General features: G+C 47.3%; 11 protein-coding genes across 25 annotated transcripts; 5 read left to right on the top strand and 6 right to left on the bottom strand.

The window, feature by feature from the left end:
* Positions 1-7,171: 7,171 nt before the first annotated feature.
* On the top strand, positions 7,172-23,006 carry TMPRSS4 (transmembrane serine protease 4). The gene is given in 12 exon segments (XM_073240030.1): positions 7,172-7,175; positions 8,740-8,853; positions 11,087-11,125; positions 11,128-11,238; positions 12,420-12,564; positions 15,152-15,253; positions 16,155-16,195; positions 18,190-18,349; positions 19,365-19,531; positions 20,350-20,448; positions 20,629-20,771; positions 21,972-23,006. Coding segments are annotated over 12 exon segments (1,344 nt in total). The 3' UTR covers positions 22,191-23,006.
* Positions 23,007-33,316: 10,310 nt separating this feature from the next.
* SCN4B (sodium voltage-gated channel beta subunit 4) lies at positions 33,317-55,852 on the bottom strand. 2 transcript variants are annotated; one of them, XM_073239711.1, is made up of 5 exons: positions 55,834-55,852; positions 44,183-44,355; positions 42,940-43,168; positions 40,473-40,602; positions 33,317-37,040 (listed from the first exon to the last, which is right to left on the bottom strand). In XM_073239711.1, exons 3-5 carry the CDS (start codon positions 43,070-43,072, stop codon positions 36,947-36,949), a joined length of 357 nt encoding a protein of 118 aa, XP_073095812.1. In that variant the 5' UTR covers positions 43,073-43,168; positions 44,183-44,355; positions 55,834-55,852; the 3' UTR covers positions 33,317-36,946. The 2 variants fall into 2 exon arrangements, with proteins under 2 accessions (XP_073095812.1, XP_017497787.1); XM_017642298.3 differs by lacking the exon at positions 55,834-55,852 and adding an exon at positions 52,258-52,476 and having other exon boundaries at positions 33,318-37,040.
* Positions 55,853-61,072: 5,220 nt separating this feature from the next.
* Positions 61,073-74,080, bottom strand: SCN2B (sodium voltage-gated channel beta subunit 2). Of its 2 annotated transcripts, none has more exons than XM_017642306.3 (4): positions 73,214-74,080; positions 65,925-66,161; positions 65,393-65,603; positions 61,073-64,754 (listed from the first exon to the last, which is right to left on the bottom strand). In XM_017642306.3, exons 1-4 carry the CDS (start codon positions 73,271-73,273, stop codon positions 64,555-64,557), a joined length of 708 nt encoding a protein of 235 aa, XP_017497795.1. In that variant the 5' UTR covers positions 73,274-74,080; the 3' UTR covers positions 61,073-64,554. The 2 variants fall into 2 exon arrangements, with proteins under 2 accessions (XP_017497795.1, XP_017497800.1); XM_017642311.3 differs by having other exon boundaries at positions 65,925-66,091; positions 73,214-74,055.
* Positions 74,081-79,881: 5,801 nt separating this feature from the next.
* On the bottom strand, positions 79,882-101,609 carry JAML (junction adhesion molecule like). 4 transcript variants are annotated; one of them, XM_036992676.2, is made up of 11 exons: positions 100,676-101,609; positions 100,402-100,569; positions 96,110-96,172; positions 93,668-93,819; positions 92,113-92,338; positions 89,034-89,146; positions 88,178-88,415; positions 85,197-85,335; positions 83,264-83,324; positions 82,083-82,169; positions 79,882-80,371 (listed from the first exon to the last, which is right to left on the bottom strand). In XM_036992676.2, the coding sequence occupies exons 3-11, from the start codon at positions 96,150-96,152 to the stop codon at positions 80,255-80,257; spliced, it is 1,176 nt and encodes a 391-aa protein (XP_036848571.2). In that variant the 5' UTR covers positions 96,153-96,172; positions 100,402-100,569; positions 100,676-101,609; the 3' UTR covers positions 79,882-80,254. The 4 variants fall into 4 exon arrangements, with proteins under 4 accessions (XP_036848571.2, XP_017497811.2, XP_036848572.2 ...); XM_017642322.3 differs by lacking the exon at positions 100,402-100,569 and having other exon boundaries at positions 100,634-101,609; XM_036992677.2 differs by lacking the exon at positions 100,402-100,569.
* Positions 101,610-101,754: 145 nt separating this feature from the next.
* Positions 101,755-124,566, bottom strand: MPZL3 (myelin protein zero like 3). 2 transcript variants are annotated; one of them, XM_036992678.2, is made up of 6 exons: positions 123,103-124,566; positions 113,821-113,987; positions 111,065-111,275; positions 109,577-109,682; positions 107,905-107,968; positions 101,755-104,591 (listed from the first exon to the last, which is right to left on the bottom strand). In XM_036992678.2, the coding sequence occupies exons 1-6, from the start codon at positions 123,305-123,307 to the stop codon at positions 104,565-104,567; spliced, it is 780 nt and encodes a 259-aa protein (XP_036848573.2). In that variant the 5' UTR covers positions 123,308-124,566; the 3' UTR covers positions 101,755-104,564. The 2 variants fall into 2 exon arrangements, with proteins under 2 accessions (XP_036848573.2, XP_017497827.2); XM_017642338.3 differs by having other exon boundaries at positions 109,577-109,742; positions 123,103-123,534.
* A 229-nt stretch (positions 124,567-124,795) lies between these two features.
* On the bottom strand, positions 124,796-133,739 carry MPZL2 (myelin protein zero like 2). 2 transcript variants are annotated; one of them, XM_017642363.3, is made up of 6 exons: positions 133,478-133,739; positions 132,358-132,524; positions 131,856-132,066; positions 129,579-129,726; positions 127,562-127,637; positions 124,796-126,115 (listed from the first exon to the last, which is right to left on the bottom strand). In XM_017642363.3, the coding sequence occupies exons 1-5, from the start codon at positions 133,533-133,535 to the stop codon at positions 127,574-127,576; spliced, it is 648 nt and encodes a 215-aa protein (XP_017497852.3). In that variant the 5' UTR covers positions 133,536-133,739; the 3' UTR covers positions 124,796-126,115; positions 127,562-127,573. The 2 variants fall into 2 exon arrangements, with proteins under 2 accessions (XP_017497852.3, XP_017497860.3); XM_017642371.3 differs by having other exon boundaries at positions 124,796-126,049.
* A 16,146-nt stretch (positions 133,740-149,885) lies between these two features.
* Positions 149,886-159,469, top strand: CD3E (CD3 epsilon subunit of T-cell receptor complex). Of its 4 annotated transcripts, none has more exons than XM_017642386.3 (9): positions 149,886-150,022; positions 150,169-150,244; positions 152,104-152,124; positions 153,226-153,240; positions 155,820-155,843; positions 156,268-156,495; positions 157,294-157,461; positions 158,007-158,053; positions 158,856-159,469. In XM_017642386.3, exons 2-9 carry the CDS (start codon positions 150,178-150,180, stop codon positions 158,910-158,912), a joined length of 627 nt encoding a protein of 208 aa, XP_017497875.3. In that variant the 5' UTR covers positions 149,886-150,022; positions 150,169-150,177; the 3' UTR covers positions 158,913-159,469. The 4 variants fall into 4 exon arrangements, with proteins under 4 accessions (XP_017497875.3, XP_073095810.1, XP_017497884.3 ...); XM_017642395.3 differs by having other exon boundaries at positions 149,923-150,022; positions 150,136-150,244; XM_073239709.1 differs by lacking the exon at positions 153,226-153,240.
* Positions 159,470-165,225: 5,756 nt separating this feature from the next.
* Positions 165,226-168,542, bottom strand: CD3D (CD3 delta subunit of T-cell receptor complex). The gene is made up of 5 exons (XM_017642404.3): positions 168,389-168,542; positions 166,522-166,740; positions 165,923-166,054; positions 165,586-165,629; positions 165,226-165,380 (listed from the first exon to the last, which is right to left on the bottom strand). The coding sequence occupies exons 1-5, from the start codon at positions 168,441-168,443 to the stop codon at positions 165,315-165,317; spliced, it is 516 nt and encodes a 171-aa protein (XP_017497893.2). The 5' UTR covers positions 168,444-168,542; the 3' UTR covers positions 165,226-165,314.
* A 1,809-nt stretch (positions 168,543-170,351) lies between these two features.
* CD3G (CD3 gamma subunit of T-cell receptor complex) lies at positions 170,352-176,506 on the top strand. Of its 3 annotated transcripts, none has more exons than XM_036992606.2 (7): positions 170,352-170,502; positions 173,308-173,328; positions 173,794-174,021; positions 174,603-174,734; positions 175,398-175,441; positions 175,857-175,937; positions 176,327-176,506. In XM_036992606.2, the coding sequence occupies exons 1-6, from the start codon at positions 170,448-170,450 to the stop codon at positions 175,920-175,922; spliced, it is 546 nt and encodes a 181-aa protein (XP_036848501.1). In that variant the 5' UTR covers positions 170,352-170,447; the 3' UTR covers positions 175,923-175,937; positions 176,327-176,506. The 3 variants fall into 3 exon arrangements, with proteins under 3 accessions (XP_036848501.1, XP_036848502.1, XP_017497765.1); XM_036992607.2 differs by having other exon boundaries at positions 175,857-175,941; positions 176,332-176,506; XM_017642276.3 differs by having other exon boundaries at positions 175,857-175,941.
* Positions 176,507-180,859: 4,353 nt separating this feature from the next.
* Positions 180,860-211,518, top strand: UBE4A (ubiquitination factor E4A). 3 transcript variants are annotated; one of them, XR_012132710.1, is made up of 20 exons: positions 180,860-181,006; positions 185,141-185,302; positions 188,957-189,130; positions 189,735-189,847; positions 190,601-190,753; positions 191,255-191,435; positions 191,660-191,862; positions 192,069-192,260; positions 193,172-193,505; positions 194,227-194,347; positions 195,966-196,270; positions 197,545-197,677; positions 198,629-198,816; positions 200,317-200,417; positions 200,532-200,645; positions 201,961-202,135; positions 205,441-205,621; positions 206,066-206,213; positions 206,654-206,818; positions 207,279-207,416. XR_012132710.1 is itself a non-coding variant. In XM_017642414.3 (20 exons), the coding sequence occupies exons 2-20, from the start codon at positions 185,182-185,184 to the stop codon at positions 208,696-208,698; spliced, it is 3,204 nt and encodes a 1,067-aa protein (XP_017497903.2). In that variant the 5' UTR covers positions 180,860-181,006; positions 185,141-185,181; the 3' UTR covers positions 208,699-211,518. The 3 variants fall into 3 exon arrangements, 2 of the variants coding, with proteins under 2 accessions (XP_017497903.2, XP_073095807.1); XM_017642414.3 differs by lacking the exon at positions 206,654-206,818 and adding an exon at positions 208,569-211,518 and having other exon boundaries at positions 191,255-191,414; positions 207,279-207,436; XM_073239706.1 differs by lacking the exon at positions 206,654-206,818 and adding an exon at positions 208,569-211,518 and having other exon boundaries at positions 207,279-207,436.
* A 1,756-nt stretch (positions 211,519-213,274) lies between these two features.
* ATP5MG (ATP synthase membrane subunit g) lies at positions 213,275-219,036 on the top strand. Its single transcript, XM_017642423.2, has 3 exons — positions 213,275-213,447; positions 217,364-217,524; positions 218,839-219,036. Exons 1-3 carry the CDS (start codon positions 213,396-213,398, stop codon positions 218,935-218,937), a joined length of 312 nt encoding a protein of 103 aa, XP_017497912.1. The 5' UTR covers positions 213,275-213,395; the 3' UTR covers positions 218,938-219,036.
* Positions 219,037-219,868: the final 832 nt, after the last annotated feature.

Here is a 219,868-nt window from a genome sequence, read left to right as displayed (position 1 = left end):
CCGTGGGGAGAGGAGGACCGTAGTCCTCTGAGATTGGCCCCAAGAGCTGGGTCTGTTACTTACTTGCTCTGAGGCCATAGCAGCCACTTTATCTACATGAGCCTGCACTTTCTCATCTGGAAAATGGGGATCATGTCTCAGGGTTGTTCTGAAGATTAAATGGGATACAATCTAGGAAGGATATTGTGAGCTATGCAGTACCTACCTGTGGGAGTTAATGATTCTGCCTCCTAATTTGGGACTTGGATTAATGTCTCTCTGCCACCAGGGACCAACTGAGCTAACCAGGCAATGGACAGGTGATATTCAGCCATCTAACACCCATCTACTTTCCCACCCAGCCCCACCTTCTCCGGCTCGGGCCCTCCTGGCCTCTGGGGTCCCACGTGTCCCTGCCCTTCCATTATAATCCAGACAGCAGGAGCTTCATGCCCACACGAACCCTGGGCCAGACACTGGTTGGGCTGGACGCACGAGTCAGGGCTCTGCAGCAGACTGAAAGGCAGACAGGCCTGAGCCAGCCAGCAGCCCCAGTGTCCAGGGCAAGGCTGATGCCCCTGCCTGGACTGGGCTGGGCCTGGGCTGTGGTAGTGTGGCCATGGCCTGAGTTCAAGCTGGGGATAAACAGAGACACCTCCAGGAAAGCAGAAGGTGGTACAGTTGGTCTTTGATGATCTCTCAGGCCCCTTCCCTCTGTCAGCTCAAGGGCAAGGCGTTTCCTCTGTCTGGCCTGTTTCCTCATCTGAAAATGAGGGAGTTGCCTGGACTGGTCCCCAGAGACCCTCTTGGTTTGGCATCCTGTGAGCATGGCAGGGATCCCCCCACAGTGATGGGAGCTGGACAGATTCCTGAACATCACCTGGTGCCCACATCTCTCAGCCCCATTCTCTCCTTCGCCCAGCTCAGGACTGATTCTGAGCTGAAAGGTGATGCAGCTGCTCAGCATCCCCACCCCTGCCCTGCTCAGGGAAGTCACTGACATTGACATTCTCCAGGCACCACTCACAGGCTAAACGTACCCACCTCCCTTCCCTGCCCACCATCCCGACACCTGTGACCTTCAGCAGCTCCCCTTCCCAGAAGTTTAGCAACCCATCATCTCTGATCTCTGTGTCAAAGATGTTTGCCAGAGAGGCTTTGAGAAAAGCGAAAAGAGTAGACCACTAGATGGAAGAAACAGGGCCACATGAGAGTCAGAACAGAACTGGGAGGGGAGGGGTTTGCCTCCTCGAACCTCTCAGCAGGACCAGGTAAGTGCCTTACGTTCTCCTGGAACCTCAGGTGCACACCACTCCATGAGTCGCGACCCTTGGTTCATGACCTCCCCACTACTGGTCCATGCAGGGCCCCTGGTAACCCATCAGCGAGTTAGATGGTTTTAACAATGCAGCACACCTCCTTCCAACCACCATCCAAAATATAAGCTAGAATTTAATAACCTACATCCAACATGAGAAACCCCTTGGGCACACACACATTCTACCCACCTATGACACCGGGGATGGGGGGCAGGGGGGCAAGTCTCTTTTGTTTAATCATTCAACAAATGTAATTGTACATCTCTGCTAGGCCAGGAAATGTGCGAAGAGTCCTTTAGAAGTTAGCCTCTTACAAATGCCAATTCCAGCCCTTTCTTGCTTCCTTATGACAAAGATTCTGTTAACATGGAATCTCTTGAGACTTACTTTTTTCTTTACTATTAAACTGCTAATGCCATCCATATTATTTTGTGGTACCACATTTCCTCTTATTGACTGCAGCATAATATTCCATTGTGTGACCATACCACAGGCAGCTTCTTCAAGGCTGGCCTGGGACTGAGCCCTGAAACTGAGATATCTTCCTTTATTCTCTCATTCTAAAATACTTATTAAGCATCCACTGCATGCCAGGCAGTGTCGAGATGCCAGGGTTATAGCAATTTATCAAGACGGTTACAGTAATATACTTCTAGCTGGCAGCTTCACTGTACTTTTTCTATTTATTTATTTTCTTCTGTATTTGTTTCTATTGTGTGGATAGCAATTGTAAACATATTAGCTAAAGGGATACTGAAGTCACTTCAGGTCAGAGATGAAGAATCCAAGACCTCAAAAAGTGCAGACTATAACCCTCTTTTGCTCCTGCTGTGTCTCAGCTTCTAGAACAATCCTGTGTTCATCAAAGGCACAGAGTCAATATTTGTTGAATGAATAATAAACAAGAGACCTGCCTTACCTGCCTCGATGAACACAGGCATGAATGCACAGGTAGACTCAACCAAAAAGAAGGAATTTGCAGGGGAAGGGTCACTAAATGGGTGCTCTTGAAGCCCCTCCACCTGCACCACCTGCAGCCTTCACGTCTCAGCAGATTCCCTCTTCCCTGCTCACTAAACACCCAGAGCATCTGAGCACCGACGGGGTCTATGGCCTCTACCTCGCAAATATACTGGGAGTTTTCCACCACCGGCCTTTCCTCCCTCCTTTTGTCCTCGCAAAAGGACATCTGTGCCTCCAGCACCACACTTGCTCCTGCCTGCTTGGCACCTTCCTGTCGCTCAAGTGCCAGCCCAGAGGCCCTCCTGAACCACCTGACCTCCCACTCTAAGGACCCATCCTGGCATTGTCTCCTAGTGCCCACCTTACTCTCCACAGACATCCACCCTTCTCTGGGTTTATCCCTTGTTGGCCTGTCCTCCCACCCGCCAGCTCACCTGAGGGGAGGCCAGGGCCTCACCTATCTTGTTTGGGTGCCTCTCCCGTCCTGCTCTAGTGATTCCTTATTTGTCTTTGAATCCACAGGTCCTAAAGCAATGCCTGGTCAAATTCTTAATTTAATACATAATGATTTAATGCTACCCATACCAGTTACAGACAGTTGGTAGCCATCCTTCCCACCCTTGAGTTGGACAGGTAGACAAAAGGACTTTGTAACCTGGGATGTGATGATTTTATGGGGACCACTGGTGGTGGTGGTGGCCTGACTCGGTAGCCACAGCAGCTGACAGTCACAGATGTGACCTCATCTTTGTCCTGGAGACGGTCCCCCTCCCAGGTCTGGTGCCGGCAGAGAGAGAGTTAGGGATGAACTACGGTAGAGTCCAGAGTGCAGTTCAGTTTCACAGACATTTATCAGGTCTTCAGGAGGTACAAACCCGATACAAAATTCAGAGGACACAAGGCAGCGAGAGGCAGAGACCACCCAGTGGGGTAGAGCTGTACTAAAGTCCTGTCCCAAATGCTGCAGGAGCACAGGACGAAGGGCAGAGGGCGGGGAGCTTGCCAGTCACTGTCCCCCAAATAGCTCTCTTACTCTGCACATAGAACTGTGAAGGGGGTGTGATTTTCCCACTCCATAGAGAGTAAATGTGGAGCTCGGAGAAGGGAAGGATGTTGCTCAAAGGCTCACATTTACCAGGAGGCAGGGTCCATATCCCCCCTCAGCTCCTGCAGACTCCAGGGCCTGCTGTCTCTGGCTACATCCCAGCTTCCAGTGGCCTAGCGTCACCGAAGGGAAAGCCAGGCCGGTCCCTCTAGCAGACTACAGTTTGAGAGGAAAGGAAGGAGCTGCTTCTCCCAATGACTGTCTGCCATGCTCAGCCATGGTTGCAGGCAGCACCCAGGCCCCCCAACCCATATCTATCCACCCAGGAGTTAAAAGAGGTCCTCTCACTCTCAAATGGGGCTGCAAAATTCCCAGCCAGTAATGTTCAAGCTCCTCCACCCACCACCTGGAGCAGCCATGACCTCAGGACAATGGACAGGCAGGCAGGTCCCTCGGTGGAGGCCTAGACCTCAGGAAGACCTACTTACTGCTTAGTCAGCACAGGGACCCAAACCCAGGGCCAGCCGAGAAGAGAAAGAAAGAGGAGAGAGGTTTCCAGGAGCCCCAAGAGTGTGGAAGGATATCAGAGAGCATGAGACTCGGCAGCCCACTCCCCTTAACCTTTGCCTTGCAGCAAAGGGGGTGCGGGAACATTGTACGTAAGCCTTTGTGTGTGCGGCCCTGTGTGTGGCCATGTTTGTGCTCAGTGCACACGGGCAGTGGTGTGAGCAGGGGAAGACCAAGGTTTGGCAAGTGTTTCTTCACGTGTGTCAATCATGACCCATGGCGACTCCCACCGAAATACCAGTGCTCTGGTGGTTTTTCATGTTTGCTCTATTGGGTATAACATACATTCAGTAAAGTACTTAAGTCTAAAACATACCCCTCAGTGGATTTTTACACATATATGCCCCCATGTAACCAATACTTAGATCAAGATCTACAAGTTTTCCAACATTTCAGAAAGCTCCATTGTTCTTCCAGTAACCGCCCCCACCTCCCCAGTGGTAATCACTATTCTGACTTCTATCACCATAGATTAACTTTACCTTTTAAATTTCATATAAATGAAATCATGCAGAGCTTACCCTTTTATCTAGTGTCCTTCCTTCCTTATTACGTCTGTGAGATTCCACCACATGTCATTGCCTTTAGCACTAGTTTATGCTTGTCCCCTGATGATTATATTCCATTATGTGAATATACCACAACTCATTTATCTAGTCCACCAGTGACTGACATTTGGGTTTTTCCAGTTTTTAGCTATGATAAACGAAGCTACTACAAACATTCATGTACAGGTCTTTTTGCTGGATATTACTCTTGGCTATACTTCCTGGGTTGTAGAATCATAGAATAGTCATATATTTGGCACTAGTTGATTTAGCCAAACTATTTTCCAAAATATTTGTACCAATGTACATACCCCACAACAATGTACGAGAGTTCCAATTGCTCCATATTCTCACCAACACTTAACATTGTCAATCTTTTAAAATTTAGCCATTTGGGTGTCTATGCAGAGATATCTCATTGTGGTTTCAATTTGCCTTTTCCTGGTGAGTAATGATCCTGAGCACCTTTTGGTACTCTTTGGCCACTAAAGTATCCCCTTTTGTGAAGTGCTCAAGTTTTAAGAGAACTACAACATCTATAGACGTAGATAAATGATTGACAAAAACAGACAGTAGAGCAGAATCATCTTAAGAAACAGCAATACATGGAGCAATCCAACAGCCAGTCATTTCTACAGTTGTTAACTAGTTGCTACATAAGCAAACTAGTTGTACCAGGTCACACGGATGCAGAACTGAAGCTTGCATTTTGGTATCACAGAGTCCTCCAGCTTAGATTCAGCAGGGAGAAGGGAATGCAAATAAAAACCAAGAGCCCCCCCCACCCCCACCCTGGCTTTTAGCCCCAGCCCGAGAACCTCCCTCACTCAACTCACTGCCTGTTTTCCCTTCAATTACAGGATCCCAACAGTGATCAACACCTGAACAGCTTCAGTAAGCTCAGGTCTGGCTTCCCTTTGTCCCCCTCAGCCTCTGGGTTTCAGCCAGTTTCCAAGCAGACACTACACCCCTCTTGCACAGCCTCCCACCACCACCGAATGCTAATGCTGTGGGAGGCATCTACTCACCCAGGATTCATGAGACCCTGTTTTATTCTAGAAGGTAGGAGGCCTGGTCTCTGGGGAAATAGGACCGACAAACAGAAGCCCCCAAAGCAGTAATTTTCCAGTTGAATGATTCGGCTGTTCATTTTCTCACTCATTCAACAACACTGTGCATACCTGCCAGGTGCCAGTCTCTGGGCTGGCTGCTGGGCTACAAGAATAACACAGCCAAAGTCTGTGCCCTCATGGAGTTTACAGTCTGACCCCACAGCCAAGGAACAAATTGGGCAAAGGGGTTTCCGCTGGTGGAATAGAAAGTGGCAGTGTTTGCCTGACTTACAGGAGAAAAATAGGTTAATCAATAAAGTGTTCCCATATTTAAGGGTATTTTTCCTCCCGTTCCATTTTCTTACACCCCTGATTCTCACTCCGGATAGCCTGCTGGGTCAGCAAAATGAGCAAGCCAAGAACAAATTAATACGACAGATCAATAAGGAAATGACCAATCCCACTTACTCTGACAGCTTATTTATTTCAGGGTCACAAGTTAATAATGATCATAAATGATGTAATCTTCAGCAAGTAAAATGATGCCTAGATTATACTTAGGAATCGAATATATCACTAGACCCTGGTGTCCCCCAGGAACACCAGCCTTCCAAGGGATACACCACCTGAGTAAGTCGGAGAGCTGCCAAACAGAAAACAAGTGAAATTTGCCACCGATGCCCCGTGTGAGGGGGCACGGGAAGGGAGGGGCAAAGCCAGGCGGCCAGTGAGGGCGTTATGGGTCAGGCAAACTTTGACAAAAGCTCCACAGGAGTAAGCTGTCACAAAATAGAAGAAAGTGATGAGGGTCTCGGTGGATGGAAGAAGGGGCAAAGGTTCAAAGGTAAGAACCAGGGAAAGAACTGCCATGTAGGGCCCCGGGGCTTGGTGGGGACTGGCAGTGGGAAGTCCATTTGGGCAGGGGAGTGAGGCCAAGTTACAGTGACCTTGGAAGCTCAGAGAAGCATGTGGTCTGGAGATGGAAGTCAGAGAGCCCTGGAGGGCTCTCGAGAGGGGGAGTGACAGGATGAAAGCAATACATCGGGAAGCTGTTTGGCGAGGTGGGCGGGGTGGGCTGGAGGAAGGGACCGTGGCAGGCAGGGAGGCCATCCACAGGCCAGCAGGTTTGTTAACTTAAAGTATGAGGCAACCAAGAAAACCCTTCCCTTCGTGATAGTGTCCTGCCTGAGAATATCAGGGAGGCAGAGACACTGGCCCTTGCACAGGCGAACTCAATTCTCCCAAGAGGTCATTCACCCCCGAGAAAGCAAGCCAGCCTCATGTCCCCAGCGGCAGGTGCTCCCTAAGTGAGTCACTCCTGAATGAATGAACAATGTGCCACCATATCCATGGCCACAGGAAAGAGGACAGTTCTGAACACTAGCTGCTGCAACTTTAAAAACAGTATCTGCTAACACTGATAACCTACTTTGTGCCAGGTCCTGATAGTAACAGGCAATACCAGCCCACATCTCCAGGGCCTGAGCTCTGTGTCTGAAGTTTAAACACTTCCTTTTAAGGAAACACAAAGTCTCCTATACTTTCTCTATCAACAGATTCAGTGGTATCAGCCCTTGTTGGGCACCAGTATCTGGCAAGGTGCTTTTGAAGAGCAGAGGAAAGAGATAAAGACAGACAGGTAACCAGCCATCATTTAAGGAAGAATAAAATGAGTCCTGTAAGAAAGATGGAAGGGCTATGCGTAAGAGAACAAGCAAAAGCAATTCATTTGTTCATTCAACAAATATTTGTTGATTGCCTACCACAAGCCAGGCACTATTCTCAGCACCAGGGACTCAGCAGTGAACAGAAGAGACAAAAACCTCTATCTTCAAGGAGACTTCATTTCAGGAAAAGATGGAAGAGGAGAGAAAATAAACGATATGTTTAAAATTCAGAGTCCATTAGAAGGGATAAGTCCTTTGGAGAAAAAATTAAACTGGGAAGCAGAACAGGAAATGTTAGAAGATTCCATTTTCAATAGGAATGTGTCAAATAAGGCCTCGCTAAGAAGGCAACATTTGGAGAATGATCGGAAGGTTATGAGGGCCCGTGCCACATGGAAGGGGGCGGGGGGAGAGCTGGCCTATTACTTTCTAGAGATTCTTAATGTTGCTCCAACTCCTGCCCCAGGCTTCCCTGGAGGAGAAGTCCCTGCGGCCCCTCCCCGGCTTACTGACTGCAAAAGATGCCCGGGGTGCAAAAGAACCGATGTGATACTTGCTGAGAATTTTAACTTTCCAAAGCCTTGCCCATGACCCATCTCCTTGCATAGCCAAGTGAAATGGACAATGTGTACAGTCATTATTAGCTCTGTTTTAGGCACTCAGAGGCTCCTACCTGGTCTCCCTCCCCCCAGACTCTTTTGTTCGAGCCCATCTCCTCCCTGAAGAGAGGTTCATCTTTCTAGTACTGATGTGATCGTGTCTTTCTGCTGCTCCAAAGCTTTCTGTGGCTCCTTACTGCCTTCAGGATAAAATCCAAGCTCCTTAGCATGGTATTCAAGTCTCCACAAAGTGGCTTTGCCGGTCCGGCCTCCAAAATGTGCTTGTACCCACCTTACGTCCCAGGCACGCCAGGAGCTGGGGCTCCCCCCACCTAGGCCTCTGCTGAGTTGGTCCAGCTCCCGCCTCCCCCATCTCCATCCACACAAGCCCACGTCAGAGCCTTGCTGCTCTCTGGTAGTAGTGGCAACCGTGTCGTGTTTGCCTCTTCTCCCAAATTTCAATCTCCTTAAAGACAAGGACCATTCCAGGGACCTGCTGTTTGTTGAACTGAGTGGAGATGGGGCCATCAGCATGCATTCACTCACATGTATTCATTAAGCTTCTACTAAGCGCTTACTGTGCCCTCCTTGAGCTCATCGTTTAATCAAAAGATAAGTCAGGAAAGAGGATACATGATAATAAAGTGAATGGGTATGTGCCTGTCCCAGGGCAGATGCCGGGCAGACAGGATAGGGCGAAGCACCCTAGAGCAGGCTGATCCAGACAAGGGGTGTCTCCACGGTCCCGAGCCTCTGTTGAGGGGTGCTTGTGAACGTCAGATAAGCCCGAGTGGGGGAAGGAGGTGGGTGACCTGACCGTGTGCTGTTGAAGCTGAACCTAGTCTGCAGGAACAACCCCCGATACTAACCAAAACTGTCCCCAAAGCATTTCTGCTGCTCAGCCTGGGGGGAGAGGGGAGGCAGGGCCCAGGGAGGCTGTGGGCCTGGGCAGTGGCTGTGTCCAAGTGCTGACTGCAGGCTCTTTCCCTCTGCCTCACAGGTGTCAGCCCCCTGAGTAAACCCAGTGCTCCCCTGGGGACCTTCAGAAAGGTGGGGCTCCCCCTCATTGCAGCCCTGCTGAGCCTGGCCATCCTTGTCATCATGGCAGTCCTTGGTAAGTAGCAGCCCCCACCTGCCTGGCCCCTGCCCTCACCTGAGCACACCTGCCACCCCAGCAGAGGCAGCAGCAGAGGCAGGTGACCTGCTGCAGAAAGCCCGGTGCCTGCGTGTTCCCACCCACTGCCTTGAAGGGAGCCTTCCTCTAGAGGGAAAGGGGCTTGGATTCAGCCCCCCGCTGCCCCAGATAGCTTCTAGCCCAGGAAATTTCTTCCAGAGGAATGGCACAGTTGCACATATTGCCAGCCCACAACCCCTGCCTCCTCTTTCGGTGTCTGCAGACTGCAAGTTGGGCGCATTTGCACAACCCTACTGATACAAGGGCGGGAGGCTTTTCCACCTGTGAGGAGGGGCTGAAGAGGGAGGCCCTCAGGAAGACCCCCCAGGCGGACAGCATGCCCTCTCACTCCTGGCTCTGCATTCCTTGTGGCCAGTGCCAGAGGCCCACTGTGATCTTGGACAGGCCACTCTGACAAAGGGCACTAACCTGAGCAGCTGCAGCCTGTCCTGTCAGCTCCCTGGGCCTGTGACCAGGTCCCTGCCTCGTGGGAGGACACTCCGAGACCATCTGGTCCAGCCCCTCATCCTGCCCCTGAGCCCCTAGGCTCAGAGAGGAGGTATGGCCGGTGGGGACAGCTGGGATGGACCCCCTGGTCCCCCAGTTTCCATCTTGTGGTGGTGGAAATGCAGAATCACAACATAAACACCTGCTGGTGCCTGAGGGCCCTGCAGGGGAGTGAGATGCAGACAACCCCAGATCATTTCTCCCTGGCCTTGGCTGGCCCAGAAAGTGGTAGGTTTCCAGTAGCTTTGCCATCCTGAGCCTGTTTTATTCAGACTAAGGTGAGTTTGCTTTTTCTGAGCATGTGCCCTGCCCTAGCAGAGAGAGAAGGAGCAGCCAGCTTCACCCAGGGGATGCCAAGGCAGGCATTAAAGCTGGGCTCTCCCTGTCCCAGGAGGCGTGTGGCTTCCATGCCCTGCCACCTCCCAGGATCTGCAACCACTGGATGTAACCTGAGCCTCCATCCTGGGCCAGCCTCCCTCCACCCTCTGGCTTCTGAGGTCCCCACTAGTGGTACTGTGTCCTGGCTTTGTCCCAGGAGGCTAGTGCACCCCTGTCTCACCCTGGCTCCTGACCATGACCCTAACTCTGAGGGTCTAGGAAGTAGCGACCTGCTTCCTTTCCTTTGCTTCACTCAAACTAGAAGCACCAGGGCCAGCAGGTCTCACGTGGAGCCCCTCCGGGGAGGACTGAAGAGGCAGCAAAGAGCTCTGGGGCTAGACGAACCCCATCTCCTAAGGGCTGTGTGTTGTTGGGAAATGCCCCTAGCTCTCCAAGCCTCGGCACCCCCGTTTATGAAGGAGTTAATAACGCCACCTGTCTCCCGACGCTTCTATCAGGATTATGTGAGGCAATGCCTGGAAGCTCTTCGTAGGGACAGTGGGGCCCCCATCAGACTGACTGCCACCACTCGCAGGGCCAGCAGGGATGGCAGCGGGCAGCTTCAGGCCCGGGACAGCTCAGTGAGGCAGGAGGAGTTCTTCCTGCCGGGAGAGCTTGGAAAAAGGTTGAAAAATCTGTTCCCAGAGTAGCTGAAAACACTAGACTCATTGCCATCCACCCCGGACAGCAAACGGACAACAGAATTCGAATGCAACAAGCAGAAGACAAACATAACAGGACTTTCAAGCCCGAATAGACACACCTAGTGCTGGACTGCTCTTGAGAGTCACGAGATGCTCCCCCACCAGCCCCCTGCCCGTCCTCAACCACCCCGTGAGGCAGCAGCATCATTCAGCGTAGAGATGAGGGAACAGGAGCAGAAAGGGGCAGAGAGGGGCCTCAGGGCACACGGCAGGGCACACGGCAGGGCACACGGCAGGGGCAGAGGCAGCAGCTCTCCAGTCTCCAGGCTCCAGACCCCAGACCCTCCTCTTCTGCCATCAGATGCACTGTGCCAGACTTGAGGGTAAAAGCCAGGAGGAGCTGTTTCTAAATCTCTCCCTGTACATTGTCTTGCTTGACTCCCCCTCCATCTTGGAGGTATGGGGCTGGCATCATTGCCTCCATCTTACAGATAAGGAAACTGAGGCTCAGGTCCAAGTACACCAGCTACTGAGTGGCATGACTGGGCCTGGAGCCCACATGCACAGACATTAGGGAAATGCAACCTCCCCCCACCCCGGCTTGATGCCAGCACTCTCTGCCCCTCCCTGCCCCTGCCTGCTAGTCAAGGGGCTCCTGGACAAACACTACTTCTTCTGCGGGAAGCGCTCTGCTTCATCCCCAGGGGGCAGCTGTGTCATGGCCGGAAGGACTGCACCTCAGGCGAGGACGAGCTGCCCTGTGTCAAGAGCTTCCCAGATGGGCCTCCAGTGGCAGGTGGGTGCAGGGGGCAGGCACACCAGTGACCCAGCCCAGGACCCCTGGTCCACTGTGCAACCTCCCCCCACCTCTGCCAACTGACTGGTCTGTAAGTTTCCCGAGAACAGGACCACGCCTTGTCTACCAGATCCCCGGTACCTAACACACAGCAAACAGTAGATACAGGATAAACAAACGTGGACCAGAGGGGTCAGGAATGTAACTGAGCCTGCCCATTCCTGCAGCAGCTGGGTGGAACTGAGGCAGGGGGCTAGATTGGACAATCTCAGGGAGTTCCCTCCTTTCTATGAAATCTGCTATTTCAATGGAACTAGAAAAGTGACTGTGAGGCCATTTAGCAGCCATTGACCCCTCTCTTCCTAAGGTAAGTGTTTGCTGTAATGAGCTATGTAATGCACGCAGGTATGTGAGCCAGGCCAGTCTCGAATTCCAAAGGACGGGAGATGTTTCAAACCTAAACACTCACGCTCTTTCTTGGTCTGGACTTGCCCAGCTTGGCGCACCCAGTAGTTGGGCTCTGAAGAGAAAAGATGGCCCAGGAGTGGGTGTCAGGGGTTTTCGAAGGACAAGACTAAGAGCCTGCTATGTCCTGGCTTTGTCCCAGGAGGCTAGTGCACCCCTGTCTCACCCTGGCTCCTGACTGTGACCCTAACTCTAAAGGTCTAGGAAATAGCAACCTACTTCTTTTCCTTTGCTACAGTCAAACTAGGAGCAGGGCATATTTGCTCCAGGGTATTTGCTCTTCTTTTATCAGAAGCCAAATGCTGAGGGGCACTTTCCCCCCTGCTGCCGGAGCTCAGCCTCCCACTCTGACCTTACATGGAAAAGGAGCTGGATCTGACACTGAGAAGGCCCCTGGCAGGGCAAGCTGCGTGCACCGCAGACAGAGTGACCATATAATATGCCATCAAAACTGTTACCCATAAGAACAAAGGGGAGCTATTAATGATTATGCCAGGGCAACAGGTCAAAATGGAGATTCCTCCCAGGACATCTGGTCACCATAGCTACCGTCAGAAGGAGGCTGAATCTGGCAAAGCCAACTGGAGGAACTTGCCTTGAGGTTGAAAGGGTGTTCGGTGATGCTCCCCAGGTCTGGGGTGGGGGGCTTGGGTTGGCCTCATGATGAATTCTGAGGGCAAAGGGCCAGTTGGGCCCCTGGCACTCAGCCGACCCAGGTTTCCCCCCCACGGTCGGCCTCTCCAGGGACCGGTCCACGCTGCAGGTGCTGGACCCAGCCGCCAGGAAGTGGGCCTCGGCCTGTTTCAACAACTTCACAGAAGCTATGGCCAAGACATCCTGCGGGCAGATGGGCTACGACAGGTACCCAGCAGCAGCTCTGGAGGCTGTCCCCTCACCCCTGTGACTCCCTCTGTCTCTTCCTCCCATCCTCCTTCTGCCTTCTTCCCCCTTTCCTTTCTGCCTCCCTCCTTCTTTCCTAAAAACATAGATACTGGGAGTCAGGCAGCTCTCTGAATGCAAGTACGTTCACTTGCAAGCACCCTGAGTTCAATCCCCTGAGCCTCAGTTTCCTCAAGATCCCAGGAGGATCATGCCATGCCTCTGCCCACCAACACGCACGCACGCATACACACGCACGCACACACACATGCACGCACACACACACGCACACATGCACGCACGCACGCACGCTCGCACTCACACCGTTCTGACTCCTTTGCAAGCCTCTCCTTAATCCTCACTCCTTCCCGGCTTTGCAAGGAGCCATCCCTGTCCCAGAAAACAAAAGTCTCACTGACTTTTTCAAAGCCTAGTGGTTAAACTTTAGTGTAAACAAACCTGATTTCACTGGGGTCCATCAGCAACCCTAGCTTTCTCAGCACATTTCAAAGCAGTTCCCAACCTCCAGTGGTTGCAGAGGTATTTACAGAAAGGGTAATTAGCATTACACGTTTATATTCATTTGATCTTGGCAAAAACCAAAAAGGCAGCTATTACTATATCGGATTTAGAATCAGGTTTAGAAAATAAGTGACTTGCTTGGGTAGCAGCTCTGCTGGAGAGAGTCCTGGAACATGTGCCGAGACCCCCTGTTCCTGGGCACCAGAGGGCCTAGCAGCGTCTCTGTTTTGAGGTTGGATTAATTCTCTCTTCTCCCAAGGCTTCATCTAAAAAGACAGGGGAGATGAGGCAGTTGATCACTCAGCCTAAGGGGAGAGGACGGGAAGGAACCCATGTATTCAGTTGCAGAGTGGGATAACTGCCCCCTGGCAGGCCCAGACTTCCTCAGGATACTAAGAAACTGGGCCCAAAGACAAGGCAGAAATGAGAAACACGAGGCAGGCATCTTCAGTCAATCACAGAACTCTCTCCCTTCCACCCCTAAAGCAGCCTCAAGGTCCTCTTTCAATAAATGCTCTAGGCAACCATTGCTGAGCCATCAGACCCCTTGGCGCCGTCCGCTCTGGTTATCAACCTTCAGTTGTCTCTACTCTCCAAGGAGTGCGGCTCCCAGGGCCCTCTGGAGAGGACAGCCCTGCCACCTTCATGTTCAAGGAGAGCTGGGCAGGCACGCCCTGCCCCTGCCCTTCTCGCGTCCTCTGGCAGCCACCCCAGCCCCTCCTCCCACTGCAGTCCAGCCAGCTGCAGCGTCAGCAGGACCCGGGCTGCAGCGTGATTATGAAACTGGGGTGTCTGCAGGGGTTCTTAAGGTAATAGGCTCCTGGCATTTCTGTCCTTCCTGGGCTCACTAAGGCACAATCCCACCTGGCTCTAGAGCTCTACAAATTCAAAGCTGGTCAGAATTATTCATCAGGATATAACTGGTGTACAGAGGTCAGCTTTCCTGGGACTGTCCATGTCTACCACGGTCCCTCTTTCTGGGTCTCAGATTTCTCTACTTTCCTTTCTCTGTCTGGAGAGGAGGCCCTTGCTGTCCCAGGTCCACAAAGCCCTAGATGGTTCAAGGTAGGAGTGACTCCAGAGATCATCTGGCCCACCCATCATTTTATAGAGGGGGAAATTGAGGCTTAGAGGGACCTAGAGAAACACTGTGACCTGCCAAGGTGACACACCAACCTAGTGTCAGAGCTGGGACAAGAAGCTTGGTCCTGAGAGCTCGTAACACAAAATGCAGCCAGACTCCAGTCCTCTCAGGCCCAATGCCTGGGAGCGCCAGCAAGTACCAGCGGCCAGTCAGCCACTGCCACCAGTTGACTCAGGTAAAGAGCTTGTACTGGCATGACTGGGTGGGGAAGTGTGAGGGAGACGGGAAAGAGGCAGACTGAGTAAAGGAATAATCAGAGAGACAGGGAAGGAAGGTAATCAGGGAAGCCTGCCTGGAGGAGAGAAGACTTTAACTCAGGTTTTGAAAGAACACAAACAAGGATTCGCAGAGAGAAAGAGGGAGGGTGGTCCAAGTGAGAGCAATGCTTGTCTGGACTCATGGGAGGAATGACATTGGCCTGTCCTGTCTCCAGTGGGGCACAATTCACTGCCAAATTCAGAGCAGACGCCTTGTTTGGAGGACCCAGTATGCACCCTCCAGCTCCCCCCGAGATGGGGGGCGGCTAACGCAGGTCTCTCTGCCCCTGGTTCCCTCACTGTGAACCAGAAGAAACCACTGGATATTTGAAATAGGAACTGGTCCCCTATGGAAAGGGGACCCCTCCCATTGCTCCAGAGCTCTGGGTCCTGGCCCAGGCTGCCCTGCCTGAGAAAGCAGGGCCACGTCGGCACTGTGCCAGGGCTGAGCCACAGGGTGCCCAGGGAGCCACCCTGGATAGAGAGCAGAGCAGGCACTGCCCTCCTGACCAGCACTGCCTGCACAGCCCCCCACACCCCCCTGGGCGTTCCCTGCCACCCCGTCCCCGGGGAGCGGGGGCTACTCCTACCATCCCTTCTAACCTCCTGCTCCAGCTCACAATTTTGTTTTTCTCTTGCTTGACAGCAAACCAACCTTCAGCGCCGTGGAGACTGGCCCAGACCAGGACCTGGATGTTGTTGAAATCATAGAGAACAGCCAGGAGCTTCAGGTGCGGGACCCGAGGGGGTAAGTGAGAGGCCGCAAAGCAGGGCCTCTGGGCAGCCTGCCCGGAGCAGGTGCAGCGAGGGGCGTGCTGAGCCAGACAACGGAAGGGCTCCTAGCCGGGCACTCACTAGACACCCAGAGCTACAGAATCACACGTCCAAGAGATTTTCTGTGCTGACTCTTTTTTTTTTAATACAATGGACAGCTGGACACAGGGTGCTGGCTGCCTGTGGGTGGCTTCTCATCAGTAAAAGAGCAAAGTTGAATGTCTTTCCTTCTGACTGCCGTATGTTCCCTGTCATGCCAATAGGCAAGATTCCAAAGGCCGCTTTGTCCTTCCCTGACACCCAGACCAGAGTAAGACCTCTCTGCATTCCCAGTGGCCTTTGCTGGTGGCCTGTTCCTAGTTCTCATGGCCGTACAGGAGTCTGGCAGCTCAGTGAAAACGGCCACCCTGCAGCAGAGGGTGACACTGGCTTCTTAGACTGCAGAGAAGCTGCTGAGGGCTGCTTAGTCATCAAAGACTAAAGCTCAAAAAGGACGGGATGGGAACAGAATGATCGTTTGCCTGGAATTCCACCAAAATCCCATTGCTTTTCTGTTTGGAAAGCCCGCAGGGCAGGGGCCACTGCTCCAGGCTCTGCTCTCTCCCCTCTCGGGCTGCCAAGTGCCCGGTATGGGCTTTGACACGGGCAGGCCCAACACATAGTAGGTGCTTCATTAGTGGGGATGTTGAATCAAATCAAACGGAATCAAACTGAGCTCAGAGGTAATGCAGTTTTTACACAGTCCCCACCGTGCAGGGTCCGGGTTTGGCAGGTGTTGGGAGGGGACTGGAATCCATAGTACCAGGAGACCCGAGTCCCTGCCTCCCAGCCAAGGGAGAAGCAAAAGCCACAGGGCCCCTGTGCCTCCCTCCCAGACCCTGTCTCTCAGGCTCCCTGACTTCTCTGCAGTGCCTCGGTGAGCACGCCCCATCTCCGAGGGCTTGGGTCCTGGGCCAGTAGGAGCAGCAAGCCCTTCACCCTCATCCCCAATCTCTCCGACTCTAAGATTTACTCTGCTGTGTCCCAACCTAACTTCTTGGGGCCTCGGGCTTGTGGATCGATGCTCCTTCAAGTGGCCGACATTAAGAACTCCCTCCTGCCACCCCCGCACAGCCCCACAATCAGTGCAGAGACCTGGGGGTGAGAGTAGGAAGACTGGAAAGGGCAGGACTGGGCTTCCACCCCCTCCCAGCCCTGGCCAGGGCCCACATGACCTCCTCTGTCACAGCTCAGTTACCCAAGGTGGGACTGTCCACCTCCAGTTCTGCAAAGACATACTGAACAGGTAGGATGTGTCTAGCACTGTCAGGTGCTGGCTAGAAGTAGAAAAGACCAGAACAGTAACAGAACTGGCCACTATCCTCAGGAGCTCATGACTGAGCAAAGAGTGAGATGCAAGCCCACATGTGGGAAGCACCAGGATGAATAGACGTGACAGCTGACATGCTGCCCAGAGGTCAGGAGACCTGGGCACTAGTCCCACTGGCTTCCAGTGTGACCTTGAGTAATTCACCTGACCTCTCTGAGGTTCATTTCTGCAAGAAGCCCTTTAGTCCAAGTGCCCAAGAGGATCCTGGGAGACCCCCCAGCTCTAACAGAAGAGATCAGAAGAGAACCAACCTCAGAGAACTGAGCAGAGCCTGGAAGGATGGCCAGACCCCGGGCAGCCTGCTAGGAGGGTCACCATCACTGCCCATGCAGTTCAGCCGTATATATGCTTCCCGATTGGTTGTAAGGCTTTTAATCAGCATCATGTGCCCCCTGCCAAAGCTAGGTATGGTGGCTCATCAATGAATGAATGAATGAATGGTCACATCACCTGATGTCTGTATTGAATAGCACCAAAGTCACAAACTTAAGTTACTGGCCCTTCCCTGAGGAGCCTTCAGTCTCACTGAAAAGACAAGACCCTAGCAGGACAACAATGAGAGGCGGGCCAGCACCCAGAGCAGACTACGGAAAATGCCCAGGGATCAAGGGTCCTGGAGGTGGCGTCCAGGCTAAGCACTGAACAGTGAACCGTAGGCCACAGGAGGGCAGGGACAATGTCCATCTCCATCCTGTCCACCGCTCCCTCCCCCAGCATCCCTGAACACAGTTGGCACTCAATACCAATTCGCCGAATGAATCAAGGACTTAGATAAACTAGAGAGGAGACAGCATCTCAGGGACAGGGGCTGCCCAGAGCCAAAACAATGACTTTTTAGGGAACTGCAAGAAGATAGATTTGGCTCAACAGAAACCTTATACAAGAACAGACAGCCGGAGGAGGAATTTAAACTCTACCCCAAAAAAGACGGGTGCCGAGGAGCTTTGAGTGGGTAGGTGAGGTGACGTGTAGAAAGCAGCGTTTGGAATTAGGTGGCACTCAGAAAGGCTAAGGACAGGGTCAGGAGGTGGGGCTGGACGTTTCCATGGGCTCAAGGGCCATAGGTGGAAGCCAGGACAGTGGGATGTGAGAGGAAGGGGGGGTGGTGGGGATGAGGCTCCGAGAGAGGTGAGTGTAGTGGGGGAGATCCCATTTCGGGAGCTTCCTTCCCTCCTCCGTCTCCCAAAACAGCCACGGGTGTCGTCTGTGCACTGTTACTCAGCAGGAGCATGGGGACACTCCCCCTGGGCGACTTTGGTAATTCTGCATCACTGGTTTGAAGGTCATGAGTCCCCAGCCCCATGGACACGCCCATGTTCACAATATAAACTCGACATATGTGAAGCTGAAAAAGGAGAAGGACTTTGGGAGAAAGCGCCACACCTCCCTATGAATGACTCCGAATAGGCCTGCCTGCTCCGCCCCACCCTCCAGGCCGCAGTCCTGGGGCCCTGCTCAGGACAGTTCTTGGGCTCTAGGGGAAGGCAGCCATCCGCCCCGAGCCTGACCTCCCCTTTCTCCCTCCTTCCCACTGACTCCAGCCTGTGGGCAGAGCCGGAAGGCCCCTCGGGTGGTGGGCGGGGAGAAGGCCTCTGTGGAGTCTTGGCCCTGGCAGGTCAGCCTCCACTACAACACTCAGCACATCAGCGGAGGGGGCATCTTGGACGCCCGCTGGATCCTCACGGCAGCCCACTGCTTCAGGTAAGGCCTCGGGGGCAAAGCCGTGGAGGAGACAGCGCCCGGGGCCCCAGCCTCCAGCCTGGGTTCTGACACCCACTTTACTGTCCCTGTGAAGACCACCCACCAGGGTGTGGCCTCCCCAGTGCGCATGGACATGATGTCCTTTGTTAGGAGCAGAGGGTGGTCGCCAACCTTGACCTCTTCCAAGTGGGAAGCCATCAGATACCCAGTGTCCTCAGCTCACCCCCACATCATCCACTCCACAGATGCTCTTCCCATCTTCCTGGAGCCCGAGAACTCTCTCCCTCTTTGCCAGTCTTCTAGGAAGTGGCTCTGAGATCTAGAGTCACCGCCACTCCCTTATTATGTTATTATGTCCAGAAACTTAAGAAAAAAAAAGTATAGCTTCCCTTACAGGCCTGCCCATACCTCTGGGGAAGAAGCACCCCCAAGCCCCTTTCACTTTCATTCATTCATTCATTCATTCATTATCTAATGAGTGCCTATGAGGTACAAAGCACCGTACAATGTTCCTGCGTGCATTAGACCCATCACTGCCTAGAGTAGCTCACAGTCTAGGCCAGTGATGCATAACATTTTTTGAGCATCTGACAACAGGTATAAGTCCTTTCCTGGAAAACCACCCTCACACACTAAGCTGTGTCTGGTGCTGGGAGGAAAAAAACAAGTACGTGACATATCTGACCACAAGCACCACACAAGGAACACAGACAGTAAGAGCATTGCGGGAGAAAGAGCCAGGACCCCAAGTCCAGGCACTGGGAGCAGCCCTCCAGCCCTCCAGTTAGAAGAGTCCTGGGGCAGGTTTCTCTAGGGAACAAGGGTCAAATCCCCTTTTAGAATATGGCCTGTGGTAGGGATTCCTCAGACTGTCCCACCTCCACAGCCCTGACCCCCTCCATCATTACCCCCTGAAGCAGGGCCAGTGTCCCATCCACAGGGCCCTGGGGACTGAGCCTCTGGCCAAGCTCTTGGGCTTGGCTCAGGCCCGGACCCCACTGTCTGTACCTCCCAGGAAGTATCGCGATGTGCCCAGCTGGAAGGTGATGGCCGGCTCAGACAAACTGGGCAACTTCCCACCTCTGCCTGTGACCGCGATCTTCATTGCTGAGCCCAAGGCCACGTACCCCGAGGAGAATGACATTGCCCTCGTGAAGCTGCAGTTACCGCTCACATTCTCCAGTGAGAGGCGGCGCCTGGGGACAGGTCCCCTCGGGTCACCTCGTACTCCCATTCTGCCACCAGCTGAGTGGCCTTAGACACATCACTGCCCCTCGCAAGACCTCAGCTGCCCATTTGTTTTGGGCCAATGTCTCAGCCTAGTATCACTGATGCAGTGAAGCTGCCCCGAGCTGTCAGCTGACATTCCACCCCACCCACTGCCAGAGATTCTCCTGAGGTCTGTTCTCTCCATGGGGAGCATCTCAAGTGAGAATCATAGATCCACCCAGTCCTGGAGTTATGAGGAACCTAAAAGATCACCTAGTACATGCGCCAGCCCCGACCTATGCCAAGAGCCTGCACAATGCAGTTGCCAGGGGGTCATTGCGCCCATTTGCTCTCCTCCATGGGCAGGAAACTCACTCCTGTCCCAGCAGCCCATAGAACCTTGGAGCAGCTGTGAGGTAACTCAGGCTTTTACTGGGTTGTATTTAGATCAGCCTTTGCAACTGTTGGTTCCATGGAACATTGTTCCCTTGGGGGACAGAGGGTTGTCTTCTCAAATCAGTTTGGGAAACATTTGTATACTATAGCTCTCTTCTTGGAGCACATTAGTATATGTAAGATATGAGAAAATTTTTTTGATTTTTAAAAGAATTTGTTGTATTGTATTTAACCCATATTTTCTAAGCTTGACCACAGAACCCTTTTTCTTGTGCCACTTTATTAACGTCCCATGCAGCATGTGTAACAGAAACCCTGGGGCCAGCTTTGTCAGGGGGCTCAGCCACCGGGCCCTCCTGAAGCTTGGGTCCCCTCTTCCTCTCTGCTCCTGGCAGGCACGGTCAGGCCCATTTGCCTGCCCTTCTCTGATGAGGTGCTCGCGCCAGCCACCCCACTCTGGGTCACTGGATGGGGCTTTACAGAGCAGAATGGAGGTAAGTTCTGGACTCAAGCCACGGGGCTGAGGGAACAGCTCTGGGAGGTGATGGGAAGGAGGACCATCCTTTGGAAAAATCCATCCCAGTCCAAGCATCAAGGTGCCAGGCAAACCCGGAGAATTATCCTGGGCTGGCAGTAGAAGGCAAGAGGCATGTGAGCGTGTTTTCAACCCCCAGGGAAGATGTCTGACACACTGCAGCAGGTGTCAGTCCAGGTCACTGAGAGCTCTCGGTGCAATGCAGAGGACACGTACCAGGGGGAAGTTACCGAGAAGATGCTGTGTGCAGGCATTCTGGAAGGCAGCGTGGACGCCTGCCAGGTGGGGCCTCTGAGGCTCCTGAGGCAGTGCCAAGGATAGGGCTGCTGGTCCTCGAGAGATGGGAAAGTGCAGAGGCTGGGTGCCCTATGGTGGGCACCCAAAGTGTGATGAAGGGAGGAAGGAAGAGGGGAAGGAAGGAAGGACTGTCGACAAGTTGTAAGGATGGATGGATGGATACAGGGATGGAGACAAGCAGAAAGATTTCAAATATGCATCTCACATACGAGGATGATGTCGCCCGGTGTGCCTCTTACTTTCCACCATCTGCAGGAGTATGAGGCCCTTGAGGGCAGGAACCCCAAGGTTTTCTCTGTAACTGTCGCCAAGCTACTGAACGACACTAGAGAAAACTCATCTCCTGTGGACAAGCCCTGGGCAGGGTCCCTCAGGCCAGCCCACTGGCCAGTCCCTGCTTCACTCTCACTCCCAGAGGACCTGCTGAGCCATTTTCACTGAGCTCCTGTCCCTACTTCTGCCCCCATTCTGTCATTAAATTCCCTCACTCAGAAGGCACCTCTTGATGCCAGGTAAACGCCGGGCCTCGGGGACCATGTCACGCAAGGAGCTCACGGTGGCACCATTAGGCTGGGAGGTTCCCGGGCTCTGAGGGAGCGAGCAGCGCGGACTGCAGGAGCAGGAAGGAAGGACACCCGCCAAGGGTGCTGTCCTCCGTCTGACTTTTTCTTGTCTGTTCTGTTGTTTGCTTGTTTATTGTCTCTCTTCTCCACTTGATTCTAAGCTCCCGGAGAGCAGGGGGCTTTGTTCTTTCCATCACTTAAATCCCAACTGTCTAGAACAATTAGGATTTTGTCTAGGCAATTAGAACAATTGTCTAGAACAATTTCCTGGCACAAAATAGGCACTCTGTAAGTGGTTAAATAAATGTGGGGAATACTAGGTTAGAGAATGATCATCGGGTTTCCTTACTGCAGAACCCCAAGGAGTCTTCAATTTGCCAGTGTGCGTGTGAATCTGAGAGGGCTGACAGTACACACACCGCTTACTTGGCCATGGACAGAACCCTTTTGCCCCCAAGGGGAAGGGCCTTCCAGGCTGCAGGAACAGCACGAGCAAAGGGGAGAAGGCAGGGCGGCCTCGAGCAGGGGAAGAGGCGGGCTGCCACAGGAACGAGAAGCGGCCCACTGCCCCACCCCATGCCCGCCTGCGCTCCTCTGCAGCCCCTGCCCTGGCCTCCTGCAGGGGGACTGCGGTGGACCCCTGATGTATAACGCTGAGCAGTGGCAGGTGGTGGGCCTCGTGAGCTGGGGCCATGGCTGTGGGGCCCCGAATAACCCGGGGGTATATACCAAGGTCACAGCCTATCTCAACTGGATCTACAGTGTCCGGAAGGTGAGTCTGTTCGCCCTCCCCACCTTCCTGTGTCCTGGAAGTACCATCCCATCCTCAGGCTTGATTTAAATGTCTCAGAGACAACGCTTTACATTCCCAGTGATTCCCCTTACTGGTAAGTGACAGCCTGATAGGCAACCATTAAAAGCTGAAATTCCTCAGATCAGAGGTTCCCATTAAGTGCAAATACCTTAGGGTATTAAACACACCCAGCTTTACCACTCTCTAGTCTATCAGAATGGGACTAGATGGGAGAATGAGACTATCAGACACTTTCCAGAGAACTGACTCTTATAAAGAAGGTGGAAAGGTCCATGAGACCTCCCTGGGGGGTGGGAAAAAAAAGCTTCAGAAAAGGTAGATTCATTTTGCGCACCCACGACTTTGTCCAGTTTCAAATCATCTGATTCTCGCTTTGTTTGTCTCTTATTCTAGTCGAACCCGTGAGGATGCTGCCCCTGTGCAGCGCTGGGAACTGCTTCTGCACTGCCCTGCCACCTGGGCATCCAGAAGCCAGACCCCCTGGCACACCTCTCTGCCCACAGCCTCAGCATTTCTTCGTGGGCAAAGAGCCTCCCTTCCTTTAAGAGGCCCCACAGGCACCCGGGGGGAAGTCAGCAGCCCCACTTCAGCCACCCTGGTGCTCCCAGCATCCTAAAGAGAGAGAAACACAGCCCACTGAACCAGGCTCAGGCTTCGCAATGCGCACTGAGACTTTCTTACTCTACTGAGCAGAAGTAGATTCTCTGGTGAGAGGCCCGATCACCAAGCACTGGAGTGGAGGTAGGAAAGGGGTGCTTCAGCCCTCTCCCTCACCCATCCCAAGCCCACCCGAGCAAGCAACCAGCTGTAAGGTAAAATGCACTGTCCTGCTGTTGACAAAACTATTGTTACTTACTGTGATTGTTATTGTTCCCTTACGACCACTGTTATTAAACAGGTGCACAAGGTCTTTGACATAAGTTAACTGGGCCGCTCAGTAAGAACTGAGCTAGGGCTATTGACCTACAACCTTGATTCTTCAGCCTGGGTAGGAAAAGGTCCTGGGGAGACAACTGATCCTCAAAGTACAGGGAAAGGGGAGACCAGAAACCAGGAGCTGCTGAGTAGGGGCAACAGTGCCTGCAGACTGGGGAAGCCAGAGAGCCCAAGTCCCCTCCCCACACAGGGCCCTCTCCTGCCTTCCTCCCCTGTGTCCTGTCTGCGAGGCCAGCCATGGGCTGAGGTGACCTGTAACGGGAGGGAGGGAGGTGATTTGGGGACATGAGGCTGACATTAAGTCACAGCTCCCCACGTGGCTGAAAAGAGATATTGTGCCTCTGAGTCCTAACTTTGACCTGGAGCCCACTGGGTGTGGTTTCTTGCAGCCATTAAAAAAAAAAAATCATTTATCACCTAAAGTATGAGGTGGTCCCCAAGCTGGGTTCTGAAGATTTCAGCGTAACTAACTTTCTGCACTCAAAATGTTCAGAGAATGAAGCCCCATAGCCTTACAGAATTTTTTAACTTAAATAAACAGTATAAAACAGCTTCAAAAACTAGTAGAACTACAAGGAGAAATTGATAAATCCACCATTATAGAAGAAGAGTCCAGCATATTTCATTCAATTATCGATAGGTCAAGCAGGTAAAATATTAGTAAAGTACAGGTTAAACTGTACGATCAGCATGCATGATTAACAGACACAGAGAACCTCACTTGGCATTGAAAATAAACACCGTTCCCAAGCACATTTGTAAAAGTTCGACTGCATACATGCCCAGAAAGTAAGTCTCAACACAATTTAAAGTAGTGTGGGCACCCACCAGACCCAGTCTTGTGGTCTCGTCCATTTCTACTCAGCCTTGCCTGCATCCCCCACCCTCTTGCCTCTAGGCTGTAGTCACTGCCTGGCTTCTGGCCTTGAATGGACGCAGCTCAGGCCCCTTTCATTCCCATGGTTCTAAAGCCCCGGCAACTGCCATCACCTCTTCTTTCAACACCGTGCTGGTCCCCACCTCCCACAGGTCAGGGCCAAGCTGTGGCTTGTCTTCATCACATCCACCAAGGTGGGAGGCCCAGTGGCTCCAGCCCCCAGAGCCAGCAGGCCGCACCCGGGCTGCAGTGACAAAACACGGGAATTACCATCTGTGGGAGAAACGTTGAATAGTGGAAGACAAGAGACAGGAAGGAGCCCACAGATGAATTACCCATGATTCTTCCCTGGGATGGAGCCACTCAGAGGGGCCCTGGTCCCCCGGGGACAATCCCTGCACGTCAGCAACCGGTCCCATTGCTTACGCAGCTGCGGTCAGCTCGGTCACACATCACTGTGGGTCTGCTTTCTCCCTCCTGGCCTCACAGCCCTGTTCCCCTCACTCCTGCTTCCCTGGGACTGAGCCCCATTATAAAGTGTTAAGATATAAGCCAAACTTACACAAGTTTTCTAAGAAACTTGACTTAAGACTATCCAATGGATGAAGCCCTCTGGTCGTGATGCTATTCAATTATAAGGCAATAGCAAACAATAATTTTTAAAACACAAAATATATGCATATGTGATGTTAAAAACATTCTAAATAATTCATAGGCAAAAGACAATAAATTATAGGGAAAAATTTACTTAGAATGACAATGAAAAATATATAGAGATAAATATATATGTGAATGATTTGGGGTGACATTCAGCAGCTAACCTTGAAGTGCTTGTGCTTTTCCTGGATCTGGGCATGAGCAGAGATGGGCTCTCTTTGTGTCTGACATTCCGGACCTAAGTGGTTCTAGCGGGGAGGCCACGATGCAGTCAGGACGGGCCTTTCACAGCAGACCTCCAGTATCTGGAAGACAGGGTGTGGACAGGAGGTCGGTGGGTAGACACGGTCCTCCCCCTTTGTACCAGGAAGAAAGGTTGCTGAGCCCCAGAGGATAAGCCTGAGGAAGAGCATGGCCTGGCTCTCCCAGCTCAGGGTCCAGAGCTTTCCCCATGAGAAGTCCCTCATTACTGACCAGGACAGAACCCCGAGTGCAAACAGGACAGACACCGGGAGAGGAACGGGGGTGCTGGGAAGAGGACCCAGCTGAGCCCTAGCACAGAAGGGAAGCTAGGAGAGAATCATAATATGCAGTGGGGAGCCCTGTAATACAGGTGTATGCAAATGCCACCTGAAATGGAGCTAGGAATCGGCCTGTGCCCCTTCCAGGAGGCGACTCCAGCAGGAGGGGACAGTAAGTACCAACTAATGAGGCAGGAAGAGGCTCTGTGTGAGAGACGAGGACAGAAAGGGACACTGAAAGGAGAGATGTGAGTGACACTGTAGTGTGAAAAGAAAAGAATCTGGTCTTTAGAGGCAGGCGAAAGGAAACTCAAATTTCTGAGTGTGTGTGTTACAAAGGTATGACATAGCTATAAAAGTTCAAACATTACTGAAGGGTTAAAGAGCTAAAAATCCCCCTTCAATTCCCAAACCAATCCTCAGTCACCCTCCTCAGAGGCAGCCACTGATCTCAGTGTATGTGTATCTTTTCAGATTCTTTTATACAAATACTTAACATCTCATCCATTCCCTAATCTGTAAAATGGGACTAATAATAATGACTCTTTCTTCATAGGACTGCTGGGAGGATTAAATGACTTAATGCATGCAAAGTACTCCGAGAAGGGCCTGGTCCAGGAAGGATATTTACAGACATCCATACCTGGCTTCCTACTTGTTTGTTTTACAAAATGCACTGGGTTTAAATTCTAGCTCTGCTACCTAAGAAGTATGAGTTTGGGGGAAGTTTTTCTTAACTTCTCAATGAGACAAAAATATGTTGTAGGACAGTGACCAGCAACTCTAGGAATTCAGTTGATATTTGCCTTAGTTGTTACTACAGAGTTGGGGTCCCCTGGCTAGCTCCCAGAGGCCTCCACACTTCTCTTTGGGGCCCTTTTGCAGCCAAAAGCAGAGGAGACCAGTGGGCAGGACAAACCCCTGTTTTTCTAACTCTCCTGCAGACAGTACCAGGGCGAGGACCAGGTTTGGGCCAGGAACCCACACCTGTACTTTTAGACAGGTGCTTTCCAAACCTGCACACAAATCACCTGGGAAATTTGCTGCAGTGCAAATTCCAATTCAGGAGATTTGGGGTGGGACCTGCATTTCTGCATTTCTAACAAGCTCCCCGGGGGTGCTCGTGCTGCTGGACTACAGACGACACTTTAAGCAGCCAGGGTCCAGGACTTTGAGCCCTGCCCACACCCCACCTGAAAGCCTTCTACAGATGCTCTGCCTTATAACACCAAAGACCCAGACAGCTGACCTCACTCTGGTCCCAAAGGGCTGCTCTCCCCCTGGGCAGGCCTGGAACATCCTCAGCAACCCCAGGCCTCTGATGATCCCACCCCTTCAAGGAAAGAGGGGAATGTCTAGATTTCCCCCAGAGAATAGCTATAGCCTGTGCTCCCATGGAGCCTATTATACCACATACAATAATATAGATTTACATATACACTAAACAAGTAAGCAAATATATGTCAGCTAGAAATGAGTGCTTTGAAAAAATTTAACAATAAGGAGAAAAAAAATTTAGGATAACGAGAAAGTGTTATTGTAGATACAATGGCCAGGGAAATCTTCCCTAAGGAGATGATGTTTGAGCAGAGACGTGATTGAAAACAAGAGAATGAAAGCATGGATTTCAAGGGAAGAGCATTTTAGTAGGGGAACAGCATGTGCAAAGGTCTTAAGAAAGAAGGAGGCTGATATTTGGAGGAAGAGCCAGAAAAACAATGAACCTGGAGCAGAATGAGTCCACAGGAGGGTGTTTGAAAAGAAGACAGCGAAGAGGCGACTGGGGCCAGAACAAGAGGCCTTCAGGGCAATTGTGAGGCAGGAGCACATAAACTGGAAGCTCCTGAGCAAACGAGTGATATCATCTCATTTTTTTGTACTTTCTAAAGATATGTACCTACACTGAAACTCACTACTTTTAGTGTACAATTCTGCCAGTTTTGACCAACGTGAAGCAAGCAACCACAGCTCCATTGCCCACCGAAAGTTCCCCTTGCCCTTTGGCCTGTCCTTCCTGCTGGCCAGAAACTGATCTGTTTTCTGTCTGTCTTGCCTGAGGGTTTCGGCTCCAGGCAACTTCACTATGGATTCGGGGAGATGGAGAAATAACAATGGAACGTTCTTGGGGTAAAAGGGTTTTATACCTGGATTTATTCTCCTGGCAGTAGGTCGTGCACTAGAATCAAGTCAGCACCCAGCAGTCTGCCAGTCTGCAGCTCACCTCTGCTGCTACCGCCGCCTAGAGCCCTGGGCAGAGCTCCTTATACAGTGACTCAGTCGATAATAGCTCATTGCCTACATGTGTGGAGGCAGCAGCCTAGCAGCAGGCCAGTTACATCACCAAGTAGTTCAGGGTCAGGTGAGGACACTGGCCACAGGCACTTCCATTTTCCCCACACTCCCTGTAGTTTTGCTTCTTCCGGGATGTCATGTAAGTGGAACTATATAGTCGGTACCTCCTTGAGTCTGAATTCTTTCACTTGGCATAATACATCCGAGACCGTCCCTTTTGGCACATGGAACTTGTTACGGGAGAGTACACCACAGTACGGATCTGCAACAGTTTGTCCATCCACTCACCAGCCATACGACGTTCAAGTTGTTTGTTGTTTTTAGCAATGACCAAATACTTCTACAAACCGTTGTGCATAGGTTTTTATGAGACCATAGTATTCATGAAGTTGTTCTGACAAAGACAGGGGAACAGGAGATGGAGTTACTCGCCCATCTGAAACAACTCAAAAAGTAGATGAAGAGCAAAATGGTTTTCAGACACAGAACGTGAGGCAGCAGAGGACAAACAAGGGAATAACAAGGGAAATAAGTCCAGTGACTGCTGCTGTCCAGGGAAGGGGACTCAGCAGAGCCCGGCCGCCTCCTGGACTCCAGGAGAGGGAGGCAGGCGTCAGGGAGGCTGAAGCAGGAAGGGTTCATCCTGCAAAGCCCCCGAGAGGGAGCTCCAGGGGCTGCAAGGGGCCCCCTGGGGTCTTTGGCTTCTGAGCAACGATCCAGGTCGGAAACCACATGAGGTCAAGGAAGACCCACCAGAAAGGATGAGCAAGAGCAATCCCTGGAGGTCACACAGGGCCAGGAACAGGACCACGGCCACAGACCAGAACAGAAAGACTTCATGATTCATGGGAGATGAGGGAGGGTGTCCAAAGGAGGCGCCCTGGGTGAGACCAGGCCTAGACTAAAGGCCGCCCTGTGTCAGTTCCAGGATGATCCTCCTCACACACCCCACTGTCGGCTTTCAGCTAAAGACTTAGGGGTGCGGGACCTGCAGGTCTCTGGCCCCGTGTGTTCTAGCTGCCTTTGCGTCCCTGCACTGCAGCCTGCAGATTCTCCCTGGTCAGTGAACGGGGCCAGTATTAGGGCTCACCCTTACTTCTCCTTCTCAGGAGCCAGCCATCATCCTCCACTCCCTGTTGCTCTATGTCTGAAAACCACTATGTCATATATTTTTTCCAGTTTTCTAGTTTTTTGAAGTATGAGAGTAAATGGTCCCATCTTAACTGGAAGCAGAGTTGACATCATTTTTTGTCTTAAAAGGATCCCTCCAGAAACTAGACTAAGGACAGGCAAGGGGAAGCAGGAAGACCAGTGGGGAATCCAGGTGGGCACCTGTCTTTCCAGTGGGTTTCAGCCACTGGCGAGTTCACTCTTGATTCGGTGAGACCAAAAATGACAAGGAGCGTTCTTGGGGTGAAAGGGTTTATACCTAACTTTCTTCCCACGGTGGCAGGTCAGTCACTAGAATCCCGTCCACCCAGAGCAAGTCTGCAGGCAGCAAGCTGGTCTCTGCCTAGCAACCGTCTCAGTCTCTGTCGGTGCTGCCATCACTCCAGCCTCTGCTCTGCTCTGCTCTCCTGCAGCCTTGCAGCCCTGCCACCATGTTGCGCCCAGAGCACTGGGAGGAGCTCTTTTACAGAGTCAATAACAATGTATCGCCCACACGTGCGTAGTGAGCAAGCCGACCAGGGCCAGGTGAGAATCCTGGCCACAGGAACTTTCATTTTATCTTCAATGGTAGAGTGAGAACCTGGGCCCCTGAATTTTGAACCCAGAATTGTTCTTTTCCATACCTGCCCTCAGGCAGTTCGGAAGGGAACCCTACATCTCAGCTGTGAGCAGGTCAGTTTTGTCTGAGCGATGAGCTGCGAGGGAACATCCCCCTTCGCCAAGTGAGCTTTCCCTGTTTCGGTGTGTGCAGAATGCCAGAAAGGGGCAGGCTGTGTGCCTGGGGATGTGGGAGCCCTCAGTTGGGAAGATCTTGACCCCTCTCCATCTTTAATCTTAAATCAGCTCCACACTTGACCTGATAACAAGGTTGGAACCAGAGGCCATAATCAAAGTCTCTCAGCCTCTTGCTCTACCCCTCTGAACACTCGCCCGCATTCTCTCCCCCTTGACCTTTCCTCTGTTGCAGCAGCAGTGGTGCGGCCCAAGCTGTCTAAGGCCAGTCATCCCACCTGGCCTCTGGGCCCCATCCCCTCAGGTCTCTTCACTCTGTCAGCTACCAAAGCCTTTCTGTCTCTTCCCCACCTACTTTTAACCCTGCTTTTCTTTTTTCCATCTTAAACAGAAAACCTGCATCTTCCTACCTGGACCCATGTGTTTTCTGTCCTTCAATGCCAAGTTACTTGAAATGGTGACCAACTGACTTCCACACCCTGCGGTCAAGCTTCTGCTGGCATCCCCTTCTGTGGTGCTGGGCTTACTGGGGTCATCTCTGAAAGGACTGATCCTCAGCTTCGCGATGGCCGTCCTGGCCAACGCTCCTTGCTGCCTTGACCTCAGAGGCATCACTCTGCCTTGTGCTGGGCTCCGTCCTCATCAGCCCCCTTTCTGGCCTCCTCCGCCTGCACCCAGCCCCTGAGTGTCATAGCCCAGAGCTCCCTGGGGAGCCCAGCTTTCCTGTGGTCTGAACAGATTACTGACTCCTAAGTTCCAGGCTCCTGTTTGCATCCACTGTTCTGCATCCTGTGGGCAAACTCGACATGTTTGTCAATGAGCTCACTCTCTCCTCCCCACCCACAACGTGCTGCTCTTCCTCCATTCCCTTTCAGGGGGCCCCTACTCATCCCTAAGCACCCAGCCATCCACGGGAGGAGCTTTGAAGCCGGCCATAGCGCCTCTGTCACCTTACCCCCCAAATCAAGCTCCGTGTACCCCACTTCCCAAAACCCTTCTCCCCGCCCACTTCCTGCCTTCATCTCTTGCTGGGCAACACGTCAGCCTCCCAGTGCTCACTGGCTCCTGTCCTACCTGCTCCAGCTCAGTCCTATCTCTGCCCTGCTAAAATCTTCCAGGGACTCCCCATTGCCCACCCAACGTAAAACATGAGCCCTCTGGTAGGGCCTACAAGCCGTGCATGATCTGGCTCCGCCTCCCCTGCCCACCACCCAGCCTCCGCATCCCCATCCCCACCACAGCCACTGCTAAACCTCCTGCAGCTCCGGGCACCCCTGCCATCCCACAGATTGCTCTGTGTCTCCCAAACCCACCTTCCTCTTCTCCTGGGCACCCAGCAGCTACGCTTCCCAGCCTCCCTGCGGGGGTGCCTATGGGAAGAATGGGGTCCTCTTCCAGGCCTGGCCCATCAAGCTTCCACCACATCACCTAACTGCTCTCCTTCCCCATCCCCCATCTGCACGGAGAGGAAGCCAAGGACCCGGAGGAGGGCAGAGCACAGAGAAGATGCTAGGCCTCCAAGCGAGACGTGGACGGCGGCCCAAGGAGGAGACCCGGATGGGACCATGACACTAGGAGAAGTGAACTCACATCGTGATACGGTTTGGTTTCCGCCCTAGAGACCGTGAAGCTCCCTGAGAGTCTGGTCGGTATCCAGGCCGTTCCGGCGACGCCAGCACCCAGCAGAGCACCTGCTTCAGAACAGGCACTTATGAATGTTTCTTGAAGGAGCCATAACAAGAGCTAATACTACCAGCCATCTATTATATAGTACTTACTATGTACCCAACACTGCTTAATGTGCTTTTACACACATTAATTCATTTAATCCTCACCACACTGTAAGCTAAGTATTGGTATTCTCAGCCCCCATTTTGCAGGAAGTTTTAAGAAAATTAAAAACAGTTCAGGTACTTACTTACCCAAGGTCACACAGATGATAAGTGATGGACCCAGGACTGCCCCAGAGCACAAAGACCATACCACCTTGCCCGGCACCCGCCTGGGAAGGGGTTTGTTCCCTGACAAGACTTGTCTTCAGGGGCAGAGAGAGGTGGAAAGGGTGTCCGCAGGCCCCCCCCCGTCTGTGCTCATGCCCCCCAAGGGGATCTGCCCTCTGACATGGCCTCTCCTGTTGGTATCTGCGTTTGCACTGATGCCTTCCCCCGGGGAAGCTGAAAGTGGGATTTACGGGCCATCCCCCATGGAGAGGCAGTGTGACCCAGTTTGGGGGGTGCCGAATGCAGGAGCGAGGTGAGTCAGCCAAAGACAGGATTTGAAGTTTGGAGAAAAGAAGGAAAATTAGGCCTAAGGGACCTTCCAAAGAAATCACTTCTGTGCCCTTAGAAGTGCAGGCATGGGCCTTTGGGGGTCAGCAAAGCCCCCGTCTCTCTTATGGAAGCAATGGAGGGACAGGAACAGGTTGGGAGGTTGGGGTGGAGGCTTCTAAAGTGACCAGGGGAGGAAGCAGCAACCAGCTGCTTTCCAGGCAGCAGCGGGAATAAGTGGGGGTCAATTCCCGGCCTCCACCCGAGGGCCCTTTTGAAAGGTTGCCTGCACACGTACACACGCTTTACCTTCATTTTCAGCATACAGACTCCTGACATCCATCTGGTCTGTGTGCCCACCACCCGCTCAAATTCAGGGCCTTTTATTTATGTGTGTTTTAGCCCTGGTTGAGTCAGCATGGGGTTCACGGGGTGACCTCCTGTCCAGGTTCACCCGGGACAGTCCCAGTTCCTAAGTTGGTTTAGATGCATCTGGTCTTCTATTCGTTCTAGCGGCTGTTGAGTGGGGAAAGGAAGCAGGGCTGAAACAGAGCAAGGATGGGAGCCATCCGGGCCTTGGGACCAGTGCTTCTATGGGTAACTGCAAGTTCAATGCTCAGCATCACAAGAGTGTTATAAACTCAGACTTGCACCAGAAAATTTCAATATCCAACAGGTCTACAGCTGATGGGAAGGTGCCAGGGGCCCCAGGCAACAGGCAGTACCTGAAGACAGGTGAGTGGTAGCAAGGGGGAAACCAGGTGACAGTTCAGTCAGGGTGGGAGCACAGATCAAGGTCAGTATACCGAGCACTGGGGAGGCAGTGCTGCTGGAGACACCTGCTGAAATTGGGGACCTCCGATGAAGCAAGAAGAGTCTTTGAACAGGATCTTCTGAGTACTTAGTGTTTGAAGCCCTTTGAAATGCAGTCTGAGGCGAATCCATGGAGGAGAGGGCTGGGGTATGGTGAGCAATTGTGGTACGACAACGTCCAAGAATATAAGTGCATGCTTGCACATGCACACAGGCGCACACATACACACAGATACATGTGCACACGGCCCCGATTCCTTGCCAGCCTGGCCTAGCAGCCAGCAGCTGGGAAGTCTTCTGAAGGCAGAGTGATCTATGGGCAATTTACGTCCAAATAATGTCCAGTGGACAACATGAAATGCACATAGGTACAGTCAGCCCTGAGCTAGGAGCCTAACTGTTGCCCCACCCCCACTCCTGGGCAGCCTGTGCCCCAGAACAGCCCAACCAGCCAGGCAAGGCCCAGAGCACCTGCACACTCCAGCCGGCGAGTTGTTTGTGCTTTTCGTCTTTAGGTCGCCCTTGTTCATTTGAAGCTTGTTTCACCGCACCCATGTGTTAACGTGGGGCAGGTGGTGCTGGGGAAGGGGATGTGATGACATTTAGTGGTACCAGATCATTACCAAGGTCATCAGTACAGGAAGGGCCCTGGCAGTGATTCTAATATTAAAGAACCAACCGTCCAACTTCTCCAGAGAAGGTATCAGCACTAACATGACTCGCATGCCTGTGGCTATGCCAGGCATTCTTGCACCCTTTACCCTGTTACCTCACCAGAGCAGGTGACACTGTAGACATAGGAGACTGAGGCCCAGAGAAGAAACTTGTCCCAGTTACAGCAGGCAAGCCATAACACCAGACCCCACTCTCACTTAGCCGAAAATGGAATTCCCAGTCCATTTCTATTAAACATAATTTTTATTTCATCCAAGGCAAAGCTAAATAAAATTCTACAATGCAAAACATGTTAGAAAGGCAGGAGAGTCTGATCACACCTATCCTGTGCTTGAACACAAGTCAGTGCTGGGTGCGTGCACCCCTGCGCCTCCCAGAGGCACCCACGGACCTGAGGCCTCCTCAGGCCGGCTGCTGCACTGCTGAAGCCATAGTGATACAGGAAAACTGACTATGGGTATTGTTGTCTTCCCAGCCAGAGGAACAAACCATGCATAAGATAGTCAAAAGCACTGAATATCAGGGGGGAAGGGGGAGGGGGAGGACCCCAACCTGAGGCGAAGCAAAGGGAAGCTGAGCTCTGGGATTTCCCCAGAAGTCCCCCCTGCTCTCCTTCCCCCCACCCGGCAGCTGTCCCGTAACAATGAGAGGGAGGCATGGGGCAAGGGAACCAGGAACACGGCTGGTCTGCCCCTCTGTCCTTATCCTTTCTCAGCCTCCAGGGCCCCCAACAGGTCTAGCTCAGGCCAGGAAAGATGGCTCCCAAAATGTGCAGTCTGCCCGGTGTCAGGCACACTCAGCCTTTACACACACTCACACCCCCTCCTGTGTGCAGCCACCTGCTCCACAGGCATGTGTCCCTACACGCACACGCCACAGCCACAGAACACACATGCACACCCCCACTGGCCACCATCTCAGGAGCATGCTCTCTGCTTGGCCACCAGGTCTGGTCAGCCAGCCAGGGGTGAAAAGTCCCTTGAGCTGCACTGACCCCTCTCCAGGCCTCTCTAGCATCCCACGTTCATCCTGGATGCCTTCTGTTCAAGTTCAACACGGGAGAAGCCCAGGGCCTGGAGCACTATACTCCTGATTTGAGGCCAAGGATGAGGACCTGGGAAAGGCTTTGTCTTCAGTCTCACCAACTTCGCTGTCAGCACAGCTGCGCATACCCAAGGCTCCCAAGATGAGCTTTGTAAAGAGCTCTCTCCTACCCACAAGCCCAGGAAGCACCCTCGCCAGCACCTGGAGACCACCCTCAGAGACGTGCGTGCACTGAGGGTCTGCCTGGGAAGACAGCTGTGCCCTTCAACATTCTGTTGTGAATCTGTGTCACTGCCTCTCCATGGGTGTGACCCCAGTGCTGGGGCAGGACGATTCTCTGCTGTGAGGACTAAGTTTAGCATTCTTGGTTCCCTGCTGACTAAATGCCATGAGGGCCCCTGGGCACTGTGGCTCCCAGTAGTTTCCCTATAATCCTCATCACATCTACTGAAAACCACCAACAAAAGCCATGGACAGGAAGCTTTGAGCATCACAGCCAAGCTTCTGACATTACAAAGATTAGAATGTGTGTGTGTGTGTGTGTGCATGTGTGTGTATACATGCATGTGTGTGTGTGCGTGTGCATGTGTGTGTGTGCATGCATGTGTGTGTGTGCGTGTGCATGTGTGTGTGTGTTACAGGGATGGGACACAGAGGGAGGACAGGGAAGACTTGGAACAATCCCAATTCTAACACCTGGCTTCTTAGATCACTTTCCAAGCCAAAAAGATTTTTTAAACAAAAACTCGCCAAGCCTCACAACAGTCCTGTGAGGTAGCTAAGTATTATTATACCCATTTTCCAGATGGGAAAAGCTGAGCCGAAAGAGGATGCATGACCCGCCATTAGTCGGCAGCAGGCCCGGGAGTGGGGAGGGTGAGGCTCTTCCCGCTAGGCGATCTGCGAGGCCTCCTCTTGAGAGAGGAAGAGGAGCCCGGGACACGCTGCCCACTAGGTGCTGAGCTAGGAACGGGGAAGACAGCAGTTTTGCGTGAAAGCAGCTATAAGACATTTTCCAAATGGCTGGTGGCTCTGCCCCCAAAGCCAGGGAACTCTGAACCCATGCCTAGAATGGGTTCTGGGTGGAGAAGGGTGAGAGGGACAGAGGCAGATCAGAGTGGGTCCCTGCGAACCCGCTGTGCAGCAACGGGCCTTGGGGGGCACAAGCATTCTGCAGGGGCTGTTGCCCATCAGTCCCCCTCTCCACCCTGGGGGTGGCTTGCTGCTGACCTTTGGCAGGGAGAGTCCTGAGGCAGGCCCTAGAAGCCCTGGAGAAGCAGGCTGCTCCCCTCCCACTCCTCCCAGGGACCCAGAAGTTCCGTGAGAGCAAGGGAATGGGAGCAGACAAGGTGAGACCCCTGTCACCACGCCACCCCTCACCTCCCCACCCCACCCCACAGGGTAACACCACCACAGCCCCCATCAGGGACCCCCATGGGAGCACAGGGCAGATGGCTCCAAGATCCAGTCACTGGCCAGGGAGCCAGTGGTGACATGATCCACCCTGGTCCCCCGCAGGACCCTGGGTGGAGGTGCGTTGGAGAAGCCTCACCAAAGCCACCCCAAGTTGGCTTTAAGGATGGGAGGGGGACAGCGTGCGCAGGGACTAAGGCACAGTCTAGCCCCACACACAACGGGTGTGCAAACCAGGTCTCGGAAGAGAATCCTGCTCCTCCCCAAGCCTAGGATGGAAGGGGGAGGTGCAGCTGAGCAGGGGCCAGCCAGCACACCCAAGGGCCCCCTCACCCAAAGCAAGAGGCCCCCTGTGGAGAAGGAAAGCCCTGAGCTGGGGCTGGAGATGAGCAGCCCTGGGCCAGGGGAGGTGGGGGTGGCAGGGAAGATGGGGACAGGGGCACAGAGGTGCAAGCCAACAGGAGGGAGGGCTGGAGGGTGCAACACCTCAGCGAGAGGATGCCCCTGCCCCTCGGGGAAGCAGGGGTGGGGAGAGCCAAGCTGGGGCATTCCCAGGAGTGGCCGTGGTCCTGCCATGCCCAGGAGAAAGATCGGCCCACTGGCCGAGGGGCCCAGGACACTGGCTCACCCACTCTGCAGCCCTGATTCCCCAAGGAGAAGTGCTGGGAAGGGCATACATGGTGCCCCAGTGTCCAGGCAGTTGTCATGAGTCCCTCAGGAACCCAGAGATCAGGGGAACAGGCTTGGTGCACCAGGACTCCCCAAGCCCAAGATAGCCAGCCTGGGTGGGAGGGTTCCGAGACTCCAAGCAGCAGGGGGAGGGTGGGAAGGGGACAGGGGTGAGGGTCCGAGGCAGACAGGTGCCCTGCAGGGGGGAAAGGGACAGTGCTCACTAGAGGGACGTCAGGGAGCAGGTACCCCTCTAAGCCCCACTGCGGGCCTGCCTCCAGCAGCCTCCCCACCCTCAGCAGTGAGGTCTCCACACTGCTGTCCAGTGGGGTCCCGCTGCAGCGCAGGCCCCACTGACCCTCCACGTCTCTCCTGGAGAGAAACCTGGGGGCAAACCCAGGTAGTGCGGGTTCAGGGTGGGGAGCCTGAAGAAGACCTGTGTGACCAGGTGTTGGGGGACCGGCCCCCCACACCACGACCCACCCCCTTTCCCTTCCCGAACCTTCCACAGGCCCCCCCATGGCCAGCCCTCCCCCTGGGAGGCTCCGGCTGGGAGGGGTGCGGCAGGCTGGCAGGATCCCCGTTTCCCCCCCCACCCAGAAAGACTACAGGTCGGGCCAAGCAGCAGGTGCCTCAGGTGCGCGGAGTCACTGACACGGCTCAAGTTCCGTCCATCCCCGCAGCGCGGTGCTCCGGCTGCCGGGCCGCAAGCGGGCCTCACACTTTCGTCGGGGGCTTCTCCTCCGCCCTGGAGCCGGGCAGCCCGTTCTCCGTGTTGTCATTCCCTGAGGAGCTCACGAGGCACTCTTTCCTGGAGAGGAAGAGAGGAGGGCGGTCTGGCGGGCAGAGAGGGGCGGCGCGGCCGCTGCGGAGGGGAGCCCGGCCCGCGCCCAGTCCAGGCCTCTCCCTGGCCTCCTGCAGAGCAGAGGTAACTGCAGGGCAAGCCACCTGACCTCTCTGGACCTGTTTCCTCCTCTCCAGATGGACATGACGGTGATACCCTCTTCGTGGGGGCAGTGAGAACAGTGCGTGAGCGCAGAGTGTGCTCAGGGGGGCCGGCTGTCGCCTAGTCGGCTCAGCACAGCACAACGTGGGGCACCAGGCACCGTTCCCGGGGCTCAGAGCCCAGGCGAAGCCAAGCCAGGGTGATTTCCAGGCTGTGATAGCCCGGGGGAAGGGTCAAGGCCCGTAGGCAGTACACCCAGGGCGAGGAGCTCCTCTCCGACAGAGCTCCTGGGACCAGAGGGAGTTGAAAGAGCTCAGGAGGGGCAGAGCCAGCAGAGGGCTTGGCACCAACGACAGCAGGGGGTGGGATGGGCAGAGGCAGCAGGAAGGAGAGATGGTTGGATGGAAGGCGTGCCTCAGGCGCACCACCAGCCCTGACCGGCCTACGCTGGGGGTGCTCCCGTTTAAGCACGTCCCACAGCAGGGCCAGGCTGCCCAGAGCTCTCCATGGCGGGCCCGCTGCCACACCACTCTGAGCGTTCTGCTCATGAAAATCTCCAAGTCTTCTCATGGCTGTTGTTGCTAAACTACCTCTTAGCCTCACTCTGTGTAGCCGGGTTAGAGGCCTTCAGGAAGGACTGAGCATTCTCTTCTCAGCAGTTTCATCTTGCAGGATTTAGCTCAGAGCTCCAGCCTATCAAGATCCTCCTAGATCCCAATTTAGTCACTAGGTTCCTAGAAATCTGATATCATTCTTCATGTAGTTCAAGTACTAATAACAATGAAAAAGCAGAGCCTTGCGGCATACCACTAAAGACCTCTATTGTTCTGTCATCTATCATCTATCTTTATCATCTATCTACCTAAGGTTTAGTCGATCCGGCCAGTTCCTAGCTATCTAACTGTACCCTCAAGCAGTCTGTATTTCTTTACAGAGAACCTACTGGGTCCCAGGCACTGTCACGCTAGCTGGAAGGATGTACAGTTTTCAATGGTGCCCACTCAGCTGTCTTTCAGGGGATATGACATCAAACAAGTCACTGCAACACAATGTGGTAAATGAGGGGATGGGGGTGTAGCAAGGAGGAACCCCACCTAGGGAGCCTTCTAGGGATCAGGCAAGGCTCTTTAAGAGTGTCATTTAAGCTGAGACTAAGATGAGGAAGAAAAGAGGGAGGAGACATTCCAGAGGATGCAAGTAAAAAATGTTCCAGGCACCCGTGAGACCCTTTTCCCCAAAGACCTCTGATCATGCCAGGCCCTGCAAGCCCTCACCAGCTCCCCTGCAGTGAGAGAGAAAGCCAGTCTCAGCCTGGACTCCCAGATCCCCAAGGATCTGTCCTCAACCCCTTTTGCAGGCTTTTTCTCCCTTTCCTCGCCAGCAGGTTCCCCACTCTCTCAACAAACAAAATGCCTTGTTCTCCAGGCACATGTTACTTCCCAGATTCTGCCTCGGCTCTCAGCAGTTCCCCCATCTGGAACACCCTTCTGCTCACCCTCTCCAGGCCTTAAATTTTATCCATCTTGCAAGGCCCATCACGAATGCCCCCTTGGCAAAAAATCCTTCCCTAGTATTCCACCCTCCTCCGAACCCTTCAGCATTCTGTCTACCTCTTTGCTGGCCCTGATCCTTTCTACCTTGTATTGTATGTATTTGTATTGACAGCTTATCTTCTTTACTTAAGAGCAGAATCTTATTCCTTTCAGAACTTCCTATAGCACCAGGCACAGTGCCTTGTACCCAATACCTCAAAAATAGCCACCAAATGAAAGAATGAATGAATGAACTGTAGATATACCCCATGAGCCAGTAGGGAATGGTGGCAAGAGGTTAAGCTCTGAAGCCAAATGACCAGGGTTCAGATCCCAGCTCTATCACTTAGCAGCTGTGTGGCCTTGAGCAAGCCACTTAACCACTCTGAGCCCCACTTTGCTTAACCATAAAATAAAAATTATGGACATTATATAAAAATGCCTGGCGGAGTACCTAGCACGTGGCAGGCACTTGATGAATGACAGCAAGCATTATTATCTGCAGCAGTCTCCTGACCTACCTGCCTTGTTTTGATGAACCCGTGGCAATTCCCAAGGACCACTGTTTTCTTTTCTAAGTGCTTCTAAAACCGTATGTTGAATAATTTGCTCCCCAATTCCACTCACCATCAATAGGAAGATTGGTTATTAATAACAGAATGTGGTCCAACTCCATGTACCCGGCCCCTCTCAACATCTCCAAAACGCTCACAGCTCTGGCCACGATGCAGGGAGACAGCCCAGGAATTCTTTGTCTCAGCCAGCGCCTGAGATGAGAGGCCCAGTGCCTCCTGGCTCCTCATTCCAAGGCGATCCCCTTAATAGTCCTCCTGCCTTCAGCTTCCTTCCCCTCTTACTAGTGCAGTTTCTGCCCTTTCCAGCCTAGTTCCCTCTTCTCAGTAAAGCAGAATCAGAACAGAGCGAACAGGAACAAAGCGATCTCCCCCCTCTGTTGCGCCTCCTGGCTGCTGTCGCCGCCTCTGCTCCAGTGGCAGGCCTGCCTCACCTCTCTCGCTAAGAGCACCACTTCCAAATGCCTTTGCTGTGCCCTGCTTCACCACCCCCACCACCTGCTGCTCTGGAGCCTGACACTGTGCCCGCAATCCTGGGCCTGGGCTTACCCCCTCTGGGTCGGCCCCCCCCTCCCCCCTCCCCTGAGCTTACCCTAGGGCTTCCGGGGAGGCCATAGCAGTCTCTTAACCTCCCCCAGCTGAACTTTCAGAATTCTACAATAAAATGCTCCCACCTCCCTTCCCTTTTTAGAGTTTCTGTACATGGGATTTTATATTTTCTCTTTAAAAAATATTTTAAAAGCTTCCATAAAAGAGAATCCACAACCGTCAAAAAAAATTTTGAATTTAAAAAAGATTTCCTAAATCCCTTGCTATGACTTCAGGTTGGGTGGTACAAATGGAAAGAGAGAAGCTAACGGGATGGGCAGTCAGAAAGCACGATAAGGAAGGGCAAGGGTGTCGTATTTATGTGCCCAGTGAATGCAGTGTAGTCAGCAAGTGCCACTGGGAGGATGGGGAACAGGGAGTGAGACCGAGAGGGGCTGGCAGATGGGGAAGAGGGCTGCAGGGACAGAGGAGAGTGGGAGGACTGGGAAGCCAGGAGACAGCTGGAAGGGTGGAGGCGCATGGCAGCAAGGTGAGACAGCAAGGAGATGCCAGGTGCAGAAGACAGATGCCAGTGGGCAGGCCCACAGGATAAGCGTGAGTGGGGGCCGGGTGGGGGGCAGAAGCGTGCCACGGAGGCAGCTCACTTCTTCTCCTGGGTCTTCTTTATGGTGAAGGCGATGAACTTCTTGACCAGCAGGATGACGATGAGGAGCCCGATGATCCCGCCCACGACAGCCAGGATGATGAGCGTCAAGGTGTTGTCCACTTCCTCCACTGCGTGGCCAGAGCAGGGAGAGAGGAGAGTGGGCGAGGGGAGCAGGAGGCACCGGGCACCCGCACCGTGGCAGCCCCAGGGCTCCCCAGCCTCCCAGCTCAGCAGCTGGGACACGCCCTTCCCAGGCCTTGCAGCAGGAAGCAGGGAAGCTGGACCATGGCCCCCACAAAGAGGGCCCTTCCCCCAAAACACACACACAGACACACACACACACACACACACGCAAGCTCTGGGATAATTCACACTCGGGCCCACAGCACCCAGGTTTGTCGAGGCCCCCACAGTGCCCCCTGAGAATTTCCTGGCCTCTTTCTAGGTCTCCTTCAACCATGCAGAAAAATATTAAGACTCTTCCTATAAATCATTAGTATGGCAGGAAGACTTTGGAGTCAAATAGTCTGAATTTTAACTAAAGGATTTCAATGGTCACTAACGAGCTAGTAACCTTGAGCTGGTCACCTAACCCGTCTAGCCTCAGTTTGCTCATCTGAACACTGATTCCTGACTTGCAAAAACTGCTCTACCACAGTTACTCCCGAGTCCATTGGGAAAACCCCATCCTTCCAGTTGCTGTGACCCAAATCCTCAGTGTCACCCTTGACTTCTCTCTTCATCTCAAACCCCATATATCCAATCCACCTGAGAATCCTAATGGCCCAAACTTTAAAAAATTCTAGAAGCTGACATCTTGGTACCGCACTAACCTAAGACATCCCTTCCCTGGATACATGCAGCAGCCTTCTAAGTGGTCTCCTCTCGGTGTCGCGGTTGTCAGCAGAGCAGCCAGAGCGATCCCGTTCCTACTCAGAGCCCTGCGGTGGCTCCTGTGTCACTCATGCTTACAGGGACCCCACACAACCTGACTTAATGTGACTCATCTCTTGCTCTGCGCCCTGCTCTAGCCACACTGGCCTTCTTGCTGTGCAAGAATCTGTCTCAGGGCCTTTGTACTTGCCGTGCCTTCTGCCTGGACTATCTTCCCAGACTCCCTCATGGCTTCCTCTCTCGCCTCGTTCAAACATCCTTACTCCATGTCACCTTCCCTCCTGATGCCACTAGCACCCCATCTTTCCTTCCCCGTTTTACTTTTTCTCTGTAACAGTGGCCATGTTCCCTGGCATGGAACTTTCATCCTGATTGCGTGCACTACAGATCTCCCCTGACTGGAAGGAAATCTCCCTGCCGGCAGGAACACGTCTCTCTTGCTCAGCCTGAACCCTCGGCAGCTGGAACAATGTCCCCCGCATAGTAAGTAACATTTGTTGAATAGATGGATGGGTGGATCTGTAAGAACAGAGAGAAGATGCACCCCGAAGGAATGTGTGAGGAGAGAAGGAGTGAAGGTAAATAAGAGTGCCCAACTCAGAGCCTGGCACCCAGGAGGGCTCCATAAATGCTGCTGCTCCCCTGCCCCTTCTCCTCCCTCTGGGAAGGCTGAGCACAAAGTGCTACACACAGACTTAACTCAAGTGACCCCAGGAGCAGAATGAGGTGGATGGCCTCCGGTTCTGCCCTTGGCCTGGACACCGAACACTCAGGCACCTCTCTCTCCAGGCAATGCGTGCCATCTAGGGAAGCAGTGAGCCCCCAGGCACACAAGAGACGCAACATAATCAGGACCCTTGAGCCCATTCCCTTCCGTTTTTTTCTGTGCTTCTGCGCCTCCCTAGCCTTCCAGGACCCCCATTCACGAGGCCCAGCCTAACTCCCCCAGACCCTTCTCGAGCCACCGCCAGTGTCTGGGCTCACGTGATCACCTCACTACTCATCACCTGCTTCTTCGCTGTCTCATCAGTCCGCTGGACTCCGCAGCCAGGATCTGTGCTCGGGAGGGGACGGCCCATTCTTCCCAGTCTCTGCTACCCGAGCTGCCACGTGCTCCGCCCCAGCTTCAGTTTCCCCATCTCCTGTCTTGCCCTGAACCATAATTCCTCAAGAAAGAGCCCTGTGTATCATCAACAGCACTTTTTGGTTCAATACCTGGCATTCAGTCAACTGTTGCTGACAGAACACACAAGAGTAGTAACGCTCCGCACACACAGAGAGCTTCTCCCATCACAAAACACCCCCGTGTCGTGCCTGCAACCCTCAGGACCACCCTGGCAGGAGGCCGATCATACAGACGAGGAAACAAGACCCAGGCTAAGTGCATATCACCAGCTGCTCAGTGGCAGAATAAGCCTTCAAGCTAAATTATTTGAGCTTCCAGGAACTCTTGCAAGTATGAAGCACAAGGACACAGCAACGTGGCCCGTGTAACCATGTCCCTGTAGCACTGAGCTGGGGGCCCCCAGTCCTTCCCACTCCACTGCCCGGTCCCAGCCCCCACTGCATACATTTATCTACAACTCGGAGTAAGATAGTGGCCTGGTGCTGAAGATTATTCTCCTTGGGGTTCTTCACGTGACAGGTGTATTTGCCCATGTCACTGAAATCCACGTTCCTCAGCAGGATAGAAATGTTGTTCATCTTGTCCTTCGTAGTGCCCTCCAGAGTGATGCGGTCATCGTCTTTGAACTTCACCTTGGGGTCAGTCTTCTCATTCTTCACAGTCCCGTCTATGAGCTGTGGGGGAAAACAGGGGGGTTGGAGGTGGCTGAGAAAGAGGCAGGGTCCTCAAGAGCCATGACGTCACTCCAGCCCACTGCCTGGATGGCTTCCCTGTCCAGGTCCAGGAAGAGCCTGTGACTCCAGGCGCTCCCTCCCCTTTTCCTTCCCGTCTGGATCGCTCTGCCTGTCTAACTTGAATTGTGCTTGCTGCAGGCTAAACCCATTTTCTGTTATTAAGGTCCCGCTGGAATACAGCTCTTATGGCTTTCTTGTAACAGCCTTTTACATAATGACGCCTGCAAATACCACACTCATTCCCCTCTGTCACCCCCACCTCCCCCACCCCACCCAAGCCTTTGCTGATGCTGTTGTCCCAGGTCCATCTGAATTCTTGCCCTCCTTCAAGACCAGGACCAATCCTACCATGGTAGCCATCAGCACCCTCTGCGTTCAGCACTTGATTATATCCGGAGTTGGTCTCCTGGGACTTCCCTGTGTATGTCTCGGGTCCTCTGTGGACTGCAGAGTAGGTATGCAATAAACACCTGCCGACTGGCCCTCCCCACGGGGCCCGCAGCCCTTTCGGCCTCCTGCAAAGCTCGCCCTCTTCTCTGGCTTCCCCTCCCTTCTTCCCAGGTCTGCGTCCCCAGCCCTTCTCCCACGTGGACTGTTCTCATTCCCCCTCTCCGAGCCTTCCAAGGGTCTTTCTATCTCCTGTTTTTTAAAATTAAATAATTTCTACACAAGCAACCCAAGTTTCAGGTATTTCTTCAGCCCAGACAGACACTAGCCAAGAATTCCAACAGGCCCCAAATTCTGGCAACACGATCGCAGCATCCCTTCTGCTTAGATCCTTCTAGACAGGCTTTGGAAAGAATACTGGGAGACAGGGTGGCAAAAGGTGGGTACTTGAGCGCATCAGAGTGGGGCTGGCCCAGAGGGGACCAGAGCCGGGAATGGAGGACAGGGGTGAGGCGGCAGGGAGGGCAGGAGGGGCTGCAATGTCCTGTCCATTCCCCCACTACTTACAATCTTGAAAGTGTCACTGCTGTTGTAGGACCATGAGAATTGGAGGTCGTAGAAGCCAAAACAGCTGGAGAAGGTGCAGGGCAGCAGGATCTCCGAGCCGTTCACAGCATAGATGGTGGTGGCCTTTCCCACAGACACCTCCAGTGACAGGGACGCAGGCAGCAGGAAGAGACCTGTGTAAGGGGCACCACCTCCCTTAATGAACCCCCCCCACCCCACACACACACACACCTCCAGGCCACAGCTCTGGAAGGGGACTCTCAGGCAAGGTGGACTGGCTTGGCCAGGCAGGGCGGTCTCCGTCACCCTCAGTGTCAATTTCGGGAGGATGGCTCTCTTCACTTGCATTGATACTGACCAGGGCCACTGGCCAGTGTTCATTTCTCCCTCCTGGCCTGGGCGGAGCTGAATTCTGGGCTTCAGCAGCCTTTGTGGCACTCCGACTAACCACCAGGGGTCACCCCAACCCAACACCACCTTGCAGCGAAGCTCTTGCAGCGAAGCAGCCTAGGCGCGCCACCTACCCGGCCGCGGTCCCCGAAAGTGCCGCCCTGCACCCCGCCTCGAGCAGGATGGGCTCCTAACGAGGTTTCCCCTGGGAACGTGCGCGGGGCCCTCGTTAGGTTTTCTGGAAATTTATTGTTTGGGGGCGGGGTCCCGTGACGTGAAGAAGGGAAAGTCTGCAAACGCGGTCCCCGGACACTGTCCGGCGGCCAGTCGCCAGCGAGCCCTGGGACTCCGGCCGGCCCCGAGGGGCGCAGAGACAGAGGGTCTGCGTTTGGCCGCTGGGGCCCAAAGCCCTACGGCACCGACCGGGATCCTGAGAGCAGAAGGGAGACGGAAGCGGCCGGAATGGCAGGGCGTGGGGCGCGCTCGGCACTGGGCAGCCGCCAGGGCGGAGGGGGTCCGGCGATAAAGGCAGAGAAAGTGAGAGGGCGCAAGACAGCGGAGCGGAGGCGGGACGGCCCGAGTGCGCACGGGGTGCCGCGGGGAGGGCGCTGGACCCGCGGTCCCCTCCCCACCCAGAGCGGCCCGTGCTGCCCCCCACGCCCCGCGGCCCCACCCGGCTCCCAGTCCTGGAGCCACCGTCCCTTGGGGGCCCGCCCCCGCCTCCTCCACACGCCCTCGCACGCGCCCCCTGAACGTCACCACCACCAGTCGGCCTGAGCACGTGGACCCCGGGAGTTTCCACTCGCAGCCTCCGGAGGGCGGCTTCCAAGGGCACCTGGCCCTCGTCCTGTCCTACAGAGTCCTTGGAGAAACCCCGGGGTACCTCAGGGTCGTGGGGAGGCCGGCGCACAGTAAGAGACCTAGCTCGTCGTGTCCCTAGGAGAACCGGGCACCAGGGTCACCCTGGGTGAGGACTCAGAGGCCACCCTTCTCAGGTTCCCAGTAAGGACCCTGCCCCGGACCTGAATCCCTGCCTAGTGCTGCAAGCGGCTGATTGCATTTCATTCTCACCTCTTACCCGCCAAGGGAAGGGTATTATTAATCACACGTAGCAGCTGGTCCCAGAAGGACAAGGAGCCTTGTCCAGCATTGTACAACGTCCCCACGGAGCTGAAGTCCCCCCACGGGGCTGACTCAAGGGCTAGTGGGCAGTTGACAGCAGCCGTCCGGCAGCACTGGCTTCTGGATGGGTTTCCCTGATATTACTTCCGAGACTGCAGCTTCTCGCAGCCACTCAGGCCTCCAGCCTGGCGCACCCGGGACGCCAGAGCTACGGGACGCAGACTGATCCATTAGGGCCACTGCCTCATTTTAGAGACAAGTTGACCCAGCCCCCACATGGGAGGTCACTCGGATGAGCTGACTGGGGTTAGTGGCTGGGCAGACTGAGAACCCCTCTCTGCCCAGGTCAGCTCCCAGCTCTGCAGAAAATTCCCAGAACTGGTCTTGTTCCCAAGACAGCCAGGGCCAGTCTGTTTTAAAGGTCGCCAACCTCACACGCTCTCCCGTCCTCTTAAGGAAGGCCTCTTTTGCCTAACCTGAGGCCCCCATGGTGTCTTGCAAACCAGTTTCCTTTTGTTTCTGCCCTCACGAGAAAATGATGTCTGGTGCCACCTGTGTAATGCTTTTTAAATGACAGAGAAGGAGCTCCAAGGGGAGCCAGAGGCCCCAGGCTGCCCTCAGCTTCTTCACATCCCCTTAGCTTCCGATGGCCAAGTGGGGTGCTCTCACCTCAAAGGTCAGAAATAAACCCCGTGGTCCAGTAGCCATCATGACCCTGCCACTGTCAGTAATAGGTGATATTTATTGAGCATTCACTATGCGTCAGGCCCATCTTATGAGTGACGTGCTATCACAGCTGCATATTTTATACAAGACAACCACATGGAGAAGTTAGGTGACTTGTCTAAGGCCAACAGGAGACCTTTCTAGCACCAAAGCCCCAAAGCAAGAAAATCCTTCCTTACATCCTCACATAGTGGGGTTTGCCACCAGGGTTCCAAGTGATGCGAAATGGTCTCCATCAGCCCTCATTCTTTGATCAGCCCCTGCGTTCCAGGCATTGGTCTAGGGCAGAGGCTTTCGAATTTGAGCCAGAGCTCAGCCTCGCCTCTGGAGTCTCTGATTCAGTAGATAAAGAGAGGAGGCTGAGATTTTGCATTTCTAAAATGTTCCCAGAGAACACTGTGGTCAGGGATGACATTCTGAGAATCACTGTGCTGGAAGATTTATATATATTAACACCAATTTTCACTGAAATGTCGAAAGGCAGGTGCCATAGTAAATGGTGAATCTGGGACTGAGCATGTCCTATAAGACAGGACAGGCATTTTATAGATACTGTCTCATTTAATCCCCATAACAATCCCGTGGAGTAGTCATTATTTCTATCCCCAATATACAAAATGAATAAACAGGCTCAGAGAGATGAACTTGCTCAAGGTCGCTGACCAGCAGGTTGGAATAAGCAGTATTCACACTGTGGGGACCCGCTCTCCTGCGCGCTCCGCGTCTTCTTTTTACCTCTGCCCCACCCCACCTGCCCCCACAGACCATCACCAGAAGTCTGGGGACAGGAGCCAGGCCCAAGATCCACCCTCCAGCCTAGAAGATGGCCTTGCAGTGGAGGACCCCAGCTCGGCTTCTGAACCCCTCCTCCCTCCCCCCAGTGCCCCCACAAGCCAAGGAATGGAGTGTGGAGCACGGAGCTGTGACAGGAAAGCTCTCCGAAGGCAGCTTCCTGATAACTACGGGCCTCCCTCAGGAGTGCCACAGCTCGAGGCTCCAGTGCTCGCTGGCAGCCCTGCCCAGGAACCGGGATCCTGGGGAAGATGGAGAACGCAAGTCAGGGGTCAGATCACCTCCCGAACTCCAGCCAGAATGAGATATCCAAGAGCACCAAAGAAAACGTATCAAAAGTGAAACGTCTTTGGCTGCTTTAAATAGATAGAAGCAAAAAAGAGCAAAAGCAGAGTCCAGAATAGAGGAGAAAACCACTTCTTTGAGGTCTGGCTCATGACAGTGCACATTTCTGCCTGACTGGTGCGCGCCTATGTGGCTGACTTAACTCTAATACACTCAGGAAGCCCAGACCCCCAGAAGGGGGCACCGCCATTCCCGCCACAGCCTGGGGGGCACAGGGAAGGCAGAGATGTTTCCACGACGTCCAGAGCCCTGCGTAGTTAAGGCACCAGAGAGGGCGGACCAGGCGGGCCTCTGCGCTGTATGCCCGCCCAGCAGTCAGGAAGTCTTGCCAGCTCTGTCTGGGAGCTTAGGCACGGGAGGGCCCAGGGGCCTGCGTCCTGTCATCTCACCTGTGAGGCTGTGCTAGGGGGCGCGGAGGGAGCACGGGCAGGTGATGATCCACTAGAAGCCCCCAGGAGGGTGCTTCAGCAGGACGACCAAGCCAGGAGCAGAACGGCCAGCAGATGCAAGGCAGGCCCCACTCTGCCTACTGCCCTTGAGAAAATCAGAGATGCCACACCTGGTACGCACATCCCCAACCCACGGATGGGTGTCTTGCCTACCTCCTGAACTGGCGTAAAGCCAAAATGTGAGCTTAAAAAACACAAGAAGGGCTTCAGTGAGTCCATCCTCTGACCTAAGCAACCTGCAGGTAGAGGAGGTTAGTGTTTGGAAGGGGGCAGGGAGCATAGCTGCCCCATCACAGGTCTGCATGTAACCGGGGCACCCCTAGCTTAATGACCAGTGTCAGCCAAGACTGTCGCCAGGCCTCCACACAGTTTTTTCCTTACACCCTGCACCACCTCTTAGAGGTAATTTTTTCCATATGGCTATTTCCCTGGAGTAAAGTGCTTTGTTCTAAACGTAATTCTTCAGAATTTCAAGGTGCGTGTATGTGCATTTGGGATTGGGAGTCTCTTTCTGGATGGATGGATGACCCCAGCTATTCATGTGGTATCCAGTCCTAGACCCCAAAGCTTTGCCTTGGCTTACTAAAGGGCCCCAACCGTTTAGCCACTCCCAGAGGAACCAGTGCCTTCACTATCCTCTGAAGGCTTCAGCCTCCCTCCTCCCATCCTTATCTGGTGCCATGGGTTTTATCTAAGGATTGACTCAGGACTCCCAAGTTTTATTAAAGTGAAAAGGTATTGGGTACATGCAAATGTTACCATTAAATATTCGCACCCGAAGGATTCTTTTGGCTCCCATCAGACATTCCAAGGCAAATGCCAAGGCAGGACACAGCTGCCACCTGCTCTGCTACTTTCTCCCACCTTCAAGGATCAGTCACACCCACCCCAGTGTGGAGGAAGGAAAGAGGGGCAGGGTAGTGCCTCTCTAAGTTTAGCTTGCCTGGCATGGCAGGCGGAAACACGGCTGACTTTAATAAGGAAGCTGATACACTCAGCCCAAGCAGAGTCAGAAAGGTTCAAAGTTAGAGCTGCGAGGCAGAAAGTGGGCCCCAAGGCCAGCGGGACAAGACCCCCTCCTGGGGTGCAGGCCCTGGGGGCTGTGGGAGGCAGGGCTGGGCCAGGCAAGGCCCCTGGGCCCAGAGACAAAGGGAAGATTTCAGCTCCCTCTCCCTAGGCAACCTGCCTGCTTCCTGCCCACTCCCAGGAGCTCTGCTGGGATAGAACATGCTCCTGAGACAGCACTGGATACTCGACAAAAGCAGCTTTACAAACAAGTCCAAGTGCCATGAGCCTGTCCGTCCTCGTGCAGGCCACAGCATGGGCGTGCATGGCCAGCCTAGGGCTAACACCGATCCCTACACCCCCAGCAACTGGGAGGGAGGATCTGTGCCCAGGGTCTGCCTACCCTGCCGATTCCACCAGGAGACAGCCAGTCATAAGGCCCTCAGGGCACCCCACAGGCCTGCATCTCCAGAGAAAGAATCACTGTTTACAGAGGCGAACCTGGGGGGTCCCTCCACTCCTCCCCTTTGCCATCTTTCTTCCTCTCCACAACTTCTTACTCAGCCTTCCCTTCCCCTCCTCTGAGTGGGACTGAGCACCCTCTCCTTAATTGTGTTCTCATTAAACAAGCCCTTAATAAATACATACCAAGGGAAAGAGGGTTGTGCAACATAGCACCCTCACAAGTGATAATTACACACAGATCACAGCAATTAAGCAAATCAGGGAACAACGAAGGGGTGGGCAGGACAGATATATTACCAGTTACATGCTTAGGAAGGGACTGGCACCCTCATAAACCTCAATAGCAATATACAACTTTGCAGGAACTTTGGAAAACATAGCACAGAGCTCCTCTAAGGATGAGGAAACCACAGTGTATAGGATATTCATAGACCTGAATCTTCTATGGGGAACCCTCAATTTAAGAAAAGGGTATCTTGTCAGGTTACCAAAAATCTTGAGTCTCAGCCTGTGAGTTGACCTGGATATGGGGAGAGGGGGCAGGAGGGGTAGAGGACTCCTGGGAACTTGCTGCTCTGGACCTGCTCTGCACAGTTGAGAGAATGACAGTTCTGGGTGCCCCAGGCCTCTGTACTTTCAAGGCCATGCTGCAGAGCCTTCTTCAGCCCATCAGCACAATCCCTGCTGACCTTCGCCTCCTCAGACTTCAGTTCACCAGGAGGCAGGTTGGTGTGACAGAGCCTGCGAGACCTGGACTCAGTCCTACTTGACCATCAACTGGCTGTGCACCATTGGGCAAGTAACTTGCCCTCTCTGTACACTGTGGTTTCCTCATCCTTAGAGGAGCTCTGTGCTATGTTTTCCAAAGTTCCTGCTAGCTCTGATGCGTCCAGGGAGCATCTCCAGTTAGCTGGCCGGTGGACCCTGCATCTCCCCTCCTGGACTGACAGCAAGGATGGCATCTGTGTCCCAGGCTCAGAGCAATGCCACTCTGAGGCATCAGCAATGGCTGCCTGGGCAAGGTCCAACTGAGGACCCCAGTGGTGCCCCCTCTGCACCAGAGGCGCATGCAGTACAGAGCGGGGGTTTGGGGAGGGGCGCAGTGCTGGGGCCTGCTGGTCTCCCGCCTGCAAGTCACCCTGTTCTCCCCTGGGGCTCCCAGAGGGTGGCTCAGGGATTCCTCCACACCTGCTACAGTGGGTCCCTGCTCTCACCTGGTCTACCCAGCCGAAGAGTCCTTGGAGGAGGTGGGGAATCCACCTGGAGAAAAGTACCAAGACTCTGCCCACAGCCCCCCCGACACACACACATAGGCGTGCTGTCTAGTGTGGTTCCCCACGGAAGATTTAGGTCTGTGAATATTCTAACAGCCCAGCTACTGGCGTCCTAACCCCCAGCCAGGCAGCAGGAGGAAGGGAAGCCAGAGGTGTTGATAAGCAGGCGACTTTAATGACTGTATGAGTTTGAATTCCCCAGTGACCCCTTATCCCTGCTATGGTCACAGTGGAAATCTGGGCTGAGCCGAGGTGGGAAGGGGGAGTGCTTATGTGGAATGGCACTGTGCCCACGCCATGAAGAGGGGCCTCAAGCCTCACAGAGGCCCGCTTCCTTAGGCCCACTGGGAACCCAGCGTACATCTGTGCAGAAGGCCTAAGAGCAAACACCAGTTCTTCTATCCAGCTGTAGGGGTGTAAACCAGGGGCTCCTGAGTGAAAGAAAAAGTCCATCCCCCCTCCACCACCAGGTGCCAACATGACAGGTCTGCATACACTTCACATTTGCAGAAACAGCAGCGACGGCCCTTAAAGGCTTCTGTCTCCGTTTTCAGTACAAATGCCTACATAGTGTGCCCAGCCCGATGGGGGAAGCTGCCAAAAGCCAAATCTGACAATATAAACAGGAAGAGGTGCAGGTGCCAGAGATGGAGTCGGCTTACATTGAAATCCGGCTGTGATTTATAAGGTTACATTCTGGACTAACAAATACCATTCTCTAATCTCTCAGAGTTTGACACTCAAAACTGTCATGTTCTTATTAATAGACATTAATGCTGTGTTCCTTCTGTGTCCCCTGGATGTGTCTCCTCAGTCTTCACATTCATCCCCAAAATGAAGAGCCAGAAGCAGGTTAAACAGGTCCTCCCTATGGAATCTTTGCAGGAAGATCCTTCCTCAATGGGGGCTTGAATGACCCTCCAAGTCCCTTCACCCCCTTCCAGTCTTTAGGAGCTGCCGGGAAGGCAGTGGGCACCAGAGGAGGTAGAGGGCAGAGCAGACAAACGGAAAGAGGGCCAGGAGGAAGGGAGGGCCCTCCTCCCCCCTCCACCCCCGCCGATTGGTGCATGCCTGATGCCTGGGCAACAAGCATCCGAATTGCAAGCAGCTGGGGGCAGGCGTAGAAACCACATGCACGTGCAGCCCACCTGGCAACCCCGACCCCCAGGGCACAGACACCCTCTGCCAGCACGCCTAAACCTCTGAACTTGGGAGGCCCTCTCTGCAGCCCCAAGACCCAGCTCCAGAAGCCTGGGGCTGAAGGCGCCAGGGACAGCAAAGAACTAATCGTCAGGCTGGGGGGCCAGAGGGGCGAGGGACGCACGGTCCCCAGGGAGCACAGCAGTCCGGGCCGGGTGTCCGGCAAGAAGCCCGTGGCAGCGGTGCTCACTCGGCGCTGCACTGCAAAGCCCACCTGATCCGATGCACTGCTCCTCCAAGTATCCCCTTCTCTGGGGGACAGAGGGGGAAAGAGTCAGGGGAAGAGACCAAGCTGGGGCTGCCTTACCCAGAAGCCCAGTGCCCAGCCATCTCGCCCGGACAGCGCCTCGGTCCCCAGCCCCGGGCATCGTTCCGTTCTCTCCGCAGCGCGCCGGGGGCGCGGGGATGGGATGCAGGGTACAGCCGCGCCCGCGGCCCGCGGCGTGCAGTGGGCCCCGAAGCTGCCGGGCAGCTCTGCGCCGCGGGTCGGGGCTCGGGAAAGTTAGCGAGCAGAGAGCGGGGGGCGGGGGGAGAGGAGGAGCCGCGGCAGGAGCGGCGGCCGAGGGCCCGGGAGGGAGGGAGGAGCGCCCCGAGAAGGCGGGACGCAGGGGCGGGAGGACCGCCGGGCGGGCGCACAGGCGAGTGGCGCTGCGCCTCTGCTCTGGAAGCGCTCCAGCCGCAGGAGGGGCGGTGGCCCCGGCGGAGCCCGGGGCGCCCCCGCCCGCTGCGCACCCAGCCCGGCGCGCCCCGCCTCGTGGTCCGGGCGCCCCGGGAGCAGGCCGGGACCCCATTCTCTCTCTGCAGCTCGGACTGGACTGCTGCGGCTTGGCTCTGCAGGGCCGCCCGCAGCCGCCCGCACCTTCCCAGGCGCTGAGATGCCAATTAGGAGATAGTTTCGGGGGAGCAGAGGTGGAGCTTTTCGGGTGTTGGGAGGCTGAATTGCTGTGCTTTAGGAATGGGGGTACAGTAGCGGCTTCCTCTCCCCGGGCCGCGGAGGGACCGCTGGAACGTCCGCAGCCGGCGCTGCGGCAGCGGATGGGCGCGGGCGGGCCTGACCCTGCAGCCGGCGGCCCCCGCGCCTGCAGCCTGGGAGCCCCACGCCTGCCGCCTACGGCGCCCGCTGGGCAGGGCTCCGGGAAGAGAGCTTCAGATTGCAAGCTGCCCCCGCCCACCGCCCACCCACCCCTTGCATTTCTCCAGAGACTCCTGGGAAATCATGATGCTCCTGGTTAGGGGATCAGGGCCAGACACTTCACCCTCCCGCGGCACCCCTACTTCTCATTTGCCCCACCTAGGCCTCCCCTCAGACTCTGCCCCCCCACCCTCCTCCAAGAGCCTCCCGCCTCCCTCGGAAGCGGAGGAGAGGCCCTCCCCTGCCCTTTGGGGTGCGGGTGGAGAAGCCCAGGGCAGCCTCTGCCTGGAGGATCACAGCCAGGTCAGAGGGCTGAGGAGAGACCGCTAGCAGGCAAGCCTTTCCCCGGACAGTCTCGAATTAAAAGTGAGCAGGGCTATGTGGGTGGCTTGGTAAGTAAAGTCTGATGTCCTCAGCACCCGTTCCCAACCATCCAAGGCCTCCCCTCCCCCACAGATCTTGTCTGCATCCCGACCCTCCATTCCGGGTCTGTCTGGAGACTAGTTCAGACTTGGAAACCTGCTCCTACTTCATGGCCTGACCCCCACTACAGCCCCAGCAACGGCCTCCCACCACCCACGTTTTTTACTTGGGGTCTTGGGCTTCGAGAGGTCATGGACCCCTGAGGTTGTATGGGAACTGCTGAATGTCTGCTTTTCTCCGGGGGAGAGGGTCACTGCCGTCCGCAGTATGGCTGTGCCCCTGGCCCAGTGGCTCTCCAGTTAAATGCTGGGGAGTAAACTCCCAGTTCCAGCATTTATTGCTACATGACCTTGAGCAAGTTATGTGATCATCGGCAGAAGCCTCACCTGTCATATAGTGAAAGCAATATTTACCTCATGGGATTGTTCAAAGCCACGGCACCCTTACACCTGGGTGACAGAGGCCTCTGCCCTGGACGCCTGAGTTCAGAAGGTCCCACTCTGGCCCTCCTCTGGCCTCACTGGGAAAGGCGGTTCGTGGGACAAGAGGGAGGGTGGGCCATGCACCTCCTCTTCTAGATCATGCCCTGGATTTCTGGAACCCTGAAATTCCCTGCTTAAATGTCAGTACCCTGAGCAAGCCCCTTCCCCAGGTCCATCCTCTCAGGAGCTGCCAGATGTGTCCCCACAGGCCCCGGGGAGTGGCAAGGGACAGCCGGTTACAGGGGATGGGGGAGAGGGCTGGAACTTGACGTGCAGGTGGCGCATTCTCAGGCACTGGTGAAGGCCCCACCCCTACAGGACCAGAGGAGGCCAGGGAATGCTTTTGGACCTGGTCTTAAGATTAAGGCCAAGGAAAAATTAATCAAGTCAGAGGCTAGTAAGTAATTTTAACACTTTGTTATCTTGATGTATAACTTATGCAGACAAATACATCATTTCCATTTGTACACTTACCCCAGGCCTTGGAGCTGACTGAATGAGCTGTCACTGCGTGTAAAATTGCTTAGCAGAGTGCTAGGCACAGGGCAAGCACCCATTTCAGCTCTTATTATTTGCAAAGAAGTCTGTGGCCCAAAAGGCGAAGCCTCTTACAGTCTCTAGGTTTGCACCCTCACCCACTCCTTCGCCAGGCGGTCCCAGGCATTAGACCCACAGGACCAGGCATCCATGCTGCCCATTTTATTTTTACAGCAGGGGTCATGTTTCTAGAACAGGAGGCTGAGGTGAAACAGGAGGTGAGCCAAAGGGAAGGAAAGTGACCCCTGCCCAGAGAGGAGGGAGGGAGGGAGGGGGACAGAGCTCCCTGGATATCTTTAGATCCCAGCGACAGGAAGAGGTGCCAGTTGCCCCCGTGCCCTCCACCTTCCCTCTGCCTCGCTGCTCACCAATTCTTAGAGCCTGAAGGGTCCTTTGGAAACCCACATGTGTACCTCACAAAAGAAACAGGCCCAGGGGTAGAAGGTGTGGCCCAAAGTCACAGAGAAAGTGACCCCTAAGTCAGGATTCGAACCTCCCCCACGTTTTGGTTCCCTCCCTGGACAGCCCAGCATTTCTCTGAACAACATTAGGAGGCCCCGCAGCCCCGGGCAAAGTGCTTGACAAGTGCATTAGCGGCTAGAAGGGTTTTAGTTATAGGGCACTTTCCTCAAAAAGTCTTAAAACTCTAGACCATTAATCTAGCGTGGAGGAGCCTCCGGAGCATGCCAGGGGAGGGGCAAGAAGAGGTCAGAAGTCCTTCTCTCCGCCTTTTGAAAACGACCTCTTTGAGGAGCCCTCCCTCATTTAGACCCCTTCACCAGCTCAGGAGCCCCCAGCCAATGGGTGGGGAGGGGAGGAAATGGGCAGGCGCCTGGGCTCACCTCCCTCCTTTGGCTGGCCGTCCCTTGAGGGTGGGGACGGGGCTTGGACACAGCCCCCCACTGCACCTGACAGCCTTGATTCTTGGTGACAGGGGAATGCACATCAGGCCTCCGGAGACCTGGTTCACAAGCACCTTAGGAGCGAGTTCTCAGGGATGCAGAGAGGGGTTGGCCCAGCGCCATGGTGCTTTTTGGTCTCAGGCAGGAGGAGAAGGAGCCTAGATTTAAGGGGGAGGAGACTGTTTCCTTGTGGGGTTCATACAGGTTATTTGAAGCAGTTCATCCAACAGTCCTTTCTGGGACCAGGCGACCCCCTCTGTTCCTGCCCTCCAGGGAGCCGGACCGGAAGCAGGAGGGGAGGCAGCCTGGAGGAGCAGTGCGTGGTGGGGGAAGCACGCAGCGGTCAAGGGGCTGAGCTCAGCTCCTGCCCCCATCAGGGAAATGCTCTTACAGGGGAAGGCACTCACCCCTGGGGGCAGTCCCGCTTCTCCCAGAGCAGCTGGATGGAGGGCTCCATTTCGTCAGCTCCCAGAAAGTCAGCCAAGACCCCCCCGCAGGGGAGGATGGGGAAGGGAGGGCTCCAGTGAGGTCTGCAGAGCTATTTCGGGAGGAGTTTGCCCTGAGTGACAAGAGCCTGGCAGGGAGCCTCCACCCCTGGCTCCCCCGCGCAGCCATCGCCCTCTCCCGCTGCTCCCATGGCCCTTGCTGCTCTGGTCAGGGCATCACAGGTATCGAGAGATCACCGGGCAGCACTGACTCGTCTGGCCTGGGCTGGTGGAGGCAGGGAGCCCCCCAGCACCCCACCTCCCAGCTCCTCATCAACCCCGGGCACTGCTTCCGCTCTCCACCTTCCTGGAGCTGCCATCAGTTACAAGCAGGGCCCCGATCACAGGATGGGGAACTGCACGCACCAAGATCTTCTGCGTGTATCAACTTAAAGTTAAACGCTCCCAAATCCCTCAGCCTCTCTGGCTGGCGTCGGGTACTGGGCAGCTGGACAAACTTTGGGGAGCCTATTTCTAGTGCACGTAGGTCTGCTCCCTGCACACCCACACCTGCTGCCATCCTTCCCTCCTGCCCAGGGTGCCCGCTCGCCCCCAGCCACAGTCTCAGCATCCCCTGAAGTCTGGCAGGTGCTGAGGGGGTTAACAGGACGTCCTGCACCAAGCCACCCACAGGCTTGCGGCTTAGCGGCCCAGCAAGGACCCAGCGCTGGCCACCTTGCCCACTGCCCCCAGCCCACCTCCCGTCAGGGAGCTGGGGTAAAGAAAACCCCTTCCATAACCCTCCTCACCCATCTGCCCTTTCTAAGGGCTCTGGGCACAGCAGGTAGACAGCCACCTCCTCCATCCCTCCCTTCCTCTCTTTCTGTTTGTTGCCAGGTTTTGCCCAAACATCCTTTCAGGCAAAGAGGGGTGGGGAACCCCAGACAGATGAGCTCACTGGAAGGAGGAGGGCAGAGGAGGGAGGAAGCTGAAGTATCCCGGTGAGGGAGGTGCTCACCGGACAGTCCCACGCTGGAGAGGGCATGTACCCACTTCCAGGAGCAGGTGCCTTCCCTCACTGCAGCTCAGAGACAGGGTGAGTCCCAGGCATCTTTTCCTTCTGGGTCGCGTTGGAGTAGAGTGTGAAGCCCCAGGGCAGGGCCTCAGCCACCCTCCCAGCATCCCGGAGCTGTGTTTATCTCTGCTTCGGGGGGATCGCCATGCCCCACTGCCCTGCCATCAAGGGAGAATGGAGGCTCAGGAGGGCTGGGGGCTGCAGGCATTGGGAGAGTTTGTCATTCACTGCAGCCTGGTTGCCCCTGGGACTGCTGAATGGCCAGACGTCCTCCTGGAACCCTAGATCTGGTCCTGCCGCTGAACTGGGCATTGAGACAGAAAGACCAAACCATGCGTGTAAAAAGTGTGCAGAGTGCCAGGCCTGAATGCTCCCACCCCGGCCCCTGTGAATCTTTCCAACTGGGAGCAGTGAGTCTTGCAAAGTGCGGGGTGAGGGGGGATGTGAAATAGGAGAGATGTGGCCAGGGAAGAAGGTGGGGAGAGATGGAGAGGCCCAGAGAAGGCGGAAGCAGGGGAGTGGAGGGGAGTCTCCCTGGATGAAGGGTAACTTGGACAAGTTGGAGTGTGACACAGGCCGAAGGGGAGGGCTGGGGATAGGGAGACAACTGGCCAGCAGGTAAAGAGGAAGTTTTATAGGTTTTCAGTAGCCAAGAGAGGAGAAGGTGGCCATCAGAGGTCAGAGCTGTTTGCAGAGCGCTGTGGGGTCAAGGGCCAGGCTGCAGGGCTGGGGCCCGGCGGGCCTACTAAGAAGGCTTTGCCTCTGTTTCCAGGCACTCTCACTGCACCTTGCTGTGCAGTCATGGGGAGGCAGGTTCAGGGTTACCGTCCCCCTCCCCCTCCCAAGTCTTTGGGCTGTAAGAGGCCAGTCCCCTGTCCTCACCACGTGACATGATGGCTTCAGCACCACACCCCCTGGACTTGAATTCTCTGCTATTTTCTAGCCATGTCACCTGTGGGCACATGAATTAGTGTAGCAGAACCCTGGCCTCCTCATCTGTACATGTGAGGGAAGAATGCAAGCTTGGGAGCTGTCCCGACGGTGAAGTCAGCTGATATAGGAGAATGCTTAGCTCAGTGCCAGGAAGAGTAGGTGCTCGGGAAATGGTGGCTGCTCTTATTAGTCTAATCAACACGCACGCATCCCCCCACCCTCCGCCCTTCAAGCCCTTTCAGGCTGGATATGTGCCCCTCGGCGCAGCCCTTCCCAACCGTGTCAGCCCCACCAGAGAGCCAGCAGAGGGCACGCTGCAGGCAGGGGTGGGGTAGGGGACGACAGGCAAAACTGGGAGGGTGAAGGCAGAAGGCCAGGAGGACTGTCACCTTTTATCTACAGTCTCGACTGGAAGGACAGGGGACGCTTTGCCCTGGCTGAATGGCCAAAGCCACAAGTTAGACTTGGCCTGATCTATGGAAAGAAGGGCCCAACTGATGCCTTACTCCAAATTCCCATCCTTTCCCAACCTCTTTCTCACTGTGACTAAGGGCTTGCCCCTCCCCGAAAACCATGGACAAATGAAGATGAATAGGGAGGAGGGGTACAAGGGTACAGAGGTGGCCTGGGGAGAGCCTGACTGGTAAGAAGACAGAGGGTCAGGAGTTAACCTACGTGTGGTCATAGTTATCTTCAGGCAAGCAAGAGTTAATCCCATTTTTATCATTTGTTCCTAAAATGAGGGCTGCAGAAGGCCACTGTTGGTAAATTTAGAAAGCATCATAAAGTATGCCCGGATATATGAATCTTCTCAGCAACACCCCCGAGCTATGCTTGAATACCTTCCGGGATGGGGCTCTCGTTTTCTCAGAGAAACTCAGCCCTCTGCAGAGTCGGGTCTTTTACTGGATCAATATCTGTCCCTGCCCACTAGCCCTAATGTTCCACCTTGGGGCAGAATGGGACAATCTAATCCCTCTCCCCTGGGGCCACAGGCCTGGCCACTGCACTGGCTGCAGCTGTGACACACACTTCCCCTCCTAGCAGACCACAGCCTCTCCATCTGCCCGTTTGCCCACAAGAGGGGCTCTCAATCTGTTGAGTCAAATGGATCCCAGTCCCTATGCCACCTGTTTGCAGGGAATTTGTCCCAGTTGAGCAGCGGAGGCAGCTGCGGTCAGTATAAAGGTGACTCTGCCAGGGCTGCGAGGGAAAGCCCCTCCCGGGGGATTCCCCAATGGCCAGGCTGAGCGTCCAGTGTCTACTTGCCCCTCCTTCCCTAGCACCTCCTGGACTCTCAAGGTCATTATTGCCAGAGAAAAGGAAAAAGCTGCTTTCCTAGGCTACCCACTCATAACTCATCTATTCCCATCACCTCCATCCCCAGAGTCTTTCTCCCTTTTCTAGCTAGAGGCCTCCTCTGCTGTGCGGAGCCTGCAGAGCAGGCAGGAGGCCCGGGAGCCTGTGGGCTGTGGGGAGGACAGCCAGCCTGGAGCCTGATGGGAGATCCTTGACAAGTCCTGCCACGCGGCCTTAAGCAAGTCAATTCCTTGTTCTGGTCCTCAGTTTCCCCTTCAGGATAGTCAGGAGCTTTGGCCAGGTAACCCCGGGAGCCCGCCTGTGCCTGATGTTGTAAAGATCTCCTCTCCTGCCCCACTCCTCTTGGCCCTCAAGACCAGTCCTACGGACTCTGAAAGCCTCAGCACGCAGGCCCCTGTTCCATGGCAGCAGGCCATGGGCAGGCCCAAGCTGTGCCAGATCCCTGCAAGGGGCTCCGCTGGGAAGTGAGGAGCAGTGAAAATGGAGAGGCTCTCGTAGTGGCCCCTCCACCTCAGTCAGGGGACACCGGAAACCAGTGACCAAGTCTGAGCCCCAGAGTGGGAGGCAGCCCTTCCCCCACAGGCAGCTTGTTCTGCGATCAGGGCTTCCCCTCCGGCCCCAAGCAGGCTGGGCCAAAGGCCAGTCAGTTTAGGGGAGAGGCCTCAGCCAGATGCAGCCCTCCAGAGGCCGGGCCTGGCTCCAGAGGGCTCCGAGAGAAAAGTCCCAGGAGGAGGAAGCCAGCCAGAATCCCCGCCGCCTTCTGCTGGCTCCACATCCCCCTCAGTCCACCTCCACTTCGCTGTCTGTCAAGTAGAGAAGCACCTTCTCCGGCACCCCTTCCTTGGAAGGATCTGAGGGCTTTGGAGCCAGACATCCTTTTAAACCGAGGTGCCCGTGACCCTGTTAAGTGCCAGCCACCTCTGTCTAATGCTGCCATCTCCTTTTTGGCTTCTTTCTCAAGTTGTAATCTTTGCAGGATTAGGACTAATGTCAGTCTCCTCCTGGAACATTCTACAATGCATCTGGCCACTGACCACTGGCGAAGTTCTCTGGGTCACAGGCAACAGACAGAAATGACAAGGAAACCAGGAGAAAGGGAGGGCCAAGCCACGCGAGCATTTCCTCGCCCTTCAGAAAGCTGAGGCTTTTCTTACCCAGCGAGCCTCCTAGGCAAGGGCACGTGCATGCGTGCGTGTGTGTGTGTGTGCGTGCGTGTGCGCATGCATGCGTGCATGTGTGTGTGTGCGTGTGCATGTGCGTGTGTGTGTAAGAGAGAAAAACTGCAAGGAGAGACATAAGGACAGCAAGCAAGAGAGAAAAGACCTGGTGTGTCTGGGCCAGGGGGACGCCTTTGGTTCTGAACTCAGAGCTGACTCAGCAGCACATAAACAAGACACAGCAGCCTGACTCCTGCCCTGGCCACTCTCGCCCATGAAGTCTCAGGAGGGCAGACTGAGCAGCTGCCATCTCTTCTTCCCAAATCTAGAGCAGGCAAAAGAGCTATCTGCCTAGTCAGACTCAGCTGAGAAAGACGGGGCAGTCTTCATCCCAGAAATAACCAAAAGGCCTCCAAGAAGTGGGTGTTCAGCCACTCTGCCCTCAGGGTGCTCCCAAGGTGAGAGAGAGAGAGAGAGAGAGAGAGAGAGAGAGAGAGAGAGAGAGAGAGAGAGAGAGAGAGAGAGAGAGAGTCCCCTGGGATTCTGGGAAGACAAAGGGGAACAGAGATGAAACATCTTCAGCAGGGGTAGCATAGAACAGCTCGGTCCTTGGCAGGGGTCTGGTAGTGTCAATGCAATGACCAGGAATGGGGCCTGAGGGGGCCCTGTCAGGATCCTGGCAAAGCCTCATCTCACTCCACTCTGTACCCCTGAAAAAAGCCACATTCAAAGGATATTCAGGAGAGACGATGTGTTTATTGTAGCAATAGATCCAAGCAGTAAGACAAAGTGCAGAAGAAAGTCCGCTCCAAAAGCAGACACACCGCACACTCAGGTCACAGAGGACTGTTCGAGTCCTTCTCCCCAGCACCTCTTCCAGCCACGCACAGCACATAAAGCCCAGAAAGTGCAGAAGTTGTTGGGTTTTCCCCTCCAAGTGCACAAAGAACATAACATGATTTGCCTTTGGTGAACCAACTTGAAACACTGAGAAATGATTGTTCCCCCGCCCCCAGCCCAGTGGAACTTTTGGGGTGGATGTAGTGAGATGTTTTATATTTGTATATGTAATATACCTATACCTATATATAGACTATGTACAATGCGTCAGCAAGCTTCAATAAAGGAAGACATAAGCAGGAGGCCCAGTAAGAGACAGGCTGTCTATCCTTAAGACATAAGTAGGAAGGAAAATTCTTGATGCATCACCCATTCCAACGGCTCCAAGCCATTTCCATGGCCTGGGACTATCTTTTGGACCTGGCCAGTATTTTCCATTGTCCTGCTGCTTAACCTGACCTTGCAAACACTTATCAGCCCACCTCCCCAAGGAGATTCATAGGGAGAAATATGGATCCAACCAGCTTTTCCTTTTTATAAATTGGGAATAACTGGGATTAGTCCAGAGCTAGGGGGCAGATGGCTACTTCCAAAGCCAGTTCCAAGGCACCTCAAGGCATTTCAGTCCTGAAAAATGGTACTCTGTTCTGAGAAGCTCCATCCCATGGGTTGGCCAGCCCATATCTTTTTACAGTGGCCCTTAATTAGAAGGAAGAGACAGACAGACAGGGGGTTCTGAGACAGCGGGAGAGGCAGCGGCAGTCGAGAAAACCAGGACTGAACCCAGCAGTGCGGTGACCCGGACATGCAGCCCGAAGTGGGGCTTGACCCCCACGGTGCAGGAAAGGGAGCAGTTTGCTGGCATAAACTAGAAGCAGGGCAGAGCCACAGCTTGCTGACTTCCCACCTCTTCTCACAGAAGCCCCATTTTTTTCCCAGCCTCACTGCCTGGGGGAGGCAGCTCTCTGAGATCTCTGGCAGAGTCTCAGAGGCTTAAGAAGGAGTGCATTCGAGGGTGGGCACCTGGGGCAAAGGCAGTTCCTGGCTCATCCCCATCTGTTCGGGCTCCTGAGGCTCCTGGGGAGGCACATTGCTCTCCCCGGTAAGGGCAGAGAAAGGAAGGAACCCAGAAGTCTTTGGGTTCTTTATGGAGAATTAGGATTTAGAATCAACCTGGGAAATATTGCAAGTAAGTCCCGTAAATGTTGTGTGGCCTGGAAAAAGGTTCCCAGCATCAGCACAGACCGCCCCTCATCTTGGGAGAGGACAGCACTGACGAGGCTGCCCCAAAGTGAAATCTGCAAGCTGGAGAAGTACTGCAGCCACCCCTGGCCTCAGCTGGCATGAGGCCCTGCCAGCCGTCCCCCTCTCAGCTGGTTGGTTCCAAGAACGGGCAGTATCCGCCTGCCCCAGGCATCCTGGAGCTTAGCCCACCCCCATTGGCAGTGTGTTGATTGGCAGTTAGGTACTGAGCCTACCGAGTTAGAGTTTCCAGATGGGGTGGGCTCACGCCACCCAGGGGCTCTCTGCTGGCTGCCCATCCCCCACTCCACACCCACCTCTCTGGCCTCTCACCCTGCTCCCTGCTCTGTCTTCCCTCTTCCTTCCTTTCCTCCCTCCCCAAGGCCTTCTTCTCCAACTCCAGCCCTGGAAACAGTGGCTGCAGAGGGGGAATTAGATGCACCAAAAAAATTAATCTTGGTCCCCATAGCGCTGACCTGGCAGTTCCCAACTGTGTTATGGCTTTGTGTGTGTCCCCAGCACCCAGCACAGTGCCTGGCACACAGGAGATGCTCAATAAATGGAAGTTGAACTGAATTAAACTGAATCTCCCATATGTTATTGCTCTCTCCCCAAACTGGCCATCTGATGGGCAAAGGCAGAGAATGGTCCCTGAGACTGTCACAGTCCTGTCTCCACCCCTTTCCCCAGACAAGTTCCAGCCCTGGGCTCTGACACCCTGAGCCCGGGCAGGGCCTGCGCTCCTGGCAAGGCTGGGAGGTGCTGAGGAGGGTCCCATGGGAGGCAAGGGGCACTAGCAGCAGCTCTGCCCTCTGACCCCCAGCAACCTGTCCCTGCCCCAGCCACCCCAGAGTGTGGAAGGGCTGGGCTCCTCCATGCTCTGCACATCCGTCCCCAAAGGCCCTCCCACCGGGAAAGCTGTGGCTCTGTTGACCCAACCTGGACACTCAGGAGCCAGAGGAAGTGGTAGGACCCTCGGTGAACCTCAGTTTCCCCATCTGCAGGATGCCCTGGCTAGTTGATCTCTGAGGTCTTCCCAGGTGGTGTTCTCCACGTCAGCATTTACTCTTGTCTCTCTCTCTCGAGGCTTAAATAAGTCCCTCTTAATGTGAGTAAAATGGCAGTGAAATTGGCTCTCCACAAAGGCTGCTTGCTTCCGTACTGCGGGAGTTGTTGGCAAGGGAGGACGTAACACGGCTCCAGACGTGGCCTGGCGGCTGGGGCCTCAGCAGCCCCCAGGTTCCCCTCACACTCCACAGGGCATCCCAGGCCAAAGCCAGAGGCCACCCCGCAGAGGGTGACCCGGAAGGCTGGAATAGAGCTGCAAAGGGAAGCCCCTGCCCACCCTGCGGGGCCTCCTGCCCTGCCCGCTCTGCCCTGGCTGCCCCCCACCCACCACCAGCGCTCACCCTGCAGGAAGGCGGGTGCAGAGCGCTCCGTTGCCCTGCGGAGCCCCAACCGTTTAGCCCCTCAGCTGAAGTTCGTCCCGTTAGTGAGTATGGTGAAAAATGACCACTACTGGACCCAGCGCACCCATGGCCCAGCCAGCGGCTGTTCAGTACTAGTCTCGCCAAAAATCCCACGGGACTGGGGCCAACCGGGAGCCATGAGGCTTCTATTGCAGCAGCTCGGCTGGAGAAGGGGTTGAGCTGAGCTCCTGGGGCCAGGCTGTCCCTGCTGGCCTCCAGCCCCGGCTTCCTCAATACTCGGGAAACGAAGTCCTCCTTCAACAACGCTCCCGACCCAGGCACCGGGAGCCGTCACAGGAAGGCCGTTCCCCTCCGAAGCCACACCACACAGTCCCCGCACTAGGCAGCCAGACAGCTGCCTCCTCCACTGCCCTCCCACCCCCCCTGCCTCTCAGGGCTGGCAGCTCCAAGCCCCCTGTCCCTCCCCCAGGGCCCACACACCCCAGACGCCTTGGCAGGTCCCTCAAAGGAGAGGTGGGTCGCTCTTGGTGCAGGGTGGGGGATACGAAGTGAGGGGCTCAGAGGGGCCCAGGCGGGCCCTGGGGTCCTGGTTCAAGGGAAGCATACCAACAGAGGGCGGGCAGGGGCACACTGTGCAGGGCGGAGGGCGGGAGGAGGACAGGGCGCGGGCCGGGGCTGCAGGGCCGCCGCTGCAGGGCCGCCGCAGTTACTTGGTACTGTCCTCCACGTTGCCCTCGCCGTCCGTCTTGCCCTCCTCCTCCGTCTTCAGGTCGTCTGTGCTCAGCTTCTGCTCCTTTTTCCTCCTCACGCACTTCACGACCATCAGCACCAAGATGACCACAGCCAGGAAGCCCCCAACGGAGGCGCCCACGATCACGGCCACCGTGGAATCCCGCTCAGGCGGCTCTGCAGAAGCGAAGGCCACAGGGCTGGGCGGGAGCCTCCTCCAATGGCACCGGCCCCCCAGGATGCACGGGGGGCCTGACTTCACTCTCCTCCGTGGAAAGGACTTAAGTCAAAGCCAAAACCCCACCCAGCCATTAATAGCTAAGTGTCCCCTCCCCAAACCCCAGGGCACCTAGAGCCCCGGGGGAGGGCAGCGCCGTGCAGTATTAAGAGCGCTGGACTCTGAGATCGCACAGACTCCAGTCTGAGTTCTGACTGTACTATATACTAGTTGGGTGACTTCAGGTAACTTTTTTAAGCCTCAGTTTCCTCCTCTGTACAATGGGGATAATAATAGTTCCTCCCACGCAGGATTTTATGAGGATGAAATAGGACAATGCATATATAGAGTTCAGCCCTATAACTGAGACATAGTAAGTGCTCAATAAATGAAGGCTGCTATTATGATTCTTAAGATTGTAATCATGATCGATATTATCACAAGGACTCTCTGAGACAGGTTCCCAGGCCTCCGAGGCCTGGAAGGAGAAAAACCCCCGACGCCTCCCTCCGTTTACAAGGGCGCGGCCCGAGCAGCCCTGAGCCGGGACTGCCGACTGGCGGGCAGCAGTGGTCCGGGGCCCGCAGCAGCGCCTCACCTTCCAGGAGGACCTGCAGGAGGATCCTGCCATGGCCACGGTGGCGGTCGGGCGGGTTCATGACGTAGCAGTTGTAGGTGCCCTCATCCTCCAGCTGCACGTTTCTCAGAGTCACGGACACATCGTACTTGCTGGGGTTCCCCGAGAACTCCACGCGGTCTCGGAACTGCTCCAGCTTCAGGTTAATGATCTTCATGCGGAACTGGAGGAACTGGGAGCAGGGTGAGGGGCAGGACGGGGATGGATGAGCAAGGACCTGCCAAGGGAGCGGGGTGCCCCTCCTCCTGGGCAGCCTCAGAGCTGGGAGAGAGGCAGTTACCTCGGATCTCCACCTCCCTCCCAGGGCCACCCAGGTACGACACCACACCTCCTGCCAAAGCCCTGCGGAGCAGACAGCCCACAGGGTGCTCCGGGGCCCGGGTATTCTGGGGTCCTGATCCAGCGCAGGAGCAGGTGGTGGAAAATGTGTGCTCAGCATGGGATCTCCTGCTCATGCCCCACCCCCATGCCCCATCTCTGCCGCAGGACTCACCATCTCCTCGGAGCAGTTACTGCACCCCTGGTAGGTCCAGTTCAGGGAGAACTGTTTGTGGTTCACTGTGTAGCAGGAGTTGAAGGTGCACGGCAGGCGGGCATCAGAGCCGTTGAGGACATTGAGGGTGGCAGGTACTGTGACTTCCATGCTCCGCCCTGGTGGCACTGTGGACAAAGCCACAAGCTGGTGAGGACTCTGTGTGACAGAGCTGGAGAGGGGGCCAGCCTTCTGCACCTGGCAAGGAGCGGAGCAGGAGTTATGGCAGCAGGCTGGGTCCCTCAAGGCTGAGACCGAGGGGACAGCGTGGGGTGGGCAAGGCTCAGAAGAGGCACCTGACGTGACCCTCGGGGTGAAATGGAGAGCAGATCAACGTTGAGATGGCAACAGATCAAACTGGCTGTCAAGCCAGGGATGGACAAATGGCCCCAAGCCTTTTCCAGGGCCATTGCTGTGCACCCCTCCACCTGGCTGTCCTGTCCCAGTCCTGCCATTGTCTCCTGTTAGCTGAGAACCCTGGACAAGGGGCTTCACTGTGCTGGCCTCAGTTTACCCCTTCCTCCCCACCACTTCCATCCACCTCCGCCGAGCGAACGCTCTCCCAGCTAAAGCCACAATGTCCCGCGTGGGGGGACAGCCGGAGATTCAGAAGGCCTTGCGCTCTCGGCACCTGAGCCGGAGTAAAGCGGGGTGCCCGGCCCAGCCCGGCCCCCTTGCCCTCCCCGGACTTCCAGCAGGCAGGAAAGAGGACAGAAGAACAGTGAACGGGAAGAGGTGCCCCAGAAGACTTGGCACAATTCCAAGGGACCAGCTGATGGGTCTACAAGGACAGAGGTCCCTTTTGGAGAAGTCAGGCCTGCAAACACCACAGCCAGGAGCCGATACAAGCTGAAAGGGTGGCAGGGTGGGAGGAGCAGGTTTCTGCGAAATCCCGTAGGGAGCTCCAGCCTTGGTCCAGGAGACCTGGGTGCGGGAGCTGAGAAAGGCCCAGTCAGACATCCTAAGCAGGGCAGAGTCCAGAGTGAGGTGAGGGGGCCAACGTCCTTCCAACTGAAATGGCTGTGCCCCTCACAGGGCAGAGAGCCTCAGGTACAAAATATAAGGGGCACCCACTCTTGGGGTCATGCCATACCTCTTTAAGCTGCACCCTAGGCCCTCATTTGCCTCACCCTAGTCCTGGCCTTCATTCTAAGGTTCTAGGCCAATATTGTCAAAACCTCATCCCAAAAGATTAATTTCCTTTGTAGAGGATAAACAGCAATGCTCAGCATCAATAATTTTTCCACTTATTTACCAAATACTTAGAGATCGCCTACTACACTCCAGGACTCAGTCTAGACCCTGGGGGTTACTGCTGTACACAGAGTCTCTGCAACATGGAACTTGTATTCCACGCAGGCGACAAACATTAACAAGGAAAAACACTAATGTCACTTCAGGTAGTGACACATGGCAAGGACTATAAGGAACACAGCCAGGTGAAGGGGGGGGTCAGGGAAAATGCCCTGAGCGGGGAACATGCAGGCAGCTCCTGAGTGAAGCAGGGGAGGCGGTCATTGGAAGTTTTGAAGGAATCGAGTTCTGTGGCAGTGGAATATCAAGAGTGAAGCCCCAGGGGCTGGAATAGGCTTCATGGGTCTGCGGCACAGGAGCAGAGCCGTCAAGGGGACAGACCCTGAAGCCCGAGGTCTAAGAGTTAGGCAGTGACCAGGTGGTCAGGGGCCTCACTGGCCAGAACAAGGCATTAGGACTTTATTCTCCCAAGAGAGGTAGGAAGCCACTGGGGGGCTGGTGGCAGGGGGCATCTAGAGAGCTGCCCGGGGAGAGCCGTGGCTGCTGGTACGGAGAGGTCACACGGACGTGGGCTCCATTCCAGCTCTGCCCCAAGTGGCTGGGGGAATGTGGGCCAGCCTCCTCACCTGCTAAGCCTCATTCCTGTGCTCTGCAAAACTCAGCAGACGACACCCCCCCTCCAGGGTTGGCATGATGATTAAATAGGATGAAATATAGAAAGCACAGCACAGTCTGCCTAGCATAAGTGCTCCTGGAGAGCTCTTATCTAAAATTCTCCTCCAGGTCTGCCCCCAGCAGAAAGGGCCTCTGGGGCCATCTGCCCGCACAGCACAGCCCCTTGGACCTCCCCCAGGCCCAACAGGGGTGCAGCAGGGTGGGAGGATGCCCTGTAGGGTTTTTCCATTTCAAACTGTTTGCCTTGTGCAAAGTTGCAGGGCCCCACCCCAGGAGTGGCCGTACTGTGATAGCGAAGTCTGCTCAGCCCATCTCTGAGGGTGTGTGGCCAGAGCCAGTATGGAGAACTCAAGAACAGAAGATGCTCTGACCTGCTTGTCCTGGAGGCCAGGCTGAGCCCTAGATAGAGGGTTCGGCATGCACCCCCATCCAAGGGCCTAGGCTCCCAGTGTGCACTGAAGTGCCCGTCCCGGGAGGATGAACTGGGGCGGCTGAGAACAAGGCCCGGCTCCAAGCTCTCCACTTTCATACCATTACGGAAGCACGGCGCCAGCACCAGGCAAGGAGGAGGTGTGCAGAAAATGCCATTGCCGCCCCCGCTCTGCAGAGGCAGGGAAATCTGCAGGGAAGGAGCCTGGCAGGGCCTTGTCCTGAGCTCACCTCATGTCCCAGGAAGGCCCTGCCTCCCCAGCCCCCTTCTTTGGAAGGGTTTGCTACTTGCCAGGATCCCCCCAGCCAAAAGGAGCCTCCAGGTGATACCAGGAAGTAGCAGACCTGGCTGACCCACCCCCGGCTCTGTCCTGCCCCCGGCCCAAGACATCACTCCCATTAGAACTGGAACCCCACAGGGCAGCTCCCTCCACGCTTAAGGAGCCAGCACTCCCTGTGTGGGAGGGCAGAGCAGAGGAGAGCAGAGGGGCCTTTTCTGGCTGGCAGGAGGGGGCAGAGGGAGGGGCGCACCACAGGGTCCTCCCCTGCAGGCCTGCAGCGCTGCCCCTGCCGGCGGCACCAGGAGGAACCCGCGTGCCCTCTGGTGGTCAGAGAGGCCGAACATGAAGTCCCAACTGCAGGAAGGCCCAGGGTCACAGATCCGAGGAAGCCAGGGCGGGAACCTCAGATCCAGACCCCATGCCTTACCAGTGAGGAAAGCGAGGCCCTGAGAGAGACACTCAGAGGCCAGAGACAGGCTACAAAGCTGGGCCAGTACCATGGTTTCTGACCCCTGGTCCCGGTGCCCCCCTCAGCCTGCATCTTCTCAGGATCACAGACCCAAGGCAAAGGCCAGAGGCCTGTCACCAATCCAGGCCCTCATGAAAGACAGAAAGCCATCATGCCACGAGGTCAGAACTGTGCACAAAGTCCTGTTCTCTCGATGAAATCCCTTGCTCCAGGAAGGTAGCAGATCCATGGCGAGGACCACAGAAAGGACTTCCTAACAACAACAGAGCGCTCACTGTGTGCCAGGCGCTGTTCAAGCAGCCTGCAGACACCACCCCCACTTTCCAGATGAAGAAACTGAGCACAAGGAAGTTAAGTGGGCAACTCAAGTTCACAGCTAGCAGGTGACAAAGCTAGATTTGAACCCAGGCTGCCAGGCTCCAGACAGAGAGCTGAGGGTTGAAGCTGGGTGAGGGGGTGATGACCATTCCAAGGAGTGTCAGGGACCAGGCCTCCAGTCCACAGGGCAGGCCCAGCCCCACCACTGCCAGCCCCCAGCCCCAGGCAGGCTGGCCAGAGCGTAATGGCCCTATTTAAAGGGCCCTCCGTACAAGGGGAGCCACAGTCTTCCTGGCTGTCCCATTTGGGACCAGGCCAGGGGCCTGGGACTCCTGATTTCTAGCCACAGAAAGGAAGTAATGATCAGCGGGGCTGCAATAAGGACATGCGTTTGATCTTAGCTCCAAAGCACCACGGTGCCCAGGCATCCCCACTTTCTCTGGCTTTCTCTGGGCCCCATGTCGTACCCTCTCCTAACTCACCTATCCTGCAGACATCACAAAATTGGCTCATCTCCTGGAGAGACTGGAAGTTCATTGCTCTCACTCCTCTTTGCTACCCCAGAGCAACCTGTGAGGTTGCTTGGTTAAAGAGAGAGAGACACTGTGTCTAAGCAGGGAAATTGTCTCCCAATCTTCTGGAGCACTCTGTCCCCTTGGGCAGCACCTGCCTCACAGGTGGAGGTGACACTCAGCCCGTCTCCTGAACTGCCTCACCCTGTGGACCCTCTCCCACTCTAGGGACTCCACTCCCAGCCTAGTCCACTCCCGTGCAGCCAGGAGAGCAACATGTCCTCTCGCCATCGCTCCCCCTGAAACCTCCACTGGCTCCCTGTTACTTTGGGATTCCTGGCACGGCTTCCGAGCCCTTTGCCATCTGGGACCAGCCTACACCCTGGCCCCTTCTGCCAGCTCCCAGCCCTCCAGGCTTCCTCCACTCCAGGGACCCCAGAGTTCTACTCTTCCAGACGCCACCACCTCCTTTTACCCCTCCGTGCCTTTGCACAGGTTTTTGCTTCAGGCTGAGGAGCTCCTTCGCCCTTCTGCCCCTGGGGTCTTCCTCCATACCCTGCAGGTCCCTGTGACTAAGGCAGGTCCCACTGCCTCCATGACAGCTCCCCAGTGCCTGGGCCCTCTCCCCAGCCCTGTTTCTATTGCCTCCACATGCCTTGGAGGCAGAATGGCCTAGTGGCCGAGGCCAGGGTTCTAGAGCCCTGGTCTGATCTTAGGCAAGATAGTTAACCTTGCAATACTTCCATTTCCCCATCTGTAAAATGGGGGACAATAATAGAACCTACCTCCTTGGGCTGTTGGTAGGATGAAAAGACTAAACTAATGTATAAAGTTCACAGCAGTGCCTAGCACACAGTCAGCCCTCAACAAAGGATAGCTGCTGTTATTGTTATCACAACATATACAACAATGTGTTGTTATTATTTGATGCACCTGCATTCTGAATCCCTCGGGAAGCCCTGAGGAACTGATTCTCACTCATATTGGTATCCCTGAACCTAGAACAGCGTGTGACACACAGAAGGCACCCCATAAAAGTCTTTAGAAAGAAGGGAAGGCATTTTCCTCTCTATGTCTGAGTCCCTGCCCCCAGGAGCAGACATGTGCAGGGGCTTGAGTGAGGACGAGGCTGTACTTTCCAGGTCCCTGCTAACTAACCCACACTTTGGTAACCAGGCTTGTGATCACAGAGTTAATAGTCTCAAGAAATCTCTAGGGAAGCCCAGTTTGGGTTGTTTCTAACCAAAAGCTAGTCTCGCATGCTCCTGCCATGTGTACAGAAGGCTGCTCAGCATGGCCCCTTCCCTTTGCCAGCTCTGTAGTCATCCTCACAAACCCAGCCCCTGATCCAATCCCCGCCCTCATCACCTGCGACATCCTTCCATCTGGGGACGGATGCCGCCCAGCAGAAGTCCCACTGTCCACCTGAGCACTCTGCCTTGGAGTTCCGAGGTGTGACTTCTCACAGCACCGATCAGATTCAAGTTGCAGCACCCCATTCCTGCATCCTTCCCCCCAGGCTTGCAGAAAAGCTTTAGCTTCCTCCACTACCACCTCACCAACCCCCTCCCTGACCTCTTTACCCCAGATCCATGTGCCCCTCCACCACGGAGCCCCTTTCCTTCCTTCATTTGGATCAGACTCTCACAAGGCTGCCTCCCTCCTGCAGGAAGCTCTCCCCAAATCCCCCAAAGAGTTCTCCATCCCTGGCTCCTGGCACACAGGTGTTTCACCCAACTCCCTCTCTTTTACCTGCCCTTGAGATTCCTGGACCAATTATTATTAATACAGCAGTACCACTTCTTGAACATCGGGGGCAGTAGAAGTCAACGGTTAAGAAGATGCTGCAGTCAGACAAGCAGGGGTTCAAATTGCAGCTCATCTTAAACTGGCCGTGACCTTCTTAGGCAAGTTACTTAACTTCTCTGTGCCTGTTTCCTCTCCTGCAACCTGAGAGTAATAGCTGTATCTACTTCCTATGATGACCGAATACCATGAACACTGAACAAGAGATGTAGCCAATGGGCACGTGAAAAACATTCATAAAGGTTAGTGTTACTGAGCACCTGTTATATGCCAGACTCAAAAACACAACCTGGCGGTAGGCATTCCTCAGTTTACCTGTGAAAGAACTGGGGCTCAGAGGGGTCAAGTAACTTGCCGGCGGTCATGAAGAAAATGACAAGGTAGCTTTAAACCAGATCTGATTCCAAGGCTCATGCTATTTGTACCGCCCAAGCTTCCAAACATTTCTGCTCTGTCATTAATATGTCCAGTAACTGAGCAAAGCTAATAGGCCTCCCACAGGCTGCCGGGGACTCTGCACGGTCTCTGTTTAGCACTCCTGCCAATATCCAGCACAGCTCGCCAGAGGAAGAGAGAAATTGTGATGGGGAATATCCCCACTGACAGCCCTTGGACTTGACCAACTGCTACACCGGCAGTGAGAAAATTTAGGAGCATGAATGAGAATACCTATAAAGCAGGCTTGCAAACACCACTCCAGCCCAGCTACGTACCAGTAAGTAAGTGGACAAGTATGAAATTTACATTCAGATCATGTGTCAGCAGTCCACCAGGCTGGGCCAGGCAGGCCTGAGACAGGGTGTCAAAGAGGCACAGCCACCCCGAGCCCACGGGCTCCTTTCTGATCTCTTGATCCCTTCGCCTGAGCCCTCCTCCCGTCCCTCCGGCCCAAGCCAGAGGCCTTCTCCGTCAATGCTCGCCTCGGCCGCTCTCTTCCCAGCCCAGAGCTCATTCCTCAAGCCTGCTTCCCACCTACTCCTCAACACATTTCCCCAAATCAGGGGTACAGATTTCCAGGAAGCCGGGCCCAGACTCGACTTTCTGCCCCAACTCCCCCACATGCTCTTTCCTCATATCCTGAATCCACCAGATTCCAAAGGTCAGGGTTCACAAATGAAACCCTTTAAGGTCACACAGGTCCCAGAACCCCACATGTGCAGCAGCTGAAAGAAAAATCCATGAAGAGCCTCTGCGGGCCAACCTACCCCTCTGCCCCCACCCTACCATAGGTCCATCTCAGGGATACCCAAAGAAAAATCACCTCCCTTGACAACTGTCACCCCCGACAACACGGAGACCCCGATTCAGCGTTTCTGGGACCAAGTCATCCCGGCACTATGCAGTGCCCAGTAATGTCTTCCCCAGTCTCCGGCACCTCCCTTCCCAAGGACACCAAAGGGAAGCTCAAACAACTGTCGTCTCCTTTCCTGCCCCCTGCCCCCATCCTCTTCCAGCTGTGGCTAACGCTGAACCCTCAAGAGCATGCAGATGTGCAATCTAACTTACCCAAAGAGAAAAAGAGACTGAGCCCCGTGAGACTGAAGGCAGGGCGAGGTAGCCAGGCATCTCTGTGCATTTTCAGAGACTGTGATGTTAGTCGGGTGGGATATGGGAGAGCGTGAATTGGGGGGCCGAGGGCTACACGGGTGGAATGGTTGAATGCTAAAAAAAAAATGCACAGATGTACTTCAAAGACACATACAACATTACTGAAGCTTTATTTCCATCTCTCTAATATGGCCGGCTTGTCTGTGGCTGCTAAAAAGAGAGAGGGAGTGTGTGAAGGAGAGAGAGAAAAAGGGGGATGGAGTAAATTTTGTGGTTGGTGGATTTCAGAAAGCAGGTGGGAGGGCATAAAAGAGTCTTTCTGAAAAGAGCAAAGTTCCCAGAAATTGTCACCCTCTAAAACAAGAACTAAAGCAAATCTGACCTGTTTTCTTGGATGATTGTTGGGTTTTGAAAGCTGTTAGAAGAACCCATTCATTTCAAAGCTGATGTAAGGAGGAAATTCTTTTTGTCCTTTAAAAACACCCCATAAAGGAGTTGCTTGTTTTTGTGTTATTTGGAAAGGGAAGTGAGTTGGGGGGACTTTTAGGAAGTAAGGACTTCCTCCTTTTTCTAGCATTTCCACTGAAAACAGAACATTTGAAACAGGCTGTTGTAAACGCATCTAAGAGATCTTACAATCGGATGTTATACGGACCTTTGGGGAATCCTGATTCACTCAAATCAACAGCAAAAAGACATTCTTGAGACAACTGGGAAAACATAAACATGGACTGGGTGTTAGATTATATTAACGAGCGATTCTTCATTTTGCTGAGTGTGATAAAAACATGGTGGTCATATGCTTTAACATATTCATTTGTTATACACACTTGAGTGTTTCTAGGGGAAATGGTGACTGGAATCTGCTTTAAAATATTCCAGGAAAAGAAAAGAGAGGTGGTGGAGGTGAGTGACATGGAGTGGACAATGCTGATCACTGAAACGGCTCTCTCTTCTATTGCGTATGTTTGAACATTTTTCCTTTGAAAACAGAAGGAAAAATGGGCTAGGATCGCAAACAGGAGAACTTAGGTGGATTGCCAAGGTGGCCCTAAACAGAGAAGGTCTTCTACCTCTTCTGGGAAGACATTTAAGTAGAATCCAGGTTCTTGGGCAGCAAAATCACATGCACACGGGATGGGCCATCAGTGCACCAAAGAGGGAGCAACTCATCACTGTGAGCTTGAGCTCTGTGCCAAGTGCCTTATGCATGACATCTCGGCTTGACTGGAACCCTGGAATAGGTGATTTCTCTTCTTCTTCTTCTTAATTGCAAATAAGGGAAGTGAAGCTGGGGGCTCAACCCACCCAAGCTTACATAAGGTAGCGAAGGGCAGAGTCAGAGCGGGGATTCCGACTGAGGTCTGGGTAAAGCACTGGGTGTTGCGAGGATCCCTCATTGCCCATCTCCCAGGGGAGGAAACAGGAGACCTCCCATCAGGTTATTTAGAGACACGGGGAAGAGAAAACTGGCGTGGACGAGCGAGAGGAGTGTGCTGTGAAAGGAGCTGAGGGGCAGGGTGTGGAGGAATGAAATGGGGCCAGCACGGTGCTTGGCTCACAGCAGACACTCAATAGGCAGGTGATGCAGAGCTGCACTGGGCAGGCCTGAACGGATGAACGCAGGTGGAGAGGGAATGGGGGAAAGCAGACATCTGTGAAGGCAGCAGGACCTAGCCCGGCACTGAAGCTGTTGCCAGGGAGGACTGAACCGGGCCAGGTTCTGGGGACAGTACCTTAAGGCAGAGGGGAGGAGAGGAGACCTCCATTGCTCTCCACCCCCCAGAGGTGGTCATCAGGATGGGATCTTGCACAGACCCTGTACCCCAAGTGCCCCTATCACTAGACCAGAGAGAGTCTGGCTCGTCCACAGAACACACAGTCCACGGGAGGGAAAACCAGGGAAGAGGAGTGCAGCCTAGGGAAGAAAAAGTACCCTCCCTCCCAGGTCTGCTCCAGGTAGTGGCCCCGCTGCCAGGTGTGTCCTGAGGAATAGACGGGTTGAGCCCAGCCGGCCCAGCGCTGCTCCAGGCCCCAGCCAGATCCCATCCTGCAGCTCTGCCTCCCAGGCTGCCGCAGACACAGGTCAGCCCGAGAGTTTTAGTTTGACGTAGCCGGCCTCCTCTTTTTCCTTGATGCAGCTGAGGGTGCTTGCGAGGCGGTGAAGCTGCTTACCTTGCTCACTTGGTCACACGCTGGGCCCAGAAGCTTCTATTTTGGAACTTCTGAGATAAGACGTGCATCCGGAAGTTCCTCTGCTTCTGCCTAGAATTCGGCTAAGAAAAACCAGGTACATGACCTATAACAGAATAGCCTTTGTCAAACTCAGCCCTCAAGGACTAAGGGTCAGAAGGTACCCCATTAGGGGCGAGGTACCCTGGCAGGAGGAGAGGTACCCCTGAAACTCCCCACAGCTCACATGGGCCTCCTGATGCCCATTTGCTCCGAAAGAGTACGCCTTCCCTAGGGGCCAGTAAAATCCTGGGAAGCTGAAACTCAGAGAGGTAATTTCCAGAATGAAGACACCAATATAAAAAATGGCTACTTTGGGGAGTAAAATCCTATTTTTGGCATTTATATGCCATGCCATTTAGCGCTGAAGATGTTATCAGACAACATCCAATTACCTACTCCGCTGGGAGAAGCAGGATCACAAATGATCCAAAGAAAAGTAGTTTTCCTTTGCTGCTGGGAGGCCTCGCTGAGGCTACCGAGAGCCTCCCTAGATTGCCTGAGAGCCTCACCTCTCAAAGTGTGGTCCCCGGACCAGCATCATCAGCATCACCTGGGAGCTCCTTAGAAATGCAGAGTCCCAGGCCCCACCTCGGCCCCAAGGAATCCGAATCTGCATTCTTAACAGGAGCTCTGGATGATGCTTGAGCACATTAAAGTTGGAGAAGTGTTGTCTTCAAATCCTATGAAAAGGTTTGCCTCCTAGGAGCAAGGGACAATAGGGAGCCAGGTTTGGGTGGCTGGAGAGAAGGGGCTGCCAAGCAAGAACAAGTTCAGGATTCAACGCTGGCCTCCGGTGATCTGCACCTGGCCACCCGCTCGGGAATAACATGGTAGGAATTCATTTCACTCACCTCTCCTCTGCCCCACGCCCTTCTCAAGCCACTCCATACCAGGTGAGGCTTCTCCTGGCCTGCAGAGGCCTTCACATCTTGGTGCCTTTGCCTTTGAAGTTTCTTCCTCTAGGAATGCCCGTCCTCTCTCTTCTGCTTGGGAAACTCGTAGTCTTTTCAAATATCTTTTCCGAAGTCACCCATTCCTTATCTTCTACGTATCTATTCTCATCATGCTCCCCTGACACTACATTCACTCATTGTTTATCAATTCCCTCGTTCAACAAATTCAAGTATCTACTTAATGTCCCATATATGCCAGACAGTAGGCTAGAAACTAGAGACTCAGAAATGAATGAGATACAGCTCACCCTTTGAGAACTCACATTCTAGAAAGAGAAACATGTATAGAAAACCCATCCATACCTGGTATTGCTTGTGTCCCCATGTTATTAGGAGTTGGGGAATATTTTCATTTTTTGTTTACACATCTTACCTCCCCAGCTAGACCGTAACTCTTTAAGACTAGGGATTGTGTCTTATTCTTCCTAGTGCTGGGCCTCTAGTGGCCCCTGAACAGGTGGGAATGAACGTGTTTTACATCTGGGAAAGGGCAGAAGCTCCATCAGCCTGATCTTACTCAGCTGAAGAGCGACAGAACCAGGACGGGGAGCCAGGTCGGCACCCCACTCCCTAGGAAGTCCATGCAACAAGGGATTGCCCCACATGGGGTCAGATGCAAACAAGCTCACAGAAAAGATCTAAAGCAAGATCTCTAAGAGCTCAAGATCTCCTGGAGAATATACAGCCTCACAGCCACAAAACAATTAGAGGGCATCAGAAGATAAAACCTGGCAAGTGTAGGAACATCTAGGAAGATGTGAGGACTAAGAGATCACCCAGGCAGGACTCGAGAAGGGCCTTGAAGAAATGTTGATTTGGGCAGGCAGGAAGGGAAAAGGAACTCCAGGTGGGGAACACGGAGGGCAAAGCTTCGGAGCAGGAAAGACAAAGATATAAGGAGCAGGGGGTTCTGGTCATGAAAAAAAAATGGGAAATGTGGGTGGGAAGATAAGAAGGCACCCAAATTCAGAAGGCCAGGAACATACCACGTGCAGTTCAGACAGGTAATACTGCTGTCATCATCTGTGAAATAAGAAAGGTCTTAGCTTTCTGAGAAAACTCCAAGTTCCTTTATTTTTATACAGATATGTTTCGAAAGTTGGGATTACGGAAGTGGTGATAGATTGCCTGACATCCCTTGAGGAAGACAGACCACATTGGCAGACCAGCTGGCCAGCACAGAGGGTCGACAATCCTGGGAAACTTTGTTTAAGATGACAACTTGTCTGTGTTGGGATAAAACTTGCAACCTAAGGTTCTTTGACTCTAAATAACTCAGCTAGTTTAGTGGCGGCATGACACACACACGCATACACACACCCAGCTCGTGTTTTAGCAAATAAATTGCCAGTGTAGACAGGTAAGCATACAGACTAGCCAAGAGGAGACAAAGAGTCGTGTGGGAAGGAGAAGCAAAACCCTAAAGGGCTGGAGGATGGCTGCTGCCTTATGAAAGGGGCATAAACTCTGCAGGTCCCCGTGGACAGGCAGAACGCTTTGCAATTATTCCCATAGTCAAATTCTGACACTGCTAGATTCTCCATTATTCATGGCTAGCCCCCCACCCCCACCCCACCCTTAGGCTGCTTTCTGTTGGCGAAAGCCTGTATGCTTCTGGAAGCCTCAGAGTGCTGCCAAACCCTTCCCTGAGCTCAGCCTCCTAATGCTTTCTTTGGACAGGAAGAGGGACTTTGGAGTTTGGGGCAAAAGGGCTTCGGCCCACAGAAATACGAATCAACAAAAGATGGGGACTGAATCACTAGAAGGCAGACCCAGTTGGGAAAAACATATCGGAAGGGGATGGAGGGCTCAGATCAGACACTAGTCCCTCGATGACCTCCTCTAGTCCCCACGAAAAATCCTGTGAGTCTCCATTTGATACAGAGGGGAAGCAGCCTCGAAGAACTGAAGTAAACTTTGGCAACATTGAAGAGGAGAGCCAGGATTTAAGCCAGGCCTGTGTGACTCTGAAGCTCATTCCCTGGGCCGCTTCTTCATGTTCCCGGATTGAATGGACAACCACCCTTGGGAGAAGGGTACAGGCAAGCAAGCAGACATTTGCCATGGTCCTCTGCAGGGCTGTTTTGGTTTTAGGCAAAATTAGCATTTGTCAGTTGCAGGCTTCCACTCTCAATGACCCCATGCCTGTGTGTAAGAGGAAGCTTAGTAGGTAGGCAGGGTTAGAGGACAGAGGTGGGCTTCTCCTTCCTCCTCCTCAGTTACAATGGCTGAACCCAGAATGGACGCCACACTTTGAATGAACTGAATTCAAGCTTCGGCAGGGTAACCTCTAGAGGGGCTGCCCGCACTTCCACGACCAAAACTCCCTCCGCAGGACAGGGTGGGGAAGCAGCTCGGCACAGCCTCCCACTCATCTCAATTATTTTCTTCCACCCAGAACGACAGATGTAAAATCACCATCCATCCATTTAACTCTGTGTCCTGATGGTTCTGATCCAATGCCGATAATATTTGAGGAAGTAGAAAAGGGCCCCTTAGCCCAGAAATGGAACCACTTCTCCCACATCAACTCTTAGGGTATGAAAGAGTCCTCTTCCCCTCTCTACTTATCATGTCAGTATGTACCCCCCTCTCTGGTATGTCTTGGGCAGGATATTGCCTTCAATATGCATCCTGAAAGCCATTGACAAGCTCCTTATTTAGAGCTGGCAGGGAAAAAGCAGACACTGCATGACTCTGAGCCATGGCTGAACTAGAACAAAGAGAGGCTTCAGGCCTCCAAGTGGAGACCCAAGAGAAGGAGGCAATACTGGGTGTGTGCTGAGCGGGTCCTAATATTTGGAAAGTTAGGGGGAACCCTGCAGAAATGTAGCTCCACTTGAGGCTGGATCAGAAATCAAAGAACCACAGAAGACCCCCTCTTGCTTCATGCCCTGAATAGCTACGTGGGGAGGATGGGGTGCAGAGCATGCGGAAGGGCCTATGGTAGTCGGGGAGAGCCCAGCCAAGCCCACGCTAGAAAGAGGAACTCAGAACCTAAGGGTTTTTAAGATAAGCCTTACTAAATCTTACAATATGAACCAAGAATTATAGGAACCTCACATTTCAGACCAAGAGTCAATTCAGTGGCTGCCCATTTGGACAGCCCATGAATGCCACTTTTGAAAAAGACAGATGCCCGAGCCCCCAAGCTCCAGAGCGCCACCCAGGGATTCCAACCAGGATGCCTCTGGTGAGGCCAGGCAAAGAGCCACCTCCCATTGAGCTCCACCAGTACCCAGAAGCATGGGGTTAAATCCTAGCCCTTCACCTCCCACTCCCAGCCCATACACCCCCAAAAACCTCCCCAGGCCCCAAGCCAGCTCGCAATGTGTTGAGTCACAGGATGGCTTTCCTCTGGCCACTTCGGTGGCGTTCCTGACTATAAATTCCTCACCAAGACTTCACCTGACCCTCATCCAGGGTACAAAAACAAGATGCCTTCCACAAACCACATTTATTTGGGGATAATTTGTCCAAGTCATTCGGCTGGTTTTCTTTTCTGTGATTCTTTCCAGTAACTCATCCACAAAGAACACCACCCAAGCAGAGGGTCTGATCGGATGGGGTGTTTGGGGTCACTGGGGCAGCTCAGCCAGGACCCCAGCACCAGCAACCACTCTAGAAGGAGCAAACCCGTGTGCCCCACACCAGAGCCTGAACCTCCAGAACTGTCCCGTCTTCCTGCCAGGCTCTGAACCTTCATCTTCAGCCCTCTGACCAAGCAATGGGGCGGGAGGACGACTGGGAGGGCAAGGGGTCTGATATAGCTGGTGCGCAACTCAGCGCACTGAGGACAGCGTCCGCTGTGCTATGGACAAAGCGCCTCCCCTTTCTTCCCTTCATGCTCTGTTTTTGGCATTCGTCCAGCTGGCTTTTTTTCAAGGAGGTTATTTGGTGCTGACCTCAGAGAAGGCCAGACTGGGTGCTGCGGGGCGGAGGGAAGAAAAACAGCACGTGTGAGAAGCATTTGAATCCTAATCAGCATCACTTTCCGAGCTGTTTCCATCTACCGGCCCATTCCGAGACTCGCGTGCACTCTCTCCTTGATTCTCACTGCAGGGAGGTAGGGACTATATTCCCATTTCAAGGATGAGGACATGGAGGCTCAGAGAGGCTGTTACCTGCTCAGGATCATCCAGCTTTGAAGTCACAGAGTCAGGCTGGGCCTGGGTCTGTCCAACTCCAAAGCTCGTGATCTTAACCACCATGCTGCACAGACTCAGGAAGGGGACACAAGATGGCAACCCCTTCATTTAAGTCAATTTAATCAAGCCAAGGGGAAAACCAAAGGTTCTTTGTTAGCCCTGCTCCTTCTCAGAGAACACCTCGATCCTTGAGGTCCCAAATAAGTGGCCTGCAGGCCAGGATTCACCCACAGGCTTTCAACCACAGGCTTGTTTGACTTAGCACACAGTGTTTTAGGGTTACCTGACCAGCCCCTGCTGGCCTTTGAGTTCGTGGCCCTGCCCTCTCATCACACTCACCTTACTGGATCGATTTCAGGAGGACAGAGGTGCTGTTTTCCACAGTTTAAATCCAAGCACCTAGCGCTAAACATGGAGAAGGTGGCTTTGAAGGCCACCCACACCTACATCATCTCTACCCCACAGACTTTCTGTGGACGGCGTCACCCAGCTGGGGACATGCTCGGCAGTAGCCATGGTGCAGCTGGCTCCGCAGAACTCCAAGAGGCCTGGCAGGTCTGTGGCATCACACAGCAATAATGGGTAGGGTGCAGGGGTGGAGCGTGCGGGTGGGGAATGACTCCGTGCAACCTCAGAGCAGAGCTACTGTTCCACGTGGTGGAACCAGGTATCTGATCCACACTTCCTCGCAGAGCCCTTCTCTGCCATGGTCATCTGAGAGTCAATGTGTCCTCAGTGCCGGTGTAACAGGAAAAAAACATGGCCATCACCCCACAAACAGAGGAGGCCAGCCTTCCTGAATCTGCAGGACCCGGCTCCCTTCGTGGCCTGGGGGCCTGTAATTAGTCTACAGGTAGCATGATGCCCACTGCCAGCTCACTCCTTTTGTCCCTGTCCCTACCTGCTACATGCCAGGTGCCTTTTCTACTTGCCTGGGGAATTAAGCAAAGAGAAAGAAGGAATCAGCTTCCATATTATTACACGGACTTTGGCGTGAAGCCTTCCTGGCAGTTAAATTATATCAAGGTACAAGTCACAGAATAAAAGATCTGGAAGGGACCTTCTGACAGGAAGAAAAATGCTCCCTTGCAACGCAATGCTTGTCCAGGGATCTCAGCACCCTCCTTACTGGGCTGTGTGTGCCCGGGCTGCCCCGCTGAAGCAGAGCCCCGTGCCTACCCCATGACCGGGCCTCTTTGCACCACCAAAGTCTATCATTTCCACCCGGGATGACCTGAACACTCAAGAGGGGCTGGAGGCCAGCTGGGCATTACTCTTCTGCCCAGCAGAGCTTTAGCTTTTCAGACAGACCTCCCTCCTCGGAAAAGCCTCCACCCCCAGCAGTGTCCCCTCAACATCCGCACCCAGAGTTTGCCGGCCCCTCCTTCCCACCTTCACCTCCCACGTCCTCCTCCTCCTCCTCCCCCCACCCCCTCCCTGTACCCCCTACCCCCTCCTCCGGACACCAGGCTGGACCAGAATCGTTCTGACCATGGTCATGTAGGTGGCCTCTGACTTTCCAATCGATTCCTCTTCCTCGATCAGCTCCCGTGTAGTTATTGAGGAGTAAATATGTTTCTAGAGGAGAAAATGGTAAAAGCATTTGCCCCTAAAAATCAATGGATGCTGCATGCCAGAGAAAAGGCCACCTACTAATAATATTCATAGGGCATCAATCACCAAAACCAGGAGTTTCAGAGGGCTACTGAGAGCTAGGGAATGATCCTCCATAAGGATAATTCAGTCCTCATTCTTCCAGAAAAAGAAAACTAACTCATCAGCAAAGAGCACCATCTAAAGAACCAAATTCTCTGCTTCAAAAGACAAACGTCTTTGTTTGGATGGGTGTTTAGGCAGCAGCAGGGAATCCTTATCTTGCCAAATTGTTTGTACTCTCTGGTTATTTCCTTCTAATTAGAGGCATGGCAGGATGGTATTAATCAGCAGCTAATTGTCATCTCTTTCAGAGGGTTTGCAGGGACAGCCCTCGCGGAGCCTCACATCTGTGAGGTTGGTGGCACTTTGCGATTCCCGCCCGTGTCACTGGGGAAGCAGTGCCCTCCAGGGACAGTGTGGAGGCCTCTGGAGGCTCCTGCACTGCGTCATGAGAAACCCTACTCACAAACAGCCCCAAAGAAGGAAAAGTCAATATCCTAAGAGGAATTTTTAAAGCTTTTTAAAAAAAAAGAAAGAAAGAGCAGTCCAAGGAAATGAAGCCACTTCCAGGCCCTAGGGGCAATTATTTATAGCTCCCTTTCAAACCAGCAGGGAGCAGTCCTTCTTGGGGTTCTCTTTCTAAAGGTCCGCAGAGTTAAACTTAACCATTGACTCCTTCACTGAACGTCAGAATGTTCCGTGATTCTGCCTTATATTTAACCCAGGGCCTCACAGATTATGAGGCACCCACATCTCATCCTGTTATTTGATCCTTACTGATGAGGAAACTGAGGCTCAGGGAGGTGGCAGAGCTGAGCTTAAAGGGGCACTTTCTGCCCACCCCACCGGCCCACTCCCTGGACTCTCCCTGCAGTGATGAAGATCTCCTGGGCCCAGGCTCCGTGCCAGGCTGCGAGGCACTGATGAGCAGAATGACAATGGCACCACCCTGGTGCGGGGGCAGCGTCCGCCTCACCCCCTTTACCTGGGCCAGCAAAACAGAGTTCTTTGCTTACCTCTGGATGAGCCTTCTTTGTGTTCTCCAGGCTTTTCACCAGGGCTGTGGAAGGTACTGAACTGCAAGGCATGAAAAGCGTGTGGAATTAGCGAGCCAGCACCGTACATCCGGGCCCCAGAGAGCTTGGGGAGAGACAGCCCAGGGGAGGGACAACTCTCTGGTCAGCCTACAGCTGGTGCTAACCCTGCTCACCTTGAGATCTGAGAAGTGCATCTCCTAGCGGAGTGCAGGAAGGCATTCTGGAGATAGATTGGGCTGAGCAACAGCTTTGACTTCCTTATTATCACTCTAACATCTTTCCATCCATAGGAGGGAAGGGCTATGGGATTGATGAGCTTTTATCGTTTCCATGGACTAGGGAGACGTGGCTGAGCCAGCAGGGGGCAGCAGAAGCTCAGCGAGACACCAATTCAAAGCGCTCCTGGGCGGTCCAGGGGGATGCCCTGCATGACCATCCCCACAGACACCCCAGGCAATCCGGCCCCTTCCTAGCCCATGGCCTTTGACCTCTTGACCGTGTGCCCTCTGCATTTGCCACTGAATATATTTCCGTTTTCTATTTTGGCCTAAGGTAGAGCCATAAAAAAAAATTAGGGTTAAAGCTAGAAAAGAACCATATTTTTTTGGCTCAAAAGGGAAATATTTTTATCATAATTCCTGATTACAGGTGTATGTTCTCATTGTAAAGTAATTCTTTCTCAAATAATACAGATACACAGACAGTTGGAAGTTGAAGTTCCAGTAAACCCCCTACTCTCATGGGACCCACCCACCTTCTCTTTTATCCCAAATACCACTATTCGTAATTTAGAATTATCTTTCCAAACCCCTCTCAATGCAAGGGTAAGAATACTCACAGAAAATCTATTTAGTATATCTGCTGAAGTGATTACCTTTCTGACAGATCCTGAGGATGATTCCAGTTCTGAATCATAACCAATGCTACAGTGAGCATGTTTATGCACAACCCTCAGCATATCGGTCTGATGATTTCTTTAGAATAAACTAGTAGTCACAAAAGCGCTACTCTTCATTTTGAGGAAAACTGAGGTCAAAGTGGAGAAGTGAGCTGACCTGGAGCCCAGGCTGTCTAACTCTTGGTTCAGTGAGTCTGCATGCCCAGAGCAGAGACCCTTAGAGAGGCCACCAAAGTTCAAAACCAAGTCAGAAAGCCCCTAGGGAATGATAGTGCAGACCTAGCTGGTGCAAGCGATTTCTGTGGTGTCCATGTTCCATGGGGAAGGGGGGCTCACAAGTCAGCTCTACTTAATCTTGATGGGGCGCTTTCCCATTGACATTGTTTCAACAAGAGAGTCAACGTGCCTTGGGAACATATTATATATTCAATAACTGGGTAAACTGAGGGACATGGACCTGGGAGCAGGTGCCTGTGTCAGAGCACCTGGGCATTTCTTAGATACTGGAAGAACTACTGATGAAATTCAAGCCTTTAAAAACACATTTCAACAATAAATAATTTGGGACCTGAGGGTATCCATTCAAAAATTGTCTTTCATAATTAGAATGTGGTCTTTAAATAAAGCCCCTCATAGCCCTCAAGATCTGAGCTTCTATATGAAACATACATTGTGGGCAATTCAAAAGTCTCTTCTCTCAGGCATTGAACAGCACCGTTACAGTTCTTGCATAAGATTTATACTCCAAGTACACTCCACTTAGACCACCACTTGTAAAAGAGCTGGTAATCTTTGTAAAATGCCAAAGCTAACGGGGGTGGTGTGGGAGTGTGCAAGGCCTTTCAGGAGCACAGTGAGCAAGGGGGCGGGGTCACTATAGAGATGACATCTAATGTGACAACCTCAGAGGATTCTGTTCTCAAATAGCACCTTCTGTGAAAATGTCACCATTAGGGCCCTATAATTCTCTTCCCCCTCAGCCTCCCAGCCCAAGACAGGGCAGCAGCCCGATACCTCTTATTCCCATGGGTCTTCCTCATGACCAGTATCAGAACAGAAAGCAGCAGGACAGTGGTGCAGACAATCCCCACGATGATCACCAGCTGATTATTGCCCAGGATCTCAGGTCTGAGGGCTCCGGGGGTCTCCAATGCTTGAGAAAGGAGAAAAGCAATGACAGGGCCTCAGGATTCCAGAAAAGAGCTGAGAGCCCCACCCATTCTACACCAAGTAGCCACAGCTAAGGCAGGAAGTGGGGGGAGAGGGTCAGACTGCACCCCATTCGAGGGGACCCACAGTCTGACACCCCTGCTTGCCCCTTCAGTGTAGATTAAGGCAGGTGGGAAAGAAGAATGGCACCTCACCTACAGCAGGGTTTCCTTTTACATTAACAATCCTATCGTAAAACGTGGTTTACCAGATGACATAGAAACAACATTTTATAGGCTGCTGATCTTTCTGTGGGATCGTGATTGTCTCTGAAAAGGCTGTACGCTACCACACTCAGCCCCACAGTCATGATACCAAGGAAAGCCATCGGAGGCACTTCCACCCACATGGTCCCCTTCACTCAGATCCTCGACTCGCTCTCAGCACAGACAGTGAACACCTCCTGGGTGCCAGGTGTCGCTAGGCACGGAAGATACAAAGACGGATAATGCCCAGCCTTGGCCTTCAAGAAGAGCAACACAAAAACATGTATACAGAAAACCACAGACACTACAGGTGCTATGCTAGAAGTCCATACAGTGTTCAAAGAAGCACAGAGAAAAGCTACCAATTTCTATGGGGAGCAGAAGATGAAAATTTGTCAGCCAAAGTTTTAAAGTTTGAAAGTCTTAAGGAAACATTAAGTTTGTTGGGCAGACAATCTGGTGAAGGAGAGGGGACCTTATGCACAAGGTCTAGAGGCCCAACAGGATGGCGCTTTACCTAGGTCTGGCCCAAAGGAGGCATTTGTGGGTATGGTGGGGAGTTAGGCGGGACAAATGATGGGTCTAAGTCATGAAGGACCTTGATTTTCCCCACGAGGGGGGGTTGTCTGTGTTTCTGTAGGCAATGGAGAAACCACTGAAACATCACAATGGAACAGTACAAACAGCACTGGAACAGAATGCTCAGATTCGTGATTTAGCAAGACGGCTCTGCGAGCTGCATGAGGAATGAGAGCAGGGGCTGGGGACGGAAGCAGGGACTGGCTAGAGGCCGACAGTCCAAGTCAGCAGTGAGGACATCCAGACCCAAGCTGTTGGTGCTAGACTGGAAAGAGGGCAGATTCAAAGTCAGTAGAAATGACAGGACTTGTTGGCCTGTTAGACTGGAGGTCTTGGGCAAGGGAAGAAGCAGGTACTGCTCCGAGGCATCCAGTTAGATAACTGTAGATGGTGGTGGCATTAGCTGAGGAGATGGGCTGGCACAGGTGACCGGGGGGGGTATGGATATGTTGCATTGGAAGTATCTGTGGGATATTTGGGTGGGATTTAGACAGACAGATCTAAGTTGCGTCCAACATAGACTATATTGACTATATAGGCAATATAGTGATCGATACTGCTACGGTAAAGGCAGCTAAGGAGGAACAATTAGAGTCTCACTGATGATCCCAGCTAGGGCAGAGCTAGAGAGAAAAGCCAGAATGCAGTGCCCTGGGGAGTTAGCAGGAGGTGAGACAGGAGACGCCGTGTATAGCCCTTCAGCAAACCACTGGACTATGCCAACAAATAGATACTTGATTACGCTGGAAGTTGCCCGACTCTTAATATATTCATAACCATTGGGTTGTACACTTGAAGTGGGTGAATTGTGTGGTATACGAGTTGTAGCTCAGTGAAGGTGCTCCAAGAAAAAGAAAGACCTAGGATGAGGGCTAAAGTAGACAAGGACAGAAGGTACGAGGAGTTGCTGAGCATAGTATAGGCTGAACAGCAGGAGCCAGTGGAAAGAGAGGGCTTTAAGAACCCTGTTGCGAGCTTCAGAAAGGAGAGACTGGCACCTGAGCCCAGGGCCGAAGGGAGCTTACAGCGCAGGCAGAGACAAGGAGCAGGTGGAGGTGTGTTTGGGGGGACTTGGAAGTTGAACAAGTGCCACAAATGGCTTTTATTTTCTCTGTGAAGTGGAGATAAGACTTCTGAGAGTGAAAAAAATCCATCTGTGCTGCTCCCCTGTCCAGCTGGAACCCTTTACTATGAATAAGAAGGTGCCTGGACATAAGTTTCTGGGCGGAAGTATTGAGCTGTGTTCCATCCGCACCCCATCCCCACCCCCGACCAACCACAGCCAGCCCCGAGCCTAGCAAAAGGCAGAGTCCACAGGCCACATCCTGACTGCTAACTGGGTTATGGCTTAACTTTAATACCTCACTTATCAACCTCTCTTAAACACAATTGAGTCTTTCTTCTACACACTGCTGGCCATAATGTGCCGTGTTTGCCAGAACACAGAACCTTTGATCAGAAACCTCTCCCTATTTTGGGTTCTGATCCCTTCTTGTTTTCTCTCTGTTCTTTGCTGTCTCTCACCAATTCAGGATCATCTCCCCTTCCCCTACAAGTATACAGCATCTCCCTTGAAGCCAAGTAAATAAAAATGACTTTGGACATCACTCCAATCCATCACTGAGCTCCTGTATCTTTAAATCGGTGTATTCTACTGGCAATGACTGACTTCCAGCAGAGAACTGGTGTTCACTAAATATTAGTTCCTTTTTCCCAGACCAACATCAGGACCAGAACTAGGGTGAGGCAAGCAAGGTGCCTTGGGCCCCCAGTTTCAGGAGTTATGCCTCACAGGGTGGTACAGGTACCTGACGGGAACTCACCCTGGGCTTATCGGGGCTGTGCAAGCACAGCGCCTGTGAGGGAAGTGTCCTTAAATTTTGCACCCTGGAAACCTCTCCGGCCTCACCGGAGTCCTCCCGTAGAACTCTCCTACTAGGCCCTGCCTACCAGCTCTGAGGTCCCTCATCCGGTTCCCCCCAACAACCGGATGTTACGTACTTAGGGGCTCTTTCGGGATCACGTGCAACATGATGGTCTTCCTGAAGGTCAGGCTGCCCAGGTGGATACTGCAGGTGTAGTTTCCTCCATCAGGCTCCTTCACTCCTTGGAGCATGATGGACCCATCGTTGCGGGAAATGTTCCCCACCAAGGTGACACGGTTCTGGAAGCGGCCCCAGCTCTGGGAGTACCCCACAGGTACACTGAGTTTGGGGAAAGAGCGTAACACAATCTCCTCCTGGAAGGGAAGGCAGAACATCCACGACTGCAGGGACTGGGGAGAGGAGGCACGGGGAAGGCTGAGGGGGGTCTCAGCACCCATAAGGCCCTGTATGTAGGCAGCAAAGGCATTACCAGAAAGTATTAGATAACAAGTCGTGTACACACACGTGTGCAGGCATGTGTACTTGTGAAGGATGCCACGGAACCATGAAGAGCTGTTCATCGCGAGAGAGGGATGAGCAAAGAGGAAGGAAACGTGGGACTTTCAACTTTCTGCACTTCTCCAGTAAAAAGAAGTGAAGTCCACCTTCACATTTTCCTCAACTATATTTGCACTTGGATTTCTAATAGGCACTTGACACGAGTCTACAACTGAACTGCGAAGCTGTCCTCATATATGCATCTTGACAACCCTGAACATTGAGCAGCAGCAGCATCGTCCTCTCCTTCAGCATCAGCTTCATTAGGGTCATCTTTCCCAGCGGGAAGCTGGACTTGCCCAGCCAAGTGGCTGAGCCTGGAGGCCCAGTCCTGACAAGCTCCAAAGCCCAAGCCTTTGTGCCACCACCCCCTGCGCCCTCGGCCAGTCCCCCTGGCCTGGGGCTGTGACTCTGCAGCGATGGCTCCGCCTTACCTTGGAGCGCTTTCCGGGTGCAAACACCCAGTCCACCCTGGTCGTGCGTCTCTCATGGGTGCTCTGGAGAACACATCCCAGCCGAATCGAGTCACCCACCGGGACCATGAGCTCTGGGGATAAAATGGCAACTCGCGTCACACCCAAGATATAATCTACAAAGGCCAGAGCACTTCTAGAAGAGAGAATCTTTACCAAAGACGGTCGGCAGTAAAATGAATGTCACCTCCAAGTACCGTACACATTCCCTCCACAGAGGCCCCTGTGTTGGACAACATACTCAGAGGCCTCGCACGCAAACCAACACAACACCCGAGGGTAGGAGAATACGAATGCGCTCTAGCTACCCACACGCATGACGTCTGAGAGGTCTTGGTCTTTATACTGCAACAAACACTTTCTGACTCCCTTTAAGTCTCCTCTCCTTCTCCTTTTCCAGAATGTGTCCCAAGAGCCCCGATTCATATTTATACTGAAAGTTTAACTTCAAGTTTATACCGAAGTACAGAACATCGTGAAAGCCCCCACTTTCTGATCACGACGTGGATGCCCACATCTGCTCAACATCAACAGGAAGTGGAAAGTCATATATCTTTTGTTCTTCTATATAACGCACTGGCTCTCTGAGCTGAAAAACTGAATCACGGGGGACTTTCTTCAACTCGTTTTATTTTTTTACAAATTGCCTTAGGACTTGCTCAAGACAGTTCTGGCTATAGTACAGGTCACAGGACTCCTTGCTAATTAGACCAACACAAAAGATAGCTTTCCTCTTGACTTTTCTTCCTGTTTCAATCCCAGCCCCCAGCCCCACCCCCAACTGATCCCCCTTCCCGAACTGCTTCTGAGCTTCCAACTCCTAGGCTCTTCCTTCTGTTTATTTGGGTGGGTGTCTGACCCCACTACATGTCTGCTGCATAAGTCACTTCACAAGGTCCCTGAAAAGGAAAACAGTCAAGAAAGATGTCCATGATCTTCAGTGACGCTCTACGCAGACCAAGCACAGAGTCAGTTAAGAAATAACAAGAAGCCTGGTATTTAGAGCAACACACGCCTAGGTCTTAACCGGACAGGGTTCCTTCAAAAGAACATTAAGCAAAGCTCATGAGAGAATAAACACTGTGCATAAGCCGACCCTTTCATCCCAATCGCCTCCCTGGGAGAACATTAACTTCCTGCCAGGCAGGAGAGAGGCACAAAGAGGGGAAAGCAAAAGGAAATTATTATGAACTGGAAACTCCGTGGAGGGAATGACTTTGAAAGTAATACAGATTCACTCCAAAGAATACCAGCAGGGAAGGAACCTCCTCTAAATCTACTAGTACATGAAGAACTGAACTCTATTTTTTAAATGCAGAATAATAACTGATCATTCTGATCCTTTCGATGTACCAGGCACATGTTAGACGCCTTGTATGCAACAGAACACACAGTCAGTCCAATATTTTGAGATATGCAGTAGGACTCTGCCATTTTACAGAGGAAGTGAGTGAAGGAGCCCAAGGCCACATGGCCAGTAAAAGGTAGCGCCAGCACTCGAACCCAGGCCTCTGTGAAAACGAAGCGTAAGCTCTCTCACTCACGTACGGTACCACCTCTCGTAAGTGGAAGGATGGCTGGTTCTAGAGCCACAGTTAATATTATTTTTAGTTGTGAGCATATTGTCTATAGCACTTAAAATAAGAACTATGAAAAAAGGAATTGAGGTGGTCATAGAAAAGAAAAATTATAAACTGAGGTGCAAACTTTGTAGAGAAAATTATAGAGAGCTGCACAGAGAGTTTTCACACGGGAGAAAACCACCTCCATCAGGCAAGCTGCAACTGCCTGCTAGCCACGAGGCAAATTTTTAGGAGTTGGATCTAGTCCCCCTCTCGCTGGAGGGAAAAATAAATAAAAGTTGCTCCCCTGGCTACTGGGGAAGTATCTGACCACCCCTAAAATTGTTCTAGCCTTTTCCACGGATTATTCAACTCTTTAACTGGCTCCTTTCAGTTCATGCCTTCCATGTCTCTTTTAGGCAGGAAAAGGTGCCCGTTGAGGCAGGCTGTGTGTGTATGGATGAGTGTTCGGGCATGGCACCCTGGGACAAAGCAGAAAGGGGTAGCCCAGAGATAATCCTTGGAGAACACAGGCAGCTGATTCATTTCCTTGTTCAAAAGAAACATAGCTTTGGAATCAAAAGAAAAAAAAAATGCCAATGGAAACAAAGTAGGAAAAATTGAGACAGGCTGGAGGCCACCTTCTACAATTCCTTCTACAACTCCATTTTTTAGAAACCAGATTCAAGTGAGGGATGCTAATACAAGAATTTCGTTCATTCAACGAACATTTATTGATTGCTGACTCTGTGTCCGCACTGTGCCCGGGGGCGGTCAGAGGACAAAGAACGCAGACCCAGGTGAGAGGGAAGACACAACTGAACGTGTGTGAGGGGTGCCATCACAGAGAACAGGGCACCCCTAAGGAGCTCGTGCCTGACTAGCTCCTCCATCAACCCCATGCCCTGTTCTCACCCCCTGCGCAGCCTCCCCGTTCCTTGGACCTTAAGGGTACTGAAGAGCACAGTTTTAAAACCAGTCACTGAAGACACGCCCTCCATCACCAGATGGGAAAATGAGGTCCAAAGAAGTTCGAGAGATCCGCTCACTTCTTCTGTATTCCCCAGAACACTTAACATATAGGACCTATAAAATACGGACAGGCACCAATGTGGATACCAGATGGGAAGTGTCAGGGTGCAATAAAAACAACAGGCTTTTTGTCAGACGTGCCAGGGTGCAATACCGAACGTGCGTTTACTAAGCATACGTCGTGTAACCTCTCTGGGCCTCAGTTACTTCATCTGCAAAATGAAGAGAACAATGCTTCCTCCACAGCATTTCACGAGAACGCCTTTATGCTTCAAGTAATAACATACATATCGTCACTGCTGTTACGTGAAGAGCACTTTTTGAGGACTTGCTCTGCGGTAAGCCCCTAGCCCAAAGGCCGGCATTGCTCACCCGATCAGTTCCCGTCCCTCCTGCACACCAAACCTCACGCCCCGGTGCCCTCGTCTGAGTAGGCAGTCACGCACCTTTGGGCCCCTCGGGCAGCACGTACAGGACCACGGCCTTTTGAAACACAAGGCTCTCCCTTTCAAGGCGCATCGCGCACGTGTAGGTTCCTTGGTCAGCCTCTTGCACATCTTGGAGCAGGAGAGAACCATCCTTGTGTGCGACGTCCCCCACCAAGCGCGCACGGTTCTGGAAGCGTCCCACAGGCACGCTGAGGTTGGCGTAGTAGTATAACACATAATCATCCTGGAGGGTGCACAACATCGGGGAAATCTAAGATCCCTGGCACCAGACCTGGGAGTCTGGACTCCAGAGACCCTGGTCTGTGCAGGCGGCAGAGTCGCCATCGTCACCGTGATCAAAAACCAGTGGGTACTCAGTTAATGAGGAGAACATCCGCCAGGCAATCCTTGCACCCGCACAAGGCTTTGTGGCTCATTTTATACAAATACAAATGGTGAAATGCAGTCCACACATTTTCATCTCTTACACTGAAGATAAAACGTAACACTCACTCTGGGGACTCACGCTCACAACTTTTGAGCCATCTCCCATCTTCACCCTGTCTTTCTGCCACGCCCTCCAGATCAGATGGCATTAGAGGCGTGATGCTTTCCACAGACTGGTAGCAAGACTTCTCAGCCTGTTGGCAGTAATACCTCGCCTCTCTGCCCTCCTGCAGGCAGTACATTGTAAGGCATGGGAAGGGGTCATCAGTAGGAAATGCTTTACAGGCTGGGAGGGGAGCCCTAGGGAATTCTTATTTCTACTTACAACATGGATCTATCTCTCTCATAATAATAAGCAGTACTAAAAATTTGAGTGAGAGTAGCATTACAGGAGTAAAAAACTCTGAGCTATAAAAAGAGTATTTCATTTGCAAACATTAGGACCTTTTTGTTAGTAATACATTACACAGGGCATATTTCACAGATGATCCTGACATACAAATATCTTCACAGAATGAGGCTTAATACACTTGTTTCTACCCCAGGAGCACCCATGAAAGACCCTCACCCAGCTAGGCTGCACCTGTGATCCCAACACTTGAAGCAGCCCTGAAGGAGAAGGAGCAGATTCCCCAGCACATGAACGGAGCTGCGGAATGCCCGAAGAATCTGCTACCCACCCAACCCCGGCCCCACCCCCAAAAAAGATAACTGCGACATCAGTCTCCTGCCTAGGCCACAAACTCCTCTCTCTAGACCAACATTCTGTCACCCTTCTCCCACTCCCCACCCACCTATGCCACTAGTCTGCAAACGGCAGAAAGAGAGAAATGAAACAGGAGGAACTTTATGTGCATATCTGCCCTTAGCTTCTCAGGCACCCGAAAGTTAAGCATCCCCCTTATCATAATGACCTTCATCCTCACAGATGGGGAAGGTGAAGCTCACGGAGGTTGAGTAACTTGCCCAGCTGATTACACAGCCAGGCAGCAGAGCCAGGACGAGGCCCAGACTCTCGCAACGCTAGCTCTTGGCCCCTGATGACCGGATTCTCCCTCTCCCCACACCACCCCGATGCCACCGGCCAGGGGCTCCCACTGCACAGAGACGTCCCCGCCCCTCTTACCTTGACGTGCTCTCCTGAGAACATCCAGTCTACCTTGGTCACACGTTTCTCTTCTGTGCTCTGGAAAACACATCCCATCAGGGCTGAATCACCCACGTGCACTGTTAGCTCAAGGGAGGAGACAGTCAAGTCATTTGGGCCCAAGAAGTAACCTATAGACGTCAAAAGCAAGGAGAGACATCGTTTAGACAGACACCCCGACAACAAGGATCAGTACTGATCATCAAGAGCCATACGTCTCCCCTCCCCGATGGGCGCGCATGGACAAAGTACTCGGGGCCCCTCCCTCAAGCCAGCAGGGCATCCCCAAGGGTGATGGGAGAACCACCCTCTAGTCACCCATTTGGCTTAAGCCAGAGGGTCCTGCTTTGTACAACGGAAATCCTAGCTCGCCCTTCCCCTTTCCCAGCATTCCTTTCCCCAATCTCCTTGTAAAGAAAGAAGAGAAACCCTGAAGTCCCTCTTTTGGGTCATGAATGCAGAGACACATAAAGAGGAAATGGGATGACTCTTTCTCTCAGTTTCCCACGAGTTCTCTACTTGAAAAACCAAACACAGGTATTTTTGCTTCCTTCCCTTTTCCCTTTAGTTCCCTTATGAAAGCTTATCTCTGCATTTGCTGGCTGTAGTGCCGGCCCTTGGTCCTTGCAATTCAGCCGACACAGAGCACGGCTCCCTCCTGGAGTCTCCTTTGTGTTTGCCCTCTCCCCACCTCCCACCCTCTGCTTCCGCCATCAGCCCTGGCTTTTCAGCCTCTAGATGTTTGCATACACGAGACCACTCCATTATCTATAAGTCGCTCAAGTAACTTCTCTTTTCACTAAAAGAAAACACCATTACGTGGATATTTCTGTTTTCACAAGATATGCTCTATGCCAAGAAACACCAACATCAAGAAAGACTTTTAGATGCTGGCCAGTTAATATCAAAGAAGAGCCAAGTGAACATGAATGGGAATAAACAGAAATTGTGCCAGTCTTTTCATCCAAGCTGCAGCCCTGAGACAAGAGAGTTAACTTCCTGCCCAGCAGCAGGCACACCCAGCGGGGAACAGCATAAAAGAAAACCTGAACCCCGAGCCCTTTGGAGGGAATTATTTTGAAAGAAATCAAAATTAGCTCCAAAAATGATTTGGAGTTTTCCTATAAGGAAGAACTGAACAACTTCATGTGTGGTTAAAGGTCTAAGAAGCTAATTTAATATTAAGCATGCTGAATGTCAAAATCAAATGAAGATTTGTTAGAAAGCAAGAGCCGCAACTGAAGCGAAGAGAAGCTCCCACCTGACAGGTAACCTTTGTAGAGAAACGGCTGAAGAAAGTGAAGCTTTGTACAGAGGAGGAAAACCTCTCCAGGAAGGAATACAAAGCCCCCGACGCCACCCAGCATCTGCATAAGGGGTTGCATGGCTAACTCCCCAGATGGAAGGGCAAACCCCTCAAGCTACTTCACAGAGCTCTGGGGAAATGTCTAAACACCCTCCGAGATCATTATAACCCCGCTTCCATGAAAAAAATGTTCTCTAAGACACTGCGCGTGTGTGTGTGCGCGTGTGCGTGCGCACATGTGTGACGGCCTGCCTGCCTGCCTGTACACGCTCTGTTCCCTGGCAATGGAGCAAAAGCGATTGTCTATGTACTTTGCTGAGTCAGTGTTTAGGTCCCCATGCACAGTGAAAACACTAAAGATAAAGTGACGAGCAAAAGGTTATGAGAGCAAAAGCTCCAATTTGTCTTCTTACAGAGTTACATCCATGGTCTAAAGAGAATGGCAAGGGGGCCAAATGGATAAAAAAGAAGGAAGTGGAGTGAGCGGCAGGAAGCAGCCCTGAGCACTTACTTAGGTTCTGTATGAACTGGAGATTCCAACCTGGTCTGGTCTGTGGTGGCAGCCACAGGAAGGAAGTATTGCTTAAGGGGAACCTGCAGGACTGGAAGCCTCAGGCAGGCTTCCTAGGGTAAGATGGGGAGAGAAGGTTCCAGGCAAAAGAAACCACCTGAAATTGTGAAAGGAGCTCAGTGCATTTGAGGAAATACGAGGTGCCAGTGGCTAAAGCATGAAGACAATTACAGGGATTCTGGGACCCTCTTTGGTAATTTCATCTTGATGTGAAACTAGCTGTAGTGTTAAAGGTAACAACTGTAAGCACAGTGATGCCAGAGAGAAACGTCCTTTGTGTCACACAGGAGGGTCCTCAAACACCCAGTCGGGACCCAGAGGCATTTCCTTTCCAAGAGAAACAGAAGGAAGGCTCAGCTTTCCAAGAAAGAGTCTGTTACCTGCTTCTAACACAGCTGGTTCAGCAAAACTATGAAGTTCCAGATTCAGGTTTCCATTTGCAATAAACCAAGGGGAAATGAAAGTATACAAAATTGGCTGTTGAAAATGCCTGGGACTTACGAGAAATCAAATACCCTCCTTGGTTCCCTTGGCTTCTACTTACCCAGTAACACTGGCACTAGCACAAGTTTCAGTGAGGAAAACATGCTGCTCTCAACTTTTCAATCTGGAGAAAAAAATCAGAAGACAATGTCAGGATAAGTTCATTACTAACAAACCAATAGTGAGTGGCTCTGTGGGCCAGCCTCCATGTGAGGACTGGGATGCAGTTTTGAATGAGAAAGACAAGATCCCCACTCACATACTGTTTGCATATGGGGGAAAAAGCAGCAAATGAATGAGTGGGAAAATAGCAGAGTCTAGTAAGTCTATGATGAACCAAAGTAGAGTGGTGTTTGGAGTCACTTGGGGGCTGCCTTCGATTGGCTGTAAGGGAAGATTAGGTGAAACTTGTTGTTTGCGGGGGAAAAAAAGCAAATCATGTCAGGATACCCTGGAGATGACAACCCTAGACATTCTACAACCTAAGAGTTTCACATAAACAAAAAAGCTACAGGATACTCAGCCTGGTGTTTTTACTTCTCTCTCCAACTAACAAACATTAGCACTTTTAAACATAGGAAGTACGTTCAGGACATGTGGGAAAGGAGATATACAAATAAGGAGAAAATTTTAAACTCAGTTAAAGGAGTCACCAAGCTCTGTGACACAAGGAAGCCCAGGATGAGCTGTTTTCTTTTTCTTCCTTTTCTGCTTTTTTAGGCAGGGCCACATGAGGAGAATGAGGATTGGGCTGGGCATGGGCAAAAGTATTTTTTAAACATCTGTATTATCTCTGTTGTATTAATTTCACCGCCCCCACCAGCTCCCAGAAAAGGATTCGCTGTTCTGCACAGCGTCCTACGATTTTCTAAATGAAACAGAAGAAACCTAACTCCAAGGACTTCCAATTCAACCAGGCCTGGTTCCTACCTACAACTGTGGCTGGTCTCAGCCATGCATGATCCTGGCACCCCAAACATCCTGCCATTGGAGGAATTCCACCTCGGAACCTGCTAGGAGGAAACATCTATGCATTAACATCCTAGCACCCTACCCAGTTCTGCCCATATGGTGGCCATTTTAATTTGTAAAAAAAATGATTACCTAAGAGATTCCTTAACTGTATTCCAATCAATAAAATCCTCCATCTGGAAAATCAGGGTCAACCTGTTCAAGCAGTTCCCACCCTAGGTCCCACTTACGCAGAGAAGGTGGCTGGCCTTCTGAACCTCGGCTTCCTTGCCTATAACATAGGGATAATAATGCAAGGATCATGTCTGATAATGTAGATACCATTGCTTTGAAAAAGAGGAAACATTATCACACAGATCCTTTTTTTTTTTTCCTAACCTAAAAGTCAGATAGGAAATAGAGTTTACAACTTCAGGGGAGATTTTGTGCTCTGAATGTCTACCTTCATAAGAATGATAAGAATGGCAAATGATGAATCAGAATGAACTGGAAACTTCCAAGTTTCAATTTTTTAATCTCACAACAACGCAGATAATGATTACTCTGACTCAGATATACCAAAAGCCACATTGTTTCCCCAAACATAGGCGCATCTAATGAAACCACAGATCTCTCTCAAGATAGCCACAACCCCATTCCTGCTCCAGGAGGCCCACCTCATGCCACATATACATGGCTGGGCATGATAAAGGGCTTCCACTACAGCCTGCCATAACGTTAATTCCTCTTCTCTGGGACATCTGAGGTCCCTGTCACATTCTAGATGAATTCTTCCCTGGGGAGCTGACTATGCCCCCTCTTTTGCCCAGCAGACAGCTCTTGTATATTCCCCAAATCAGCAAACCATTTGCATGGAGGAGTAATAACTGATTTACACATCTAGCCCCAAGCCCCATTCAGTTGGCATTCTCCAGGCAGGGCCACACATGCCCTGTTTGTGGGTGTCCTGGCCTGTGCTGCAGCCCGGTACAGTCCCTGGCCTCTGCTGAATAGCGCCGATGGCTCCCCTTATGACCATTAAATCAAAATCAACTTCGATATCCTTCAAGGGCACCACTCTGTTCTAAGAGGAAAACTGTGACCCCAAAAAGCGTCTGAATGTAGTCACCAAACTGCAGTCACTCAGTGCCACACCCAAACTATTTTCAAACAAATTCTAGGAAATGTGCAATCGGATAAATAGAAGATACACATTTTCAGTTCTAAGTACACAAATGCACTGTCAGAACTCTGAATGAGAAGCAAAGATTTAACAGACAAAGCATTGGATTGAATTTTTTAAAAATTATCTTCCCAGCCAGACCTTCTACTGGCAACTAATTCTTTGATTGTTCAAAAATCACTTGATCGCCCTGGACCTCATCCTTAACATTAAAGGATCAGACATTTTCCCCTTAGTTAGTACATCACCACACCAGAAATCAGCAGGTGATAGGCAATAAACTAGAGAAGGTTATATGCCAGGGACTGTCTGAGTGCTTCACACATCAACCTACTTAATCCTCATACGTCTACGAGGTTTTACAGATGAGGGAACTGAGGCAGAGACTGGTGAAGTGGCTTGCCTAACAGCACACAGCCAATGGCAGAGCCAGGATTCAAGCCCAGGCATTTGGGACCCCAGCCTTTCTCCTTACTACACTGTACTATGAAAGCAATTCATGTTGTACAGAAAAGCACCTGTGAACTGCACTTATCAAAACACGATTAATCTGCCCACCCACCCCCCTCCAACAAATGCTCTTCCCACCCACTTCACCTACCTAACTCCTATTCATCTTTTAGATCGCAAGTGAAATGTAATTTCCTCAGGGAAACCTCTCCTGAGCCCCTCTTCCCAGGTCGGGCTACTAGCCACCAGGTTTAACAGAATTATTTACCTTTCCTTTAGGGCATTTGTCACAATTTCTAATTATCTGTTTTTTTATGTGCTTGTTTGAGTAAAGTCCCATTCTCCACCTTCATCCCCCAAGACAATAAGTTCCACAAGGTCAAGCTCGGAGCCTAGGCACCACTTATGCCCAGTGCCAGCCCCCAGTGAACCCAGGGTGACAGCGGGTAACCACCTGCCAAATGAGCTCTTAACACCCAACAGGGTGAGTAGGCGCTTGTCAAGTTTCAGTTTCCTAGTCTGCTGGTAAATATTCAGAAATTCCCATCTCATATATATATATATATATATATATATATATATATATACACACACACATGTGCATATACGGTATTTATAGATATATTGCTTAGATATATAATTCAGTATTTTATATGTGCGTGTAATATATATAATGTATGTGTGTATATATGTGCATATATGTATGTGTACATATGCATATGTGTGTATATATACATATATGAATCTAGTCTTTAAAAATCCAACCAAGGCGTTTCAGATGTACCTTGAGCAGGATGATAATAACAGACTCCACTTAAATTCCCAACTTCCCTGCTGCCTCCTTCCCCAGATATTGACTTATCTCTCAGATGTTCTCGAGGTGATTCCACATAGGAAGTTATCTCATATGTTGACCAAACGTTTTGACTTGAACCCATGGCTCTTTCATAATATAATTCCTGGCAAATATCTTTTCTCAATCCTGGGGAGTTGTAACTGTCATCACCACCTTTCCTATTATTAATGGTGTAGAGGAATTGTTATCCTTGGCACAATTAGGACAGAAAAAAAAATCTTCAGAAAAGAGACTCATGACAATGAGAATAGCACCCAGGATGTGAAAATGACCCCCTAAATGTTACAATATTACAGGGCAAAATACTGCCTTTTGTCCCAGTGTTTGCCCCTAGTAAGGACCACCAACCACTGTGCAGCCAGCCAGCCACACAGCCTTCCCTCACTTACGCAGCCACACCACCCGTGGTGCCAAGTCCCCTCAATTCACAGCTGGCTGTGGACCTTGGGGGAGGGGGCTTCAGATATTTGTAGGTATGTGAGTCCATGAACTGCCCTGAGGCATGAACCTCTTAAAATGAGTCCCCATTTTTCCTTCCAAGATCATTTAATGCAGGCTGGTGGGTTAGGTGGCTCCTTGTAAAACAGTCTAGGTAACATTGGTCAACCCTCTACTTGAAAGAGGTCTTGGAAGTATTTTATTCCTGTTCCCTCCTTCACACCAGATTGTACATAAACTGTCCTACATCAGTCTCTCGTGAGACCAGGGCCATGTGAAAAGTATGGACAACAGCCTAGCTCTCTGGAGAGACTCAGGTCCTGACTTCTTAGAGGTTAGAGGTTAGCCTGTCTAGGATTGGGAGGAGACACAGTGAAGGGAGAGTCCCAACATGAGTTCAAGGACAGCTAGTCAGAGGCTCTACCTAAAGCCTCAGGCAACTTCAAAGCTACAACCTTATCATCATTCCACTTACTCTTTCACTAAGAGCACATCTTCTTCCTCTTTTCTCTGAGGACCTAGCAGAATTTCTACTCTACAGAAAGGACACCGGCACCCCCGAGACTGCCTCATGTGCCCCTGCAGAGGTTGAGAGGTCTGCGATTGTGGCCTCACCATCCAGAAGGACTGCAGGAAATTAAACCTTCAGAACCAGAGAAAGAGAAACGTTCAAATCACGGCTTAAGAAACACGAAGCAATTGCTTACCCGAGATGAGGAGCTCCCAGGAGAAGAAAGCACTGAACTCACCACAGCAAGCAGCGCCAGGGCTGACTGGAGAGACGCCTTGCAGCTGTAAGTCAGGCTCAGCGCAAACCAAAAGTGTGCGTTCTCAAGTGGCTGCAGAGACGCAAACAGGAACCTCTGAATCCAGGTTCTCCTTTCACTCATCTGGCCCATTACCCGTTGTTATTTATATTTTCATTCTAAAAAGGTAGCAAATTCAACTCATGGAAGAGAGACCCTCCTATTCCAGACTTCTGCAGGTGTCATCTGCCCTTTTAGATTACAAGCTCTCCGAGGGCGGGCTCTTGAAGGACAACAGGCAAACACTTGCTGAGCAAGAAATCAGTCTCATGCAATAAACACAATACATTTAAGATTAACACAAAACATTTTGCTCTGCGTTTAAAATATAGCAACCTCTCTTATTTTATTTCTTGACCCAGAGGTGCATAGCCAGGCAATCACCCAATCCCTGCTTCCAAAGATAATCCTTCCCAGTTCCCCCAACTCACCACCTAGACATGTTGATTTCCTCTGACCATGTGATATCAGCATCTCCAGAATCCAGGTACCATCTTATTCCCCCAGAGAATCCCTGGAGTGACCTGGACATCCTAGATAAGAACTCAAGGCTTCTTTACGTCAAGGTAGCTTTTGCTTTTAAGTCACCCCCTCAAAATAAGTGCCGTCAGGGTATATGCCTTCAGCCTTGGCTGGACTGGCTAGACCTACACATGGGCATACTTGTTTTTTGGAACTTACCCTGAATTATTTGGAAAGTTTTTAAATGCTTGTTCAACAATTCTTAAGGACTATTCTTCATAGTTCTTGAGAAATGTTATGCTGGTGAAGCTAGCAATTCACATAAATACTCCCACCATGGCCTATTTCAAGCTACCAACAGTTTAACGATGGGCTTGTAAAAATTCCTAAAAATTTAGCAGTCAGCTCTTGCCCCGTGAGCTGGCTCCAGAGCACCACTGCCTCTGTGCAGGTTCTCGCTGGGGTACAGCTCAGAGATGAATGGCTGCTTGATGGTAAAAACCACAACCCCTCTCTTTCATATGACAGCTCGCATATGCAGACAGACATCAAAAAGCAGCCAGAAAGAACAAAGAAGTTTATTAGCTATGATGCAGTAAAGATATCAAGAGGTACGATGTCTGTGCATATGGCCCAACAGTGCACACACTCCTAGCAAAACACACCAGTGAAATGCTGCAGCAAATGGTCCAACAGTCCGACAGTGGGGCCAAAAGGATGCAGCTGCCTCTTCTGGCAGCAAAGTCTCAGGCTGTGCAATTAAGTAACAGTCGTGACCCACTCCATCTGGGCCTTCTTAGGGGTCCCCTTCGGAACCATGACCAGATGACACACGGAACATCCAGATTCAACATCTGGCCTCCAGAACTTTGTGTTAAACAGGAACATGCAACATTCCCTCTTGAAGCACCAGTGCACAACGTGAGGAGCTGCAGAGAACTAACCTGTCCCCCAAGAAGCCTGAGGTAATGGGCCACATGGGAAACACAAAGTATTTTATAAATTCACATTTGTAACAGAATTAAGCACTCTATGCACAAAACTTAAAAGGTAATGTAACTACAGGTAAAGGCTTCAGCAGCCAAAGAAAAATTCTGAAAAGACTTTAACCCCTTCTGATGCTTTCAGAATTAAATTCCCTTTCTAGACAAAGCTGGTCTCCGTACTATGTGCTAAGGACATATGGAGCAGCAAAAAGAAAAAGAGGGAGGGAATAGCACCTTAGAAGATATTAAAACAGTAGGTTAAAATAACAACATTTTATATTCCTTCCATCCTTAAGAAGGCAGGTGTCCAAACATTGCTTTGTGCTGCTAGGAAGAGAAAAAGATGTAATCCAGTCCTCAGTGTAAGGGATGAAGAGGAGACTGACAGCAGCCTTATGACTGTGATGTGACCACGAACCCACGGAGCAGACTCAATTAGCAACTTATTCTCTTACCATGAAAGGCTCTCTTGTTCAGCATTTAAAAAGGAAGGGACTGGTTCAATTGGTTCAAATCATGCTCAGGTCTATGAAATAACACGACTAAGTATTCACACAGCACCATTTACCTAAAGCGACGAACACAGCATACTGGATTAATTCCCCTAACATGCCTGAAAGGAAATTACAAGAAAACCTAGCCAGACCAGGCTCCTCAGTTAACACAATGTGGCTCTAACTGGGTTCCCATAACACTGTCTTTTTCTCAGGGAAATAAAGACCCATAAAAACAATCTGCCTCACAATTAGATCTCTATCTCCAAATGGCCAAGATCTCAAATCATTTATTCTCCCTGCTCAAATTTGTTTCCTTTCCCTGTGTGGTGATAGACGGTCTTACCAGATTGGCCTCAGACAGCCAAACACATAACAAGTAGCCCAAGACTATGAGATTTAACCACTGCAGATATAACTGCTCATCCTGTCTTCATCTCATCTACTTCCTTATATAACCAGAGGTAAATCATCAAGTCTATTAACTAACCAGACTCTCTAATCTTTGGGCTACATTAGTAGAAGATGCCAGGCCAAATATTTATCATTTTCTTGAAGTCTTTACTGATGACTTCCAGAACTAATAACAACCCAAATTTTTTAAAAGACATCTTGGCAAAAATATACAAGTAATTTGTCTATAACATGTACATTGTATTGTGCTATCATGTGGGAACCTCCTGAGCGACCTAGTAAAGAATCACAGACTATTTTGTTGAAAAACCATGGTAGGAGAGCATAATGCTAGTCTCTTACAATTGAGAGGTGAGCTCTATCACTCTATGCCATTAATCTGTCCTGACATGTCACATGTATTTCTTAATGGTTTATGGAAAACCCCATGTAAGTTAAAATCTGAGATAGATTGCTGTAAGAAAATGGAGGAGGCTGACGTAAGGTACTGAAGAACACAAAGGGGAAGCATAGGTTACACACCACCTCACTTCCTTGTCTCAAATACTATGTAAAACCAGTTCGTAAGTATCTTAGTTCACTCATACATGACACACTTTAGAACTCAAAAGTTTTGAAGAATAACACAGGTTAAAAGATGATTTCACTGCAAGTAACTGGTAAAATAGCCTTCACATCCCCTCTGAGAACCTTTCTAAGAGTTTTTCTTGCCTCTGATCTAAAGAGTCAAGGAGGAAACCATACATCATCAGCTGTAAGAAAGTAAAGTAACAAATTTTGCCTAGGAAGACAAGAGAAAGGAATCCCTCCACTTCATCGTTGCTTTCCCTAATTGTAAACTGATGACACCTTAATACTTTAAAATCCTGATCAAGGCAGACCCCTGACTCCCAATCTTACCAATTCTACAGAAAAATTAGGGTTATATCCTCCAGGTCACCCAAACACAACTGATGGTGAGATGACCAAACCAGTGGTACAGGCTGTGTGCTGACCCACAGCCTAAGGTGCTCAGGTAGCAAAATACAAAGATACTCCTCCCAAATGTCTGGCCTTGCAGCACATCAGGAAACTCCAAGCCTCATTTCATTTAACAAACATATTTTGGCATGAGCAGTATGGCCAGCATTTAGAATTCTCCCTCAAAGAATTGGAACAAAATGTGTAATACATTCAAGAGTGAAGACAAAACAAAACGTATCTTTCTATTCAGGAAAAGAATTCCTTCAGTCAATTAGAGCATGAGCTACTAAAAGGGGTAGTTCTGAGTCTCTTCTGAGAGTTTTTGAACAGTTTATAAATACGAAAAGAGCATATTTTCAATAAATAAATGGTTCCTGAAGTCTTTACTGATAACTTCCAGAATCTTCCATCATGCTCTCCAGGCCAGCTCCACTTCTCAGAGAGGCTTCAGCTGCCAGTGGAATGGGATTATGTTCTGTTATTAGGTGACTCCTCACATCGTGAAGACTTTCATCAGTACATCTCTTCATAGTCTGAATCCTGGAAGAGAAAGAGCAGGAGCTGTGGTGTATGTATAAAGTACAATGCCACTCAGAATTCAGTGGAACTAGAGGCTGCTGGGCTAACTTCTGTTTTGAAACTCTAAGGGTTTCATTTTCCTTGGTGAATACTTTTTAAAACACACATGAAAAGGTGCCTGTCCACAGCAGAAGGTACAGGGTTGTGGCTAGGAGTTCGGGCCCAGAGTCAGTCTTGCTCTGAGTTCCAATCCCAGCTGCACATCGGGCTGGTTGTGTGACCTTGAGTAAAGTTATTTAGCTCCTCTAAGCCTCAGCTTCCTTCTCTGTAGAGCAGGAATAATAAAAATACTGATACCTCACAGAGTGGCTCTGAGCAATGAATGAGACCATGTGTGTAGACCACTTAGCACTGTGCCTGGAATTTTGTAAGCACCCATTCAAGATTTGTTACTATTACCATTATTCTTATTCATTTCTATTACTCATACCTGCATTTATTACTTCTAACCTCAAGTGGGCCATGGGTACCACCTGGCACACCACCTGTCTCTGGTCCATTCGCTCTCCTGTTCTCCCAGATGACTATTTCATACCTTCCCCTCTTCCCTCGGATCTCCAGCACTCTCTCCTCACTTCACCCTCAGCTGATGACCATGCTTTTTCCCACCGCTGGGAAAAGAACAGCAGGGAACTTGCACAAGCTCTCCTCGCCCTCTTTGCCCGCTCACCTGCATCAGAGCCCATCCACCTGGCCTTCTCTACTCTTAGGGATAGTCTCCCCACGTCTATCTAAGGTCAGCGTCTCCACTCGCGCTCCAGCAACCCTCCCCTCTCTCTCCTGCAGTACCAGCCGGCCTTTCATACTGGATCATTCCCACCAGCATACAAATGCGCTGACTGCTCCCACCTTCAAAAGAAAAGCAACTCCTGACACCCGCCTCGCTCTACCTCTTGCCCTATTTCTCTGCATCTCTGCAGGCAAACTCCTTGAAAGAGCTGTTTACACCCATACCCGGACACATCTCCCTGTATTCTTCCTTCACCTTATCCCCAGCAAGCTTTCCTTCCCGCCCCTCTGCTGAAGCTGATTTTGTTAAGATGCCCAGTGACCTCCACGTCACCAGATCATCCAACAATCGATTCTCAGTTCTCACTTCACTTGACTGGGCTCAGCAGCAATCGACAGAGTTAATCACTTTCTTTTCCATGCAACACTTTCTTTACTTGGCTCCCAGGATATTAAACGCTCCTGGTTTTCTGCCGCACTGGACATCCCTCTCAGCCCCTCATTCCTCTTCGGCTTTCCAATCCGTCCACCTTGGAGAGCTCCAGGGCTCAGTCCTTTGACCTCTCCTCTATCTTCACGTACTTCCTTGATGGAAACATCTCCAACAGCACACTCCTGGGGATACGCTCTCCCTGCTTCTCTCTACCAGGCTCTCCCTGCTAACGACTCCTAAATTTCTATCTCCAGTCTAGACCCCTCTTCTGGTGTCACGTCTTATAGCCAACTGCCTCCACCGCATCTCCACTTGGATGTGTGATAAGGATTACAAACTTAAAATATCCAAATTCAGCTCCTGATCTTCCTCCTAAAACCTTGCACAAATTAGAAAATGGCAACTCTACCAGTTGCTCATGTCAAGCAAAAACCCTGGAATTATCCCTGACTCCTCTCACTCTTTCACATATACATGAACCCTACCCATAAATCCTCGGGCTTATCTTCGCACCATCTCACCACGTCTGCCACTATCACCCCAGCTCAAACCAACAACATCTTCGCTCACCTCCATTACCACTAAAGTCTCCTAATTGGACTCTCAGACTCTATCACAGCCCCTTACCACCTGTTCTTAACACAACAGCCAAAATGATCCTAGTAAAGTCCTTCTCTTCCCAGAAACCTCCATTGAATTGCATTTCATTAAGAATAAATGTCTGATCATTCCAGTCATCTATGGTGTTCTGCAAGACATGGCATCATCTCTATGATATCAGTGAATGCTGTTCAATTCGTTCCTGCCACTCTGGCCTCCTTGCTATTCCCAGAACATGCCCCTTACGCCCCCTCCCCACAGTCCTGGTGCCTACCATTTCCTCTGCCTGGATTGCTCCTCCACAACAGCCACATGGCTTGCTATCTACTTCTTTCAGATGTTTGCTCAAATACCATGTCAGTGAGGGCATCCCCAGCCATCCTACTTAATATCATAACCCCTATCCGGTCATCCTATCTCTCTTTCCTATTTTATTTTTCTCTATAACATTAAGCACCATCTCCTATACTATATGTTTTACTTACTTTTAAAAGATTCAGTTGTTGTACCCCAATTTAAGAGACATTCTAGCTGTGTCTTCAAGGATGAGTTTTCCAGGTATGGGAAGGATGTTTAAGTTATTTGAAGGCAGACAATTCTGTCAGTGTTGTTCACTACTGTTTCCTAAGTCCCTAGAATTGTATCTGGCATGTGTCTGATGCTCAGAAAATAACTGTTGAATGAATTAATATCTGAAATGTGAGTAATAATCATATGGACATTAACTTACTTTTTATTGTCAAAATACTCAAACCCCAAAGGGTTGGTATCAGATCCTCCCCATTGGCACGATCAACCTTACCTCGTCCTACCCACTATACTCAAGTACACGAGATGACAGAGAGCACCGCGATGAGTGACCAGGCTACAGTCACCCAGCCAAGTGCTAAGCTCGGTGGTCAGCACAAGAGGTCTCAAGTCTAAACCCTGCCATGAAGGGTGTGCTTCACATTAGCTCATAAGTCGCTTTTGACCTGTTTCCAGCTGCACCACATCAGAGAGTCTTTCCTCCTCCTGGGAACCGGACACAGCCACCTACCAGTCACAGCAATTGCTCAAAGGGGGACGGATGACGGCCTTTTGAAATTTATATCAAAACTCATGCCTTCCAATGTGGGTATTTTGTACTGATAAGGCCACAATCACCTAAAGGGTCGTGCCCCTCTGATTCCCTGGAACCGAGTCACAGCAGGAAAGCTCCATCAGGGCTCAAGGGCCAGCCAGTCTCCTCCTGTGACCTCAGAGGCACAGGATACTCCTGCTTCAGGAGTTCTGTTAGTCGGCAGACAGCTCTACACAGTCCCCTTTCCTAGCCTAAGGAGCCCACTCTAAGCCTATGAGACAGAAAACAAAACAATGGTTAGAACTGGGAGGGTCCCCTGGGCCCAAATGCTCTGGGGGAAGACCCTGGCTCACAGCGTGCTGTGGCCCTGCTATCCCCTGAGGCAAAGGTTCCCCTTAGCGAGCAGGAACTGAGACCTGAGCGGTGAATGGAAGAAACCGTGGGCTTACCAGGCATTCGGCACAACGGACACAGAGCCTCGCCACACAGCCGCCCTCCTCCTCCTGGTCAGTGCTGTAGAAAGAGGACAAAGCGAATCTGAACAGTCACTGTCTTCAGTTCAGTGGTGCAGCTGAGAGCGCAGCACTAAAGTCAGATGGGTCTGGTTTTAAATTCCAGTCCTACCGCTCACTAGTAGGGTGACTTGGCAAATTACTTAAGCTCTGGAACCCATTGCCTCATCTATAATATGAAGATATTACAACTGGGCTTAAAGGATAGTGGTTAGGAGTAAATAAAAAATACACACATGCTTCACTGAAAAAAAAAAATACAAGCATGCAAAACACATACCACGGTCCTGACACATGATAAATGTTCAATAAATAGGAGCTAGTCACAGTAATTAACTTAGAAATGTCCTGAGCACCAACCATTTCTAAGGCATCGTGCTGAGCTAGGGATAAAGACACAAATAAAACATGGTCCCTTGAAGAGCTCACAATCCCAGGGGTTAGAGACCTGTTACAACTCAACAAGCATGTTACAATACGATGTGATAAATGTTTTAAGAGTTAAGGTCAAACTGCTGTGCCAGCAAAGAGGAGGATGACTAATACTCCCCAGAGACTCTGGGCAACTCAAGGAAACATTTCAGACGGGTCGTGGAGGATAAGGGAGAGTTTTCCAGGCAAAAAAGGGAGGAAGGAGGGAATTCCATGTGAGAGAAGAACATGTCAGGGGGAGAAAAAGATTGAATGAATGTTGCACGCTTAAAGAAGGAAATAGGCTCTCTGCAGCTGCTATGTGGAGCTAATGAGAAGAAACGGCAAGAAACAATGTGACTAAGGGTTAGATCATGAGGGGTCTTGTCAGACCATGCTCAGAAATAGACATTTTAGTATCTCTACCAAGAGTTCTTTACCTTTTGGGGGGGCCACAGATTCCTTACAAAGGGTACACTCTCTCCCATTAAGTAAATGCAGATGTGTGTGTGTGTGCACACAGAAAGCTTTAGACCCTCTCAAGGTAAGACTTTCCTCCCCAGGTTAAAAACTCTTGATATAAACAATGGAGAATCAACAGGGTTTTTATGTAGACTTTTGTTACCTTTTTTTTTTTTTTTAGTAGATTTGTTCTGAGGGAAAATACTGGATCATGCCTGCTCACTGGCAAGATGATGATTGATGAATGCCTTTGATAACCACAATCCAATCAGCCCCTTCAGAGCAGCTGCCAACCAAGACAAGCTCTCCTGCTTATGTAAATTGTTTCTGTGCTTCACAGCTATTCTTAGAGCCTCTCTCATTGCTCAGGCATTTTCTATCAGGAGACATCAGCTCAGCGCCAGAACAAGGAAAAGGGAGAAATAACTGGCTTGCTGAAATTTCCTGTTCAGTTTGAAGGAATGAGAATTCCACTTCAGAATCTTCTATCAGAACCATAGCCCTGCACAATCTGATTTCCAAAGCAGGAGACGAGGACCCTACTAGCAATCCCTCCATCTCCCTCTCCAAATTAATGTCGACAAGTTTCACTTTCAACCTTCCTTCTGGGACCCCTCAGCAGAATCACTCGGCCCAGAAGAAAGAAGGGTGTGCAGGCAGCGGTCTGGGCGCTACCCACAAAGCAGGGCTCTGAAGAGGAAATGAGTCTCCTGCTCAAGGCTCCAGCCGCACTTACTCATCGGAGACCTCAATAGACGACTTCTTGTAGCCAGACTTGCTCCTCTTCTTCAGCCCCACAGACTTCCTCCCCATCCTCACCAGCAGCAGAGCAACCACCACAGCTGAGGGAATAAAGACAAGGATGGAGAGAAGGGCCACGGAGGAGAGCAGGGTGCCAAAACCTGGAGGGGGAGAAAGAGGAGGTAAAAGAAAGGGACGCACGAACGTGTTACCTTTGACATGACGGGTTTTACATTTGGTTTTACAAATGCTCTTGCATTTCTTCTCATTGCAAAAGGAATAAACTCATTGTAGAAAAGGTAGAAAATACACAGAAGTAGAAAGAAGAATAAAAATGTACCCATAATCCCACTGCCTAGGATTAACACACTGGCTATCTGCCCATTCGATCTTTCTTAGAGTATGTGGCTACAGGCCTGCATATAGGGAGCAGGGCAGGTGTTTTTAGAAATATGGATCTTATATTATACACTATTTTTAACCTCCTTTCTTAGTTAATATATGATGTTCTCCATTTTATTAAAAATTTCTTCCAGACTTTTTTTTTAATGGTTGTCTGTCTATTCTACCATACTGAATAATTCATTAAATCAGTCTTCTGATGCTGGACATTCAAATTGTTTCCAATTCTTTGAATCCATAAGTTATATTATGATGATCATCCTTGTATATAAATCTCCATATTTAGTTCTATTTATGATAAAGCTTTAAAATGAAATTACTATATCAAAAGACATATACTCTTAAGGTATCTGATTCATACTACCAAAATATCTTCCAGAAAAACTATACTAATTTCTACTCCTGCCAGCAATGCAAATATGCCTAATCTTTGAAACCTATGAGTTATTGTTGGGAGGAAGGGAGGGAGGGAGAAAGAGAGACAGACAGATTTGAGAAACGATAAGGCATCTATAATGAACCATAATGCCCTTGTGTATCTCTTAAGTTTTTGGTTCATATCCAACTAAGGACTAAAATGATCACTCAATAGTCACCAGGAATAATGTAGGGGGAAAAAAGGCCAGTCCTCAACCTACTTTCTTCTGGTCTCACACTGCAAGAAAACTGCTGCTCTTTGCAACATAAAAGAAATGTGCTGCCTCCCACCATTAGAGGGGACATCCTCTCAAGACACAGGCAAGAGCGTTGTCTCATGACTGAGGATATGAACATATTAGGGAAACCAGAAAGACTACTGCACACAGATAACAACCCTCCATTTATTCAGGGTTTTGCTGCCCATTACCCAAGACCTTTGGTCACCTGAAGTTAAAATTTAAAAAAGATAATGGAGGAACTATGACAATATTTGAAGAAAAGCTTCAGTTTGCAAAATAAAGATTAAAAATCCATCTTAATAGGCAATTCAGAATGGCAGAATGTTCCAGAGACCAACTGGTTTACAAAGATAGGTAGCTTTGCTTACCAGTGATCTCTCCAGAGAGTCCCTGCAGAAGAAGGCTAGTGGCTGTGAACTTACCCCTTTCGGTGACCGTCAGCTCTGTCAAGGGAATATTATGGTGCACGTCTGGAGGATTCTTCACAGCACAGCTGAACGTCCCATTGTCCTTTATGGTAGGGTTGCTTATGCTTATGGAGGCATCCCCTTTATACACATCTCCAACCCAGGAAATTCGATCCCGAAATGTGCCTGCTGTGGTTGGGTACTGGAAAGACTGATAATGAAAAATCTAAGAAGGCAACACAATGAGGAAGAAGTTAATTAGAAGAGTGCAATGAAAATTTAAGCTAAGCAGGTCCAAATAAGATGCAATGTACAATTGGTTTTCTAATTTGGGGTCTTTTTTTTAGCTTTGTTCACCTCCATCCTGTAGATTAAAAGACAGGTGAACTTATAATAAAAAGATCGATGAATCCTGGATTCTTAACTCTTGAACCTTTTCTAAATTCTCCCTCAAGCTCTAAAGCAGTAGTTCTCAAGCAGGAGCAATTTTGACCCCCAGGAAACATTTGGCAATATCTGGAGATATTTTTGGTTGGCACAGTCAGGGAGAGTGCTACTGACATTGCTAAAATCCTCCAGTGCATACGACAGTCCCCCACGACAAAGGACTATCCAGTTCAAAATATCAACAGTGCCGAAGTTGAGAAAGCGTATTCCAAAGGAGCATCTAATACTTGCATAGTACTCTGTGGGCTGGAAATGATTTCTACACATTTACTCACTTGGCCCCATAACAACACTGAGCTACACACGGGGCAGGTATAATTATTCCAAATGTATAGAAAGGGAAACACAAGGCCAAGAACAAAAACTTAGTGAGTTACTCAAAGGCACACAGCTAGTAAGCTGGAAAGGGGAGGCTTTTGTTTATTCCCAAAATCACCAGGAAGGTATAATATAATCAAGCCTTTCTCAGGCTTTCTGTGTTGGCAATTAATAAAAACCCCAAACCAGATGAATTCAGTGAATGTATGTTGAATTAAAATGATGCCATTTCAGACTGGTGATCAAACACATCATCAAAAACACTCAATTATATCTGTGTACCTCTCTACCTCTCTCTCTTCCATTTTCTTTCTTTCTGCCTACTGGGAACTCCCCCTGTAGGAACCCAGGCACTAACAAACAACCATGGAATTGCCCAGTTTTGAACAGCAACTTCCCAGAGAAGAGACTGAATCACTTACTGGCTCACCTGTTCATGCATTTATTCAACAAGTATTTACTGCACACGTACTATGTGCTTTTATGGAATTTTCAGTGTAGCGGAAAATATATTTTTTTATTAAGGTATCACCAATATACACTCTTATGAAGGTTTCACAAGAAAAACAATGTGGTTATTTCATTCACCCTTATTATCAGGAAAATACAGATTTTAGGAATATATGTGCGATAAGTATTCCAAAGAGGAAGGTAAAGAATGCCTACTGCTAATTATCAGCAACAGTATGAAAGAGTTGGAAACTTCTTACTGACAAAACAAGGCCTGCTGTGTGTGTAGCTTCAGGATTAAGCCAACCTGTAAGTCCCAGGTTAAGTGAGTAATACTCAAATCCTGGCTGCTTAGTCTGATGGAATCCTGAGAGACCACGTCACTGTGACATCTTGTTATGTGACTTCAAAGGCCCACCAGCTCCAGCCTGGGTGAACCTGCCGACTCTCTGTCGGCCTCACAGAGGACAGCACCGCAGGACCATCGCGGTTTGCAGTTCAGGTTTCTGACAGAGACGATCCCCACTGCTCGCTCTGTCCTACTTTTGGCCCAGCAGGTAGAGCCAAATCAGGCCAGCCACGGCTTCCTGGCCACTCAACATCAAGTGAACTACTTTAAGTCTAGCGAAAAAGGGACCATGAAAGGAAGAAAAAAGAAGCCCGGCTTCATTCACTGAAGCCACCTACTTTGCTCCAAGCTACGTAGCAATCAACAATGGCTCGTATAACAAAATCCAGAACTTAATACATTAAAATCAAAGACAAGGTTTTCCATGGAAGGATAAACAATCAAGGATACTTTTAAAAGTACAATCTTTGCATACAGCTATGCCATTCAGCTTCTTGATAGCATCTATTCTGACCCAAGGATACTGCTGGGAGCATGAAGACAGGTTCTCTATAGCATTGCAATCTTCAATTAGACATCCACAATGGGATCTGAGCCATAAATGTGTTTTATATGTGTGCCTAAAGTATATTGCTTCTAATATTGCAAGGCCATCTGTCACCAACAGCATCTGTTATCAACACAAGGTGCCACCATTTCCTTCAAAGGGAGCCATATAAATCAAGGCAGACATTTATACACTGGAGGGAGAAGATGCCAAGACAAACTGCAGAGTACGATATACAAACAGATACACCCACTGAGACAACTTCAAACAAGAGGAAATGAGCGGCTTTTAACACGATATTTATGTTGGGGCCTATAGAATTTTTCTATCCAACAGTCCTGGAGGTACCTTTTCAATACAACAAATCTAAAAACAAAGCTATGAAACCATGCCAATCAACAACAACAAAGGGGAAACAAAAGCAAAACACATTTCCTCTGCGTTTCTGACAGGTTTTTTTCCTACTTACAAGATTTACATAGAAGAATAAACAGACCCTGTGACCAAATCACTGGCACACACAGTGGAAGCTCATCTTCTGTCCCAAGCTGGGAGGGTCTAAAGCGTGCCTGGGACTTGGAGTAAAAGGATTCCAGAGCTGTTGACCACACAAGACTCAAATTTCCATAAGAGTGTATATATATATATATATATGCTTACTGATTCTGTGCGGCTGCTCCTAGGAGGGCGGTAGGTCCAGTCTATGGTGAGTTTATCAGTGACAGAGAAAGTTGACTTGAAGGTGCATTTCAACTTGATCTTTTCTCCAACATAACCCCAGACATGAGCATCTGCTTTAATCTCCAAGGAGAGGACCATGTGAACACCTAAACAAAGCAAGCCCAGACATTTCAAATGTATTCACTTGGGCAGAATATACAGATGGTGAGTGAATAATATAGAGACACTATTGATCATTTTTAAGGCTCTCATGAAAAACAAACACAGCAATAATGTCTTCCCAGGCAGGCCCAACAGGACAAGGAGTGGATATCTGCATTAGTCAAAGGCAGTATTTTTGTCATTTCACAATATTAAATCACAGCATGGATGCCCGGGTCAAAATTTAAAATCTGATTATACCAGCGTTTTTCCAAATACAGAGCTGTGGTTAAATTAAGTACAAACAAGTGGGTCTGCCCAGAGCCGGCTGAAAGGCAATGCCATACACTCATGTCACACACGTACCCCGGGAAGGTAGCGGCTCTTGTGGTCCAAGGGACACACCCCAAGTACAGCACAGTTGTAAGCTGGAGCTACCACTGCCTCAACCAGCAGCAAAATGGGAGCAGGAAATAAGGATGGGGAATTTTTTTCAAAGAATTTTTGAAAAGTTTCCCAAGGTTCTATCTAGTTTCATTGTATTTTTTCCTTTAGTAAAGCTGGTTAATGAATCGCACATCCACTAAAATGGGGAGGAAAACAGAACAATTTAATGCATTCCAAAATGTAAATGGATCATTTTTTTTTTTTGAGAGGGCATCTCTCATATTTATTGATCAAATGGTTGTTAACAACAATAAAATTCTGTATAGGGGAGTCAATGCTCAATGCACAATCATTAATCCACCCCCAGCCTAATTCTCATCAGTCTCCAATCTTCTGAAGCATAATGAACAAGTTCTTACACGGTGAACAGTCCAAGGGCAGTCATCACAGAAACTTTCGGTTTTGATCACTCATTATGAACTATAGACAATCAGGTCAATTATGAATATTCGTTTGATTTTTATACTTGATTTATATGTGAATCCCACATTTCTCCCTTTATTATTATATTTTTTTTAATAAAATGCTGAAGTGGTAGGTAGATGCAAGATAAAGGTAGAAAACATAGGTTAGTTAAACGGATCATTTTTTAAACTCTCTAGAGACCAATCCTTTTCATAAACCACCTCATTTAGCCAACTCTGACATTCCATCCCCCCAAAAGAGCTGGCGCTTTGGCCAATCCCCTCTGCTGTCAGAGAGCAGTGACTAGAAATTCATCTTCCACTACGGAGCCATTTTAAAGGAAAGTCACCAACACTTTGTCTTTCCTGCTTCCTTCTCCACTGCAATAAGCCATGATTCTTCTAGAAAACCAGAGGCAACCAGAGCAGTGAGGTTTCAGAGGAGAGAAAACCCACATGCCACTCTGAAAACCAGCAGTCCCTCCCCTCCGGTAGGGGCAGGATGTAAATCCCAGCCCCATCACTTGCTGGCTTTGTGGTCTTAGCAAATTTTACTTCTTCAGTTCCTCAGCGGGGTGGAAATGATAATGAGTGCACTTTCCTTAGAAGATCACTGTGAGGAATCAGTGAGATAAGACGTGTACCCTGAGAAGCCCACTTAACCCAGAGTAGGTGCTCAATGCATGCAGATAGCTTCAGCATTAGTACCGCCCCCTCTTCAGTATTACTTACCCTCTCAACCTTTCCTATCACAGACACAGCAACGAGTCATCGATTCCGCTGCCCTTTCCTCCGCCTGCTTTGAATCATTTTTCTTGCTCCTCTCCTGTCAGTCTAGTCTGCTCACATTCCTGTTTGAAGGAGTAGCTCCAAGACTGAGCTCACAACTCTAATAAGAATCTGACCCATCCCAACGCTGAGGATTACTTCTGGTTCATCCATAGCACCTCTCTGATGCTGCCATGCTAAACTTGACCTTCTATGACTCTGCAGAGGCTGTTCCTCTGCCTGGAAAGCCTTCATCCCTCCACGCCTACTCTCTCCTAAGCCCTCACCTTACTCATCACTAGATCCAGTCCTGGAAACTGGAAGGTGGACATGAGTGATAATCCATACTCTCCCCATACCACATTCCTTCACCCTAAAACGTAAGGATAGTAGAGAGATTTAAAAGCATGGATTTACAATTAGACAGACCTGGACTCCAGTTCTAGCCCAGCTACTTTCTAGCTGTGAGACCTTGATGACAGTGACCGAACCTATTCCAGCTGCAATTTCCTCACCTGGTAAACAGGGACAACGAGACCTACTTTGTTGGGTCACTGTGAGGATCCAATGAGATAACACATAACAGGCTTAGCATCTGAAATAAAACCTTTCAATAAATATTAGCCATTATTATTAAAACGAATGCCACCAACATGCAGAAACCTTTAATAATTCTCTATCGGGCTATAGAACAAAATCCAAAGAGTGACAATCTGGCCCCAAACTTCTGCTACTCCATTCACCTACCCATTCCATCCCCTTCACCATGCCCAGAACATCCTGCCATTTCCCTAATTTATGTCCTTCCACGCCACTGAGCCTTCCTTTAAATATGTCTTAGTCTGAAAGGTTCCCCCCATTCCCACCAATCCTGCCTGTGTTATTCCCACCACACCAAATCCTCCCATGCTCACACCTTCAAAACCCAGCTCAAATGCCTGTCCCCTTTGTGATGCCCTCCCACATTCTCTGATGCAGTTCATTGCTCTTTCCTCAATGTTCTCATAACATTTAGTGCACAGCGCTATTCAAGCACACATACCATTGATTGCACTGAATTTGTAAAGAGTATTTCCTCCATTAAATGCAAGCATCCTGAGGGCAAAAATGCGGAGGGAGGACAGAGAGAGAGAGACTAAGAGAATTTTTGGAGAGGTCACCAAAAATTCTAGTACAGGAACAAAGTGTGCTCGGTAGACACCCACTCTCTTCCTATCCCCATTTTTACAGTATTTTCAACATCCTTACATCCCCACACTCCTCTTCCCATTGCGGCCATTCGGGAAAAGCTGAGCCCTAGATGACCACGCCGGAACTGTGGCTAGTGTACACTGAAGGGAGAAATCACACAATGACACAGATAGTTGCCGTAAGAAATTCATGGACTCTCCCCACCGATGAGCCCTTACCGAGCATGATGGCCCTTTAACTGGCCTTGGTCAGCAACTCTTTCTGATTCCTGTAACCAGTGCCCTTCTCTTTCATTCCTTATGCAACTTCCAAATTCCTTTCTCGGACGAAAACGTCTCCTCTTCCTTTTTTCAAGAAACCTGAGGCCATACACACCACCCAGCCATACACCTTCCTGTCCTTATTCCAGTCCTTATTCCAGTCTAAAAGGGTGTGGTGTCCCTTTTCCTATGCAAGGCCCCCTGCTTCTGCTCTGCTCTAGATCCCTCTCTAAATCCTGCTCCAGCAGGAAAACCCTCTTCCTTTCTGGAGGGGCTCTCTCTCCCTTTCGCCTATAAAAACACAGAAATCTTTCCCATCCTTAAAAATAAACAAAGAAATAGTGACAATCTTTCCTGACCCTTCAATACTAGTTACCAACTACTGCCCTCTTTCCTTTCCAAGCCAACTGTGTGAAAGAACAGTCTACACCTGACATCTCCATTTCCTCCTTCCCACTCACTTCTGGACCCCTACAGCACAATCTGGACTCTACTACCATTCCTGGTAAAGGGCATCATGTCTTAAAACTGCAAAATCCAAGGGATAAAAACTCTAATAGATACTTGTCTATCCTGATTTTACTGGATTGCTCTGAAGCAATGACTACCTGCTCTTTGACCTCCTCTACCCTGGGGCTTCCATGACAATACTCTCATTCATTCACTCATTCTTCAAACACCCTTATTGAGCATTTTTTGTACCACCCTCTGAGTTTAGGATTAAGTGTAAGCAAAATAAATATACTCCTTGTTTTTGGAGCTAAAAATACAGAAGCTCAATACATTAGTCAAATGATCAGAGACAAATGCATAATTATAAAAATGTGATAAATTCTATGAAAGAAAGACCCAAAGTATGGCTATGAGAACTGCACCTGTAACGGTAATGAAAGCTTCCCTGAAAACTACCTTTGAGTTGAGTTCTGAAGGAAGAGTACCAAGGGGAGGAGGACAGCATTCCAGACAAAGCACATAGGATATGCAAAGGTCCTGTGCCAAGAAGAAACACAGTAAATGAACCAAAAGGAAGGCAGCAGTGTGTATGGGGAGTAGGGTGGCAGGGAGAGAAGAATGAACAGGGATCACTTAGAACATTAGAGATTTGGGTCCTTATTCTTAGAGTAATGGGAAGCCATGGAAAATACTTAAATGTGGGACTGAATGAGAAGAGACATGATAAGTTTGCATCTTTAAAAGATCATTCTAGGGAAGACAATTAGGAGAAGCCACGTGTAAATATAAGGACATTACTTAGGAGGGGACTACAGCAGTCAAGTGAGAAACCAGGGAAGCTGAACTAAGTTGGTGGCAGTGGACAGGGAGAGAACTAGGAAGACAACAACGCTCACAAGGTAAAATCGGCAAGAATTGATGATAAATCGGATGTGGAATGTTGGGGAAAGAGAGGTGTCCACGATGACTCTGGTTTCTGACTTGCTGATACCAGTCACTGACACAGCGAAAGAAAAGCACCAGGCTTGGCGGGGAGTAACACGAATTTGATATGAGGTAAGTTTAAGGTGCCTGTGAGAAAGCCAATGTCAATGGGGCAGTTGGTTTAGGGCAGGAATCAGCCAACAATGGCCCATGGGCCAAATCTAGCCCACAATGCCTTTTTGTAAATAAAGTGTTATTAGAACACGGCCGCATTCATTCATTTACGTATTGTCTAAGGCTGCTTTTGTGCTACTCCAGCAGAACTGAGTAGTTGCAGTGGATACCATATGGCTCACAAAGCCTAAAATACTTATTCTCTGGCCCTTTACAAAGTTTGCCAAACCTGGTTTAGAGCAAATAATATGGATTGAAGTTATAAATCACAATCCCATTAGTCTCCATACAACCAACTCTCCACACGGATTGTGTTACATACACACACAAACTCCACATCTCTGACAGTTTCTATCAAATCTCTATCCAAGGCTCCTCTTTCCTACCTATCCCTTAAACACTGGTGTTCATTAGAGTTCCACCCCGAGCCCATGGTCCTTCATTTAACATGTTCTCCTTGGACAATATCCGTTTGTATACACTTAACAACACTAACAGGCTAATGGTCCCCCAACCTGTACTGCTAGCCATGACCTGCCTCTGAGAGTCTCACTGTTACCGGATATACCCACTTGGGTATCACCACCACAGGAGCTCAAGCTGAATGTAGTGAACTTTTGTTTGCTGTCCATTCAATATCCATTCCCCTCATCTGCTTTCCTAACAATACCCAGATTTTCTTGAATATCCACCCTTTACCACGCAGCCCCCGAGCTTGGGGGAAGATGGCTCCATTAGTCAGGGTCTAGGCAAGAAACAGAAAAGCACAACCATCTGAAATTTTGAAAAGTGTATGGGACACTTTTCAAAGGGACTTTTCTCAGGGTCAAGGAAGCCAACAAAGGCAGAAAGGCTTTACCGCCCCCAGGCCCCACGAGACAAACGGGGAGGAAACGGTGCTCCTGGGGCGTGGTAAGAGCTGGAACTGTGTGGGCCACCTGATGAAAGCTGTAGCCATAGAGGGACGCAGCCACTATAGACCAGGGCACTAAGACTGGGAGGGAGCAGGGAAGAAATACCAGGAAGTCTTTCTCTTCCTGCCTGCCAACCTCCTGCCAATGCCTCCCCAGACCAAACCTAACTGGAAGCCAGAGGGAGGGAGCCTGGGTGATGGTGATGTGGTCTAGAGTCGGCTTTCCAGGGAGTAGAAAAGCGCAGGGAAGGGAAGTGAATGGATCTGGTGGCAGAGGAGCAAGATAAGCAAAACTAGAAAATGACCCTACTCCCAGCCCTGGGGCATGACCGGTCTGGCCTAAACCAATCATTACACCCACAGGTGTGCTGGGAAATAGCTTTAAAAAAAAGGATTTGACAGTTCCTGTGGTGCAAATATTCCCACTCTGGGAATATCTGGCTATTTTCAAGCCACACTGGTAACATCTCCGAATGCCGAGTTAGGAAGAGATGTGCATAGCCAGCTCTAGAGAGCCGACAGGAGTTGGCTCCGGCACACCATCCTCCAGCCAGATACATGTTTGGGGTCAACATGTGATCCAACCTAACCCAAAGTAAAGTTTCAGAAAATCTGCTTGGAAAGTTATTTAATGCCTCCATGGCCTTGTTTCTGTTTCTCTCTACATCTAGAATTTCTCTCACTCCCTATCTCGAACTCTTCTTTCAAGATTTAACTTGGGTTGACACGTGCACGAAGCCTTCCCTGTATCTTCATGGCCCATTAAGGGCACCTCTTCGGAGCTTGCATGGTTTCTAGTGCATCTCTCCCTTAATACCAGATTCTAAGATTATCTGTTGACTTGTCTGTCTTCTCCAGTAGGCCCTGAGCTCATCAGAACAGAACCCAGCACCCCATGGCGGCTCTATTAATACCCACCTGAAACAAACTGACATAATTTCCTTTTTAAAAAACAAAACTGTAACAAAACAAGCACCAAAATTACAAGTTCTGAGCAAATTTTGGCTACTGAATTATAGTAAATACACCATTAATAAAGCTACCTACTACCAACTTCTTCCCTTGCTAATATACTTGAACTCCATATTCATGAACATGATTTTGCCACAAAGTTATCAGTCTGTATCAGAAACATAAGATTCATGGATGGACTAAACTGATCTACACAGCAGGAGGTTGGTTCCTCTTGGAGGAGAAAGGATAATGGCTGGAAGGAAGCACAGGAAGGTTTCTGGAGTACCAGTAACACTCTACGTCCCGATTTGGGTGCTAGTGAGGGTGCTGGTATGTCTGGTTTCTGAAAATTCAAGCTGTACACAGTTATGATAGGTGCACTTTCTCTACATATAGTATACTACAATTTTAAATGTTTTAGAATCAATGGATGCAAAATAATTTGTCTGCACTCAAAAAATACCAATTCAATGTTACATTCATTCAGAAATTTTCATCCTTGTCTTGTGTGGATAATTATCTTTTTACCCAAGTAAAAAAAGCATTCCTGCCAGGTAAAAGCAGCCACTATAGAAATACTTGAAATAATTAACAAAACTGTTTTAGTCTTGGAGGAAAATAAGAAAATCATATTTAAACATAAATAAGTTTACACATGGAAGAAATGAAAAAAACGACAAAACTCCCAAATTTGTACGCCCGATTTTCCAAAATATACATCTGTCAACCTTTGATTCATAAAATTGCACACTTAAACGGAAGAGAGAAAAGTGTAAAAGTCCTAGGTGGCCTATTGTTTCTAAATATCATTGATAACTGACATAGCAGGACCATATTTATCATTTACAGAGAATTCAAACAAGCTAACAATTTAATGGGTCCCATCTTTGAAGAGGAAAAGCAAAGTGACCCCTGTGTGAAACCAGAGTCTATCACCTAACAGATTCAAATCAAAAGTTAAAAAAAAAAAAACCTTGAAAACATGCTAAGTGAAAGAAGCTTGCCACAAAGGAACACATATTGTATGTTTCCATTTATGTGAAATGTCCAGAACTGACAAATTTGTAGCAACAGGAAATAGAGTGATGTTTGCCAGGAGCCAGGGGAAGGGGGGCATGGGGAATGACTGCTCATGGACATGGAGTTTCTCTTTTGGGTGATGAGAATGTTTTAGAGTTGACAGCGGTGATGCCTGCACAACTCAGTGAATATACTGAAACCACTCAGTTGTACTTTTAAATGGGCAGATTGTATGGCATGTGAATAATGTCTCAATAAAGCTGTTGTTTTTTTAAAGGCAAAAGATAAACCAACTCAACAAATACATACAGACCACAAAATCAACTTTTAATGTTTTAATTATTTAGTCTGCTGGATTTGATGGATGCTTTTTGATGTGAAATGATATCAAGTCTAAGAAACCACTCATCATTTCTAGAATTTTTTTCCTCAATAGTATATTTGAATATTTCTGTGTATGTGTGTGCGTGTGTGTGCGTGCGTGCGTGCGTGTGCGTGCGTGCGTGCGTGCGTGCGTGTGTGTGTGTGTGTTGAGAGCCAGAGATGAAATTGGAATTTTTTGGAGTGACAGGTCATCCTAATATTATATTGCAAAATAACTTAGCTGAAAAACTGGACACTTGGGATGACACAGACCGCTGGGAGGGATCAGGGAGTGTGCTGGAAACATGAATGTTAGTCATCAAATAATAGAAACTTCCTGGCCTTACCTGCTGAGATTCAGAACATCTGAAGTCTCTTAAGTTAAAAGTCCCTTTCAGAAAGAAAGTCCCATTTACCCACAGGGAAATTTTATGAAGTTAACAATTCACTCTAATGCTAGAGCTCTCCTAATGTATGATTTCTGGGTAAGACATACACACACACAAATCCAGGTAATAACTGCACCCTAGAATGAAGGTAATTAGGTTGTTTTGAAGTCTATGCAATTTGAAAACTGCCTAAAAGCAAAACTTAACTAAGTTTTAAGGATATGTCAGTGTGAATACCGTCCTCGTTAATAGATTAAAATATTAACAGAATTGATACAGCCATTCTTATATTTTATAAAATGTTACTAAAATGCTAAAGCAGTTTATTTTTCCTCAACAAAATGCACCTCTATTACACCAAAATCACAGCACATCCTTTCTGTGAGGAATAAACATTTTACATCATAAACCCTGACAATCACTTACAAAATATAAAATTACCAACAGTCATGGCTCTTTTTACCCCCCGAATTACAGTGGCAAACTACTGAACCCCAGAACTGCCCTTCCCCAGCCAGGATGTAAGGCCCACAAAACCACAGCCACCGACAGCTCATGACAAGACAGCCTCGGTACCCCTAAGCCTGAGCCCTCCACGAAGTGGGGCCATCGCCGCGAGGCAGCGCACAGTCACGCACGGTGGTCGGGCTCCCCAGGGTCAGGAAAGCACTGACAAGCGAGCACCTCCCACCGTGGGTGCTGATTACCAGAAAGGAACCTTCTCCCGACACCCTCCCACTTCCTTCCTTCTCAGAAGCGTCGTGGGGGCTTTTCTGAGACCCCCCAACCGGAACCGGAAAAACGACCATCTTCCAACCCTCCCCCCCGGCCGGAAGTGGGGGAACCCGGGGCGCACTCACCCTGGAAGAGCAGGATGCCCAGCAGTGGCCGCAGAGCGCAGCCACGGCCTCCAGCGGCTCCGCTTGGCTGCATCCCTACAGCTCTCCAGAAGTTTGCACACCTTGTTTTTGGCTCCCGGTAACAACACAGGTAACACCGGATGTGACGTAAGGGCAGGAGGCCGCGAGAACACAACTTGGCGATCCGAGGTTGCCATAGCAACATGGCTTGTTTCCAGAGCCCCACCTGGTCTTGTTGCCACTCTGACCAGCGAATTTTTAATTCCGAAGTAGTAGTTAATTCTTCACTTTTGCTTGCCGATGAAGTAAGCTACAGACTTTGGAGAAATTAGTTTATCCTTATGGAATGCTGCAGTACTAGTCTCCATCCTGCAATTCTATTCCAGAAGTCTTTTTTTACTCCCTACAGATCATTTTGAACGCTCCCAGAACAGGTTTCTATAAATTTAGAGTCAAAAGGGACCAAAGAGAACATACAGGATCGGTCAATCAATATATGTTAGGGCTTCGAGGCGAATTTGCCTCGTCTCGGCTGGTTGGAGGGTTTTAATTTTGTGTGTGTGTGTGTGGCTATTACGCGTCTAGCTCAGTACCTGCCTAAGTTGGGTGTTTACTGTCGACAATGACAATGATGAAATCACAGCATATAATAAAAGGGGAAAGGAACTGAGATTGGTTTATCTTTTGGTTGGAAAAATGAGACAGTAATGTATTCACAGTGCTTGAAGTGAAATGAAGAAACGGTGTCTCATTCTTCTGAGAAAGAGATGGAAGGGGTACCCTGCTTCAATCATTAGTCCATCTTTTCTCCTGGAATCCACATATTTGATGAAAGCAAGGAGGGAACCAAAGTATGCTTCACGTTTGGGGAAATATAAAACTTCTGATTTTTCAACTCCCATTCCTTTTACTTGACAGCTGATAGTTTTCTCTATTAAGAAGGTAATGTCAGAGTATCAAATGGAATAGATGGTACTGTTCCTTCAAAACAGTAAGTAGTTTGTTGTGCCCAGTTCCCAGGCATCCAAATAAGGCGTAAGTTCTGTGGCAATCCATATAGGTTTATCTATCTAGTAGAAAATAATTCTATCCTTTTTGACTTTCAGACTGCCTCTAAGAAAAATGTCCGTGAAGATAAAATATATACCCATCTGTTTTCTATTACTTAAAATGTAAAATTTTTAGGTTTTGTATATAAGCAAATTATATAATTGATAATTCTTTATTACTAAAGGCTATTTACATAAAGGCACAATAAAAAATAAATTACAATACAAAAGTTCTCTTTAGGAAGAAGACACTGAACAAGGCCGTATTAACCCTTAAGTATTTATCCAAGATACAGGTTACAAATATTGCTGCAAAGAATTTCCATGAGTTTTTAACTACTACTTCAATACATTTATGGAACATCACCCAGGCCATTTGTTTGAAAAAAAATATCCAGTTATATTTTCAAAGCTTGAATTATGAAGAAAAATAGAAAATGTGAATTAAAGGTAATACAGACTTTAAATCTCATTTTTAGTTTCAGAATTGGGTATTGAAACTTTACTTTTTTAGACGATATATTAGGCAAAATGAGACAGGTATGGAATGAATTTCACAATCAAGGTTAATATGTAAGTTATACCAATTGTTTTTTAAGTATTGGAAAAAATATCAAAGTTCAGCATGTTTCAATACAGATAACTTATTTGAAAATTCCAGTTTATTAAAAGAAATAACATCTTCACCCCAGTCAAGTGAAAACTGAAAATATCAGACTGCAGATTTTGCGGGGGGGGGGCGGGTATGTAAACTTTTACATGTTTCCTATCCTTTGAATAAATGCTATTGTAGCTCAAGTTTGGAAAGACACTGGGAAGCTACTTTTTTAAAAGCACTCTTTCCATAGCTAACTTATAAAGTTTGCTTTTTCTACTAGTATAAGGGAAAAAAGAAGAAAGCTGTTTCCATTCTGTTTTAGTATTTCTTTGCCCCATACCATATCCTCCTTCCCCAAAGTAAGCAAGTAAATTAAAACAAAAAACAAGAATAGTAAAAGAAAGAAAAAGAAAAAAATTAATCTCTTCCAGTTCTCAGGAGTGTTGTATAACACTAATCAAAATTAGCATTGAGGACTGATTTTTTTTTCCACCAGCCCTACATTTTTCAAGTTGTAATATACTATTTCAGAATACTTCTATTTAATTGCTTAATGATTCCAGTCTACAAATGAGCAGACTTGGCTCTGTTATAAACAATTGAATTGGGGGAAAAAAATATGGTAAGCTCAACAGTCATTCACTGCTCATAAAAGACCTGTGTTTTTCATGACACAGGTGTCAGTGAGTCACATGCAGTGACATTTGTCAATCTGTTAGCGTTTATGTAACCTTTTATAGTTACTCTGTAATTTAGACTTGTGCTATTATAAACCTTGGATCAATTGACAAAAAAAAAAACCTGTCATGTAGGATATTGAAAAAAATGCAGTAAGATGTGACCCCTTACTTAAGGGGGGCCAAAAAAATCAAACTGTTAACAGTTTGAATTTCAGATTTTTCTGTTAATCAAAAACATATGGGAGAATTAGCTCACCTTTTAATTGAGACTGAGAAGGAATGAGTACACACATTAACTTTAGTGGCAAGAGTGCCGCTCTAAAGAAACCAATCTGTCCAGGGAATTGTCATGACAGAGAAGTTGGCTTTTTATCCCATGGTGCCAACGTGTATGTGTATAAGTCATAAAACACAGGGAGTGTTTAAGGGCAAAACTGTAGCTTCTTAGTGTACAAAAGCATTTGAAAAATATTCGCACTCAGATCAAATAAAACCTTAGTAATGGGGCTGTGTGTGAGTCTGGTGGTATCTGCTCAGGAAGAGCCCTGTGCCAGCTCCAAAGGGATGCCGCTTATTTCTGAGATAATGTGCTGCAGAGCTGGTGGGAAGACAGGTCCCAACTGTAAAAGCCAAAGAAAAGCTTTGTTTAACTTCAGCTTATCCTAGGGTTCTTGTTCTTCAGCTTCCTGAAACACAAAAGATTAAATGGATAATGTACTTGGGAGGAGTGCGATGCAAGTAGCTGGCATTATGAAATACATGTATATTATTAGATCTGGTCTCCATTGTGGTGGAGGGAAATACTCTTAAATGTATTTGTTCTCCCAATTTAAGTTTCAAAAGAAATATCCTGATCCTTTTCCTTAATACATAGTTCTCAGAGTCAGTGTCCTTAATTCATAGCCCCTGCCTTGAATGGACACTTGGATGACCCATAGCTCACTCTCTCTTTCTCTCTCTCTCTCTCTGTCCCCCCACCCCATTATTATGAACAAAATCTAATATACAAAGAAGTAGAGAAGACAGTATATGAAATTCACCCATCACCCAATTTGAAATTATTTTTTGCCTTATTTGATACAGTATGTGTATATGTATTTGGGAGGGGGAGCTGAAGTTTTTAAAACAAATTACTGACATTTTACCCCTAAAACCAATATTCATTTTTTAAATAGGGACATTTTCCTATGTAACCACACCTGTATTATATCTAATAAAAATTAACAATAATTCCCTAATATTAACCATAACCAAACTTCTCATGTTCAAGACTTTCCCAGTTAGCACCCCAAATCTTTTTACAACTAGTTTCTTCAAATTAGTATCCATCCAGTTAAGGATCACACATTGCACTTGACTTAGTTCATTCCTTAAATTTCTTTTAATCTAAAACAGCCCCCATCTTTATTTTCCATGACCCCAGCTTGTTAGAGAATGTGCTTGATTTTTAAAAAGACAACAGCCCTCAATAAAATCTGCTTTTTGTTTGTTTTTCTTGATTTATAATAAAATCATTTTTCTCCATATTCTATTTTATAAGCCCTTGAGGTATTTCATTGGTGCTCTAGGCTAAGAAATTCTGATCATATGAAAAATAAGTCATCCTACCTTTTAAACCTGATAAACCCCAAAACTGAAAAAACAAATCATGCACTACCAACCCTGAACTCATAGTCTCAATAACTAAATAAGAGAAGTTAAAAATCAACTCCAAATAGTACAAAAATTCCCCCGTCAAAATGTCAGGCATATCAATATTAAGTCAGTCTCGTAATACCATGATTTGTTTACAGCAAAACAAAACAAGCAGATATTATTTCACTGAAAAAGAAAAGATGTATTTGCATGTTTAAAGTTTATTATTCTTGGTGGTGGTAAATGCAACCCCAAAGCCTCAAATAGTCTTAGAATTTTCTCCCATTTAATGGTAGTAGGGTTTAATTTCCTAATCCTTTGCATAAAACAGTCAAATGGGAAGCCCTCCATACCACTGATAGAAGACTTCTATCTCCCCCACCCAGCTCCTCTAATTTCATACAGAAAACACCTAACAGTCATAAAATCTGAGACAACCGCATTAGAGATGGGCCAGACAAGAAAGCTAAGGAAAGAAATCAAACTGTGAACCTCACCATATAAGAATGTTAGTCTGTGTCTTCTAAATAAACAGAGACCTTTTTTTCTTGGTTGAGTTTTTCCTCTTCTTTTCTGTAGCAAAGAAGCAGAGACCAATGTCAGGTGAACAAGACAAGATTCAAGGGAACCAAATCTCACAAAGCTTCAGGTGAGGTCTTCTTCCTCCAATATTTTGGGAAGAATTAATGCATCTGGGAGTAGACCCAGCCGACATTACAGAGAGCTAAGCCACATAACGCCATCTAATTAATGATACTTGTGCCTTGACATGGCCCTTTGTATCTAAACTTTGACACTTTTCCGGATACTTTTAGGTAAGAATATAATTTGGGAACTTCAGGGATTTAAAGCAAACATTTTATTTTGCCATTTAGTATCTTACCTCCAATTCTACTTCTCATTCAAAAAAAAAATAGTTTTGTGTTGACCTAGAAGTCATCTTTATTGATTATATTCTACTCAAACCAGAATCTTACAGTTGGGCTCACTAGTCTCCTTAAAATATTCAATTTACTTCAGTAAATATTTCTTGAGGAAAAGAAATAAATGGTACTGGGACAACTAAAAAACTACAACCGCAGAAGAATGAATTTGGACCCCTGCTTTGTACCATACACAAAAATTAACTCATATGAAGTGGACTTCATCAAAATTAAAAACTTTTGTATTTCAAAGGACACTATCAAGAAAAATGAAAAGAGAGCCTACAGAATGGGGAAAATAATTGTAAATCATCTATCTAATAAGGCACTTTTATTATATCTAATTTGGACACTCCAAAGTATATAAAGAACACTTACAAATCAACAATAAAAAGACAACCCAATTTTTAAGTGGAAAAATTATTTGAATAGATGTATCTCCAAATAAGATACAAATGGCCAGTAAACACTTGGAAAGACACTCAGCATCATTAGTCAGTAGAATATAAATCAAAACCTCCGTGAGCCACCACTTCACATCCACTAGATGGCTGTCATCAAAAGGAGAGACGTCTTTAACAAGGACGTGAACAAACTGGAGCCCTATACATTGCTGGTAGGAATGTAAAGTGGTGCTGCTGTTGAGGAAAATAGCCTGGCAATCCCCCAGAAAGGTAAACACTGAGTTACCGTATGTCCCAGCAGTTACTCTCCGAGGTAAGTGCCCAGGAAAATTGAAAACATGTCTGCACAAAAATATTAGATGAGTATTCATAGCAGCATTAGTCATAATAGCCAAGAAGTGGGGAAAATCTAATTATCCGTTAACTGAATAGATCAACAAAAGGTGGAATATACACACCATGAAATATTATACAGCAATAAAAAGGGATGAAGTTACTATACATGCTGTACATGGATGAACTTCTAAAACACTGTGCTAAGTCAGGGAAGCCAGACATAAAAGGCCACATAAGGTCTAATTGCATTTACATGGAATGTCCGCAACAGGCAGATCCATCGAGACACAAGGCAGGTTGGCAGTTGTCAGGGGCAGGTGGGAGGGGAAAACAAGGATTGATGGCTAAAGGGTATGGAGCTCCTTTTGGGGTGATGAAAATGTTCTGGAATTAGTGGTAAACGGGTACACAACTTTGTGAATACTAATAGGGTAAATTTTATGGTCGGTAAGTTTTATCTCAATAAAAAAATATTTACTGAGCACCTCATTATCAGCATGCCTGACTTCCCTAGGCACTGATTCATAATGCCGCCAACCGCTCAGTGGTTCTTACAAATGTATGCTTTACACTGAAAGTAAGGAATGTCCTAGAAGAGTTTTGCATAAGCAGATTGTAATACCAAATCCCCTATAATCAAGCCTATGATGAAATCTTATGTGAAATTAAGAAAAGTTACTTTGTAAAGTTACTGATTGACACCCTAATTTATCCATTGGATGAGTTTGCATTATTTTATGTAAGGTTTATGCAAGGGGAAGAACACCTGCTCAGTTATTTAGACCCAATGTAAAATACCAAGAGTCACAATGACAGTGTTAGAGGACTTTCCCAGCACTGCGCAGCCTTACGATTTTATCTCCACCACTTTCTGAGCTCTTTCAGCCCATCGCTTTTTCCGGAAATGCTGGAAGAGGACCACCACGATTACTATTATGACCATCAGTGCACAAGCAGAGCCAATGGCCAGAGCCAGGAAGTAGATCTCAGAAAAGCGTGCTGTAAGGAGAATAAAATTAAGTTATGTTTCTAAAAAGAGGAGGACTGTGATGAAATCTAAGATAGAATAGGGCTTATTTTCATCATTAAATGGAATCATCCTTTCTCCCACCTGGTGAACTCTAGCAGCAGTAGGAAAGTCATGCACACCATCTTAGTGGTTCTCAAACTCGTGTCCTAGGGGCAGCAGCAACAGTTACTTACTTGGTAATTTTGAAATGCAAGCTCTCAGGCCCCACCCCAGACCTACTGAATTATGGGTGGGTCCCTGCAATCTGTTTTGACATGTCCTCCAGATGATTTTGATGCTTGTCAAAATTTTGAGAACCTCTGGGCCAGCTCAACTACTTAGGAGGTAAGGTTATTGCTGACCTGTTTAAATCCAGCACCTGAACTCTTTCTTCCTGACTCCCTCTCACCTCTGTGATTCAGTCACTTCATCAAGTTTATTATGGGCCTCCTGTGTCCCAGGCACTGTGACGGGATTGCAAAGCCAATAAAGACATCGTCTCTAAGAACTCCTGCCCACTGGAAAGATAGGCAAGTGAATCAGCAACTATAGTCCAGGGATGAAAGATGTAAGAGGACACCCAGAGGAAGGGTCCTTAAGCCAGGCCAGAGTCTGTGAAGCCTGGGTCTCCTGTCTTCAACTTGACTCCTGATTTAAACTTCAATAAACCCTCAGAGCCAGAAAGGACATTAGAGAATGTCTAGCCCAGGGGTTCCCAGCCTAGAGTCCGAGAAGGGAGGGAGGTGCCACAGGCCCACAAAATCCATGCCATATTGTGGGTGTCCATTTTTTGTGGGAAGCACGTCTTTCATTAGATTCCCAAAGAGTAGTGATCCTGATAATGTCTGAGAACCATGTGTTCTTGTCTAACCTGTTCATTTTGCAGATGAAGAAACTGAGGTCCAAAGACATTACTTCTTCTAGTACTCAAACGACTTCTCCAAGGTCACACAGCCTCTCTACTGATAAAGCCTTGAAGGATGATACTAGGAATGAAAAGGGGAAATCATACCACTTTACAGGCTTATATGTTTTGGGTAGTGATACTGTGTGTGGGTTAAGAGCACGCACCAGAGAGAGCTAGGTTAACATACCAGCTCCACCATTGACTAGAAGTGTGACTGGGGGCAATTAACTTCTTTGAGCCTCAGTTTCCTCAATGTATAAAATAGAAATAATGATATCCATTTCTCAAGTTCTTATAAAAAACAAATTATTCATGTAAATTGTCCCATGCTGTGCCTGCACATAATAAACACTCAATATGTAGTAGCTATTGTTATCTTCAGTGCAATTCAGAGTTTGGGGAATTTTTACATTTATTATCTCTTCCTCACCATAATCCTCACTATATTATTCTCACTTCACAGGAGAAAAAAAATAAGGCTTATTTACACCTCATACATGGTAGTAGTAACTCACACCCAAATTTACAACTTTTCAGTTTTATGGACTTTGCTGTTTGTTATCTGGCAGATTTCCAGGCTGTCCTTAACAGGACCACAGGCAACACAATGCATTAGTTTGGAGCACAATTTTGGAGTCAGAGATGCTTGGGTTTGAGTTCTAAGTGACTCCATTTATCAGCTACATGACTTTGGACAAGTGACTTAACCTCAATGTGCCTCAGTTTCCTCATCAGTAAAACGGGGCCACTAAGAGCACAATAAGCTATTGTGATATATAAAGATTAAATAAGATCTGTGAAGCCCCTGACATGTGGGAAGATCTCAGTAAACAGTAGCTCCCATTATTGGTATCTCCCTTGGATGAGAGGATTGAATGGACCAGTGCCTGACACAGAGTAGGTTCTCAGTAAGTGTCTTGTGAATAAATGAGTGAATGAACAAACCTATTGTTAGCCTTTTACCAGAGTTGATTCCTCTCCCTTTCATGATTTCAATGCCATTTTTGTAACAGATTCCCTGGATCCCTTTGTTTTACTTTCTGTTTCTTTCCACAGCCAAACAAGGCCTTTCTCTTTTTTACCCCAGTCTCCTTCTGTGGTTCCAGATTGGGAGGGCTGGTTCTTGTCTGTGCTTTGTCAGCTATCACAAAAGACTGCCTCTCTCTCTACAAGCTCTTATGCTTCCCAAAACTTTTTCTCTGCATGACCTACCAGTGTGCACGACGCTGAGCCGTATCTCCCCTATCAGCCCGTCAACGTCAGGGGGGTTCTTCACTTGGCAGGTGTACGTCCCATTGTCATCAAACTGCAGCTTCCAGAGGATGATGGAGGCATCATACCGCTCAGGGTTCCCGTCCCAGACCACCCGGTCCTTGAAACGTCCACTCATGGGTTTGAAGGGATCCATGTGGTAGTAGAAGACCTTGAGAGGAGAAATAGCAAATGGTCTTCCATGACACCTGGGCACGGGGGCTGAGCTGGTGGACAGGAAGAGAAACCCCAGCACCCCTCACTGCTCTGCCTGTCTGCAGCTCTCTCGCCAGAACCTCTTGCTTGCCCCTTCACCAGCCTCTCAGTTCTGTCAATCTCCATCCTAAGAATTGTCCCCAGTCTCACCCTGTGCTTGTTCCTAAGAAAAAGAAAAGAAAAGCAAGGAGCAATGGGCTGGTTTATTTACCCAAGAGTCCCTGGAAAATGACAATAATCTACTTACAAACTGTTCGGGCCCTCCTTCCCGAGGACGGAAGTTCCAGGTCACTGTTAGTGCGTCACCCACAGGAGCGAAGCTGGAGAAAGTGCATTTTAACCGAACATCTGTCCCATTGACAGCCTCCACCACTCGGGAGGTATAAATTTCCACCGCTGCTATAGGCCAAAGAACTGCAGTGAAGACAAGGACAAAGGAGAGTTAACAGAAGATGTGTGTGAAGAGAACTGCTGACACTGCCAGAATAAACGTCTGGGCAGAGCATAGGAGCAGCTGCCGTACCCGGCTCTCAAACTTAACCCCAGCAGAGTCTGCACACGCCTACCTACAGGCAGCCTTGACCCTCCCATGCCACACAACACCTGGAAACCGCTCACAGCGAGCCTTCCTGGTGCTCTCACTTTCTCCACGGCGTGAGACCCTAGCTTCACGGTACCCACTTCACAACTGTTGGAACAAACTGCAAACATCGCAGATAAAATCAAAGCAGAAACAAAAACATCAAAACTAATCGTAACATGAATTAGACATGTATTCACATTAAGCATTATATATTGAGTGCATATGATCCCCTAGCTGGTAGGTTTTCCAGAAAGGGTCCTTGGTGAGTGGGTTCCTTACTTTTCCTCATCCTCTGCAGAAACTGAATTAATCAGCCCCGGACGGCTGATATCTGCCTGCACCCCTGGAAACTGTGCCACGTGGCATTTTTTACCATGATATTTATGTTTAGAAATTGCGTGTCGGGGCAGTTTCAAAAGCACAATCTCAGCTTGCCCAGTGCCGCCGGGAATGCCAGGCCAGACCTCCACACACAAATCCAGCGGCCGGGTACTGCCTGCAGCGGGAGGTTGAGGGCAGCCACCACAACAATGGTCTGTAACCTGAGATGAGAAAGCCCTCTCTGTGCCCGATTCACTAGCAGCCCACACGCACCTAAACCTGTTCATCCAAGAGCAGTTCCCCACCAGCTTCAGTTTCAGTAAAAGTCAAAACTGAAATGAACCTCAGCTACGGCTCAGGCTTCCCAACAGCCCTTGCAACTTCTTAGACGACGAGCTAAGTTTAAAGGGGAGGCAAGAAAGGGGGAAATGCCGAGAGAAGCCCTCCACCCTCCAGCTCTCACCTGTCAGCTGTATGCCAAGCAGCAGCAGCTCGGCCCGCCGTGTGCCCTTGCCGTCCATGAGGGAACCCAGCCCTGGCCCCGGAGACCAGACCGGGCAGACGGAGGGCACCAGCACCCTGCCGAGGCCTCTCCAGGCGGACCAAGCACCGCGATTTCCCAGAGAGAGGAGTCAGCCCCTCACCTATGGGAATCTAAGCACCAGCGCGTGCCTGTGACTCATCCTGCTCGCCGGTGCAGTGCTGGAATGAAAGGTGGGGCCTCAGCTCCCAGCCCAGCGCCCTCCTTCCTTCCCTCCCTCCCGCCCTCTGCACTACAAGCGTGCCTGCACAGAGTGCCCAAGTCTGCGATCCTCTCTTTACACCGAACCTGACTGGCTGTGGCCTCGGGATGGCCTTGGAAACAGCCAGAGAAGGTGATGCCAGTCTGAAATGGCCCAGGCTGCTCTGGGTTTGGCCCACACATGCTACTCTTTCTAAGCAGGCTTCAGTCTTGCCTGGACAGTGAATGTTGAAAGCACCTTGCAGTGATTGCGCTGCCCAAGGGGCCACCCCGGGGCCACAGTAGCTTCCGCTTGATCCACATCTCCGATCAGAATCCCTTAGGGTCGCCTGTGGACAAATAGTCCTGTGGCTTGTACCCTCAGCCTTAGCCAGACGTCACCACAAGGGTGTCTGCCCCTTTTCCTGCTTATACCTTCCGAGACCTGCCTAAAAGCGACTGACCAGAATGAATTTCAGGATGTAATGATCCTTTATCTTTAAAGAACAAGCAGAAGTCACCCCTGCATATTATGTCATCTCCACAATACTCCTGCGAAGTGCTCCCATTTTACCAGGGCGGCCACCGCCCAGAGATGGTAAGTAATTTGCCCAAGGTTGCACAGCCAGTAGATAGCAAATGTGGAACTCAAATGTAGTGCTTTTTTCACAGTTACAGCTAACAGGAACCATCAGGCAGAGGGCTCTCAAGAAAAAGATTTTCATAGGAACATTTTTTGTGCCTCAGATTTCATCTGCCATTTTTAGGGCAACCATCTGTCTGAAAAATCTAAAAAGCCAATTTAAATGAGAAAAGGTGCCACCCTGTCTGGAAAGAGGGCCGGGTAATTGTTACAGATTAATGAAGTAGCATTGAAACAGCCATAGAAAGGAGCTGAAGAGTACACATGAATTTAAGAACTAGGCTTGACCCGGGAATCAAACCCTGAACAGAAACAAATTGTCCTTATCCCCAGATTAGCAGTCTAGAAACTAGTGATTCATAAAATCTGCTGTTTAAACAGGAAGGTTGCCAGGAGAGGGAGGAAGGGCCAAGCTGACTAGAAAAGATATAGCAGCATAAAAAGAGAAGAGAAAACACCACCAGGAAAGAGGCAGATGGCACAGGTGAAGAAAAAGAATAGAAAAACAGCAGGAGAAAGATGTCATGGCCATGGAGCAAAAAAAGGTAAACCACCAGAATCGGCTGTTGGAACTGAGAAACCCAGGGGCCACCCCAAAGGCAGATAGGGGGGCAGCGCGCTGGCATGGATGTACTGTTGCGATGAGAGTTTGAAAATAGCATGGCCCCTTTGTCAGCTCTGGACCTCAGCTGGACTCGGAGTGCTGGGGGGGACTTTAAAATGGTGATGGGCTAACACGGAGCCTCTATGGTATGTCAGCCCAAAGAGCTCAGCGCCAGGAGCCCGACAGAAAAGGAGTTTGAAGGAAACGTGAGCCTCTTGGTTTTCAACTTGCAGGGCAAGGCAGCTCAAGGTAGGCGAGGTAGAAACCTGAGGTTCTGAAGTTTACGGCAAATTGCAGATTTGGGTGAGAGGTAAAGTTACCAGAGCCGAAGGAGACAGCCAGGGATAAAGCAGCGGGAGAGGACTTAGGGCAGAAGAGCCGAACAAACTGCCTGTTGTCAGGAGCAGAAGAATCTCCCCCAGGTAGCCTGACACCCGGTGAGCTGGCTGGCAGCCCGGCTCTGAGGGTCAGCAGCTGCCTGGATCCCATTCCTCTGCAGAGGTCAAGTTCCTGGCTTTGCGCCTGGTCAACACCCAATTCCTTCCAGTTAGCAGGAGTGGCTCCAGAGTCACCCAGTCCCTTCCCTGGGCGGGATGGGAGGAGGCCAAGGGCTGGACTCATTAAGTAGAAAAAAAGCCTAAATCAGAAGGACGTTTGCCCTTAAGAGTCCCCAGAATGCCAAGCAGCAGTACTTTGACCAAAGCCAGAGGCATTGGGTAAGACCTAAGTTAGCGTCTAGGCCAGTGAGAGAGAAGCAGTTCTGGAGAATAAAAGGAAGAAAACTGAAGTTGTCAGAGATACCACTTTTTAAATAATCTTTTCCAGAGAAAAATTCTGACTGTCATTACAATTTCTGGCAGAGCAATCGTTTTGAAAGCCCCTCCCCTGCCAACCCTGGTTCACGTTTCCCAAAAATATTTCTAATGCCAAGACCTTGGCTTGTAGGAAATTCACTGGAGGCTCAAAAGACATAAAGGCAACAGGCCCTGTATCAATATTTGTGAAAATTGCTGTCTTAACATGGTAGGCAAAAAAAAAAAAATTATTTTTACAGGATGAAATTAGCTTTCTGTGAAGCAAGGGAAACAATTTAACTTTCGGGTGGTTCAAATAAAGCATGTTTCACTCAAAAGTTTCTCTCTATACGCTGGACTAGACCTACAAAGTAGAGTAAGACATTTCTGCCTGGGAGTTTCACTCAAAAGTTTCTCTCTATACGCTGGACTAGACCTACAAAGTAGAGTAAGACATTTCTGCCTGGGGGGAAAAAAAATCATAGTCTAAAGAGGACTAGGAGGCGGAATGTTTAGGTAAACCAATAATTACCATATCTGTGACTTCTGAACTGGCTTCTTAAAGGATTGAAAAGGAATCCTGGAGAGAGGAGAAACGAAAGCATTCCTGTTGGGGCGGGTGAGCGGGAATGTGGACGCCACCGGGACCTGCAAGCAGTTTTCCAAAGCCAGCACCCAGGGAGGGGCGGTGGGCCAGAGGCTGGGCCCAGTGCAGAGAGCCCTCATTTGCCATCCTAAGGAGTATGGACTTGGCCTTGACAAATATTCCATTTGCGGGTAGCTAATATGAGGAGAGTGGACTTACTCTGGTATTTCCCAGAACCATAAAAACTGAGGGGAAGCCTTAGGACATCACCCACCACATCCTCACTAGCTTCCTCATACACCCCCGGCCTGGGAACCAGAATGAAAGTACAAATTTAATACCTGTTTTCAGAAGGCTCGGCAACTCCCTGCCTACCCAACCAACTATCCTTTTTTTTTTTTTTAAAGACTTCCTCTAGTTTAAAGAGCTTTTCAAAGATAAGGATGTCAGAGTCCTAGCTGAAAGGCGGGCTCTTGGCCCAAAGGAAAAGGAGTGTGTTTCCTTTGTTCCTCCCCTTGTAGAGAGATGCCAGAGGAAATCTGGGTCCGAGACTGAGCTTGGCATCTTGAAACAGCCCTGGGAGAGCATGCGCCATCTCCAGCCTCTCCAGTGAGGCCTCGGGTCCCTTCTTAATCACTGAGGAGAGGCACCAGGCTCTTAGTCACCAGCCTAAGAGACACTGACGTTTAACCCTTCACCTACTGTAAAGAGAAGCTAGGTGGGTTTGCACAGGGCCAGAGAGATGGGGTGTCTTTGAAGATATTTTGAAGAATATCCTGGTAGGATAAAGTGATCCTGCTGGATGCATTTGTCTGCCTCCCTGTTCTCCATAGGTACCACATCTAAATAATGGGTGAGAATTTCCATTTATATTGTGTTTATTGATAAACACAGTATGTCTTGTTTACCATGACCAAATTTCATTCTTAGGAAATTCATTTCCTGGGAAAAGAAATTAACCACTTCTCTGTTTTTGCTTCTATGTACCCGGAGGCATGAGACACTGGAGCTGGAGTCTGACCTGCTTAGATCCAAACCTGCACTTGCCCAATTACTAGCTGTGTGACTTTGGGTAGTTATTTAATTCTCTGTGCTTCAGTCATCTCGTATAAGATGAGAATAGTAATGTCTGCCCATGAGCTTGGTATGAGAATCAGGTGATAATACTGTATTTAATAAGCTCTATGCTCAGTGTCTATAGAAAACACTCAGCAAATCTAGTTGGTGGTGGTAATACTTATTTAAGATAATGATAACTGTTCCCATGACCACTTTGGGAAAAAATAGTAGTTTCTTATTAAAGCTAAGTTTCATATAAAGCTAACTGCCTTAGCAATTCCACTCCTGCGTATTTATCCAAGGGAAATAAAGTTATATATACACAAAAAGAATAGTAGGAGAATATTTTTAGAAGCTTTATTCATAATAGCCCCAAAGGGGAAACAGCCCAGAGGTCCATCAACAGGAAAGTGGACAAATGCTCTGTACAGTACTCATACAGTGGGGTGCTACTCAACAATTAAAGGAACAAACTACTGATACATTCAACCACAAGGAGAAAGCTCACATGTTGAACAAGATCAGACACACATCAAGTAGCACACAGTCCATGCATATGAAGTTCTAGAAGGAGCAAACCAATCTTTGGCAGAAAAATCACAACAATGTTTGCATTGAAGGGCAGGGATTGCTTGGAGGGGCCTGAGGGAACTTTCTAGAGTGATATTAATGTTCTGCATCTTGATAAGGATTTGGGTTACACAGGCTTATACATTCACCAGAACTGCGTGGTACACACTTAAGTTTTATGTGTTTCACTGTATGCAAATTTTATTTCAGTATTTTTTAAAAAGAAATTATAAACATGTATTGAACTCTCATTAATGCTGAAGTAGGTAGAGAGATGTGTCCTGACATTTAGTTTTAAAATGCATCCAAAAAATAACATGCACCAGAGCATGCTGGGTGGATAATACATGTATAGTAAAATGTAACTGAAGAATCTAGGTGAGATATACAAGTGTTCACTGCACAATTCTTACAACTTTTCTGCATGTTTGAAAGTTCTCATAATAAAATGTTGGCAAAAAATCTCATTCACCAAGTTTCCTTAGCAGTAAGCAAATGACAACACCAACTTTAGTAAGAAGTATTTCAGATTCATTATTTCTCATCATTGTAGTTTAGACATTATTCCTTAGAATACTGTATCTAGCATTTAGGTCATATTTAGCAAATAAAAATTATCATTAATAAAAGAGTATTACCATATATCAAGTACCTGCTATGTATCCAGCACTGTGATAGCAGGTACATTAGATGTATTATTTCTGATCTCCATCATTGGAAGATAAGCAGATGTCTCCATTTTATAGGACATTGAAGCTCAAAGATATTTATTCACTCTAATACCTATTGAACTCTACTGCAAGTGGAGAGAAAAGGGTAAAAAGGAGAATAACCAGAGATGAGGCTGAAAAACTAATCGGGGCCAGAAGCTAAAGACCCTTGATAAGGTTAAAGGAGTTTGGACTTTATCTTGAGGGCCGTCAGGAGACAACTGAAAACTTTTAAGCAGAAAGTGACCTGATCAGATTTGTTTATTAAGAAGATAACAGCTACGATATGGAGAAAGACAATGGAGAGGGACAAGACTGGGAGACAGAGGCTGCTTCTGGGAACAGTAATCCCCGCAGATGATTTGAGCTGAACTGAAATACTGGCAGAGGGAATGGAGAGAAGTTAAGGATTTGAGAGGTGTTAATGAAGTAGGGTGGATAGAGATTGGAAATGGAAGTGAGGGAGAGTATCAGAAGCTGATTCTCTAATTGTTGGCATAGGTAACTTGGTGCACAGTGCCTGCCTTTCTCTGAAATAGAGCAAATGAGGAGTTGTTGAGTTTGATGTTCCCCTAGGACGGCCAAGCAGAGATGTGCAGAGCCTAACAGGATACACAGATCTAGAGACACCAGTTTGAGGGCGTTAGCCCTTCTAGAACAAAATTGCAAGAGTGCAAATACATGACAAGCACCCAGAACCACTGCACAGTGAGAAAAGACAAGTCCCAGGACACACTCTACTGGCTGAGCACCTACAGAAGGAGGAGAAGGAAATCTCTGAAGAGACACGTATGTTTCTAGAAGAAAGACAGAGCGGCTGTCACCGAAGCTAAAAGAAGAGCGGTATTTCAAAAAGAGCAAATATACAAAATATCAAATGTTGAGAGTAAGATAAAATAAGAACTGAAAGCATCCATGAAATCCCCCAGTTGGCGACTGTGGTGAAAGTTTCACCAGAAAATCATGAAGGTGGGGGGCCATTTTGCAGTAGATTGAGGGGTAAATGGAGGGTCAGGAAATGGTTTACAAAAGACAGTGCTGATGAAGGGGAGCAGAAAGAAGGTTTTAATTTGGGGCTAATTTGCCGGTTTTAAGAAGGGAAAGTTTTAGCACAATAAAGTGCCTATAGGAATGAGTCAGTAAACAGGAGGAAGTGCGCGTCTTTCACTGTTAACAAGAGATTAAGAACGTTCTGGTTGCTCCAGACAGTCCTGCTTTATACCTGTTGGCCACCCGTGATGTGTAATAGCTCCCCTTTCCCTCTCCAGTGTTACAATTTGGGAGATAATTTGTATAGTCAGCCTAGATACGGGGGGAACCCCAGGAAGGGCACAGATGTGGCCAACTTTCCAGGCAGAAGGGTTCTACTTTATCTGTATACTAGGAAAGAAAGGTCACTGTCCTTGAGTGAGGCCTGGATGGAGGAGCAGAAGTCTGAACAAGAGAAGTCTGACACAGTTGGTGACAGAAACGAGAGAGGAAATCGGCCAGAGTCTGAGATTTAGAGATCCAGTGTGTACCCAAGCTCACCTTCCTGGTGACATGGTCAGAATTCAAAACCAGGCCTGCCTAACTCTCAGCCCTTAATTGTGTGTACAGGCCCCTCTTTGACCGGTTAGTGCCTTCCTACCTTCCCCTCCATGACCACATCCACCATTCTGGAAGACTTTTAAAGCAAAAGTAAATAAAAAATTTTTAATGAATGAAATAAACATTAGGCATCCTCTTCTCAGTATCTTCCTGAAAGAAAAGATTTGATGAGAAAATGCTGGAAATCTTATCTGCAGTGAAGTTTGGAATATGCCACCATCTCATCATTTTGTTCCTTCCGTGTCCTGTTACTCATTTGTTTATTTTAAAAATAGTTCTGAGCCGCTACCAAGTGTCAGGTAATGTTCTCAGGAATTCAAGGATAAAAAAAAAAAGATAAGATCTTAGCCCTCAAGGAGTGATCAAGCTAAAAAAAGGTGGTCACAATACAAGATGATATGCAAAAATAGAGAGTGCGTCCCAGGTACAAGTGACAGGACAAGAATTGGGGACAAATTCTGACTGGGAGCACTTTGAAAAGGTTAAACATACATGGCATCCTGAAAAACGAAGACCAGTTGAGAAAAGAGGAGGGCACTCGTGGGTAAAAGTGCAACATTTCCAGAATTCTCGATCATGGCATCCTGAAAAACGAAGACCAGTTGAGAAAAGAGGAGGGCACTCGTGGGTAAAATTGCAACATTTCCAGAATTCTCGACTGGCCTTAGTACATCTCAGTATGAACAGGAGTTCCCGAGGGGTGGAGAGAAATAGTCCATCTCCCTATTCAAAGGTAATTACTTTTTGTAATTGATTGGAGGAGGGCATAATGGGTGGGGTCCCTTTTGGCAGCTGGGTAGGAAGACCTGCAAACAGAAGTGAACCACTGGTTTTAAGCAGTAAATGGCTTTCTCCCAATTTATTCCTCCTTTTGCCTCATTTTGGTTTAAAATGATGGAGGTGTGGGAATAGTGGAAATGACCATTTGTTACGTAACTTACTTTTAATATCTTTACATCTCACAACAACCTTAGTAAGCACTTCACTAATACCCCCATTTTACAGATGAGGAAATGAGGCCTGTAGGTTTAGTGACTTCCCCCACGTCACGTAGCTAGGAGACGGTGTGGCTGGGTCTAATTCCAAGCTGTGATCCTTCCCCACAGAACAAGCTTAAGGTGTGAGGCACAACACCCAGAGAGGGGCTGCTGGAGGTGAGATTCCTTTGTCCCCATTGCATTACAGGAGTTTTCAGTTAGAGTCTAGGAATGCCAGGGAAATTCTAATAAGTAATGGAAATTTTAAATAAGAGTAAAAGAGAAAGACAATAGAGACTTGTCAGTAATGTTAAGGGAACTTTACTTTTCTAAAGGTAATAGACATTAAGGAGTGTTACACACATTTAAGGATTTAAGTGTAGATCAAAGTGGTCGCATCAAGCACCCACTGAGTTACAGCAGTAAGAGGGGTGGAGGGCAATGATTTGGTTGATTAACAGACAGGGTCTCCCCAGTAGCGATATCATGCTTCACCTTTTCCAACACCTTTGAATATTTTGCTCCATAAACGCCACTGAGACAATGCACTTAAACCTTTGAAAACAGACCTAACCTCGGAGGAAAGCTGAACTTGCAAGCAGCCTGCTTACTAATAACGCAGCAAGTGGAGGCTTACCCAAGAAGTTTGCAGCAAGACCTGACTTGAAATCCGAATCAGCGAGTCTGCTCTCCCCTGGCCTCAGCCTCAGCAGTGTCTGCCCAGCGTCTTGATAGATTGTAACTCCCCCTCTCATTCTTCACTCTTCCTGCAGTGATCATCTCAGGGACAAGTAGGGGACAAGCTTGAGATAAAAATCACAAGCAGGAGAAATATGGAATCTGTAACTCAAGCAATAGGAAGGAGTGGTCTCTTTTAATGGATAAAGGTAGGCAGGAAGAAAACAGAGAATCGGTGGTCAAACTCTAAGAACTGCAAGAAATCTTGGAGATCTGCAACACTAACATGCCCGAAATTGGCACTCAGACCCCTGCTGCTCTAAGTTGCAAGCAGATGTTGAGTAAAAAAGAGGATCCTATATTCAAGGGGAAATGCTACGGTAAACAAAATTGAACACATTTTTGTTGTGTTTTAGTTTTGGTGAAATAATCTGCTCTGTAAGTATTGACAATGAATTCCCATATTTTTAAGGCCCTATGAACATTCACTATATGGTTTCATTTATATTGAATTCAACATCTGGCAAAAATAATCTATGGTGGTAAAAGGTAGAATGGGGAGGGGAGGGGAGGAAGGTGGGGTGGGGTGGGATGGGGTGGGACAGTGACCAGAAGGGGGCTTAAAGGAGGCTTCCAGGGTTCTTGAACTGCTGTTTCTTGCTCTGGGTGCCTGTTACATGGGCATGTTCACTTTGTGAAATTCATCAGGCTGCCTGCTTCAGATTTATACACTTCTCTATAGATATGTAAATAAAAACATGACTTTAAAAAGATGAAATCTCTACACCAATGACCTTACATTTTAATGAAAGTACACCAAATGGAGAACTCCAATCCACAAGACAGATGGGACATTATTATAAAATTTTGTAATAGTTCATTGAAGCAGATGCGGTCATTAAAGTTTATCTGCTTCTTAAACAAAAATGCCCCGTTTCACTGATCACACACAGTCACTTACACAGTAGGTATTCAGTAAACGTTGGTGAATAAACTGATCTTGGGTCACCAGAAGTGAGTGCTTCCAGGGTGGTGGTGAAAGCATACATTTTGACTAAAAATTATTTCTTCTCCACAAAACCAAAGTCAGGTATTCCTTCACCAACAAGCCACTACCATACTGAGTTTTTTCCCTAATCTAGTTTGTTTCCTTAGTATTTTTATATGAATGATTTGTGCTAATTTGTTTACAACAGTCAAACAGAATTTAACCTTAGTACTGATAATAAGAAACTCCAAATTAACTTAGATTTAAATTTTTATACTTACTGTTCTGTTTTACCTTAAAAAGCAAAAACTCATGAGAGAACATGTAATTTAGTAATTGAATCACTGACAAAGAGATCTGACATGCTAAATCGCTTCTTATTTTCATCTCTGTACCTTTTTCATACTGTTTTCTTCCTTCTAACATTCCTTCACTGCTCCCCACCTGTTCATCACCCTCCTTTCCTCTTAAGGTGTAGGGTGTGGTGACCATATAGTTTATTGTCCAAACTGGGACACTTTTGAGAGCAAAAGTGATATTATTGAAATTTACACTGGGAAAACAGACATAAACCAAGACCATCCCAGGGACACTGAGAGGTGGAGTCATCCTATTTTAAACTCTTGGGTCCTCGGTTTTCACATGTATAAAATGAGGGGATTAGACCAAGAACCCTTCCAGCCCTTTACAGTCTAAGAGTCTGTTTGAAATGCTTCATCCTTAAAACTCAGTGTCACTCAGAAACAAAATCAAAGTCAGGTTGTTCTTTCACCAAAAGCCTGCTACAAGCCCCAGGACCAGATTTTTTTTGTTTTTTTTTTCTGTCATAGATCTGTTGAATGCTGAGAAGCAGCAAAGGTGCTGAGCTAGCTAAGGCCTTTCAGCCTCTCTGCCCTCCCCTCCATTCCCATCGAGGCCTGATGCCTCCAAGGGAACAAGCAGGTTGGACTCGTTGGCTCAGAAGCGTTAATAGGTGGAACAGGCAGCCAGCCACTTGTCCAGGCAAAGAGGATGTGAGTCTTCTCAGGTGAGTCAGAGCAAGAGAGGAAAGCACCCTGGCCCCTAGTGGGGGTCCTCCCCCAGCTTCAGAAAAGGGAAGACGCAGGGAGAAGTCTCTACAGCACCAATGTTTTCTTCCCATCTAATCTTGTGTCACGTGCCCCTGCGAGTCGATGGCTGCTGAGCTGCACTAGCGGTAACCAGAGGAAATGTCTTTCATTTTAAGAAAGTCAGCCACAATTCTCATTTAAAACTGTCACCTTAAGTGCAAGCTTTTACATAGGCTTGCTGATTTAATTAAAAGAGTTTTATATAATGATTCTGACATGATCCCAAATGTTTCTAGAATATTCTAGAATTGCCTTAGAAGCCTGAATCACATCTTTGTTTTTTTTTTTTTGAGATCCTTAAAGACAGCAAATCTTAAAGCTTTTGAGAGTGAGTTTGATTTTTGGACAGCTTTAAAAGTCACTTGTATCAAAACCAAAGAAAGAGCGAAAGTGACCAAACTGGGCACTGATTGTAAAATCACCAGACTGGTGATCTTGCAAAATATGTAAATAGTCCCTGAGAATCCTTTAAAGGACAAAAAAATTTTTAATATTATATGCATAACTATGAGTCTAATCCTTCATAGAGTTTAAGATCTCTGATACAGCCACTGAGTTGATATATACATTAAGAAGCTCTTCTCTTTTTGTGGATTAAAGCCCTTCATGATCTGGCCCCTGCCAACCATTTAGCCTTCTTCCCATTATCCAACCTCCTTCAAGCCTTATTCTTAGCCATGCAACCTAATCACATGCTTGTTCTTACCTCCACGTATGTATCTGTGCATACAGCATCCACGTGATGAACCACTGTCTGCTCTGTCTACCTGATAAATCCTTATTTGCATTTCAAAATTGAATTCACATACTGTGAAGCCTTCCCCGACCCCTGGAGCCAGAGTTAATAGTGCCTTAACACGTGTGACAACTTTATTATAGCCCTTACTGCACCTGCCCATCATTATTGGTTTCATTATCTGTCTCCACTCTAGACTGAGTTCCTTGAGGGCACAGTCCAGGGCTTATTCATCTCTGTATCTTCAGCACCAAAAACTGCTAGGCACATAGTAGACACAATACACATTTGCTGAATGAGTTCATGCTTACTTAGTGAATAGTCTCCCGGGCACCCACACCTCAACAAAGCTAAGCAGTGTGGAGCTCCCTCTGGTGGAACACGAAGAAGTTGTAAGGATGAAGACCTACACCTCAGTCCCAGCTGTAACTGCTTATTTTTGTGAAGATCGTCTCCATGATTGAAAAATCTACCCTGAAAAAGCACTTCCAATCTTCCACTGTTTTCAGCCTAAAAGCCATAATGAAAGGACCCCTTTCATATTATATGAAGTAAATATAATCTATAATGTATGTAATAAATTCATTTTGAACATTAAATAATTGTCAGAATGTGTCTCCTATTTTCATTCATTATAAGTCCTAATTATTGAATAAATAATCAAGAATGGTCTGAAACCCAGGGGTCTGAAACATAGCATTTGGAATGTACCTATTCATTTAATATTCAAATAATTATTTACTTCAATAAGAAAACAGGCCAGACACTTAAAAAATATCTCATATGTGCAACACTACACTGAAAAAATATTAGCAGATGCCTTAACTGGCTTCAAAGAACTCACAGTCAGTGCATACTAGAAACTTTGCAAAACTCTGCAAAGCGTTGTATCATTTAATTCTCACTACAGGTGAGGAAAATGAGGATGACTTACCTAACTACCCAGCTCTCTCCTGCTGCAAAATAAATGGTAAAATTAGGGTTCATGCTGGGGCTTCTGTATCTAAATCCAAAATTCTTCCCATGGTTCTCACAAAGCCCCACAAAATCAAAGGCATTTTATTTCTTTAGCTTTTTACTATGGAAATTTTCAAACGTATGCAGAAGCAGACAAAATAGTATAATGAACCCTAAGTACTTACCAACCAGGCCCAATTATCATCAATCCATGGTCAACCTTTTTCCATTTATACCTTTGCTTATTGCGGATAAAATGAGAGTTCCTGTGGCCAGGATTCTCACCTGGCCCTGGTTGACTAGCTCACTGCACACCTGTGGGCAACACATGAAGGTTGAATCTATATAAAGAGCTCTGCCCAGGGCTCTGGGTGCAACACGGTGGCAGGGCTGCAATGCTGCAGGAGAGCAGAGCAGAGGCTGGAGTGGTGGCAGCGCCGAGGACAGAGGCCCAGAGGACGGCTGTGCAGGACGACTGCGCAGAGAAGCCCGGAGGACGGCTGTGTGGACAGAGGGGCCCAGAGGCAGAGACCTGCTTGCTGCCTGCAGACTTGCTCTGAGTGGATGGGATTCTGGTGCTTGACCTGCCACCATGGAAATAAAGTTGAGTATACCCCTTTCACCCCAAGAATGTTCCACTGTCATTTCTTTGGTCACATTGAATCCATGCTGAACTTGCCCGGGGCTGAAACCCATTGGCAAGACACTTACCCATTCCAATATTATTTTGAACAAGTCGAAGATTCTCATCTGTCCAAAAATCAGCATCCAACAGATCATTTCACTTGTAAGTATAACTTCAATACCATTATCACACCTAAAAAGAATTAGAATTCCCTAAATATTAAATAGCCAGTGTTACAATTTCCAGTTACCTCACAAATGTCATGAAATGTTTTTACAGCTTATTTATTTGAATTAGGGTCCCAATAAGGTCCAGAATTTGCAATTGATTGATATGTTTCCCAAGTCTCTTTTAATCGCTAGGTCCCCCTTCATCTCTTTTTCACCTCCTCCCAATTGAAATTTTAAGAAACTGAGTCATTTGTCTGACAGAGTTCTCCAGAGGCTGGACTTTTTGCCTGTGTTACCATGGCGCTGTGCAGTATGTTCCTCTCTCTTTCCTGTTAAGCTGGCGTCGGGCTTACACACATAATCATCCCGAATGGCTTGTTAAAATATATTGCTGGGCCCCAGCACCAGAGCTGCTGATTCTGGGCTGAGACAAGTCCTGAAAATTTGCGTTTGTAGCAAGTTGACAGGTGACCACATCGAAGAGTGATGATGGAGGCACAATCAGATGCACAGTCAACTTTTTGCACACAAGACTACCTTGTAAGTGGTATTATGTGTCTCCTTCAAGAGGTATGTGATGTGTGATTGTCTTTTTGTGTGATGTTAGCGGTCGTTGATGCTCAGTGCCTAGACCCAGCCATTCACCGGGGATTGCAAAATGATGGTGTTCTAATTCAGTCATTCCTGCTTCATTTTCTTCCTTCCTAGACTACTTCTAGGAAGAGAAACGCCCTCACCTACTAAATGGTTACCCAGGGGGATGGTTCATATAGGAAAGACCAATTTTGAGCACAATGAATCTGCTCAGTACCATTGTCCAGTGGCTGTCATTAGAGATTTCATTTTGTTTGTGTTTGTAGAAATGTTATTATGAACTCATGGCACTAAACATACTTGGTGCATTTCAAACATTACAGTTATTATCTTTTTGATTCTCAAATGATCCTGTCTTTGACCAGTGTGGCCTCTTCAAGTTAGCTCCTGAATCCTTGTAAGGTGTGTTTGCTGTATTGTGTAAGAATATTAAGAAGATTCAGGTCTGCTAAAGAGAATAAGAGAAGGAAACAAATGAGGAGGATGGATGAAATTAAGAGTAGAAGCAAGTAGCTTGTTCGACCCTGAGTAAAGCAGATGTCTGCTGCTACGGGAAGGGCTGGGCAAACTAAGCCGCCACTAAATGTTCACCAAGCACATGAAACACCAAATATCTGTGAGACACTCAATATTCGTAAGATCCTTAGTCAGTCATCCTTTTTTAACACCTATTCTGGCACTCTGTGTCCTCCGCCTGGGATTCGTCATGAAATCCATAGCTGCCCACCGTGGCACCTGGCAAGCTACAGCTAGAGCCTGGAATTCTTGCCCTTGCATTGCTACAACGGGGTGTGGAAGAGGAAAAAGTTTCCCTTGATCCTCTTAGGGGTCCCTGGCTGGGTCTGAAAGTTAAACTGACAAAGATTCACTGAAGAAAAGCCTACAAATTTATTCAATATAAGTTCTATGTGACACAGAGCCTTCCTAAGAAATACAAAGACAAAGCAACAGATCTGAGTATTTTATGCAAGGCTTAATGAAGAGTGGGCAGCTGTGGAGCAGTGGTAGGGAGTACGAGGTAATGGTGATAAACTGGGGGAAAGGTGGCCCCTGTGGAATCTCTCGAATGTTAAGGGTAGAGAGAAAAAGTGCACAACAGGTGCTTAACTCCCTAGTGAATGTGGGGAAATGCTGGACAGGTAGATGAACAAAACCACATAAGAAGAGCAGGAGAAAGCCCGAGGCGAGGGCTCGGCGTCTGTGAAGGCAGCTAGCTGACTGGACCACGGTCACACCTGCTCTCTGGGAACAGTTCTCCAAGGCCGGACGATGTGCTCATTGCCTCCGATGAAGCCATCCCAGCCTCAGAATCCACGGGATCGGCTGCGGTCTCAGTTCCCCGTCTCCCTCTGCCCAGTCCCCGGCGAGCCACCTGCATGGAGACCTCCATCACAAAGCCTGTTTCCCAGACAGCCTGCAGGATGACAGTGCACGTTGAGAGAGAAGCACGTAACCACTAGCAGAAAACTGTTTACACAGTTCGGTGGTTTTCTCGTGGGAGAGGAATAGGGCAGAGGCGAGCTGGGGCAGGGGCCGTCGTTATCCATAATTAAAACATTTTCTCATTTAAAATTTTTCTTTAAAGAATCTGATACTGTCCCTCCGCTGCTTTCAACCCTTCAATTGCTTCCCAGTGCCCTTGCAATAATCTGAAAGAATTCTTAACCTGGTTTGTAAGTCCCCCCCAGCTGGCCCCTGCTGACTTCCCCGTCTCCTGTCCTGCCACCTCCTCATTCTCGTTACCTGCCCTTCTGGACTTGCAGTCTCCTCAGCGGGCCTCTCTTCCTCATCTCTGGACTCCAAGCCTGGTGCTGCCTCTGTCTGGAATATTTACTTCTCCTCCCCTCCACCTGGCTCACTCCCATTCTTCCATCAGATCTCAGCTGAGATGTCACTTTTTCAGGAGACTATATCTACTCCCAAACTATATTCAGCCCCTCTTTAATCATTCCCATGGCACCTGTATTTCCTCTTTCTTGGCGTCAATCTCCCAAAATGTAATGTCCACTTTTCCTTGCTCCCTCCACGAGGATGACCTATCTTTGTTACTGCTGTATTACTATCACCCAGCACATAACTACTGCACAGTACACACTAAATATTTACTAACTGTAATTCTGGCAAGATGTTTTCTAGAGTCCCAGCTCTGTAGTCTACAAGTTAGATAACCTGTCTGAGCCTCAGTTTGCTCAATAAAATGGGGATAAAAATAATACCCACCTTAGAGGTTAGTTTTGGGGATTAAATGAGATAGGATGTAAATCCCTTAGCACAGTGCCTGGAATATGGTAAGCATTTGATCAATGCATGGTTAAAAAATTAAGAAAAGTTGTATCAGTTTACACACATATCAGCAGATTTTGAGACTGTCACTCTTTACCCTTGCCAACATTGAATATTGCGTTTTAAAGTATTTTTGTAAATACTACAGGCCAAAAAAAAAAAAAAAAAAACGACATCTCATGATTTTAAGCCAACATGTATTTTCAAGCCAGGAGCTTTTGTTAAAAAAAATGGCTACCCCTCGCCACTCCGTGCCAGGCACACCGTAATGAAAGCAGATACTTGGTGTTTGTTGTTCTTCCTGTCACGGCTTATCTGGGGAGAGGCAGTTCTTGAGTAGGGGGTCCCCAGTGTGGAGATACATTGTGCAAGGCCCCGGGGCAGCTAAATTGCAGGTATTTTTCACCACACCCTCACATTTTGCCAGAGTTCTCTTGCTCATACTGTAGGGATGATGTGGGGCTCATCTCCCCAGCCTGCCCAGGTGGCTGCCTCTGCCTCGAACGTTTCCCAGTGACGCAGAGCCCTGCAGGCCCAGAGGCCCCTCCACACTTCCTGCGAGGGTTCAGAAACCCGCCTCCCCTCCCAGCCGTAGGTGCCTGCTTCAGAAAATGGTGAGTCTCCCTCTACAAAGCGCCCTCCTTCACTGGGGCAACTGGGGGGCAAGGGCCCCAGGGTCCTCATCTCCAGCAGGGGTTTTGAAAAAGTCTTCTGGTTTCTTTTTCAGAACGAATAAGTAACTTGTCCTCCGCCATTTTAGGTAGAGTAAATGTCCTGTGAGAGAAGGATGCCGTCAAGGAATCTCTGGACAGTTCTGGGGCTCTGCCTCTTATCAGGTGAGTAGCGTGGAATGGGAAAGGGTGGTTTCTCCAGGCCATGGGAAGGCCCAGTGGTGCCAGGGAGCCTCATTTACCTGAAGATGTAAGGACCCATTTGTGCTGTTAGGGGAGGGAACTAAGGCTGGAGGCTAACAAAAAAGATGTGCCAGAGACCATTCAGGGAACAGCAACAACAACAACAAAAAAAAAACAGTTAGGTTCATAGCTGTTGAAAGCAAAGAGCTCTTGGCCTTCAAAAACAAGTGGGTTCTGTCAGTGAACTACTGGGTCTTTGAGAACTAACACAAAAGAGATTAGAAGAGCCGACCCCCACTCCTTGTGAGGAGAGCAGATAGTTGAACCCGAACTGCGCAGAGCATAGCAAGCCTTGTGTCTGAGACGAGACAATAAAACACCTTATAATTTTCCATCCTTTTCAGCTAACCAAGAATTTTCTATTCGTTTAGCCCTTTTTGAAGCAAGGTGGGATATAAATTGATAACCAACATTTCATGTCTCATATGAGATAAGGAAGATTTTCTTTAAAGGTGGCCATTTATTAAGTGCCAGATACTGTATAAAGAAAATTTCTTTCCATGTGTTAACTAATTTAATCCTGATCCCCACCTAGAAGGTGAGTGTTATGTTCCCTATTCTGCAGGTGAAGAATCTGATATTCAGAGACGCTAAATAACTTGTTGAGAACTGCACAGCTACTAGGCACTAAAGCTGAACTGGGCGATCAGGGCTGTCTGTCTACAGGCCTGGGCTCTTAATGGCTGCACTACGTGAAGCAAATGGCTCGCCAAGGTTTGATTTCAGAGACCTAGAAAATGCTCTCTCGGCAGGGGCTCCTGTCTTAGAGCCGCAGCCATGATGCCCCCCCACTTCCTGCTTCATCGTGGGTGTCTCGGGTTTGAATGTGCACATGAGTCCTCTGGGGATCTCATTAAACTACAGCTTCTGCCTCAGTACGTTGGGAGTGGGGGCTGCAATTGTGCATTTCTAATAAGCTCTCCTTCTGGTCCAAGAACACACTTGGAATGTCCAGGGGCAGGATGTGACTCCTGCAAGAGGTGGGCAGGCATTTTCACAGAAGCCTCTAGTGTAAACTATGCTTTGCCTAAAGAGAAAGAGAGAGAGAGAGAGAATGGATGTCAAAGACCCAAGCACCGCCAGAGATTTGGCATCAGGAGAACGTGCCCAGTGTGCTCCGGGGATGCAACAGCAGTGAGGGTGGGGGTGTCTCACCCAGGGCAGAGGCTGGGTGTACAGATAACCTTCAGGCAATGTCACTGGAATGAACCAGGTTATCGCTGAGTGATAGGGCCCCGCGGAAAGGTACCCAGGCTCTCTTCGACACACTAGCTCTAGTTGATGAATAATCCAAGTTTCAAATATCTCCAGCTCTGTCTTAAGCAGAAAACATATGGAAAAACTGGACCATCAGACAAGCGGGAGCCAGAGATGGAACAAGAATGTCAATATTTGTACCTAACCAAGAGCTTGTTTTCTTCCACAGTCGATGAGACCAATTTTCAAAATGAAGGCTTGGCTGCAAAATTCTTTTGCTGTTTCTCCGGCCACCCAAAGAGCAGCCCCAGCTTTTTCTAACTTCTGATTTTTCAAAATACTTTGTTTTCATCTTTAATGTTAGATACTTTCTTGCTCTGTTTCATCCGTAATTGACCAGGAGCCCTGGGCCATGCCCAGCAGGACATGTCTCTTATCTGGGGTATCAGAATGCCTGTGATCCAGCAGTGGTTGGGAAGGAATCTGGTGTTCAGAAATGGTCTGACTGGACAACAGGGCTTTTTCTGCTTGGAATTTCAGGGCCTCAGAATTACTAACTCTTTTTTTTCTTATTTGTTTTCTAGTTGGCGCTTGGGGGCAGGAAGGTGAGATATCTTTTCTTTCCTTGTGATGAAATCAACCCAGCATTCTGTGTGTTCATGAGTGGAGCTTTCTCTAGACCTCCCACAGAGCTTCCACAGAGAACGAAAGGGGTTTGTTTCTTCAATAAATGGGGTTTCTACCATCTTCTCCTTTGCCTTCTCATAAGTCTAGAGTACTGATAGACAAGAACAGGAAAGCAACAGAGATGGTAGGAAATAATGTCAACTCTTCAAAGAAAAAAAATTGAGACTGTTAAGTTGAAAATGCCAAGTTTTCATTTGTTTGCATTTCACATTTGATGTGAGACTTTCTAGAGCATATGTGGCTTGAATGCACACACCAGGATGCAGTAAATAAGGTTCTCGGGCAGCATTTGAGGATACTCGCAGGATCACTGCCCAAATGCAAATGTGCAGTTGTGTTCCTGTGTGCACATGTGCCTGGCCTGTACTTCTTTTCTTAATATCAACTGTAGGGTCAGGAGTGTCCCAGTGTTGGAATCCCTCCTCTTCAATCAGCAACTCCAAACTGAGTGAACCAGTTTTGTGTTTAAAGGCAGCCACTGTGCCAGTCTACATTCCACTGTACTACCTGGTTTATAGTGTCCTTAGGACCACTCCCCAGCTTTTTTTTTTTTTTTTACCATGCAGCATACTTTAGTATTACGTTACTGACAGATAGGATGAGTCAAAAGCACTGACACATGTTCCAGGATAGCTCATCTCTTCTGCATGCTCTCACCATTTAGAGTTGATTTTTGTTTATCGTTTGACATACGCCCATATGGATCTTCTTTTTTTCCCAGCTTTATTGAGATACAATTGACATATAACATGGCATAAGTTTAGGTGTACAATGTACTGATTTGATATTTAAATATATCTATTGCAAAATGATTATTTAAGATCCATGATTGTATATAGCCATCAGTTGTTTAAGGTAGGTTGTAGGGCCCAAACCAGCTTTTCATATAGAGCCTTGGGAAATTTGAAGCTCCACTGTTTCCTAAAGGTTGACGCAAGAGTCTTAACCGTTAGGGTCATGGTCTGATCTTAGTAGTGGGTAGGACTACTGCTAATGGTTTCTTATCATTTCCTTTTCAGATAATGAAGACAATGGTAAGAGGATTTTCACTTGGTAGGACCTCTTTTCAACTGTGGAACAAAATGGTCATGGAGGACAATCACAGTAATAAACAGGACTATTAGAGGGAAAATATAATTATCTTTCTATAGGATCTGTGTGCAATATGCCTGTTCGTTGTTAACTATCATGTCTGATTATAGCCAAGCATGATATGTGCCCCTATGCATACATTCAGGGAATATACATGTGGTTGTGGGTTGGAGTTTTTGTGTAAATCATGAGTTTGTTGATGACAAAGATGATGTCTTATTTATCTGGCCCAGTGCCTGGCACATAATAGGTGTTCAGTGAATATTTTTGAATGAATAATGAGCATACACATGAATGCATCACTAATTCTCTCCCCTCAAGAAACCAGTGGTCTTGCATGAGAGATAAACAATGATAATATAGTGTGTTGCAGCTATGATATGAATAGATACAGAGTAAAATAATATATGTAGAGAGGAGTGGCCAACTCTAGAGAGGGTAGCTGAGGAAGGATCCCCAAGGGGGGATGATTCTTGAGAAGAGTTTTAAAGGATGAGCTTGTATTTTAGGGAAGAAGGTATTTTAGCCAGAAGAGATAGGGTGTGTAATATGAGGTTAAGAGTCTAACTCTGAAGCTAGAAGCCACTTGGAATCCTGGCTTAACTTCTTACTTGCTGAGTACCTGTGAATAATTTACTTAACTTCTCTGTGCAATAGCATCATGTGTAAAATGAAAAAATAATGGTACCTAGCTTGTAGGGTTGTTATGAGGACTGATGGCTCACTTAGAGTATTTCTGACATCTAGAAGGCAGTAGGTAAATTTTAGCTATTATTACATGGGAAGCATGCAGTCTAGATAATAGCATTAAAGTTTATTGAATATGAATATGTAAATTTAGGCATTGCCCTAAATATTTTACCTGAATTTCCTCATCTAATTCTCCTAACATCCCTATTCTACCGATAAGGAAAACAAGGCTTAGACAATAAGTAGTACAATCACAGAGATAAATATAAATGCAGAGTTAGCTAATACTGAAGCACATTTTCTTAACCAGTAGAAAACGTTGTCTCTGGATGTACATAAAATCCTTGGGAGCATGCATCCTATTTCCAAGCACAGGCATGGAGGCGCTTGTGTGAGCATGTGTGAGTCTAAGCTCTGCTACTGGAGTTGTGCCAATAGGAGTTGTGAGCCATTGTCTTTGTTTCTTTTTCAAACATGCCAAGTAGGGTGAACTATCTATTTACTTTTAAATTATTTTATTTATGATTTCTATCTTATTTAACTTTTTTTTAAATACCAGTGCTGAAAAATTATTTCTAAGTCAAAATAATATCAGCTATCTATTGTCATTATACTCAATTCCCAACTATTTGCAGACACATAAACCTGGAGAATGATTCATTTGCATTTCCTATGACCTCATACGAGAGCTGCCTGGGTGACAGGGTCAGAACTCAGCACTGTCCCCCATTGCAGCAGGACCCCCAGACAGAAAGGAAGAAAGCAGCTTTCTCCTTGAGCATCAGCTGTGCACTCCCCACCTTCAGCTTCATACTCTGTTTTATTCACACAAATACCCTGTGCAGTGGGTGTTTTTCCTGTATTTCCCAGGTGAAGAAACTAAGACTCGGAGAAGTTACATGAGTTGCCTTTGGTCACACAACCTGAGGCGGATCTGGGACTCAAAGACAGGGCTTCTGACTCAGTCTAGTGCTCTGTCCCCAACAGCGTCATGTACCAAAATGCCCCACAGAGAGAGGCCTATCTCGGAGTGCCACCACTGTCACATCCAGGTTCAAGCCTCGCCTGGTGCTGCCCAGTGCCCCTGCCACAAGTCTCCCAGGAAATGAGGGGCCGCCCCAGCCCCCACCTCCCGCTGTAAAACTGCCTCCCGCGGGGAACATGACTGAATCTCCGAATTATATAAGTGCATTTCGGTTGTCCACCACGTAAGTTCCTCCCTCTAACAAAAATAATTGAGAGTTGATTATACTCAAAGGTAACTTAAAATAAAGCCGCTTTTTAATAGAAGAATCACTCCCTTAAAGTAAATATAGTCCTTCACATAATTTAAAGGCAATAACACAAAAGTGATATAGAATAAATAGATATTTGATCTCTATTATGAGAGATTCTGTTAGTTAAAAGAAAGAACTTCTGAGTAATGAAAAGCAAGCAGGCCCAAGCATCAGTAATTCAAAGACAGAAGGTCTTATCTCTGAGAAGACCCTTTTGTACTTGTCTGGAACAGTCTTTTGCTAGTGCAAGAGGCTAAGCTCAAGGCTTTAGAATTTTTCAGCTTTAAGATTTTAAGACTTTCTGAGCTTCCATGAACCTCGATCTAGGAGCACATGCTGGTATATTCTTGATTTGACGTCTCTGAGTTGCATCTACGAGCTTCCTTCATGGGTTAAGTACATACCTCACCTTTAAGGCTTGTGGCGTCCTAAAGGATGGGCTCTCTTTTGGAATTTGGGGGGATACTGTCTAGCCTCACTTGAAAAACTTTCCCTACAATTTAAATTTAAGCCAAGGTTATTTTCTCACCACTCTTTCCTTTTTTCATTTTCAGATGAAAATATACATGAACAGAAAAGTAAGTGTATCAGCCTTTTATGTATGCCCTGTCTGAGGATGCGGGTACATGGATAGAGGAGAAGGAATCGATGGAGAGAGATTAACCCCCAGAACTGAGGTCCTCCCAACATTACATTCCCAGCTCCCATTTCAGAAACATTCCAAATAGGGACTTTCATAGGTTTTCCTTTACTTCCATCCCCCCTTTCCCAAGTCCCCAAGCCCATGCCTAAACTCTGACGCCACTTTCAGAAGGTCCTCCGGTTCCCTTTCTCCTGTGTATCCTCTCTTTCCAGCTCTCAGTCACCTTTCAACAAGGAGATCTGAGACCTGGATGACAGATGTCTTTCTGCACGTGGCCAGTTCTTTTGTCACGCATTTGCCCTTTGAACTGTTACTGGTTTCTCCCTCTAGTTTCACATCTCTTCTCTCCCAATCCCCAGCATATAAAGTTTCCATCTCTGGAACCAAGGTAACACTGACATGCCTGGAGGATTCTGAATCGGAAGCAATAAAATGGGCCAAAGATAATGTAGAATTACCCGGACCATTTAATGAAAATAAACAGCTAGAACTGGAAGACTTTTCAGAAGTTGAAAACAGTGGTTACTATGCCTGCTACACAAGCTCCTCGAAGGAGAAGAACCATTATCTCTACCTGAAAGCAAGAGGTAATACAGGTCTCCAGAGCAAAGGCTGCTAGGCTCCTTGGGGAGGGACCTTGGCAGAAGGGCATTCTCCGTCACCTCCCCTAGCCTCACTCCCTGGTGCCCCAGCATCTCTGTGCCTCTCTGCGATCAGTCCAGGGACTCTCCAGGGCCACACAGCACTAGGGTTCTCTGAACTACAGGCGAAACATCAGTGTGGGGCAGTACTAGATCTAAAACAACAGCTTCCCAAGAGACAGGATTGGCACACTTGCATCATAGCCCATCCAGAATTAGGACAGATCCATATGAGTTTATCTGATGCTTTATTCAGAGGCAAATTCTTCAGAAGGATTTGCAAAGGAGACTGAACGCCACCATAATAAGATGTCATAAACCAAGGCATAAATAATAAACACCAATGATGGCTAACAGTTATTGAGTGCTTATTAATTTTTAAGCACTATACCAAACACTTGTCAGGGATTTTTTTCAGGTCATCCCCTCATATGAGTTAAGTATTATTTTATTCCCATTTTGTAGATGAGGAAACAGAGGCTTTGTGAATTGAAAACACATTTCACAATTCTCACAGCTAGTAAGTAATGGAGCTGGGACTTGAACCCAGGACTGCCTGACTGCAGAGCCTCTGTCCATAACCACTACACTTTGCCATTGCCTGTTATTATAAGCTCATCCAAAGAGACTCTGTCCATGGCAAGCACGCGAGTGCGGAAGACGGAATGGCCTCCGTTTGTTCCTTCCTCATGTCCGGTGTTCTCGCGCTCCTTTCTCTTCTCCCCACACCCCCGCCCGCTGCAGTGTGTGAGAGCTGCATTGAGGTGGACCTGATGGCAGTGGTCACCATCATCATAGTCGACATCTGCATCACCCTGGGCTTGCTGCTGCTCGTGTATTACTGGAGCAAGAACAGGAAGGCCAAGGCCAAACCTGTGACCAGAGGGATGGGTGCGGGCGGCAGGCCCAGGGGTAAGACCATCGGGTTGGGTTGGAGGAGATTCCTGCCGAGGGGGGTGTGCAGCCTGGGCCGGGACGGGCGGCAGGTCCGCAGCTAGGTCCAGACAGCTTCCGTAGAACATTCGCTGAACTACCCAGATCTCGGCAGAGGGGTTCACGCCTCAGATCACCCCTCTCCTTCCCACCCCAGGAAAATGCAAAAAAAAATTTGATTGACATTTCTTCAAATGCCTGTCAGCCTCTAGAGTTTTCAGACTCCACCCCAGTCTGTGGGGAGAGAGACTTTGGGACGTTCATTTCTGCCCGTTCCTTTCCCTTCCTTTGGGGGAAAGGAAACAGTGGAAGGGCCTGGATCTGGGAAAGTCACCAAGTGATAAGAGGGGTGTGGGGTCCTTACAGACCAGATGAAAGAAAGAAAAGAGAAAGGGCAGCTGAGAGGCAGAAAGGGAGCCACAGAGGAGGGAACCAAGGAGGCGCCATCCTAGATATGAGTCTCACTGCCACCAGATTGGGGTTCCCTCATGGAAATGAGTCCTTTCCCCCCACCTCCTCTGCAGGACAGAACAAGGAGAGGCCGCCACCTGTTCCCAATCCAGACTACGAGGTAACAAGGGATAGAGTGGGGGGAAAGGGGTACCTCTAGGGGAGAACAGGGTAGGTGGGACTGTCCATCTGGCCTGCCAGACACTTCAGCGCCCCTCACTCTGGGCTTCAGGACATCCCACTATGTGCCACGTGTGCCTCCTTCATGGTAGAACAGGGCCACCCCGAAGGCCGCATGGCTTCCACAGCCACGGAGCAGTGGCAGCCAGGGGTGACATCCTTCTTTCTCTGGCTTATTCATTAGCTGGGATACAGCCAAGGGGAACATCACGTATGCAAATTCTAACATAATAAACTCTGGACCAATGTCCCACCACATGCACCAGTCATACCAGCCCTTCACACCAGACATCACAGCCTCTCGCCCTCTTGATCTGATTCGGCTGCCAAAGAGTTAATGCTGGGCAGAGCAGAGAACCACCTGGGTTCTTCTGATTGGTTGATGTGCGTACACTACCAGTTGTAAATATCTTGAATTTCCCACCTGGCCAAACCAAGGAATAGTTATTGCGCACCAGCCAAACCTTTGGTGGTCCCTTTACTGAAAGGGACTTCATTTAACCCTGACAAATGCCCTGAGAGGTGGATCTTTGCAATTGAATTTTTCAGATGGGAAAGCTGAGGCTCATAGAAGGTGACTGGTTCAAGTCTTACGCTTGTGCCAAGTTCAAATTGGAGCCTGCCTTCTAATTCTTAGGCCAACGTCCTGTCCGTTGCCCTGAGGCTAGGTTTTCAGAGGCCCTTCTGTCTTAGGAATTGCTTCCTCCCACCCCACTGACCACCTCTCCCTGTTCCACTCCTAGCCCATCCGGAAAGGCCAGCATGACCTGTATTCGGGCCTGAACCAGAGAGGCATCTGACAGCGCCCGAGGACACTGCGTCCCACCGGCCCAGGCCTGGCTCCTCTCCTGTCTGCTCCACCCTGTATCCTGGACAAGCCTGGATCCCACTGGAGAATCGTGCCTCTGCCTTGCGGGCCACGCATCCCAGGCCCTCCTGCCCGCCTTCTCTGCTGGCGCCCAGTCCTAGAATACTGCCTCCTCGTTATCCTTTGAAACATCGCCGCTCCTCACGCTGGCCGCCCTCTTGTCAGGATATTTATTTCTGTTATTCGTCCCCCCAAACCTGCTTTCCCCCTTCAGTTCCCTCCTTTTCCTGTGTATAGGTTGTCTCATCCCTAACTATTTCATCTACCTTTCTACATTTCCAGCTCTTTCTTTGGCAACCCTGCAGGGATGGACCTGGTAAATGCTGGCAGGGGTCCTGCTCCATTCACAGACCCCGGCCCAGAGCCAGCCCTTTGCTCCCTTCCCATCCCCGCTGTTGGCCCCTGGAGGTTCATTTGCATCTCCATCAACGTGCTGTGCTCCCTGTCAACTGAGAGGGAAGAGAAATAAAGTGCATTGGGCTGAAAGAATTGCTGTGCCTCTTTTCTGGAAGGCCATCAGGGGCTGCCGTCTTCCCTGAGACAACTCAGGTCCTCCCTGGCTCTGGCTAAATTCCCAGCTATGATCCCAAACGCAAGTACCACCTGCTTCCACAGCTGGTTGAGGGCATTATCTGAAGCTTTCTTTGGAAGAGGCACCAGGGGAATAAATAAAATACAGGGAAAAAATACAAATCATTTGCTCAGCTTCTCTTGGAGAAAAACACTGAGGGTGGCAGAGAGTGACTGATGCGTCCCTGGGCGGATCAGTTTGGAAAATGGGTGAGACAGAAACGGAAGCCTGAAAAGGCAGGAGAAGAGTGGGGGTTTGGGGGCGGCGGATGGGACCCAGATTTCCACAAGCTGGGTCGAAGGAAAAGGGCAGCTGAGCCGGACTGGGGACCGTGGGGGAGGGTGGCGCTGACAGGCAGGCACCACCCGCTCCGCTCTGAGAGGTAGCAGCCTGCAGCCAGAGGCGGGCTGCGGTTCAGCCGCCAGGATGTGGGCTGCGCTCAAGGCGGGGCAGCAGCCCGAGGCAGTGTGGGAGACCTTCCCTCTCCTCTCAGGGACCCGCGCTCAGCTTGCAGAGAGGAGGCCAGAGCGTTGAGGTGCTGTCTTAGTCCAACTCAAGCATTCTTTCCTCTGCTCTGTCTCTGCACTCAGAAACCTCCCTGCTGACCACAGAGCTATTTATTCATGTGACCATGACGAAGAAAACCATTTGTGGTCAACAGCCTTCCACATACTGTACACATTCAGCCTTGGGCTGCGGCCACAGTTTCTATTTATTGCCTCCTGTTGAAGCAGTGCTTCTTGCCCACTGAGCACTCAAGACTTATGCTCAAAAACGTCTCCCAGATGTTGACCTTTGCTAGCTGCTCGTCAGCAGGCTGGCCCAGAGGTGGCAGCTTTGTCCCAGGTGTATTTTATGGTGCTCAATCAAGGGGAGGTGTGGCTCAGTTAGTGAGCATGTTCTGTGCTCTGAAAGCATGCTTAGCCCTCTCACGTGCCACCTCAATCAATCCTTATGACAATTTGACATGGTATATGACCTCGTTTTACAGATGAGGACATGGGGGCTCAGAGAGGTTAAGTCATTTACTCAAGTTGCACAGTTAGTGAGGAACAGAGCTGGAATTAGCAACCAGGGCTGTCTACCTCCAACGCTCTCAACAGTGCCATGCATTCATAAAGAATGCTGTCCATTTTCCAGTCTTAAAAGTTCTGTATTTAATTGTTCAAGTATTCCTGTAATGAGTGCTTTTCTAATCACTCATGTGTGTGAAATTGAAATTCTGTGGTTTCCCATGTGGTCCCACAGGCAAAGGGCTATGCAAGCTGCAGAGGCCCAAGTCAGCTAAGTCAGCTCCTGCTGTGCTGTGAAGATTCCCGGCAGCTGTTCTTGCTGGGTCACAAGACTCACAGCCCCCAACCTCTTACCCAGGACCAGAGAAAAATCAGCCTGGAATGCTCAAAAGAAGATAAACCCGGTCTGATTCTGTTGTCCCTAGTAGAATACTTAAGGAGAATGATTAGCTTCCTAATCTTTGCTTCCTCTCACACAGAGATGGCATCAGAATATTCATTCTCTGTTCTTTTACACACTGTCCTGGTGTATTGATTGATAGAACCTCTTCCTTACACCTACCCCCGGTTGTAAAAAAAGTATTTAAGATGTTCCCAAACAAAGGGGCTTTGAGGCAGTTTATCAGAATAGGAGATGGTCGTGGTCCTAAGAGGCTGAATAAACTTTTTCTTAAATGCAAAGGCCATGTTTATTTCAGCCAACATGGGGCAGACCAGCACCGTGCTAAGTGGATGCAGATAGATGGTTCCTGTCTTCAAGAAGCTTGCAATTCCATGAGTGGCCAGGTATGCAAAGAGTTAAGCAGCAACAGAACAGTGTGATTGAGCCCTACTCAGTGCTACCCACCCTGTTACGGGTTCCAAGGAGGAACGGACAGAGCTGGGGCAATTCCAGAAAGTCCCATAGAGGAGGAAAGACTTAATCTGGGCTTTGAAGGGAAGGAAAGATAGAATTTGAAGGCAAAGGAAGATGAAGTAGATAACCTAAAAAGCCTTTCACTATTCAATAAATTGAATTTGTCACTAAAAACCTTTCCACAAAGAACCAGACCAAGATGGCTTCACTGGTGAAGTCTACTAAAGGCTTAAGGAAGAAAGAATACCAGTTCTATAAAACTCTTGCAGAATATTGCAGAGGGAATACTCCCAAATCGTTTTATGGAGACTAAATGTATCTTAATGGTTAATTTTATGTGTCAACTTGGTGGAGACACAGTGCCCTGGTATTTGGACTAACACATCTGGATGTTGTGAAAGTATTTTTTCTGATTAAATGAACGTTTAAATCAGTAGACTTTAAATTAATCAGATTATCCTCCATAATATGGGTAAGCCTCATCTGATTACTTGAAGACCTTAGGGGAAAAAATATAGACTGCAGTCTCTGAGGAGGAGGGAACGAACTCTGTCTCTAGACTGTGTTTGGACTCAAGCTGCAACATCAATTCTTTCCTGGGTCATCAGCCTGCTGGCCCACCTTGCAGATTTTGGACTTGCCAGCCTTCACAATCACATAAGCCAGTTCCTTAAAATAAATCTCTCCCTCTCTCTCTACCCTCTTTTCTCCCTCTCTCTCTCTCTCAATATACATACACATCCTGTTGGGTCTGTTTCTCTGGAGAACCTTGACTAATATACCCTGATATCAAAACCAGACAAAAACATTAAAAGAAAAGAAAACTGCAGATCAATATCTCTTATAAATAGATGCAAGAGTTTTTCACAAAATTTTAGCAAATTTAACCTAATAATATATAAAAAGAATGTTACATAATGGCCAAGTACACTTTATTTCAGGAATGCAAGGTTGGTTTAACAGATCATGCTACCAAATGTAATTTACCATATTAACAGACTAAAAAAGTAAAACTGTATTCATCTCAACGAATGTAGAGGAAGCACTTGACAATACTCAACAATTACTTTTGCTAAAAATTCTCTGCAAACTAGAAAGGGAAGGGTATGTTCTCAACCCGTTAAAGGGCACCTAAGAAAAACCTGTAGCCAACATACTTAATGTTAAAAGACAATGCTGTCCCCCTAAGATCACAAGCAAGGCAAGGATGCCATCTCTGCTTGTATTCAACATTGTACTGGAGTTTCTAAACAGTGCAGTAAGCCAAGAAACAGAAGGAAAATGTATCCAGACTGGAAATCGATGAGTTAAACTGTCTATTCACAAACAACATGATCATCTATATAGAAATTCTAATGGAATCTACACACAAAAAAAAACCTATTAGAATTAATAAGTGAGTTTAGAAAGCTTGCGGGATAAAGATCAATACGCAAAAAGCAACAATATTTCTATATACTATCAATGAACAAATGGAAATTGGGATTTTAAAAATACCATATACAATAGCATAAAAAACAATAAAACCGGTACAAATTGACAAAAGACATGTTCATGAAACAGAAGACTCACTATCATTAAGATGGCAATTCTACCCAAACTGCAATTCATTCAATGCAATTTTGATCAAAATCCCAGCAGGCATTTTATAGTAACTGATAAACCAATTCATATGAGACTGCAAAGGGCCTAGAACAGCCAATCTATTCTCTTTAAAAGTTGTATCCCAGGCATTCTATCCCTGAGATTTATCCAACAAAAATAAAAGCGTATGTCTACACAGTGACTTATATGTGAATGTTCACATCAGTTTTATTTGTAACAGCCAAAACCAGAAAACAACCCAAAAGGCTATCAACAGGTAAGTGGATAAACAGCCTATGGTACACCCATACAAGGGAATACTACTGAACAATAAAAAGGAATGAACTACTGACAGATGCAACAAGACAGATGAATATCTAAGGAATTAGGCTGAATGTAAGGAGCCAGAACAAAAAGGGGTGCATGTTATATTGTTTCATTTACATAAAACTCTAGAAAAGTGGAAACTAATCAACAATGACAGAAATCAATCTACAATGACAGGGTAGGGGGTTGAGAGAGGAAGGAGGGAGGGATTGCATGCACAGGAAACCATTTAGGGTGTTGGATATGTTATCATCTTGATGTGGTGATGTTTCACAAGTGCATACATATGCCAAAACTTGTCAAATTTTATACTTTAAATATATGCAGTTTAGCCTTGTCTGTTTACCTCAGTAAAGCTATTTTTCTAAAAGCACAAAAAAAGAGAGCCAAAGAGGCCCAAGGTTCTGGAAGGGCTCAGGTGGAAGGCACTGTTTCTCAACCTGGCTTCATGACAGAATCACCTTGAAAGCAGTTTTAAAGTTGGCCCCATCCCAATACGATTAGAATCTCTGGAGGTGCAGCCAGGCATCAGGATTTTTAAGCTCCCCAGGACATTCCAACGTGTATCCAATGTTGAGAACTGGTGAGAGGTATAGGGAATGTAAGAGCATATTAGGAATGTAAGGTAAAAGGGAGTGTAGAAGGTGTGGGAAGGACACAAGCACTGGTGCAATGCAAGCCATGAAGGGTTGCCCAAAGTGGAGGGATCCACTGTGAAGGTAGGATCTGGGGTTAGGAGGACTACAACAGGGATTTAAGGGGTAGGAATAAATCATAACCATGAAGGAAGCATGGGTCAACTGGAAGTTCATTCTGTCTTTAACAAAATTAGGGTCTGAGTATCTCTCAAGGAGATAGTGGGCAGAATTGTCCAGATTTCTGGCTATGCAGTTGTTAATTCTTTTCTCCTTTGGGAACCCTGGTCTAGGAAACTCCCACTCTCTTTAAACTATCCTCAAGTTCATTAAATTACTCTTACTTTGAGATCAAAAGGAGGGGTTGCCAACTATGGGAGACAGGAACTGGCATAAAGGACACAAGAGACTAAGTGACCTCAGTTCTTCCTCTAAACCAGAGAATCTCTGATTTGGGGCTGCTTCAGAATCACCTGGAGCCTACGTGCCTAGAGTAGAACTCAAGTGTTTATACTTGTAATAAATCCCTCAGGATCCCAAAGTTTCAGAGCCACCACTAACCCACCAGCAGAATATGATGCCTACTGAGGATCTCCCAAGTCCCCATCAGTCTGAAACTCCAGCTCTCCAAGTGGGCAGAGAGTGATACTGTGTTTTAGTGGATAAAGGGTTTCTGATGCCAGTTTATCAGGCAGAAGGCAGGGTCAGGGCAGGGACAGACTCTGGGGAAAGGAAGATGAATGGTACCTTCCATACAGGAGAAAAAGGTCCAGAGACCTCCTCACGGCTCATGGCTACCACTCCACAGGGGTCACCAAGCTAAGGCTGGCCCCTCAGCAGAAGTGGCACTTTGTCACACACACACCCTGAGTCTTAATAAGGTCCCCCAGGCCCTGGATGTCTCTACGACCTCTGCTCCTGATGTCATGGAAACTCTGAGCAGCCGGGTCCCTAAACACGTCACCCCATGCTCAGCCGCGATGTGGAAGCCGGAGTTCTGGAAGGGCTGCGACGGGGGCCTGGGGCCAGCAAGCGGCCAGGGAGTGTGCTGGGGCAGATCCCGCACCCAGGGAGCCCACCAGGCCGGAAACTCCTGGGGGCTGGGATGTGGCAGGAGACAGCCCCTCACACTGTTCACGTGGGGCAGGGAAAGGGAAGTGATGCAGGAGGGACACAGGTGGGCAGGCAGGGCATAGGCCTGGCTGTCAGGCCGACTCTCTGGCCTTGACCCAGAAGGAGCCTTGGAAAGTCCAGGCACCTTCTAATGGAAGAAGACACCTTTATTGGCTGAGCAAGGAGAGAAGGTACAGAGGATAGCTGCTCTGCTTGCAGGCCACCAGTCGCAGGTTCACTTGTTCCGATGCCAGTTTTCACCAAGATGACTGTACTGAGCATTATTCCGATCTCGGAGGGGCTAAGAGATGAGAAGGGGGAACAGTGAGACCCGGCTGAACTCTCCCAGGGAGGACCCCACCCAGCCCCTGGGATGAGAGCTCCAGACCCTCAGGGATGAACTCCCCTCTAGGAGCCTTTCTGCATACACTCACCACCTAGTGTCAGCCTCTCCATTCCCAGCTTGCTCCTCCCCACCACCTCCCCTCTTTCCCCTCAGGGCTCACCTGATAGAGCTGGTCATTCCTCAACAGAACTTGGGTGTCAGCAGCTAGAAGAGGTAAGAGGTAGAAGAGCAGCAGGGTAAGAGAGTCATCAAGGGCCCACGCGGATGGGACAGTGAGACCCCACGAGCACTGCAGGGGGACAGCAGCTGCTTCCACCCTCAGACGTGCACGAGCAAATGGGCTCACAGGTCCTTTCAACGACCAGCCAGGGGACGCCTCTGAGTGACTCAGAGAGGAGACACAGCCACCAACAGAACAGCCTCATTCCTTAGCAGGTGAGCGCACACACACACACACACACACACTCTCTCTCTCTCTCTCTGTCCCTTCCACTTACCCCTAGAGAGCCTCCCAGTCTCATGTCCAGCAAAGCAGTAGACTCCCAAAGCGAGAAGCAGGGTGGCGATGATATCAGTGAAGACAATGCCAACTAGAGTGACTGAGTCCAGCTCCACACAGTTCTGACACACTGGGGGGAAGGGAGGAGAGAGGAGAGGCCAAGGGCCCGCAAGATCAGAGACCACCTGTGCCTCCCAGGGCAACCCAAGGATCCCTCACACCAAGACCCAAACTTCAGTGAGGTCCTTGGAGAAAGGCCTGCTGATGGCCTTGCTAGGGCTGCCTCTGCCCTTCACCCCAAGGAAGCCACGAAGAGAGCCAAGAAGCCCCAGGTCCACAGGGACCGAGACACGGCTGTGGTTAAACCACTCTCCCAACCAAGCCCCACCTGCCTGGGTCACACGGCCCCTGCTGCCCTTTCTCCATTCGTTAAGTTCTCTCCCACTCTGATGGCTCCGGAATCTGGCTCCTACCATTGCAAGAGGGACTCCAGTTTGTTTAGAGAACAGATTGGTCCCCCAAAGCCCTCTCTCACTAGAAGGTTCTCAGATCCAGAGACGCTACCATTCCAATCTGAAGGGTCCAGGAAGCACATACTTCGATAATATACTTGCACAGTGGACATCCTGCTGGGTTGCTCATTTGTCCATTCACACATATATACTCCTCGTGGGTCCAGGGCGCGTTTTCCCAAGTCCAGACTTTTATTGTCCGAAATCAGTTTTCCCATCGTTCCCTCTACCCATCTGATGCTGGTGTTGCAATTCACAAGCACTTTGTCCTCCAGTTCCTCCACGAATATCTTGAAGAGGCTCACTAAGGAAAAAAAAAAAATACCACAGTTGGAGCCAACGCTTTCGTCTGCCCCAGATCCTTGGTTCTGCCAAGGCTTCCACATAAAAGGAACCCTTTCCAAGTCTAGGACAGTTTACGATGTTGAGTGAAAGAGACAGAATTCATGAGAAGAAGGCTTCAGGAGGCTTCCCATGTACTGCAGGAGCCGGGAAGGACACAAGGATGCAGCCTAGGCAGAGGACAGGCCCCGGTGGACACAGAGCAAGAGAGGAAACCACAGGGCTGGGCTCAGACAAGAACCTTCCTGGAAATGAGTTCACACAACTTATTAGAAGTGGGAGAGAAGCACAGACTGCTGAGGCACGCAAGAAACGGGGGGAAAGCCAGAAGACTATTCCTCAGTTGAAGAAGTCTGCATTTTTTCCTTCAAAAAAAAAGTTCTAATTCTACTTCGCAGCCACCTACAACATCCCCGCTTCCACTTCCCGCCCTCTTCCCTCTTGCTTTGTCCCTTCCCCAATAACCCCCAAGGGCAGGGGAATCTCACTGCTAAAGCCTTTCTCCCCAGGGTGAGGAATGGCGGGGGGTAGGGGAGGCGCCGTTATGAATCACCAGCCCAGTGGCCCAGACAGAGACCCAGAGCAAATCTCATGTACAGATTTTTAGTTGTTCCACCCTTGCTTAGGGGAAGGGGCACAAAAAACAACTTCTGTTGACTGCATTCTTGGGGCTTCACACAAGTGAAGTGTTGTGGAGAGCTTAAGGGCTGGGGGCATATGCAGTGCCTTTCTACATCCACTGAACCGCTTTGCCTAAGAGCATCTCCACAGCCCACAGAGTCTCTGGGATCCATACCTCCAATCCCAGGGAGAAGTGGGATCTATGTTCTCCCTGGCCATCCTATTCAGCTATCAATTTGCATACAGGAACTTCCTTTAAGGAACCCCTCTACCCCGAAAAGCTGTCTCTCATGCCTCCAAAGCAGGCCGGGAGCCTATGTGCACATCCTCAGGCAGACACTTGTCCATCAGATGCTTCACATCCCACAGGCATGTCTCCCTTGGGGATTTGTTTCCAGTGGAAATCTCAGATGTCCCAAAGCAGCTGACTACAAGGGTGACCACTTGTCCCAGTTTGTCTGTGCCTGAGGGAATTCCTGGGACATGGGACATGCAACTATCAGTCTTAAAACCAGGCGAACCGACATGAGTTACTCATCACTGCCCAAATCTGCCCTCCCTTCTGCTCAACCTAAAGTTAATTTTTTTCTTAAAACATTCCCCTAAGTGGTGGGGCATGATCCTACGTGGTAATGTAATGGTGCCCAAGTGTCCAAGAGTCCTGGATCCCTGAGGTTTTCTGCCTCAGAAGGAACAGGCACTCGTTACCAGCCACAGGCTCAGACACACACACACACACACACACAACTATCTTACAGTTCTCTGGTCTACAGCCTACGGAGAGACAGTCAAGGCCAAGATACACCCCTAGCTAGAGTCCCTCAGAGCCAAGACCCTGTGCTGCATCCCAGGCCTGCCCTCCTTGACAGCCCTCCCCGGTGAATTGAAACTCGTACAGAAAGGGACTTTCAAGTGGACCTCACTCAGGTGGTAATGTCCCTCTCAGGTCCCTTCTCCAAGATGACCTCGCCTACCTGGAGAAGTCTTACCTTGGGAGAAAAGGGCAGCGAGTATCAAGCCAGCCAGAAACCTGCTGTGTTCCATCTTCCAGCAGAATTTAATACCAGTAGACAGACCCAGGTCACAGAGCTATCAGCCAGGTTGAGAGCTGCGGTCCCCCAACTGACTCATGGGTATCCGGAAAAAGTAAAGGGTGGGGGAGGAAGCAGAAGATGCCTGTTTCTCTGCTCTTTGATGTGGATGATAGGAGACTGTCAGGGTAGGGGGAGGCTGGAGGCGGAGCAGGAAGGAAGCAGGTGCATGTTGTTCTTTTACTGAGCCAGAGCTTGGGAGTGGGGCAGAAGGGAGAGCAGAGAATATGGAAAAGGTTGCCTGGACTTCTGGGAAGTCAAAGGAGATCTAGAGGGTCCTTTCCTGAGTCACTGATAAAAACAGTAACTTCAGAGTTTCTGTCAGCTACATTCACTCACCACCTCAAAACTGCTAAAACCCTTGAGAGCAGCTGTGAGCTATAAGCCATACCCGTTAGGTTCTGCCCATTTGTGGTCTTTCTTGGGACCCTGCCCCAGGTCCTCCTTGGGCAGCCTGGGACATCAGATGAAATAGTTTCTTTCCAGTGGGAAGCTGAGCTTTGGAGCACCCCCAGCCAGAGATTTGAATCCTGGCTCCAAAACTACCTACCCCCTGGGCCTGGGCCAGTCAAGGAATTTTCCAGAACCAGATTCCCTCAGAATCATGATAAGGTTTCAAACAAAATGTTTGCAGGTGCCTGACACATCATATGTGCTCAGTAAGAGAAAGTTATTAACAGCAGTATGATTGACTCACAAGCAGAATTGAGCTACCCCAGGGGACAAATGGATGTTGTTCCCCAGGGCCTGTGGGCATCAACCTCTCTCCACTGCCACAGCTGTACTGTAACTTACCAGAGGGCAGGGATCTTGTACGTCTTATTCACTTCTGTATCTCTACCACCTAGTTTGTACCTGGCACATAACAGGAGGCCTGCGTATGACTCACTGACTGGCTGGCTGAGGGAGAAGCGGCCTGAGATCCTGACAACGCAGCTCGGGCCCTGGCCCCAAGGCATGGCCTGCGTTATTGGAACTGTCCTACCTATTCCCTTCCAGGCAGGAACCTTTTTTCTTTTTTTTCTCTGATCTGTGTGGTTTGTTTTTTTTTTTTTTTGGTATCATTAATCTACAATTACATGAAGAACATTATGTTTACTAGGCTCCCCCCTTCACCAAGTCCCCCCCACAAACCCCATTACAGTCACTATCCATCAGCGTAGTAAGATGCTGTGGAATCACTAGTCTTCTCTGTGTTGCGCAGCCCTCCCTGTGCCCCCACCCACATTATACATGCTAATCGTAAGGCCCCCTTTCTTTTTCCCTGCCCTTATCCCTCCCTTCCCACCCACCCTCCCCAGTCCCTTTCCCTTTGGTAACTGTTAGTCCATTCTTGGGTTCTGTGATTCTGCTGCTGTTTCGTTCCTTCAGTTTTCCTTTGTTCTTATACTGCACATATGAGTGAAATCATTTGGTACTTGTCTTTCTCCACCAGGCAGGCACCTTTTTGATGACCTTGTCTCAAAAAAGCAGTGAAAACTTCCTGAGCGAGAGCCTGGACTGAGGTGGCTTTCTGTTCAGAGCCCCAGCCCGGAGCACAGGAGGGCTCCTGCCTGAACTCATCAGTCCCACCAAGAACCAGCCACAAGAACGGCCGGCGAAGACCCTAGCAACCAGGGGTGGCAGAGATGCTTATCTCCCTCATGAAGACAGGGGCCCAGGCCATCTCCTACCCAGCACCCAGTGGTTCTCTGTGCAAGCGTCTCTGAGAATCCAGCACTCTCCCTCCTTCTCCCCATCACTCCCCACCCACCACCCCTTAACGGAAAAGCAAGAGGCACCCGCACCTGCACCCTGCCCAGCCCCCACACGTAAAGCAGAGGGTGGAGGCTCTGATTCTGGCTTCTCACGGGGGCCCCAGCCCAAAGGATGCTGGGCGGAGCCAGGCCAGCTGCTGCGCAGGTCGGCCGGCTGCTGGGGCTGCTCAGCGCTTCTGCCGGGAAGGACAGAGGCCAACATGGAGCAGAGGAAGCACCTGGCCAGCCTCGTCCTGGCTATCACTGTTCTTCAAGGTAAGGGCCCACTGGCGGGGCTGGAGGTGTGGAGAAGGGCTTAAGGGAAGGGCCATCACCAGGGAGACAAGAATACTGGGACCCCTGACCTGCAGCCTACCTCAGCTGTTACCCGGGAGTTAGAGAAGGCAGACAAAAAGGAAGCCTCTTACTGTTCTCTGCTAAAGAGAAGTAGTGGCCCTGGGAAAGATGGGGTCCTTGTCTCTTAGGAAATCAAGGACTTTACCAGCCAGAGGGAAGGGTCAGATGGGTGACGCCATCTTAGGTTCGAATGCAGCCCCAGAGGGCACAGGCCAGGAACCTGAGAAGGAAAGGTGCGTGTTCCTTGACAGAGCTGGGGTTAGGAGTAGATCTGTGAAGCGTTCACTCACTCGGTTGGCCAGCTGGTCAACTGCTCAACAAATGTGAGTGAGATCATAGTATATGATAGGCTAGGAGGATATAAAGATGCATAAAAACTGCTTCCCTCATGAGCTCATAGTCTAACTGGAGATAAGTTTCAGTGTTGCCAGATTGAATGTAAGGTACAATATTGGGTGCCCGTATGAGTAATCCGTTGGAAATACACAATAGGAAGTGGATGAACTGGGCCGATGCCTGGAGTCTGGACTAGAGATGGTTCTCCACACACTGGGGAAATCTAAAACCATAAAAGTGGTTGAAATCACACAGGTGCTATGTGAGATGTGAGGAGGAGGGGGCTAAGGATGGAACTGTGAGGATACCGAGCTTTAAGGGGCAGTTAGAGAAAAAACATCTCAGGGGAAAGGTAAGGGAATACTCACAGAGCTGAAATAATCAGATGAACGCAGTGCACAGAAGCCAGGAGTAGAGAGCTTCCAGGAGAGAATCGCTAAGACTGTGAAGCACTAAAGACAGGTGCACTAATGTCAGAATATACCTAACACTTCAAGTCTGTCAGATTTGGCGAACTAAAGGTCACAGGTGATTTAGAACAGTTTCGCTGAGGTAGTGGGAGTGGGAGTCAAATGGACATGAAAAGAAGGTGAAAGGCCGGTGGTAAAGAGCAGCGACTGTAGACTGTTTTTTAAAGAAGTTTGGATGAGAAGGGGGGAGAGTTTGAGTAGCACACAGAGCAGGAAATAGAGACGAAGAAGAAATATGTTTTGAGTGTGAAAGAAATGTGAGCACATTTCTAGGCTACAGGAGAAGATAGTGAATAGAGCAAGGTCCTGGAGTTGATGTTGACAAGATGGCATCAAGAGTGGCATCAAGGGCACAAGGGGAAGGCAGCCTTACCCTCTGAGACTAGGAGGATGGAAGTACAGATGGCTTTGGCCATAATGAGGCTTGTACGCGGAACAGAAGCTGAAAACAAAAGGACCGTGACAGCAGCTATGCTCTTAACGAAGTAAGTGGGAGGCTATTAAAACCGAGCCAGGTGATGGTTGAGCAAGGGACTTGAAGAGCACAGTGAGTTTCTGAAGGGAACAGAAGAATAGCCAGCTAAAGACAGTAGAGGTTGAGCAGTGCTGAAAGCCTGTGTGCGGCAGCTCAGTGTAGCAGAAAGGTCACTGGCCTGAGCAAAGGACACTGAGTTCTGGGTCCAGCTCAGCCACCAATGAGCTGTGTGAACCTGGACCCCTTCCTCTGGGCTCAGTTCTCTCACCAGTCAACCTGGGAAATTTGGTTTCATCAGTTCTTAAGTCCTAAAAGGAAATAGGTCTCAGATAAGCAAAATCAGTTGGACCCTCTCTTCTATGGAATCGGAGTTCAAACGAAGGACCTTTTTGTCTTTCCCATGGAGACAAGGTGGTCAAGGAGGAAGGCTAGTGAGAAATCTTAACTATTTATTTTGCTTCTTTTTCCATTCATTCATTGATTTATTCATTTATGCAGTCATTCAATAAATATAAAGCTCCTATCATGATCTAGGCACTGTGCTGGGTACTATTGATACAATTCAGCCCTGCATGAAGTTCTAAGACAGTGGATTCCTTCCAACTATTTCCATAGTATTTTGATTCATACCCCATCTCTTCCCATCATGCGCTCTACCTGCAGCTACACTACCTCTCGTCCTTTTCCAAGCCGGTCTCTTTGCTCAGCTATTCTTTCTCCCCAGAATACCTTTCTCTGTCTGGTGAATTCCTACTTATTCTTCAGGGCCCAGCCAAATGTCACCCTCACTGTTAAGCTTTCCCTGTCTCTCACAATTGAGCAAAATTGATAGGTTCTACCGCTATCAGCTTAGATAGCTTCTACACTTAACATTACAGTTTTATTATAAAAAATAAAATTAGGACTAGCCAAATGAAGCAGTGCATAGGGTGAGGTCGAGGAGGTCCTAAACACAGAGTCTCTGTGCACTTTCCCTGTGGAATCAGAATACATCTCCCTCCTGGAACCTCGACGTGTTCACCCACCAGGAAGCTGCACTGAGTTTTTACTGGGATTTCATTACATAGCCATAGCCATAATTGATTGAATCATTGGCCACTTTTGACTGAACTCAAGTCTCCAGCCTCCTTCTCCTCCCAGGGCTCAAAGTCCCAATTCTCTAATCGCATGGTGGGTCTCGACCAGCCCTCACCAAGAATAACAAAGACAGTCACTCAAGACATGCCAAGCATTTAGAAGTTCCCTCCTGGGAACCCAGAGCAAAGACCAGAGAAATTATTTATTATATGACACCCTGAATTCAGTTTGGTGATTTAGGCTACAATTCAGGTATAGATACTGTCACTCTCCTTGTTGGCCTCAGCTGACCATGGAAATGATACTTCAGGGCATGTGTACAATTCTATACCCAGCTGATCCTCTGTCTCTCTTCTGTCTCTACAGGTACTATGGCCCAGTTGAAAGGTAAGAGAAATGGTTTCTTTCTACCCTCAAATTCTGAGAAAGTTTATGGAAATATGGCTTCCTAAGCAGTCATCTATAAAACTGAGTAAATAGCTTAGAAGGGGTATAGGTTGATGATAGTTAGCAAACCTCTCTGCTGTCAGCCGAGACAGTGGCCAGTCATAACCTTTCTGGGCAGCTTCCCTGTAGCTAAGCAATTAATTCTCTGGTTCTTGGAGGAGAAACAGGACCCTAGCAGCTAGGCACAACTCAAAGTGCAACCCATGAACCAATAGTAATACCACCACCCAGAAGCATGTTAGAAATGTGGACTCCCAGCCCCTCCCACAACTGCTGAACAGACGTAAAATTCTACCTGGATCCTCATGTGATTCATAAGTACATTAAGGTTTGAGAAGCCCTGCTAGAATGGATCTTGAATTTCAGAGGCAAATTCTTACCAGACCACGGTTTTTCCCTCTCCAGGAGAAAAACTGGTAATAGTGGATGACAATCGAGAAGATGGTTCTGTACTTCTGACTTGTGGCTTGAAAGACCAAAAAATCAGTTGGTTTAAAGATGGGAAGGAAATAAGTTCCCTAAATACAAGTAAAAGCACATGGAATCTGGGAAGCAGTGCCAAGGACCCTCAAGGGATGTACTGGTGTAAAGGACCAAAGGACCGTTCCAAACCACTCCAAGTGTATTATAGAAGTATGTGATCTCCTTTGGTTTGCTTCTGTGCAATTAGGTAATACTTGCTGTTCCGGTGAGCTTCCTGTCGTAGGTGAGCGTGGAAATACACGCTAAGCAGTGATATAAGAGCCACTTCTCCTAATCTCGGTTTGCCTCTTTTTTAATATAACAAGACAGTTTCCCGAGCTCCTTGAAATAAGCACAGCCAGTTTGTAGAGCCTGGTTTACCTTTGGGTGGGCCCCCTGGATTGAAGCAGTCAGCAACTTATATACACTGAGTCAAGGGAAGTAGGGGAGATGAGAGATTACAAGGTGAACAGCAGTGAAATTGGAAGGTAGTTGGGCAAGAAAAGGACATCTGGTCTTCCTTCTGTTTCACATAGTTCTTGGTAGAAAGACTGCCTGGGCTTCTCCAAGACTCCAGGGGGATGGAGGAACATCGGGAGGCTCCACTGGGTTCTTTGTCCAAGGGTCTTCCCAGGTAATTCCCACAGAGAGAAGAGTCTGCCACCCTAGACAGAGGCACTTTCTCACTGAGAAAGACTCAGGAGACCCACTTTCACAGCCTGAAAGAGACCTGTCCCCCCCTTTTCCCACAGTGTGCCAGAACTGCATTGAGCTGAGTGCAGCCACTGTATCCGGCTTTGTCTTCGCTGAAATCATCAGCATTTTATTCCTTGCTGTTGGGGTTTACTTCATTGCTGGACAGGATGGAGGTCACCAGTCAAGAGGTAAAGTAATATTCTTAGATGAGAGATGAGACCACCGGGGACCCTCAGCGTCCTTCCTACCAAAATAGACCCACTGAAAGAGTCTGAATAGGCACACATTGCTAAGAAGCACGCTTGGGTGAGGATCTGTCTCTGTTAGCAGGAGAAAAGGATACTTGGTGTTTCCATAGCGCCTCTCAAGATCCAACTCCTTCTGATTAGCCTCTGTGTTTTTTTTTTAAACTCTTCATTGAAGTAAAACCCACATATAGAAAAGTATATGAATCTCAAGCATACAGATAAAAAAAAAGTTTTTTTCAACAAAGCAAACACACCCTGAATCCAGCACCTGGTTTAAGAAGGAGCGTATTATCAACACCTTAGAGGTCCCCCTTGTGGTCGCTTTCAGCCTCCACCTATCCGCAAATGTAAGCACGATCCTGACATCTGATAAAACAGATTAATTTTGCCTGCTTTGCTCCTTATGTCCATGAACTTACACAGAAAACACTTTTGTGTGTGACTTTCACTCATCGATATGCTTGGGAGATCTATCTATATTGTTGTATGTGGGTTAATTTCACTAATTCTTATTGCTAGTTAGTAGTTGACTGTGTGAATATAACCCAATTTATTATCTTTTCTACCTTGTGTATGTGTGTATATTGTTTATTTTTTATGCAGCTTCAGACAAGCAGACTCTGCTGTCCAATGACCAGCTCTACCAGGTAAGGGATTTAGGGATGAAGGAGACATTGCTACAATCAGTGGTGGTAAAATTTTGGGATGAGCAGAGGAAAGCGAGTTATTTGGAAGACATTATACAGATAAGGAACTGCTTAGGGCTTACCAGGTGATGGCAAGATTATTATCCCTTTGGGTAGAATGGATGAAATAAAGAGAAGGACTGAGAGAAACTGAGGTTGCGATCTAGTGAGAAAAAGTTGAAGATCACACTGAGAGGAACAGGGAACACACACAAAGAGACTACGGAGCCTCCATCTCCTGGTCCTCTTTCCGCCTCCAGGGCCATGAGGCACCCACTCTGAAGCCTTGCACATAAAAAGCATTCAATAAACATGCATCAAATTTATTCATAGAGGATGAGGTAAAACAAGCTTATCACTGTGCTGTCCTTTTTAGCCCCTCAAGGACCGGGAAGATGACCCATACAGCCACCTTCAAGGAAACCAATTGAAGAAGAATTGAGCTCAGGACTCAAGAGTAGGTGTGTCCTTCTACTCCAATTTTAAGAAAGTGCTTCTGCAAAAACTGCCCTCCCGGCTGCTTCCAAGTCTCCTTTCCCTAGGCAACCGTAATGATGGGGGGTGGGGGTGGGGAGTAGGCGATCTTTGTGATGAGGGGACTGTCCTGAGCATTGTAAGGTTTTCGGCAGCATTCCTGGCCTCTGTCCACCAGATGCTAGTAGTACCCAGTGTGATAACCAAAAATATCTCCAGATATTCCAAGTGTCCCTGCAGGGGCAAAATCTCCCTTTGTTAAGAACCACTAATCCATATTGACCTTTCAGTTAATCAGTCAGTCAGAAGTTTCCATCAGGGAAACAACGGCCCAAGCATTATTTAAATCAATTGTAATTTTTCTTCTTTCAGTCCAGGTGTTCCCCTTCTATCCAGTTCTCAGAAACAAGACAATGCATTTTGGAGCACTCCTAGCAGAGACACTTTCAGTCTTAAATCTAGACTCACGGCTTCCGGAAGTGACAAACGGAGAATAAAATCCATCAGAGGAAATGTGAGTCTTTCTCAAAATAAAATCAAAGCAAAACAAAACATGTATGGTGTTTCAGGAGCGCCACCTATTGGGAGGTAATTTTCTGTAAAAGAAAAATGAAAATGTCTAATAATCCCTCTATTTGAATATAATTTAAGTTTAAATTTTTATTTACCTTTTGTGTAGGTCATAATTTACATGGTTCAAATATGCAGTGGGTGGTCTCCCTCTGTCTCCATCCTCAGCCACCCAGTTGCCCTCTCCACAGGCAAAAAACATAGTAGTTTCTTGTTTATCTGTATAAAATATATACGGGAGACCCAGTAATTCCACTTCTAGGAGTATATCCAAAGGAAATCCAGTATACCCAAAAAAATCCAGTTCGAAAAGACATATGGCACCCTCATGTTTATCACTGCATTATTTACAACAGCCAAGTTATGGAAGCAACCTAAGTGTCCATCAATAGGTGAATGGATAAAGATGTATTACATACACACAATGAAATATTATTCAGCCATTAAAAAAAAACAGAAATCCTGCCAATTACAACATGGATGGATCTAGAGAGTATTATTCTAAGTGACATAAGCCAGGTGGAGAAAGACAAATGCCGTATAATCTCACTTATTTGTGAAATCTAAAAAGTAAAACAAAACAAAATGAACAAAACAGCAGTAGATCATAAACACTGAGAAGTGATTGGTGGTTAAGGGTTGGGGTGGGTGGGAGGGAAAGGGAGGGGGATAAAGGGGCACAAAAATTCTCATTCATACTATAAGTTGGTCACAGGGATGGTAGTACAGGATGGAGAATACAGCCAATAATTCTGTAACATCTTCCTGTGTTGATAGAAACTGCACTAGTGGGGGTGAGTATTTAATAATATGGGGAACTGTTGAACCACTGTGATGTATACTTGAAACCAATATAAGATTGTATATCAATGATACTTCAATAAAAAAGGTATATAAGGTATCACATATCAGAAGTATTCTACACATACATAAGCAAACTCTAAAGTACATGCATTCTTCCTTCCCCTGTTTTTCACACAAATGGCATCATACTATAAATCTTGCACATTTCACCTAATGAAACCATAATATTGCATACCAGAATATAAAGAAGCTCCTTCTTTTTTAATGCAGCCGTATTTTACAGATACACAATAATTTATTTAACCAGTCTTCTGTGATGGCCATTTAAGTTGGTTCCAATCTTCTGCTCTAACAATGCTGCAATGACTAGCATTGTATAAATGTCATTTTGAAAAATGTATTGAGGTGTAATTTACATTCACTCATTTTAAGTGATTTCACCTGTTCTCAGTAATTTTTGGCAAATTTACCCAGTTGTACAGCCATCATCATAACCCAGGTTTAGAACATTTCCATCACTCTCTTGAGACCCCTGTTGCTGTTTGAAGTCATTCCCTGTTGCCACCCTCAGCCCCAGGCAACCACTAATTATACCTCTTTTATGTTTATCCAAGTCTTTGTGTTGACACACATTTTCATTTCTCTGGGATTGATACCCAGGAGTAAAGAATTGCTGGGTTGTATGGTGAATTTATTTTTAAGTTTTTAACAAACTTCCTCCTTTCCAAACCAGCTGTTCCATTTTGCATTCTCACCAGCAATGGATAAGGATTACCATTTCTCCACATTCTCACCAACATTTGTTACTATCTTTTTTTAGTGTAGCCATTTTACTAGATATAAAATGATACCTTATAGTGACTTTAATTTGTGTTTGCCTAGTGACTAATGATGTGGAGCATCTTTCCATGTGTTTATTAAGCATTCTTGTATCTTTAGTGAAATGTCTATTCAAATCTTGTTTGCTTGTTTTTTAATCGGGTTTTTGTGTTCTTACTGCTGAGTTGTAAGAGTTGTTACGTATTTTGGATACAAGTCCTTTGCAATATATCTACTAGTCTGTGGCTTGTCTTTTCATTTTCTTAGTGCTGTCCTTTGAAGCGCTGAAGTTTTAAATTTTAATGAATTCCATTTCATCCACTTTTTATTTTTTGGATTGTGCTTTTGGTGTCATGTCTATGAAATCTTTGCCAAACCCAAGGTCACAAAGACTCCTATGTCTTCTTTTTAGTTTTTAAATTTTCATTGTTTTATTTCTAACAAATGTCATCTTCAACATGCTTAAGACTACTTGTAACAAATACAAATAAATGGAATTGCTGGGCCATAATGTATTTGCCCTTGTAATTTTACTAAATATTAGCAAATTGCACTTCCACAGTACAATTGGGCCAATGGATACTCCCAATTATAATAAATGAGAGTACCTATTACTCCACACAAGTTCCAGCAGTGTACTATTAAACTTCTTGTACTTAGCCAATTTGATAAGTTAAAAATGCAATCTCACTTTCATTTTAATTTGCATTTTTCTTATTAAAAATGAGTGAGCCACTTATTTTCCTTTTTCATGAAATACAGGTTCATATCTTTTTATCTTTTTTCTTATTGACTTGTAACAACCCTTTATATATTAGGGGAACTAGATTTTTGTTTGATATTAGTTGTGAATATTTTTCCAATTTTGTTATTTGTTTTTACTTGTGGTTGTTTTTCTATGCACTTTTGACAAATATTTCCACATTGTAGACTTTATTGGTCTTTACTGGCTTCTAGGTTGTTGCATATTTAGAAAGGTCTTCCCCATTTTAAGATAATTCTTTTAAAAAGTTCTCACATGAGTCCCTCTAGCATTTCATTTTATACACTTAAATCTTTGATCCATCTTGAGTTAGTTTTAGGATGAAGACCTAACATTTTGACTAACTTTTAAACTACATAGCTACCCAGTTATGCCAGAACTATTTTTTGAATGATCCATCTTGTGTTCATTGACTTTAAATGCTATGTTACTCTTCTACTCTCACCAGATTGTAAACTCCAGGAAGGAAAAGACGTGTGTTATTTCCCTACAGTATCTTTGGGAACTGGAATAATATTGGAACAAGATAGGCAATCAGAGATGGCACAGTATTTTGCATGTGGGGGGATGGGGGTAAAATATGCATAATATACAGTTTACCATTTTAACTATTTTTAAGTGTTCTATTCAGTGGCATTAAGTACATTCACAATGTTGTGCAACCATCACCACTATCAGTTTCAAAACATTTTCATTACCCTAAACTCCTTACCTATTAAACAGTAACTCCCTATGCCTCTCTTCCCCAGCCCCTGGTAACCTCTATTCTACTTTTCTGTCCCTATGAATTTTCCTACTCCTTAAGTACCACACATAAATAGAATCACACAATATTTGTCCTTTTCTGTCTGGCTTATTTCATTTAGCATAATATTTTCAAGTTTCATCCGTGTTGCAGCATGCATCAGAACTGAAGCCTTTTTAAGGCTCAATGATAGTCAGTTTTAAGTATATACCACATTTTGTTCATTCATCTGTTGATGGACATTTTGGGTTGTTTCTACCTTTGGTTATTATGCATAATATTACTGTAAACATTGGTATACAAAAATCAGTTTGAGTAGACCCTGCTTTCTTCTGGGTATATAACCAGAAGCGGAGTTGTGCATCACATGGTAATTCTACGTTTAACTTTTTGAGGAACCACTAGCTTCTCCCAAGTGCTGGTCTGGAATGCACAAGGATTCCTATTTCTCATTCTCAACATTTATTTTCCTTTTTTTTTTTTTTTTTTTGATAATAGACTTCCTGAGTGGGAGGTGGTATCACATTGTGGTATAGCTTTTCATTTTCCTAACGATTAGTCTTCCGTTCGTGTATCTTCTTTGGAGAAATGTCTAGTCAGGTCCATTGCCCATGTTTTAAATCCATCCTTTGTTTTTGTTGTTGAGTTGTAGACGTTCTTTATATATTCTGGATATTACTCCTTTATCAGATACATGATTTGTAAATATTTTCTCTCATTCTATGAATTATCTTTTTATTTAAACTCTCAAAAAGTATGCCGTTTTTGTTGCCTTTGAGTACGGCAAAGTAACCCTGTAGGATGCATATTGTCCCGCTTTACAAATAAAAGACAACTGAAATCCAATTCGAGATAGCATAGTTTAGCACGCTGCCTGGCATCTAGTAAGGCCTCAAAACTATGTTACTGTTACTGCCTTAGTGCTGCTGTTGCTTCATACACAGTAACAAGCTCTAAACAGCCACAAAAGCTGCTTCAGAAGAAAGTACGGGAAAAATAAAAAGCACAAGCCTACAGTGGTTGACAGCTGGGCCAGAGATCACGAAGCTACATTCAGCCTATAAACCCGCCCCCAAACCGCCCCGCCCTCGACTCATCCCACCCCACCCACCAACCGGATCCCAAGACCACTTCCGCCCCGCCCTGGAAGGCTGGCGCGTGCGCCGTGGGGGTGTTTGCGCACCAGTTCTCCGCGCGGGGCAGCAAACCCCGTTTCCGGCGCCGGGCAGAAACTCCACAAGGCCCGGCGCCTAGTCATGACGGAAGCTCCGGTTGCGGTGCTGTGTCGGAAGTGGCATCCTCTCGGGCCACTGAGACTCTGTCGCCGTCGCTGCTGGACCTTCTGGCTCCGGTAAGGAAGGAAATAGCTTGAGGGTGGGGATCGTCGAGTCCGCGACGAGATTTTTTTTCCTAGTCGAATGCCTGTCCAGGCCTTGGCACTGTTCCCTCTCGCAGTTTACTTACGTGCTTCCCTGACCACTGGCCCTCCCCTTCGGGAACTTCGACCCTGTCTGATTTGGGAACCCCTTACTGTGCCCCAGTTCTGGCATCCCTGCCCCTCTTTGCCGTTCCCTTTCTAGAAAGGGCCGAAGTACTGGCCTTGCAATATCTTTGACTTCCTTTCTCTAGAACATGCGCCAAGTGGGTGGGTCTCCCTATTTGCCGCGAATCCCGTATAGAACCTGGAGGGATTATAAAGGGGAGACAACAGGTAGCCGGATGCCAAAGATACAGTTAAGCGAGTTGCAGTAATGAAACTTAAATGGCAAGGTGTTGACATTTAAGGCAGGTGATCAGTTCACCACCCAAAACTCTCCTGACATTACGCTTCATGCTCCCTCAGCAGTTGGGTTTAGAAGACACTTCAGTTGAGTAACCAGCGCTCAGGATTATATTTGATGGGTCTCCTCTTTGGGATCAGTTTTTTACTCCCAAAGCAAGGATGTGTTTAGTCTCACTGCCATGGACTGGTTGGGTCTCACACGGGAGCCCTCCTAAGATAATGTGGGAGCAGGGAAAGAATGCTGTCTGCTTTTTCACCTGACGAGATCCTTCTAGCTTGCTGATGTGTTGGAACTATCTGTTGCCACGTTAGAGGGGCCTGAAACGTTTATTGAGAACATAAAACAACAAAAACATGTTTTAAAATTCCTTTTTTTGGTTTGATGTATGTATTGCTCACCAGGACAGTGACCGTGCAGAATATTTCACAGGGCTCGATTTTGACAATCCCTGTTTAAAAGTATTCCAACAGCTGACGTTAAAACATTTGTGTGCTCAGCTCTTTAAAAGCTGAAAATGGCGCTGAAGGGATTAGCAGACTGTTCATAAACAAAAGACTGAATCAGGAGAGGGTGAGAGGATTTTGTAGGGCAGGAGGTAGATAGCTATTACAGATGTAGAATCCTTGCAAGGAGTGTATCAGATTGAAACGTGTTTTTAAGGAGGACGTAATTTAAAAAAAAAACAAAGCTTCTAAGCATTGTTGGTTGTGCCATCCCAAGGCCAACAAAAGGACAGTGCTGTATCTGTATAGCAGGCGAAAACAGGAGATTATAAATTCCTGGTGGCATTGAATATTAAACAAAATATCACGGTTCTGTTTTGTCAGACCTTTTGGAGTGTGTGATTATCTAGGTACTCTTTTTACAGGTGTGAGACCATGGAACAAATCTAAACTGACATCTCCACAAAGGTTCCCATCAAGTGATCAGACCTCCCTTTTCCTGTAAACCTTTTCTGCAAGTGGTTACACAGTGTTAGCCCTTTTTTCTATGAAATAATTTGTGCACAGTTTGAAGTATATACAAAAAAGATGAGCTTAGGGAGGTAGGCAAAGCATTTTTCTTTTTTTTTTTTCAAAAGAGCAGATGGCAGCGGATTTATTTCCAGTCTCCATTCTATACCTGTGGAGATACCAAAGAGCCACAAGTGCCTGGCCTTGTAGCTTGACCTGGCACTGTAACCCAAGGCAAATAGTAAAGCCCTTAGCTTGAAGTAGGATTGTGGGTGCTGCTGTTGATTACAAGGAGGTCAGGGGTAACGTCCAACTAAGTCATCTCACAAATATTTTATTTGGGATTTTGTGATTGTGATATATAATGCCAGACACCCAAGAAAACAACAATCAGATATGCATCTGTGATTGAATGGCTTACCATCTAATGAGGTAGAATATCTGTATGAGGAGTTCAGGGTAGAAAGTTGTGAATCCTGTTAATATCAGTGAAATGTAATGGGAGGCTAGCTTCTTTCTATACTGTGATGGTCTAGTATTGAGAAAGGAAGAAATAATGCCATTTATGACTATAAATCTTCTTTATCTCTCTTGATAGCCTTAAGGGCCTGTTTCTGTCATACATTCTTTATCCCTGGCTTTCAGTTTACTTCCTTTCTGCGTGGGTGGTGCTGGTCCTTGGTACTGATCTGAACTCTCTAGTTGTTTGTAAAAACTCTTTAGAACTGGCTTACACAAAATAGGAGAATCTATTGGCTTTTTTATAACCGAAAAAGAGTTTCTCTTTTCATCTCAACTCTCTTTTCCTATATGTTGACTTAGTTTTAAGCTAGGCCTTTTTTAGGTAGTGGAAAGAGGGCAACTCCAGGTTTATATGTTACTAACCCAACAACCCAAGCAGGAAAAAAAAAGTTCCTTATTTCTGTAGATGTAGCCAAAGGCCTGAAATTGGTGTTCATTAATTCTCATAGGTTTTGCTCGGGTCTTGTGCCCACTCTTGAATCAGTCGCTTTGGCCAGAGAATACTCTTTTCTTTTTGGCCAGGTTAGTTTCACATGCCCATTCCTGGAGCTAGTGGCTCATGTCATCCCCTTCTAAATACATGGACTGGGAATGGAGTGGATCCCCACAGGGAAGTGTGGGATGTCATCTTGAAAAAAGAGCATGTTTTGGAGACAGAAAATAACAAGAGCTCACTAAACTTTTTGCATTCCTCTAGACTTCAAGGTACCTTACAGTAGAGGTCGGGTGGCAGTCAGCCAACAATGAGACAATTCTTGGTGCCTCTACATGAATTAAGGGTAATAATTAGGCTTATGCAGTGTATAAATGGGCAAAAAATCCTCTCCAGGATTGTTGTTAATTCCAACATGAAATATGCTATCTTTTTTTCATTATTAAGATCAACTAGACTATACATAGCAAAAAAAAAAAAATACATAGAGTAACATCTAACAGTTCAGTTGTTGAAGCAGTAAAGCCCAGCACCATGCTGAGTGGAGACTAGACTGTCTGCCTAAGTCGCTATAGCTGTTTAGCCATTAGCTCTTACGCGGAAACGTGACAGAGGAGCAGGAAGCAACTGGTGAAGATGCCTCAGAATTGTCAAGACGTAGTGTAGTCTCTCTTCCTCCAGGAAACAAGGGTAACTTTTCTGACTTGCGTTGGCTGTTAACATGATTCTGTGAGGTGTCTTACCTCGGTAAATTAAAGGTAGGCTGAATGGTCTTTTCTCCTCCTTCCCTTGTACCCTGCCTCTATTCCCACTAAGGCCTCTGCCCTTGCTGCAGCTCAGCATCCTCGTAAGTATTCATACCCTTTGTCTCTTCCCACCCTTTTCAGGGTTGTATTTCTAGTCTGTTATCTTAGAATTTCGAAAAGGGAAGAAAGCCTTTCAGGGATCTCTGCTCATCCCACTGTGCGGCGGAGTCCCCTTTGGTGCTTGAATGAGGACATGTAATCAGAACAGTACACATGCAGGCTCAGCCAGCTCCGCTAAATACCCTTGAGGTGTATATGTTTCATATTACACATTAGGAAATTGTGTGTTTCTTCCATGTGGTAAAATATCAGATAAATGGTGAAAGTTAAATATAGAATTAATCAAAGATCATTTAGTTTTTAATGGAAGAAATATCAGTAGTCAGAAGCCCAGCAGTAGATGCAGATTGTTTAATATGTATATTTAAAACCCACAACATGATGCTAATCTGGTCCCTGTCCTGATTTGCCGTTCTGTGTCTGAGATACAGGCTTACATTTAGATTTTATGTATCTGAGGAATTCCCAGCTCCACCTCTAAGTCATAGAAGCCTGAACAAGTGCCATCTTATGCTTATGGTGTGTGAGAATTAGTCAGCCAGAGATTTATGGGAAATTCGAGTTCTTTTTGTGTTAAGTGCCACATTGTTGCTACGGTTAGTAGATGAGTTCCCTCTGTAACTTCAGTACTTCTTTCTATTTAACCTATTTTTTAAAGGTATAGCAAACAGAAACATGTCAACCATAAATGGATTCCAACTGAACATTTTTTAAGCCTTTTGGTTTTAGCTACCCCCAAATCAGGCCAGCTTGTCCAGCTGGTAGGTTTCTAACCATTTTGCCAAATATGTTTTGTATCTTGGAATAGGAAGGTCTTACTCAAAGCCTTTTAAAATGTATTACACTTGAGAAATGAGAAAAGAAACCATGGGTATTTTACAACTGTGTTATCTGCCCTTCTGTCTCTAATACCTGTCCGTTCTGTAGCCCCTGCCCCTAGGTCTGGATGGAGGATACGTTAAAGTGAAATGACAGACCAGGAGAATAACAACAACATCTCAAGTAACCCCTTTGCTGCTCTTTTTGGCTCCCTGGCTGATGCCAAGCAGTTTGCAGCAATCCAAAAAGAGCAGCTGAAGCAGCAATCTGGTAAGTGGAGTTGCCAACAGCAGCAGATGAGATGACCTAGAATGGGGTCTTCCCAGATTAAGTATTCTTTGGGTCCTTGATTGCATTTGGAATTTAAATTTGGGGCAGAGGTTGTTTTTCTGTTCGTCTTTGTTGTTTGTTTTGTTTTGGGGTCCTCTCCTCCCTGTCCTCTCCTCTGCATAAAAGAGACCAGGCGGTTCTGTAGTAACAGATAACAGTCATGGTCCCAAAGCTGTCAAGCCATTTTATTTATTTTTTAAATCACCTAGTAAAATATATTCTAATCTTTTTTAACCTGGGAAACTGAGGTTATAGGCGTAGGTATGGAAGGTAAGTCATATGCAGCTATAGAAAGCAGATATGTGAAAAGAAGACTTTTAAAAAGCTTTTTGGTTCATGGGCAAATGAATGAGATTTGTTCTTAAGCCCAGTGTTTCAGAGTCTATGTCAAGCAAAATGCTTCATCCGTTCCATAGAGGGGCCACTTTTATAGCTTACTACTATTAGAACAGACTTCTCAGAAAATCTGTTCCTTAGCCTTAATGTGAAAAAAAGCAAAATAATATCTCACTAATAAAAGGGTTTTCCTTAACTGGCACCAAAATTAAGTCTACCTTTGTCCTGTAAGGAGACACAATTCTAGAAGAATTAAGATGATGTTTCTCAAACTTATTAGTCTTCTGAGAATGTTACCTCAAGTCAGAAATTGCTCCCAGTCTCTTCCCTCTAAAAGTAACAGTGTTTTTTGTTTTTAGGAAAGGAGAATGTTTATATTATCCCTTTATTTTGTTTTATTTCAAAAGTGTTCAGATGCATAGCTGCGTTGTGGCCTTGCTTTCTAATTAGGATTGAATAAAAAGGAGGTAAGGGTAAAACAGATGAGTAGTGACAGAGGGTGATGGGTGACACAAGGGAGAAATAAATGTAATGCTGGCTTTTTCACATGATAGAAAGGCGGCTCTGGGTCTGAAATCTCCCAGACTTCTAAAATACTGGCTCGGAGTGGGAAACCTTGGATTAGGAGACTGTAAGAGAGAAAGGAGGGTGAGGAATAGAGGGGACAAAAGGGAAATGAAAAATACAATTTATGAATATGTGGTTAAGAGAAATTTTGCTAAATACTTCCTGTCATTCTTGGAGTCAGTACAGTGAGGAGTAGAGTGCCAGAACACTGTCCTTCTGGCTGTAAACAGACAGAAGGCTGGCTGGAGTTGGGAGCATTGCAGGCACCAGACATTGGGGACAGACCAGGTACATGCCCTTCTGTTACTATTTTGGCACTCATCATCTTAGTTTGTTTACCCTGAGTTTATCATGCCGCCAGGTCTAACCTGTTTTCCCCCAACAGTTAGTACTCTGCCAAAACCTTTGGCCTCCTGTATTGAGCTTTACTGACTAACCTCACCGCACTAGAGTAACTATTACTTCTGAGAGTTTTGCCTAGACTTTTAGAATAACCATTGTGTCAGGAGAGGAAAGCAGAGACAGACTCATGTGGCTTCTAGTTTGTAGTCATTCAGCACGAGTGCTGCTCTGGGAGGCACTCCTAAGTTGTTTTATAAAAAAGTAAAGGGATTCAAGCAATAAGAAAAAAATAACAAACTAGAGAGGAAAAAAAAGAACAGAAGATGGGAAAAAGCAATTTATACATAATAATCAAATGACTAAAAAAAATCCAGTCTTACTATTTGGTAAATGGCCATTAAAACAATTAGATCATTTTTAACTTGGGAAATTTGTGAAGATGTAAACAGGCACTCCCTCATACATTGTTGGTGGCCATGAAAAGTAGAGCAGTCTTCTGAGGGTAATTAGGTAGTGTATGTGAACATTTAAATGTTCAAGCTCTTTAACCCAGCAATTCTACATATTCATCCTACAGAAATACTCATACAAGGACACAAAAAGAATTAAATTATATTTAGTGCAATATTGTGTGAAATCTTGAAGAATTGGAAACAATCCAAATGTTCTTCACTTGAAAAGCAGCTGCGTAAATCACTGTGAGCAAACAATGCAGTCCTATGAAGCCGTTGAAAAGAATGAGATAGGCCGGTAAATGACATAACAGAGAAAGGGGCTGCTGCTGATTTAAGTTTAAAAAGCAAGGTCAAAGTGGTATGGATATAAATACAGATACAGAGTGATCCCTTTTTTTTTTTTAACAAAAAATTATAGCAGTAAACATTTAGCACCAGAATAGGAAAGAAATCTGGAACACTTTTGCTAAGTTAAATCACTGTCCATCATGGTGATATAGGGAACTGGTTCAGAAGAGACTTTGTGTATTATATTTTCCGGTACAGTTTGGAATTAGTAAAACAAATGTGTTCTCTTAAAATCAGGAAAAAGCCATATGCTTAAAATAATTAAAGGCATATTGAACTATTAGATAATTAGATAATTTTTTGTTCACTAGGATTCCATAGAGAAAATAGTATTGCTGCTTCTGACAAAATAAAACTTATGGTTTATAAGATGTGATAGAATTTATAGCCAAAGATTTTGAAATCCTGTATTTAAGATGTTGAATAGCAAAAAATGAATAGCATTTTTCCAAAGAAAACGTGCATGTGGCCAACAGGTGCACAAATGGTGCTCCACATCACTAATCATCAGGGAAATGCAAATCAAAGCCACAGCAACATATCATCCCACACCTGTTAGAACCAAAAAGACAAGAAATAACAAGTTGTTGAGGATGTAGAGAAAAAGGAACTCTTGTGCACTGTTGGTGGAATTTTAAATTGGTGAAGCCATTGTGGAAAATAGTGTGGAGGTTCCTCAAAATATTAAAAATAGAATTACCGTATGATCCAGCAATTCCGCTTCTGGGTATCCAAAGGAAACTAAGACACTAACTCAAAAAGATACCTGCATCCCTATGGTCACTGCAGCATATGGTATGGACAGTGTTCATAGCCAAGATATGGAAGCAACCTAAGTGTCCATCAGAGGGTGAATGGATTAAGAAAATGTGACACAGACACAATGGAATATTACTCAGCCATAAAAAAGAATGAAATCTTGCCATTTGTGACAGTATGGTTGGACCTTGAGGGCAGGGCATTATGCTAAGTTAAATAAGTGAGATGAAGAAATATACTGTATGATCTCACTTATATGTGAAGTCTTAAAAAAATAAACCCACAAGCTCAGGGATACAGAGAAGAGACTGGTGATTGCCAGAGGTGGTGGCAGTGGGTGGGGGAAACGAGTGAAGGGGGCCAAAAGGTACAAACTTCCAGTTACAAAATAAGTAAGTCATCAGAATGTAAGGAACAGCATGGTGATTATAGTAATAACACTGTATTGCATATTTGAAAGCTGCTAAAAAAGTAGATCTTAGAAGTTCTTATCACAAGAAAAAAATTTTTGTGACTCTCTATGGTGATGGATATTAACTACACTTATTGTGATCATATACAGATATCAAATAATTATGTGGTACTCCTGAAACTAATATGTTATCAGTCGATTGTACCTCAAAAAAAAAGTTGCCTGACTTGAATGTTCTCTGATTAGATGATTAGTTTATTTCACTTCCAAAATTATCCCTTCTCTTGGTTAGGTTACATTTATCATTTTTGGTAGTGTACTTGGTTGTCTTTTAAAGAGACGAGTGTAAACTCAATGGCTTGCTTTTTCTGGCAGATGAACTCCCAGCTAGCCCGGATGACTCGGATAATAGTGTGTCAGAGAGCCTGGATGAATTTGATTACTCCGTGGCAGAGATTAGCCGCTCATTCCGCTCACAGCAGGAAATATGTGAGCAACTCAACATCAATCACATGATCCAAAGGATCTTCCTCATTACTCTGGACAACAGTGAGTTCCAGACTTACAGCCAGTCTGTTCATTACCCTGCCTTCCTGCTGGGGGTAGGGACTCGCTCTTGCTGCGTCTAATGCTTAAGCAAACGCACTGTACTCCCTGGAACACAGGGTTTATATTTCAGTGAAGCATTTGATGTGATCTGGAAACAGTATTTAGATGCAGGTACAACTTCCCTTCCCGTTGTGCTTCTTACTGGGCCGTAGAGCTGCTTGCCTTTCCTACCTTAAAAGAAAAATGGGAATGGCAGCCACGTCCCTTTTCTTCTCAGAGGTGACCTAACTATGTAGATGGAAGCCCCAAGAGGTGTCAGGCAGGGTTTCCCCCCTGTGCCCTATCTCTGGTTAAACCCCAAAGTTAGCGCTCATGTCTGGGATTCCCTTTTTAAATGTTATGATGTTAGGTTTTTTAACAAAGCCCATGCTCTTTGGGGAAAAGGAAAAACAAAGATTTAAATCTTTAGATATTGCTTTGTGTGTAAAGATTATTCTGATATTACCAGAGTCAAACTTGGAGTTCAAGAAATGCTGCAAAAATCAGTTGTCTGTAGAAAACATAAGCATTATCCTTAATCTACCAAATTAAACCCACTTCCCAGGTGACCCAAGCTTGAAAAGTGGGAATGGCATCCCCAGCCGTTGTGTGTATTTGGAAGAAATGGCAGTAGACCTAGAAGATCAAGACTGGCTTGATATGAGCAACGTTGAGCAGGTACCCACTTAACGTTCCTTCTATGTGCCTTCAGCAGAAATTGGCGATGAAGCTGAACTCTGCTCACCTTTCCTCACTATGACTTTGTTTACCTCTATCTCTACTTTGCTTGTGGTGTCCCTTCTTCTTTTGGAATCTTCTCATCTACCATGGCCTCATGTCCATCCTTTAAGACCCAGTAAAGTGCCATCTTATTTACAAAGCTCTGCCTAAAAGGAATTGTCATTTTCTGTCTCACGTAGTGGCTTTTTATATACCTGTCTCAGCTCTCTTATTTGACTCTTAAGTTGTCCAGGGCAAGGCCCATCTCTTTCTTAATATGTTTTCCAAAATAAGAACAGTCTATTTTACCTGATAGGTAAAATACTAAAGGAATGAAAGCTTGGTAGAAAAGACACTTGACAACTTTAGTTTAACTTTATCTATATGTAAGTATGAGTGAGGTCAGCAATCACACAGAGTAATAATTTCACATAAAGTTTAATCATCTAAATTCTCTACATCATTCAACAAATATTCTTTAATACTTTGAGCCAGGGGCTATATTAGGCACTTGAGCTAGATTTAGGATAACTTTATATATACAATTACATTTGTAAGTATAATATTTCTCAAGTAATAAGACACTGGGTCTTCTTTTTCCCCTTCACTGTACATCCTGTGATTCTCACAATAACCTATGTCAAAATTAATTTTCACACTTGGTGTTCTAAGATTAACTTTGCAATGGTTTAGTATTTTTTTTTTTATTAGGCTGTCTTCACTCGCTTATTACTTCAAGATCCAGGCAACCACTTGATTAACATGACATCTTCTACAACGTTGAATCTCTCTGCTGATCGAGATGCAGGGGAGAGGCACATTTTTTGTTACCTTTATTCCTGCTTCCAAAGAGCCAAGGAAGAGGTAAATAGTCCCTGTTGAGTACTTACTATCCTCCTAGGTTATCTTTAACATATAAGCCAGAAAGCTGGGTCAGTATCTTTGATATGAGTTTATATATATCATACTCTATCTATAACTGGATATCAGAGACAGTATTAGTTTTTCCTCTAAAGTTTTAATCTCTCGTTCTGTCGTTTGGGGTCCAACCCTTTCTCAAATTAACCAGTGTCTCCTATTCTCTTCTACAAACCTCTTAAAAATTCACATGCTTAAAAAAAAAATCTGATAAGTTTATTTCCACTAAATAATAAAATAGGCTAAGCTTGGTCACTTCCAGAATTAAAATTCTAACAGGTAGATGATTTCTTAAACCAAAGAATGAACTCTTAGGAATTTTGAAGCATCCATAGGAGAGTAATCCTGTTTCGGGACACAATGTCTTACCCATTCTGTTTGCTATATTCTCTGTTGACCCAAGTCATGGAGTTAGACCCTTCCCTCTCTTCTCTATGCTGTTGCCAGATTACCAAAGTTCCAGAGAACCTGCTACCTTTTGCAGTGCAGTGCAGAAACCTCACTGTGTCTAATACCCGAACCGTTCTCCTCACCCCAGAGATCTATGTTGGTCAGAACATCCATGAGCAGCTGGTAGATTTGATGTTGGAAGCCATCCAAGGAGCCCGTGAGTACAGAAGCAAGATCTGTGAGCTTCTGCATTTTGCTTTCCAAATTTACAATTCCTCTAATTGCATTAAGAAGCCTCAGAGCCACTACAGTTCCAATATAAATTAAAGAAGAGAGCTCAGACCTTGATCTTTGTGGTTGGATACCAGTAGGCTTATCAAAGATATCAAAAGAGTAAAGAGCCCATGTATAAAGGCACATAAAAATCCCTATGGCCTCTTTTTCTCTTTCTTTTTCTGTTAGATTTTGAAGATGTAGCTGAGTTTCTGGAAGAGGTCATTGAAGCCTTGGTATTGGACGAGGAAGTTCGAACATTTCCAGAAGTCATGATCCCAGTGTTTGATATTTTGTTGGGCCGAATAAAAGACCTAGAACTCTGCCAGATCCTGTTGTATGCGTATCTGGATATTCTCCTCTATTTCACTAGGCAAAAGGATATGGCAAAGGTGGGTCTGAATGGTGGTTATACATTCAGTTGAGCTGGAGATTTAATTCTTTGTGCTTCCCTATCCTGAGGGCACTGTAATGTTATCTGTTGAATAAAAGGAAAATATATCGGTTGTTGTATAGACTTATCTCTTTGAGGCCCTCTCATTCCATCACCTTTATTTCATCGTACAGACGAGTGAGTAGGACCTGTCTTCTCCTACAGGTTTTTGTGGAATACATTCAACCCAAGGACTCAAGCAATGGGCAGATGTACCAGAAGACCTTACTAGGAGTAATCCTGAATATCTCCTGCTTATTAAAGACTCCTGGTGTAATAGAAAATCATGGCTACTTCCTGAATCCATCTCGCTCCAGTCCCCAGGAGATCAAAGTACAAGAGGCCAACATCCACCAGGTGGAACTGTTTACCTATGTAGCCCAGCTGTCTGATTTTAGAGTATAGTTTCCTCAAGAAGCAGATACAGATAAGGCTACTTGAGCCTCTTTGGGAAAGCAGATTGATCTGGTTGGCTTTCTACACTACTCATGTAAAGAAAGTGCCCTCTTTTTAGCATGTGCTGAGACCAGAGGGTAAACCTTTGTGTGGTTAACAATAAGCTGCTGCTGTTCTTTGCCTTATGCCACAGCACAGCGGCTTCCCCTCGACCCTTGTTTTCTCAGCAAGCTACTTAGGACTTTAGTTCCTAAAATCTGACTGAACTCCAGCTTGTAAGCCCAGCTGTTTTCCTTTCCCTCCTGCCACCCATGTCCTCTCTATTTGGGCTTGTTAACGTAAATTACAATAAAAGTCAGGCCAACATGAGGCAGGAAATGGTTGAATTGGGGACAGTTTAAATCTCCCATCACAACTGTCTAAAGCAGGGGTTGGCAAATTGCAGCAGTGGCCAAATCCAGGCCACCACCTGTTTGGGTGATAGTTTATTGAACATAACCATGCCCATTCGTGTATGTTATTTATGGCTTGATTTTATGCCACAGTGTTAGAGCTGAATAGTTGCTACAGAGACCATATGGCAGGCAAAGCTGAAATATTTATCATCTGGCCCTTTGCAGCAGCAAAAGTCTACTGACCCCTACCCTAAAGCTATGTAAATGCCGTCTGCAGCTTGGCAGTTCATCAGGAAATCTCCCTTAAGGAATGAGAATTTTTTTTAAATCAGAACTGAAGAATAAGCCATAGGGAGAGTGAAGGGAAACATTATAGTTAGCATATTTTTGGAAATTGCCAATGGCTAAAGTTTGGGAGTAACAAATATTAGGATTGTGAAACTGGAATGTTTGTGGTTGTGTTTTCTGGTCAAACAGTTCATGGCTCAGTTCCATGAAAAGATCTACCAGATGCTGAAGAACTTACTCCAGCTCTCTCCAGAAACCAAACACTGTATCTTGTCCTGGCTTGGAAACTGTTTGCATGCAAATGCAGGCCGCACCAAGATTTGGGCCAATCAGATGCCAGAAATCTTCTTCCAAATGTATGCCTCGGATGCCTTCTTTCTGAATCTGGGTGCTGCTCTCCTGAAGCTCTGCCAGCCATTTTGCAAACCCAAATCCTCTCGGCTCCTCACCTTTAATCCCACTTACTGTGCCCTCAAGGAGCTGAATGATGAAGAACGAAAAATAAAAAATGTGCACATGAGAGGTAGGGGGAACTGGAATTCTTAAAACTGTGTGTGTGTGTGTGTGTGTAACATCTAAGGCAACTCACTTGTCCTTTTTCACAAAGATTCCTCTTTCTCAAGCTGAGGCAGAAAGAACTAGAAATTTTTAAAAGAAAGACTTAACAAAACTGGTAGCTTTTAGATGTTGTACTTTAGTGAGATGTCTCAGAATTTGGTAGTGTTGGGTATTCATTCATTCTATCTTTTTTAAACTGAATAAAGCATGGTCACTATCTTTTTTGGATCATTCTCCAGAAGAATGCAAGTATATTAACAAGTAGTTATAATTTGGGGTAAGGCTATGCTATGGGAACACAGAGGAGAGAGTGAATAATACATTGCACAGAAGTCAGAGGTCTTTAGAGCTGAGTCTTGAAAGATGAGTTGGGTTTATCGGGCAAAGAAGCAAGGGAATCCTCTGTGCAGAGGAATAACAGGTTCAGTTGCAAAGCTGTGAAAAGACTTGACGAAGGAATATTGAGAAGCTCAGTGTGACCTGAGCAAGAGGTAGGTCGGGAAAGGGGTGTGAGAACTGGCAGGAAATGAGTCTGGAGAGGAAGAACATTGGGGCTAGATTAGAGAAAATGTGAACAATACCAAGACGGCCGGCGGCAATGTGGAAGCTGAACTATAGTAAGGAGACACGAGAGAGACCAAGATGTCTGTGGCAAGCCGCTTACTGTTCCTTTTAACTTCTTCTAGGTTTGGACAAAGAAACCTGTTTGATCCCAGCTGTGCAGGAGCCAAAGTTTCCCCAGAACTACAACCTTGTAACAGAGAACCTTGTCCTGACAGAGTACACCTTGTACTTGGGATTTCACAGGTAACTCCTCTGATGCCAGTAGGGAAGAACTACTTAGTGGTACTGATGACCAAAAAGTTAGAAGTGTCTTACAGGTATAATCTCACTTTATTCTGAAGGCTTAGGATTGAGTAGGAAAAGGGTATTATATGCACTGATTTTGTTTGCATGAATTGGCTTTGTCCAGATACTTTGAGGGTTTTTTTATTTTATTTTTGTATCATTAATATACAATTACATGAGAACATTGTCGTTACTAAATTCCCCCCATTATCAAGTCACCACCACATACCCCATTACAGTCACTGTCCATCAGCGTAGTAAAATGCTACAGAGTCACTACCTGTCTTCTCTGTACTATATTGCCTTCACCATGTTATTTTTAATTTTTGACCTGTTAAACTTTTTAAAATTAAAGATACACTCGTATTTTTCTGTAAACTTGCAAATTTTTAGATCACTGTCTTCCTGTTGTCATCTGCAACAGTGGCACTGTTTTCATTTAATATTTCACTTTCTGTTCTCGAATTGTCATTATTTTAAAAGACCCAGCTGTACTATTTAGTGAAGACAAAATTGGCAAAATTAAAGAAATGTTTATAAACGATTCCAATAAGGAGTGTAAAGGTTTGAGAACGAGAAGATACAACTTCCAAAAATGATTCCGGCTGGCTCTGTGATTTTTTTCCCTCTGATTTAGCTTGTTGTGACTATAAGAATAGGAAATTAGGGGAGAAAATAGCTACTTAACTCATAGTTACAGTGTGTAGGAAGGAGTTTTGGGAATAACAACTGTTAATGCTTTCTCAGGATACTTAAGTTTTTCAAAACTCAGTACATTTCTGGAAAAATACAATTAAGTATTTATTAGAGAGTTTTCCTGTCCCTGTCATTGACATTTTAAATGAGCCAGTAGATAACAATTCAGCATGTGTTTAACCTGTTAAACTGCCTAGATCCAAAAGCAAAAGTGACTGTCATCTGTATTGGCTCGCTAACCCTGGGCGTTATCTACAGGGTCAGAGAAGATGATTTTGGACTGTACACATAGAGACAACTACCCATAACATTGAATTATGGGTCTTCCTTTTGTTAGAGAACATTGGACTGACCCTTTGTGAAGAATAATTTAAATTTATGTTGAACAGCAGAGGACTGGAAGCTGCTCTTAGGTTGCATCCCAGGTGGCTACTACTTTATATGTGGTCATTACTAATCTAGAGTCCTTTTCACCAACTTTCATAGGAAGACTGTCTGTTTAACCGCATCCAAGTATGATCATTGCACTTGTGATGTCAAACTGTCCTGCTGAGCTTCTGGTACTTTGCCTGACAGTTACCTGTTTTATGTGACAGCGCAGCCTGTACTCTCTCTTTGGATGGTGCATTTCAGGTGAAGGCTGCTAACCCTTTGTGATTAGCTTCAATTGTGTTGAATACTTGGTAACATTTTCCCGGTGCCATGACCCTGCCTGCCCTGTCAGTAACTTTGGTGAGCACCTTCTATGTCACCACAGTTGCAGCTCCGTACATCCTAAAAGAGAATTAATGAATGAGGTTATATTTTACTGAACCAGTCTGTACTCAGCTGTCCCTATGTGAGCCTCCTAACCCAGTCTCTTCTGCTTTCTTGGGGGTAGGTTGCATGATCAGATGGTAAAAATCAACCAAAATCTACATCGGCTACAGGTTGCCTGGCGGGATGCTCAGCACAGTTCTAGCCCTGCTGCTGACAACCTCCGTGAGCAGTTTGAACGACTGATGACCATCTATCTTTCTACCAAGACTGCCATGACTGAACCACAGATGCTTCAAAATTGCCTAAATCTGCAGGTGTCCATGGCCGTTCTACTAGTTCAGCTGGCCGTAGGCAATGAGGGCCCCCAGCTGACAGAGCTAACATTTCCATTGCCAGATGGCTACAGCTCTTTGGCTTATGTGCCAGGTAAGCAGGCTCTCCCTTGGGAACTTCCTATTTATAGCCATCTAAGTTTAACTGGGCCACTTTGGACGTTTAATCCTCAGAAGTACCCTTCCTTAGTTATCATTCAACTGCTTTTGGAGGAGCAATTCAAACTCACAGGCAGTATCTACTGGTCAACGTGCAGGAGAACTGACACCGTGTCCCTCAGCATTGTGTCCCCACTGCTCTGCAGCCCAGAAAATAGTCTTCAGAGGATTAAATGCAGTCAAGGTTTTCAAAGCTGCTAGTTTGTATCACTAATATTGTTTCTTGTTCAACTCGTAAATTTATCTAACTCTTCCTGTGCTTTTCTTTAGGAAAAAAAGCCATCTCCTGTTGGAGATGTTAACCCAGAAGGGAGATTGTGTGTGTATGTTGGTGAGGGGCTGGCCATCAAAGTCAGGTCATATGTTCTTGAACAGTGTATTGGTCATCTATTGCTGAGTAACAAATTACCCTGAAACATAGCGACCTAAACCAAACATTATCTCGTACGGTTTCATTGGGTCAGAAATCCAGGAGCAGCTTAGCTGCATAGTTCTAACTCTGGGTCACGGGAGGGTGCAGCCAGGCTGCCACTCAGGGCTGGAGGGTCTGCTTACAGCTTAGTCATGTGGTTGTTGGCAGACCTCAGTTGCCGGCTAGCCTCTTTCCCAGGCCGCACAGGTCTCTCCTTAGTACTACTCATGACACAGCAGCCGGCCTACCCCAGAGCAAGTGACCAAAATGGAAGCTGGACGCTTTTACGACCTGATCATGGAAATAGCATACCACGGCTTCTGTATGCCTCAGGGTGTATCTCCCACCCTGGAAGAGTGTAGGAGGGGACACACAAGGGCATGAATGCAAGGAAGGCCAGGGCCTTTGGAGACCATCCTGGACACTGGTGACCATAGTCATCTGATGTATTTGGCCTTATTCCAGATTCTTCATACATCCCAAGGGCCTTTTAATGCACAGTTAACCTTAAGTGTGGAAATATATATGTATGTATATGTTAGTACACTTTCTTAAACTGCTCTGGTGTATTAACAATATTTTATATGTCTACTATTTTTATATTTACTTGGATAAAAATAAAATTGACTTAGCTGTGCAAGAGATTCTACATGTATTAACTTACCACCATTCCTAGTACCTACAAGACATTGGGTTTTTTTACTTTCATTACATCGAGTGAAAGAGAGGAATTTAAATATTGCTTAGTACAGATAGTCAGATGTTTAGCTAATTATAGTGAATATTTTCTTTCTCAGAATTTTTTGCAGATAACCTGGGTGATTTCCTTATTTTTCTCCGCCGCTTTGCTGATGACATCTTGGAGACATCAGCCGATTCCCTGGAACATGTCCTTCACTTTATCACCATTTTCACTGGAAGCATAGAAAGGTGAAGTACTGAAAGCTTGGCTCTGTCACTGTTCAGAGCTGCAAAACATTCAGAAGTCTTCTAAATGGAAAAATAAACAAGGCTGAATCATAAGGGGCTCCCTTCAGAAGTTGTGTTAACATTAATGAATCACCTGACCATCCTTATGGGTAGCCAAAAATCCCACTCTTGAGAGGCATAATAACCAAAGGACTTTGCCCACAGAGAATATGAGCCTGCATATAAGCTACCTGATGGGAATTCCACTGCTTGTCCCTGGTTAAAATAGTTAGTTAATGCCAGAAACCTTACCAGTGGCAGCCAGGTGCTAATGATCTAGAAATTGCATGATAAAATTTGCTCTTAAAATCCTGAGTTGATGAGCAGTAAACCTAGGTAAATGCTTTTGGATCTCAGGTCTTCTCATTCATAGTTTGGAGTCCTCTTTCCCAAAGGAATATACTCACTGACCTAGAAGAAGAGAATGATTCATAATCCCCTGAGCTATTGCAGTGAGAAGTAGGTAGAACCCAACCCTTCATGGAACTGAGCAGACCTAATGAGAAATCCTAAGTCAACAAGTATTAATAAGGCACATACAGAACGCATTATAAATAATGTAGAATAATTATATGCTGGCCCTTATCCTCAGAAAACTTAGGCAAGTTTATCCCAGATCAAACTTAGAGAATAGTAAGCAGTAATTAATGCATCGTTCTAGAAAATCATGGCTGTTTAGAATGGCTGAGCATAAATGGAAACTTAAGTACTCGCCCTCATATTTGGTAAGCTGTCATCTCAAGAGTTGAACTGTATTATCCCCCTCCGAGATTGGCAGACTCAGAACTGCAGAATCCTGTTTTTGACTGTAACATTGGTATAGGATGTTTTGGCCCTTATATGGAGAGAGCAATCATAAATTTGGAGGTTAAGTCTTCTATGAGCTCAGTTTGTTTTCTGTCCTATTTTCAGGATGAAGAATCCCCACCTAAGGGCCAAACTAGCTGAGGTGTTAGAAGCAGTGATGCCCCACTTGGATCAGACCCCAAATCCCTTAGTATCCAGTGTATTCCACCGGAAACGTGTGTTCTGCAACTTTCCCTATGCAGCCCACCTTGCAGAAGCTCTAATCAAGGTCTTTGTGGACATTGAGTTTACAGGTAAAGCAGTCAAGAGCTGAGAAGCTGGTACTGGTGGTGTTTCATAGCTTGATCAGTATTTATTAGGAAAATGTCATTACCCATTATTGATTGAATAGGTATTACATGCCAGCCTTGATACTAAGTGCTTTTTTTGTACTTTGTCTCATTAATTTGTCACTATCTGGAAAGTTTTACTGTATTATCCCATTTTACATATAAGAGCATGAATGTGCAAAAAAGATTAAATTATTTGTCTGTATCATACAACTAAGTGGTAGAATCAGGTCTGTCTCACCTAGAGAAAACCACATATACTTATCAGCTTTATTATATTGCTTGAGTAGATCATACTGAAACAAATTAGGCTGTCCAGTTAACCTGGGTCTTTATTTTTCTCTACCTTACAATTACAGTACAGTGAGTAATGAGACAGTATGCAAATTGAGATTTTTTTGTCTTATCCAGACTAACTCTCTAACAATCTAATTGTTAGATTAAGGATAATAGCAGGCAACATTCCCTTTCTCTCTTGATCTTTTGAGATCTAACTGTGATGCTATATTTTAGTAAACAGTACCTCCATCTCAGCCAGTAAACAAAATATGTTAAGGAGTTAAAGACCCCTTTTAAAAGGGATGTCCTACCATCCAATAAGTACAACCAACATTTTGCTGACTACCTTTCCATATTTGAATTATAACTTTGTCACTTGCTCACCTCTAAGCCTTAGTTCCCTCATCTGTAAAATGGGTTGCAGCAATGTTTACATGAGATACTGTATGTAGGTCTTCATAATTCATAAGTTGCACAACAAATCTTGCAGCTATCTCATTATATGACTGTTAGAGCCCTTTGGTTGTAATGGTAGAGGACATATTATAATTCATTTTATTTTTGAGGAAGTAGAAGTTGAAAAAGGTTAAGAGACTTGAATTAAGTGGAGCCAGAAGGAAAACCTAGGTCGTCTAACTCCAGATCCCATGCGCTTCTATTATGTGACCCAATCTAAAGAGCTTTTGAGGTTCCTTTGGTTTGTGAAAAGCAGTGTAGGCCTCAGATTTTTAGCTCCTGGTCTGACTTTTTAGAATAATTAAGAACCGGTTGGCTACACAGTTGGGATGTTACCCATGAAGAAAGTGGGGCTTTCTGCACATGTATCCCATTCTGCAGGTGGCTGTCCCTGCCACAGTGGCCCGCTCAGAGGCCTCATTCAGAGTCTGATAAATACTCTGCATTTGGATGTGGAAGCATTTGTCTCCCTTGGCCTTTTTGCACAGTCTGGTCCTTGCCTTTGTCTGCATAAGGTGTCCTTGACGTTTTCTGTCTCTCTTGTTCTGTCAGTAATGAAATAAGCAAACACCTGGCTACAACTTTAGGCCTTTATAAACTCACAGGGCATATTTTGCCAATAGCCCACACATGTTCAAAATAAAAGTAAATGACACACGTAGATATACGCTCTTACTCTTTCTCTTGAAGTGCCACCTTTGCTGGCTTTTTGCTCTTACTTTACCCCAGGTGATCCCCATCAATTTGAACAGAAGTTCAATTACCGCCGTCCCATGTATCCCATCCTAAGGTACATGTGGGGGACAGATAGCTACCGAGAGAGCATTAAGGTGAGAGAGTTTTTGGTGCAACCAAAACTGAGTTTCCTGAGTTTTGCTTCAGATAAGCCTTACTGAGTTGTGGTTCGGTACTAAAATGGTTTTCGCTTGGGCCGGGACTTACAGGATTTGGCTGACTACGCCTCTAAGAATCTAGAAGCCATGAATCCCCCACTTTTCCTCCGCTTTCTTAACCTGCTAATGAACGATGCCATCTTCCTTTTGGATGAAGCCATACAGGTAAACAAAACCAGATTTAACTGTGTCATTATCATCAAATCATGACCGGTCCATACCTCTTACTTTTAACTGTAATAGAGCAATCCTTACGCCCCTGGTAACAGTCTCGGACAACCAAAAAAAAAGAGGTGGGACCCTAGTCTTGTCATTATAGAGCCTGATAAGTATTGTCCCATTAGAGACCAAGATCAAGGGTCATTGAGGCCTCATGCGCTGGGATGATACCTTTGTGGAGAGTAGGAGAGAAGGCATGAGGAAGCCAAAATAAGGTGCCGTGGGCAGGCTTCATGAGGCCAGCACTGCAGAGGAGATCGGGACCTGGTGTCCAGTCAGTGCCCTTCAGCCTTTTTCTATCCCAGTGCATTAGTAGCAGTAGCTCACTAAGGCAGTGTTTCCTATCCCTCTCCTAAAAGATTCTGATTTTTGTGCCACTGCTTCAAAAAAAGTCTCTGGTTTGGGTTATTTTTTCATATAAAGACTCAAAGTCATCAATACTCTTCATTTATCCACTTCCCCAGATCTTTAGCTGTATTTGAATCATGAGTTTCACAGCCTTACCTGCAGCAGGTGTTAAGAAAGGGCAAAGGAAGATGAAACAGGTGAATCATGAGGGTAACCCCCTGGACAGCCAGAGCTCCTCATATTGATCAGCAGCCCCCCAAGTAACATGTATTTAATTTGTGAGAAAGGTTTCCTGCTTTTTTGTGATCCTGTACTTTAAGATTTTTGATAGGCTTCTTAGAAAACAAGAACAAGTTCCTATAATAAACGGACCCTTCTAAGCAAGAGCTGTGTGACACAAAGAATGACACAGATGGTGTTTTCATGTGACTAAAAGTTTAACACGTTTTTTGCTACAACAGCAAGAGTGATGAGAGGTAGAAGGTTTTAAATATTTATGGTTCTCCTTTCAGACATCTTTTTGGGTTTGTGGTTTGGGGGTTTGTTTTTTTTTTCCATCCTTCAGGAAGGATTGGTTCTTTTTTCACCATAGTCTGTTTGTTTTTGCCCAGGTTTCATGCATTATACTATTTATCCTCCTTTCTATTTCATGGACTATATAATATTTCCTAGGAGAATTACCATTAGTGTACCCCAGCTAAAACAGATCTATATGGAGTCACAATTTCTTTTTCTCTTAATTCCTCAATTTTTTTTAAGCTTCAGCCCTATGCTGAGAAATAAAGACTTGTGTGTCATATTAGTCCCTGGTTTTCCCGGCTCAGTGGACTAGATTTTAAGTAAGACCTCTTAAATATCACCTTCCCTTCAACTGCACTTTCTTCTCTGATACATTCACCTCCGCTTTCTGCAGTATTTGAGCAAGATAAAGGTTCAACAGATCGAAAAGGACAGAGGTGAATGGGACAGTCTGACTCCAGAAGCCCGCCGAGAGAAGGAGGCTGGCCTACAGATGTTTGGACAGCTGGCACGTTTCCATAACATCATGTCAAATGAAACAATTGGTACCCTTGCCTTTTTGACATCAGGTAAGGACACGAAGCACTGCCTTTCCAGAAAATCTGCTTCATTTGAGGGATCAGTCTAGCTGAAACAAAGAATTCTCACTGGTGACAGTCTCCACCATAGTCTGTCTGAGAGGGAAATAAATCACTAGAGAAGCTTCAAGAATGATGATCCCACTGTTGGCGTTGGATGAGGAAATAGTCACCCTCAAACAGTTGTCAAGAAGCATAAATTTGTATGATTTTTCTTAAGGACAAGTTAGCCATATAAATATATGGGTATGTGTATTAACCATAAAAAATCTGTGTGTGTGTGTTAATCTGAAAAATAGTCTTGAACTAGTGGTTAAATGTGGTAGATGAAACAGGGACATTTATCTCTCCTTCCTCTAGAGCTACACTGCCCAATTCAGTAGCCCCTTTCCCCTTGTGTTTATCAAACATTTAAAATGTGATTAGTCTGAATTGAGATGTGCAATAAGAATAAAATACACACTGCAGTCTTACTACGCTGACAGAGTGTGGCTGCAATGGGGTGAGGTGGGGAACTTGTTAATATGGGTGAATGTTGTAACCACTATGTTGCTCATGTGGAACCTTCATAAGATTGTATTTCGATACCTTAATTTAAAAAAATTTTTTTAAATACACACTTGCAGGATGTAGTACTTTTAAAAGAATGTAAAATCTTTCATTAGTAATTTTTATATTGATTGCATATGAAATGACAGCCAAAGATCACCAGACATTTGAGGAAATCCTCTTATGTGACACACAGATAGTAGATGAAAACTTTTTATGATCTCAAAGGAATGAGAGAAGATACAGCATCCATAAAACAAGAACAAAGAGACAATAAAAAGGGTTATTCAAAGAACAAGAACAAGCTCTTGGATATGGAAAATGAGGTCAGTAGAAGACTTAGAAGGTCAATTCAAGGAACTCTTCCATGAAAGTAAACAGAAAGAAAAGGAGACGGAAATTAGAAGAGAAAGGCCCAATCTAGGAAGCGTCAAAAGAGAAGAATGCAGGGGAGGAAATTATCAAAGAAATAAAACCCAAAGACTATAAGCCTAGAGAATTTTTAAAACCCCACACTAAGGTATATCATTGTGACACTTCATAAAATCAGAGTAAAGAGAAGATCCTAAAAGGTGCCCAGATGTCGTGTACGATGGTTTAAGTACCAAAATGTCTGAATTTCACAACAGTGACATTTGAAGCTGGAAGACATTCCTGATAGAAAGTATTTTTAGCCTGGAATCCTATAGCCAGCCAATCTATCAGTTCTGTAAAATGTAAGGACATTTTCAGATATGAGGGTATCAGATGTACTTCCAATGTATCCTTTCTTAAGAAGCTACAGAAAGATACATTCTATCAAAATGAGAGGGTGAGTCCAGAAGGAAGAAGGTGGAATCCTGTACAAGAGTCACCAAGGCAGTTCTCAGGATGATGGTAGAGAGTTTGTGTAACCATCACACAGCAGGCCTATAGAGCAAAGAGCCCAGACTGGAGTGATGGATGGAAGGTTCCAGAAAGAACATGTCCAAAAAATACAGAAGTGCTGGAAATGATTCTGTTGGGGGTTTTACATTTTTGTTGAAGGGCTTAAAAAGATGTAGTGACAGGTAGTCTGAAAACAAAAAGTATTAAAAAGTATCTCTATTACTTTATATATATATTCATTAGGACTCTGTGACTGCTATGAATGATATTTACATAATCTTAATGACATAAACTCTATTTAACCAAAGATTTGATATACTGAGGGGATCTGTATTTGGGGACAAGGGACAGGAAATAAGGGCTAAACTCATCCATAGCAAAACCAGTAGATAATGACTAAACCTGAACCAGCAGTACTGAAGAAGCCTTTTCCTATTTTGCTTGTTAAACTTGACATGTATCAATTTATTTTTTAAAACTGTGATCTCGTAGTTCCTTATAAATTCATTGTAAGGAAGTAATTAGTCTACAAGATATGTCCATGCTGAAGTTCATCAAATTTTCATCAAGTACCAAATGATTTCCCTCATTTGTGGAGCGTAACAACAAAGCAAAACTGAAGGAACAAAACAGCAGCAGACGCACAGACTCCAAGGGACTAGTGGTTACCAAAGGGGAGGGGTGGGGGAGGGCGGGTGGGGAGGGAGGGAGGAGGGAATTGAGGGGTATTATGATTGGTGCACATAGTGGGGGGTGGATCAGGGGGAGGACAGTGTAGCACAGAGAAGACTAGTAGTGACTCTGTGGCATCTTACTACACTGATGGACAGTGACTTCAGTGGGGTATGGGGAGGACTTGATGATATGGGTGAATGTAGTAACCACCATGTTTTTCATGTGAAACCTTCATAAGTGTGTCTATCAATGATACCTTAATTTTAAAAAGTGAGCATAAAAAAAATAAACAGCAAAAAAGTTTCATCAAGTGAAATGCTTATAACAGGAAAAATTTACAATAACCATTACATCCAGCAATAAAAGTGAAGTAAATAAATAACTTACAGTGGGCCATATACTAGAAATCCATGTGGCTGTTGGAAAAGGTTTACCCTATAGAACTTTATGTGATGGAAATGTCCTCTAAATCTGGACTGTCCAGTACTATAGATACGAACCACATGTGGCCATTGAACAATTTTAAAATGTGGCTAGTGTGACTGAGCACTGAATTTTTTATTTAATCTTAATTTAAAAGCCACATGTGGCCAATGGCTACCATGTTGGACAGCACAGAGGCAAACATTCACTAAAATGTAAGATATTTGTGATATAGTTAATATTAAGTTACAGTAGATATACAATATGCTAATCATTTTGGATATGGAAAATGAAGTCAGTAGAAGACTTAGAAGATCAATTCAAGGAACTCTTCCATGAAAGTAAACAGAAAGAAAAGGAGACGGAAATTAGAAGAGAAAGGCTCAATCTAGGAAGCGTCAAAAGAGAAGAATGCAGGGGAGGAAATTATCAAAGAAATAAAACCCAAAGACTATATGCCTAGAGAATTTTTAAAACCCCACACTAAGGTATATCATTGTGACACTTCATAAATGAATTTAAAAATATACATGTGTATAAATATGGACCGAAAAGCTAGAAATGTATTAGCAACATGTTAACAGTATTTATTTCTGGGTGATACCTTTTGTATTCTGTCTGCTTTTCCTTGACTATATTTTCTCATATTGCTGCAATGAAATGTACTGTGTCTAATTTTTAAAATGGTAGGCCCCAGGGGTCTCTGAGTAAAACTCTTAAGACATAATAAGGGAAAGATTGCTAATGGACCAAGTTGTCACAGACTTTGGCTTCTCTTCCAGAGATTAAGTCACTCTTCGTGCATCCCTTCCTGGCTGAGCGCATCATCTCCATGCTGAACTACTTCCTGCAGCACCTGGTTGGCCCCAAGATGGGGGCCTTGAAAGTCAAGGACTTCAGCGAATTTGACTTTAAACCCCAGCAGCTTGTATCAGATATCTGCACCATCTACTTAAATCTTGGGTACCTGAAATTTAAACTGAGCAAGCCAGAGGGGATGCTAATACTTTGATTTGGGGTTTTGATAATGGAATGACTGGTTGGTAACCATGTGGAAATAGAAAATCAGTGGTTCATTTCTAGTTGGTTGACGAAGGAATCTCCTGTAGTTTTAAATAATGAAATCTTGTGTGACCTGTGGTACCTTGTTCAGACTTCCCAATGCTCTGCTTGATTTGTGCAGAGGTAAGCTTTGCCAATTGTAGGATTGTTTTGAAAAGCATTATTCTTTTAAGGCCACAGGATACTTGCTAGACTTCTGTCCTAAAAATTAGAAGAAATCTTTCTGTATCAAAAGAGCATTCATGGCATATAAGTGTTGGGGGATCTTGTTCCTTAGCCCATCCATTCTCTCCTTCCTAGACCTACTCTCTGACGCTCACTTTCTTTCTGATGGTGATCTTCCAGGGATGAGGAAAACTTCTGTGCCACTGTGCCCAAGGATGGGCGTTCCTATTCCCCAACTCTCTTTGCCCAGACAGTCCGAGTCCTGAAGAAAATAAATAAGCCTGGGAATATGATTGTGGCTTTCAGCAACCTAGCAGAGAGAATCAAGGTGAGGAGGAGGAAAATTTATTAATATGTTCAGTTACATTGTTGACTCAGCTCTTCTACTTTTTACCATATTTCAGGGGGGAAAAGCGCATTGCCTTGAGAAAATAACAACAGATGATTCTTCCTGTTCAGTCAATCACTAGGACTGCCGTCTTCTTAATACTGTTTTCACCATGAGGGTGAGAATAGAAAATTGATGTAAGAAGCTTCTGCTAGAAGAAAAGAGTGTACAGATTTTTATATGTTGTTTTTTATGAAAACTTTTCTACAGTGTTACTAATAGATGGAAAATCTATATTGTTAATGCAGAAGAACTTTTTAGAATAGAATTCAAGATTAGTCTTTTTAGTCATTGATTTTCTCTGTTCTGTTTGTAGTTGCAGTTGGCTTATATGGGAATAGCCATACATTTCAAAAATTAAAATACTTTATTGCATTCAGCTAATGCCTTTGGTTGGAGCATGACAGAGCTCTGTTGGCAGTTATGAAGAAGGAAAACCATGGCACAGAATCTAGGAGAAGACCTTCCTTACTGATACCAGTCTTACCTTTATCAAGTTACTTATTTATTGAGTTGGGCTTCATCTTTGCCTAGAGCTTAGCCAGGTGGGTCCGTGAGGAACTAGAGTCATGAAGGAATCAAATGTTGGAGCCACTTTTAAATTTCTATACCTGTTTGCACCTAAATAAACCCAGAAACTGCTTTTCATGGACAGACTGCATGAGTGACTCTAATTATGCAAATAATAATCCTCCCACCCCCATCCCCTTTTGAAATATGACATTCACAGCAGGACTGTTGACAGAAGGATGTTGTATGTGATGTGTTTCTTTTTCTGTTAACACTTAAACCATTTCCAACTATGACTGCTAGCAGCTGAGCCAAATTTAAGTTTCAGCTGAATGCTAAATTTGCTCCTACAATATCCATCTTAGCTTGTTTCAAAAATAAAGCTGAGAATTGTCTTTGTCACTCTAAGGGTTATTAATGACCCTTTAAGGTGAAGGGGTAGTCACTGAACATTTTGAATAGTTCACCTTAACTCCAAGGTGTCTGTGCGCTCAGTCTCTAGCAGACCTCCAGCAACAGGAAGAGGAGACCTATGCAGACGCCTGTGACGAGTTCCTGGATCCCATCATGAGCACACTGATGTCTGACCCTGTGGTGCTGCCGTCTTCCAGAGTCACTGTGGATAGATCCACCATTGCCAGACATCTGCTCAGGTGAGCCAGCCCAGGGCGCAGCCTCAGGACCACACATTCTGTTTGTTTCCTGTCGTCTTTTTCTTCCAGGTCACTAATACAGTGCTGTTCACCCAGCAGGTGCCCCATATTATTGATTAATGAATTGGGGCAGCTTTTTGGCAGAGATACATCACTTGATTGTTAAGGATTTAAACATCTAAAACAAGATAACCTGTTGGGAAATGCTGGCTGTAACCTAACCTCTTCCTTCCTTAAGGAAACAATTTCTACCAACATGTTATAAAATATGTCAACTTGGAGTCTGAGTTGACTTGAAATTATCTTAATTTTATTTTGCTGTAAAAACATAAAAGTGGTTTGTCTTTAATTCAGGTTTTACACTATATTCATCATATGGGTTAGTCTACATTCTGCCGCAGCTGTTGTATTCAGCCGTGGGGCTGTGAGTGTTCCCCAGCCTGCCGCTCACAGTGTAGCATTAGACAGAAATGGGTCCTGAGAGACTCTGCCTATTTAAAACTAAGCTATATAAGTTGACCCAAGTTTAAAGGAATACGCTTTTAAATAATGAAAAAAGGACTTTATGCTTCATAGTATTTGGTATTAAGCATATGCTATATGCTTGATGCTTTGCTAAGTGGGCAAAGTGCCTGAAAAATTTTATATTTCATGGTGGCCTCAGAATACAAACAAAAGATACATCAGTCCTTAAACTATGTTATAAACCTTCTTACCTGTCAGGAAACCATGATCTTCATTATTTGTCTAGCAATCGACAAAGTCAAATGTCAACTTTTACACAGCTTTATCCCTTAACATCTTAGACTATCTCAAGGGTCTCTCACTAAAACTACAAACCACTTTACTCTGACATAAGTGTACGGGGTCTCTCTGCCTTAGGGAAATCAAGTCAGATACCATCTGGAGAGCAATGTTGAGACAAAGTTTAAGGAGCAGAAAGACAAAAAAAAAAAGATCTCCTGAATCACTCTTTCTCATCTCATTCTTTCTAACCTCAGGTCAGCACTTGATTCAGTTACACTGCACCCTAGCTTCAGTCTCAAAGCAAGGCGCCCAGGTGTGCTGTTTTTGGCTTAGGATGTTAGAACTTGCAGAAATAACCCCATTTCCCTTTCTTTCTTTGTCCCAGTGACCAAACAGATCCCTTTAACCGTAGTCCCCTCACCATGGACCAGATCCGGCCAAACACAGAACTAAAAGAAAAAATCCAGCGGTGGCTCGCAGAGAGGAAACAGCAACAAAAGGAGCAACTTGAATAAATACTGTGAACTAAACAAACCAAAAACCAACCCCAGAGTGCAAACAATTGGTGGTGGTTTCTTCTGGTTCTGTTCCTTTTCCTTTTTTCTTTTTTTTCCTTACTAAATTGGAGCTCTGCTCTTGTTCTAATTGTGGTAAGATTCCTAAGAACTTCGCAGTGCCCTCCCGGCTGATAGGACATCATGTTGACTATAGCATCGACAAACTCAAAAGTCATCACTAGTTTTTACCCTTTGTTCTCTCTCCCTAGTCCGTCTTCTTCCTTTGCCTTCCTTGAGTTATATTCACTTTAAATACTAAAACTTCCTTCCACTTTATTGTTTCTCTTCCAAGAACTGTTCAGATGTCTTTGGTGAACACTGCTTTTAAATATATGATGTCACATATTTCAGGGACAGCTGATGTCATCAGAAAGTCCTGTGTCAGCAAGGCATTTACTAGTCTTCAGGATCCGGCCTTCAGCCCTTTTCCTTGTTACAGCTCTGCAATGTTAAAAAATAATCTTTCACATAAAAGCAGATAGATTGACATTTGAGTAGACTTTTGAATATGATGATAGATGAGATGAAAACAAGGGAATCCACTGCAACTTCTGTTGGCAGCTCTTAATTTTGTGTTATCTCATAACTCAGTGACGCTGTGGAGGACACTCTCCCACAGGGTTGTCATAACTACAGAACAGTTAGCCCTAAATATTTTTAGGAGGATTGGTAGAACAACCTTGGAGCTTTGACACTTCATTAAAAAAATCTGGAGGTGAAAGAATAAAGGAAGCTTTGGGGATCTTTTTATCTTACAGAAGGAAATTTGTTGGCTGTAAGGATGAGGCTTGAGTAGAAAAGTTAGGCGACAAATATTGTAACCATGGAAAATGTCATTTTAAGACACTAATATCAACAGTGTATGTACACACACACACACACACCATGTGTTTTTATATTGGTCTAGTGTAAACTCAGTACCGCTTTATGTTGTCTTTTCCATGGTAAAATGTATGCAGTGTATGATCATATTTACTAACACTCTAGACAAAATTCTAAGACTATAACATGTATATAGTTAGTGTTTGTTTGGGATTGTGATCTAACTTCCAAGAGTTGCTTCTGACTCAGCCTTAGGTCGTCAGTTAACAAAGTAGGGATTTGAACACAACCTTGTCCTTGGTAAGTATCCACTTAGCCCTATGTCGTTAGTAGGTGGATGGGCCCACTTCTACAAGTTGAGCTTGAGCTCTGTACTCGTTGTGCAGCTTAACATGCTAAGTGAGGCACATTCCCCTATGGGTTGTCACTATCCTGCTAACCCTGAAAATAAAAGTGACAAGAAGAGTAAGTAGTATGATCTATAAACACAGGTTATTGCTTAGTTTAGAGTACATTATTTTTAATCATGGCCTCTTTCAAATAAGATGGTAGTTTTTTGATATTACAACACAAGTTGCTATAAGCAGTCCTTGGTGTGTTTTGATGGTACCTGAAAAACCTCAAATCAGCGGGCATCCCACACTAGACATAAGTGGACGTTGCCTGTTGGCTGTGCTTATCTTATAAATGGTAACAGAAGTCGATGACTCTTGCAAATGCCAGAATGTAAGAGACCAATTCAGCATGCTCCCCAGGCCTTTAAAGGCCTTTGGAAGCAATTGTTTATATTCTTAAAATGAACTTCATTTCGTATTTAATATCCTCCTCCTCTGAGAATGAACTGTGCATAAAATAAGCTTCTACCTACTTGCATTTATCTTCCAAATCCAGCCTAATAGGATGTTTTAATTTTTAAAAGAAGTAGGGAAAAGACCAGAGATTCATAGGAGAAAATTGGAGGGAATATGGGCACAAAACCTCAGAAGGCAGCTGCTCCCAGCAGTTTTCTAGTTAACAGCCTCTATGCTGCCTCTTGTATCTGTATTCTACTTCTGTATTTAGTCTTCAAATTGTAAGCCTTTTCTGGCAAGCTTTTTTTTTGTTAAAGCTCTTTTCCTGAAACTTTTTATGAATGGCTATGGCACCATTAATGCTGCTGAATATCTTTAAACTCATCACAAAGGCAAGTTTATAGCTTAAGGCCACAATGGGTAAGAAAACCTAGTGTCTTCTGTGCCTTTTTTCTTTCCTTGAAGCAATGTAAGAACATCCCATAAATGAGACGAAAACATTATATTGGTACAATGCAATGCATATATGTACTTGGAAGCTTAAAGAAGTGTTTTGTCATCTGGAACTCAGAAGCAGCTCTTAATCCTTTAGAGCAGACTTTCTGATATACCTAGTTTTACGTGTTGGCTCTGCTGGAGTATGATAGGAAAATGAAGTCTCTTGAATCAGCTCTAGTATTGCTTACTAAGAAGGTAATACTAAACTTCAAAGATTATGTAAGTAGGTTTTATCAAGCAATCTGGATTGGTTGGTTTGTTTTTAAATGTAGTTTTTAGTGATATGTGAAAACTGAAAGAAACTTTAGTTTCATGGTACAGGTGAAGGTGCCAGTTGCTATTTGGTGTCACACTCTACAAAAGCTTCATTACTTTATTGGATGCTGGTTGCTAAGCAGCCATTGCCCTGAGCATAAGTCTACTGGGTGCCTTTACAAGCCAGAGGCTGATGCTGCACTGTTGATGTCATGTGAGGAAATAATGCACATGCTCTAATTGCTAAACAGGAAAACCTAGAAACAAAAAGAACACAACAAAAAGTTTGATTGAAATAAAAGCTGATCAACATAACTGTATTTTAAAACATTCCAGGAAGGTTACTCCTTGTCAAACTTGCCTGGTGGTGTTTGTTCAAAGCTTGTATTTAATAAATGAACACCTGACTAACCTTTGTTATCACTTCCTTTATTACAGTATTAAAAGCTAGTGACAGCTTCAGAAATCCCTCTCCAAGTTTTGAGGAGTCTGATTTTCACCTCTTTTTAAGGTAGTGATCCTGTGTGTGTGACCTGCCTTAGCAGGTGTCTGGACCCTGGAGTTCTCAGATGAGTCTCCAGGCTTTTTTTTTTTTCCTAACCAGTTCATTTTTGGCTTCACCTTTCTTGCCTCTTGTTTCTATACCTCTGTCGTGTGAAAATATACGTAGAGGTACCTCTGCCTAGATTAACCCAACCATTCCCCTCTGCTACAGTATCCAAGCTGTTGGAGGAAAATGACACAATCCTTAGGGCAGCACAACCACAAACTTGTCTCTGACATTGCCCTACAACCTTCTGTGTGTCCTTCAACAGCTATTCCAAACTTTTAACCTCTTTCCTCAAATTCTCCCTCCCACTTAGCCTTCACTGAAGACCTTGCCTTCTACTTCATGGAAAGATTTCCACTTTGACACTTCTCTCATCTGTGGAAGAAAGCCCCTCCATTTCAAGGCTAATCCCTCCGACCTCCTTTCATGCTTCCTCGGTTATCTTGTCAATCCCCCTTCTCCATCTGCAGCCTCTCCTTGAGTTCTACATGCTTAATTTGGTTTCCTGTCTTGTATTCCTTTATAGCCGCATTTCTTCACTCATTGGCTCTGGCTTCTAATTTTTTTAAACTGCTCTAGCTAATGTTTCCATGTTGCTAAATTAACTTTGCCATCCTTAATTTGACTTCTCTGGAATATTGAGCAGCTGAATCACTCCACTCCTTCACTGGAAGTCTTGACTCCTTAATATCACTTTTTTTTTTTTGCACTTTTAACATTCCACCAGTAAGTTATACTTCTGCACAGGGTTTCCCGGGGTACAATATTTATCATTTTAGTTTATCAGTTGCCACTGCCCTACATACATCTTTCCTTCCAGTCATATTAAACTATAAAGTCAGCGGACAGTATTGTATAGCTATTTAGTTATACATCAACTCAAGGATTTCCTCTCCTTTATGAAGTCTTCCCAGATCAGCCCCACGCCAGATCCGATACAAATGCCCCGTCTCTGTGTTTACATCGCAACCTCTTCAGATCCCAAACTCTGCCACTCACTATTTGGCCATTTTTCAATCTGTCTTAAAAGGGACACTACCTAATACACAAGCTTTCTTTACATTCCAAAATGCCTGGCATACTGGAGGCCCTCAGTGAATTGATTTTGTTCCTCATATCTGCATAGTTCCCTGTGGCTGGTTAGGGAATTAGGGGAAATGGGATTCCAATCCTGATACAGGATGCACGGAGACCGAGATTACAAAAGAGCGACCCGAGTCAGGTGACAGCTGGCGTGGCGCCTGCTCTGCCCCTAACTTCACATGTTTGGTCTGGGACCCTCTCTGCCTTCATAAGACAATCATATTGGTCTAGAAAAATCTCAGTGACGCCGTCCAGCCCTAACTACCCCGATTCTCTCACAAAAGCGGCCAAAGTACGTTTCGCAGAAGAGTGTAGTTGAACACGCGAAGCCCGGACGCATGCGCCTTCCCTCCCCTCGCCGGTCTTCCGGACTTCCCTGCGCGGCTGCCCCAAGAAGTGCCTGTTTCATTGCGGAATCCCATTGTTCTCCACGTGTTCTCTGATCTCATTTTTTCATATCCACTTTGTCCTCTGTGACTGAAGAAAATGACCTGGCCAACTAGATTCCGAAAAGATAGTAGGACATCTAAATATCTTGGACCGGCGCGGAAAGAGGAAGCCCGACCTTGGAAGCGGAACGGAGTCCTGCGGCGGGTCCTTCCGGGGGGTGACTTTCAGCCGGCCGTTCAGGGCGACGGACTCTCGCTCCTGGAACGATGGCCCGGTTCGTCCGTAACCTCGCGGAGAAGACCCCGGCGCTGGTGAACGGTGAGCGCGGGGTCGGACTGCCGCCGCGGGCAGGCGGGCGGACCGCGGGCCTGGGAGGAAGGCGCAGGCTGTGGTAACCCGAGGGGCTGGCGGAGCCGGGGTGGGGACGGCCTGAAGGTGGGGGGCCAGAGGCAGGTTTGCGGCGCCTCTGGCTTTCCGCCCCCGGCCTTCAGCTCGGGTTCTCTGTACAGCCCGGAAACGGAGTTCTAACCACCACCGTGAAGGCAGGCGTGTGCGGGACGTCTGGAGCCGCCCGGCAGCTGCCACCCTGACGCCCCCGTAGATCTCTAGGAGTAGGAATGTGGAGGCTACGCCTGTTGGTGGAGTCAGGGAAAGGGAACGGCCAGAGACGTGGACGGGCGCGCAGATTCGGCCTCGTCAGGTTGTCTGGTTCTCAGTGGTGTGTTAGAAGTCAACAGGAATTTTTAAGGATGGGTGAGCTCTGGGGTGTTGACTTTGTTTTCTTTCCTGGCCAGATTCTGGGATACTTTGCTTTTTAATCTGAGAGAAATTTTAGGTGGAATCGGACTTTATGAACGAGTATCCCTGCCCCGGTAAGCATAGAAAGGGATGTATTCTTTTTAGAGTTTGGAATTCATGGGGGTTTTCCGTTTGAAAAAGCTAAAGCCTTACGGTTAGATAACCGTATTTCAGAACAACCTCGAATAGTCACAGCACTGAGTAGTAGGCTGTTCTGTCAGAAAATATTTCAGTTGTCTGCAGGGTGACAGGCTATTCATTTTATTCCCAAAGTGAGATAAATTGACGGAAGCGTATTTGCTTAGATGTGCTATGTTCTAGTAAGCGGCTGAAGGGTAGATCTATCTCTAAGTAGCTTTTGCTCAAATTTGATAATGAAATGTGAATAGAAAGAACTTTTTAATACGTGCAATATTTTTGAACCTATTTACTGTGATTCGTATTTACTTGTTCATTTTATCCTCTCTTGCCTCCAGCAGCAGCCAGACAGTGAGTTACTGAAGGTCTTGCAGTGCCAGAAACCAAAATACTTGATTCTCTCCTATAGAACCCAGTCTGCTAGTTTACATATTTTCCCAAAAAACTTAACATTTGCAACTTTACTAAGATAAACAAGGTAACTGTTAGGATAATGCTTCACAGTTTTACATAAGTAAAAAGAGAAGGAATTGTTAGAGCTTCATTTCTTTGGAATTTGTGGGTGATCTGAGGCAAAATTATTTAAATTTCAAGTGGACTTTTTTTTCCCACCATGGCTGTCAATCTTTAGGTGGTGCGTGTTGGGGAATTGAAAACTCACTTTAACAATAAAATCCAAAAAGAAAAGTAATATGAAAATAACTTTTTTCATTATGAAATAAATAAGCACCTTCCACTATTTTTGTGAATAATTGAACGATAATGGTTGTTATTCTTCTAGAGGTACTCAAAAAGGAGAATTCAATTAGGGTCGTAATATTAAAGTGGAAATATATTTCACTTTCTAGCATAGTTCAGTGTATTAAATGTGAGTTAAATGCCTAATAAATACTACTGACTATACATGTTAATTCACCTGGGGGACCAAGAACTTTGCAGAAGTAAGTAATTTTATCATCAGACTTCCCCAGAAAGGTCATAAAGTCTGGTTTGTTTTCTTACTTATTAAAGTGGGACTTGATTTGGGTTTCACCAGTTTTTCATTAATCTTTCTGTTCCAGGAGCCACTCCAGGGTACCACACTGCATTGAGTTGTCAGTCTCTCTAGTCTCTGCTGGTGTGAGTTTCCCAATCTTTCCTTAACTTTCATGATTTTGACAGTCTTAAGGTGTCTATGTAGGTATTTGTCTAAGTATCCTATAAAGATGTTCCCCAGTGTGAATTTGACTGGTGTTCTCATGATTAGTCTGTAGCTATGGATTTTGATAACGGGTACCACAAACGGAAGTACCCAATCATATATCAGGAGGCACTTGGTAACCATATAACCTCAGTGGTGAACTAGCTTTCAATACTTGGATTAGGTAGTGTTGCTAGTTTTCTCCACCTACGTGTATCACATTTTCCTCCATACCCTGTTCTTCAGAAGCAAGTAACTAAGTATAGGCCAGGAGAGGGGATGGGAGCAAGAATCACCAACAGCAGGGATTCCATCTCCTGTAGGAGGGAGTATCTACATATATTTAAATGGAATTCTTCTTTGAGAAAGATGCATCTCTTTCCCATTTTTTATTTAATTTATTGTATGGATTCATGTACATTTATTTCATGCTTCCCTTTTCCAGTAGTGTGCTGTTTATATTGCTGTAGCCTTGGACACTGAGAACTCTTTCACATGGCTACCTCTGTCGCTTTGACATACACCCATGCTTTTCTGGTACTACAAGGTGCTTCAGACTCATCTTGTATTTTCCCTGCCCCAACCTTAGAATCAGCCATTTCTCCAAGGAGTCCTAGTTCCTTTTATTAGACACTGGTTTTTTGAAACTAAGATCTAGGCACTGATATGTTCCTGTTACTGGACTACTAGAATATCGTTGCCTCTAGGCACTCTGAGTGGACAAGAGTGTGTGTGTGCACACTGACCCACATCTAGAGTGCATATATGTAGTTGTTTCCATGTCTGTCCATTTACGTATACATTAAACTAAATAAAAGTTCATAAGAATGTATCCAACTCTAATTTGGTTCCACAGGATTCAGTCTTGCTTCTTTTCTAGCCTATCTGTAACTTCCCTGTCCTGCAGAGGCTCCCTTCATCCAACATTCATTTACTTTCTCATTTGTACATCCCTTTCAGACCTTTGCATCTATACTCCCTGAGAAATTTACCAACTGAAGTACAGTATTTGTACAGTGCAGTGATTTTTTTTTAAGGGTGGAATATCTGTGTGTTGAAGGTAATTTATTAAAGACAATTACACAGGACTGTAGTTCTTGGTGGCCCCACTTTGCAGGCATTGGCAGTTCTATTAAGAGCTACCTCTTACAGCTTTGTGTCTGCTGAAAGATTTATCCATGGCCCTAAGCACAGAGTAAGATGGAGATGAGTAATTCTAAGAGGAGTGAAATACCTAAATGCAGGCCATGAATAATAGGAAAAGTGCCAAGAGACTTAGAGAATCCATTTTTGAAGAGCAGACACCTTATGGATGTTCATGCATTTGTGCTATTTTCTTTTTACATTTGTATTGGATTGTTTTTTAAATGCATTTTTCTTGCCAAAATCACTACCAAAGTCTCACATCTACCCTGAATGTTTAGATTTTTTTTTTCCCTGAAATAGTAAATACTTTGAGGAATTTCAGCTTAGTGATTGATGTGAGTTTTGGCTGATAAACAATACATGGAGATTTTATTTTTATTTGGTGTTTTGAAGGAGGAGCAGCTGTGCTCTTGTTAAAAGATTTAATCCAGCATATATTGATGAAGATCCCAAAAATGGGTACTAATTGGTATAGAATTCCATGTGTATTTGCAGCCAATTTGTGACAAGTTTCCATCTTAGTCTGAGGGATGCCTTTCTGTATAGCTCCTTCCCTCCCCTTCTGCACCTCTTCCCTCCAAATTTTCTAGTCTTTTTACCAAGAAAATATGGTTACATTGTTACTCTTTTCTTGCTTTTGGATTCAACATCTGCTAACCTTACAGTTTAACTATATTTGCCACTCATAAATGAAGTAAGAGGACCAGCTAGCCACTAGTGAAGTCCTAACATAATTGAATGTGCTTACAGCTTCCCACCCGATTGAACGTCCCTGTGACACAGGTGTTCTGCATCTTTAAAACCCTCTTGTTACCACGGAGCAGCTTTGACTTTTCACACCGGGTGCACATTTGGTACAAGCAGTGAATGAAAGTGATGCATGAATAAATATTTGTGTCCAGCCCACACAGCTGCTTCTTTCGGTCTCTAGTGAGTTCATCCTAGGTTGTTTTGTTTTGTTTTGTTTTCCAGCTGCTGTGACTTACTCGAAGCCTCGATTGGCCACATTTTGGTACTATGCCAAGGTTGAACTGGTTCCTCCAACCCCTACTGAGATCCCTACAGCTATTCAGAGCTTGAAAAAAATAGTCAGGAGTGCTCAGACGGGTAGCTTCAAACAGCTCACAGTTAAGGTAACTATGGGCTAAACTAAAACGTATGTGCATAACAGAAAATGTCTTCCCTTGGGATTTTTCTGATTGTTTTGATTAATATATGTACTTTCCAGTGAGGCAGAAACCAGCATAATGAGAGAGAATCTCCTGACTGTTGAAAAAGATATTTATCTTTATAATTTTGTCATTGGAGTTAAAGTAATTCAGCTATTTTATGTTTTAGTTTCCTGTTAGTCTTATAACAAAGACATGAACATTTTTCTGGGCAGATATTTTTTTCCCCTTTCTTAGTTTGGTTAGTGTACTAAAATAGGATGGCTCACTTTGCTGATTCTGTACTTTTTTCCTTCTGTAGTCTTGGAACTATCCCCATTTTGGCCAAAAGATCTCTTGGACTATGTCACAGTTGGGCGGCTAACACTTGTATAAAGGTTAAAAATACCAAAACCCAGCAAGCATATAATATAATATGAAGGGTTATTGAATTGCAGTAAGCTAAAAATTTAAAGACTAAGAAATTGACTTTGGATTTTATATTTTCTTGCTTGATCTAAACACAGGTACAAAAACCCTAACAAACTAAATTATTTCTGGCTTTAGAACCTACATCCTGGAAAATATGGTTATTTTTCAGGAGACTTCCAATGTTTCTGGTCTGATTTGAAGGGCAAAATTAACCTCCAGGTACTAAAAGGAAAAGGCCTAATTTTGGTGTTGGAAAGGTATTTTTTTCAATGCAGTCTCAAGCCTCACATTTACACTTGGATGAAACGCTGCTCTGCACCTGTGGTTGCACTTTTTCTCCTCAGGGCAATGAAACATTGATCTGTGAAAGAGGTAGTTACTGGAAACTTGGAAGGAGTTAAGCCAGATAAGAAATGAATAAAATGATGTCTGAAGGGGAAGGCAGAGTCCTTCATCTTTCTGCAGATTTTCTTTAGCCCGCCAAAAAGGGCTTTTCAGAGACCCGTCTGCTTAAAACCATCCTTTATAAGAATTCCCTGTCTAAATGTGTCAGCTATTTCCAGGATGTGGGTTGTTTTAGGGCTCATAAAGTATCTCATAAACTAATAATGAAAGGGTTAAGTCAGTTCAGGTCTTTAAAGAATGCTTTGAAAGTATTTATAAGCGCTGGACTACTTACCCCACGTAATTGTAAGTTCAAGGGTTCTCAGCAGTTGAACAAAGTTATCAGTAATTCTTGACTTTGAGTAAAACTGCCCCCTTATTTGAATAGCGTCCTTATATTCTCCGTCACTTAATCCTGAAAGAGAATAGTTCTAAATATGTAAGGGAAAAAATGTGCATTAAAATTTGTGCTTCTTTTTTCAGGAAGCTCTGCTGAATGGTTTGGTGGCCACTGAGGTGTGGATGTGGTTTTATGTTGGTGAGATTATAGGCAAGCGTGGCATCATTGGCTATGATGTTTGAAGACCAACCTTTAACATGTTTATATTTGGTTTGTTTTTGAGTGTTCTTGGACCATGTGTGATCAGACTAACTTGAATAAAATAAGATAATGTATCAAAACCAGTATTTTCTCTATTACACACCTCGTGGAAGGACACAATTTCTCTTGATATTAAGTTGGATTGTCTTTTACTTTAATAGATTAATACAGCTCCAAATGCTTGTCTTTGCCTAGCCTGAAATTAGAAAGGATATATGTGAATATATCAACCTGGCACCTTTATCAGGATAATTTTTAATTTGAAAGTTTGAAATGTGTGATAATTTTATTTTCAGAAGAGTCAGGAAAAAGGCCTTGAGAAAACTAAAACTTAACTACAGTAGGAGAAATGGTAATACCATAAGCCAAAGTTGCAGTTAAATCACATCAATAGTATAAACAATAAAATATGCATGGTTTCTCTTTGCTAAAATTAGCTTTTTGACAACACCTGTGTCAGTAAATATTCGGGTACTTAGTGGTGTTCTAAGTATGTGACTTTGTAACATCTTTACACCAGAATAGAGTGAACAAGAGCCATGTTCTACATTCTTAATCTAATTTTGATGTGTTTTATATTACTAATATATCCAGTTTTATGATTTTTGGAACTATCTTTGCAAAAATAAGATTCCCTGTGGATATTTAAACAGGGTTATAACATATCTATGGGTCTAAATATTATGCCCTGAAGTAAATAGATACGACTGCTCTCTGTCTTTGTGCAGGAGAGACTTACTCATTGGCTTTTGGGGATCTTACCATCTTTGAATGGCTCACTGGTACATTTCTAAATCCATTGTAACTTGCAGACACTATAAAATGTGCATTACCAGCTGGTGATAACCAAAAGAATATTTCATATTGGAAAAACATGGTCCACAATGTAGTATTTAATAGTATTAAACATAT

The sequence above is a fragment of the Manis javanica genome, chromosome 6, assembly GCF_040802235.1.
Source record: "Manis javanica isolate MJ-LG chromosome 6, MJ_LKY, whole genome shotgun sequence".
Lineage (NCBI taxonomy): Eukaryota > Metazoa > Chordata > Mammalia > Pholidota > Manidae > Manis > Manis javanica.
The sequence above is the reverse complement of the archived record's forward strand: the minus strand, read 5'-3'. Positions and strand labels throughout refer to the sequence as shown.

Coding starts and splice junctions, on each gene's coding strand:
- SCN4B (XM_017642298.3), bottom strand. CDS start 52,318: ATGCCCGGGGCTGGGGACCGAGGCGCTGTCCGGGCGAGATGGCTGGGC. Junction 44,356..52,257: donor GCTGGGCACTGGGCTTCTGG/GTAAGGCAGCCC, acceptor CCCCTTACACAG/GTCTCTTCCTGCTGCCTGCG. Junction 43,169..44,182: donor GCAGTGACACTTTCAAGATT/GTAAGTAGTGGG, acceptor TTTCCCCCACAG/CTCATAGACGGGACTGTGAA.
- SCN2B (XM_017642306.3), bottom strand. CDS start 73,273: ATGCCTGGCTACCTCGCCCTGCCTTCAGTCTCACGGGGCTCAGTCTCT. Junction 66,162..73,213: donor CAGTCTCTTTTTCTCTTTGG/GTAAGTTAGATT, acceptor GCTCCTTGCCAG/GTGCAGAAGGCTGGCCCCCT. Junction 65,604..65,924: donor GTAACTGCTCCGAGGAGATG/GTGAGTCCTGCG, acceptor CCCTGCTCCCAG/TTCCTCCAGTTCCGCATGAA.
- JAML (XM_017642322.3), bottom strand. CDS start 96,152: ATGTTTTCCTCACTGAAACTTGTGCTAGTGCCAGTGTTACTGG. Junction 93,820..96,109: donor GCTAGTGCCAGTGTTACTGG/GTAAGTAGAAGC, acceptor TGACGTCTATAG/GTTACTTCTTGGGCCCAAAT. Junction 92,339..93,667: donor TCTCAGGAGAGCACGTCAAG/GTAAGAGGGGCG, acceptor TGCACCCTCCAG/GATGATTATGTGTTATACTA.
- MPZL3 (XM_017642338.3), bottom strand. CDS start 123,307: ATGTTGCTATGGCAACCTCGGATCGCCAAGTTGTGTTCTCGCGGCCTC. Junction 113,988..123,102: donor GGGCATCCTGCTCTTCCAGG/GTGAGTGCGCCC, acceptor TGCTTTGTTTAG/GTGTTCACATGGTCCTCTCC. Junction 111,276..113,820: donor GGAGCAGCCGCACAGAATCA/GTAAGCATATAT, acceptor TTGCCTTCTTAG/ATTTTTCATTATCAGTCTTT.
- MPZL2 (XM_017642363.3), bottom strand. CDS start 133,535: ATGGACGGCAAGGGCACACGGCGGGCCGAGCTGCTGCTGCTTGGCATA. Junction 132,525..133,477: donor GCTTGGCATACAGCTGACAG/GTGAGAGCTGGA, acceptor TCTTCACTGCAG/TTCTTTGGCCTATAGCAGCG. Junction 129,727..131,855: donor GCTCAGCGTCGTGCACACTG/GTAGGTCATGCA, acceptor TTCTCCTTACAG/CACGCTTTTCTGAGATCTAC.
- CD3E (XM_017642386.3), top strand. CDS start 150,178: ATGTCCTGTGAGAGAAGGATGCCGTCAAGGAATCTCTGGACAGTTCTG. Junction 155,844..156,267: donor AAATATACATGAACAGAAAA/GTAAGTGTATCA, acceptor CCCAATCCCCAG/CATATAAAGTTTCCATCTCT. Junction 156,496..157,293: donor TCTCTACCTGAAAGCAAGAG/GTAATACAGGTC, acceptor CGCCCGCTGCAG/TGTGTGAGAGCTGCATTGAG.
- CD3D (XM_017642404.3), bottom strand. CDS start 168,443: ATGGAACACAGCAGGTTTCTGGCTGGCTTGATACTCGCTGCCCTTTTC. Junction 165,630..165,922: donor GACTGGGAGGCTCTCTAGGG/GTAAGTGGAAGG, acceptor TACCTCTTCTAG/CTGCTGACACCCAAGTTCTG. Junction 165,381..165,585: donor GGAATGACCAGCTCTATCAG/GTGAGCCCTGAG, acceptor CTCATCTCTTAG/CCCCTCCGAGATCGGAATAA.
- CD3G (XM_036992606.2), top strand. CDS start 170,448: ATGGAGCAGAGGAAGCACCTGGCCAGCCTCGTCCTGGCTATCACTGTT. Junction 170,503..173,307: donor GGCTATCACTGTTCTTCAAG/GTAAGGGCCCAC, acceptor CTGTCTCTACAG/GTACTATGGCCCAGTTGAAA. Junction 175,442..175,856: donor CCAATGACCAGCTCTACCAG/GTAAGGGATTTA, acceptor TGTCCTTTTTAG/CCCCTCAAGGACCGGGAAGA.
- UBE4A (XM_073239706.1), top strand. CDS start 185,182: ATGACAGACCAGGAGAATAACAACAACATCTCAAGTAACCCCTTTGCT. Junction 189,131..189,734: donor CCTCATTACTCTGGACAACA/GTGAGTTCCAGA, acceptor CCCACTTCCCAG/GTGACCCAAGCTTGAAAAGT. Junction 194,348..195,965: donor TTGTACTTGGGATTTCACAG/GTAACTCCTCTG, acceptor TCTTGGGGGTAG/GTTGCATGATCAGATGGTAA.
- ATP5MG (XM_017642423.2), top strand. CDS start 213,396: ATGGCCCGGTTCGTCCGTAACCTCGCGGAGAAGACCCCGGCGCTGGTG. Junction 213,448..217,363: donor GACCCCGGCGCTGGTGAACG/GTGAGCGCGGGG, acceptor TTTGTTTTCCAG/CTGCTGTGACTTACTCGAAG. Junction 217,525..218,838: donor TCAAACAGCTCACAGTTAAG/GTAACTATGGGC, acceptor TTCTTTTTTCAG/GAAGCTCTGCTGAATGGTTT.